Source organism: Simochromis diagramma, unplaced genomic scaffold, assembly GCF_900408965.1.
Source record: "Simochromis diagramma unplaced genomic scaffold, fSimDia1.1 OVJJ01000553.1, whole genome shotgun sequence".
NCBI classification, from domain to species: Eukaryota; Metazoa; Chordata; class Actinopteri; order Cichliformes; family Cichlidae; genus Simochromis; species Simochromis diagramma.
The window spans coordinates 3968969-4228769 of NW_024387095.1; the positions used below are offsets into that span (position 1 = coordinate 3968969).

Genomic DNA, 259801 nt, shown 5'->3' on the forward strand with positions numbered 1-259801 from the left:
CCTAGAACAATGCAACTGGCACTTAAAACCTTTTTCCCATCAGTACTTTCTCATTATGAAGACACATTAGTGTCTTGGTGATTCAAGTCTAAACAACATAATCCCATTAAGTAATTATTTTTTGATCACGCAAGCAGTGATTGACATGGATGCTTTAACACTGCATTGCACATGTGAAAAAAGGATCCAGAAGGCCAAATACACACACGCAAGCAGCAGATTGCTCGAGGCTGTGGGTCCGGTATCTGACAGGTTGTGGGAGGATCAAAGTTCAGATTTTGAATGCACTGTGAAGGGAAAGAACAGAAAGAATAGAGGGAGTCAGGGAAGAGTAGATAGAGAGACAAAGCATTGATAAAGCCTCATCAGGATTTATACTAGCAGGAAATGAGGAGGACTTACAGAACAGCGTGGGCGAGAATGCGACTGAGTTTAGCAGAGGAGAGGCGAGACAGATGAAAATAAGATATTGTAATAATAGAGGAGAGTTTGGACTATATTAACTCATACTGAGGTGGAAAACTGAGGTCCCCTACGCCCACCCTCCAACTACCCCCTTGCTCGCCTCCCTGTTCTTCATGGGAAGGAAAGCAGGATGTCTTTCATCCAGTTCAGCCAAAGGATCAAAGCCAAAAGGCTAGTCTGCTGAAACTGACCTCAATTTGCACTGCTGCACACTCCCCACTCTCCAACATACACAATCCTATAGCTCTCATTATATCCCCAACACCACCTCCCGCTGAACTACATACATGCTATTTCCCTTCCTGTATGCCACAGCACCTTATCCACTTAACACAGGAAATCTCTCAGTCCCTCCAATCCAATAATAGTACAATTTATAGCTGCCGCATTATCGCTACGAAATATTACCTCCAGTAGCTATTTATGCAGTCTTTTACCATATATAACCTGTTACAAACTCTGATTATCAGATACGTGCTGTGCTAACATATAACTTGCATCTGTGGTGGTTAAACAACCTGTTCACAATAGCGTTACCCTGCTGCAGACTTCAAAGCGCAGCCTGTGTTTAGCTTCCTCTGTGTCTTCTTTCTCACTGTTTTCACTACAAACAGCCACTCTACTTCAACTACACACACACACACACACACAATTTGTGTACAGATATGCATAGACTCTCAAATGTATACATTTATACAACCAAATAAGTCAGAAATCTTTTCCTGTTGCGGATTAAAATTAGGTAAAGTTTGAAGATTGAATCACATGTTAATTTATTCATTTATTTTACTGTTTTTTAAACGTTCTTTATTTTTTTCTTCAACTGTACATATGCATATTTATAAACTGTTCATCCTGAAAACAAAATGATGGCACTTGTTAACTTTATATCATTATACCTACCTGTGTTACCCATTTAATATATATTGACATTACATTGCATGCAACAAATCTCCCTGAATTATTATTTAATGTCGAGTGGACAGCAGTTGTTCTCATACAGCAGTTTAAGAACGACATTCCTACAGTAATGAGTGACTGTTTGAGACTTTGTTGACACTACATCAAAGGTGGCCCTTAGCTTTGTGTAACTATTCCACTGTTTAACTATATTTTCTTTTTACATCTGTTTTAAAGTTATTTTCATTTCATTGTGCCTGATTTATTATTATTTATCATTTCTTTTCCCATTTCTTTTTTTACCCTTTATTCTACCAACCTCTATCTCGAGAACAGACTTTATTTTTCCATCCAGTTGAAATCGCTTTTTGTTCCTTTAACTGAATTTTTGAAAGGAAAATACTGATGTTGTTATAGATTGCTGTATATTGAATACTATTAAAAATAGAATTAAACCGGTTATTTTGATATTAAAAATGGTCAATTTGTGAATTGTCAAATTTTGCTCCATAAATATTTCTTGATTTAAACAGATAGTTTTCAGATAGCTTTACTGAATCATTTGAATGAACAGCTTCTTACAGCTGTTTAACTTTTAACATCTGAAAGAGGTTCTTCATGAAACTAATATAATTGTGCTATATTATGGCTTAGGTACCAATAAAAACAGTTTCTATATATCATTGAATTCAGAAGGAATGTAGAACATAGAAAACATTTTTGCTATAATTTTATTTTAAATATTCAACGCTGCTGTTACTTAATGTTTTCATTTTGTTCACACCTAAATTTATTCTAACTGTATTCTAAGGCAGTATTGTTGCTTTATATGCTTATACAGACAGGCTGGTAACACTGCAGTCACTGTTCTTATACCTCACAACAAAGCTTTTCTCGCATTTGTCCACCTTCACTTCTTTCTGAACGAGCTCCCCAGTGATGAGGCCAAGTTCTGAAATGACATTCTTGGGCGCCCCCTACTGAGTTGCAGCTGCATTTTTTTTTCTGCATAAAATATATGAAACGCACAGATAGAGGAAAAATCTTGAGGTCACAATGAAGCAGCCCGCCAAGCCCTGGATGCTCACTGTCGTTGATTTAGCAGCGGAAATGAAGACATGTTATGAAATCATAGTCATGTGAGCCAACATGCTACACAATAAGTCCAGTTAATATTCACTGAGGCCAATGCAGTTCGTCCTCAGGGTGTTAAGACTTTACAGAAGGATCCATGGGATAGAAAGCCCATGTGTGGCATTAGGGGGCTCATTCAAGTTAAAACCCCCTCTTCCTTTCACACAGGGGAGCATAAGATTTAAGTTTATTCTCAGCGTTTTCTCCTGCGGTATTTTTAATCCACTATGCGTCCTTTAATTGCCTAATTTCTTTAATATCTTGAAGTAGGTCCCATACTGCTCCAAATACTCTCTGGAATTATTGACGTGCTCAGTTCTTTATGTTTTACAACATTTTTAAAAATCTTTCATGCTGTCAGTATTTCAAATTTGGGTCACTTATTAATTTACACTGGTTTGTACTAGAGGAAATACACTTGCAGGTCTCCTTTTTTCCCCAAAAAAGAAGGTTTAAAAATATCTAAAACGATACAGTAAAACACATGTTGATGCTTAAACTGAACAAGGTTGAGTGAGAATATTTAAGTCTTTAAAAAGAAATGCTTTGCAATAAGATATCATTTTACATTTGAATTAATAGCTACAATAAAACCCCGCCGAAGGATAAAAAAAATGGCAGCATTAAACTGTATAAATATTCAAATTAAAACATCTGACCTACAACAGCAGAAAGCAGAGCTTGAGCACATGACATCAGCCTGCTGAGTGTATGATTTTTTAGAATGTCCTCTTGATTGCAATTGGCATTGGCCCATCCTGCACACAAATAACCCCGAGCTGTAACCAAGTCCACCTGTTCGTAAACACAAACAGTTATGAACGCACTCCAGCCAGTCACATCTCATCAGAAACAGAACACACAGTGCAGCATGCATCGACGGCTTCAGCTTGCCCCCGTCGATGAAAGCTGTTTCCCCTCAGCGCTGTGATGCTCATACGAGGGGCCGGTGTACAACAGTTAAAAAAAAAAAAAAAAAAAAAAACCAACCAAAAGAGGTGGTATTACACAACAAACTATTTGTGAAGTAAATGTTTCTAGTTTGTTTTTACCATCCATGAGGATTTTTAATTTTATTCTTGTAGGCTCCCCCTAGTTCTAGAGCTGATCTGGGCTGTGCCCCCAGAGACACAGTAGCCTGTTGTCTGGCCTGGGGGGAAGGGGGGGTTGAAGGAGCGTTGTTATGAGAAGGCAAGGAACATGTTATGTTAACCTGGGTGGTAAAAGCCCAAGCATATTTGGGAAAATGCCCCTTTATACCTTCTCACACCCATCGTTTTCGGCCAAATTCCCCCGTAGTCTTTATGTCTTGGTTCCAAATTACTAAAACTAATACTCTCTGACTTTCCTCTTATGGTATTTAGCCATAGCTATCCTGCAATCATATTTAATTTGGTAGCTAATGACAAAATCATCAGAAATTTATTTCCAAAGAAACAATTGCCCTGCATGGATAGTGACAAGGTCTTGCTGAGGAAATGTACCCCAAGCCTATCAGTGAACGTTTCTGAACTCATCACAAATGTCTTTAATAACATAATAACATTCATAACATTAATAGGGCCAAAAGTAGAGTGCCCACTAGTGATGACCCGTTTAAGGTGATGGAACAGAAATCATTAGCTGTGCAGTCATTGACAGTGTTGAGCAGTGTGTCAGCACTCAGACTGAAAGGCTCTCTGTTCCCCTCAAATCTCATTTTTGTATTGTGTTCATCTGGATGCTTTTCCAAGCTAAGCCTGGCACAGGCCTGGATTTCCGGAGACCAAAATGTGAGCCCAGGGAACTGGACTCCTTCAGAAAAAGGGGGGGAGATAGAGCACCACTCAGAAGCCAAACAAACCCAGAAATCAGAGATTTATTTAAAATCCCCTGTCTTATATTAACAGCGGTGCTACAGGCTAGTGATTAGCCACACATGGGTCAGGGGTTCCAAAACCTCACTTAATTTCCTATGGAATACATATTTTGTGTTTATTTTGAGATCCATAATACGGGCACGGGTTGGACTCATATATGGTCATTAAAAACATATTATTGGTATTTAATGCTATGAAACAGACTAAAAAGTAGCTTTGGGACAGATAGAAGACTTTTTTGTTTGTTCAGTTGTTTTTTTTAGTAAGCAAATGGAATTGCATGTACTGTAGATACTATACCATAGTATAGTATCTACAGTATAGTAGCACAGGTTATTGTAATGTCAGCACCAAGCATATGATCTCTGCAGTAATCTTTGACATTGAGGGATTCACACTTGTTTGATGTCATACAGTTTAAATGCCCTGCGCAGGAAGGAAGTGCTCACCCACTGGCCGTCTGTTCCATCTTCAGGAGCTCTATGGGAGGGCGGGAGGATTTCAGTGCAATATTTACAGTGACCTTTTCCTCTCACTGGCCAGGGGCCCATGGGAAAAAACTGGAGAAGACAAACAATGAACAATAGGGTTCGGGGATGAGCAATGGTGCCAGCGCAGCATGTGCCATTGCGAGATGTAGATTACACAAGGTTAGGGGGTCAAAGCAAGGATGAGGGCACCAATCGTCTCCCTCAGGAGCACACCTGCTCAGAAAGCCTGCACTATTTAAAAACGCAACATGCAATCGCATGTTCCTCACTAAATAAATCATTTTGAATGGAGAGTATATTTCTTTGGCACTTTGGGATATAGATGAGAAGATCAATACGACTGATATATTCCCAGATGGGAAACAGCTAGTCTGACATCTGAGCCAGACTAGCTGTTTCCCCGCTCTTTCCAGTTGTTATGCTGGGCACACACCACCACATGCTGGCATGACCTTCATCTTTAACAGACAGACAGGACAGTGGTCTTCTCATTTTATCACTGAGAAGCAAAAGTTTATTCCCCAAGATTGTGAAATATTCCTTCAACTAAACATTTGGTGCAAAATTGTGAGTATATTAATATACATATTAATTAATATGTACAAATGCACAACATTTATATTACAAAACATATATAATATCTGTTCAATAACACAATAAAATATGTGATATATACTGCCACTTATTTCTGTATTCAGCGGGTGATATGTGTGATATACTGCCAATGTAGTCATTCATTGGCAAAGACTGTACCACTGAGACTGAGATCAAAATCTTCCACCATCATTGCTTTAAGTAGATGTTTATGTAGACAAACAGCCTCTGTGTTACATCAGCATCTGTGCAAACTCCCCAGTCACAGTTTGATCCCTCAATTATCAGATTAGTCAGTCTAATTGGACAATATGCTTTCCCTGGGGATTGGGCCTTGCCTTATCACAGAAATTCTTTCTGCCCTGCACAATTTGGTGAGATAAATGTAATGCCATCAGTGTTCTAGTGTGTGCCTGGGTGGTCTCTGTTGCATTTCTAATGATGCTGCGCCTTTCCCAGAACAAGTGGAAATACCTCAATGATGCACCGTGAAAAGAGAGATGAGGAAAGGAGCAAAGCTCCCAATGGGCTTCAAAATTCTCACACAATGGACAACCAACACTTCAGAAGAGCAGGCTGGTTGTATTGCTGCATGGAGACTTAGATCCACACTGGATACATGATTACATTAAAACCTTGGTCAGCAAAATTTTGTGTGTGTTTGTGTGTGTGTGTGTGTGTGTGTGTGTGTGTGTGTGTGTGTGTGTGTGTGTGTGTGTGTGTGTGTGTGTGTGCGCATGTAATATAACTGCCTTAAGTTTTCACAGGTAATTAGGATATCTGCTGAGAGACTAAAGTGGCTTCTATAAAGATTTTAATAAATCTGTATGATCACGCTGTTTTCTTACATTTATCCTTTATCGGTTCGTTTAGCGATTTTATTTATATAGTACATTTAATTACAACAGCAACGTTGACCAAAGTGCTGTACAGAAATTCAAAATAACTAGTACCAAAGAACTTTATTTATTTATTCATTTAATTTTAACATTTAAAAGGCCTGAAGTGTATAAAACAAAACATTAAACTTACTATGTTACAGAAGCTTGTTTGAAGTTATGGAGATCGCTGAGTTAAACACATTTATAGTCAAAAATATAAATGTGCATTTACAAAGTGATTCGTTTTATTTTGAAGGCTGCATGAAAAACGGAAGACCGGAAATAGTTAAATGATACAGGAAACACCGCAGAAGGCAAGCGACTGTAAGTTAAATATTTCCCTTTATATCTTCTACTTTTTCTACCCCAAATAGCTTGCTATAATTGCCATGTCCTTTTGAAATCTAAGCCCTTTTTATGGTCATGACGAACGAGAATGACAGCCTCTAACTCCAACATCATTCTAGCACAACAAATCCCGTTAATGGCAAACGCTAGCATAAGCTAACTGCAGCTGTCAAATTTCTCAGTAAAGCTTGTATTCTTTTCTGTAACAAAACGAAAGAGCTATTTAATTATTGCAGCAGTTGGCTTTAACGTGTCTGACGAAAAAAAAACTGGGAAATGGCTTATTTGTGTCATTCTGCAGTGTTAGCGACATCACGATTAGCTGTACCAAACTCCGTTAAAATTTCTGTCTTATTAAAGTAAATTTGGTTTTGCGTTGTGTATGTAGCGATACACGTAGTGATGAAACTTCTTACTAGTAATCATTGACTTCTGGTAAATTCGGGAAGGTGATACTACGTTAATAGCGATAAAAAAATCATCTTCTTGTCTTGCTTAGCTGTGACCCCTCCTTTGTTTTGTTTACTTTTCGATTAGTGCTGGATAACAGCTGGGTTGTTCATAAAGCAGATGTATTATTAAAACGAAAACCTATGTGATGTTGAAAGCACTAAATTGGCACTTCATTTACCAGATGCTGTAATCCACAGCGCTATATTCAACGGGTGCTATTCTCTGCAAATATAGAAATGCTTCATGAAGATTTCATTCAGAAACCTTCTTTCTTACGTCGACCCCACCTTGCAACTAATCGCTTGGGTTTTTGTTTTATAAATAAATACATAAAATCTGCAGTAGTGACTCATTGGCAGGTGGTATGATTACTCCTAATTGCCTTTGAAGTAGTAAGAAGTGATTGCTAGTGTGATAAAATTACACTTAAAAACACCTTAGTGGCACTTGGAGTACAAAAAAGAAAAAACGTGGAGAGTGAAAATAAGAAAAAAAGAAATAAAGTGATCACACTCAGTTACCTCATGTGACAGAGAAAGGCACTGACTGGAGAACAAACTGATAAGACTAAACATTGGTATATTTCAAATTAGGTAACTTGACTTGTTTTTGAGAATTAATTTGGTATGAGTGTTACGTTCTCTCAGAATGCTCATTCAGTTCATGTGAGAATCATATTCCCTCATTATCCCTGCATGAATGGCACACTTATCTTGGATGGTTATGAGGTATAATTACATGGTAATGTGGCGCATCAAAGATGATCACTTCTTGTGGTTGAAGCTACTGTTAGTTCTGATTTAGGTCAGTGCACCTGTGAGGCTTTTCTGTCTAGTTAATGATTATTTATTATTGATTTGTGTACTCATTACAGCTTTTATATTTGAGAGGGTGAATTTTTTGTTTGTTTCCTGAAATAGACCACAAACACACTAATTCTCGCTGAGTGGATTGTAAGATGAACTGATTTAAGTGGTTGTATTATGAAAGCACATCTTGAATTTCAACAGCTAAGCAATTGCAACAATTTGACCCTTAACAGGAAAACACATTTTTTACTACAAGGCTGTAGTGCTGAAAATTCTCAACACTCGGGTCTGAATCAGTGCAGGATGTAACTGACCTACGATATGTTTAGTGTTTATTCCTAATGCTGCTCGTCTGTCACACTTCAGTTTAGGGCTGGGCGATATGACCCAAAATTCATATCTCGATATTTTTTAGCTGGATGGCGATATAAGATATATATCTCGATATTTTTTTTTAAAGCCATAAAGTAAGAACAAAAAGAGAGTTCTTAGTCAAAGCTGTGTCCCAGATGTCACACAGGCACTTTTATTAACATACAGCATAGATGTGCATGAGAAAAACTACTCAAAAATAAATTATGAGTATTTATTAAATAATAATGCTCCATAAATAAACGAAAAATATGTTGTTGTTGTCCATAACAAAAAGCTCACAATTGTGCAGTCAAAATGTAAACTAAAAGACGCTGAGCATAGTAACATAGACAGATTTCACAGCTGCTCTGTTCCCAACTTCTACTGCGTGACTGACAGCCTGGAGTTTGAAATCCGCTTCAGGTGCCATTTATGGTCCTTATACAGGGAGTGCAGAATTATTAGGCAAGTTGTATTTTTGAGGAATAATTTTATTATTGAACAACAACCATGTTCTCAATGAACCCAAAAAACTCATTAATATCAAAGCTGAATGTTTTTGGAAGTAGTTTTTAGTTTGTTTTTAGTTTTAGCTATTTTAGGGGGATATCTGTGTGTGCAGGTGACTATTACTGTGCATAATTATTAGGCAACTTAACAAAAAACAAATATATACCCATTTCAATTATTTATTTTTACCAGTGAAACCAATATAACATCTCCACATTCACAAATATATATTTCTGACATTCAAAAACAAAACAAAAACAAATCAGCGACCAATATAGCCACCTTTCTTTGCAAGGACACTCAAAAGCCTGCCATCCATGGATTCTGTCAGTGTTTTGATCTGTTCACCATCAACATTGCGTGCAGCAGCAACCACAGCCTCCCAGACACTGTTCAGAGAGGTGTACTGTTTTCCCTCCTTGTAAATCTCACATTTGATGATGGACCACAGGTTCTCAATGGGGTTCAGATCAGGTGAACAAGGTGGCCATGTCATTAGTTTTTCTTCTTTCATACCCTTTCTTGCCAGCCATGCTGTGGAGTACTTGGACGCGTGTGATGGAGCATTGTCCTGCATGAAAATCATGTTTTTCTTGAAGGATGCAGACTTCTTCCTGTACCACTGCTTGAAGAAGGTGTCTTCCAGAAACTGGCAGTAGAACTGGGAGTTGAGCTTGACTCCATCCTCAACCCGAAAAGGCCCCACAAGCTCATCTTTGATGATACCAGCCCAAACCAGTACTCCACCTCCACCTTGCTGGCGTCTGAGTCGGACTGGAGCTCTCTGCCCTTTACCAATCCAGCCACGGGCCCATCCATCTGGCCCATCAAGACTCACTCTCATTCATCAGTCCATAAAACCTTAGAAAAACCAGTCTTGAGATATTTCTTGGCCCAGTCTTGACGTTTCAGCTTGTGTGTCTTGTTCAGTGGTGGTCGTCTTTCAGCCTTTCTTACCTTGGCCATGTCTCTGAGTATTGCACACCTTGTGCTTTTGGGCACTCCAGTGATGTTGCAGCTCTCAAATATGGCCAAACTGGTGGCAAGTGGCATCTTGGCAGCTGCACGCTTGCCTTTTCTCAGTTCATGGGCAGTTATTTTGCGCCTTGGTTTTTCCACACGCTTCTTGCGACCCTGTTGACTATTTTGAATGAAACGCTTGATTGTTCGATGATCACGCTTCAGAAGCTTTGCAATTTTGAGACTGCTGCATCCCTCTGCAAGATATCTCACTATTTTTGACTTTTCTGTGCCTGTCAAGTCCTTCTTTTGACCCATTTTGCCAAAGGAAAGGAAGTTGCCTAATAATCATGCACACCTGATATAGGGTGTTGATGTCATTAGACCACACCCCTTCTCATTACAGAGATGCACATCACCTAATATGCTTAATTGGTAGTAGGCTTTCGAGCCTATACAGCTTGGAGTAAGACAACATGCATGAAGAGGATGATGTGGACAAAATACTCATTTGCCTAATAATTCTGCACTCCCTGTACACACACAATACGGTAATATTACGTTGAAGCACAGTGCATATTACTACGCGAGGCTCCTCGGACAATCCATCAAGCGGTGCAGCTCCGTAGCTTACCAAAGTCGTACTAAAACATTTTTTTGACAGATTGATGAGCGCCGTGTTCCACATAAAATCGGTTCGCGGTCATCAAGCACAACCAGAATTCATACATTAGGCGCACTGTCAACTTTTGAGAAAATGAAAGGATTTTAGGCTGTGCAGCCCCTGTGGGCTGCATGGCGTTAGCGTGGTTAGCTCGTTAGCTCGTTAACACGTTGACGCCGTCCAGCCCCACGCACGGAGCGATGCGCAGTAACTCGTTAACGGAGATTTGCCATGTTCATATTGTCGCTGCCTGCAGGTGAAGCTATGGGGGAGGAGGGGGAGTTGTGTTCAGTGAAAGAGAGGCCAGGCGGAGTAATGTTGCGTAGAGACAAAAGTGGACGAAAGAGAGGCAAACTTGTGGCTCCACAACTAATTATAACGTATATATCGATATAAAGGATATGGTCACATCTTATATCTCGTATAAAAATATATCGATATTTTTAAAAAACTCGATATATCGCCCAGCCCTACTTCAGTTGCACTACAAAGTTACAAAGTGAAAAATCACATTGTTCAGAATCACTTTTGTCATTCGCCTCAAGAATCCTTAGCATAATGCTGCCTCAATGATGAGCATTGCTTCTTTTTGTTTTCTAAATATTCTAACCAGTCTGTGTTAGTCAAAGATCAAGAAAGTGCATTTCAACATTTCAAGCTGTGGCTGCACATACAATCACTCCTAGTATATGTAAACAGTGAAATACAACTTAATATACATAAAGACCTCCCAGGTATTATGTAAACGCTCATTAAGTTTAGTGTTTTCAGACAGAACACAGTTTAAGCCTCTGTAATCCTTTTTCTTGTGTGCTTTTTAATGTTGTTACACATAGTTTCTTTAAATAGCTCTACCCCAGGGAAGCAGTTCTTTACCATGTGTGTTAGTTTAACTGATTGATTGTATGACAGAGTGAATGAGAGCAATTTGATTGACAAGTCAACAGCAGACTGGTGCCGTGTCATAGAAATAAGATGTCGATCATTCGAGTTGAGGTCCACGGTAGCAATTGTACAGTTAGAGCCTACAGAGCTCTGTGTATCACTTCTCTTTCTTTAGTCCAGAGTCAGCATTGGTGACAGGGGAAGGTGGGGGGTGGCTACACTGATCCATTTCCTGTCCCCTCCTGGGGCTCTAATTGAAAAATTTGGGTGGCCCTGTTGTTTGTTTTGGTGGAATGTGGTGGGCTGCGTTTCTTCTTTTTTTTCTTTTTCTCTTTAGAATTTCCTGAGTGACGCTGCTCCGTAGACCTCGGGGTGAATCAAGTGATGGGGGCTGGGCTAGACTTTGTTTGTAGTGGCACTTTTTGCTTACCCCTTTTTGCTTTCTGCCCCACCTGGCATTACCCAGCCTACACACAGAGCTTGCTGGGCCACTGGTCTTCACTCTGGGGTTTCTGTGACCTTGTCAGATCTAGACAGGCGATGGGGCTGTGGCCCCGTGAAAACAAACATGACATAAGTTCTGTCAACTCTTTTTTTTTTTTTTTTTTTAAATAATTTTTTTTTACGTATTTTAATACAAAATGAATAGGTCAATGATTATTTGTTAGCTTGGTAATCAATTTTGTTGCCTGCAACTTTTTATTTGGACTTTAATATATATTAGCTCTATGCTGATTGTTTGAGATTTTAATTTATTTTAGACTGAAATGATATAAACTCTTCTTAAACATCATATGAGACTGCAACAGAGGTGAGTAACATTATTCTCTAGAAGGCAGATAAAATCCCAAAGGCTCTCTTATTGGAGAAGTGAACTGAAACCTGTTTACAGGTTACAATTGTATCATAAAAAAACCCAAACACTCAACAATGTATGAACATTTAAATGACCTAAAATCATGCCAGTTGTCTGACATGTACACCAACACAAATCACAGATGAAACGCTGGAATCACGTCATTCAGACTCGCTGCCGTCATTCACCTCAAGATTGCTTACTATATTGCTGCTTCGTTGATTTGTTTATTTTATGAGGTTTATTTTACCTTTTTTTTTTTTAAAACTAGTACCAGCAGTCACCAAGTGTAGTAAAAGTAAAGTAAAATAAATGTTAGCTGCCCTGTATAATTGGTCAGTTTGGGGGTTGTTTTGTTTGTTTGTTTTGTTTTTTGACAATACACTCCCCAGCTATTCTGACAAACAGGGTAAAACGTTTAATGTGAGTTATGATTTGGCGAAAAATATAACTTATTATTATTATTAGTAGTAGTAGTATTAGATTAGCTGCATGATTTTATAAAATGAAGTCTTCCGTCAGTATTCACAATATAATAGAGAAATATATATTAATTTAAACATGGATTATCATCACAACATCATTTGCCCTAAATTCAAATACAAGAATGATGACTCAAAAATAGGAAATTGGTTTTAAAGAGTAAATATTGCATTTTTGGGACAAAACATTAGACTTATTTTATTTATTACATTAAATGAAATGCTACTATTTTGGGGAAAAATACCCTAAATTGCACTCTTTGAAAATTGCTTAAGTGGATTTTGTTTTTAATCATGATTTGGCTTTGAAATCAAGTAATTGTTCAGCATTGTTCTGTGGTACTAAAATAAATATTTGGGTTGTTTATAAGACAAAATATAGGTTTAAAACTTGAGCATAGGGAAATAGTGATAGACGTATATCAATATTCATATGCTAGACCAGGGATGTCAAACATAAGACCTGGGGGGAAGAATCCGGCAAAGACTCCAGTCCCACCCGCTGGACGGCTTTGGGAAATATGATGGAGGGAGTAAATTTGTGGACTTTTAACTATATTTGTATAATTTTTACAGCTTTTCCTGCTGATAATGACTTCCCCACAGCCATTCATAGTACACCAAAGTAGTCAAAGTTCATGTTTTTCACTGTGTACAGAGATTTCAGTTTAAAAAGTATTCTTTATAAATACACTTTTACTGTAATTTTACACATTTTCATGTAGAAAAACTGAGGTGTGCTGTTGCAATTGCACTTCTCTATCTTATGTTAACCTATCTCAGGGATTAAATGTTCAGTTAGACATCTGTACACTGACAAAAAGGGTAGTTTCACTCATCTAGCCCATTTAAGATCAAAATGTGTGGGGCAGTCTGTTGTCCTCGAGGTAAAAATGAGTTTGACTGTATCCCTGTGCTAGACAGACCGAGTGTAAATTCAACACAATATTGGCAGCTTTGTGAAGCATTAGACATAGTAAATGACTTGATGCTGTAAACCTTAATAATTAATTACATGCCCACCAAAGTGTTTTAGTGTAAGCAGCGGTCTTTGTATAACTCCTGGTAGTATATGAGTGGATGTTTCTCACGCTGGTGATGTGTTGTTTTTAAATGTGAAAAAGCTGGGGCAGCAGTGTTATAACCTGGCTTATGAAGGTTCAAACTGCTCAGTTTCGCCTTGTCATTGGGCAGAGCCGCCTGTCTCCAGCCTGTTAATCCTCTGAAAACATTGTCTTGCATTTGCAGGCCTATACTTCATGTTTGTGTTTATTAGTACAGGATTTTTATATGGGAAATTGGGGACTCTGCTTCATTAGGCATAACTTAGTAAAGCACTTGAGACTGACAAACAAATAAACAGATAGCCCTAAAGATAACAGACCCTGTAGGCAGACATCATGATGCTTGGCCAGTGAACCAGAAGCACACATCTGATCATTTTCTCTCCTTCTCTGTCACGGAAAAGTCTCCGTAAGGGCTGAGACTGGCTGCTCACAGTAGAAGCGCTGACTCATTGTCAAAATGACTGGTCAGTAGTTCCAGCATTTGTTAGAATTTGGTCCCTTTCTGGCTTTGAGCTGCATGGCCATATCTACACCTTAGAGGTATGCAGTAGCCTGGGTGTGAGCAAACACCGAGGAGGTTTTTTTCAGACTCCACCCAGGCTGTGTGATCAGGCCAGTCATCTCAAGCTGGGTGATGTTTGGCCGGCTCTGTGCATTCAGGGGAGTGGGGGGGGGGATCTTTGATGGAATCTGGTGTTTGGGTTACGTTAGAGAGCACAGCGTGAAATGGTGAATGTGTGTCTGGAAGAGGTACCGAGCCACTAGAACAGCCTGTTAGATTTTCTAATGATTGGGGGGGGGGGGCTTTGAGTGTGATGAGCTGTCTAAATGGGTCCCTTTGTGCCCACTAAACCTATCACACTCTTCCTTTGACACACACATTCACACACCAATCACTGCCATATGTGGATCACCTTTAAATACTCAGTAGCTAATTATCTGCGGTATAAACGCTGTAGTCATGACATGTGTTCATATGCCTGGTCAGATACCATAGATGGTCACCCATGGTAGACATAACTGTTCTGCCATATATCAATAGCAGTTATGTCTAAAGCCTAAGATTTTGGGGGGGCATTTCCTGGAAGACTATTGGGAGTACATTGATTCCATTTTCACCAAAGACAAAAAAATTGGAGAGAAATGTTTGGGGTCTGATATGGAGCTAATGATTTAAATTAAAAACTCATCATATTCAGCTATTATTCGGTTTCCTTTATCTAGTGGTTGTATTTCAATTCATAATAATAAAATAAATAAAATGTCTGGGATGGACTGATATATCGGCCTCGTTTAGTGATATTGGCATATCTTCAAATAATTTTTTTGGGTACCGGCACCGGATATCCCCTCCAAATTATTTTTAATATCTATATTAGCCCAGAATTTTGCAGTCATTTGTAAAAATGTTCATACCTGTCATTCAGACGTGAATTAGATGGTTTTACATTCCTTTGTTTGTGTAAACCAGTACCACCAGTGTAAAATCCAAATATCACAGAAAAGCTACAAATCCTCACTTTTGAAGAGCTGGAATTAGCCAATGTCTGTTTTCTGTTTTATATTTGCCTTAAAACAACTTCCTGTTTTTTACCTGTATTGTTTATTTGTCTATATATATGTATATATATATATATGTATATATATATATATATATATGACAAATACACATCATTTACAGGCTAAGCTGATTTGTAGTTGGTCATTTTTTTTATGTTTTAATTGAACACAATAAAAACAGACAATGGAGCACAATGGAGCACAACAAAAAACTGAAGTACAGTGAAACTATGTCAGTTGAGAAATTCTTCTGTTTTTCGAGTCTGTCAGACTGATTCTTTACATTTTGAGCTCATTACAGCTACACATCAGTTCTAAGGTTCTAGTGACATCAGATGACGGTTTATGAATCCATTTTAATGGATTCTTTTTTTCCTAGTACCTTATTTGAAGTAACAGTAAAGTGTAGTCAACATGAGTTGGACTGTTTGTGCTTTTAACTGTAATTATGTTAAAACCAGAAACATTCTGCAACAATATTCTTTTATATAATTCTTTAACTGTTATACATTTGATCATAATATATAATAAACCCGATTTAATCCTGTTTGAAAAATACTGGAAATAGTAACATACTTGCTGGTAGCCTGTTGATTTAATGCATCAGATCAGAACGTGCACTCAATAAAAAATATCCACATCAAATGCTCAATTTATATGCAAGACATTCCATTGGGATTCTAAAATGTATATCTTTTCTGGGGGTTTTTGTTGTTGTTTTTTGTTGGATCAAAAAATGTTACAATGAAATGGTTTTATCTGACAAAACTATTTTAGAGATTTAATGGAAAGTCTTTCATTTGTGTCTGCATTTTCCAGCGCTGAGCCAAGGAAGGGTGGTCACTTGTTAGTGGTTCTGCAAAAAGATCCTAAACCTTGAAGTTCCACAGCTTCCATACAGATTAGAGCCAACCCTGCTGTTTGTTAGTGAGCCTCCAAGGAAAACAAACCTGCCTTTTAAGTACTAGAGAGAGAAGGGTTGGAGTTGGTGGTATTGAAGGCGGGGAGGAGGTCATGGTTGGAGGAGACTTGAGCAGGACGAAAGAGGCTAAATCTGTTAATGTATCATCATTGTTTGTTGGCCTCACTTGTTAGAATTAAGTGGGGTATCATCTTAAGGATCTTAATGCCCCCTAGAGGCTGATACCTCTGCAAGTCTTGCAGAAAATGTTGCCTGCCTCATAAGTTTCCAGTTGGAGATTAAGATTTTGTTTTTCTTTTCATGCTACTTTAAGGAAAATCCATTCACAGTGAAGCCTCTGCCCGTATGAAGTTATAGTTTCTATTACCTTGTTTGCAGTTTATTTGTAGTGGTGCATGACATGAGACTTGTGCAGAGGTCTCCGTAGTTTCTGTGTGACTCTGTGCATCGCATGTGTGTGCGTGCATGCTGCTGTTATAGAGAGGGGTCTGGGCAGTGTTCCCGTGTCCATGCACAGCCCCCAGAGTAAAGTAAACACAGCGGCTCTTTTCTCATCCAAGCCGTCAGCAGGCTCTCCCCAGGCCCGCGCCAGAGACCACACACCCAGACCACACACACACATGCACGCACACACACACACACACACACACACACACACACACACACACACACACACACACACACACACACGAGCTGCCTGGACCTCTTTGCAGATCCTTCCACACACTTGCATACGCAGAGACCACACAACACCAGCTCGGGCCCCTCGCACGCAACCTAGCTGAGCTGTCATTCTGCCCAGTGTGTGTGTGTGTGTGTGTGTGTGTGTGTGTGTGTGTGTGTGTGTGTGTGTGTGTGTGTGTGTGGGGCCAGGCTATCTGTGTGTTTGTGCACGTGTATTACCAAGATTAGTGGGGAAAGGATAGAAACACTCCTGAATGCAGAATTAGAATTATAAAAAATAAAGAGCTCTGTCCTCTGCACCCTTGCTGCTCCCACTCTAAACATGTGGGATTGATGATGGATATACCAAGCTCTTGTTTTAGACCTGTTAACCTCTTATCTTCTGCGTGTCACACCCATAGCCCCTCCATTTCCTCTGACAAGCACAGGGCAGCAGCAACAACATGAGGTAAATCCCGCTGGAGGTTTTATGTTAACTGTTCGATGTCAGGGTAATTGGGGACAGGGGCTGTAGTGTGTGTGTGTGTGTGTGTGTGTGTGTGTGTGTGTGTGTGTGTGTGTCTGTCTGTCTGTCTGTCTGTCTGTGTGTCTGTCAGTGGGGTGAGATGAGGTTGCTTTGTGCTCCTGTATTTTTGCTTTTTCATGAGCCATTTTTTAAATATAGTTTCCTTAAACCCTAGTGCTACATGTCCAATATTCAGCAACTGTTGAGTTGTGAAGTGCATGTGATTAGTTCTGCTTTGATGCGTCTCAACCGTAATTGCTGCTACAGAATATGTATAGACATTAATTTAGGTTAGTGATTATTATTATTATTATTATTATTATTATTATTATTACAGGAAGTTTCACAACTTTTTAATGCTACATGGGCATTTTCCTGAGTTGGCACAGAATATTTTGCTGTTCAATATAGGACTGTCACCATGTCAGATTTTTACTCTTAAGTTATTGTGTTTGAAAAAGTAAAAGTGCTTGGATGTTGCAAAACGGTCATTACTTTACTAAACCTCATCAATTATACATTTATTAACAATGTTTGATAATAATAAATAATATTAAGAATGTTATCATATGTGCATTACTGACACTGGCTATCATCAGTACACACATGAAGCACATGTTGAAAGAAAGGTTTATTTGCACTCACCATGTCAAATCAAAAGCTATTGTGAATGTAGATATAACTAATGATAATTGATAAATATGTCTTTAGTTGAATTAAATTCAACTAAATAAATAATAAAATTAAGTTAGTTGAATTTTATTATGTAATCTTTTAAAAGAAAGCAACTTGATTGGGTATCTTCAGCATACATATCAATAGCATATTATTATTATTTTAGGATGGTTTTAGATTTTCAGATTTGAATAAAGAAGTTTGCACACTTTAGATTTAGTTAACTAAATAATTTCGTGTAAAAGATAAAGAATTTTCTATTGTTATTCACCCCTCCAGTCATAACCATAAATAAATATCTAATCTTGTTCAATAAGATATTAATAATAATACCTAAAAAAAATAATAATAATTGTTTTCACAAAAAACTCAAAAGCACAGAATTATTGTGACATTAATAATGCTGTGAGTCAGACTGATCTATAACTGGTTATTGTGTCTCAACTATTTTGCATATTAATGAGAACTTTAAATACAAGTGAAAAAAAGTTTGTGAGAGTCTGTAACCTGTGCAAAAGCATACAAAAAGAACAGTTAAACAGTTAAATTAAGATAAGCGCAAGCTGCACCCATAAATGTAGTTTATGGTTCCTGATGTAGGGTTTCTGCCTTTTTTGGCCCCGTGCCAGGATTATGTGTGAATATTTATTCGTGTTTCTATTATTATTATTATTAAATTTAACTTATCTTATTATCTTGCTATTCTTGATAAACTGAGGTGAATAAAAAAAACAGCTTTAAAACTTTAAAGAAGTTAGAAATGGGATTTAAAAAACAGGCAGATGTTATTTTATGTAGGCTAACAGAATAAAGTAAATGCTGGAAGTGGGAAATCATCATCTTGTGTCTAACAACTAATAGTTAGCGTTATAGTCATAGATAGAGTTAAATTATTTGAGTGCAGTATTAAATCCTAGCGAATCCCAGCCCACTGCCTCTTGGTGTTTCAGGGCTAACAACTTTTCTGTTGGAAACCTTGTGTCATATGCGGAGCCTGCTGCAGGTGTTGAAAGTTTCACTTTTTTGTTGTAGTCTTTATAACAAGCGGAGTAACCAAATGTTGTGCTCTGTCGATTTTTATTTCCTTGACTTTAAGAGCCTCTGTTCATTCTTGGAAGTCTAACTTGTACACCTACAACTAATTATTGGCCATATAACTGTGCAAAGGGTTACCAGCATGAACACACTGAAGGTCCAGTCCGTGTGAACTCCTGAATTGTTTGTGGAGAACGTGTTTTGGCTGCTGAGCAAAAGGGCGGAAGCCTTTCTCAAGCTGTTTCAGAGAGTCTTGACTGGTCAGCCTTTTTGAGACCTGGCAGTAATTTATTAGCAAACATCTGTGCTGCTGAAATACATCCTTTCATATTTTTTTTCCTTCATTTGGAACCTTTCCTTGTCTTCCTTTACTCAGGCCCAACATGAACTGATTTGCATGGGTGCTCCTTCTTTGGTGCCATAATCTGTTCAGCATTGTGTGGGCTTATGTGGAATGATTGGGGAGGCCAGGTTTATTTATCCTGTTCTGTGAGGTTTACATTCTTCCTTTCCTCCCTGCTCTCTGTCTGCTCCTTCATTCTTGGCTAGCGTCTCTATTTTTCCTATTATCTGAGAGATAACTGCTGCAATGCATACATTGTTTGGAGAAGTTCAGGGTGGAAAATGAACCCTAGCTGCCAGCCAAAATGTTACTCATATTTTGCCAACTCTAGTCAGTACTAAATAACATAATATTGAGCTGCCTGGAAATTTAGTAAGAAATGTTTGGGGAATTTCAGAAAAAAAAAGCTTACATTTTTTGTTATTAGGATAATGTTTTTACATTCACTTGCTATGGTTCTATGTTGACATACAAAGATGTTTTTCTTCCCCTGATCTTCAGATTCATGCTGGGAATGCTTGTACACTGCAGTCGTTTGACAATACTTTGCCCAGTCGTGGGGCAGTAATTATTTAGTATTATAAATGGTAAATATTTTCAGTCAGTTTAAATCAATATGTTATGCTTTAAATATGTCAAAATGATAGCGGATTGCTTTTACTGTACATTACAAGCTGACAAGCTTTAAATGGTTTTTACGATGAATAAACAGTGGTTAAAAAAAACAGAAAGGTGTCAGACTAACAGTAGAAAATCAGGCAAAAAAAATCACATGTTTTTACTTTAACACTGTTTTCGTTTGAACTAATTAACTGATTGTCCAAACCTCTGTTTAATGTTCGGTCTGTAGGCTGCTTCATTGATTTTTACACAGATTGCTCTGTCAGTGTGCAGCGTTCCGTGTTACTGACCTCATTCTGTTGTGTATGCCTCGCTTTCTTTTGCCATGTTCAGGTGCTGATTGACCCAGATTACCTGTTCACCTCAGGTCACCATGTCTCGTGCCCGGCAGCCCCCGCTCGTCACGGGCATATCGCCCAAAGAAGGTGCAGCCTGGACCAAAGTCACGATCCGTGGAGAGAACCTGGGCACAGGCCCAGCCGACCTCATCGGTAATCCATTTTCTAACCACATAGCTAACCACACAGGCGGCCCTGTCTGTACTGTACTGTGTAACATAAATGTCTGTTACACAGTATTGATATTTTTATGGGGAGTGACATCCATATTTAACTTGGTCCTGTTTTGCATGTGAATTATCCATATTTCTTTTGTTTTTTTCCATACTCAAATGTGCACATGTGTATTTCTACAAATGAATATAATACAGAAATATACAGTTTATCAACATTTTTAGATCTGTACACAGAACTGTCTACACAAGATATCAACACATTAACTAATTAATTAACAGGAGTGAAAATAAAACTATAAATAATGAATGATGACTTATTTTCATATGTTTATTTACTATTTGTATAATTATGTGGTTCACTGAGAGAAAGTTGCTGGTTTGAATATTTTGTAATTGTCACTTGCATTTGCTTCTTTTATTTATGTAGCCTCAATCCCTATTTTTAAAGCAGCTGCTGTAGAGTTTGTTTTTCATTATTTATTATGTAAAACAGGAACTATACCTGTTTTTTTTCTGCTCTGGAATAAGAAATTCATGACCAGTTCACAACAGTTTCATAAGTTGAGCACAGAGGTGTTTAAACTTTACTCATTTAATCCCCAAATATGCAATCAATATTGTATCAAATGTTTAACACATGTGAGCAACACTCAACTGTTAATTTCTGACAAATATTGAAAGCATTGAAAAATATGGAAAAATAGAAGTCTTTCCAAAAGTAGACCAACACCGTTCATAAAGTCCTTAAAATATAATACCTACTTTCATTTTTGTTGCAGTTGTAATCACAGTTTCTTGTACTGTAAATTCTTTATACATTTAGAATGACCTTTACTTTTTTCACACAAACACACATATAGAAAATGCCCCATTAAAAAAGTCCAAATTCGCCAGATATACAGGTGGGCTACCACCATCTTGTTGTCATCACACTGATATCCTACTTCTGTGATTTTACTGGAGGTGAGGAAAAGAGGGGGCAGTCCAGAAGACTCACACACTTGGCAAGCCGTGAACTGGCCAGTGATAGAGGTCTATTTCTAACCATGAATGCCCCAGGGCCTGGAATTATACAATTAGATATGCACAAATGTGTGTGAGTGCTTATGTATTCAAACAAAGTGGCCAGTAGAGAACAGAGGCAGGAAATGGGGCTCTAATGGGCATATTATTCACGGTTTTATGGGCTATTTGTTGATCGGCTCTTGTGGGCTTTTGTAACGTTTGATTATACACACGTGAAGCTTTCTGAATCCCCTCAGCTGGAAATATCAAACTAATCCTTGTGTATTCCTTCTAGTGCCTAAATAGTATTAGTTAGGGGTTTTAAAAAAGGATGACAGATGCAGGGGCATAGTGCACATTGTGAAAGTAATGAGCCACTTAGCACTGAAGTGGCACTCATTAGCTTAAAGGAGCTGAGTGAGAGGAAGGAAGATCAAGGCCACCCACACCCATCGCAACCCCAACTTGAACTTTGACCCCGGGTGACTAAACTCGCTGATAGACGTCAGAGCTGCCTAAAGTGAGCTCCTCTTGTTTTAGATTGTGTGTCTGCGTGTGCTGCAGTTTGTTTGTTTGCACTGTCACTGCATGTCTGTATCTTTCACTCCTTCCACCTTTTCCCTCTCCCTTCCATCTCAGGCCTGTCCATCTGCGGTCACAACTGCCTGCTGACAGCCGAGTGGATGTCGGCCAGCAAAATAGTGTGCCGCGTGGGACCTGCCAAAGACGACAAGGGAGAGATCATCGTCACCACCAAGTCCGGAGGTCTCGGCACCTCTACGGTCTCCTTTAAACTAATAAGGCCAGAGAGGATTGGTAAGATTGAGATATCACCCTCATGGCATTTGTTATGTGCTAGCCTGGACAAAAGGAGCTGATGCAAGTTTAAACAAGGGCTACAGCTAATGATTATTTACATTAGTTTAGCATTAAATTCTCTTTATTCATTGTGTTTCTCTTCTTGTATATAAAATGTCATAAGATATTCAACATTTGGGTTATTTAGCCACAAATGGCACGCTAAAGCATTTGAGTAAAGCAAAAAACAACCTTAAATGGAGAAAAATGAGTGACCTGAGGGAGAGGACATTAAAAAATAGCCATAACTGAAAAAAACATAATAATAATTTTGACAAAACAATTAATGATTTTTAAGAAAAAGAATAGGACTAACTGGGCATGTGTGATTCTCTAAAGCCAGCCACACATCAGTGATGTTTTTTAGATGAACTCACATTGTTTATTTAACTTGAAACATTCTGACCAGAAACTGATGAAAAGGCACAGGCACGTGTGATTGGCTGAAGTCGACCACACATCAGCGATGTTGCTCAAATATGCAGACTGTGTTTATTCTTTTGGCTGTAAAGTTGGCATTAGCGTTTAACTAAGGCCGGCCATGTTCGTCAGTTTTTCATACCCCAAAAGAATGTATGTTTTCAACACATGCTTTGTGCCATGTATATGTTGCATGTTTTTAGTGAAGTTGCAAAGTTTTGAGTCACTATAAATTCCTTGACAAGAGCCTCCAAGTGTACTGTGTAATTAATTAGGTCAGGTACTGTATCTTCAGAGTACAGTGGTCAGAATTTGCACTAAATTTAAGTTAAAATAATTTACAACAGAAAAATAAATGCATATTTGTCGTGCATTTGCATGTTTGAGTCACTGTCTGTGTGTGTGTGTGTGAGTACATCTGTAGTGTGGAGGATATCTCGGTCACAGCGTCTCACCTGTCCTGTCCGCAGGTATCCTAGATCAGTCTGCAGTATGGGTGGATGAATTAACCTTCAGGACAGACCGCAACAAAGGAATCTCTCCGCTGTCACTGCGCCCCAGCAACCCCCTGGGCATCGACATAGACAAGTATGAACCAAGAGCGTACAAATACACACGCAGAAAAATGGCTCGGCACAATCCCACCGCCATAAACACAAGTGCTCCAGCCATTGAGTCATGGTTTACATCCCTAAACAGAAACAAACTCTCCCCATATGCCAGCGTTTGAAATATTATGCCAGCACAGCAATGGCTGAACAGCCTCTAACCGCTCACACAGGCAGTGGAAACACAATAATTGTGTATAAAGCAGACAGGATGACGATAAAGAGATAAAAGCTAAGGCAGCAAACCCACACATTTGTAGAGCGCCTGAGAGCAGCGAACATGCTGCTGCCTCCCACGTGCCAGGCAGGGAATACACAAGTTGTAATGTATAGTTTGTGTTGTCATGTTCTGGCATTTCTAGCTTAGTGTTTGTTTGGTTTAGGGGCCGGGGGCAAGTGACCGCTCATGGTCAGGAGCAAGACCCCCATAAACAGGCTGTAGCATTCACTTGGTCCTAGGGATGCATTAAGCAGGCACTATGTGAAGCATACAAGAGTCTCTTTGATTATAATATACAAACACGCTATCGCTATCTGTGTCCCAGCAGTTGCTCTTAATTTGTGACACAAAGGCACTCAGAAGGTAGAGATGTTTTTGTTCATCATAAAGCATCACCCTGTTGTCTGTCTGGTCTGTGTGTTTGTGTACATTTTTGTGTAGTGACGTCCCTGGAAGGTTACTCAGCTGGGCTGTTTGCACCAGCTGTTCATAACGTAATGCTTGGACTAGTTAAAACTTCCAAGTGTTTGAACAACTTCAGACAGATTGAGCATTAAATGGTTACACTCACTGAATATTAACTGTTTGTTATGTGTGCTGTATTTCCTACCAGGGGTACAATGCTTGGGTAATACCTGTTAATATCCAAGCTTATAAAAAGCTACCTGTGGAGCATTACAAAGACCAGTAAATTAGGGGTTCACCAGCTTTGTTGACTGAGCATCTTGTCAACATATTGTCAAATATAACATTTACTGTTGTCAGTGGTGATATTTCAAGGTTTACTAACAAAGTTGGCCCTAGCTAAATGTTCAAAGGCAACTTGATGAGGAGCTGAAAAACTGCTTGTTTAGTGTTTGCTTGCCACAAAAGATGGAGAAGTTACAAAGACAAAATAAAAGAAAATGGTGTCGGCATCTGCATGTGGTCAGATTCCTGCATACTTAAATATTAGCAGAAGTAAATTTTATCATTACAGGATGAGCACGGTTTATCACAAGTTGAAGCCAGAGCTGCTGCAATCCATGCTCCGAGTGGAATCAAGCGGGCTAGGAAGTAATTCAGTTTTATGTAGATGCCATGCCCGTTCACAGCAAAAGTCCTCTCTTTATGAGAGATAAAATTTCCCAAGCCATCATACAGGCCCCCAATGAGCAATGGATGGTGCGAAGGGAAAAACCCAGATTTACAGGAAGAAGGCTCCAGCTGAACTAATAAAAGAGGTGCATATAAGGACAGCAAACATGACAAAACATCAACTACAGCAGAGAATAGGAAAAAATTATAAGACATGCAAAAGAAGCATGTATATTAGATTTAAATAGGTGCATAATGATAGCAACACTGGAGTGTGTGTGTGTGTGTGTGTGTGTGTGTGTGTGTGTGTGTGTGTGTGTGTGTGTGTGTGTGTGTGTGCACGCACGCCTGCGTGCGAGTACGTCACGGAGTGTGTTCTTTTACATGGATTTTGTGTTTCTGTTACTTAAATGCTGCACTGTTTATGTGGGTTTTGTACATATGTGTGACTGCAGAGTGGGTGGTGGTGGTGCTGGTGGTGGGGAGGGGTTTAGTTTGTGTAGGCCACAGGTCATTAGTAAAGATCAAGCTTCCTTAATGAGTACTGGGTCCTCCAGGGGGAACCAGGCGTCACACACTGCACTTCCCACGCCAAGCTCTCCCAGCCACAGTACATCCCCGCCGGATACTGCCCCCTGCTGGAGGACTTGATCTCCCACACGTCACATTTAAAAATGACTTCAATTGTTTTACGAAAGTCTGCTCACACACAGTTTACTATAAAAACATTTATACGGGTAATTTCTTTATTTTAATTCCACCACAGTTTTTACTCTGTTCTTTTGTTTTATTTAACTGTCGAGTTTTATCTTCATCTTTTTTCTCTCGGTCTTCTTTCAGAGGCAAAATCTCACCTAAAGATTTGGAGCTGACATTTCCAGGAATGAGCGCAGACTTCACCAGTGAGAACTTCTCTGCGACCTGGTACCTCATAGAAAACCATGCAGGCTCCAGGTACACAAGCTCCTACTTTGTCACTCATGTTAAGCTACCATCTCTCATAACTAACAATAGGAAAGAGGAAAGGAAAATAGAAAAACAAGCAGTAAAATATCTCTACCTTTCACAGAGGTCCACCAAAAATTGAAGCTCATATTTTCTTTAACTCAGTTACTTCGACACAAGACAGGAGCTTACAGCGTAATACATAAGGTGCATCAGTAAAACTCACACTAATCCTGGTATAGGAGCAAACTCAAGGCTCGTATATCATTTTCAGCAACTGCTGCTGGTTTGTTGTGCCTCTTTGACTGAACTCTTCCAATATTACTCCTTGCCAATAGGTGTGATTAGTGCTGCTATGATCTTATGACTTTACTAACTACTGACTTGGATAAAATAATCAGAGGGCCACACATTACTAACACTAGTATGTTAACAGCTAATTTAAAATATGGTTGCAGGTTACAAGGAAAAATATAACATTCCAGTGTAACAATCTGATCATTATGAATGAATTGAGTTAAGTAGCAGTTCAGGCTGGATTTAGGTTGTCTGCAGGCTAGTCCCAGACGCCATCATGTTTGACAATTAGCTGAAACAATTCAAACATTCCTGTATAAATCAGTGCAGTAATAAATATCTGATAGTCAGATGATAATAATCATAATTTGTCACCATATAGTGCAATCTAAGGGATGGCAATGAATAAACTGAAAAATGTACACATGGGCTGAATCTGAAGTCATTCACTATTTACTATATAGTCAGTTTTGTTAAATAAGTTTAATGTACTGTTTATCACAAAATTGCATATCTGTCTTTTCTCTTACTGATCATAACCTGTTACGTTCTAATTGTGTGACAGTAACAACATAATTATTATAGAGAAAATTACCTAAGAAGATGCAAAAGTGGGGTGGGTTGTTTGTTTTTAATTTTACAGATGAGATCACCACAGAGTAATTTACATAAATAGGTAGTAGCCAGTAATAAATGATTTTGTTTTGTGCCATTGAAATTAGGTTATATTTTCTTCACTAAGTTTCTATATGTAGACAAGGCAGCCTGCTGACCCAAAAGGCTGTCAGGGCAGAGAAGAGGAGAGTTATTTTGGACTCTCCTGGCTTCCTCTCCCCCTGCTTAGCCTTCCAGTAACCCAGACCCCGGGATTCAGCATTAGCAGGGGCCTCTGTTTGGACCTCACTGGGTGACTGTTTCTTCCTGTGGAGGAAACCTCACCGAGGAGACTGACACACAGACACACGCACTCAAAGTGCCCCCAGATGTGTGTGTGTCTCTGCGCATACAGAAACACACGCACAAAGTTTCAAAAATATGACTGTATGTTTTGGGCTGTTGGTTGCACAAAACCTTCATGGTTTATGTCTTTATTTAAAAAAATGGAAAGTAATCATTAGTTGTAGCTTTGATATACTGACAGTGTCATTTTGTTGTTTTCACAGCTTCGATCAGTTGAAGATTGCAGCCAGTAATCTGAAGAAGCAGGCTACTAAGAAGAACGAGGGGAGTCTGGCCTATGTGAAAGGAGGCCTCAGTACATTCTTTGAGGCTCAGGACGCTCTGTCAGGTGAGGGAATTAACACATTTTTGTGTGCTGTGGAAGTGCCCCAAATGATGTCTGATTAATACACTACATTACAAATCATCACTCTTCACTCTCCTCTTAGAAAATGGCTCTTGATTTTTGGAAGAGTGTGTCTTTGGATTTTTTTCCCCCACATGCGGTTTAGCAGCAGTTGATTAAAGAGGCTCATTTGGATGCCGTGTGAAAGCCCTCTACTTGGCACTGAAGTTGCACTGGCCAACCACAACACAGTTAATTCACCTCCATCAAAATGAGATCAGCTCTCACCTGTCACACAGTCTCTCGCTTCACTCTGAAAAGTCGACGTAAACACACACACATGCACACACTCACTGACCTCTGCATGCAAAAAAGATTTCAAGGTAGCAGAGACCGACGGCTGTCGCTCTGCCAGGTACCTCAAATCGATTGTTCACTTCATCATTCATACTTTTGTCTGTTTACCCTTTGCTCCCGCCTTAGCTGCTCAGTTACTTCCCCTTACTATTTATATGTACACTTTTCTGCCTCCATCATTATTATTATTGCTTTCCGTATGTTTGTGCCGCGGTTGGAAGAGAGGCAATGTTTTCATTGTTAGCGGCTGAATCTAAATAAACGGAGCAGCCCAACACAATGCACGCCAGAGTATTAGGACTGATAGTGCCGATAACAGACCCAATATGACCAATGGCAACAATGCGCAGTCATTCTCACGTTCAGACTGAGCGTGCCTACTGTGTGCCCACTGCACCAATGGGAAATGTACAGTTTCCAGGGGTTGAAGGGAAGCAGTGCTCCATGGATGGACTCATGTGACCTGTGACTCACAAGCACATACTATTGTGATGCTTTCTGGCTTGTGTGAATTTTCTGAGATGGATATAAGGCAGCACCTACCAAAGACTTTGTGTCAACTGTATAGAAAATTAATTTGCGTGGAGCCAACAGAGAATTCAGGATGACTAAGTTCCCCTAAACATTCTTCAGATGTCTTAAATGGACCTTTAAAATCTTAAATGCTTGTAGTATAGTCACATTACCACATGAATTTCCAGCACACAATACCTTTCTAAAACAGAAATAGAAGAATCTCTTTATTGTCATTGTATGACATTACGGGTGGTGCTCCTGGGTGGTGCATCAAAACACATTTAGATTTCCCAGTAGGACTGTGTTGTTAAGCTCGTACTTCATAGGTTGACTAACTCTTTCTGGCTTTTTACAGAGTTAACAGTTGGCTGACAGGATATATTAGCCAATTAAATGATTGTAGCCAGAAAATTAACCCCCAAAATACTAAAATCCGTCATGATTTGGTTTAGTGGGTATCAATAGGCCTCTGAACTTGTTTGCCACCTGCTTGCTAATCTGTAGAAATGAGAAGCATCACTCTTAATGACAAATGTCTTGAGATTAACAGTTACTTTTGTTGGTTAAAGTTTTGAAATGCTGAGTAAAGAAATTGCTCTGTGTGCCAGCCAATGATATTTCTGTTCTTTGATATTTCTATGACTCCCCCAAAAATGTCACAAGTTCAATTTAAAAAGTGCTTTTAATAAGATTTAAATTTGACTTGGTGGTGACCTTTGGGCACCCCGGGGATTAGCACGGGGCTTTCTTGATCTCCAGAGAACTGAAGACGGCTCAATATTTCAGCTCACCCGACGGTACGCAACATGGCCAACCATTTCATTGCATGCAGACACACCAAGAAACTAATTGCTGAATGTAGTGGAGCATTTCTAAGCTAACAGAAGGTCACAGGTATTTCACTGCGGGAGTATGTCTGTGAATGTAGTGTATATAGTGTTACATAATCAGATGGCATGAAATTTGTCTTCAAATTACTACTAATGGTGTTTTTGATCTTCCTAATGTGTAAACTAGCAGTTTTTGGTTTTCGTCATATTAACTTTCTTCCAGTTGACAAAAGAACCTTTTTTTTTATTAAAGAAATTCAACGTCTGTGTAGATTTTTCAAGCTTTGCTTAGAGATATTTCTTTATGTTCAAGCTGTGTGACCACTGATTTTCAAAAGACATTTTTAGTGAACTAAGAACAGAAACTGTCTCATGTTTGAAGAGGAATTATGACTAAAAATTCATTTTTCAACTTCCTGAATCGTGTCTGCTCACTATGACTCATTGCAGGCCTGCAGCATCCTTTTTATGCCAAAATTTGGCTTTCAGTCATAAAAAATGAAGTGGAGGCCCAAAACGGATGGCTCAAGTGGAGCTATTTTGTACATTATGTATGGTCAGCCAAACCAACATACCAGCCAGCATGCTGCTTTTGAGCCTGCCAGCTATACTGCCAGACCTCGTTAACACAGCTGTCAGAGCAACTGTGAATCCTTTCTTTGTCTCTCTTCGATGTTTGGCAGCTCTCTGCAGTTCTGAATTGGTCCAAATGAACCTCATCTGAAAAGTGTCCATTAGAATTAGAAAAAAATTAACAGTGAATAGAAAAACTTAACAGGGCACTTATGTGTTCTCGTAGTTCAGAATGTGCTGCATTAGAAGTTGCTGAATGCTTCCAAGCCTCTTCGTCACCATTACAACATTCTCGTCTCCTCTCCTGTTTATTTTCAGTTCTGCTTGCATGTGAGATTTTTATTGATGACTTTAATAGGCGACGTCTGGAGCTTTTTTCTTCTTCTTCAATGTAAGTGTACTGCTGCCGACAAGGTGGAAACAACAGAAAGGAGCCAAATGTAGGAAAAGAAATGAGGCAGCTAGAAAATGTTTAGAACAAACAGCAGGATTCTGACTTGAACATCTGTGGACTTTCTGCCTCTCCCTCTCTTCTTCTTGTCCAAAATAATTGCCTCTTAATTGCTCTCCAGTACAGCTAAGCTTCTCCAGCACAAATGGCAAAATAAAATCTCATATCACCTTATCTAATTTAGACTTTGGCAAATCAAGAAACAAGGTTACCCAGCAGAAAACGAGCTGAGAAGAACATCTAAATAGTGGTGACAATAAGTGAAAGCTGAAAAGTAGTCCTGTTAGGTTGTTGAAAACAAAATGTTTCTTTAAACTTTACTTTGAATAAACGTCCTCCTTCACACCTCTGCAGACTAATCAGACAAGCAGCCGGTTCAACTCCAGAACCTTTTTGTTATGAAGCAGCTGTGCTGCACACTGCACCACCGTGCTGCACTAGCATATTGCAAGAGTGCATGTTCACTGCACAAAGGAGCTTAAAAAAAAAGCTCACCAACACATAACAAGACCGAGCGCCGAGAGAAATCTAATGTAAATAAAATGTATATAAATAGATTAAACATGTTTTTAATTTCCATTCGGTAATACTAATTTGTGAAGTCACAACCAAATAAAGTGTCAGTCAGACGCTGTTTAAAAAAACAGATTCATGTTTGCACTTTTGAAACAAAGGCCTTTGAACACCAGCCCTGGGTAGACGTAGGATTAGGTTAATAGGGTATCAGACACAAAGTCATGCTTAACTTTGTCAAGTGTGCTAGTTACCAAGTACAAAGGTAGAAATCTTACATTCTGTAAAGGGAAAATTTCAGTGCCTCTGAAAAAGGCTTTACCAGCTTCAAAGGTAAATATCTTCCTCACTTAATGAGGAATAAAGATTTTCTGTTTCTTGTCAGAGGGTCAGAAATGACCAGAAATTGCATGGATTCCTGTCACATAAGCTAACAGTCTAATTGCTTTTACTATACTTGGTGATCAAGCTTACTGCCAGATATACTCAGCCCTGCCAGTCCTGATGTTGGAGGCCACTTGAGTTGGAATGCTGCAAATGTACATTTTTAAGCAGCTCTAAACCCTTGTACATTTGTATGTTTCAAATTCCTTGACATGTATGAGCTCTGTTTTATAGTTAAGGTAGTGTTTTGTGTTGGTGTTATTTTTATGCTGCTGAAGAAACCCTGTTCACTTGTACATGTTTGTTTGTTTTTTGGGTTTTTTTTCTATACCACCAAATTTCTGTGGATTACAAAGTATTTTGTTTATGTTTAGAAAGGAATTGTTTAGCAGTTTTAAAAAAACAAACAACAAAAGTAACCCACTGCTTGTGAACCAGCACACACATGGATGGGGTTTGGCTGTAGTGAACATTTGGTCATGGAGCCTCGGTGACAAATGTGACCAAGCCATCAGCCAGACGCACACAGTCAGCCAGTTTGTCTGCGTCCCAGAAGCACGCAGACAAACTGGCTGATTGACTGACTGACAGTCCGTCAGGGACTGGGGTTGTTGCCACTAAAATGTTGAAATTTGTGGTTTTTCATTGTTGTGTGAAAAGGAAGTCTCCCATTGACGCAGGAAGCGGAATAGCTACCGTGTTCCAAAAATGCACGATTCCCAGGGCCTATTCCCCGAGTCCCCATCCCCTGCTGGAGTCAAAACATTGCCGACTTTAGAAACCAGGGACACTGTATTTTTATTCTTATTCTTTTTTTGCCTCGACGGTTCCAGGAAGTTAAGCAGGAGCTGCAGCTCTTCCTCAGGTCCTGGCTCGTGTGTTATCCGGACCCTGACCTAATGTTTAGGTTAGCTGTGACGTCATGAGATCTTCAGTGTGCGACACATGCAGAGGACACGCAAACTGGCAGTAGGGCAAGGAGGAGTGTGGAGACATGAAGCAGACCTTGAGTGTATGCATGTGTCTTCTTTTGTGTTTAGTCCTATTAATTCAGCCATCTCCTGTATACACTCCCACGTCTCTGAGCTTTTGACCAAACCGGCATCTGGCCTCATTTTCTGCTGCTCAAGAGCAAGAGGCCAGTGACGTCCATACTGATTAGGCAATGGCATGTTTGAACTGGGTGTTTTTAGGAATACCTCGGTCTCTGCCTTGAGGCTTCTGTCTGTCAGAACGGACCCATATATTTATTTTCAGAACGCTCCCCCTTCACTTTGCCTCCCGCTCCCTCTGCTGTCAAGCTCTGCTAACAGCCAGCATCAGAACAACAGAGGGAGGACAGAAATGAAGAGAAGGAAATGGAGAGGTGTACTGTCCTTTTTTGCCATCCGTTTCTATCTTGTCTTCATTCTTTAGGTGTCTGCTTGTCACATATTTGAGTTGCTTCACAAGTGCGTATTAGAAAGTCTTCTAAACCCTCTCCAACTCTCTTCTACTCTGTCAATAAACCCACACTGCAGCTCTCACCACCCAGCTGCCCACTTCTTTATTTATATACTGGGGTAGCCCCGCTGCCTTCTCTCCCTATTTTTTTTTTCTCCTTTTCTCCCCTCGTTCCTTTAAAAAAAAAAAAAAAAATTCCCTCTCCCGCGTAAAGCTCTTCTTGCTAAGTGATTGATACAAACCATCAGAGAGTTCCTGCTCCCCACCACGTTCCCAGTACAGTCATTTTTGGTATACAGACCTCAAGCTCTGCTCTTCCCAAAATTGGAAACATTTTAAGATTCACATTACCTCCAGGTCAAAGGGCTCCAAATGTCCCAAGACCACCACACTTTGTTGTTGATGGCTTTGGTTAGGTGAATTGATCCAATACAGTTGTTCGCTGGGACAAGGTCAGGTCCTTGTTGCGTGGGAACAACCATGGGGGTGTGTGGCTTCAGTAACAGCATCTGTGGGTGGAGAACCAAGGCAGTTATCTGCCATCTACCACGGGGGTAGGGCATGTTTATTTGTTTTACCTTTGGTTCCTGAAATTGAAAATGTTCCCGGGGATTGGTTACTCTGCAGCGTTGGGAACGTAAAACCAGTCTTACATTTCTCACCCCTCTATGCTTTAAGTTATGATTTTTAAATTTTGTGAAATAAGCTAATAGTGATTTATTTATTTATTGCAGCTATCCACCAGAAGCTGGAATCTGATGGCACAGAGAAAGTGGAGGGATCAATGACTCAGCGGCTAGAAAACATCCTCAACAGTAAGTGTTCAATCAGTGTGCAGACAAAAACTCCACAAGATGCTTTTTCAGGGGGTGTTTTAATTTAGAAATCTTAATAATACAATAAAAGTTCCAGAATTTGACAACATCTCAGTGACACGGGGCTTTGGTAATACTGCCCAGGAATAGCCTACATTAAAAAAGAGAATGAGTATGCGACGAGCCAGTGCAGTGCTGTAGATCACCCACCTTCAGCATCCAGGAGTTGTCGCAGACTCTGATGCACTGTGCCGTCAGACCAAACACGTCTACATTGTTTCACCGTTGCAGATTGTTCTGTTTTTAGCGTGCAGATCCTGCGTGTGCGTGCACGTGTGTCCGCCATTTCATGTCACACATGATAATGGGACTGCTCTAATGGAGGGTCAAGAAGCTGGTCTTTCCCCTTTTCTAGTATAAATAAACCTCGTAGCCGGACATAGCTTTCATCCCAGACTTGAGGGCCCATGGCCCAGTGGGTCCAGTCTATCGTTCACCCCCAAAAACCAAGAGATTCAAACTACCGTAGGCGCCAGTCAGACTATCACGAAATAGTCTTGTGAAATGTCACAGCTAAGATTGGTGAGGGAAAAATGTTAGATGTTCCCCTGTTTGGTCTCGTGCTGTTTTTCCTTCAGGGATTTTGTTTTGCGGGTGGAGTTTTGTTTTGATTAGAAGAACTCGAGTTTTTTTTCTATTTGACGGCACATCCAAGGCCACCCACGAAGTAAGTCAGCTGTGCAAAGGTCCCACCAAGCAGCCTGACTAAGAGATAGCCGTCACTTTCTCCTTAGCAGCTCAGTCTCTGCTCCTGCTCCTCTCTCTGTGTCAAATAACATCCAGAGCGGGAAGAAAACCAGAGACCAGCAATAAGAGGGAAATGTGGTATCAGCATTTATTTATATAGGATCCTAGTTTCTCATTTTCTCCAGCCTCCTTCACTCTCTCTCACTCTTTCTCACTTCGTCTTTCTTGTAGGAGCGAGCAATACTGCCGATACTCTCTTCCAGGAGGTCTTGGGCCGGAAAGACAAAGCTGACTCCACACGCAATGCACTCAACGTCCTGCAGCGTTTCAAGTTTCTCTTCAACCTGCCACTCAATATTGAACGGAATATTCAGAAGGTACTTAACCCTGTTTTCAGGTGTTAATGGGCACATTTTAACCTAAACCGCAATCATTTCCTAAACCAAGTACTCTTTAGTTCTTAAACCTAACTAGTGAGAGAAAGAAAAGGTAAAAAACCTGTGTGGACAATGTGAAACAGCAAAACAAGTGCAAAAAATACACAGCTCTAAACAGGACGTGAACCATCCTCTGGGTGATAACCCACCTTTACTCAGTTTGTCTGCCCTCAGCACCAACTTTTGTTTTTTGTTGAGTTATGGATTAGATGAACATCTGTTTTATATTGTGCACCTGAAAACTTTGGCCAATGTTTAGGACTGGTTATTTGTTATACCATTCATTTAATCCTGTTTCAGTTAATGTAGCTATCAAAACGTAACAGTCTTGTGACCTATTATTGTTTAGTTGGTGGAAAAATAAAAACTAATGCCCCCCATGAGATGCACTACCTCATTTCACTTCACTTAAGCTATTTCCTCAGATGCAGCCCTCATCGGCTGAGCTGGATGTGGAAACACAAGCACCTGACTTAATGTATGCCATAGCAACATCATCACCACAAACTCCTCTAAAACCCTACAGCGTAACCTAACGTGCACCTCTCTAGAAATGTAACTACACGTTGGGTCCAGGCAATGCACAGCTATTGGGATTAGCCTGTTCACCAACATCAATTCTTCCTGTGCATTTCCATCTGCATTTTTTTTTTCGTATATCAGTGAGAGAAGCACAATCACCATCTCAATTTAAAAAACTCAATATTAAAAAAATGTGGGGGCTAACAAATGTTAGCATATTCCTGGAGGGAGATTGCTGAAACTATCAGAATATATGTGAGGAAATGTACACAAGCACAGGCGTGAATGCTGCCAATGACACAGTGCACTCACATGGGTTACATCATAGGCACTATGAGGATTCGTCAGGCCGTAGTTGAATCATACATTAAATGATCTTAAAGCTGCCAGCTGTCAGCACATCTGGAGATAGAGAAGGTGAATATCAGGAGAAGTCGCAGGAAGCCAGTGGGCTGAAGATTTTTCTCTCTTAGCCTCTAATCAGGCAGTTCCTATTTCTAAAACAAACAGAGTACTTGGCACAGTGATGCAGTGGTTAGAATTGTCACCTCACAGCACTCACACTCTGTGGAGTTTCCATGTTCTTCCTGTGCCTGGATTTGGATTGGATTTGGTGTGGATGTGACAAGAATAAAGCAGGGAATAGCATAAAGTGCTGTAATAATGTGTGAGTAAATGCTGCTTGTAGAATAAAGAGCTTTGAATGATTAGTAAGAGTAGAAACGGTGCTTCATTTTCACTAGTAAGTGTGGGACTACAGCACACTGCGCCCTGCTGTTTTCTAAATGAAAGAAAGGACAGTTTGGGACATTGTCCTGGTTTGGTTCTCTCGAAAAGTTTGAGTTGAGTTGCTGTGGAAATGTCTGTAGTAGGCAGCACATAAGCATATAAATATGTAGAGCAAAACAATGGCTCTTCAACCGTTGAAGCCACATAATGGCACAAAGTACACAAATTTTTTCCTCTACTTCCTGATTTCCATTTTTTTGTATAAGCAAAGGTTTTAATTAAAGCAGTTTTGATCTTTACAAATGTTTATTATTATTATTATTATTATTATTATTATTATTATTATTATTATTATTATTATTGGGGTGTATAGGTGTCGGAATCTGATTTATAAACTCTCCACAGGCTTTAACACGCAGCTTAAATGATTGTCAACCAGAGGGTGGAGCTAGAGAGGCTTAAATTCAAAGTGTGTCTCATGATTGATGAGTTAAAAAAACTGTACATTATGAAATGAACTATTTTTTCTTTCCAGGGAGATTACGATGTTGTGATCAATGACTATGAGAAAGCAAAGTCTCTCTTTGGCAATACTGAGGTCCCTGTTTTCCAAAAAGGTAAACTGCTTTAACTTCAACAATTGCATGAAGATCATGGCTTTTTCTAAACTGATTGTTATGGTGATTACCAGTGTTTTGACTCTACTTTTCTGCAGTGTACGCTGAGGTTGAGACGAGGATTGGAGCTCTACGGAGTCTCTTGTTGGAGAAACTGCTGCAAACTCCGTCTACGCTTCACGACCAAAAAAGATACATCAGGTCTCTTTACAATTCTATGACCCTGTTCAAGTTTGGATATTTTTCTTTACACGTCTACTCTGTCAGCATCCAGCAGAAAGTCATGACAAGTCCCTCCACTCCCTTTGGTTTCTTTGATGTCTGCTTGTGTCATCGTTTACCAGAACTTCAACCTCCTCCCCCCACCCTCTTTCTTTTTTTTTCCCCTCTCACTTTCCTCAGTTCACCAGTCATATTTCTGTTGTCTGGCTCTCTTATTTCTGCTTCTATTTTTCTCTCCCCCTGTCTTTCTTTTCCTTCTTTTTTTCCACTTCATCCATCTGTCCATTCATACTTGTGGTCTCTGCCTATTTATTATTGTGAAGACCAACCTGTCAGGATCACAGAGACCAGCTCTCAACCACATGGCAAATGGCAACATCTTTCATCCTGGTACATTAGGCACAGCTCTGAACGCCCACTCAGCTCCTGTTTACTCTTCACGTGGATGGTGGAAGCTGTGTGTGTGTGTGTGTGTGTGTGTGTGTGTGTGAGTGTGTGCGCTTGTTTTGTTCTTGTTCCTCAAACTTTTGAAAGATACCCTGTAATGAGAAACAAATGAACGGCTGGTTTTTAGAGTGACAGCAGTGGGGGTCAGGCCACAGCTTTGGGGGTGAATCATCTGATGTCTTAACTTAAAAGAGCCTAGCTATTCAAAACCCCCCTTTGTTTTAATAGAGGATGATAAGAACACATGTTGGTGCTCGCAAGGTCAGTCTCTCAGAATAAAATTGTAGTCTTTTTGGGTTTTTTTTTTACATATATATATATATATCTATATATATATAGATATATATATATGCGCGCTTATGCTCATCTCATTTTCATTTCTGGACTCTGGACTGGACCAGAGTTGCTCTGCATGATTCAGAGTTCAAAATGTTCCTCAATTATCTTATACTGAGCCTTTGCCCAGCCTCTCAGTTCATCCTGTCTTTGAAACAAGCTTGTTTTTGCTTCTGATGCGGTGCCCCATGTCAAGAGAAGGTTTGTACATTAGGTGGGCGGGGCTTTGTGTTAACAGCCAGACCTCTACTCTTATTGATGTCATATAGAATCAAGAAATGAAGCATTTAGAGCAGAGGACTGAGCTTTCGTCTCTGAGGGATTACTGAGTGTCATTATCTTGACACTTGGACCGTGTTTAATATGAGCATCCACCATTCAGGAAAATCTAAATTGCATATCATAAAAAAATATTTTTTATAAATGTCATGATGGCGTCATTGTGAATTTTTTTTTTTATTCTGATAGTCGAGAAGTAAAAAACGGATAATGTGACAGTCATATCTTATGCTTAGTGCTTCAAACAGCGTTTCATTTAAATGCAACTTTCCCTTTCTTCCTGCTTGGTGAGGAGTTTGTGGTGGAATTTTTTTTTTTTTAAAGAATTGTGATTTGAATTAGCCGTCCTCTACGCTTTATGCAAAAAGACAAAGTGCAGTAAAACCTAATGGGGATTTTAGGCTGACATTAGTGGGCTGTCCTGCCCCGACTTCAGCCAGAGCTTTTATTGTTTTTGGCCACTCTTTATTGTCTGACCTTTGATTTGTCACCCATTTAAGTGTGGATTTTAATTTTGTTGATCTTTTTGTCCCATCTCATCTTCCATCTCCCTGTCCCACGCTTTCGTAGGTACCTGTCTGACCTACACGCTCCAGGAGATCCAGCATGGCAGTGCATCTACGCTCAGCACAAGTGGATCCTGCAGCTGATGCAGAACTGCAGAGATGAGTTCATCAGTGGCCAGAGAGGTGACTAAAAATGCACATTTGTCTGAGTTGATTCGTTTTGCACATGTAGTGAAAAGCCCCTATTTAGCATTTCCAATCAGGCAGCCGGTGGATGTTGTGAGCTGAGGGAAGAGAGCGGTGTCTCAGTCGTTCCAGAGCTCTGCCTACATTCCCTGCTCCTTCGCCGGCCTCCTTCACCCCAGCCTGTGCTGCTTGCTTGAGGCCTGTGTGTTTATTTTTTCATGAATGTATGAATAAGATGAAAGTGATGGAGCACTGGCTTTGGATTTAGGTTTCAGCGCTTGACATGTTACTGCACACACACAAACCCGCTTTCTCACTCACACACACAGCTTCACAGATGGATTGGAACAATTAACCCCAATTAAGCTGTTCCTCTGTTAAATCAGCCAGCAGAAAAATGTGGATCTGAAACCGTCCACTCAGGAAGACCAGTGATTCGCCAGCATGCGTGCACACTCACACTGAGGCACCCGCTCAAATCCATTGTGGGGTGGGTGGCTGCTTCACATAGCACAGCTGGAACATAAACATGTCTAATGCTAAAAGTAACAGTGGTTTCCGGGGCTCAGGCTTGATGGATCTGGGGATTGGTTCGTTCCCCACTTCTCCACATTTAAATTTCATCTTGATGATTATGTCAGGGATGGCCCCTTTTACTTCACACTTACATTCCACTGCAGAGCAACATGTGGTGGAGAGGGAGTCTGAAATCTCATCCAACCCAACTGTGCAGAAAATTTGCAAAAAAGAAAAAAGAGCACAGAAACACACATGCTGGCATGGACATGTATGTTAACTTATTGATAAAGTCCTCATACCTCAAAGCATCACATCAATTGTCAGTGTGTCAGTGTCAATTTTTAAAAACCAGGTTGTAAACAAGCTTCTTAGTGATGTTAGTGAAGTTGGGCCTTTTAATATTGAGGTCTGTAGGATGGCTTTCTTATTGAACCAGCCTCAAGTGGTGATTCCAGGAACTGCATTTTTGGAGCCGAACTTTGAGAGTGATGTCTGTTCTTGAGGTAACATCATTTAAGATACCCGTCTGCCTCTGAGAGGACAGTAGTTACAGTCAGCATGTGACCAAAATGACCTACATTTAACTGCGCAGTCTTCTCATAGATGTGCACAGTTCTGTTGAGAGTTGGTTGAGAGCCTCCTGCAAACCCAACTTTTTGTCCAACCTGCATTCTTTAAATCTGTTTTTACGTTGCCTAGAAAAGACTTGCATGTCTGCTTGTTCCTAGTCCACTGCAAATGGAATCAGTGAAATGACAGGCAGCACTTGTGTGCGATCAGTTAGGGTTTGTATTTTTTGGGGAACAGATTAATATTGAAGATTTTGAAATCCCACTGACACCCAGTGTAACAACCTTTGATAAGGTGGGGGTTTATTTGGTCACAGTATCACCTGCAATCCAGACTGTGGCTGCTGAATGCCTAACACCTTACAAGCCCGGGGATATATTGAGGCTTGGTTAGGGTGCCAGCAAAGCACACGGTCCAAACAAGTGGAAAGCCAAGAGCACCACTACTGTGAAAAAACACTCCGTTGTGTTTAAACAAATTACCCATGCTGTCATTCTTCTGGTGAGCACAGTGTTCACACAGACATGCTGAAAGGTACACGCAATCTTTCCTGTTTTTCTCCCTGCTCTTGTTCTTTGTTACAGCTGTCTCCTGTCTTCTCTGTTGTCACACAGCGCGCCTCTTCCCCTCACATACACCTCTGGCAGATATTCAGCATCTCTGGTCTTCTCTGCTCACTTCTGGCCCAAGTGTGAAACCCGTGCCTCCACCCAGGCAATGCTTCAGCAGCCATCATTATAAAAACCACATCCACTGCATTCCCCCAGCTTCACTCTTCCTCTCCTTCCTTCCCACCCTTACCCTTCCTTCTGTATAGGACCCCCCCCCCCCCTCAATGGTACCTCACAGCTACCCACTCTTCTGGTGGCCTCCTCTTCCCTTCATATAGATGCATTCACTAGCTTTTTTTATGCTATTGTCAGCATCACACATGGCAGAGATTATTCCGCTGTAAGCATCAGGCATATTTGCAGTAACTGGTGTCATTTTCTCTTTCAACTGTTGTTCCTAGTCAGGAATATAAGGCCAGAGGTCGTTCTGGTGTAGTCACGATTCCATTAATTACCCTATAAAATGCCTTAAATGTAAAATAAAACCATCCATCTTTGTTAGAAACAAAGGCCTGAAAGCTGAAGTTTTTTTGTGAGGGAGCATAGCAAGTTGCTTCCGTATGTCTAAACACTCCCATCGTGCCCCAGTGTTGCAATCTGACTCTGCCCGATCCAATTAGAAGCTGCAGTATTTTTATTTCTCGAGCGGCACTTCTTCTGCCAATGTCAACACAATTAACAGGAGTTTTTTTCCCTCTGGAAAAATAGGTTTTCAGTGAGTAGTTAGTGGGAATTCACTGTTCAGACACTCTGACGGTGTGTTTGGGATTTTATGCTGCAGAAATGCTGCTGTAAGAGCAATGCCGTGATAATACTGGTTAACGTCTGACAGGTGTTTGCGTGGTCGTATTGACTGATTGATTCATTAGGGAACATTTTTACTTGTATTCAGAAATTTTGTGATGTACATAAAGCCTGGAATTTCAAAACTTTAAGTCACAGATTATTAATAATAGTGATTTTATTGTAAGTCCCATCTTTACTTTTCCTGACAAGATGTCCTGTTGTCTGTGCGCACATAAAATCTGGGTGAAACACTGGGGCGTTTTTCAAGAGAAGTGTGGTGAAGCTTTTGTATTCTGTAGCGTGGGAATAAGGTTTGTGTCCTCTTAGACAGAAAGCAGGTATGTGTGCGTGTGGTCAAGGTCAGTGACCCCTCTGGAAGAGGAACCCATCCAGCCTGCAGAGAAGCCCCAGACACGATGAGGAAGTGTGTATAGATGACACACATTGTCTCAGTTTATTCAACACGCATACACAGAGGCTTCTATAGTTTCCCCCTGTAAATTTGAGCAAGAAGCAGTGCAGCAGCATAGTAAATCCTTTGAACGTACAGAGCAGCAAAACACATGCAGTCCTCAGAATGCAAGTGCTTGTCCATTCTGAGGATTTGGCGGCCACCTGGGTCAACAGCAGCTCTCATCCCTGTAAAAAGACAGGAAAACTTCAGAGAGACAGAGCCTGTATTGCACCATATGGTGTGTGTGTGTGTGTGCGTGTGTCTGTCTGTGTGTATTTGCGATATAAGAAAGCCTCGTCTGTTTACAGATAGTCTGACTCAAATGAGAATTTCCTTACATTTTCTGGCCTGGATGGGTGTGTTGTGTGCACAGCCACCTCAACCACAATTTTCTCCTCTGCTTGGGGATTTCTCAATTCTTGCTTACACACTACATTCAACATTGTGACTCACCAGTACGCTTTTCTGTGTATGTGAGTGTGTGTGAGAGACACATGTTTTGGAAATGTGGCTCATCAGTCTCCATTGATTTAGACAAACTGGTGTGGGCGTAGTGCAGCGTTGCACGAACCTGTCCTTAAAGTTTCATTTTCATTGTAGCAATTTTGATCTTCTTAGCACCGCAGTCTTTCACTTTCATTCCTTTTTGCCACCCCTTGTTCTGTTATCATTAAGTTATCTCACAGATTCAATTTGCTAACGTTGTCTCACATGCAGCGATAGGAGTGTGTGGTTGCAGAACTTTCTCATTCATTACCGCTGCATAGCTCCCTGTTGCCATCTAGAGGAGCTCTTAAGAATCAGATGTGACAGAGCACATTGTGGCCAGCGTAAACCCACTTCACCCCAGCACTCGCAAAGACCACTGCTCTGTTTCCCCACCGTGAAAACAAGGGGACATTCTCTCCGCTGAGATGGATCAGAACACAAATAAAGAAAGTAGGGAGGGATTGTTTGGTGTGAAAGCCCGTTAAGCTTATTGAGGAATGTGGAATTATGAAAATGTGATTATTTAATATGTGGAGTATGTGTTTCTTTTCCCTTCAAGCTCATTTCTCATCCCTCCCCACTTTCGTTATGTCTCTCAGTGGGTGCGGGAGCTCTGGACCCAGAGGGGGATACCCGTCCACCAGCCCTCGGAAGGCTCAGCCACACCGCGTCTCTGAAGAGAGGGGGCAGTCTCCGAACGCCACGATCCAGCAGTGAGTAGTGCAACACTTCACAGATTCGCCCACACACTGAGTTCTAAGGGGGGCTTCCCTGTCTGCGCTAAACTCTGTACACACGTACGTTTGTTTGTTTGTGTGTGTGTGTAACACTTTTGGTCGTGTACAGTGTTTAGGGGAATCTTGCATCACACTGTACGGTAAAGGCACAAATAAAAAAAACAAAGATCTTAAGCTTTATGTGCCAGGAATTAAACCATTCTGATATGTGAATATTTGAACTGCACAGTCATTATTGCCAATATCCTCTATCATGTCATCTGTGTGTCCTTTTTTTCTAGATTGGCACTTTGAGACCCCGCAGCAGGTGCAGTTTGTGGAGAAGCTTTCAGATGTTGTGATCGGTCAGCTGCCCAATTTCTGGAAGCTTTGGATCTCCTACGTTAATGGAAGTCTTTTTAGCGAGGTGAATACTCACCAAGTAGACAGAAATCCTGCATACAGCATGTTTTTATAGCAACAGTGGTCACTTTGCCACACAAGATAATCCAGAGATGAACGTGGCCCTGTGGAGCTGTAGCCCAAAAATGTAAATCTTTGGGTAAATATTTGTTTGTGGTCATTTCCATTATTTTTGTAAATATAGGGGTTCATGGCAGTGATTGTCATTTGGAGGGTCAAGATTAGAAGTCAGTCAGAATATCTCAAGTCAGAGGGGCAAGGCTGAGATGGTGGTAAAAAGCTTTGTGTAAATACTGGGAAAGTCACAGCACCACAAACCTCTCCATGGCGTGCTGCATTTTGATTTCACACATCACACAACCAGCTGCTTTATAATGCACAAATTATAATCTTCAAAAGTTTGGTTAAAGTGTAGTGAAAGCAAAAATAAAATTGTGTTTTTGTTGAAATTGTGTGGAAAGGAGTGCCATCAAGGGACCGTGTCCTGTCGAAAATCTTTAACCAGTAGATCGATACGCGTGCTAACACCACATTATGGACAACATCTGCAAAAGAATGAAAGGGACATTAGTTTTGTCACATAATCAATACAACAATTGAAATAAATGACAATAAAAACTGGTATAATAAATAAATTGCTATAAATTTAGCTCAATAGTTCAGCTTTGTTTCACTCATATTCATTGAGGATTATCTCATGAAATTCCTTTGGTGAGTTAGGTATTTAATTTGGGATTAAGAGAAGGGGAATGATTTTCCATGAGTCAACTCAGGTTAATGAGTTTCTACTGATAGGCCAAAACGAATGGTGTTCTTAGTAATACACAAATGTCTCCGTGAACAAGAATATTTCCCATGAAAACTTTAGGCTAGGCTAATAAAAGCTTTTTTTAGAAACTCAGTTTTTTCGAAATCCTCTGCAGGTTTACAGTCCATATCTGTGTTTTTCAGGGTTTCCATTTAAGAGAAATTATTTGATTATTCTCAAGAAAAGTTAAATGAATGTCATTTGCATTATCATAGTTTGCTCTAATGCAGGCACAGAAAGCAACATAAAATCTATTTTTCGTCAGTAATCTGGACTTCTCAGAGGTGACTAAGTATTTGTGTCTTCCCCTACAGACTGGAGAGAAATCTGGGCAAGTGGAAAAATCCAAGAAGAATGCCAGACAGAGACAGAATGACTTTAAAGTATGAGGATTTCTAACTCCAGTTTACTCTAATGTTAATTTGAGATAATGTTTTTTAAAGACACATTCTGCAGCACATACTGTATGTTGTCTGTTTTGTAGAAAATGATTGAAGAGCTGACCAGTCGGCTCGTGAAGCTCATTCGGGGTGCTCTCTTACCCGCCACCTTGCCGCAAGGGGAGCTGAGTCTTTATGGAGGCTGGGAGAGCAAGACAGAGTTGGCTGGATCATGGCTTACACAAATCATACACACTGTCAGGTCCTCACACTTTGGCTGTAATTAATTTGCTTACATGTTTGGTTAAATGGAGGCATTTGGGAACCGCATGCTTACCTTGCCTTTAATAACAGACCTCTGTTCTCTGGCGTTTCTCATCCAGGGGTTGTCATGAGGCTCTGTCTGCTATGGAGATCCCAAATGATTTGCTGCAGGTGATCCAGGATCTTCTGCTGGATTTGAGAGTTCACTGTCTCATGGTGACTCTGGTGCACACAACAGAAGGTGAGAGAGCTCTCAGTAATGGACAAAATATTTTCATCAAGGTCTTCATTTTAATTGACTCCAAGTTACCAAACAGTTTATTTTGTTTTCAATGTTCAGTGTGGCAGGATCATAAAAACTAAAAGCAGCTTTTGCTGTGTCAATGCAATCTTCATGTGACAGAGCCAATCATTGGACTGAGCCCATTATTGTCCTGAACACCCATCTAGTACATAAATAATGTACAATGGCTTCCTAATGAGAGCCTTCTCATCCAGTTATCCAAAATATCACATTTTTCAGGCAGCAAAAAACATCTAACAATTTCATATTATATGAAGTATTGAGAACTAAAATTAGCACCAGTAATAAACCTGGAGGTAGGTAGGTAAACGACATCCAGTTGCTTTAGATTACAGCCAGATAGATGCCTGTAAATCACTCTAGTCCTAGACTGAGAGGAAAACTGCTTCTTCTCTTTGCGGATCCTAGAGAAGCTAACATGCAAGAAAGTTAACATGCAAGAAACCAAGGTTTTGTCAAAGTTTAACAAGATCGGTATGATATTTGAGGCGAAGCTTGGCATCTGCTAGTGTGCTGATGTACAGTGAAACATGAAACACTCACTCTGGAGGGGCTCATAACATCCTTAAAATCTTTATTTCTAGTGTCTACATTTTACCTTGTTTTTCTGGGTTTTTAAAATAAAGATATGTATAGTATTTATTCATGTATGTATTTGTACCTAATTTATTATTGTACATTGAAAGGCTTTTAAATGTGTTGACCGAGTGTGTTAAGAAGACGTTTACTGGAAAGTATGCCTGCTTGTACCAGATACATGGGGCAAAATATGCCAGGCCCTGCTTACCCTTGCAAATAATGTATTTGTTGGTCTAAGCAAAACAGCATTGGGAATCTTTACCAGTAGAATAAAAAAAGTTGTCACCATAGACACGTTATTAATCTCCACATGAGAAATAAAAAGCTGTGTCATTCTGAAATCACACTTTGATTAGCATCCGTTACTTGTGTAATCCCCTGCTAGACAAGAATGCGAAAGGACATGAACTCAAAACCTGCAGAACACGACAGATTTTTATAAAACCATGTGAATTTGTATAATAAGCGCTTAGTGGTCAGTGTCCTCAAGTGTCACTTTTAGCTAATTCAACTTCCAGGTTAGTAATGGAGAAAGTGTTATGAGACTAAAACCAGACAGGCTGTGTTTCACTTGTGGTTAGGTATGGTCATTTTGAGAAGAGTGACTGTTTTTTTTTCTTAACTCCCCCCACTCACACGCACATTCTCACACACACAAACACACCACACGCACACACCAAATTGTGGTCTGGGAAGAAAGGGTTTGATTTTATATCATGCGGTTTTCCCTCAGAAACCTTTAAATCTGTTCATATTTCCATTACTTACGACCCCTTATGAAAGTCTCCACACTCCACATGTAAACGGCTCTGAGTTCAAAAAACTGTAGCACAGTTTCAAGTGATGGCCCTTTCGATTTGTGCTTTTTATACCCGTAGATGTCAACAGGCTTGCTGAAAAGGAAGACTGGTTGGTAGATAATGAGGGAATCACCAGCCTGGTAAGGATTGGTTAATTTATCAAGCAGCACTCTGTGTCTTCATAGAAATCACAGAAAGTTTAATATCTATGTATACTTTCTAGCTGGCAGCGATTCATTGCATTTGTTTAGTCCACTGAGTACTTGTGGGTCTGTTTTAACTAATCTGTGTTGAAGTGTGATGTTATCTAATGTAGCCCATGTTTGTAATCTCTGTTTTTAATGTTTTTGCAGCCTTCACGGTTTGAGCAGTGTATGGTCCAGATGCTGCAGTCACTCAAAGAGCCCCTGGAAATCAAACCCGGGGAAACAAATGTTCGTTCATACCCTGCAAACATCAGAGCTACAGAAGTTTTCACATGATAATCAATAGTCATGAGTTTCTTCATCCATTAAATGAACTTAAATAGCTGACACTGACACGTGACGATTACTTGTCATCTGTTAGACACAGGCTGTTATGGGGCTGGCATGCCTCCTTTCAATTGCAGTAATTGTCCCTCTGAATGAATGAATGGGAATCCTGCTGTTCCTGGCATTGTCACAAACTTTAGCATCGCTGAGGTGATGTTGAGTTCGATGGCAGAGCCCATGCAGTTATTTTCATTACAGAATCATGCCTGCTTTTACTGCAGCGCCACCTCTGAAACCAAAGTGCACGAGAGTCCAATACTGATTTTCAGACTTGCCCCTTGTACACAGAGATCGCTCTGTGTTTTTTGGTTTTTGTAAATGATAACACGCAGCGTAGATGATAAGATATTCAGTCTTCATAATTTTACAGTAACAAACACTATTCTGTAGTTGGAGTTGTTTTTGCAGATTGGTGAAACTTTGCCTCTCTAAGACATTTATTATTTTTACCAGCTAACCTAATTAGTTGCAAAATGTTCCTCCAGCTCCTTCTTTAAGTACCACTAACTTTTCAATTTTTTCGTTTCTCCATCCGAACTTTTTTGAGGCATGTTGCTGCCATTGCATTCAAACTAACTAATTGTTTTTCATAAAGTAGTAGAACGTCTCAGGTTAAACATCTGATATGTTTTTGCTGTCTTTTTGTGAAAAATGTAGATTTATGAGATTTGCAAGTCATTGCATTTATTTACATTTTACACAGCATCCAAACTTTTATAGAAGTGGGTTTGTATAAAAAAAGAAAATTAAAATTTTGGTGAATATAAATCAAGCTTAGCCACATGGTCTCTGTGACCAATGTTAAAAAATTATGCTGATATCATCTTTAGTCATGTTTTGAAAACAGCAGTCTTTGTTGCACAATGAGATGGGTTTAAAATTAAGATCCCTGTTGGAATTGTGAAGAAAAGGGATGTAAATAGATTGATGTAGAAAACAAAACAAAAAGAAAAAATTAAATAAAGAAGAAAATGTAGTTAGTTTGTTGTAGCAGAAGAACAAGTAGTGGAGGAATAACTGCTGTGCGTCCTGGCCTCGGTTCAGTGGGTGCTACATTCATCACTCTTCTTGTCCGGCCCTTGTGCATGTCGCGCAGTAAACTTATAGGAATGAAATTTCACTCTGTGGAGTTGCTTTATGTGATGATCTTTTATTTGAAGCCACGGTACTTCTGTTGCAAACAGAAATGATATCAAAACTTGGATGGTTTTAATTCAGCACTTCGCGAAGTAGTAAAGTATAAACCCTGCTGTTAACAGAAACTATGAAATAACTATCTAGGGTTCAACACAAAGAAATCCTTTATGAATTTTAGAATAAACAGCTTTAGTCACGTCAAGAAAGCATCGCTACCGTTACGTTCTTTTCCACAGGTGTTGCAGTTGGATCAGGTCCAGGACCAGGCTGCAGAGCTCAGTGTGAGGATCATGAAGGTAAGACGTGTACACTTATTTTCAAGAACATGCATAGGATTTCGTTATGAACAAAGACTGTTTGCATAGGATGGAAGTAGCCACCATGATGTCTACCACTGGTTTTGATTTCCACATTTTGAAGCCTCAGCCTTCATGTGTTTATGTTGTTTATCGAATACAGAAGTGGCCAAATCTGGATGAGAGTCGGGTGTAGTCAGCTACTCCTAGCAAGCATTGTTGGCAAATAAAGAGATACATATAATTAGTGCTAAATAAAAACAATAAAATTCTATAAATGAACTTACTAAAACTTACCTTTGATGATCTGTATCATAAGGCAGGTATATATTTTTAGACAATTCCTTTAAAATGCTTTAAAACGTAGCAACAGCAAAAACGCAACCATCTGGCAGCTACCAGTCACAGAAGGCTTCCTGGCAGCTCTCGCTTTGCGACTACCAGGAGCCTCCACCAAACGGTCAGGAAAGACATCATTTTCCTCTAGTAGTCAGAGGTTGCCAGGGGCGTTGCTAACCAGTCTCTGGGCCTGTTTGACTGAGGCCTACTGTACTTGGATTAGTTGAGGTGGGTCCTAGCAGGCAGCTGTAAGCTACACCTCACTGTCTTGGCTCTCCTGTCAGTCAAAGCAGCCACATCTCTAACTTTTGAACATTTAACACTTGAGCACTTCACATGAATAGAATATAAAAAATAAATCAGCTACTTGTTTAGAAGGAAGAGAATATCCTTTTAATGCTCTAAGTTGGGCATTTTAGCACAGGAGACTCAACTGGCCATTGAGGAACTGCAGTTCATTTTCTGTGTGGAGTTTGCATGTTCTTCCTGTGTCTGTGTGAGTTTTTCTTCAGGTGCCACAGATGGTCCAGAGATGTCCACTTAGTGGGGTTAGGTTAATTGGTGATTTTAATTTGCCCATAGGTGTGAACATGGTGTGCAAATGATTGTCTGTGTTAGCCCTGCGACAGATTGGTGACCTTTCCAGGGTCTATCCTGCCTCTTGCCCTGAGGCCCTGTGCACTGATCACCAAAGTCATATATAGACCTGAAAACCTCTGTGTTCTATATTTGTCTTACATCTGTTCAGTCATTGAGCAGCTGCTAAGATTTTATTTGGTCTTTTATTTACTGTGAGGTGAAGATAACCCTACATGTTGACATGCACACACTGTCCACTTTACTGTTTCAGTGTACCTTAGATCTAAGTCTGTACTAACCTGTTTTGATCACAGAGTAAGATATTAGTGATGCACCTAAAATTGTCTTTTCACATGTCTGATAAATGCGTCTCCATAGGTCTTTGTAAACAGTTTGGAGCAGCTGAGTACTAAGACAGATGGAGACATTAACACATCTCAGTAAGTATTTGGAGGATTTTTTTCTCATCTCTGTGGTTACTGTGCTTCACTTGGACAATATTTTAAAATCTCTCCCATGTGTACAGCAACATTTCAGTGGACCTGTCCTCTCCTGATCGGTTTACTGGCATTCAAGAGGGCTTTACTCCAACATCTGTAAGCACAGTGTTTTTCTTTATTACATTCTTTAAATCGTATGAGGTTTAAACACTCGAAAACGCACATGTGGCAACTGCCAGCGTCACACCAGAGCGTGGGCTCCCTCCTTTACACAACTAGACAAACATGTGTCACTCATTCGAACCACGAAATGTTATCAGTCTGTTTCCTGGTTGTGGACAAGAAGTAGAGACGTCCTTATTTCCTGTAACTTGTTTGAGATGTTAGCAAAGGGGGTTAAGCGCAGGGGAGGACGAAGAGGAGGAAGAAGGGCAGGGCGTAGAGTGCTTCTGGTAAGGGGAAATGGAGCAAGGTGCAGAAGGGGTTTCCCCAGCCTGAATATGCTGCCAGACTTGACTGAGAGCAGATGACCAGAGTTAAGACTAGTGTCAGTCATGATACAAATGGGTGTTTTTGTGAGTTGGCAATCTAGTAACCAGCACATGCAAACTTGGACAGTGCGTCACTGCTATTGACACAAAGACATCAGTTTACTTTAGGCCACTAAGCTTTTGGAGCATGGTTGGTTTGCTTAATTTTGGACTGCAAACTCCTGCCAGTGATGTTGTAGGCATCAGAATGTCATTCTGACAGTGTCTCTGTGCACACGTTTAATTTGCATGCTTTATTGTGTGTTTGTAAGGGTGAATATTAAAAGCATGGGCATTTTAACGAGTGAGAGCTTGTTAAAAGTAGTTTCAGGTTCCTACACTAAGGTAGATTTGTTTTGCAGTTAGGCCAGGCAACCATTCTACCAGACATCAAACACAGGCACTGGACAATATTCACAAAGACATTGTGAGAAAAAGAGCGCTCCAAGCTTCACTGAAACCACAACTTTAAACCAAGGACATATTTTGGAAAGCAAAGCACATTGTGGTTGTAAGAACCTCTCCAGAATTGTACGAGGATTAAAGGTTTGTCATAGGTTTCAGGTTAGGAAGTTTAACCACAGGCTCTACAGAGCTCAGCCTGAGCATCATGGTGGTATGAACGCCACATACACTGTGTATCTTTTGAACATAAATGATGTGGATTGCAGCTGTCATTGGTTAATGATGTCCCCTTGAGTCGGTTGTTGCTGGTTTAGCGTTTTAAACTTTATATCAGGAGAATGGAGTGAATGTCATGATGCTCAAATGCTAGTGTCCCAGCCTAAAGTGTACCCTGCTCACTGGTCCTTGAGCACACCATAATTTATAAAAATTAACGTCGTGTTGTATTCAGTAAGACTCGAAACTAGCAACTGAGACCCGAAACTCATCAGAAAGTGTTTGCTGAGGTCAAAGAGCGAGAAAGGTGAGGACTGTTTTCCAAGAGATGTCTATGCATTGGGGCTGCTTTTTGCAACTAGAGGAGTCGCCCTCTGCTGGCCAATAGAAACAGGCTTGAGGCACTTCTGCATACACTTTTACATCCAAACATCCAGAATCCAAATCCAGGTCTACAGTCTGTAAGTTGAACCTAAGCTGTGACAATGTTGTGTTGTGGCAGTCAAAGCATTCAAGTGTGTGTGTGTATGTCCGCGTGTGTATAGGAGCAGCGTCTACTGATCATCCTGAGTAACTGCCAGTACCTCGAGAGACACACATTCCTGAACCTGGCCCATCACTTTGAGAAACATAGCTTCACGGGGACAGAGAAGATCACACGGGTCAGTATCAACACTTCTAATCTGCAACTGTGCTTTGAAAAAAAGACTTCACACAAAGGAAGGAGTGCTCAGTGTTGTTGGCGAGAAATGCGTTGCGGTGTCATTAACAACAAAGCTGTCCCCTGGTCTCTTCTAAGCAGAGAGATGACTCTTCTTTAAAAGAAAAATACAACAGAAAAAATAAAGGTCGTGGTCTTGGAAGCTCAGTTCACTGTCACCCTAGTTTTTTTTTTTTTTTCTTTCACACGTACACACTCATCCAGCTGCACACAATGACTAATGACTGAATCACAAAGCAAAGAAGCATTCTGTTGGTTTTCCAGTAAAAACAGTTTACAGCCATTTTCTTTGAAATATCATTTTTAAACCGATTCTCATGTGTCATTTATATTTAGATACGTATGGGTGACAGTTTGTCTAGATTGTAATCTTCAAATGTTAAAATAGCTGCAAAAGCAAATCTGAAAAATAAGAATTCCCACACAACACATCTGCCACACAGCTGCCGCCTCATGCAATCATACTGTAAAGAGTTAGAAATGCAATAAACTCTCAATGAATTCATGTAAACTTGAGAAGTCACTGATATATGCACAATCTAAATTATTCATGCAGTTTATGAAGGATACAGGATTTCAACATGGACTGCAAAGTAAAATTACTCACAGCTTCCACACTCCATAATAAAGCCTTTAACGCCACAGCCTGCAGTTTAAAACAATAGGCATGGAAATCAGAAACGTCACTGTTATGTGTTGATGTAAAGGAGAATCATGCATCCTGTTACAGCAGGTTTTAAAGTGTTTCTTTTGTTGTGTGACTTTTTAATGTTTTCAAAAGTAAAGCCATGAGATAGGCAACATCACTGGCTATGGTAGTTAAATATTGATGAAGCTCTTGAGATGCTTTTACGTCGGTGTTCCTCACTGCTTCAATAAAACATATCCACCACAGAGACAGAGAAAACTTTGAGCAAAAGCCTTGTTGTATTTGTAACGAGTGAGCAACAACTCCAGTGAAGAGTAGCCACAATTCTGAGCACCTATGAGCAGTCTGGATCGGAGAAGGTGAGCATGAATCCTTGAGGAGTAGTTTCATCTTATTTCAGACTGGAAGTGTGGGTTTGTGAGATAAAATGCTATAAAGCACTGGTTATCTCTGTTTACGGGGAATTTTCTAATGCACATGTAACTTTAGGCGTCTGTATGCATTCAGACCACTGTTAAACTGATGCATACGGCTCACAAGACAACCTTGGCAAGATTGTCATCGTAACTTAAAGTAAAAGGCAACAGGAGACACTGACATCTTCACGTTATCAACGTTTTAGTGTTAATGTTAGAACCTGCTCACAGAGATGGAATCAGGTTTCTCTGCTCGCAGCTCTGAAGCTAAAATTACAGGCATGTCAATAAGCTAACACAGCAAAGATTCAGCTAATCTGTACAACTAAGATAAAAATGCTGCATTAAAATCCAAACAAGTAGTGCGTCATTGCAAAGAACGCTGAGTAAATAGTGTATTATAATATGGATCTCTTCTTATTGTGTTGTGCATGTCTAATGATGTGTGGATTGGGGATAGAGAATCTGTTACCTAGTATCTAATCATTGCAGTAACATCGTGTGTTCTTGACCTGCCAGGTAAGCGTGGACGCAGTACGGGGGCTGGACCGGAAACTCTTTGAAGCCTACATTGAGAGACGAGCTGATCCGATCGCAGGCTCCCTGGAGCCCGGCATCTACGCTGGCTATTTTGATTGGAGAGACTGCCAAACACCTACAGGTACCCAGTTACCCTGCGCTGATAAAACAGCAGGAAATCACCGTCAGCAACCACTAACTGACCCTGGTAGAATCATATTTAAGCCCCTAGCAGGGCTGTGGGATGACAGCTCAGAGTCTCTCGTGTCTAATCTTTGTAGCTGTGGTTCACATGTGTCATGTGTAAAGTACGGCTCTTTGATGACTTACTGTAAACACCACTAACATCATTTAATCAGTCTTCCCAAGGCGCTCATGGCCTTTGTGTCTAGCTGTAGGTGTGCAGCGATATGTGTGTACACTTGAGTTGTAGCTTGACTTTTTTCGCTCACGCAGTGCACCCCAAACCCAGGTGAAACTTGACTGTGAATGTGTGGTCTACCTTAGTACAGGATGTGAAGCAACATGTCAGACTGTGTGAGAGCTGCGCGAGTCGTCTCAGGTGGGCAGCAGTTCATAGCACGGCGCTTAATCTTGATGAAAAGTTGTGAGCGTTGATCTGGTTTGTCGCCTGTGAGTTTGTGTGTTTGGACTACATGTGAAAGAGGAACATTTTGGACAGAAAACCACAGTTCTAGGATATGATACTTTCACTTGGTGCATTTTTTTGTGTGGGATTCAAGTTTGTGTGTGGGGTGCTGCAAAGCATTAAGAATCCGGTTTCAGTACTTTCTTTCTGTTTTTGCCTTTGACTGTTTCACCGTCAACGTAATGTTATATTTTGAAGCTTCCACACAGCACACTAACTCATCTGCCCCTTATCCTCCTCACAGACGAGGGAAATTAAATAATGGAAAACGTTGCACTAGCACAGTGTTAGCTTGGCTAATAATGAATCCTGTTGGCACATTTCTATCAGAAATCCAGATGGACTGTTAATCAAACAGCCACTTGGCTCTGCTGTGGATGGGGCTGTGATCTTAGAGAAACATGGTTTTGCAGTCTTGTTGAGCTGCTACAGGTTCTGGTGAAAACGACTCTGCCCTGAATTTTCAAATAAAGAGAGAAAGATGAGTTTTCAATAGTCTGTTCTGCCAGAGATATAGTGTTAGAATTGCAGATGTTCATCTAAACATGGCCAGAGTTTCAAATAACAAGGTCAACAGTATGTACAAATGCTCAGGCTCACACTGCTGAACATGCTCTCTCACATTTTCTTATTTTTACTGTCGCTCTATATGATGTCAGTGAGAACAGATATCCCAAGCACACAGATGTGGCTGTGAAGCCCCACCCACCTGCTGGTTAAACCTTTTGTTTATGAGGGGCAACCAATCTGAAGGAAGCTGGCTTAAATTGAGGGGGAGAAAGCTAAAAGTGGGGTTAAACTGAGGAAACTGTGGCCAAGTATAAGATGTATAGTTAAGATAAAATATACATATAAGATATAAGAAGCTGTAAATAAACACAACAGATTCACTTTCCTTACATGGCTAATTGTTACATGTCTGATGTTTTGCTTTTTATCTGGATCTTTGTTTGTTCACTTTGTGCCTTCTTCTTTCACAGGTGTAAGGAACTACCTGAAGGAGGCTCTGGTTAATATTATTGCAGTTCATGCCGAGGTGCTTGAATGCCTTTAAAACTCATCACTCATTTGTCAGACACTGCTTCTACTAGGTGCTTTTGCCACCTCGTCCCCCATCATGACGTTTTTTTTCTTTCTTTCTGTGTCAGGTGTTCACAGTCTCGAAGGATCTGGTTCCTCGGGTTTTGTCTAGAATCGTTGAGTCCGTTGCGGATGAAATGTGCCGTCTTATGCAGTGTGTGTCCTCCTTCAGCAAAAACGGAGCCCTACAGGTAGGTACACACTCACACGCACATACCCGCAGTCGCAGAGCAGTTTCTCACTCATAGTAGGACCCTGACTCATAAGTCGACCACCGCACTTGGGGGGAATTACCTGTCATTTTTGATAAAGCCATATTTCAGTTCAAGGTACCATCTGGTGTCAGTTGATGATGATTACATGATTACATCTCCGTTGTTGCCCTTTTTCTGTAAACCCCCATACAGGCTCGACTTGAACTGTGTGCTCTGAGAGATGCTATAGCCACATACCTAAACGCCGACAGCAAGTAAGTGCGACAAATACAGATCCACACAGTGGCAGAGACAGGAAGTCCCACATATGTGCCCAGTGATTTATGGCTGTGGATGTCACGGACATAAATCTTAGCAGTCACACATCCCTCACTACAATCCCTATTTATGTTAGTTGGAGGGTTTTGGAAAGGAAGTGAAAGTAATCTGGTTCTGTTGTGTGCATGCACTGTGATGTGCGCCTCTGTGTGTGTGTTTGGGTGCGCGTGTATGTTCATGTATGGCAGGTTAGTGTGCCCGCATACACACACAGACCCATCTTGAACTGTGTTTTCTAGTTCTCTATCGTTAATAAATGGGTTCCTTTATGTGACATTTTTAACTAAGCTTCTCATTTTCAGCGCCAGCTTCAAACTGGCTTTGGAGTCTCTGCCTCAGTTACACAGCGGCGCCGATAAGAAGTGAGTCTGATTCCGGTATATGTTACTAATTGGAGGGACTGTGACCTTTTGGCGTTTCCTTTGTGTCTTTGAGATTAATCTTTAATTTTAATATTATCTGCAGGTTACTGGAAGAGCTGCTGAACAAGTTTAAGAGCAGCATGCAGCTCCAGCTCAACTGCTTCCAGGCCTCCTCTGTCCAGCCCATCAAGAGATAAATCTCATCCACTCCACCACCCAAAACAGGAGTCTGTGTCTTATCTATTAGCTAATGAACTTTGCCTGTATCTCTTCAGTTATCACTTTTGTTTACTCATCACTTTCAATTTCTGCTTTACTCGATTAAACACAAGTGTGTATTCATCTAATCTCGAAGACACTAAATGAGTTGATTTCATTGTTACTGTGCAGGACAGTCCCTGTTACGTTGGGTATGCTAATTATGTACGGCCACTCACGTACTGACAAGTAGTGAGTGAGTGGCTAATGTGCTTGTTTCTAGAAAGTTCAGGAACAGTCTGTCAGTGGGATGTGGAGCTGCAGACTCTGAATGAAATGTGTGTCAAAGTAACAAGATCTTTTTAAATGATGATGATGACAACAAGATGGTTTTCATGTACTGTGCCATCTGTATTGCTTAGTAAGTTAACTAAACATCAGCCTTCAGCTAGAGCTGCAAAATCTCAGTCTGTGAGCTACATGGAACTGGATCAGATCCTGATCCTGTCAGGATTTTTAGACATGGTTGATGGTTTGTTTTTTGAAAGCATTGTACAATGCTTTTCACGCAGCCTTATTGTCCCATCACATTTCATTGAAATCCAGCATGTTTGTCAGTAAGCTTCATCTGTGGAAACCACACTGATGTAACTGTGAGTCAGTTATATTGATGCTTTTCTTCTAATAAAACACCATCATTGGAATTTACCATCAACTCATTTTTTTTCTCACCTCATGAGACATTAATAAAAAAATGCTTCTTTAAGACTGCAGTAGATTCTTTTGTATTACCCTGCCAAAAACCCAGTAATACACGAATGCTTGATTTAACATGTGTTTTAAAGAGGGTGTACTAAACAGCTTTATTTAACTATGTATAAACACAGAACCTGCATGTGGCACCATATACATAGATTCGTACAAGCTAGTGAGATTCAGTGGGTTGTAGAACCACCTTGAGAAGCAAAAACTTGATATTTTCTGTGTAGCTTTATCAGTGTCTCATATCATTTTGGAGGAAATTTGCTGCACTCTTCTTCCTAACATTGCTTCAGTTCATTGATATCTGTTTACGCACAGCACTCTTAAGGTGAAAGCATTACAGTAAGGTTGAGGTCTGGACTTTTGTGTTTCATTGTAACACCATGATTCTTTCCTTTTTCAGTCATTTAGAATACTTTTTGTGCACAGAGTTCTTGGTTGACTCAGTTTCTGCAAGGTACCTGGGACCTGTGGCTGCAAAGTAAAACAAATCCAAATCAACACCCCTGCACCACTCGGATTTGACAGTTGGTATGAGGTGTTTGGTTTTCACTAAACATGGTGTTGTGCATTATGGCCCAACACCACCACTTTGGTCTCATCTGTCCAACATTTTTCCACAAGTCTTGATGCAATTTTGCAAACCTTTCTTCACAAGCACAAGAACCTCACGTTTAAGCCGTATATTCGGTTTTGTCATAAACGGCAACCAAATACTGTTGAGCTGCGTACACAGCGACTTAGGTCTGACACAACAGACAATCAGTTATCAAACATTTCTTTTGAATTGTCAGAATGATGTCACTCATTGTATAAAAGGAAACAACTTTAACAACTGGTGAAATACATGTCTATATACATGGTGCTTACCTTATGCAAGGGCTAAAATCATGAAATTCATGCAAAGTTTAAATGAAAATGTACAAGAGCTTTCATGTCTTTAATTCGTCTGACCAGACTGACCAGTTCCTTTTTTCAACAATGTCTTTATTAGTGTTTTAAGTAATGACAAAATGAGAACAGAAATGCAAGCTACACCTCTACAGATGCATGGACACTAGCAAGTGCGGCAAAAAAGGCTAAACTCACATGTAAATGTTCCTTTAAAAGGTGACCAAGCATGCAGACATGTTTTACAACTGACTTCATAAAAGCTGTTGTAAACTTTCTTTTTTTTTTCTTTCTAAAAATAGAATAGTCTAAGGAACATTATTCTTTCTTTATTTAATCTTTGTTCTGTGTTTGTAGGAGGTAAAGTAAAATACCCTTACTGGCCACTATATAATGTTTTAAGGTTTCTTAACCAATGCCATGCCTTGTCTGCCATATTGGATGTGATACAACTACTGGGTGCTAAGGATAAGTTTGTATTCCCCAACTGGTTTGCAGTGGTTCCTGAACGTTGCTGGGTGAAAGTGGTTGCAAAGAAGCTGCGCCACTAAAAAACCCCTAGCGTTTGCTATTGCTAGCAGATTGCCTGTAGTTGGTCTGCAAACATTTGCTAACTACTAGTTGAGTGGCAGTTTGCTTGCCTTCAAAGTTGTGCCCCAACACAATTAAAAAGGCACAGCTTTTATTTTGAAGGCAAACCGTCTCTATTTATCGTTTTTGTTGCACTTTTCACACTTTAACTACAGCTCAGAGAGCAGCTGGGCAGGGTTTGTCACAAGTCCATCATTTCCATTTAAAAGACAGCTGCAGCAATATGCTAGCAACTTAACGAATCACAAGGGGTCTTTTATGAACTGATTAGGAAATACCCATTTTCTTTTGCAACAGGTGGGTTGTTAGAGAAAACAAATGGGAGTTCGCAGACTGCCATCAATCTCTAGCAACTAACCAGTCAATGAATACTCTGCCTCACCACCCCAACTGGTTGTTGCCAAATGATCAAAGACCAGTCTCTAAGCGTTTGTGACTGGGACCTTATTAGTTTGACCCAACAGTGTCTCCGTGATTGTCCAAAAGTGGTCTGCAAGTTATCACATGGTTAGTTGTCAGACATCTGCAATATCTCCATATCTGCTGTGCAGGATTTTCCCACTCAAACATCTCTAGGGTTTAGAGGGAATGGTTAAAAAAGAGAAAATGTCAATGTCAGAGCTCATTACAACCAAGGAGTGAATGAAGAAGCACATCTCTGAATGCACAACACATTAAACCTTAAAGCAGATGGGCTACAGCAGTGAAGATAACTGAATGCCACACCTGTGGGCTAACAACAGGAAACTAAGGCTACAGTTTGCAGAAGTTTACCAAAATTAGATAACTGAAGATCAGAAAATCATCTCAATTACTTCTGCAACATTCACAGAATTTGTCCTATATAACATCAAACTTGGATCTACTCTATTTTGTATCAGCGGTTTCTTGGTGCACACTGAGCCCCTCAATACTACCTGAGCATTGCTTAAATGCTACAGTCTGCCTGAATGTTGCTGCTTAACATGTCCATGTCTTCTTCTAGCAAGATAACATGCAATGGCACAAAGCATTGAGGCAATTCTGAAGGCTACTGCAAAGTGTCTCTATAGACAGTTCTCTATTCAGAATAAACCTCTACTGAAGTTCTTCAAAGATAACATCAAGCGTTGGAAGGTGCAAAATCTTTCCACTTAATTGTAGGTCTGTGAGAATGAAGGGACTTAACCTTGATTTTAACCTCAAGAGTTCATGCAATATTTTTGTTAAAACCCCCTGAGTAAAAGCTGAAAGTTTGCACATTAATCACATCTTGGTTTTGTCATTTCGATCCACTGTGGTTGGGTATAGAAACAAAATTGTGACAACTATGCTTCTGTAAGACAAGTATTTCTGAATCAGTCGGTATTGATACTCTCAGCTACAATGTAAAACAACTAAAAGCACTGCAAGTGCACTGCAAGACTTGATTGCAAAAAGCAGCTTGCTGAGCAATTGTTGGCTTGGAGATGAGATTGTAAGGGTGTGACTGATATTTTTGGTCCAAACGTGATGTATGGTGACTGTTCGACTATAGTCGTTAAACTTATCTGCAGTCCAAATGTCACGCTCAGTAGTGGAAATTCTAACGAAGGCACACTTGCAGACAGTTGGTTTGTTTGCACCATGGCTCAGTAGCGGGTTTAGCTATTCATCTCTGGAGTTGCAGCTCACCAGTTCACTCATTCTGTCTGGCATGTCAGCATCTAGCTGTCAGGGAGGAGCATGAACACAGGGTGTATGCAGGGTGGGGACGGAGTGGGCCGTTACTCGGGGCAGCGAGCAGAAGACACAGATCCCAGAGGAAGAGAGCGACAACAGAAAGTGTGGTTCTGTGTGGGTGTAGGGACCTAAGCGAGCAGTTGTGGTAGGTCTAGTCGCCCGGGCAGACACGCCCACAGCTCACATGAGAAAGTTTGACGAGACACAAAGGGTTAACTGAGGACACTGTCGAGATCTGCTGTTGTGTTTTCTAGCAGGAGATGACCCATTAAATTTCAGCTTTTGAATGTACAAACCACACCTGTGCATTTCTGTCTACGTTCATCGACCTCAGACTTTTTCTCTGACTTGGTTTCCCATCTACAAGTAGGGGAAAGCCATAGAGAGCAGGCAAGAGTTGTTTTGATTCTCTGCGTTCTAAACTTAGCACTCTGCCTCCCACGGATTCATTCACAAAATAAGTTCAAAACCCCAAAGCCTTATCCGCTCTCCACCAGCTCTCTGTTTACAGTAACAGAGGTGAGAAAGGGGAGTTTTTTCTCTTTCTTTTTTATTTCTATTCACCAGTATTCTGTTCCATTCTGGAGACAATATGACAAGACCTGCTTTAAAAAACAACAAAAACATTTTTGATCTGCAGTTTTCTTTGCTGTGAGTGGGTAAATAAAAGGATGGAGAAATTTGACACATCACAGAAAAGTTGTCCCCTCGATTGTACCTGTTTTTAAGACAGATGTTTTACAGCTGAGCTCAAAAGAAGAAAACATTTTATAGAAGTGGCCAAGATTAGTAAGAAGCAGAAAAACACTGGAACAAGACTGGAAAAGCGTGGCATTTAGACATGTCCTACTTTTTGATTTGTTTTTGTTCCAGGTAATAAGATGCTGTAGCTATTGTGATTGACATCATAATGTTGGCCTATGTACTGTACATAATTTTATATATAATGTAATGTGATATTTTAGCCCCGCCACAAAACCTTTCACTGATTACAACCTCCATCGATTCTATGTTAGGATGGTGTGTAAAATGTGATGGGAACTTTAGCAGTCTGGACTGTTTTTGCAACAAATGCTGTGCAGAATACATGTAAGTTGTTGTATATATGGTCTTGCTGAAACAGAGATATGTTTGACAGCTAGAGTTTGGACAAAGTTGATCGTGCAACAGGACAATGATCTCAAGCGCACCAGTTAATCTACAACAGAATAGCTGCAAAAGAAAATCAAGGCGTCGCAATGGCTTAAAGGCCAGACCGCCACCTGACTGAAATGCTGTGACTGGACCTGTGCATAAACAAATGCCCGCAAATCCCGATGATGTGTAGTAAAGAAGAGTTTCACAAAATTCCTCCACAATGATTTGAAAGATAACCAACAGTGACTTTGCAATTAACTGATGCATCTTTTGCTGATACATTTTTAAAAAATATTGAAAGCAGTTAAAATTGCATCAATTAAACTGAACTATAATATCTTTGGATTTTAGGAGAGAAAAAAAGATGCAATCAAAAAGATTGAGTCCAAAGCCGTGTAATTACCCACCCTGCCCTTCCTGCTGAAAAGGCATTTGTTTTCAAAGTAAGCTTTCTGAGTTGTTTTTAACCTCAAACTGATGACATCTTCCTTTCTTCCTTGCTCTTCTTCAAAAATATTTTGTGGCAGTTACAGAAATGTTGTTGTTGTGGGGTTTTATGGTTGTTTTCCATGAAAGTGGAAACAGACTCTAATCTATGAGCAGAAACCAGGAAGGCTCTCTCGAGCGCTGCACGGAAAACCAACCTCTTCCTCTCTCTCCGCCCCTCTTGATGTCATCATATTGTTTGTGATAACCAAGTGTTTGATTAACCAGTCACATCCTGCATCTGAACCACATTTCCTGTTCAGACGCTCACGCGTAGTGCTGATGTTACCATAGAGCTCACACAGTTATGAAGAGATCTTGTCACTTGTTATGTTTTTAGTCATTTATTTATTTATTTTTGAAGGAAATGACACTTTAAAAAAAAACAACAACAAATGTTCACTTTAACCCTTTCTCAGATCTGCTATATAATAGTCACATTTAACATCACTATTTGATATAAAATTGAGTTTAAAAAGCTTATCTAAAATCAGCTCCCTGAGTTGCTCTCTCTCTCTCACACACACACACATACATAAACACAGCCAGGCACAAGACTCCATTCATAATTTACTAAATGATGGTGATAGTGTCTCCTAACAGAAATGTATTTACAAGGAAAAATGTTTTTAAAAATTAACTAAAAAATACAAAAGCTCTTTTGCTTCACTTTCTTGCAGACAGTCAAATGAAGAAGTATGATAACAGACAGTTGAATACAAAAACAACAACATCAAACTGGAGCCAGTAGCTCCTTAGCTAGCAGGGGCTAGCTATGGTTTTGGTTATTAGCTTATATTAGCTTATATTACCTTAGCACAAAGTCTGAAAATTCTTCCATAGTTTTGTCCAGATATAAAATTAGATTCTTGAGTTTAATTATTTGAAAATTATGGGCCAGATTTACTAAATGTGACAAAATAGCACATGTGCACAATCTCCAAATAGACACCTCATTGGTGTGGTTAGTTTTACAGGTGATTTACAATTGTTGTGCTCTTATCTGAACATGGGTGCAGTTTCTGCGCTAAATAACATGTTTACTGGTTTTCATTAGAAAGTAACAGAAGGTACATTTGGTAATTTTCAAACTGTTTCTCTTATTTTTTTTCCTAGTCTATAACTAAGCCAAGCTAGGCTAATCTTAGCTAACCAGCTACTAGTTGTTGCCTGGATTGGAGTGGTTTGTGAATGCTAGAGATCTAATATAACTATTGGCATAGAAAGTGATTAGGTTCATTTGCTAATTTTTTTTTAAGGCACAAAACTTTCACTCACAGTTTTCTATGATACAATCACCTCAGCTGTCAGTTTCATTTGCATAGTAAGCACATAGACAGTACAAAAATACGACCTCTGGGTCCGAAAAAATGAAGCTAATGCGCCAAGTACCTTAAACTTGCATTCTATCTGAAAGGTACCAGATGGCAATACTTGCGACTGCAAAAAGACTTCCTATTATATCAAAGTCTTTGGGAAAATTGCTCTCTGTCTTGACCTCTGGAAACACTTTCCTGATGTGTTTATGGTCCTAGTCACTTATTTTGGTTCACAATGAATAAAAAACATGACATTTTTTAGAAATCTTGATCACTAGGTTTAAAATGGTATGCTCATTGGCTAACAGCTTATAAGTGACAAGTCGTTAGCAAACCAAACTAGCGATAATGAAAATGTTCATCGCGAGGCTTCAAAATGGAACTTTAAAAACCGGTGGATGACATCTCAATCATCTTTAATACTTTAACACCTTCATTTTTAATACTGTCTACGAGTAAGCATCAAAATACTCATTATGCCCAAAAGAATACAAAAAGGGAAAAAATAACACTGCATTTTTGACTTAAGACACACACACACACACACACACACACACACACACAGATACAAAAACCATACAGGGCAGATGGTTGCTGACTTAATGTCCATCATTTTTTGTATACCACTGTCCACTTTGTCCACATCTCAGAGTTTTCTTGCCTGTCGTGTAAAATGTCATCGTGACATTTCCAACAGTCACTTAAACCCGCAAAGTTCACTCCTGCAGGCTGCTGCTGTGGTGATGTGTGATGGCCCTCTGGTAGTCCTCGGAGGCATTTATGTGCTCTGTGACTCCTGGATGCTCATAGCTGCGGTAGTAGTGGCTGCCCGGCTGCTGGGCATAGTACAGGAGCTGCCTGGTGAACAGAGGCTCTACCTGCAACACATGAGAGCCAAGGAGGTCAGCAAAATCCATTCAGCATAGCACTATTTATTTATTTATTTATTTTTACCAAAAAAAAAGTGAAAAAGTAGTTGGTATTTTTGCCAAACTCAATTAAAAAAAGAAAAAATTCAATACACCCTTTCATTTTTCATTTAGGGCAGGGGTGGGAAACTCCAGGCCTCAGGGGCCGGTGTTCTGCAGGTGTGATCCAACACAGCTGATATAAATGGCTCAATGGCCTCCTCAATATGTCTTGAAGGTCTCCAGAGGCCTGGTAATGAACCAATCATTTGATTCAGGTGTGTTGACCCAGGGTGATATCTAAAACCTGCAGGACACCAGCCCTTGAGGCCTAGAGTTGGACACCCCTGATTTAGGATGTTAGAGTTTGGGATATATTGAAGCCTTCTGTTGCAGTTCTGTGACACACTCCCAAGCTGTTTGGTTTTTGATAGTTTATTATTTATGGGCGTTGGACTGTTGACAGAGATCCAGGAAGGTTGATTCGCTATTTCAACTTTCCCAGCTTTGTTTTATGAAACCATTTTGAGAAGTCAAACTAGAGAAGGGCAAACCATTCCTAGTTTGGTTAAAGCTCAGCTACGTGGTTAGTTTGATTGAAAGTGTGTCAAAAATCTGTAGCTAAAAGGCACGAACCTTCACTTGGCTCATCCATTTTCAATTTATATAGAAATCTGAGTCTCAGGAGGGTGACAGTGGAACCAGGCTGGCCCTGAATCTCAGTGCGACTTATTTAGAAACCAAATTTTGTTATGAAACACTGTCAACGCTATGACTATGAACAAGGTCCTACAGACTTTCAAATCTTAGGTTTAAACTTTCAAATCCTATTTTTCACTTTTCAGCCCATACTTTAAAGTTTCAGCACTCTACTTTGAACCTTTCAAATCTTAGTTATGATTTTAAGAACACCAGTTCGAACTTATTGTCAGCTTCCCAGTAAATATTAGGCTTCACTGATCCTCATAAACAAAATGAGGAAAAAAATGAAAGATCTCTGGATCATAATCAGTGGTTAAACTCGGGGGCGGCAGTCACCTGCACAGTGAGGGTCCTTCTTTGTCTCTGTGGGTCCAGACACTCATCTCCGAAACACAGGAGGACCTGGAAGCGGGACGGCGGCCTTAGCCCGTAGCTCTGAATCTCTGCAAGTAGGCAAAAGGACAAAAATGCATCAGTAACAGCTCTGACACCTAAAACACATCAGAATTGATGATTTCAAGCGAATTTCACTTGAAGTGGTGTGACATTTAGAGTGATTCGAATGGAAAGTCCTGGTCACACCATGTATGCAAATACAATTAGCTGTCACAGCTGGAGCTGCTTAGCATGTGGGCGGGATGATGTGGCTGTGTAGATTTCATGTGAGTCTCGGCTTATCATAAAATACTTCTTTAAGAAATTATTCTTGGCTGGCACAGTATGTCATGAAGTGACTTCCAGAAAATCAGCTGAGTAATGAGTCTCAGTTTGTTCTACTGCTAATTACATTTAGTGGATTTAGTTTTGAGTTGAGGTGGATAGTTCTTGACTGAAATCCAAATTTTAGACCAGTTGGTGTTAGTCTTTCTATGTACAGCAAGGTGCCAGCTGGTATGAGTTCTTAAGTGAATCAATCAGATTAAAACATATCAACCAAGCTCTGTCCAGTACACCATGCTGATGATTAAGATACAGGTCAGGGACTTGGTGAATTAGGCATGGCACCATAGATAGGCCTTCATTTAAAAGAATAGTAACATACTAACCCAAAAAAGTGAGAACTTTTTAGTCTTTCGAGCACAAGTGATTGTTGATCAAAGATCCTGAGCTGATTTGAGTTTGTGTCCTCTCACCTGTGAGGTAGTCCTGCGTGTGGAGCAGTTTACAGGTGACGTCTCTCTCCAGCTTGTTGGGTTTGTCTCCGTACGGCGACGGGCCTCCCTGCCAGTACACCCTGCTCTGGCACAGCCTCCGGGCATAGAGCCCATCTGCTCGCATCCACAGCAACACTCCCCTCTCGAGGCTGGCTGGTGGACTCGGAGGACACTCGTCTGGCCTCCTCTGGGATGATAGGCTGTCAACAGGCAGGGGCACCAACTCATGACCTCCAGGCGTCAGGTAGTGCTTATCTGGGTTGCAAGGAGTGATATGGCAGCCATCCGGGCTGGAAGTGGTCACCTCTCTCACCAGAGAGTCCCGGAAATATACGGATACGTGCAGACGGAAGTCTAGAGGAGGACACAGGTAGAAGTTAGCTGAAATTTCTTTTTTTTTAAACTCTTTTATGGACTGTCTTTGTTTTATTTTTAAAAAATGAAGCACGTAAGGTTTTCAATGTTCACCACAGCCCAAAGTCACAGGGTGCTGCTGTATATTATTATTTCAGCGTTCTACATGCTGCTATGTCTTGTACTTCTATAGGAGCGTTTTGCTGAATCTGACAGCAATCTGCATTTTTTTTGGAAATGGTTTTCTGTGTATTGTTTATATGATCAAAATAAACACAAGCAAGAACGATTTGCATCAGGTGCAAAATTCCTTCACATGTCACTAAAACTAGACCAAAAAACGAAGCTAGTTTGAACACGCTCGGTCGTCAGCTTTGATTAAAGTTGCGTTCCTTTTTTTCCGGCCTCTAGGGGGCAGAGTAAATATTCAAAATTAGCCGCATGTCTATTGAATCAAGCTACCAGCTTTACCTAAAAATAAATACATTTTAGATTATAGCCACCTCATGAAATTCCACTGATAGCGGCTCTGTAGTTGCTAGATATTTAACTTTATTATTAAATTTGGTGCTGATTTTCTGTCTGCTGTTTGTTATGGGCAGTCAGAGTACAGTTAATAAAAATGGCAGCCTGCAGCATGATACAGATCCATACACTAAATGCAAGAACTGAAATTAAACTGCACTGAATAAAGCCAAGGAACAAAGTCTCAGGTGAAATTAGTAGTTTTCTGACTTCTGCACAGCATTACGCAGTTTCAACCTAATTGTACCTTTAAATCTAAAATCTGTGTCATACCCTGACATTTTCAGCTGTTTTGAGCTTATGTAAATATGCATTTGCTGCTTGTTCTATGTAGATGGATTTTTGCTTTTTTTTAAAAAATAGGACCTTAAGTTTAATTCTCAGCAGAGGATTCTGGTGAGAGTTCCTGATTTTATAGCGTGAGGGGGAAAAGTGAACTGAAAGTATTCGTGTACCTGAAAGTGCCTCTGCTGATCTGATGCTGGCGTCCAATGTGAAAGGCGAGGGCTGACTCTCAGCTGGACCGTATGAGTAAATTGAGGCTCTTAGCTGGTATCCTGCACACAGAACAAACTATGTAGGCAATGCTAAAACTGATAACAATGCTCTTATTTTGCACGCTAAATAATAAGCCGTGTACCATTTTCCATGGATGAGCCCTGCCACGGCAGGGTGCGGGGCGGACAGGGACACTGAGTGAAGGGCAGCTCGGGCAGAGAGGCCTGCTCCTGACAGTAATCTCTCCAGCCGCATTCTGGACTCGCCATGTACTGTGGCATCTATAGAGAGGAAAGCAGTTAGCTGAGTGCACATCTTTGATCATAAGATACCAACAAACAGTCTTTGCATGATGCTTTTGTAATACATTACTCTTTTAGTAGGCTTATAAGGACTTTTTTGCAACTTGTTTTATATGACCATTGCAGAATTCTTTCTTCATCCATAGATTTTTGCTTAAGCTAGTGGTAAAATCCCTGCACCATAAACTCTGATTTGTTTTTGCATGAAAAGATAACGCCAACTCGCTGACTCACAAAAATAACTTAAATCAACTTGAGAGGAGAAAGCTGATTTGTTCATTTTGAGTGTGTAGTACTTTAAAAGGATAGGTCACACAGATTAATCAGTGCAGAAAAATCAATTATGGTGAGTAACATCTGAAACTACACCATGTCCGAGAAACTGAGATCTAAGAAATGGGCATCACATTACTAAAGTACGGATTTAAATCTAAGCATCTGCAGCCTTTGTAGACGTGTTCCATACTTTATGAAAACAAATGTAAATTATTAAGTAAAGCAGAGCATAACTATACTCTTCATTACCCAGGCAGGAAGTACAGATAACTTTAAATAAACTAGGATAGATAAAGTTAAATGCAACAACATTTAATTTAGTAAATGAGAATTAGCATTTACAGTGTGGCAAAAACATATTTTGCCATAAATTGTGTGCTTTTTTTTAATCAGTTGCTGCCAAGAAATCTAAAAAGGACCCAAAAACTCCAGAGTTTCTATCAGCCCCTGAAGTCAGCACAAGTCATAGTTGGGGATGCACATCATTACCCTTCACTTGTGTTTGTAAGGTCATCCATGCATGCACAATATGACACTGTCTGTGTCTTCAACCTCCCTCATTCTCTGTCTTACTTTAGTCCCGCCCCACTTGTTTCTATGTGCAGGAAAATCACCTGAGTCGGCACAGAGGGGTAGGAGGGATGCATCTGAAAGCTCCCTGGGCTCAGAGGACTGTCCTCCTGTCTGGGTCCTGCATGCGGGAAAGAACATTTTTATTAGAAAAGCGCTCTAGAAAATGTCTGAACACATTTTCTGTCAGTACATTTAGAAAAGTCCACATCGATGCAAGTACTTCAGCATGACTTTAGCTGGTGCTTTGACAGTTTGAGGAGTCAGAGAATTTCCACTTTATGTCTGATACACAACTAATTATCAGATTGTGATCATCTAATAATAATAACTACAATAAAACACATCAGTAAAACCCTTTATCCAGTTTGGTTATTGCCGCTGTAGCCCAATCAGCTTTCAGTATTACTACCAGCTTAATTCATGCTGCAGTTAACTTTTTTCAACGCTTTGTTCGAAGGGGGACTGACTTTTCTTGGCGCCCTCGGGGATGATGCGGTAAACTTTGTAGGGGTCCGAGATGTCCAGCTGGCTCCTGTCCACCAGTTCCTCAAAGTCATTGCTCTTGTTGAGGGCGCAGCGCAGGCGTGTCTTCCATGTCGGCGGGTCGGGTTTGTCGATGCCCTCCCGAAACTTGCCTTTGAACAGCGCCCAGGCCTGCAGACAGGTCCGCGGGGAAATGTTTAGAATACCTCCCTCAAGTTTAGCGCGAGAGAATCACACAGCCTGGTCTCTCCTAACTGCGACTGCACGGCCTGTAGAAGAACATCCTCCCGGTGCTGATAACTAGTTACTAACTCTTCACCAATAATTATAAAATAAAACTTTCGTTTATTTTCGTTAAGTGGCTTCTTTGGAGCACACAGTCATTTTAAAGAAGTTGTTTTGCGTCGCTCTCCCAGTAATGTGTGACTTTTTTTACAGCATGGTTCAAATATTCTTATATGGAAATAATCGCATCCTAATGTATGGAGCGAATTTCATGAAAGACAGCAAAACCCTTTTTTATATAATGCATCAGAGAATATTCAAACGCTACTAAGACGCCTAATCGAGTTAGTTATTTTTACACACATTAAAAGGCTATAAGAGAGTTTAACAGCTCTAAAGTTTGTAATACTTTAACACATATTGCTGTTGTTTTATTCTGAAAGGCGCAGCTCGCTTGTGGCTGGCGGACCCCGGAGGATGCGGGTCTCTTACCTTAAAAAGCGCGGCATCCTCATCCCGGTTGTAGTCCTGTTTCCCGGCGTGTTTCCACGGTATCCTGAAGATGGTCTTCTCGTCGTTCTCCCAAACCAGACCGGGATATTTCCCGCAGTCCACCTGCTCGATGAGCCACTGGCGCAGCTTGCCGTTGCCGCTGCTCCCGGAGCCTCCGTAATCCACGTCGGGGTTCATCTCTGACCAAAAAGACGCACGGGACAACTCCACTGTCTGCTCCTGTAACGTAGTAATATCACACGCTCTCGTGTTTGTGTGTGTTTTGAAAGTAGGCTTGTGTAGGTTTAGTAAAGAATGATTAAGTTAAGTAAAACTACTAAAGGTTAACCCACTGCGCTCCCACGCAGACTAACTTCACTGTGCGTTTCGCAGGCTGATCGAAGCCGTCTTACCTGTGAAACTTGAAAGCCGTCGAGTTTTGATATCAGTCAGGGTCAGAAAGTCCTCATCATTCCGGCGGGCCCGCTTAAATCCACCCAGCCTATGGTGAGCAGAGGGAGGGCGGAGCCGGGATGCTGAGGAGGGTGCACCTGCTGCTTCTGCTAGGCCCGCCTGCTTCCCTCCTGCGAAGCTTATCAGCGCGCACACAGCGGCCGATCTACAGTAATACACTGGGGAAACCCTGCCGGCGTCAACCCGAAGTGTCACACACCCGCACACGTGGAAAATGATAGGATGGAGACGAAAACAATTCTTTGAAATTATAAAGCTTTACGAAAAGTACTCTAGAGTGGTCCAGAGGTAGAATCGACGCAGAAAAACATCGGCAGCAGTTTTCCCACTGGAAGATTATTCAGAACAGCTGACATAACGCCTCAGACAGGAACACAATACCACATAAGATTATCATTTGCCGTGTCAGAGCTTTAGGAGGCCTGTTAGGAGAATTCGACAGATGATCAATTCTGTAAAAGCAATGCGGTCCAGGAGTCCGAGAAAACATGGTTTTGAAAAGTTCCCACTCATTTCCCCTCAGTATGATTTTCAGAGTGAGTCTGGCTCCTGTGGCAGTTTTGCAGTGCTGCAATAAATATCCATCACTGCTTTCATTACTTAAGTGAAGGCAGTGATGTGAGTATAAGACAGATCTAAAAGTGTGTTAGTTACAAACTAACAACTTTCCCCCCTTATTTGCTTTCAGTTTTTCTGGGATAAGTACAAATACTGATGTGTTGCGTAACCTACAACTGTTTAAGGTACTCAGTTTGTATTTTATATGAAATATGAGAGAGAAAAGTGCCTAGAGAGTCATTAGTCATTATGCAGCAGACTGGTTCCTGTCAGTCTTATGCTGTCAGCATTGAATACACAAACTGTGACATTCTGGGCTGATAACCTGTAGTTATCCTTAAAATTTGTGGATATTTTTAACTTTTTATATGTTTTTTTTAATTATTCTTATGAACATATTAAATATTTATGAATAGATTTTATTTTTGTATGTTTTGAACATTTAACTCTTGGGACATGTATGTGATGGAACAGATAAATGTCAGCCTCTGATAATGGCCGTTAACCAGGATACCGATATCAGTCTGATACCTGTACACGCCTATTATTAATATATGAATTTACCATCAGTACTGATGCATGAAGCGACATTATAATGTACATTGTAGAGCTTAAGCTCATCTCAGATCGATGTCTTTAATGCTCTCCTACTCTTAATCTCTCTCTCTAATTCAGAAAAGTAAGTACAATTTTGTTCTAATGTCGTGAAGTAGAAATATAAAACTTTGAAAGTAGAATTATGAAGTGATATTAGATTGGTACAAGTACTTATTTGAAGCTTTACCTACTTATCAGCACGAGAACTGAAAGGAACTCATTATGCAAATGCTTCCCATCAGCGTTATACCATAGTTGATCCTAATCTGTAACCAGTTGCCAGGTTACAGAAATCAGTCAAGTGTTTTTTTTCTCTGTAGTGTTCATCTTTAAAATGACAACTGTGTGAAAAATGCACATGTGGATGTATGATGCACTTCATCACACGTAATCTCAGTGCTGCTCTACATTTCACATATGGCACTTTTAAACCAACAATATTCAGCCGACAGCTGTAGCTGAACAACTTCTCATGTTGAGATTTTAAATAATTCAAAAATGAGCATATAAAAGTGACCATGCACTGTTATATGTTAAGCCACTTGGGGAGGATTCACGAACACGTTCTAGCTCGTGGACCCCCACTAAAAGCTCTGGGCCCCTTGGTTATTGTAGTTCTGAGTTCCTCTGAGGAGTGGTTTCCACTTTTCAGCTGGTGTCATTTAAATAACTGAAAGAGGCCTGAAGAGGTAGAATTGTGCAATATTTTAAAGGGCAAAGACCCGTGACGCAGAATTTTCTCACCACCAGTTATCTGGTGACCTTTGAGCTGACTGCTACAATGTAGACCACTATATGAAGAAGTCAAAACTAATTCAATTACTGTGGGGTCATAATAATGTCAGAATTTCATCGTCAGCAGAGATACTGTTCTCCACAATATGTGCGATAAACTTCTACTTAAGTCATTTATGACCTTTACCTGGATCTGAATACTGCTTTTATCCAGAAACCAGGTCAAAGATGGATTTTAGTCCCTCGTTTTGTTTCGAAAAGGCTTGAAATAACTAAAAAAAAGAAGATTAATACATTCCTTTGTTGCATTATTACAATCTAAATATTTTCACTTGATGAGTTAAATGTCATCTCAATGCATGCATAATTAAACAAAATACGAAATGCAAACTAACATGAAAACGTTAACATAAAAACTCTACATATATAACTGCATTTCCACAGACTGTGCACATATTAAACTGCACAAATAACATCAAATGAAAAGTTTACATTTAGGAAGAACAGCACAATAGTTAAAAACAGCACATCTGATTTTTTTCTTTTTTACTGTAAAATATAAAATAAAGCGTTCTTTAGCTCTCACACGGTCTCAGAAAGTAATAGTCATTTTTCAAGTACAAGACACAGCATAACATAACTGATGGGGGACGGCGGGGTGGGGGGGGTGTACAGGAGGAGTATGTGTTCACACTGTGGACTGTATGTACATATATTTCCTTGGTGTCATGCTTGACTGCCCTTGCATGTTGTTTTGACAGTTAGAGGCAAGGACATGACATGACGAAGGGAACTGAAGACGGTGACATAAAATCCCCCCGTCACATGTCTGCTTAGCCACTCCACGCACACGAGACTGAACTTATCATCCTGACACTGAACTTTTTATGAGACAGGTGTTCCTGACGCAGTGCGAGGTCGGGGGCAAAATGATTTTAAAATGTGCACCCGGTCTCTGTGGGATTAAAGGGCCAATCAGAGGCCCGCTGTCCTCTGCTTCTTAAGTTCAGGTGAGAAATGACTGAAGATCCACAAATGAGTTTCTTTATTTGCTGCTCGTGGCCAGCGCAGGAGTGATGCTGGTTGTTATGGCATCGCTGGTGCTGGATTTCCGGTTTAAAAGGGCCTTGATCTCCTCATCATCACTGAACGTGCTCTTCCCGTACAGCTCCTTCCACCAAGCTCGATACTGCGGGGAGCAGAGTCAAAGACAATGTCTCTGTTTAAGACAGGCACTGGACACGTTTTACATCGGACAGTCACTTAAAACAACACCTCACTGCTGTATAAAATCAGCTTACAGGCTGCTGATTGCCTTACACGCATCACTGCACAGCTTACAGATGAAACGCTGCGTTATGTTATAAATTTGGATTCAAGAGTACATGCCTGCATGAATGAAGCCAAAAGTAATAAAAATCCACAGACATTAAATACAAACAATATTTCTAATTAAAAATGCAATAATTATAATCATAAAAAATAAATCATGACTCATCCTTTTCTGTTATTTGTGTAATATATGATATTGTATGTACTTTTGTACACCTGCATTAGTGAACTGTTGAAGTATCAGGTTAATTACTATTATTATTCATGACTAATGCACTGTTTTGTATATATTTTATATATAATATATTTTAATCATTTGAGGGAACTCATCATAGAGGCGGAGCATCTTCAGTTGTGTTTGTAATAGCAGCACTATTCATTCCTAAGTATTCATTACCACCGTTGCCTTTTATTGTTTTTTTGTGTGTGTGATGTGATTGAAGTGCAGACTTTATTTAAGGCTTTTACATTAACTGTTTATGAATTACAAAGCATTTTATACCCAGTCCTCCCTTTTTTCAGAGACTCAAATATAATTTGACACTAATATAATTTAAAGTATAAGGATTTTTTTTTAAATACCTTTATGAAAAGCCTGTGCAGCTCATGTCTGCCTGAAGTGTAGAGCACACGGATATGACATCTCCCTGGAGATGCTCTGTTAGGTCTCTACTGCCACACCTTCTGCTGCTGGTTATTTGTAGGTCTTTGCCTTCAGTTTTGTATTTAATAACTGAAAAGCGTGCTCGTTACCCATTTGCACTGTGAAGTGAACTCTATCAACAGTCACATCGATATTAACCACCGTTTAAACTGGCAGCCATATGTGATGTGGTATGTTCTGGATCATGAACTGTTCTTTTTCTTCTCCTGGTTTCATCTCTCCAAAGAATTTTTGTCTATGGCTGGGCAAGTTTTTCAGATGTCTAATCTGTTCTTATTGTTCTTGAGTGTAACAAGTGGTTTGAGCAGATTGTTCATTTGGAAGCTCTTAAAGACCTCACATCCACTGAAATCTGCTGCTTTGCTAATTGTCCAATTACTTTTGAGTCTCTGAAAATGTGTGATGAGTACAAAAATAACAATAGTTTTCAAAGAATTTGTTTTAATCACCCTGAATCAGAGCTGAAAGTGTCCACTGTTTATGTTTAAATACAACTTCATGTACGGCACATTTTAGTGCTATTTGAGGTACTTCACAAAAAAAATTAAAAGACTTTAAAGTGAAACGAGCAACACAACTGCACCAAAATGCAGTGCAGTTTACGGAATGCATGCTAATTTGATTTAGGCTGCTGTGAAACTTAACTCATTCACTGCCAGCCATTTTCAAATCAGGTAACTCCCCACTGCCATTGACGTCTATAGACGTCAATGGCAGTGAATGAGTTAACTGAAAAAGGTGAAGCATAACCAAAAACAGAGCTGAGGTATCAGTCGTAGTAGTAGCAGGGCCCAGTCCCACTGACAAGTTTATGAGAGCTTTTCGGCAGACGTTCTGTGCCCTTTATGCACACTTTCAATAAGTCTGCATTTTTGCTGACTTTGCCCACAGCTCATAGCATCTTGACTTAACAGGGTTACTGAAAAAAGCAGAAAACAAGCATGTGATGAGCAGCCTCCTAAATGTTCAAAAATGCTACATTTATTACACACCTGATTTAGACTTTTTTTTTAAAGACTGCTCACAGTGCACATACAGCAGGGGAAGTAATTATTTGACACATATTTCACTCAGTGATGTGTAAATCAATTTCTACCTTTTTTTTAAAAATGTGTTGATGTTCTGTCTCGGTCCAAAAATTAGAGACTGTTCGTTTCTTTGTAAGCGAATAAACTAAACCAGCAGGGGATCAGTTATTTCATTGTTTCCCCCACTGTAAGCTGGAGTTTTAGGCACATGTGGCCTGGATCCTTGTCAAGCTGAAGAAGTTTAGATTGAGCACTTTTAAAACTTATCCGAACACATCTGACATCCTTATGCACAGATATCATTTTATAATACAGTTCTGCAGCTGTTCTATATTTGTTTTTGGACTGAATACTACAACTGCTCCTTTTCCAATAACTGTCCATGTGGGAAATGCTTTTGGGCCCATGTCATGTGACATGAAGGTCATTCCATGCAGGACAGCAGCAGAGTAATCATCCAGCAGCTGAATAGGATGAGTAGTCTTCAAACAGCGGCATGCACTGCTCTCGTCACAAAACGGCGCCAGCGCTAACAAGAAGAGAGGGTTAAATGGTCCAAGTGGGAGCATAAGGAAAAGTACATGTGAAGCATCTGTTTCTCAGATATGTACTTCTCACACAGGTCCTCATTTAGGAACTTTACTAACACCCATATAAACCAGACTGGGTTGGCTTTTGAAGGGAGTAGTTCACACTGTTGTATGAAAACGTCAGGTTTTTGTTTTGTTTAGTTTTTTTGCAATTTCTCTTGTCATAGCCTCCAGCTTTTAGACAAAGAATGCTTTGATGAGCGGTATATTGAGACCAGGCTGTACCTGAACTCACAAATTAAACCCACACACTCATCTGTCCAAATGTATTGCATCTTTTAATCCACATAACCGTTTTCAGCTGTCCCAACATAACTGATTTTTTTTAAATGAATAATCAAAAGTGAAATTAATTATGATGACTCACTTCTGTTAGTTCTGTGTTTTCAAACTCCTCCAGCTGCCGCAGGAAGCCCAGGTTGGGCCCCGCACACGGCCTGACTGACCGAACTGCTGCCAGGGACTCTACCCATCCGTGACCCGTCACCGTCATGATGTAGGCCACCACCAGAGTCACGCTGCGGGACACTCCTGCCATGCTGAGAACACAGGCCTTCACAGCTCAGAGCAAGATAATCACCTCATATTCAGATTCTCTACTTTAGTGTACAAAGAAGTGAAACCCCTTCTGTCCCAAAGCTGTGGTTAAATGCCTGATTTTGCATGTTTGATATGAGAAAAGATGAAAGGTAATGAAATGTGCAATGAAAGCTTTAACCAAAATTTTTGGCAGACAGCTTCTTTTTGGTGCTAGTGATGTGGTTGAAAATGAGAACGGGGTCGATAAAATATGAGGACCTCCGGTCTGCGATCAAACCCGGAGCAAATTCTCATGATTATGAATAAAAATCTTTTAGATCTTAATGTTGAAACTTTTACAACATCTCTATGTCAAAATACGTAATATAGTCTACCATATATCGTAACTGAATGTTTTTTTTAATATAACCAAGTATCATTTCAGATGACATGTAAAACAGGACTGAGGCGTTCCACTCACCAGTGGACGAGGCAGCCTTCTCCTTTCAGTCGGGATTCATGGATGAACATGATGCTGTCTCTGAAGTACTGAATCCTGGTGAAATGAATCACATTCACAAGATATACAACATAGTGAGGATCATGCCTTCCAACCTTAAAACTGGATTATTATTATTTACCATAGCTGTACAATTTAGTTTGTAGTCAGTAAAGAGATCATGTGTTTAATTATTTAAACCAACCTTTTTAAAAAAGGATACATTTGGATAAATTTTCTATTTTGCAAGCTGTAATTCATTTCTTTTATTTATAGAAATGGGGCAAAGAGCTCATACACATATGCAGGTTTTATATATATTCAACATTTATTCAAGTACTCACAGGTTTTGCTTGGAATGGTCAGCTGCGGATATACAAAGGTATGTGATGCCCTGTGGGAGAGGGAGCAGCTTCATTAAAGAAGTGAATACTTTAGTGGCAAAAGTTAACATGATAGGAAAAGGCGAGTGCTCAACTATTGAGCAGGGGTCATTTGTTTGAAAACTGGAACTAAACTCACTTCTTGTTTCTCACTTCCTATGGGACAGCCCCTGAAACCTTGCCCCTCTGGCCCTGCCCATGTGGTAGGTCACGACATAACGATGTTTGCTTGTGTTTGTCTCTGTGCTTGTGTGTGTGTGTGTGTGTGCTGTGTTGTGCACCTGGCAGCTGATGGTACATGCAGTGGACAGAAACCACCTCGTCCTGGTATGACTGCACCACTGCAAAAACCCCTGAGCCCTCTGGGACAGACCGAGTCCTGGAAGTGCTCCAGACAGGTGAGATTGCACGCACAGAGCCCCGACAAATGCAGACACATTTATAAATACCAATGAAAGTGCCCATATTAAAGACATGCCTAAGGTTCATGAAGGCTAAATTATTATTTCTGATAGAGAGAGTCAGATTATGCAAACGGTTACCGAGAAGTCCTCATATCTTCACACTATCACTCTTATAGCTCATCATGGCCTTGACTCAGTGGTACTGTTTGTAAAATCATGACTACACTCTAAGTCAAAATATATGAAAATTGTGGATAAATGCAGACATTTATTTACTTTACTTGCAAAAGGAATATTTGGGGCTTGGAATTAGTTGCAAAAGATGACCTTTTATTTTGCAGTATGATAATTAGGTTCATATACAGTAAATGGCACATTTAGAGACTTGGCCAGATGTAAATGCGCAGACCACATCATCGTTGCAAATTCTACCTTCCTCTCTCAGGAACCATCACGCTGTCTTCCAAGAAATCAATCAGTCCGCGGTTTGACTGTTAGGTATGCAAATAACCCATCCCATCTGGCCACTTGGTCTAAAACAGACCTGAGTCATCATTTTTGCCTCAAAACTCAAAAAGTTGCATCACACATGATTTTGTATGTTTTAAAAAAGCAACTGAATAACTGTCATCGCAGTTCAGAATGAGTCCGTAGGGCCAGACTTCACTTCAGGCCCAAAACCTTGTAAAAGTTTTGGTGGTTGACCAGTTTGAGTAGTGATACTGTAATACAAGTTGCTGTTTCTCTTCACTGTTCAATGAAACATGCTAACATGGATGGAGAAAGTGTAGAGAAATCGCTGAGCGCTTTTCATGTTCGCTTTCAACAAGAAAAGATGAAAGTTGTGAAAGCGGACACTGAAGATGGCAAGCGGATTCAAGATTTTCAAGAGACGAGTCCCAGTACGAAGCCGACGGGAGGACGTAATGTATTTAATGGGCTCAGATGAGATCAGGAGACTTAAAGTCAAATCATTCAATCTGTAAATAATTACAGGCTTGTACACATCAAAAGTGTGCATCATTTCATAAACTCTGACTCAAGGTATTGTGTATTTACAGAAAGATACCTCAGAAAAACCTCAAAATCAAACTATTTGTTCAGTAAAACTTACATCTTCACACATATTTTATGCTTCAATCTATCAGCTCCTCACATTCACTAACACACACACAAACACACACAAAAACACCTTTCCTGCTGTTTCATACACAAATTGCCACATCTAAATGCAGCACTGAAAAGCCAGAAACTTTTTTTTGCAAAGTTCCACTTTCAAGACTTTCTGGACCTCAAGCTGCTGAGCTAAAAGCATCTCGTGTGAACAATACTGTGCAACATCCACTAACCTAGGCTTGCATCTGCCTCACAGCTGCATCAACTGAAAACAGCATTCAGATTTTCATATATATACTAGAATCCCACACAATATCGAGGACCCACAGTCAATTAGAAAATTGCTTCTCTGGTGAGAACTGGTGAATTCCAGGTCTTATGACTGAATTTAAAAAAAGAAGAAAGAAGACACATGTGACTTTCACACTAATTGAAGTGGTCTCTTTCAATAGCCTTTGATAAAGATCTGATGTTGATAATGAATGATCTGATGATCATTCAGCCTTTAAAAACACAAGGTGACCTCAGAAGATTAGAAATGGAACGATTTATTGCTATTAACTGTGTCTGTATGCAGTGTATCATTTCAAAGCATTTATTTAAAACTTGTCCTCTCTTTTCATAAACTTGTTAAGGTAATAACTATATTTGAAGCAGCTCTGTAAACATATTAAGGTGGGAAAGAGGCTCTGGGCTGACAACAATATCTCACAGTTTCAGAATGAGTATTAATCAGCAGGGGGACACAGCAACCACAGTCGTGCTCGGAGGAGCTTATGTACTTTATGGTTGGGTTAATGTTGAGGTCAGGGGGTCGTGCAATCTGATGCAAGACATTAAAAAAGGCCTCACCTCCAGAACGGGCGCAGCTGTATCATGGATGGACAGGATGTGGGTGATGTTGTGCTGAGCCAGCAGCTCCCCGTCTCGAGCATCTGTGGAACGCAAAGAAAATCGAGAAATACACGATACACCCTGCATCCAATCACCAATCACACCGTGTGAGCTCCAAACTAAATAAAGCATCTTCTGCCCAACAACAACCCCCCTCCTGAAGTGACTTCCAAGCAAATGTGGCCTTAAGATTTCAAAGTTTTGCTCTGGTTTTGAACTGAAAGAAAAACCGGAAAACCAGTGTTTCTAAAACAGTCCAACAGCTTGGCCCAAAAGCAAGAAACAGTAATTGTTCTAATCAAATTTTGTTCTTTGAAAGGAAGCCAAATGTTTTCTACCTTGGACAGATGTGCCTTGAGCATTTTTTCTCATATGCTTTGCAAGTTTGCAGGATGCTGATTGGGGCCACCTATACAAGAGCAAGATGAGTTTGCACTGAAACCTCCTTAAAGCTAAATTCATTCAGCAATTAAATGTTTTGTCATTGGAACTCTTATTAACTGTAGGACACAACCAACCAATTGCATCATACAGTAAGAAAACAGTGTGAGTGGCATCAGTGCACAGAACACTTGCAGAGGAAATACAACCCTAAATCACTGGATGACCGCAGCTTCAATGTTATGCAACAAGTGCTGCAGTGTGTCATGAGATAAATAGTTTAGTTGAGTGTCAGGTGCTGATATAACAGTGAAGTGACAAGAGATGATTTTTCGCTTAGGGCTTAGAGGTTCAGTACCACTCAAGGTTTCTAGGTGCTGGCCTAAAACCTGCCTCCTCCCATTCAAATCCGTCAGCTTCCTTCATGAAAGATTACGTTTTTCTTTTTTTCCCCCATTGTTAAATATTAGTTCTCAAGGAGAGAAATGTTTCCAAATCTCTTCTGATTTCTAAAGTGCTAAATTTAAGTGTTGTCATCATGGCTACCTTTATTTCTTTTATAAAGTCAGGTTGTTATAAATTCAGAGATCAAGCCTTTAGTAGTGTTGATGCTGATGAGACTGGGACTAAAGATGTGGGATTAAGCAAAAACATAGAAGATGTGATGAACATTGAAGAAACTAACAGCTTAGTTTAGCAGACTAGCGAAGCTAAGCAGAGTACAGACTAGCTCCGAATAGTAAGAGTAGAACAGCAGTAACGCCTGTAAATATCCAAAAGTGGCATTGATGGAACTTTCGCAGCCAAAAGCTCCAGCTCGCTTTATATGTGCTAAGTCATGTAGATGAATGAAGATCAAAGGCCTGCTTAAGATTAAAAAGGTGTCACATTTCCTATTTGACAGCAATTCCTTGAATATACTTTATTTCTAAAAAAGAGCTGTCTGCATTTTAAGACGTTTCCTGTGTAGTCATGATTCTTAATGTGTGCAAAGATTAAAAAAAGCAGCCCAACAATTGCATTTGGTGCTTTATGGAAACGTGTGGAATGTAGTTCACACCAAGGGACACCCCCGCGCCATGGGGCATCCCCTCCCACACCACCGCTCAAATATTCACATCAGCGCTCAAAGTAATGTTTCCCCCAGCTGCTGGCAGATTTATACCTACTCAGAGGGTAAAAAACACACTTTTTTTTTGTTAAAATGCAATATTTCAATAGCTCAGCTTTACACTGTGACCTCTCGACTCTATAGAAACTGAGCTCAGTGTAGCATCTCACCACATGCCCCTCCGTATGAGGAACTGAAACAAACTACTACTACATTATCCGGAAAATAAATCAATTTTTTTACACACATGACAAAAGGCACCGCAGCCTACCTTTGATATTTCCAAGATAAAGATCAGGCAGGACCTAAAAACAGTTCAAAATTGTGTAAAATGGAAAATGCAGAAGTTAAAGAAAAAACAAGATCTTGGGGTTGTTGTTTTTTTCTTTTTTAGAAAAATATCATGGCAGGCTCTGAAGGTTTGATTTCCTAGATATCGTTGTTGATACTGTACCTTGTTTATTCCGTTACCCATCTCCGCCAAAGGTGTGTAGATAAGCACACTGAATTTAAGAGGAATTTGAAGTCATAACTGGAAAGTGATTCCTTTAGGGAGACGCTTAAAGCAGCAACTTAACCGTCTCTAGTCACTAACTGCTACTCGGTTCAAAGGAACCCTGACAACTTTTTAGTTTAACTCAAACTGTCATGAAGACCTCAGCTCGTCCGTCTCCCAGAGTGCCACTTCATTGAGAGCACGTTTTCCTCAGAATGTGACCTTAGCACATGTTTATATTTAGACCAGGCGTTGGTCATGGGACCATGGATAGGCACATAGCAACCAGACAAAGACGGTTGAAGGCCAGAACAGATCCGATGGCCCAGCTATCACTATCTGCTGAGCTGTCAGCACCCTGCTAGGAACACCTTTGAATGAAGCTCAAAATCAATTATCTGTGTGTTCCTGCTGTAAATGAGAAGGCAGCTGTCTTAAAACCAAGATTGCAATCAGGATTCTTTCTCTGTGTTTATCCATTCAGAACAAATTCAGTCTCTATTTCTACTAATATCTGTGACAACCTCAAGCCAGTGTTACACGTTTGTGCCCAAGAGTTGCAAACCAGTGTGGCAAAAAAAATCCCCACAATTTTCTGTTTCCTAAAAACAAGTCGTACTTTTCAAATACCCGTTCTAATATTTTCTAATAACAAAGTAGTGCTTTTAAACCTAATTTCGTCTTCGATTTCAGAATTCCCCCATTTATGTCTAATTTTGTGCTTCTCAGTGGACATCCTCTTAATTCTAACTCGCTCTGTTCATTTCCAGTAAATCTGGCTACATCTTCAGTGCATCGCTCTGAGCCGATCGAGGTATTTTTAGCCCGGCTTTGTCTTGTGTTCCTCTGTGTGGTTCAGTGTGTGTGTGTGTGTGTGCGTGCGTGCGTGTGTGTGTGTGTGTGTGTGTGTGGCACAGAGACAGGCAGGGGAGAGTGGAGGCGTTTACAAAAATCTGCCTGCTGCCTGCCTCAGAGAACTAGGTGGAACAGCTCATCGGCACCGAAAACCATTGATAAACAAAACAGCTCACACATTAGAAACCATGATGATACATTAAAAATACACCTTGATCAGAGCTGAGAGAGTGCGCGTCTGTGTGTGTGTGGGTGGAGGGGGTGGGAGATTGGGTTTCACAATAAAACTGTCTTTTTAACAAGAAGAAGAGGAGTCTTTCGGGTTTGAGGAAGGTTTGCACATCAAGCCATCACTTTATCGAAAGCCGTTTTTGGGCTCCAACTTAATACTTACTTTTTAAATTTACTTAATTATTAGTTTGCTTATTAAATTGCCTCTTAATAGTGAGGAAACACGTTGTTGTGTGTGAAACAGTCTAAAACCTCAAACTATCTCATTTATGGCGAAATAACTGAGAAAATCATCACATTTGAGAACCCGAAACCACAAGACCTTTGTGTCTTTAGCCACAGGTCTTTGTAGCCACATGCAAGCCTGTCTCTCTGTGGTTGGCTGTGTTGTTGTGCTGGCACACCACTTCAGTTTAATATTGCAACAATTATTCCACGGGTTTCTCTAAAATCCTATACAGACGTGTACAATCACCAGAGGTTGAAACCTACTCATTTTGGTGAATTTGGGACTTGTCCTCTACAGCTACCATGAAGTTTATGGTAGTGGAAATATCTGAGAAATCACAAAATATTCAGCGTCTCTTAAGGATGAATTCCAATAACTTTGGTGCAAAGTTTTCCTCTCCAGGGGGTCAAAGATGTTGCTTCATTCATTCAAGCCAACATCAGATAAGGGGTCTCGTACACGTATTCATATTTCCCTGTCAGTCCATCCCCTGACTTTACCTTGAGGTTGACATTTGACAGATATCTGATTACACACCCATGAAATTGCGTGAAATACTCAAGCTCGCTCAAGGATTAATGTAGGCCTTTCGTTACATAAACAACAGTAGAAAGATGGCAGGAAATGAGGGGGGAGAGAGCAAGAAGGAAATTGATATGCAACAAAGCTTCCCGTGAAAGGAGTGGTTTCAAAGGGCTGTAACATTTCAGATGTCTCACAGGGATTAACCATTCTGAGGTCTTACTGATCCAACACACAGTAAGTTCTGTAATCAAGTAAAAGAGGTTTTTTTGTCATATCACATATAAAATCTGGAATATTTCCATATGTAGTGTAATGTTGATGCTTTATGGTAATTTTTAAGTGTGTCACCTTCCTCAAATAAAGTCCATTAAAAGGCAAAGGATGAAAAAGGAAAGAACGCTTCCTATAAAACAGAAAAGGAAAACCCTATATGAATTCTGAGAGTATATTTTGTCGGGCTTAAAGGGGGGAGTCTTTTTAAAGAAAAGCCTCTTGAAATCTATAAGTGCTTATGAAGACAAACTGTACAAAATAGTGCTGAAACCTTTGGAGCCTTTTAGGGACTGAAGTTAGACATCTGTATCTGTCCACTGTGATTCTTCTGGTATCAAAAATGTCTATGATTATGCTATAACTCATAATTCCCACTCATTTTTTTTAATATCATAGGGGTGTTTACGCAGTAGTCCAGAAGGAATTGGGCCCAAAGAAGCTCAAACCCAAAAATGTCAATGTGGTGGAGTAAACATTTTTCTTCTGGAAATTTAAATTCAGCATGTTTCAGGCGTTGAGACAATATTTGATACAGTTCCATTTTTTATAGGTTTCAGTTGTAGGAAAACACCCTTCTGTAAGTTTTAGGACTATTACAGCACTATAGGGCACTTTACAGCATCCACCATCTTGATTGGATTGTAGCAGCAGCTTCAAATCACCTCACACAGCTGCTTCTAATACACATGTGGAGGTTTCTGTTGTGGTTCGGCTACGTTTTTAAACTGTTATCATCAGAGGAGTTCTTTCTCGTTGTAAAACCTTAACCAATCAGCATGTATATACAACACAATACCAGCATTTTACGGACAAAACTGACTTCAGAAGTCAGATAAACCAGAAACAAGTGTTTTATTTCCATTCTCTTCCGCTTATCGATTCAGGGTCGCGAGGAGGGCTGGAGCCTATACCAGCTAGGACAAGAGGCAGGGTACACCCAAGACAGGCCACATAGGGCCAGTTTATACAACTGATCAATTCTGTATTTTTGAGAACCAAAAACAGATTATAGCCACACACCTCTATTTGCGTCTTTGTATTTAAGAATATCTCACGAGTACCCCCTGCTGCAACCCGGTTTAACTGCAGCTAATTGCTGTACATTGGCATTAACAGGATGTGGAAAAGCTCTTGTAGACATGTTGAGTTTCTTGGTTGTAGAAGCAGTCAAATGAACACTGCAGAAAGACATCGTTCAGTTAACCTGCACCATGAGCGGGACTAACGACAATATCGAGCGGATCTAAGCCAAAGTCCCTGACATCTCCTTTGGGTGGAGCGTCATAGTTTCTCTTTTCTGCGCTTCTTGTTCATGTCTTTTCTTTTCTTTACAATTTGCAAAGCTTCAATCCTGACATTGAATTGAAAACATGTGAGACACTCAGTCACACACTTGGTCTTCATGGGACAATAACCCAGACATCTTGGAAACATTCACTTAATGACCTCCTTTTCATGAACGAGTATATCTCAGAATATAAACCATAGTTTGTATTTACTTCACTCCACTCGTTAGCTCTAAAAAAAAAAAAAAAAAAAGCAGATTCCAGATCTGAAAAGTAAAGCCAATGTATTCCGCATTCTTTATAATGGCCAGCAGGGGGCAACTCCTCTGGTTTCAAAGAGAAGTCTGGATAAAAACAGCTCTGGGCTCTCATGCATATGTCCTCAGTTCACAGTCACATAAATCTCTTGTTTGTCACGTCCATTCTCAAAACAACAAAGTGGTGATGACTAAAGTGATCGGCTTGAAATTTCACAATAAAGCGTCACCAAACAACTGGAGGAGTCCATCTTTTATATACAGTGTATGGCTTCACCCCACTTCTAAACACACAGCAAAGCCAGTATCAAAGCAGACATGCTCAGCTGATTTCTATTCAGATTAATAACATGCTGATCCATGAGAGGTCATGTTAACAGAAGCCTGTTAAAAATCTGCTCTGCCATTATTTAAGACCTGCAGCCTGCGCTCGGACTGGTGGGTCACCTACTTCACTCCAGTGAGCCTGACATGTCAGCGTGACGACGGAAAAGTACAGTTTTCAGATCAGCTTGTGATTTTGGATTCGCCTTCGTACTTTCGCCTGAAAATATTTCACTGGATAAACGGCGACGTTGAAAGTGCCACACTGATCCCAGCACTTCCTTTAAAAACAAACACGCAGGGCTGGAACGTGTGAACTTTGGTCCACTTCGGAGAGAGACTGTACAATTTTTAACCAGCCAAATCAAACCTGGGGACTGACTGAGGACGTGCTGAGTGTGCGCACCGATCATACATGGCGCTGTTTTTACTCGGGAGACGTGGCTTTCAGAGAGTCATGACAGCGATCCGGCCGTACTGGTAACAGTTCTTACTGTCTTCATACTGTGTGCACTGTGAAATGACACGCACGACTCTTCAAAGACAAACTGCACAGAGCTGCAGAGACCACGCAGGAAATGCGTTGGGTTTCCTTGCAGTCGTAGTTTTTGCCTCGAGGTTTGTTTGATTTCAGTCCACTAGATGGTGTAGTATGCCCACTCACTACAACATAGTGTTTATGAACCAACTGTGATATTACGACAGTATCGATTATATATACCTATAAAAACTGATGTAACAGCCATTTACATTTAATGCGAGTTTAATGTCTGTATTCGTCTTCATCATGGCCACACTGTGTCCTTTATCTGTCACAAATATTACATAAATATAATATTCTAACACGTTTTAATGTCGTAAATTATACTTTGCAAATATTTTAAATGCAGAAAAGGGGGTTAAATTATTATATTATATTATATTATATTGTCGATCTGGTGAATAACTGTTAGGGATGTTTTTGTTAAATAGCAAATAATAACAATAATGTCCTTTTTCATCCTTTATCCTTCCGTGACTGTCTTTCAAATTAAAGCTAAACACCTTGCTTGTAGACGGATAATATTTAGAATAATCTCATCGTCATTTAATGCATAAAGTGTTTGCCTCGAGGCTTTTGCAGGAGTAAATCTTGATATTATAGATGTGTTAGACTGCAAAACATTACCTTTAAAAAGATTACTGCGGGTTTTTTTTGTTTGTTTTTGTTTTGTTTTGTTTTAAAGGATGGAGAAATATCACAGTCGCGCATATAAATATATGACTGCCATCACGTGATGGTAAATAACCACCAGCAACTATGAGCTCTTGCAAACACTGTTATCTCTGAACATGTAATTTGCCAGTAGGTTAGTTTTATTCAGTAAATGAATAATTGCTGCTTCTGAACTGCTTATAATCAAAACTCATATGAGTTCATGTACACCTTTTGTTTTATTCAAGTACCGTTGTTGGCGCACTTTACTCAGAGCCTTTGATTTTCACAGCTTTGAAATGTGTTCTGCAGTAATGTAGGTAGAACCTTTACATTTCATCCCAGCAAAATAGCTTTAATAGTAACAGAGACCAAGAATAAGAGCGTGCCATACATCAGCATTCTAAATCTACAGGAACAGATGCTGTCAACGAGGGTTAAGCTGAACAATGGTTCCACTTTCAAACCTGCCCACAAAACCCAAGATTCTTCTATTCCCATAAAAGGTGGACAATGTGATTGCTGTAATTGTCCTAACAAAGGACGACTTTATCTGTGGTTGTAACATTCAAAGTAACTATCCCACCTTATTCTGCTATCCATGGCTCATTTTGACTACCACAGTGTGTTTCCCTGCAGCTCTTCAGTGGCCTCAGGCAAGAAGCCTGTTAATGGAGTGGATCTGTACTACGAGCAGACAGGCAGAGGAAAACATGCTGTGCTGTTGCTTCCTGGCGCTCTGGGTAAGTACAAGCACACGCCTCCTTTTAATGTAGAAAAGAAGTTTGGCTATATGGGAAGACATCAAAATCTTTATACTCAAAATATCTCTGTTGTAAGAATAGCATATCGTTCAGTACAGTTTGATTGAGTCCTTTAAGCATCTAAAAGAAAAACTGCTATATTTTCTACCACAGGAAGCACAAAGACAGATTTTGGTCCTCAGCTTAAGTCTCTGGCCAAAGAACGCTTCACTGTAGTTGGCTGGGATCCCCGCGGGTATGGACAATCCCGTCCCCCAGACAGAGACTTCCCCCCTGACTTTTTTGAGAGGGATGCGAAGGATGCAGTTGATCTTATGAAGGTTTGCTGATAAACTCAGGGTGAAAATGATTACCAATCTGACCTTTACAGGTTACAGAGAAGCCCCTTCTCTGGGGGGCATGTGAAAGAAAGGAACATATGGGGACTGATAAACTTCATGCTCAGTTCAGCGTGTCGTAAAATGATAAAGGTCTAGAATTCATTCAAAATGGAAAATAAGTTAAATTCTGCAATCCAAAACCTGCTAGATTTTACTACAGTCTAATATCTGGATAAATATTAGAAAGCAATACTAATCCTAATTTTTTTTTTTTTTTTTTTTTTTTTTTTTTTTTTAGCCACATATCGAGTTTTACCATTTATGGAAACTCCCATAACAAAACAGATAATGTATTGGCAGGAAATTACCTTAAAAAAATTACCTGGACCTTTTCTTTTTGGTCTTTCTTTTCTTTTCTTTTTTGCGCAGTTTAGAGAAAGTGTTTAAAGCACAATTAATAAATTATTATATACAGTTAGTGTATATGCCTCCTCTATTCTCTGCTTTGTGTTCTGATCAAAATTTAGGCAACCCTGACTTAAATGATGTCTAATCCACAGTCCGATTCTAATACTAAGACATGTTATTTTCGTACACCAATATTAAAATTCCTGGTTTACGAAGCTATATCCTTCTTTTACCCTTCAGTAATGAACATGACAAAAAGCCCCTGTCTGGGGTTTTAGTTTCCGGTATGAGGCTACAAACAAACCCCCTCCTTTCAGTACTTATTTACTGCAATATTTTGTATGCCAATCAAATTGCTTTTTGACCATCATCATAACTCTTATGCAAATATACATTTTGAAATCACTGGCAACCAATGAGCTACACGTACAGTTTTGTGAAATTAGAAGGCTGCAGAATCCAACACAGCTGTTGTATGTTGGTAAGCTTTAATAATATTTTAATATTCTTTTTGATTTTTCTCTTTGATCTTGTTATTGTATACTATATGTTCCAATAGTGGATACTCATGTTACACACAGCCAAAGTTGCAAAAAGATTGTAAATACTAGATGCATACAAGTAATCTTCACAGGCACATTATTCTGGCCCCGCCCACCTGTTATTCAAATTTGAGTGATGATTCAAAACAGAAAATTTAAAGGCCACCCCCACCCCCCACCACCAACCATTTGCATGCTTCACTGTTCAAAATGTCGTAGAACTGTGAATCACGCAGGAAGGATTCTGTCAAATAGGTTTCTCACAATATCTGTACATTCAGAAGCATGAAGACTAATTGTCTTCTGCATTATTTACTGCATTTCATGATTTATATATCACAATTCATACACAGATAAATGTACAACTGTCTGGTCTTGCAGTTAAAGAAAGTTTTTGCATTTTTTACAACAGCAAGTTGTGTTACTGCTTTGACACAACCTACTTTTTTTTTTAAATCATTTCTTTGGCAGACACTGGGATTCGGCAAGTTCTCCCTGCTTGGGTGGAGTGACGGGGGAATCACGGCTCTGGTTGCAGCCGCAAGGAACCCCGATCTGATCAACAAGATGGTCGTGTGGGGAGCCAATGCTTTTGTTTCCCAGCAGGACCTCAAGCTTTACAATGGTGTGTCACGTTTTATTGCCTTGGACAAGTGGCAAGTTATTCGAGCTACAAATTGGCTTTCACTTGAATATGTGCGCGTTGTGTGTTTGTGTGTGAACGGTTATGTTGTGGGAACACTCAGAGGTGCGTGATGTCTCCAAATGGAGTGCGAGGATGAGGCAACCCATGGAGGAGGTGTATGGGGTGCAAGTCTTTGCTAAACTGTGGGAGGCCTGGGTGGATGGAATCGCACAGTTTGTCCACAGACCAGAAGGTGATGGCTCTGTGCTGTTGCAGGCACACTAGACAATCTGAAAAGACACTTGTTAATTTTGTCTCTTACTAATGCATAACAGCAGATAATCTGAATGTTTCCTTTTTGCTCTCTGGTTAGGAAGCATCTGCATGGAACTTCTGCCCCTGATCAGCTGTCCAACCCTCATCATCCATGGAGAGAAAGACCCCATGGTGCCAATTCTCCACCCTGAGTACCTCCTCAAACACATCAAAGGTTCACGGTGAGAACGCACAATAATATTACCACAAATTGATGAATTTCACTTTTAGGTACAAACTAAATCAAGATTTTCATCCCCAAATCTAGATTGCATTTAATGCCAGAGGGGAAACACAACCTCCACCTGAGGCATGCTGATGAATTCAACACACTGGTGGAAGACTTCCTAGAAGAGTGAAACCACGGCTTCATTATTCGACTGTGGAGAAAAAGAGTTGGTGTTACTTACTTTAAAAATAAAATGTAGAATGTGAATTGTAATGTTATTTTGATTACTTTTTATGATGCAATCTTCATTTGGAATGTTAGATTTAATAAAAAAAAAAAATAGAAATATGCGAAACAGCTTTTTACACTAATTAAAGTTACAATTTAATGTAAATAAATTCCATTTGTAACAAAATCTGGGTTCCATCCAGCTACAGACCTGTGACAACTGTCTTTAACAGGATGCTCTGAAGCAAAGTTTACTAAAAATGTGTCAAGGGCTCAGCAGGTCAAAGGCTTTATTTGAAGAGGAGAAACATTACTACCATCTTTAAATATTGTACATTTATTTGACAAGGAAAGCTCAAAGCGTCACCTTCAAGGGCTGAAGCAAAACTTCAGTGGTAAAATCCCAGAGGCCCCAGTGTTAAAATGCTTATAAGCTCACAGCAAAATAAAGATTTTTACAGTCCGGTACAAGAAAACGTTTTGGCCACAAGAATAAAATATTTACCAATAAAACTCTTATAAAGTCTCTGCTATTTCATAGAGGGTGCCACTGTAAGAAAGTGTCATTAAAAGCTAATATATGTGTCTTAATTCACACTGAATGTGTAATAGGGATCTAGTGCGGCACCAAGATCGGTTGTGCTGGATTCTCACTCTAGAGCATCGATGATCGATTGCTTTGGCCTGCCTTTTTTGCTAAACCAGGAAGTATTCCATGCTGTTTATAGTTAAGCTAACGCGGCCTTTAGATGTTCATCCAATAAAGAGTGAAACAAAATTGGCAAAATGCAGAACGGTACGGAATTTGAGGGAATTTCCGTTCACAATTTCTCTGAAAAGATTCTGGAGCAGGTGGTACACTTTCACGTCATGAAGCTCAGCGGCGGGTTTTTCCTTTGGGTCGGTTCGGCTCCGGTTCTGTCCAACTTAGCAGTGTCTATGAGCAGCAAATATGTAAGTACCGCACAGCACACCTTCATTCACCAAGTACTGGTTAGCTGTTTTCCAGAAATAAAGAATATTGGGTATATTCGTCGGGTGAAGAATAAGAAACTTGGAATTTAAAAGCGCAGGTCTTCAGTTTTTTTAGGAAGATTTTCAAAGTTTTTCATAAAGAATATAAACGTTAAAAATTAATAAAATATGAATATTGTAAAACAGCATAATTAAAAAAAAATCTTATTTTGCTGGGCTTTTTCCTAAATGTATGTATAAAAAAAAATTAATATTTTTCTTAAATTAATTTTGCGGTGTTTGTATACATACGTACGTGCGCACACACACACACACACACACATATATATATATATATATATATATATATATATATATATATATATATATATATACACACATACATATACATACATATATATATATATATATATATTAGTTGTGTGTGTGTGTGTGTGTCTGAGTGAGAAAGCGAGTCTTCTGAAGATTAGAAGTGTTTCTCTATTTCCCTGAGTTGTAAAAAAAATTGCCTAGGCCTATAAACAGGTATTAAGTCACTTACATGTTGATTTGGAAAGGGAAGCTAACAGCTTATATGCTTTTGTCTGCAGGATTCAATGCCGTTATCTACATTAGTTATGGGGGACCCATCCAACACAGCACCAAATTCTTTGGCACAAAGATTAGGTAATGTTTAACACTAGTTTGCAATATGTGTTGTATGTAGGAGATAGCTACAGCAAAGTCTTAAAATGCTCATTTAAGTTGCATGTGGTTCTTAATTGTGGATTTCTATTATATTTAGAATTGTACCATTGATGTAATTTTGAACCCAGAGTCAATGGCACGCCTTTTTCTTGCATGTGTTTTTGGTGTCTACTTGACCTTCCTTCCTGAGGGTCAACAGGGAGAATTGAAACTTGAGTAGAGTGATGCTTCAAAGTAGCGTATCTGTGTATGGAGTATTCAGAGTGTGTGTTAGTACAATAACTAGTGTAACCGTGAAACGATAGGTTTGAAATCAAAAGTGATATTGCATTTAGTTACAGAAGCAAGGCAAGTCTCAAATATCCACAAATTCTATCGTCAAACTTAATTACAGCTGGCTTGGAGAAGTGTTTCACACCTCTGATATGCTGCGGAGTGTTAAATAAAACACTACATTTAACTTGGTTCAAAACACAGCAGCAAAGAATAGCCATTTATCTTTGTTTTGTGAAAACACTTAGCTAATCTCAGTGTCCACTGTAAAATGACGTCCACACTGGAAGACGCTACGTAATATCACTGGAACTCAGCAGCTTGCAACAGGTGAAACATTGACAATGTGACGTGAGTAGGAGGCAACTAACCTATTTCAGTTTTGAGGTGACTGGTAACTACCAGTGTGAACAAAGGACTGCTGGTTGACTGTTGACTCAGTGTCAACTGAGTGTTGACTCATTAGCAGTGTACCTACACAACGAGAACCTGGTATGCTAACTAATGTTGTAGTATCTATTCCTGGAAATGTGCAGGGTGATGCAGAGGGCAATTGTGAGGCTGAACGTGGACGTCTTTTTACCTGCCAGCTCATGACTGGGTAGATTTGTCTGTGGAGACTCTATTATACAATACAACAACTTTGTTTGTACACATGCCTAATGCAAAGTCTACAGAGATGACTACTCATCTATGGTGTCTTTACCACATAATGTTGCCTTGACAACTAAACAGGAAACATGGGATGTTTTTTTTCCTCACCCACAGCCAATGAAATTAGGGAATTGACTGGCTGAGGCATGCTTGTAAAGTCTGCAGGAATGCAGAACTATAAAATATGTGCATAAAGAGCTCAAATTGTCTGCCAGGGAGTCCTTGTGACAGTGGGACAGTCCTTATAGGCGTGTTATAGTTTCATATCTAACTGACCAGAAGTCGGGATTCCCGAAAACAATTTTGTGACTATTCAGACTCAGTACACACGTTGTTCAGGCAAACTGTAACCAGACCTCAGAGAACAATAACAGGATTGTCTGCAACTGATGATAAAGTCCTCGTGGTCTTTGCAGCTATGTGCTAAGTTTATAAGTCTCTATAGACATTAGAGTTGGGCCACTGCTGACCTTAATGTATTTTTACCATTTCATGTTTTGTGTGAACACAAAGTTAACTAATCTTGTGTCTCTCCATATTTCAGCAAAGAAGACCAAAAAACAAGTATTTGTCAGTTACAGTCTTCCAATGACAGATTCCAACCTCAGTCTCTTGGTGGAGAACAGGATCAAAAAGGAGCTGGAGCTGCACCCTGAGCATTTTTGAGCACATGTGACCCTTTGTAGGAGGAGGGCAGCAGTGTAGTACTGGAGTCATACTCAAATGCAATAATCAGGACAAACGGTCACATCAAGTGTTTTTTTTATTGACAATAAATTAAGTAGTTTATTATCAAAACATGTACTATAGGCCTGTGGCTTTGTCTGTTTGTTTTTTTTTTTTTACAAATCCATATTAAAAAAATAACACTTAGAAAACAGCATTAGTGGTTGAGTTTTTTTTCCTTCAGTTTTCTTAGAGTATTTTTTTTTTACTGTTGAAAACATACAAACTACCAAACCATACTGAATGTCTAAAATATGTGCTGTGTACTAAATATGACTATAAAAATGGAGGATTCTCGGGTTCTGGTGTATCTGCACAAAAATGCTTGATGGGATGGTTTGTCTATTCAATGTGCTTCACAGTCTATAAAAGTAAGGTTATGTTCCATATTTTATAAATGAATGGCACATGTATACATACCTTAGATTTTTATGCAGTCCTAAGGGATACCTATATAATAAAGTGTATAATGTACACCAATCACAACTAAACCAGGTCTATGCAGACTATGCTGCTCTATTCTAATCTTCACACATGTCAAAAAACTGTAAAATATTGTGCTTTCTGTCTAAAGTTACACACTCTAGGAACAGGATTACAGTATTAGCACAGTACAGAGAACGAGGAGTGAGTTTGGAAATGTTTGCTAATTAAGGAGGTATTTCAAGCAACAAAACTTTCCCTTGGCAGCATGACAAAAAATAAATACAGTTTTTTTTTCTTTCATTACATCGTATCTTCTCTGTTTTGTTAACAGAACAGAGCGATAAAGCCATTTAAATTGCTGAGGTGCATCATAAGACATACAGTAGTGCACTAGCAGGTCACGCTCATGTCCGTTCAGCTCTCAGATTTGTTTAACATTATGCACAAAGTCTCTGTAGGCTACACATATGGTCTGCGAGAAAGGTCTCCGGCTGTTCGTCTTCCAACAACCATCATACGCCAGCATCAGCAGTAGTAACGCTTCTTTAAAAATCAGTGTCCACACTGACCTCTCAGCTGAGGATAAAGTGCCACATTGGACTTCATATAAAGAGACCACAAATGAGGAAGTACTTGTAGCAGTTCACAATACAGCCCGCAACTTATTGTCCGGTTTCCCAACATTTACCATGTATTATTTAGTGAATTCAAAGTGGATTTTTTGTGTGTTTGTGTGTAAGTCCTTGGAACTGGTTCGGGAATGGGCATCATTAAAGGAGGGGTCAATATGAGTTCTCTTTCTTTTATAGGTGCAGTTCCTGGCACCTTGGTAGTCTCTTGCAAACCGGGCAATAGCTCCAATGTTGCCTACAAATACTTGCTGGTTCTGTAAAATGTTGTTACAGTAGATTAAGGGAGTTTAAAGGAAATGAGAAACAAATTGTACGTTGAGCATTTTAATCTTTGAGTACCTTTCAAGTGTTTTAGCAGTAAGGTCGAAATTTTGTCTTTATGAAATGACAATTGGGTTTAGACTAAAGGCCAAGCATGTAATACCTAGTATTACACTGGGTATGAGGTATATTAAAGAGTAGCCTAACATCCACTTATTTTTTGATAATGTAGTATTATTGTGGGTATAGGCTATGAGATACAGTATGCTGGCCTCCACTTCTGACACAACAAATACCTAAAAATAACTACAGTGTAATTCATCCGTCTTTGTATCCACTTACAGAGTGGATACAAAGAGGTTACAGAGGGGGCTGTCCCAGCTGTCATAGGGCAAGATGCAGGGCACACCCTTGACAGGTCACCAGTTTATCACAGGACTAACACAAAGAGTAAATGGTAAATAGACTGGTTCTAAAATAGGGCTTCCCTACTTGAGAACATCACTCTTTCATATTCACACAGGGACTTTTTCTCTAGATCTAAGTGCTTTCTATCAAACATTTTTCCATGTTAGGAGCAACTTGGGCTTCAGTATCTTACCCAAGGATACTTCGACATGCAGACTGAAGCAGCCAACTACCAACCTTCTCTACAGCCACCAGACAACCATTCACACCTAGAGCCGATTTAAATTCAGTGATTAACCTAACCCTATGTGTGTATGTCTTTAGGTTGTGGGAAGAGTTCCCAAAGAGAGCATGCAAATTCCAGTCAGAAAGGTCCCAGACTGGATTTGAGCCTAGATACTTCTTGCTGTGAGGCAACAGTGCTAACCACCCCACAGCCTGTTCAGTTTTTTCCTTTAAAACTGCTAACTGTTGCCCCATAGTTTTACTGTACCTGTTGGTAAGTATTGTAAGGTACTGAAAATTACACTGTCAATTGAGAATTACTTGATAAATGCTGGGGAATTGCACAGTGAGTCACAGGTTGTATTAACCAATGCTACAGAACAAAACAAAAAACATTTGTGCCCTTTTCATGCAAAAAGTTAGTGGCTTTAGCCAATCCCTGGATCTCCAATGTGTTGGCTGCAAATCACAAACACTTGATTGTGTCTCTGACATTTAGTGCAAAATAACCTACCTACAAAGAGATCTAAGATGTAGTGAAATCCAGTTTCAACGAGTCAAAACTACAGACAGTAAACTCAGAGCACACGTTATTGAAAGTTATTCTGCTGTACTTTGTCTCTCCACTTGTGTCTGCTTGTACCCTCGAGCAGAAGGTGGCTCAAGAAAATCACCAACACCACTGAAGACGCTCATATTATCTGACATACACTGACTTCAATACAATATATTTTTGGCAACTCCTGAAGGAATCATAGTCACTACAAATGACACAAATTTACTATCATCATCATCTGAATCCTCAACATAAAAAGAGTTCATATGAACAATTAGTTTCCCTTAAAGTACAGGAAGTTCAGTCATCGCTTGCTCAGGTTAGTGCTTGGAGCAGTTATTAGCACAGAAGACAACTTGCAAAGCTGCTCACACTCCATTGGCTATGGCATGATTCCCGATCACCTCCCCACCAGTTGCAAGGGCGTATGAGGCAGGTACCGCTGCCAGAGCGGTGGCTGCTGCCACTGTAGCGCCCCCAGTGGCTGAGAGATGTAATGGTGTGTCGTGAACACGGGAGTAGTCCCTATCACTCTTGGCGAGAAGGAGGTGCTGCTCTCCCGGATGGAGCAGGGTCTGACGGGTAAAGGTCTCTCCATCAGCCAGGCTCTCCGGCAGTGGCTGTCCCCGTGGCTCAGGCAGCAGCAGGAGGCAGATGATGCACAGCAGGGTGCAGCAGGCAAAGATCACATGATGCAGGAAGTAGCCCTTCTGGTTGTGGAGCTCCATGATGGGTGCAGTGAGCATGCCAAAGCCAGCGCTAGCCAGGACCAAGCCCAGTCCTCCACCCCTGCAGAAAGAAAGGTCAGAGCTGATTTATTTCCAAGGTGTTCTGACGCACCTTAAACTAAAAACAGCAGCATTCTAGAAGCATTCTTCATACAACAGGATTGGGACATCATTAAAAGTTGACTTCTTATTTTTTGAGATATAAACATGGTCAAATAACTTTAAATGGACTGCTTCTTATAAAGTAGCTTTCTACTACAGGCCTCACTTAGCTTGTCTCATGCAGCACTTTTTTAACTATGCCTAAAGGCTTTCTGAATTACCTAAATTACTTCCTTAACCTGTCTTGAAGGTCTCCAAAGGCCTGGTAATGAACTAATCATTTGAGTCAAGTGTGCTGACCCAGTGTGATATCTAAAACCTGCATGACGCCAGCCCTTCAGGCCTGGAGTTCCCCAACCCTGATGTAAGGAGTCACAGATTGATCCACGACTTTCTAATTGGTAGATGACCCAGTCTACTACTCGAGCCACAGTCACCACAATGCAAATAATGCCTACATACAGCCTACATACATACCCCTTTTTTTCCTATTTTTGTCTCTGTATTATATTTGCAAAAGTAGAACACATCACCTATTCATGTCATAAAAACAGCTCTAGTTGTGAGCATAGAAGCCCCACCCACCTGCTGTTTGGACCTTCTGTTTGTAAGGGAAAGCCAATCAGAACAATTGGAGGCTGGAGTGAAAGGGAAATGAGCTCAAATGGCTTTTTTTTTTCAGATGAAGAGGTTGCACCAAAGCCTAATGTAGGATATTTGTGGATTTTCTGACAGGTGAATCATACGGTGCTAATGTATTAGGAGTACAGAGCTGAAAGTGGGCAGGATACATCCCACTTAAGAGTATTAAAATGGCAGGCTTTATTCAGCCACTTTTATCACTTTCTTAAGCTGACAACGGTCTTCACTCAGCATCTGGTCAGATCTGTTGCTCTGAACCTCCTTCATAACCTCTTACAGCCCTTTTCCCATAAAGCCACGTTTTCACCAGTTTTCTGTGGAGCCATTGTAATCAATAATGTGGCACACATTTTTCTTTCCAAACACGTGTCAGTCATAAACACACCACAAGAGGGAGCAAATATGCAATCTGAGAACAAAAGCTGTGTGCAGACACTGTCATAATAGACAATATATTTTTTAAAGTAATAAGACTGTTTGCTTTCATAAGATGTGTGTTGTGTTTATGACTATGCAGGCTCACCTGATGACAGTAGGAGTGATTTCAGCACAAAAGAAAATGCTGAGTGTGCTGACAGCATGAGAAGAGAACATCCCAATTATGGAGAAGGCCACAGAGAATTTCCTGTTAAGAGTGTCTCGCAAAACTGTTCAAAAGAGAGGAAACAAGCAATAAAAATCAGCAACAACAAATGTAACATGATTCCAGGGACATAAATGACATTGTTTACTGTGTATCACTAAGTTATCCTCAAACCAGTGGAAAGGTTTATCATTTTAATTGTTTTAGATGATAAATCTCGTAACTGCAAATGTACCTGTGTCATGGCGAAGGCTGTACTTCCCAATCACTGGATTCCATTAGTGAGCATTGGAGAAAAGAGAGATGTCATTAGTAAGCACGAAGAGCAGCACAGCACTGACTCAAAACAAGCAGAATAAAAGCCTTCAGGAGAACAGTTTACCACTGAAGCCTGAAATAATGACTACATGCTGCAGATGTAGGTCAAAGCGGAAGAATGAGGGGAAGCTCCTATTAGAATCAAGGTTGAGCTGCAGTTGGTACTGTTTTAATGACTAAGGGAAGGACGCCGAAGTGTTTGAGAATTTCAGTAAAAGTCTGGCTAGCATGGCTAAACCTTTTCAGTTACAGTTCTCAAGCTAACTGCATGCACAGCATGTCTGACAAGCTTCAAAGTCGTCAAACTGTCAAATAAACAACAGGAGGAGGGCACAACTAATTTCAGGATTAAAGCCGATCCAAAGAGGCCATCCAAAGAGTTTCAAGGATATATTCATGGTATTTTCACCAGTAAAAACAAGAGGTGAAAAGTGTAAAGACTGGATTAACAATGTTTCTATTAGTTTTGAGAAGAGAGGCTAAAGTTAGCATGCCTAGCTAATAGCTTGCTACTTATTTGAAATATAGTTTTACTTTGAAGGCAACAGGATAGTATAACATTACAGTCATGGTGTCTGTACAAAGTTAGTTGTATTTTAGACCTTCACACCAAAGTTTTGTTTGAGTCAAACTTTACAGTAACTTTAGTAGCTATAAAAAAATTCTAAGTAATCACTTTTATCCTGTGATAAAACCCTTCTGTCATGATGGTAGTGGTCTCCCCCCAAAAAACATGGCCGTAGATGCATTACACTGCATCTATGTAACAAAATGTGATTGTGTAACAAAGGTGATTGTGGTTTGGAGCTATATAAATAAAGTTGATTTGAATGGTCTACTTGTGCATTTTTTTATTACTTACAGTTAAGCAAACCCAGCTGCAGCAGTGATGCCAGGGCTGTTATAATCATGAATGTGAGCAGCCCTCCACGCCGACCCATCAGCCCGACCGCAGGGCATAGTGCTAGACAGGTTGCCACGGCGATGCCCGCCATGGTGTAATAGTCAGCATGGCACAAAGCCGTGGGCTGAGCCTCGGGGTCCATCATACTGCGAGCGAAGCAGTGGTGAATTCCATAACCTGTCAGGCTGTACATCAAGACAAAACCACAGAATAAGAGAGTGGCCAATGAGGTGCCACCTAAAACATGCGTCCGCCACAGGGCACGTGAGGTTTGAGTATGTCTTCATTCTCTGGAGACCAGCTCATGTGTAATTCATGCTCTCAACACAACGGATGTTGGCTGTTATTAGCAAAGGAACTGTACAAGCCGGGACCACAAACGCAACACACTTACGAGTTGACACACAGCACCACAATGTTTTTCCACAGGTTCCTGGTGCTCATCATCTTGACAATGCAGCTCCTCTGGGGTTTCTTGTGCAGCTCCTGCTCCAGCTCTGGTAGGAAACATGAAACGCACACCTTGAGACCTTTCCTTTTCAGGTGGTAATGAGCACCCGGCCATAAGGGATCTCTAGCACGGAGAAGCTAAAGAGCTTTGGGGGGGCTTTAGATAGATGTAGGACATCACTGTGCCCACTCTCATCATCCCTCTGACTGCTTGGCTACTGGGAGAAGCAGCGACAATGAATCAAACACCATCTCGGGGGAACAAGAAGTGTCGTGGCAGAGAAAGGTGAGACATGTTAAATTTGTCGCAAGACAATTAATAGCCAGGGATCTCATTTATAAACATGGCGCACGCCGAAAATGAAGTCTGAAAAAGGCCTGTGCAACTTCCCACGCACAAGTTGGGAGTTTTCAAAGGCAATCTTGACGTGCACACTGGTACAGAGAGTCCGACCCACGCTTATGAACATTTTGGAGACAGACAGAAATTAGCAATGCACATTGTGAGGTGCTAAATTAAAGGCATGATGTAAAAACCAATACATAATACTTCACCTCATACGTTAAGTATGATTTCCTATAATGTAGTACTTATGGATCTACTTTATCATAAATATTGAAATGCCAGTAAGCCACGGCAGCACTGAGATGAGCAGAATCAAATATTTCTCCAACTCAACATCATATTTTTCATCATACATCCATTACACTAAATATCATCACAAGTTATTATAAAGTGGGCCAAGTTCCCCACAGCAAAACAGCTTTTTGAGGGAAGGGTAGAAGACTGATTGAAGTGCACACATTTCTATACTGACCGTGATTTATAAAGGGAAGCTTCTGAGCTGGTGAGCATAGGCATGCTCTATAATTATTATTGCTATTTTTTGTCCACACCATCTCAGCTTCTCTGCTCAGGTATAGTATGGATCCTACACATTCTTTTTAAATGAGACCCCAGGTGCTTCGTACTCAACTGAGATTTACAGGATAACAATGTTGTTGTTAACTGACAGTGCACATGCTCTCAGCACTATTTGGAAGTCAGACTTTGTGTATATTATAATAAAAAACCATTAACAACTTAAAGGACTATGGATCTTTACCTTATTGCGTTTGCATTTCATCATATCAATGGTCTGAGCAGTTTTATATGCATGTCAGTGTCTTTGCTTGCTCATTTCATCACACCGAGCAGCAGCTGTAATGTAACATACTGCAGACAATTTAAATATATTGCAAAGTGAAGAGAATTGAAGGAAACCAACAGAAAGAATAGAATTCGTGGCCCAGTGATCTTTCATCTTCTCGCTCCCTCTTGAATTCATCCTCACCTGTAAGAACTCCGCTTGGCTCAGTTGTCATGTCAACTTGGTTCTTCCTGGCGATCCGCAGCATCATGGCTTTGGACCGCCGGTAATGCTGGGTGGCCAGCAACCAGCGCAGGGATTCGGGAAAAATCCTGTAGAGGGAGTGAAAGAGGGGGATGGCGAGGAGAAGCAGACAAAGGATGAGCAGAAGATTTGTAAACGCAAGAAAGAAACAAGTGAGGGCAGAAGAAAACAAGAGGAGAAAGAGACTATTGTTTGTAAAATCAGAGCGAGCTTGTGTGGTGCCGTGTGTACTGTACAAGCCATCGCCTGGCTCAGAGCTGGGGATTTTCTTCAGAGGGCGGGACTCACCAGACGTACGGCAGCATCAGAACGAAAGGACTGATTATGACGATCTGCAGGACCTGCCAGTCATCCCGGTTTGGCCAATGGCGACACAGAGCGGCCACCCCTGGCATCAATAGCTGCCCGCCCACCATAAGAAAACTGGCCACCATAGTCATGGAGAAACGCCAACCTGGCAAACACAGCTCGATCCCTAAAATAAAAAGACAAGCACGAGAACAAAAAGACTTCATTTTACAGAAAACATGGCTTCCTTTGGTGTCAGTGCGCCACGAGAGGCGAGTAAATTATGTATGCGCTCTGTGTGTTTGGATGTGATTACCATTATAAACTTGCAGCTGTCTTAATGGCCTGAAAGAGCATGTGTTTGTTTAATGGTGAGGTAGGCGCTGAATTTCCTGTCATGAATTATTGAACACTTATTGCTGATCCTTCCCCTGAGAGCGCACTAGTTTAACACCAGGCCTCTTCATTAAGTTAGGATGGACTGCATGTGGAAGCGTGTGAGTGAGTTCAGCTGCTCGGTGAGCTTTTCGCTGGAACCGTCCTTTAAGTCCTTCCCACGTGACTGGGCTCCTATCCTTTCCCTTACTGCCTGTAACATGGCACAGTCCAGATGGCCTGGCCCATATGGCAAGGGCCTTTTGAAGGTGACCATTGTTGGTGGATGAGAAGGGAGGAAGGGGGGCATACTCACTATACTCACTAACCTGTACTGTCACTTGTTATTGTGAGGCAGAGAGAGAAAGCTGGGCTGGGGGGTTGACAGAGTAAAGAAAGTAGAGTAGGGACTGAATACAAATTACCTAACCCTCCAAAAGTCCCTCCATTCATCAGTGGAATCACCAGAGGAATGATAATAAAGACTGGTGTGTGAGAGTGAGAGAGAGAGAGTGCAAGAGAGAGAGAGAGAGAGAGAGAGAGAGAGAGAGAGGAGGAAATACAGAGAAAAACACAATGAGGAAGAAGGAGGCGGGATGGAAAGATGACTAAGATTTTCAGATAAAAGAATGAAAGGAAAATGATTCAGCTAGAGGTTAAAGGTATTACTGAAATTCCCTTGAACTGTTTTTCTTCCTTAGACCTGAGTCAAAAATCTTCCCACACAAGGATCAAAACAGATGAAGGAAACTGCACTGACCCATAATCCTTAACCTGGCTGTCTGCTTCTACTTTTTCTAGCCAAAAAGACAGAGTGAGTCTGTCTCTGGCTCAGTGATGGGAGCAGTATACAGCTTTTCACTATTTTTTAACGTAGCGGTCTAAAAAATATAGCATTAAATGTAAATTATCAAATCCAAATGTTTCCAATGTAAAAAAAATAAATAAATAATAACTTTATCTCAAATCACAAAGAGAAACTGAGAAGTCAGACCACGAGCCAGAGTTGACCCAGGATGTGAATGTGATGGATGCTTAGTTACACTTCTGCTGATCGGCTTTATTTTCATATCGGTTTCTTGTCCTGTGTGTTTAGTAACCACACGCTGTTCCCAGATCTCGGTCAGTCTGTACAATTAAAACTGCACAAATCAATAATTTACTCAACAGCAGATCGAACGACTGAGTCTAATGTGAAAGAGGTCGCTAATGGTGACAAACAGACTGAGAAAATCACCCAACTCTGCTTTTTATATCCACCCTGCTGAGCAATTTAGCATTGTTTATCCCAGAAAACTCAACCCTGTATAAGGCAGCAACAGGTGGCCATTATTAAGCTTCAGTTAAGCTCTGTGCACTCCATAGGAAACAAGACCAAATGACAAGGATGATGCAGCTAAAAATACAAGTCGCTGACTTTAAATAAACAAGCTTTGTTTCAGCAGGATATGTATACTGTACGATAACTCATTACCCAAAACAACAGTGAATGCAACTTCAGCTTTAAGCATTTGCCTTAACCCATGTCAGAATCAGAATCAGAATCAGAATCAGAAAGGGTTTTATTGCCAAATGTTGAGCAGGTTTACAACATTAGGAAATTGCTGCGGTGCTTCAGTGCAAACATGCTGTCATAAATTGCGCTTAAATAGACATGAAAAAATAAAAGTAAGAATAAGAATTAAAAGTGCTACGTAGAAAGATATATGCATGAGATATACATGAGATATATACATGAGAATAAGAATTAAAAGTGCTACGTAGAAAGATATATACATGAGTGCAGGTGGTGATCAGTGCCAAAACATGGAATCATGCAGTGAACACAGCATAGGGTCATGAGCTAGTGGTGGGAACAGTCATACGATTATTGTTCATGTGTCCAACAGCAGAGGGGAAGAAACTGTTCTTATGGCGAGAGGTTCTGGTGCGAATGGACCGGAGCCTCCTGCCTGAGGGGAGCAGGTCAAACAGACTGTGTCCAGGGTGAGAAGGGTCAGCTGTGATCCGAGCTGCACGCCGCAATGTCCTGGAGGTGTACAGGTCCTGCAGAGATGGGAGTCTATAGCCAATCACCTTCTCAGCAGAGCGCACAACACGCTGCAGTCTCTGTTTGTCCCTGATAGTGGCTCCAGCGTACCACACGGTGATGGAGGAGGTGAGGATGGACTCGATGATTGCGGTGTAGAATTGCATCATCGTCCGTGTTGGCAGGTTGAATTTCTTCAGCTGCCTCAGGAAGTACATCCTCTGCTGGGCTTTCTTAATGACGGAGGTGATGGTGGGCTCCCATTTCAGGTCCTGGGTGATGGTGGTACCCAGGAAGCGGAATGAGTCCACAGAGGTGATGGGGGTGTCAGTCAGGATGATGGGGGGGAGTGGGGCTGTGTGCTTCCTGAAGTCCACAATAATCTCCACTGTCTTCTGGGCATTCAGCACCAGGTTGTTGTGGCTGCACCAAGACACCAGACGTTCAACCTCCCTCCTGTAGGCAGACTCATCCCCGTCTGAGATGAGCCCAATAACGGTGGTGTCATCTGCAAACTTGATTAGCTTGACAGACTGGTGGGTGGAGGTGCAGCAGTTGGTGTACAGGGAGAAGAGCAGAGGAGAAAGAACACAGCCCTGAGGGGAGCCGGTGCTGATGGTCCGAGAGTCAGAGACATTCTTTCCCAGCCTCACATGCTGCTTCCTGTCCGTCAGGAAGTCAGTGATCCACCGGCAGATGGGATCAGGCACATTCATCTGGGAAAGCTTGCCTCGGAGATGGTCTGGAAGGATGGTGTTGAAGGCAGAGCTGAAGTCCACAAACAGGATCCTGGCGTAGGTTCCTGGGGAGTCCAGATGCTGCAGGATGAAGTGTAGGGCCATGTTGATGGCGTCATCTACAGACCTGTTGGCTCTGTATGCAAACTGCAGGGGGTCCAGGAGGGGGGCCGTGAGGGTCTTGAGATAGGAGAGAACTAGGCGCTCAAATGACTTCATGACCACAGATGTCAGAGCCACGGGTCTGTAGTCATTTAGTCCAGTGATCCTAGGTTTCTTGGGGACAGGGATTATGGTAGAGGACTTGAAGCAGGCAGGCACATGACATGCCTGCAGTGAGGAGTTGAAAATGCCAGAAAACACTGGGGCCAGCTCGTTTGCACAGTGTCTGAGGGTGGCAGGAGACACACCGTCTGGGCCGGGAGCTTTTCGAGCATTCAGACTCTTGAACTGCTTCCTCACATCTGCTTCATGAATATGAAGAGTTGTGGTGGGAGGAGGTGGTGTGAAATCCTCTTTTGTGTGGGGTGAGGAGGGGGGTGTTGTAGGTGAACAGTTTGAAGGTGGTGATGGCTCTATGGAGGGGGGAGAGGTGGGGGAATTAGTGTCTAAAGTGCCTCTATTGTTGGGGCCGTTGGAGGTGTGAAGGCTGCCTGATGGCTCGTCAAAACGGCAGTAAAAGTCGTCAAGGGTGTTGGCCAAGAGCAAGTCATCAGTGGAGTGGGGGGTTTTAGGCTTGTAGTTTGTGATATTCCTAAAACCTTTCTACACAGAGGCCGAATCATTCTCTGAGATCTGCTGCTGCATCTTCTCAGAGTGCTGATGTTTAGCAATGTCCACTTCTTTAGTGAACCTGTACTTGGCCTCTCTGTAGCAGTCCCTGTCTCCGCTTCTGAACGCCTTTCTCTTTTCCAGCCACAGCTTTTTGAGTTTAGGAGTAAACCAGGGTTTGTCATTGTTATATATGTCAAGCCATCAGTGCTAAATGTGTCTAATATGTATTAAGATAAGATAAGATAAGATAAGATAAGATAAGATTTTATTGATCCCACAGCGGGGAAATTTTTGCGTCACCTCAGCTCAGGTACAGATATATGAAGGAAATACAAAAATACAATTAAGTACAATCAATGAAAAAAAGTAAGATAATACACTATATACAATGGTAGCATACACAGTATGTGATTATGGATATAGTTGGAAATATGGAAGACATAAACTATACAGCTTGGAAGGTCATGGAAGGTCCATTATGCATGAAGTTGTGACCGTGGATGTTCACAGTGTCCAGTGACTTATGACATCGTGATTGAGGAGTTATAGAGTCTAACTGCTGTTGGGATGAATGATCTGCGAAAGCGCTCCTTCCTGCAGCAAGGGTGTTTCAGTCTCTGACTAAAGGAGCTGCTCAGCCCACTCACATACTCATGCAGTGGGTGATGTGGGTTGTTCATGATGGATGTCAGCTTTACTAACATCCTCCCCTCACCAACCACCTCCACAGACTCCAGGGGACATCCCAGCACGGAGCTAGACCGCCGCACCAGTTTGTCAATCCTGCTCCTGTCCCTGTCCGTGCATCCACTCCCCCAGCAGGCCACTGCATAGAAAAGGGCAGATGCTACCACAGTGTCATAGAATGTCCTTAACAGAGTCCTGCAGACTCCGAAGGACCTCAGTCTCCTCAGCAGGTGGAGTCGACTCTGGCCCTTCTTATACAGGACGTCTGTATTTGTAGTCCAGTCCAGTTTATTGTTGAGGTGAACACCCAGGTACTTATAAGAGTCCACTATCTCAATGTCTTTCCCTTGGATGTTCACCGGTGTTGTAGGGGGTGACTTCCTCCTGAAGTCTATGATCATCTCCTTTGTCTTGCCGGCGTTGATTTGGAGTACGTTGGTCTCACACCAGCCAACAAAGTCACTGATGACCCCCCTGTATTCCTGATCATTCCCGTCTGATACGCATCCAATGATGGCTGTATCATCTGAGAACTTCTGTATATGGCAATCGTCCGAATTATAACAGAAGTCTGAAGTGTAAAGGCTGAACAGGAAAGGTGAGAGAACCGTGCCCTGTGGTGCCCCCGTGCTGCAGATTACCACCTCGGACACACAGTCATGGAGCCTCACATACTGTGGTCTGTTGGTAAGGTAGTCGATGGTCCATGCAGTCAGCTGTTTGCCTACTCCGGCTCCCTCCAGCTTCCCTCTCAGTAGTGCGCGTTGGATGGTGTTGAAAGCACTGGAGAAGTCAAAAAACATGATCCTCACAGTGCTCCCCGCCTGCTCTAAGTGAGAGAGGGATCGGTGTACCAGGTAGATGACAGCGTCATCCACCCCAATTCCAGAACAGTAGGCGAACTGCAGGGGGTCCATCTCTGAGCCCACCAGTGGCTGAAGGTGGTGCATGATGAGCCTTTCCATGGTCTTCATCAGATGAGAAGTCAAGGCAACAGGCCTGAAGTGGTTGGGCTCCCTGGGGTGTGCGATTTTTGGCACCGGAACCACACAGGAAGTCTTCCACAGTTCAGGAACCCTCTCCAGGCTCAGGCTCAGGTTGAAGATGTACAGGGCCACCTGACAGAGCTGGTCTGCACAGTCCCTGAGCAGTCTGGAGCAGATTCCATCCGGACCTGCTGCCTTCCTTGCCTTCGTCCTCTTGAGCTGATTTCTCACCTGATCAGCTGTGAAGTAGATGTGAGGCTGGGCTGGAGTGGGGGGTGGGGCTCGCTTTGTTGTGGTGTTGTGGATAGATGTGTGGATAGGGGTGAAGCAGGGTTGTGGCATTGCACCCGGGGGGGGGCAAATGGAACCTGGGGGATGGGAGAGGTGATAAGTGGGTCATTGTCAAATCTGTTAAAAAGCAGATCCAAGTCGTTAGCCCACCCCCGGCCAGCAGACACTGTGGCTCCTCCATTGTCCTGGAAATGTCCAGAGATTTGTTTCATGTTCCTCCAGACTTCTCTGACGTTTTTCTGTTGGAGTTGGTTTTCCATCTTCCTCCTGAAGCACTCCTTGCCTTCTCGGATCTTGTATTTAAGATCCTTTTGGACTTTCTTAAGTTCCTCCTTGTCTCCCGACCAGAAAGCACTCTTCTTCTTGTTCAGCAGGGCCTTCAGTTCTGGGGTGACCCACGGTTTATTGTTTGAGAAACACTGTATCTTCTTGGTAGGCACAGTGTTCTCAACACAGAAATTAATGTAGTCCGTGATGCAGTGAGTGAGGGCGTCGATGTCCTCACCGTGAGGCTTGCAGAGTTCCTGCCAGTCTGTGCATTCAAAACAGTCTCTTAAGGCCTCAGTGCATTCCTCAGACCACACCCTTATCACCTTCTTCGTGGGGGGTGGGGGGGGGGGGGGTGGAGAAGGACCAGGTTGTGGTCTGAGTGGCCACGCGGGGGGAGGGGTGATGCACTGTAAGCCTGCTTTGTGTTGGCAAACAATAGATCCAGGGTTTTGCTGTCCCTTGTATGGCAGTCAACGTACTGGGAGAAGTTTGGGAGAGTGACAGATAGTGAGGCATGATTGAAGTCCCCAGAAATAATAATGAGGGACTGCGGATGTGCCATCTGTAGCTGAGAGACAGTGGAGTGAATGTAATCACAGGCTGCTGTAGCGTCGGCCGAGGGTGGGATGTAAACAGTTAGCACAATAACGTGTGAAAATTCCCTGGCCAGGTGGTATGGCCGGACGCTAACTGCCAACAGTTCAATGTCTTTGGTACAGCTCTGTTCCTTCACAGTGATGTGCCCCGGGTTACACCATCTCTCATTGACATACATTGCTAGTCCCCCACCTCTCCTCTTACCACTCTCCTTTGCATTCCGGTCCGCTCTAACCAGTTGAAAGCCATCCAGAGTTATGACAGAGGGCCGGTGTGTGGTCCCTGAGCCATGTCTCAGTGAACAGGAGGAGGCTGCTCTGCTTGCACTCCCACTGCAGTCTGGTTAGCGCAATTAGCTCTTCCATCTTGTTGGGTAAAGATCTTACATTACCCATGAGAATGGATGGAATGCTTGGTTTGTACCGTCTCCTTCTTTCCTGGTACTTCACTCCAGCCCTGCGTCCCCTCCTCCAACTTCGTAATTCCTTTGGAATCTTGGGTCGCTCCTCCGGGAGTACTTTCCTGTTGCCCAGTGCTAGCAGCTGCTCCCTACAGTAAACAATGGCTTGGCTTACAGATTCTCCAGAAGTGGTGGTAAAAAGTCCCAAAAAGAGTAGAAGACATACTACTACTCTCACGAAAATTTGTGGGTCCAAATTTTAGCTTCTTCTTCTCCTTGACTGTTTCTTAATATCCAAGTATGCAAGTTTTTACTTGTTTACATGCTAGTTTGTACCTGGAAAGTTCATTCGGGAGTCCAGACTTCCCGAGGACGTGAGACGCAGTGCGATCATTCACAATTGGAACGGCAGTGATGGTATTACAGTTCAGGTCCAGTGTGTTTTTACCACATTTTCACTTTAATTTCATTGTGATTTTTATTTACAATATACATTTTCCATGATACACCTAATTACTAGATTTCTTTTTAAAAACTCATGTTTAAAAAACTGGCTTTAAGCAATCATGCAAAATGCTTGGCTATAAAAGGACCATCCATGTGAAATTATTTGGCAAGATTGCAGTAAAAACTGGACTGATTCCTTCATTAATTTACATTGGAGTGATCTGAGAACATGGTAGAGTTGTTACATGCCGAAGTACGTTGCTCTGTTTTTCTGTTGCTCCTGTCTTTCAGGTGTCAAGCCTCCACCTATTGGCCAATTCAAAGATAATTGGCACACGTCTATTGGCTGACCTGGGCACAGTAGGTCAATAGCTTGCCAGGGATCATTAGAAAAGAGCAGCTCCCTGGACAGCTGGGCAGCTTCTGACTCTTGTGGAACTGTTGTTTGTAGGCTTCTGTGTACGTAAAACAGAGTGTGTTGGTGGGAGGCTGGACAAGTAAGCTTGGGGTACCCTATACACTGGCAGCAGAGGTTTGACTGTTACAGACACTAGGTTATGCGGCTGATGCCACTTTTGTATGTTTTTACTGGACTTTTTTGTCGAGCAGCTAGACGGGCCTTTTGTTTTGCATATTGCTTTATTTAGACCCAGGGAAGCTGTTGACCTCTTTTTGTTTTGTTAATTTATTTGATTTGGCTCAACTGATTGGTCCTCCTTCCCCACTTTTTTTTTTTGTCAAGTTCATTGTTGTCAAGGCATGATATATGATAAATAAATCCTGCCTGACTATTAACCTAGCTGTTGTCTGTCTTCGTTAATTTTGGTGGTCTTGTGTTAATGTCTCCTCCCTGCCTTAGCCCCCACCATGGTCAGGGGGGATGCAACACAAATGGAGGCTCGTCCAGGATTCGAACCCAGAACCTCTTGCACCTGAAGCGAGAAGCATACCCCTAGAGTCTAGGGGTATGCCAGTGTTCTAGACATGCTACCTACTATAATATTAATTTTGTCTTTAGCTAAGCACAAACAAACAGATCATCTGACTCCATCTTATCTTATTCTTTGCATCTTCTCCTGTCAAATCAAACCCTTTGCATTTTGTATTCTACGGGTGTGTCGAAATACAAAGATTCGCTATTGTAAGGTTAAAAAGTTTTATTTGTTAAACCTTAATTTGCTTTACTTACAGACAACACTAAACACCAAACTTTATCATCTGGAAATATAAAATTATTATTGCACTTTTACTCAGCTAGTATGCACATGTAGTCAGTTTGAGCTGCAGTCACTCAATATTACCTTTGTTCACAGTCAATAAGACTGAATCACAATCGAAAAGAGAAAATCAACTGTACTTTGGCAAAGGCAATGTATCCCTAAAGTAACCTCACAAAAAAAAAAAAAAATGCTACCCAACTCTCTGGGGAGGAGCCTGATCCTGCTGACTCTACTGGGATATCAATACGCACACACAAACAGGCATGCTGGCAAGGACCTTTTGTTCCAGCTGAGTGGGAGAATGGCTCTCCTTGTGCTGATTATCTCACTGCCCACTGCCACCCTCCCTCCTGTGTGCAAACCCCCCCCCCCCCCCCCATTCCCTCTAGCTCATCAGTGTGGTTGAAGTAGCTCTCACACCCTCCATAAAAGCACCTCCACCCCCAGCACCACCACAGTTTTTTTTAATCCCCCCACAGCTTCTCATACTTTGCATCTGAAAGTGAACAGTCATACAGAAAGAAAAAGGGTCTGAATAAAAAGAAGCTGATAGAATGGTCAAACTAATTTTCAATGATGAATGGTTGATAGTACTACCACACACACACATACACACACTTTTATGTTGTCTGCTGCTCCCTGGCTAACCTTGCCTCCGGCATGAGAACAGCATGGAGAGACAATTAGCTTCCTAACAGCATGAGCTCAGAGTGAGAACCACAGTCTGTGTTTGCGATTATGACGAAGATTTATAGCTCAGCTGGTGATGGGAAAAGATATTGTTGAAATTTTGGAAAAAGGGAGTGTCGTGTTCCTGAAACAAAAAGCTATACTGGAGCCAAAAAACAAACAAACACCCAAAACTATTATAACAAGCTTTCATTAACTGTTCTTAATTGTTTAACTTACAGAGTTGCTATAAGTTAAATGCCACTGTTAGTATGCTAGCTCGCTCACAATACTGCAAGCTAAGATGCTAATTAGTGCTAAGCATGAAATAGAACCAAGAGAGATGGGATTTGTTAGGTTGTAATTGAACACTAAGAATCGCAACAAACATGACAAATTGACATGAGACGACCATGCAGTGAAAATGTATGCTATGCCTTCTGATGATACTGCCTAAGGGAAGCATATATAATGTAAACAGAATTGGTCCTAGCACTGAACCCTGTGGAACACCATAATTAACCTTGGTGTGTGAAGAGGACCCTCAGTTTACATTAACAAATTGGAGTCTATTAGATAAGATATGATTTAACCCACTGTGATGCAGTACCTTTAATGTCTACAGCATGCTCTAATCACTCTAATAGAATATTATGATCAACAGTATCGAACGCTGCACTGAGGTCTAGCAGAACAACCACAGAGATGAGTCCACTGTCAGAGGCCATAAGGAGATCATTTGTAACTTTCACTAAAGCTGTTTCTGTGCTGTGATGAGCTCTGAAACCTGACTGAAACTCTTCAAATAGTCTATTCCTCTGCAGATGATTAATTAGCTGTTTTAGAACTACTTCAAGAATTTGTTAGATAAAAAGAAGGTTGGACACCCCCCCAACCTGCTCGGCCTGTTGATTAATTTAAACTAACATAATCATCCTGTTGCAACCAGGTTTCTAACAGGCAGAGTAAATTGACTTGTTTATCAATTATTAATTCACACTTAGTTTTTAGTTTATTTTTTGTCTGTTTGGGAGCTGACACAGTGGGGACTCTGTGGGGATGGGGTTTTGGGGGGGGGGGGGGGGGTAACAGGAGGCGAGAAGCAAGAGGAAAGGCGTGTAAGACTGCAATTCTGCTTCCTCGTGCCAACTCTGGATAGTCACGTTTTGGGTGTTTTAATAAATTTGGCCAAATTTCTAGAAATGAGAACTGCTCCATCCAAAGTGGGATGGATGCCGTCTCTCCTAAACTGACCAGGTTTCCTCCAGAAAGCATCCCAATTATTTATAAAGCCCACATCATTTTTTGGACACCACTCAGACAGCCAGCAATTAAAGGAGAACATACAGCTAAACATGTCACTGCTGTCCAATTGGGGAGGGGACCGACTACAGTAAACTACAGAGTCCAACATTGTTTTGGCAAAGTAACGCACAATTCAATATTGGTTTTAGTGACCTCCAACTGACGTAACCCGGTGTCATTACTACCGATGTGAAATATAATGTTATAATTTATTGAATTTATGTTTACCCTTAGCCAGCAGTCTTAAATTTCCCTTAACATCGCCTGCTCTGGCCCCTACAAGACAACTGACTATGGTTGCTGGTGTCTCTATCGTCACGAGCCCTAGTTCGATCCTGGGAGGAAGCACAAATCCCTTTGGGTTGCGTCAGGAAGGACATCTGCAGTAAGGAATTTGCCGAGTCAAACATGCCGAGCTACCCACTGTTTTAACCCTTTGTGAATAGAAGCAGCTGAAAGTAGCTTTTACTCTCCAGTGTGAAGATTTGTGACTTTTATAACACTGTTCACCTATTCACACACACATTCATTCAGCACTTTCTATTTCTTTTTAACTAATACATACAGTCTCTCTCACAATAATGAATGTTTTGGGGGAAATGTAGGGTTCAGTATCTTGTGCAAGGACACTTCAACACGAGACTGGTGGAGCTGAGGCTCATACCATCAATCTTCCACCTGAATTTCAATTCAGTTTTGTTTATATGGCACCAAATCATAGCAGTTGCCTCAAGGCCTTTTATACTGTAAGGTAAAGACCCTACAACAATAAAAAGAAAACAGAAAACAGTCATGATGTTAGCATGTGAGGATTTAACTTAAAATAAAATACCAATTGGAATTTGGACAGACCAAACAAGCACTATGTAGACACCATATGGGGCTCCTGAAACCCCGCTAGGCATTTTTGTGGCATTTTATAGACTAAACAATATTAATCAGTCATGACACAAATCTGTTTCAGCCTAAGGGGGTGACTTCATAGACAGCTTGACAAGGGCACAGCATCTGAGTCAGCAGAAGTCCTCACCATGAGCTCAAAACTGCACACACCTGCATACACCGTATAGTACTTGTCTTTGTCATTTCCTACAAGGAAATCAAGGGGCAGAGACAGAAAGGAAAAGGCAAAGGCATTAACCTTGTTCCACTACTCTAACGCAACTGCAGCCTAATTCTTCTGGGCCCATGCAAATTACATTCACTGAAAATCTTTTGAGAAGCGAATACCAATCCCCCTCTAGGATTCAGTAATGGTACTAAAAATTCTGCAGCTTTCTACAGTTGCTCCAGCGAATCTGCTGGGATTCATATGTTTGATTCACATGTTGACCCAGTTTATGGAGAAAAAGAAACTTACCAAATGTGTCTGTATAAACTTTTCAAATGACTCCTGCAGCATAAAATCCACTTTTCTGCCGCAGTATGCTGCAAACCAGAACATTCAAGTCAAGTCGGAGGTTCGTCAGTACAAGAGAAACTCTTTCGTGTCGAGTCTGAATCAAGTCAAGTCTGGAGTCCTTATGTTTACTTGAATGTGCCATAGACATTTGGACACTTTGGGGAGGGTAAACAAGTTATAAATAGAGCTGACTATCAGTCATCATTGGTACTACTGAACAAAAATGTATTTCTCCAAGCTTAATTGCAATGCAGGAAGGAACAGTATGCGAAACAAGATATACAACGGCTGTTTAATCAGAACTTACATCTATTAAAGGTGAAATGGAGTCATCGGGCAAACTTAATCAGGAAATAAAGCAGGTGTTAAAAGGAAGAACACGAAGAGCGAATCAATGATGAGAAATAAAACTAAACTAAATAAAACTCTCGTAAGCTTGTTAGCGAACATTTGCTTATTTACACATCCAGTAGATACATTTTAAAACTGTGTCTGTGTCCAAAGAGTCCTTGGGGAACTACGTGGCTCTTTAGCTGTTAAATGGTGCAGTGTGTTCACACAGAGTGTGCCAAGCTTTTGTTGAAAAAAACCTGCCAGCTGTGGCTAAAATTTGCACTTTGATACTGAGCTAAAACCCACACAAGGAAATGTAGTCTGAAAACAAGGTGAAAATACTTTTTTCAGTACTGTACTGAAGTACCATTGGGCTATACGAGATATCAAAAAAGTACATGTAAGTACAACACACCATGACGCACCGTGCGTTTTGTATTTGACAAAAATATAAAATCAACGTGCACTAAAGGTGCTCTATATTTGGATATATTCAGGGCTATATGAGAACTATAAACTACATGGCATGTTCACATATGGTCTATGAACCAGTGAATTTTGTCAATAATTACTGCTGTAAAAAAGCATATTTTTGTACACTTTTTCAAGAAGACTATGTCTCCAGGATTGTTTTCAGTGTTTGAGCAAAAAGAAAATAATGCCTGAATTGTAAGTCCAAAATTTAACATCTGTGGATGTTGGATGCTTGGTGGGTTAACCTGCTAACCAGAAAATCCAAATTTCAAATGGAAATACATCATGATGTTACGCAAAACTGGAGGAAGGATCCCACTCCCACCACAGACTTATTGTATGTAAGCATAAGTTGGAACCAAGTCCACTAGGTTTTGGATTCAAACACACAGTTTCTCAGTTTTGGGTGGCTTACAAATCAGTAACTGCATAACTGCAGTAACTGCATAACTGCAGGCTCTTATTCCCAGCAGGTCAGTTAATGCCAGGGTGTTGGTGTGGCTCGTTACACAAAAGCGGACACATCAAGTTATGGCGTCAGTGTTGTTCTCAGCATGTAAACCTAAGCAGCAAGTGAAAAAAGTCGTAAGAAAAAAGGAAAAGCAAAGTGCAAAACGCAAAGGTAACAAAGTGCCTGGCGTCTGACTGAATGCCTCTCTGGCAGTGAGTTGACATGCTTCATTAGATTTTGTTGTTTTTAAAAAGACTGTTTCTCATTGGAAGTATAGCAGCTAATGTAAATATAACCATCTCCTGAATAAAATCCATGGCCCACAACTCAAAAGTTAAAAAAAATGTGGAACAGAGGTCTATTTTAAATACTTTGTCCAAAGCGTGCATAATTGTCAGCCATGTTTTCATGACGAGGCTCAGCGTTCTCTTCTGAAACAGACAGAATAAGAAGGAAAAAAGCACGAGGAAAAGGAAACGCTATCCCCTGCAGTTCCCAGAGGACAACTCAGAGGAAGGTGCCATATTACAAACTAATAAGCCCGTACAGAAATTGTGAAACAACCAAAAACGCACTACAACACACTACAACACACTACAACGTGCACGTGAACACATTTATATTAGGCAAGCTTCACAGCAGCTCAGTGGATTTTATTATGTGCTGTGTGCTACAGAGAGATAACTAAAAGATGAGAGATTTTAAATGAGCCTCCAGAAAATGAGCGCGCGATTGTGTGAGCGCTGGTAGTAATAAGGATGATGGGGTGAAAGGGTGAGGGAGAGAGGGAGGAGGAAGAGGATGGTGTGAATGGGGAAGTTGAGGTAAGCAAAGAGGGGGGAAATGGAAAGGGCTGGAGAGCTGCTGGATTTAGAAACTGGAAGTCAGCGCTGCATTCACAGCAGCAAAGGGTGAAAGGAGGTGGAGGATGAGGCAGGCAGAGAAGAGTGTTTTTAGACGCGATAATGCAGACAGAGCAGTGCATCCACAGCATGGACAAAATCATCTATAATACAGAGCACGCGTGCTACATGCTTATTTTTGCATTTCTTCTTCCTGCTGCATGCTATTTCCAACTCAGCAGTCCAACAGACACTGCAATTATGTGCCTCTGTTGTTCTTCAGCATCTGTTTTTAACAGCACGTTCAGAACACTGGGACACTCTCTATTATTTTGCTTCCCTACTACAGCTCATTGGGTTTGAAATGTAACATGACTTTGGGATTAAAATATTGCCTCTGAGCTTTAATTTGAGAATGTTTACATCAATGATGGCTGTAAACATCTGGCCCCTTTATGCACACAGTTCCCCTGTTATGGCGCAGTGCAGCTGGATAATAATACTGAACATTACAGAGTACCCAGCCATAGGGGGGTTGTGATCAAAAAGGAGCGTTCTTGACTGGTTAGTTCAATCACATGACCTTCATTTAGTTTCACCTGCCCCCAGCCTATCAGTGAGCAGTGAACATAGACACAATTACTCACACTCACATTCACAGCTAAGGGCAGTGTAGAATCACCAGTTAGAATAACATGCATATCTTTGGACTGTGGGAGTATCAGGGTACTCCACAGAAATTGCTGTTATAGTTTCCGTCTGCAGCCATAACTGATGACTGTTTAAGTGAGCGAGTTAAAACTAGGCTTTTGAAAAGTTCAAACGAAACGAAACGAAATGATTTGTAAACTTGGAAAATGGACGTGTTTATTGAGCCTCTAATTGTCAGCAGTTGACTGAGAGTAAACCATTTTCTAAAGCATCCTACGCAATAAAAGTTGTTAAAAAAAGCAGGAGCTCAGCCTGAAAGCTGTGTGGAGACAGTTTGCATAATCAGTTTGCTTTGACTGCTTTCCACATAAGATAAGATGCAAACTTAGAAAGATTCCCAGCTTGTCCGATCGCCTGGCTTGCTGTGTTTCTCTTGCCCTGCAGGACGTCTTTCCTAGATCTCAGAGAAGATAGCACAGTCACGGCATCATTAAGCTGCCTGGGGAATACCAGGTGCTTCGAAGATGAAACAAAAGGAAACGACCACTTTAAATTAAATCCAAGGTAGCGATTACAGGCAAACGAACAAAACAATATGTCGCTGACTGACTTCACTATTTCTGTCCTACTCTACCTCTCTTGGCAAACAACAGAAGGTGATACCAGTAGAGTATGAAGAAATTTTCTATTAACAGTTCCACCTGCATGTGTGTGTTTTTAGCTTGCAATGAAAACAACTGCAAACTGTCTTCCACTGTTCTGTTGTCAGGTGTAAGTACAGTATGTAGTCTTTACTGTTAATGGGATGCCAGCATCTATTTTCACTGTCATAGTCTGAGTTCACTTCAAAGAGCACCAATCTGTGGCGGGGAGCCGAATGTTCCTCCTACTGCATGCATCCACACCTCACACAAACACCTCTTTTGTTGCACTTCAAAGTGCATACAGACAATCTGTTGTCTCACACACACACACAAAAATAATCCCACACACAAACAGTTACTTATCCCATCATTGTTAGCTTGGAATGCACAAACAAGTGAAACACAGAAAAACTGCCCCACGCTACAGACATTTTTCTTTAGTAAGCAGACTGTGAAAACAGCAGCGAAAGGGGTGAAGCAATTCATTAGCCAAGTATAGAAACAGAGGATCAAATGTATGCTGTGTGACATTCAAGTATGTGAGAAAAAAGTGCAATAATGATAATGAAACAAAAACAGGCTTCTGACTTTTTAGGAACAAGGTGGGAAACAACGTCTTTTGTTTAAATGACATTTTTAAAAATTTGACAGCCCACGAACATGACGCCCCGAGAAAAAGCTAAGCACATCCTTACTGCTTCCATAGGAAATACAAGTATTAAAGCGGGGATCATACTTTCCACGGCTGCGAGTCCACTAGGGTCTGCTTGGGTCCCAGTGACGTACATTTAGTCATCAGACTGTTAGTGCAAGGGTTCGTGTTAAGGTCTGTACACCTGCCTATTTTCTGCGACCACACAGATGTTTTCTCTTCTCTGGAACAAGAACTTAGCAGCATAGCTTAGGTTTGTAAAGCTGCAGATGAACAAACCACAAAACTTGGGAAACAACGTCCTTTGGACAAACCAGACCACATTGGAGATTTGGCCACAGTGCACAGCACATCACCACAAACACCTCATACTAACAGTCGAGTACAGTACTGAAGGAGTGAGGAGATCATATTCTGTGGCCTTTCGTACATTTTCTATTATATCATATTCTTTGTAACGACCCAAACTCCAAGTGGTTATCAGTAATATCAAAGCGAAACCTATTATGTTCATTTCCATTTACACATTTTTATTCTTGGACTTGTTGATTCACTCATGATTCATAGTTCAAAACAACCCTAATGCATCTTATACTGGGCCTTCATGCAGCCACACAGTTCATCTTTTAGCTCCCTTCCCCTCCCTTTAACACTTTGTTTCCTGATCGTGAGGGGCTTCTGTGCTCACAGCAGAGCCAAGAGTACAAAAAACTACCTGAAAACAGCATTTTAGAGCAGCCTGAAGCCCGAGCTGTTGTTTTACAGGGATTAATAGCATAGGGACTGATCTCGCTATTTAAAACTTTGGTCATGTTTACAATATGATCATCCCCCATTGGAACAGTATATTCGTGCAAATAAGAAGAAGCACAATAGGGAATCCCAATGAGTGCAGTTTTCCCATTTCCATGTCTCCCTCACGACTCCCAGTGTCTTGGATTTAAAAGCCATAAAAACAAATATTCTCATATCCATCACAGATTAAATCTGATTCCTCACAAGGCTCTTGGCAGACAGCTCAGGGGAATCTATTTTGCTTGTTTGTTTTCAAAAGCAGTTCAGATGAGATTTATCCAGGACCCCTGCAGAGAGGGACAAAACCCACCCCAAAGCCTTATCTTCATAACGTATGACTAATCTCACTGTGGCCTGAGAAACAGGGGGCCAACAGAGCAATGAGAAAGAGTGAGTGAAGCGGTGAAGAATGCAAAGGGGTCAAATTGAAAGTATCTGGTGTCGGTTTTAAAAACCTCTGACTCTTCTGCAGAACGTGACACAAGGAGAATATGTTTGGAGTGAAAAAACAACCTTACTGTAAAACATATTCCACTTTAACATTGAGCAACAGAGTATCATGGTGTTCTGCAGCAGCTAACTTTAACAATAAAAGCATATCATACTTCGGATTCAGCCACCAGATCCACTAATGGAAGCTCCTAATAGAGATTCAGGGCCAGGGTTAGTGTTACTACCTATGATGACTTACACCTCAGAGAGCTAAGTAGCCGAGTTTAAGTGCAGTTAGTTTTTCTAAGCATCAAAGTTGAGTTATATGATTCCCTTGACTGTGTGATGTTTTCCAAAGAGGTCAAGGTGGAGTGTTTAGAAATGATCAGTTATGCTGGAGTATTTAAACTTCCACCCAAGATATCAGTCGATACATTTAACTGTTGCTGAGTTATGATCAAATTCATTTCGGCTTTAGCAGATTATTCTAGGCTTTCATAATAGCATTACTGCCATTGCCAAACACAGCAAAGGATACACCTGGAAAGAGAACAGAACAGAAAAAGGAGAGAAGAAAAAGACCAAGCAAACAGGCATGAGAAGGTGAAGGCTTGTACTTACTGAGCACGTAGAGGGAGAGAGCAAGGCCCGCCAAGCAGAAACCCTCAAAGAAGCGCAAGGTGCTGAACATGGTGACATTTACAGAGAAGGCAACACTCAGACCAAACACCAGCATGAAAAGCACCGAAAGGATCAACACTGGGTGTCGACCAAACCTTAGAAACAAGAGAGAAAGACAGGGAGATAAAGACGTAGCAAAGAGCTTAAAAACCCAGTTAAACTGAGAAAGAAACTTTTCATGTAAAGTCCGGAGAAAGAGAACATTGCATTCATCGTTTCATTTAGACTCTAAGCACGTCCTGGTCTGGAGGGGCGGGGGAGGGTTAGGAGGTCACTGGGTCAGGTCCCAACTGAGGCCTCATGGCCCCTGTTGCTTCTTTACATTGTTTTCTTTACATTGTTGTGCATAGTTGCTGATCCCTAACACAATGCAGGTGCTTATTTTCCCACGATGCCACTCGGGCGGCTTGCAGACGGCAAAAGTGACCATAATTAACTTGATGACAGTGGCATTTTGCTCAGTTACAAAAGATATTGTATCATTTAGCTTTGCAGATAGTTCGATATTTAACCATTAAGGCTCTGCGATACTCTTCTTTAAGCTTCCCACCACTCCTAGAGAAGCTGTCAGACATTTATTTTTTCTTATTCTCGATAACTCTGGATAAACCACTTTTATAATCTGGTTAATGCCAATTCCACTGTTTGTCTTTTTAGTTTGATTTTGTTGTTATTGATTTTTGAATGGCTTTAAAATCCTCCTCACACAATTTTAGACATCTGCTGCTGATCTTCACCCAATCAACTGGTCCGTCCTTCGATAATACATTCACTGGCCTTTTTTTTGTCACCTCGCTAGTACCAGGTTGGACCCTTACACCACCACCAACCTGAGCCATTACATGCAGGATGTATTTTTGCTTTCATGTTGCTTATGGGAAATTCTGACAAGATTTGAATGTAGCAGCAGAAACAGAGGCTCATGTTTCCATGTTCTATTGTTTAATTTTGGGAAATCCATGCAAACTGTAGCCTCATTTTCCTGTCATTTGCTGACAGCAGCAGTATTCAGCGTGGTCTTCTGCCCGTACAGTCCATCTGCCTCGAGGTTCAACGTGTTGTTCAGAGATGCTCCTCTGCATGCCTTGGTTGGAACGAGTGGTGATTTGAGTTACAGTTGCCTAATAATTAGCTCTAAGCACTCTGGGCATTCACCTCTGACCTCTGACATTAGGAAGATATTTGCACCCAGGTAACTGACCATTTTCTTTAAACTCTACAAGCTGTGTGGGAAAAGCCCAGCAGATGAGCAGTTCTGACAAGATAAACCCATCTGCTACCAATAGCCAATATTCAAACTTACTTAAATCACCTTTCTTTCTCAATTTCAACTTCAGCAGGTCATCTAGTCCATGTCTAAATGCACTGAGTTCCTGCCATGTGATTGGTTGATTAGATATTTAGGCTAACAGTTAAAGAGTGGTGCCTAATGAGTGACCGATGAGTCTATATTCTTTGAGTTTATTGAAACAATAATGCAGCACAAAGACATACTGCAGTGTGTTAAAGGGAAAGAAACAAGGTTTTAAAAGAATGGGTAAGTTTGGTTAATTGTTGCTTACACTTTTTTTTCCTTCTTCTAGATATGTTTGGCTTTTCTTTGGGAATTTTTTTTCAGCCTGCCTGACCATGTTTTTCTGATTCCAAGCAGTGCTGAGGACACTGTTACCATACTGTTACCACCAAATGCAGATCTTAGTTGTGACACCTGGAATTATCCTTACAGTCTAACAAAACAGACAAAGAAGGAGGCAGCGTACCAGTCAGCCATGACACCCATCACTAGGTATCCAAATATGGAGCCCACAAGCAAAGAGAACTTGGCAATGTGAACCTTCCAGGCCGAGTCACACACTAGGTTCCACTGGAACAGAAACAAAAAGAATGAGAGAAACATAAGTCAGATATTGTTTTCAGAGTAAGGCACTCCCAACATGTTAAAAGGGAATAAGACATCAGGAGGAGCTGAGACACTTATAATATGAACGCTGCACAGAAGCCAAAAAAGAAACGTGGGCTCTCTCATCAGAATCCTGTCAAACTCTTCTCACTCTCTGACTCACTGTGTTGATAATTCATGAAGTCGGACGCATCTGCAAACATGCTACGAACACTTCTGAAATATTCAAGCGTTCATCCCACATCTATATTTATGTGTGTTTCTGAGAGACAGAGAGAGAGCAGACACAGTGCATGTGGGAAAGCAGCTGTATGTCTGTTATAACAACAATCAATAGTTTCCCACTCTTTCCTCTAAGCCAGTGGGTCAGTGCACACACCACTGCAGCACTCAGCATCTGAAGTTTAGCCAAGGACACATGCAGAAGCACTACGTGTGCACCATACTTGTGCATAGCCTTGACAGCATCTGCAAGAGAGCCCAGTGGAGTGACTGAGCTGTGTGTGAATCCAGTGTTGGTGTTTAACAAAAAATTTACACATCTCCCTGCTGAGCATCCAACTGCACCACGAAGAGTGAGTAGAGAGAGACAGTTAGAGGTTATGCTCTATGATGGCTGGACAACACAGCCACTGTGAGTTTATTAAGTCTGGGCTTTTAGCACCGCTTTTATCTGAGAAAGCAGGTGTCATTAATGCACAAATGCAGAAGCAACGATCAGCATTGTTGCTTATTAACGTTCAGCCTCTTCTTGTCACAAGGATTCAGTTTGGTGGGGGTGTTTTTCTGAATTCTGTCTCTGTAATTGGATTCCAAGAAAAAATAAATAAACTAAGGTTTGAACATAAGCACATGTCAGAATTATCCTGCTTGAGGACCCCGGGGCAAATATGTCAAACAGAGTTTCATTATGCTTCTGTGTTTATTGTGCTTGAATACTGCCTCCTCCCACTACCTGTAGAATAGTATGCTAATGTGATCATTAATGTATTATCTGTGCGCTGTGCGATATAAATGAGTCAACCAAAGTTTTCAGCTATTGTGACACAAGATATGGCTTCAGTATTAGTTTATTGCCATAAACCAGTTGACACTAGCACCAGCAGAGCTCTGGGTAGGAATACTAGTCTTAATGTATGTGCGAAAACCTCCCATGATGCACTGAGCGCTTCTCCTTCATTGGCCTCTTTTGACTCGCCATCTGTTTATACACAACTTCATGTCATTAACTCTTTTTCGGCTCTGTCCTGTAGTTTGTGTATGTGTTAGGCTCTCCCGGCTCCTATTTTCTCTCTTCTCTTTCTCTCTCTGCACACTCCACTCATACACTCTGGAATTCAGGCGCTTAAGTGTAAGATGTAAAAAGAGTCTCATTATTCTCTTTGAACTGATGTATCAGGCAGCACCAGCTCACTCCAAAGCACAATAAATAAATAAATAAATAAACAGTACGCGGGTCAGTGGGTACCGTGTCAATCAACTGTCTGAGGCTGGCAGTAGTGATGATGACGGCAATCCCCCCCCACCTACCCACCCCTGAATAACACTATGGGTCTATGGCGCTCACTCGTTACCTTGGTAACCACATTCTGACTAAGTCCAGTCTGCAGCTCCAGCCTCCACTCCTTACAAGCGCACAGCATTCCGACGCCGTCGCCGTATCCGTGCCCGGTGCCGTTGCCTGTGGGCTTCAACGAGGGCGCGATGCTGGTGACGGTGACCGGTGGGGTCGCCGCGGTCCAGTCGCTTTCGTTTGCCAGTGGCTGCACGCAAGTGCCATTGGGCTGCGCCAGGAGGAAGTAATCCGAAAACTGGCTAAAGCCGATGAACAACGCCGGTATCCAGGTCAGGACCACGAGCTGCTTCTGGTGTTTCCCGAAGCCCCCGAGAGACGGCAGAACGGAGCCGTCGATGTGCGGCAGCAGCCGGGGCGCCGGGCGCTCCACCGGGGTGAAGCCGTTCTCAGGCGTGTGGTCCTGCGCCTCCGGCCGTCCCGCTGCCATTACGACCCGGCACAAAGAGAGCAGCTGTGCGCAACAGCAGGCGAAGCGAAGCCCCCGCTCTGTCGCCCTCCGCGCACTCTGCGTTAAGCCCTTTGACACAAAGGAAGCTCGCCGCACAGATAAATCCGGTGTACGGCCAACAAAAGCACAAACCCCAAAACACACAGACAGAGAAAGAGAGAGAGAGAGAGGGGGGAGGGAGGTCTCCGGTCCGTGCGGGCGCGCAGATGCACCGAATCACCGAGCAGTCGTCCTCATGGCGACGGGACTTGAAGTGACCGGTGGGTGTCCGAGTGGAGCGGTTGTGTCAGGAGGAGGATGACGCTGTGGAGAGGCTCCCGGAGAGCGGTGGGCTCGGACGGGCATGCTCACGGGCTTTGTATTCCATGAGTGCAGCCGGATCCATCCATGCGCCAGGCCCGGTGGTTGAATGGAAGTGTGATACTGAGCTGCATTCAGATCTTCGCAAGATCTGCCGGTTCCTCATCCGCGAGTGCCACAGGTCTCATACCTGTCCAAAACGCGACCCTCTGCAGGTGCGCGTCATTTATCTCCTCGAGCCCAGAATGCGCGTCCTCGCAGACATCACGAGTCCACTTTTGAGAGCGCGGAGTTCAGAGACGCAGTGAAGCACGCTGCTCGGTTTGTCACAGTCTAGTCAATGGGACGCTGTGCCAGAGAGGGGCTTGGAGCAGTAATGGGGGACGGAAGACAAACCCCGCCCTCCTTCGTCGCGCTATGCGCTGCGATTGGAGAGCCTTCAAAGAGCGACTGCACCACTGACGGGCATCTGCAGGCAACAATGATCCCCTTTGTGTAGCCTGTGCCCTCTGCACTGAGCAGAAAGCGTGTCAGGATTACGCACTCATCATGTTTTCCGCTGATTCCACTTGATTCACGGTGAAGGGATCAAGTAGAGGGCTCAAGTTTGTGTCTTGTGTTTTTTTTAGTCGATTTGTGCCGAAGTGTCCGCCGAACAGCCCACTCAGGCAGTTTTGCGTCATACAATCTTTTTCATAACCGTCATATAAATAGGCAACGTTACTTACTGGTTTGGGGAGACAATAGAAGAAGATGGCAGGGGATTGGAGGAGTGATGTGCTGCACCTCAGACGCGAGGGGGCGTTAGACGATCGCAGGTCGGTTATATCAGCTCTAGATCAGACAATCGGCAAAAATCCAAGAAAGGGAAATAAAAAAAAATAGCCCGTATTTCTTAAGAATGGTGCACGTTGGGACATAAATGAGGGCCAAGGCTCTTTGGTCTTCAGATGTGGCTGCTGATATGGTGATGTGCCAGCGTCTGTCGCACATGTTGTGAGTGACCTTGAGATTCCAGCAAGTGACAGATTTTGTCTCAGGACTGGGAAAAAAGTGTAATGTGTGAAAACTAGTGTGACTTGCGTGAAGCTGTGAGCAGTGTACTCCTGAATGATTTTGAGTGACATGAAGCTGGTGTTCAGGCTGCGGCTCACTGAGGTGACAAAGAGGTGACAACTTGTGCTCAGCCCCAACTCATTTCTCACCTCCTTCTTTATCCCCAGAGCACTTTGTTACGGCTCGACGCTGAGGAGAAGGAAGAGGCTTAAAAAGAACCCAGGAGGCTGTTTTGTCGTGTGTGTGTGTGTGTGTGTTCCAACCACACCCATGTTGTAGCACATACCAGAGCTGACTTGTGCTCTGCCCTTATTAGAGTGCAACCCCATCAGTACATCCAAAAACAACAACAACAATAATTATTGAGTTTGATTTTGCAAAACTACACGGTGTGGCTTAGTGAGTTGAACTTATGGTCATTTCATTTAAAGTAATGCAGAACCCCATCTATAGAGGATAACCTTTGTTATTTTGTCACAGCTACAGCTGGCAGATGTGCGGTGCATAGGGAATTGCCAGGTTTCTGTGATAGACTCGCTGGTATGTAACTGTGCCTGTGTAAAACGTGCGGCTTGCAGTTTTCTCAAGGAGTGCTGATCCAAACCACCCGAGTGAGTGACTGAAGTCACATTGTGACACATTTGTTACATTAAAGAAGAGAATAAAGAAAAAAGAGATTTTTTAAAAAGTCAGTAAAAACTAAAGGAGTCTGCATGTTCTCCTCATATCTGTGTGGGTTCTCTCCAGGTACTCCAGCTTTACTCAAAGGTGTAAATGTGAGTGTAAATGGTTGTCTGCCCAGGATGTATGCCGCCTCTCGCCCTGTGGCAGCTGAGATAGGCTCCATCAACCCTGCAGCCCTGAACTGGATAAGCAGAAGAAAATCAATGGATAGACGGTGCTTTATTGAGACATTTAAACTTAGAGTAAGTCATGAGAACATAACTGTTAGAGAGTGTTCTCATGAACAGAGAGAAAGTTTGTCTGTATCCCTCTCGCCAAATACACACAGAGTGGCGCAGGCAGCAGTCACTTCACTCCATTAAATGAGACCCGCTCATCGAGATGGTCCCCAGCAAAACACTCTCCAACTCTGAAGTGGTGCAGACAAAAAACTGTTGAGACAGCGAGATGAAAATAGAGAGATTTTACACATTATTATTAATATATCCAAAATAAGCATTTAATGATTTCCTATTGTTCAGCCTGTGGGCACATCTACTCCATAGGAATCATTCACCATAAACAATTTCAGAGTTAAATGATAAGAGATATTGGTCTAACAGAGGCGTAGGAATGATACAAGTGCAGTAAATCTGGTGATTTTTAAAGTAATTCTTAAATTTATCAAGTATCAAAACAGTCTCAGCAGTCGGGTGATTAAGCAGACTGTAACCAAGATCATTTTGGTATTTTTAGCAGCTGATAAAGCACAATGTGGTGGGATTACCAGCTTTTAGTTCTAGGACCACAGACTTCTTCAAATCTAATCTTCATTTTATGTTAATAGCAGGCTTGCACAGTTTTATTACATGGAACTTGGATTGTTGTAAAATCTCTCCACTACAGACAGACACACCTGCCAAAGCAGTCAGAGTCACCTTTGTGATTGTTCCTGCTGCAGTGGTTTTCATTCTCCAGCACCACGTTTTGCCATAATGAAACGGACACGTGGACAGACACAACCACAGAGTGAAAACATTTCTAGCTACACTGTGTTAGGTAAATATTACATCTTCTCACCCTAGATGACAATACTTCCAATGAAAAGCTACAAATCCATTAATAAATGTAAAACTGTGAGATCTAAGCCAATGTCATGATGACCCTGACCCTAAGTTCATGGTAGTCAGTCATCGTTTTAAGTGACAGACATCAAGTAAAGTCAGGGTTAGGGTCACTAATGATGATTTAGATTCGAAAAGGTTAAAAGGATGTGGCACTGGTGTGCCCTCTTCTTCAGGTGCCAACCCGGGGATTGGACCACACCTGCACATTTTCATAACAATCCAAGGTTACATTTAAATGCCTGTCAAAGTGCTCAAAACTCCCTCTGTTGTAATCCTGCCAAAGGACATTTCCCAAACACAGGGAGAGATGCAGAAAGACTCACAAGGCGAAAACAATACCAGCAACACTTTCATAGCTAGTTAACAGAAAACCTGTTTGTGATTTTCCCATCAAAACCAGCATTAACAGACAGTTAGTCATAATCTGTCAGTCATCTCATTAGGCTGACTCTTTACACAGGTAAGAAAGATGCAATCAGCACAATCGTGATCACTTAAAGTAAAACACAGGGAAACACTAATGGCCCACTGACTCCAGCAAAACTGTAGGTTGCCTCAAAATAGAAATGTAAAAAGATGTAAAACTGATTGTGAATCAACCACAGCTTGCTTTGTGAGGCTTCCCACCTAACATCAGCTTGCTGAGGTGGGAGAAAAGGTTAACTGTTTGGATTTTGCGGAGGAGCTGAATCGGAGCATATTTGAGCTGGCGGTTCTCACACATTGACCGTGAGACTCGGGAAACTTCAGAGAGTACTTTTCATGCTCCCTCACATCACACATGAATGCAGGCTGTTCAGTAGGTCATATGTTATGTAATTGCTGAGTTGTGTGATGCTTAGTGCCACCTAGAGGTAATTTTAATAGACCAAGTTGCAGAAAAATACTTTAAATTAAGGCTAATTGGTCATTTTAAAATAAGCGTGGCTGCAGTGTCTCATCCCTTTCTGCTTGTGAGAGAAGTGAAGAAAGCAAAATGATGTTTACACTGATGTTTAAGTATTTCTTGAACCCATTCTTCATTAATTAATGAAGGTTGGCAACTGGCGTGACTGCTTATGTTTGTTGTTACAGTCTATCACAGCTGCATGTTTATGAGGTAAAGTCTGGAGCCAATGACTCAACTCACAAGTTCCAGTCAGGTCTGTGCTGCCTTTCATAAGTCCCTAGAAACCAGTGACCCAGACTGGCTCAGGTGTCAGGTGGCATTCATCACCGGCTCCTCCCTCTCATTCATCTCTCCCTTCCCCAGCCCTGTCTCCATGCACCCCCCCCAGGAGGCATATCCATGTCAGCCTGCTGCACAGGTACACCACTGTCACAGGATGACTGAGCTGCAGCAGACTGCTCTCCTGCTCTGTCCTTCCTTAAGGTAGACAGCAAGCTACACCATGTACTACATAATATCATTCAAACCTGCAGGTTTATACCAGCTTAGATTTGACTGTTTATGTGCAATCTGAATGTTTATACATCAGCCGGCAACCTTGCATCAACCTGAACAACAGGTTGATACAAACTGCCCCAGGCAGTCAGTTGTGTCTTTATCTTTTCCTTCCTTATATATTCTCCATTTTATACACACACATCTGCAGAGGTGCAAACAGAAGAACATGAGAGCTTTCTTTCACCTCCTTGCTTCCAAGTCTCTTTTTAACATCGATTCAATGCCCTTCATTAAAAATTTATGGCTGCCAAAGCCTTAAGAATAAAACCTAATTCTTCTCTTTGAGTGTCAGTTTGTGTGTGTATGTAGTGTGTGTGCACGCCCATGTGTGTGTGTGTGTGTGGTTGCCACATATCCAGCTCCACCCATAACTCTGCACCAGCACTGGTATCAGGAAATTCAAAGTGTGTGCAAACAGAGTCTGCACACAAAGCGAATCCAAACGAGCAAAAACACATAAATGAGCCATGCACTAAAGACATTTCAATTCAGCTGCTCACTAATGTCTCTCTATTGTATGTGTTTGTTGCTGTGAGGCTTGCGTGGCTCTTCTTTTGGCTTTACTTGGCATGAACTAGACTAGGCATTTAGGATTTTTACAGCCTGGGTGTGAAAATGTTCTCAAAATGAAGTGAGTTTCTGAGAGCTGCAAAAACAAGTCTGCTTAGGTCTCAAACCCATCTGTCACTACTTTCCTATTACAAAAGCAGATTTTCACTTTTGGACTTGGTTCCAGCAAAACTATTTTTAGAAGTATTTTTGCAGAAAGCTTCGGTAAGAACAAGGTGACCTGACATGCAACAAAGTTTCCCAGCAAGTATCAAACAGTGTGTTTGAAACATGTGATTTGGCATATAGATTCCATTTGTAGTCACCTCTATAATGATTTGTACTTGTTTTGCAGGCACAGGACCTGGGTACCTTGCAGTCACTGAGTTGACCATGAACTCTTCTGTATACCAAAGTACTCTAAAGATAAATGTGAGACAGCTAAAGCTTTGCCAAAAGGTCGGTGACGGGACAATGATCCCAAGCACATCAACAAATCTTCAACAGAATGGCTGAAATAGAAAAGAATAAAGGTGGCACATTGATCCAGGCACATTCCAGACCTCAGCCTAATTGTTGCTGTGGCAAGACTTTAAGAGAGTTGTGCACAAACGAATGCCAAACTTAAATGAACTGTAGCAACAGAAAAAAGAGCAGGAAAATATCATCCACAGTGAAATGAGAGACAGGAACCACTTATTTCAAGTTGTTTCAAGTTATTGTTGAGAAAAAGCGGTTCTACAAGCTACTCCGTCATAGCATGCACTTACCGTCTCACATGAATGCATAGAATCCTAAGAAAACTTTCTTTCTCATGGGAGAGTTTATTCAAAATGCCAAACCATTACTTCCATTTTCAGCTCATTTAGTTGAACTTAGTTTCTCCTCACAGCACGTTTGACCACACAAATACTGACTTATTCATTAGGATGATTTTTTTTAGGGGGGGTCAACATTTGTTAGTTTCTTTTCTCATTTTTTAAATGTATTTTTTTATTTATGGAAATTATTGCTTTCACTTTTGTATAAGTCCACTTTGCACCAACTTGCACAAGTGCAGGCTTTAACATGTCACATGACATGCCTCTAGCCTGCAGGGTGCAAAGCAGAGGGGGTGTTGCAGGGCCACGCCCGTGCTTGAGTCCATGATCTGCACTTTGGTCTTTGTTTATTCTGTGAAGTCTTATATCGACAGCGCAGCTTGTCACATACTTGACATCAAGCGTGTGAACTGCAACAACATTTGGTGTCAGTTAATTTAAACGTAATCAAACTTCATACGTCTTACTTTTAATCTGCACTTTAACTTACCATGGAAAGCACTGATTTATGAAATGCAGATCAAACGAAATTCAGATCAGATTAAATTACACTGATTTCCTAATTGCATATCCTAATCATTGCTCCAAACATTGTACTTGTGTACTTTTATAACACTATTTCAGTGTGATGCAGGTTCTAACTAGAAAATGAAATCTAGTCACAAAGACAGTTTTCTTCATGTTCATCATTTCTAGTAATAACTCGGAGAGCTGAGAACAATAGTCAGCCAGCAGACACACCCTGAACTCTGACAATTATCAACATTGCTCATCGCCACTTTTAATCCTTTATCGTGTTGACTGAAAACTTTCCCTTGGCACACACAGGGATGCACACTCACTCACATACACAGATGAGGACATGGAACACTGAAGATGGGACAAGATGAGACAGCCCCTCAGACAGTAAAAAAAAAAAAGCAAAACAAAAACAATTAACATTCTCCTGTTAGAGGGAGTCAGTCAGAAGGTATGAGCTGTTTGTACATGCTGTGTTGGCACGCCAAGCAGAGATGGTTGTGTCTGTAAAACCCTTGAAACCAACCATACATGGGTGTGGTCCTGGGTGTGGAGTATGTCCTCCACTGGGTGCTTCCCAGAGCTTGCCCGAAGGTGTTACAGGGCGTTGAATATATTAATATTAATCTGAAAAGTTGCAACGGCTCAAGGATGAGTCAAGCTTTACTCAGTTAATTTTTGTTACTTGAAATACCCTCTTCTTTTGAGTTATGTAAAAAAAAAAAAATAGCAATCACAGATCTGATAAAGCCAGTTTATATAAGCTCTGCACTGCATTTAACACCAAGTAGTTGCATTTGAAATAATGCATTAAGTGTAAAGCTAAAATCGTCACCTTCTCTTGGCTGCTGTCCTTACGGGTTGGCTCACTGGACCATCTCCCTCCATTTCACCCTACCCCTAGCATCCTCTTCTTTCACACCAACCCTCTGCATGTCCTCCTTCAGTGCATGAATCGTCTCTGTGGTCTTCTCTGTACAAGTCCAAACCATTGAGCTCAGCCTCCTGTCTTTTTGTCAGTAGAGACCACCACAGCAGGTCTCACTAACACCTTGTAAACCTTCCCTTTCACTCTAGCTGTTATCCTTCTGGCACCAATCAAGTGTAAACTAAACAGATATACAGACTGCATATAAAAATGGATGTAGCTTTACGATTGTTATGTCCTGATGATCACTGGAAATAAAGTCAATTAAAACAGTGTCCTCAGAATAAATGCTCACATATGTGTCTGGAGGCATTTTAAAGAGGTCTGTTGACTTCCAGAAAGACTTTCGTGTGTAGAATACATTTTTTCAAGCATAAAAGTTGACATTTTGGGTTTTGCTTGGTTATTTTTTTGGAAATGCCCTGCTGTTATCAGCCAATACTATCAGACTTGGTTAGCATAAACTGAACAGGTGTAGCATTCATAACTGCCACCTAGTACTAAGTAAGAAGACAGGTAAAAATACTACAGGATATAATTTGTGGACAGGCTGTACCTCACAGATCACAGTGTCAACTAAACTGAGTTGGTGAGCCAGCAGCACAGTGGCAATACAAGCTCTGGAGATTTGGTCTCAGGACTTGTCAGAATTTCTTTTAACTGATTGTTACTAAAAGCGGATAAACTCTGTTAGTTAATTCACTCAAGATGCAGAAAGTATTTATGTATTAGAATCATCAACACTGGTAGACGACCTGCTTCCAAAAGAAAACAAGTTTGCTGTTGGTGCACTGCAAATGCATATTTAATAGCTCAGCATGCACACACAAAATGTGAGGCTTTACCTGTCTTCCACAAACAAATCTACCATTTTCCACTGAAATTAAATTCTATAAAATTATATTTAAAAAATAATAAGGGTTGGGCTGCCCAGCCCTTATTTTATTTGATAATTTTATGCAATAGGCAGCTGCTTTGAGTTTAAGGGTTGGGCACACGTGTGCCCAACCCTTAAACTCAAAGCAGACACATCACTTACATAAGGATGAATGGAAACATAGAAGAGCATCTGTCTCCTTTCCTGTTAGATGGCCCCCCTTACTCACTTTCAAATTTCTAACTTTGGCATTTGTGGCCCTTGATGTTTACCAGAGATTGTTTTCTGTAAAATTAACCATGCCGTAAATATCTCAAATATTTCAATGTTTAAATAATGGAATTCAGCAGCAAAATACAGCTGATGTTTAGGCTCATCATACTGTGGAAAATACATGTTGCATTGCCCCAGGACCTAAAGGTGAATGTTGGGTTGTGGAGAGGTTAAAAGAGCAGCAATGCAGGGAAGGAGCAGCACTGACAGTGAAAGGGACAGATAGGAAACTCTGAGAAATTGGAAGGTTGAAATATGAAGTTTATGAAGTGAGAGTCGGGATTCTTTTCAGCTTGAATGTTCTGAACTAGATGAGGTCCCACCAGGAGAATAAAGATCAGTGGAGTTGTTATGGTTTTAAAAATGACAACATGAATAAGTTTCTCAGGTCAGACTAATTACTCTTTGAACTTATTCAGATCTAAGCATCTTTATTCTTTTTTTAATGTTTGAGCTGTACTGACTCATTTTCTAGGATTACACCTTTTTTAACATGCTTCTACATATTTTGGCTACCGTAGAAACTTTATATGCAAGCCTTGTCCTGTCTCCAGAAATATGGAATGAAAGGAGATAGGAGAGGGTGGAAATTCTCACCACGCCTCAGAAACATGCCCTAAAATGATTTCACTGATTCACCCAGAGGACAAAAAAGGATCAAACGCTCACACAAAACAAATGTGGAGAATTTAGTGGCTGACTTACAGAATCTTACATGCCTTTCTTTTTTAAGAAAATTACCATGGTCACGCACACCTGGGGTTCTATGATTTATCATTATCAGTCAGGACTTCTTTTCTCTCTTTTCCTTTATCCTCAACCACAGAGGTGAGGCTGATGACAGTGTTTCCTGAGCCTGGTTCTGTAGATGGTGTTCTTTTTTTTAATATTGTCACTATTGTTGGGCGACTGTGGCTCAGGGGGTTGGGAAGCGTATCTGTAACCGGAAGGTCGCTGGTTTGATCCCCGGGCTCTCTGCCCTGGTCGTTGTGTCCTTGGGCAAGACACTTTACCCTGCCGCCTACTGGTGTGGGCCAGAGGGGCTGATGGCACGATATGGCAGCCTCGCTTCTGTCAGTCTGCCCCAGGGCAGCTGTGGCTACAACCGTAGCTTACCTCCACCAGTGTGTGAATGTGAGAGTGAATGAATAGTGGCATTGTAAAGCACTTTGGGTGCCTTGAAAAGCGCTATATAAATCCAATCCATTATTAAAGAAAATCTAGTTTTAGATTATATTATTGATAGATTACTGTTCTTGTGAATTAGACCTGCACAAATAAAGTTAATTCACACTAGATAAGTGACAAATGAGCTTTCAGGGCTGAAAAGGGTTAGCTTTAAAGATAGGGGAAGGGTAGTGCAGGAATGTCGTTTTGGCAAATCTGTGTTTATGTGCAGGCAAAGGCGTGCTCTTGAATGTCATTCGCCAAAGGGAATAACATGAAGTTAAGGTGGGACTTCTTTCTTTTTTTTTTCCAGAGAAAATGTTAGACCAGTTTATTACCTTTGAGTTACTCACAGAAAGGCAAGCACACATAAGCCCTGGGAGTTGTAAGACCATCCTGGTGTGTCATTGGTTCCCAAAAATTCTTTTCCACTCTATCATCAGCACCAAGTCTGCAATTAGACTTGAGCTAATGGAAAACAAGTCTTTGTAATAAATCATACCAGCAAACAAACACTACTGTTCGCAATCGCTTGCACTTTCCCTCCTGTTTGCTCGTACATAACTCACAATCCCACTCATTTCCAAACACATACATGCTACATTCCGCAAAGGTTGCTGAGTTTATAAGTTAGTGTAGGCAGACTCTCCTCAGGCTGTAGGGTGCCGGTCCATATCACCAGTATTTATGCTTGCAGACAGCCTTAGGTGAAAGTCATTAGGATGTTCTTTCCTATGAGTGAGCTCCTTATGCACAAAGACATATTTCTGAAACATGATTGTTGTGGCTCAAAAACTGCAAACCCACTAAGTGGCTCTCTCTTCATTGTTGGTATTTCTGGTTTGGAAGAGAGTTTTTTGGTCATCATTTCTTTCTCATACTAAATTTTCCTTAATGCATAAGATTTGTGCTGCTGGCTAGGCCTCCCTTTAAACGACTGTGATCTGGACAACCTTAATTTAATCAGGGGAAACTGAATCTGAGGAAAGAGCACTTTTATTTTAGTGTCATGTGACTAGATTACAGAAACACACACATATATATGAAGTCTATAAAGTGACACTGTGTCGTTACATTAGCACAAAAGCAATGCAAAGGCATTAAGAAAAATAAGAGCATTCAGTATGTAAAACATCTTTAAACAGAAATTTTAAATGTTTCAAGGTAACACAAAACCTGTGGTGACCCAGGACAGTTGTTAAGCCTGCTTCATGTGTCAGGTACAAAATTATTAAATACAATTTCCAAAATAATGAATTTAAAGTAAAGCAGTTTAGCCAGATGAATAGACAAAAGAATAGAAAGCCTTTGCTGCTATTAGATTACACAGAAAACAATTAAATCAGGCGTGCTACACTTGATTGCATTAAAACACACATTAACTTTACACAAATTCTATGTAAAAAATTAGATAAGTATATAAACTAAGAAATATATGCAAAAAGTCTCAAAAAACAAAATAGGCATCTGCAGAGCTACAAAAACATATTATAGTGTTTATTCTATAAAAATAAAAAGGGAGAGGAATGCTTTAACACTCTTGATTAGTTTATAACTTAAAGTCTATGATTTAAGAAATTTCTTTGCAGTTATTCACAATTTTCCACTTTGCTAACACATTTAAAGCCAAGGCAGGTCACACCGCCTACTTTTGAACAAAGACTGTACATTAGTAAAGAAAAAAAACGTGAGCAATGAGAGCAATTTGTATCTCTGCTGAAACTCCACAGCAAAGAGTTCAAAAGGCTTTAAGCTGAGCTGGTGAGTCATTTTGAAAGAAAAGAAACTTACAAAACCAAAGTAAGCAGCTTTGTGGAGCACTGGCGATTGTGCAGATAGACTGGGACTCAAAGTGACCCGTAATTCACTGTGAATGCATCTTTAAAATGGGGAAATGTGGGTATCGCTTGAAAAAAAAAATTAGTATATTACCAATAACAGCAAATAAGTGACTTGTTGGGAAAAGAAGTACATTAATTGGAAGGTGGCCCGACTGTGATTATGGACATCCCAAACACTGATAATAAAATTTAGCGTTACTGTCGTTACTGAGTGGCTGCTAAACCTGTTTTTCCAGTGAGTCCCACCCATTGCCTGCAGGCAGTTGTGTGAGCAATGTTAAAGTGTGTGTGAGAAAGAGAGAGTTTCTTCTCAGTTGAGCAGACTGAAAGCAGATGGGAGGGGCATGGAAAGACTTAAAGACACCTGTGGAGAAGAGGAGTGAGCGATACCTCGGCAGCTGTTTTAATTTAAATTTCAAAAGATGCATCACCTGGCGTACTGGATGTATTATCTGTACTTTAAGCAGTTTGCCTTTAAGGCCTTTGATTATTACAGCCATTACTTTACTAGTTTCTGCTTAATACTACAGATGTTGTTAAACGAGGAATGTAACTAAAAGCAGTTGTTTTTATATCCTAGGCACATCTGTCAAGGGAAAACCATACTTAAAAAAATAAAAATCTAAGCACTGATCGCATTAGTATATAATCTAGTCCTTTTACTGAATCATGTATGTTGAGCATATTGTATATACAATACTTTTTTTTTTCAAATAATCAGTGTGTACATTTGAGCTATCCTGGCAAATACAAGCATTTCCTTCTTCTGCTTTATAATTGTGAGGATGCAATCGACTTCATTCCTTAACTAGAACTGCCACCATGAGTAATCCATCAACTTGACACTAACTAACAAGTTGTAAGTTTCAAGCTTCCAATTTGGGATGATCTCTAACTCGCTCTCATAATCAGTCACTTTAAAAATAACCCCACTTTACTAAAGCACACACATAACCTGACTTTTCAGAAACATTGTTATTTTAAAAAAGAAAGAACTGCATCACTTTCCAAATGCTGATCGCCTTCTGTTCAAATGCTATCTTCTGATCCGCTTTCTCAAACTGTGCTTTTAAAACTGTCTCTGTTTGCCAAATGCTCCTCTCAGACTCTGATTTCCATAACATACCCATGCTTTCCAAAAACGAGCTGTCTTTATTGAAGCCTCCTCATCATGTAAAAATGTCATAATGTTTCAAAACGTCCTGCATTTGCGAGGTGTTCAAACCTGTGGACCTTAGGGTCACACACACACACACACACACACACACACACACACACACACACACACACACACACACACACACACACACACTGTCTCCAGCTGAGTAGACAGGGGAGTGGCAGAGAGAGAGATAGAGAAAGAAAAAAGTTTTTGGCTGACAGACAGAGAGGTGTGGTCACAAGGCTCCAAAAACGGTCCCGTCCTGCTCTCGGTTTGCAGTCTGCACCGGAGGGACCAGGGCGGACAGAGTGGAGAGAAAGAGAGAGGGCGGCAACCTGTCAGGTTGTTTCTGTCCACTTAGTTTCGTCCAGTAACTTCTGTGGAGCCGCCGAGGCTGCAGTTCTCTGGTCACCATGTCAGCGTACGGGTCTCAGCAGGCCCTGAACATGCTCCGCAGGGCCAACTCCAGGGGAGAGTTGACTGGAGAATCCACCTACCAGTACGCACGGAGCGACGGCTTCCACGGAGGGGGTAACGGATACGACCAGTACGGACACGACGGACACAAAACCTTCACCTATTCAAAGTCCGTGAAGGGAGGTGGGATGGCGAGCGGAATGGCGAGCAGCATGAAAGCCGGAACCACGAGAGGAATGACGTGGCGTAGGGCCAGCATGGGAGGGGGGGCGATCAGCGGAATGGGGTATGAATTTAAACTTTATCTTCCACAAGTTTTGCGTTTCTTTTTGCACCTGTGGCCAATGTGTGAACTGCAGCGCACGATAGATTATTAAATATTAACCGTGACAGCCTGTGTTGTTTTTTTGGGCCCTGCAAACACTAAAAACACCCGATACTCACTGGGCTTTAAAAAAGTGAACAAAGCAATTCAATGCACATCAGCCCGCAAGAGTATAATTACAGGGAAATGTTCTTGTTCTGCAAAGTAACAGCATTTCCACTTGTTTTGTAACACTGAAGCAAAGCTGGTGGTAATTGTGTATAAAACAAAATAAAGTGATGTTTAATTCAGATTGGTTTGCAGAGTCACGTCAGTGACATAACTGATCATACGCACTGATAATGCGCAGTGATACACGTCGTGATGCTGACATACAGCTGTTGTCTTTGGCACATCTTTTCAATTGTTCCTCAGCTTCTGCTCTGCACAGGAGCAAACCTCCCCGGGGAGAAACGAGATTTACAGTCCGCGTTAAATTGCCGCCTCCCTCTGCTGATTCACAGGCCCACGGACACGCGTGTCGCTTTAACACATGCAACTCTATCAGCAGCGCAAGGATTGTGTTTCTGACCCTGCACTTTGAGGAACGTGCAGATTTATTTAATTCGCAAACATAAATTGTGAGTCAGAGCAACATCGTTTATGGCTTTGATAGTTTTATATCAGGGAGTGATGTTTGGGATAAGGTACTCATGTAAGCCCTGTGATTAAGGGAAAAGTGCCTGGGGCAGCTTATGGCAAATATAAGTACATTTATTACATTGTTTATTATAGCTGGTAGCAGTTTTTTCTGGATGGTAAGTAAAACAAGAAATACAAGTGTAGAGATGACAGAGATATTACAGGTGTTATTTGGAAACAGTGCCCTCATTCATAGCTAGTTAAATAAGCCAATGTCAGCTTAGATTTTTAGGGCAATAGTTATGATATATGTGATAACACAAGTATATCAAAACTGGTCAATAAAATTGATAATAGAGATACATAGAGTGGGTCTTTATGCATATTTTAGAATGAGGTCAACATTTTAGTTTGTATGTGTGTTTGTGAAAATCAGAGCAGGTTTCAGGAAAAGTGTATTTTGTAGAAATTTGGATGCTTATCTGAGTTTCAGCTCAGACTGTACAAAACATTTTGCTCATATACAGCCAGCATAAATAGTTTAGTACCTCAGAATTGAAAACACGTACTATAAGCAGCAGTGATAGCTGGTTATCTGGGGTGATAGCTTTTTTCTGTCTCTATATCTCCTTGTTCCAGCTCTTGTTTCTAGGAAACAGAGAGATCTCTATCATAACAACACTTATTTTTCTAAATTTTTAGATTTGTGGCTGCTGCCACAGCTCGTGTGTTTGAGCCCATATACCAAAGGCCCCACTAAAGATCTGTGTTCAAGTCTGCTCCAGACTTTTCCCCTCACCTTCCTGCGTGCCTGCAGTGCTTTCCTATCAAATTAAGCCTAAAACAATATTAAAAGAAAATTGTAATGTTTATAATAGCAGTGAAAAGAGTTCCTTTGGCACATTGTGTATGAATGTTGACTATACATACCAGCTGTTGAGCCCGTACTGATGTAATCCGTTGCAGTGTATTTTTTTTAGCTAATGTATTTGAAAAATCTAGCCATAACCATGACCATATCTTTTCAGTTTGTGGATTATGATGATATACATATACAAGGTTCCACACCTGCATGATGATACAATCAAAATTCCCAGATTGCTTGTAAATGAAATGCATGTCTGCAAACTTGCAACAGAAATGAAGTTAAAGGTTAACAGAATTCCTCGTCTTGTCTTTTTTTTCAGTTTTCTAAATTAAAACAGGTGGAAAGAGAGGCGGGAGTCTTTGCCCCAACTTAGACTGGGGTTAGGACTTATCCATGAAAAACTTTAACATTTATTTAAATAACTAATGTACAGTTTTATTTTTTCCTAAAAACAGCTACATTCAAATGAAACAATCTGAGAAGGGAAATTCACTCTTTGATGATATTTTGACAAAAAGGGCAAAAGGAGACACTGCTTTGTTTTAGGGGAACACACGGTGAAAAAAACTGGGAACCGCTGCGGTAACTGGGAATATTTTGGTAATAGTTAAAGCTGAAGATCTTAATGTTAATGAGTTTACTTCGCTGCCCTCCACAGTGGCTCTACACTTACTTCTGTCAACCAGAAGGCCGCTATCCTGCAGAGCCAGTGCAACGAGTACCTGCAGAAAGCCGAGTACTGCATTCAAGCTGTGAGTTGTGTTTTCTTTTCTTATTTGTGTTACTTATTGCGCTTTTACTGCTAGAAGTGCAGATAAAAGTCAGTTAGCCCAGTCAGGAGGGTTTTTATTTCACATGAAAAGTGTAGTGTTGTAGCCTGTCCTCTGAGGCAAAAAGAAACAGAAAGAATGACAGAAATGTTGTGCGGCTGTAATTGGAGTAGCTGGATGTGTAGGCTTTTGGTGTACGGTCAGAATCTGTGAGACACACCAGATAGATAATGTTTAATTTTTGTTTAACTCCCTGTTGGATGTGATTTTTAGAACTGGCCCCTTGAGCAGTATTGCAACTGTCAGTCCACTTTAAATTTAGTTTAGCTGTTAAGCAACCTATCATGAATTATTTATGTTACTGTGAAGTTCATCGCAAGTGCAAAACTCAGCTTAAAATTTGTGGGCGTGTGATTTATTGTCTTGTTGACTACTTATATCGGCAGACTATCACAACCGCTTTGTCCTTGTCATAAATCATCTTCTTCCGTGGGTTGTAAAAGTTGTTTTTCTGAAGTTTTGACATTTTTTGGCACTTCTAAATGGAAATAATTCAATCTAAAGCACAACAAGGACAAAAGACATCTATACTCCAAATGTGCCCATTCAGTTTTCTGGATTTGTACACCTCCTTGTGTCTGTGTATTGTAGGGTGGAAACCCGAGTGAGGCCGAGTACTTCATGGGGATGGCCAAAGAGGCCATTCAAAATCTGAAGAGCTGCGGGGCCGACCTGAGGCAGATGGGACAGCCTAATGAGAACGTAATGAGAAGGTAAGGAAGGCCAGATTTCTCTCTCTGTCTTAATCATCTGAGTTTTCTTTTACTAGAACAGTGCCCATCCGAGGTCAGTGTTACCCATGATTTTGACGCTGAAATGTAACTGTCTCTTAAATGCGTCACATGCAGGTAATTAAGTAATTCAGTTGCTGTTCAAAAGGATAGTGAATGTATCTCAAGCTTTAAACTTAGTCCAAATTTCCTCAGGCAGTCAGTAATTAATCTCCCATTTTTAAAGCAGATGGGATGAATGTTTGTTGACCGGACAGATGGATGGACAAACAGAGATTTCATGAATTTTTATAAAAATATATTCTTTGTATAGCATATGCTGTTCATTCCAAGTCTCATCTTTTTCTGTTTTCTAATCCATAGTGTGGAGATGTACAATAGCCAGCTGAAGGGGGTCCACATGGCCATCTCAGGCACCATGCAGAGAAGGAAGAGCACCAAGGGGGGCTCCGTTGGCTGGGAGGAACCTGGAAGGAGCTATCATGATGCTGTGGGCTGGATTGCACAGCAAAAGGCGTGTATAGACACACCCAACTTAATACCTAACGTGCACCTGCAGCTGCTTTTGAAGATCAGTCTTCTGACATTCATGAGCCCTTTAAGGAATCCTGTGTTAAGGTGTCTTGGTAAAGCTTGAGGGGCATTACTACAGTGTGCATTAAACTGTGCGTTACCTGCAGTAGATGGTGGTCAAGCACCCGAACTTGGGGGGGTCGAGAAGAATATACTTAAAAGCTAAGAAATCTACTAAAAATCAATATTCGGTGAAATTTAGGCAACATTTACATTTTAAAAGATTTGTTGGAGGCTTGTTTTTTTTCTCTTTTTTTCTTTTACATTTTTTACAGGTTTTTTGCGGATTTATTTCAGTCTTAAATACCCTAAAATTGTTGCATTTTGATCACCTGATTTCGGTTAACACCAGCCTTCATTTTTTTCAGATTAAGAGAAGTTGATGTAATTTGTCACATTAGTAAGTCAGAGACGTTTGTTACACACAACAGATAATCAGCTCATTTCATATCATAGCACATTTAAACACAACAGAAGTTAAAATGCTCCACAGTATATTTAATATATTATAGTTCTTTAAACACACTAAAAATGTGAACAACTACATTAAAATAATTAAAATTGTTAAACAGTTCAAGAAAAAGTATTTTTTATGTTTAACTGGAGAAACAGACACTTTACACAAAAGAAATCTTTGTGAAATAAACCTAAAGTGAAAGACAGACCTACTTCTTCAACAACAAAAGTGACATTAATACCCACTAACTAGATGGTTAAGTGCCGTGTCACTTTATGACAGTGTAATAAAAGGTGTCGGTAAACCAAATGACAGATCTCGCTGAACCATGATCGCTATGATAACACAACATTCACAGCATTTAACACAGAGCATAGAGAAGAATGCTCTGCTATGTTGGTGTAGACACAGTATTAAGGGATCATGTGGTCATTGTGGTTAAGTACAAGTAGAAGCTAAAAGGAGCTATTGTTTTGCACTCAGTGCTAAATCATTTCTTTCTGAGTGGATTGCTGATCTTTGACCCCAAGTGGTGCATGAATTTACCAGCAAATTGCTGGTTTAACTTGTATCTCTGCCGCCACCTGCTGGTGACATGAAGTGCCTGTGTCTGAAGTCTTCTCTAAAACTCGATCTACTCCGTGCAGCGTCTGATTGAAACAGCTTCATGGGGAGATGATTCTGCAGCCATCGAGCAGCAGCTCATGAGCCACCAGAGGTTTCACAGCTCCATCCAGAGGAGCGTCGAGTTCGATCGAGCCAGAGATGACCTGGTGGGTTCAGTCAGCAGGTTCGGTATCAATGCTGTGATGATGAGACGATGCTGAGATTCACTGTTGCTTCAAACAGAAGCTCCGCTGATCTATTGTTTGGGATATTTAAAGTCACAAAACTAAACCAGTGTTAAAGAAGATCACAGGGTAAAGAGATAAATAACCTAAACAAATAAAAATGATCCACTATTGGTCAAATAGCGATTTGTTATTATTAGTATCTGTTTTAATTATTAGCATTTGCAAATATTGACACATCACTTTATTTTGAAACACATAATTTGACTCATTCTCTTCCCCCAGATGAAGACAGGAGACAAAGCCAATCTTAAGGCTCTGGATCAGGAATGGGACAATCTCCAGGTGAAGAAACGAAATATTATCTCTGTGTAGTGTATTTCCCTGTTAATCGCTAGAGATTTGTATCAAATTGATTCACTTTAACCCTGTTTAACCCTGCTAGAAAAAGTCCCGTGATCGGACCCAGCAGCTGCGAGAGCTCCAGCAGATCATTCAGGAAATATCCAAAGAGATCATGTGGGTGAATGAGAAGGAGGAAGAGGAACTGATGTTTGACTGGGGAGACAAGAACATCGACCAGTATATCCCCAGAAAGCAGGAGAGCTACTCGGTTAGTCAAACATCAGATCACAAGGGAACAAATATAGAGCTGGATTCAGTAGATGCTGCAAAAAATCCACTTTTTAATTTCCAATTTTACGAGCTTCATTTTAGGCAATAAACATTCTTGGCAATTCCTTGAGCCTAAATGGCGCTGATGTCTTTTATGTAGTAATCTGCATCTCATAAGGGAGCAATCATCTGTGGTAGATTGGATTTTGGCAGCTGCGATTAGTCATCCACTTACAGCGAAGCCACAGAACTTCCCTCTTGCTGCATCCTGATGTTTTTCCTGTGTCCCTGTGATTATCCACCTCTTCTTATATAACAGAAACTGATGAGTGCCCTGGAAGTAAAAGAAAAGGATCTGAATAGGCTGAAGGCCAAAGTGGACAACCTCCTGAAGAATGACCACCCTGCATCGGACAAGATCGAGGTCTGGAGCGATCAGAAGTAGAAATCTCAGTCCAAAAACAACTAGTTATAAACCTGCAAGTAAAAGCTTGGCTTTTTTTCCAGTGTTTGTGTGCTTGTGCATTCTCTTCAGGCTTATAGTGACACCCTGCAGACTCAGTGGAGCTGGCTCCTTCAAATAACAAAATGCATCGACACTCACCTGAAGGAGAATTTAGCGTACAGCCAGGTAACTTAAAGCTACTCTAATAAACATGAACCTGCAGGAGTCAGTCACACTGACGGACACTGTGAATAAGAGTGCATGTAAAAGATGCACCATGACACCTCTGATTTCTTGTTGCTACATTAGCATTTTGATTCGCTTTCAGCTTTTCAGTTGTTATGTACACATAAAAATTGCTTGTTTACTTATCATAATGAGACTGGGAAACTACAATTAACTTCATGCTAGATTTCACTCAGTATTTCACAAATTGTGCGTGTTTTCTCCTGAAACTCATATCACATATGCTTACACACGTGTGCATTTAGTTTTTCAAGGAGGCCAACGAGACGTACAGTGCTCTGCAGAAGGAACACGAGACGGTTCGTAAGAATTTCATCTGCGACAAGAACACTTCTCTGGAGACCCTGCAGGAGCTCCTCAGAAACCTGGAGGTACGACAGCGTCATTACAGCAGTAACTCATCAGCTGGGCATCAGGAGCTTGATCGCGTGTGTTTAGACGTTTAGCATAGCGAGATAAAACTGATTAGACTGAACATACGATAGATCTTTGATGTAGGATGAGCTTTTGAAAATTTCATGTCTCAGGCACTACAGTAAACAACAACACAAATCCTGAAATATATAAAGTCAGTGGATTATTTAGCCAGATAATTCAGTTCAGTTCATTTTTATTTCAAACATTCACAATCATTACAAAATATCATTCCATTATTTGTTTGAAAAGGAGTAGGCTGAAGTATTTACTTATTTGTCCCTACCCCCTCAAGTTTTACCTCTCATTCATTTAATTTTTTTTTTGTCTTAAATTAAACAAACAACATATGAAACATATGAAGTAAAGCAAAACAAAACAAAACATACATAAATCAAAAACAAGAAATTAGCAAGCCCCACCACAGTATAGTTTCTTTCATATGAAAAATACAGAATGTGTATATTTGCAGATACACGAGTTATGGAAAAACAAACAAACCAAAACAAAAAACCCAAAAAAGAACCACAACACCATTACCAGCATCTCCATAATTCATCAGGAGAGGTTGCTCGGAATAAACTGAATGTAAAAAAAGTTTTCTTTGAATTTAACGTTTTACTTATTGTACTTATGTTATAAAATCACATAGAACATTTACACGTAATTTAAAAATGGGCAGGATTTTGGACAAATTAGTTTTGAGTGTACCACCTAATAGTGAAGCAACTCCAATACCATTGGATAATACCTTCGAATGACCAAATGTTTCTTTTACTCATTCTGGACCAGACCTCCAGTTTTTACAGTCCAGAAGAAACACGCATCTTAGCCCTCAAACTTTTGCCAAACAATAGAAAGTACTATTTTGGTTGTTGGCATCTTGTTACAGACATGCTCAAATTCAGCCCATTCTTTTAAAAGAAACATTATCTGTACTGTAAAGGCAGACTGCATGCCTAGTAGTTATGGCATTAGTTACAAAAATGGAAACAGAACTCTCAAAAAAAACCAAACCAGTTCTGGATTGCAGGTCATATGTTTCATACAGGACAGGCCATTCTGTGCGACTTCATTATTTACAGAGAGACACAAATGTTGGCAAATTAGAAAAGTAAAGCAGTTGTTAATGGCTAAACAGTGGCAGGTTGACTGAAACCTTTTTTGTCTTCAGAGGGAAAAGGAGAAGATTGTGGAAAATAGGAGGCAGGTTAAACACCTGGTCAGCAAGTCCAAGGAGATCGTGAGACTGAAACCCAGAAACCCTGAAGAGAAGAACACCAGCGGCATCATTGTCAAGGCTCTGTGCGACTTCAAGCAGGACCAGGTCAGTTTTCAGATGTCAAAGTTAAACACATATTGGTATTTTTATTTTTTACTTTACGTTGCACCGACATTCTCTCTTTCTTTTATTCTAACTTGTGTTTCATGTGTTTTATGTGTTTTATGTGACCTTTGGGCTCACAGAAGGTGATCCTTAAGGGCAATGAGGCTATCCTAAAGGACAACAACCAGCGCAGTAAGTGGCTGGTGACTGGCCCGGGGGGTCTGGATATGTTGGTGCCCTCTGTGTGCCTGATTGTACCGCCACCTAATCCAATCAGCATCAGTCTCGCCAACAAGTAAGAAACAAAAAATGCTTTGATTTGGACATTTACTGTTAAAGGTGATTGTATAACTCTTGCTCTGGCTGGAAAGATAATCCTGAAACCTTTAAATTTCACCTCTGTGTCGTGCAAAGAAACGAGCAGTACTACGAAGCAATCCTGTCAATCTGGAGCCAGCTTTATATCAACGTCAAGAGTCTCATCTCCTGGCAGTACTGCATCATGGATATCCACCGCATCAACTCCCTCACCATCTCCATGGTAAGGACCGACGAGGTCTTGGAAGTTGGCCTCTGCTGTCTGTAAAAAAATATTTAGTCATACGTCAAAGTCAAACTTTTGCTCTCTTGCAAGGTATCAAAGGAGAAAACAAATGGTCATAATAAAAGTTGTGACATGGTGTTAATTAACGTTTAATTATTTGGTTTTAAAGGTGGGTTTTTGCTTTTACAGTTTGTTCTAAGCCAACAGCTGTAGTCTTCCATTTAATATGGGCTTAAAAAGTGTGTAAACGTCTCTCATTCTGAGCCACCTCCAGATGCTGGGAAACAGCTCCCATAATTGCACACTTTGGAGTGCTGCATAACTCTGTGGCATTCAAACAGACATTTAAGCATCTCTCGAAACCCGCTGCTCCAAACCAAAGTTCCTTTTGCAACTTTTCACTGCTCCAGTTTGTACTTTGTGTTAAAAAAACACACACAATCATTTTACTGCACTGTTATTCTTATAACACTTGATGATTTATTGGTGGAAAATTAATTTATAAACATAGCCTTAGAACTTAGAAACTATGTTTCTTACAAGTGTGGTGAGTATCGTCAACATAAAGAAAGGTTCCAAAGATTTAAAATAGCATGTCACATTTGACCTCTGACCTCTCCTTCTCGGTGAAAAGATCTGTTTGGGTCCAAATTAAACTTAATGTTTCTGTGTCTGTTCAGTTGGCCAAGATGCGCCCAGAGGAGTACCGGAAAATGATCAAGAGCATGGAGACTCACTATGATGAGTTTATAGTGAACAGTGTAAATTCCCAGATGTTTGCTGATGAGGACAAGAGGAGCATAGAGAACCAGGTCAATGATGCCCAGACCCACTATGAACAGCTAGTGGTGCAGATACCTACTTACAGTAAGTGTTTGTAGTAATGATCACCTCGCAAGTACACGTTCTGTTTATTCTGTACATTTCTATTCAGTCTCATATATGAGATGGACCTCTTGCGCTCATTTTCAGCTCCATATGTTTATTCTTGCACTTCTTGGCTTTTGTTTTTTTAGCCAGATGTCTCTTAGACTTGTATATAAACATTGCTCAAATTCAATATTTTTAGTACGTATTTCAGTATATTACAGTAAAGTACAGTATACAGTATGCATTTGAGTCTGTGTGCTTGATAATGGAATAATTGAATTGAATAAGTGAATCTAGTGAACTTTTGAAAAGACTTTTATCTATTTTTTAAAAATCGTTTTGTCCACAGTTGTCCAGCAGGAACAATTACAGCAAACATCTGGGCAACAACACCAGCTGATTATATTACAGCAGCAGCAAGTACAAGCTGCTGCTGCAGAAGACGCAAGGAGGCTTGAAGAAGAGGCCAGGATGCGCCAAGAAGAGGCCTGGAGGCTTGAAGAAGAGGCCAGGATGCGCCAAGAGGAGGCCAGGAGGCTTGAAGAAGAAAGACGGAGAGCAGAGCTCAGAAGACAGGCAGAGAAGAAAGCGGAGGCAAAGAAAGAGGTGGTGAAGAAGGAAGTGATAAAAGTGACCAAGACGGACGCAGGAAAGAGGAAGGTATCCACATCATCATCATCTCACAGCTTATTAGAGCTGCACTCGCTCAGATTGAGGCTGGAGGCCGCTGAAGACATGCTGACTCAGCATATCCATGTCTGCTTCGGAGACAACGGCGTGCAGGACTGTAGCCTCAAGATCTCTCAGTTAGAGGTGAAAGCATAAAATATAAGAATAACAGAAATGCATGTAGAATGAAAACAAAAACGACCCTGTATTTATCATGACACATATATGTGCATCTTTCAGACTGTGCAGCGTGATGTGGACTCGATGCGTGCTGAGTACTTACTTTTGAAGGAGCGCATTCTAAACGAGCTGGAAAGCGTGAATGATTCAGACAAAGCTCAGTTCCTCCGCAGCGAGATTGGAGTGATTAACCAAAGACTGGGCAGCCTGGAGAGCAGCTCATCAGCTTATGTTCAGCGGTACGTAACACAAGGCAAAACCACAAAACGATGGCGTAAAGCTTAGTGTATTCTTCTGATTAATTTAAAAGCACAGTTAATAACTGTGCACTGTAAGATCAATTATTATCTGCAAAAAAAGATACTTTTACATACAGATAATCTACATTATGACAAACACACGTATGCCTTGCATATTTGATTATTCCATATGCTTGTTTTAGGCTACGAGCTCTAAGGGACATGCTGGAGAGTGTGGCACGAGCCGAGGACATTGTGAAAGTTTATGAAGCAAGAATGACAGAAAAGGAGACCACTTCTCTGTCTCCTGAGGAAGTGGAGGAATATATGTCGACTCTGAAGGTATTTTTGCAAGATAATGGTGTTTTCCTAGTCTTTGATAATAGCAGACAAATCATTTGTGAATACTGCCCTATTTTTCTTATATCCTTTGTGCTGTGACATATGCTTTAATTCCACTTATCAGGCTGATTTTTATTATACGGTGGATGCAGTCGTATGATTGATGTTGTGTCGTGTGTCGATGTGCAGAACATCAAAGCAGAGCTGGATCAGAAGAAAGGTATTCTAAATGCTATGGAGGCAGAGTTGTCCAAGGCGAGCCACTGGAACGGCCAGGTGGGCGGATCCTCCCACAGGTGTGACCTGATGCTAACAAAATACACAGAAGATGTGAACATGCTGTCAGACCGCTGGAGACGAATCCAATTACAGCTCGATACGAGGTATGCTGCTCTGTCAGTTTTTAATAATAACTGGCTGTTAATGTCAAATTGAAGACTTTACAGTCATGCAGTAAATAACTCATTCCATATTCAACCATATGTATATGAGGCTGCTTGTACACATGTGAATCTATTTTTAAAACATCTTATTCACATACACATATGTCAATTTGTGATTGGCAGAAAATGATTGAGCAAAGCACAAAACATTTGTTGCTTCAGTATTTTAAATGTTATAATAAATAATATAATAAAAAAACAATATTAATCTGTAAACTTGGGCATGAGAGCGTTTGAGTAAAAGTGACATAACTCACTTATGCTGGTGGTCTCTTCCACTTGCTCAGAATGCAGGACCTTCGATCATATCTGCCTCAGCTGCAACACTACAAGCAAACCAGCACTTCCATTCTTGAATGGATTGAAGCCACTCGGAGAAAACAGGTGGCTCTACAGGCCACCAAAATAGAAAATGTTCAAGCACTGGAAGACCTCATTAACAACCAGAAGGTAATATGCTGAACTTTTGCTATTATTAGAGCTACTTCCAATAATTTTCTGTGAAGGCATCAGATACCTGACATCTGTACTTTGTGGGTTTCTCTAGGCTCTGAATGCAGAAATCAAGGTGAGGAGGGAGACAGTAGATAGTGTGCTGAAGGACAATGAAGCCTGTGTGAACGCTATCAAGGTAAGTAGGTCAATAATCGAGTGCATTTGGCCTCAGATTCATTAAAAGATCAACTTCCTCTATTTATTTATTCATTTTTATTTTTAACAGGACTATGAAACAGACCTCGCAGCTTACACCTCTGGTTTAGAAACTTTGCTCAACATCCCAGTGAAGAGGACAATGCTGAAGTCGCCGTCAGTGGATCTCAATCATGAAGTAATGCAACTGTAGTAAAAACATTAGACATGTAGTAAACCATTAGTACATGACATGTTTTTTCTTGTAGGTTAGAGTTGATTTTTCTGATGTTTTTTTAAAATTAAATTTAAATTTGTCTCTGTTCCAGGCTACCCAACTGCAGACTCGATATATGGAGTTGCTTACCCTTTCTGACGACTACTACAGATTCCTAGGAGATTTGCTCAGAAACATGGAGGAGCTCAAGGTACGGATCTCCAATGCTGAACATCCAAAAATATCTTGTTGGATGTAATCATGGTTTTCTTTCTTTTTTCTTCTTCCTTTTCTTTCTTTCTGTTTATGACATCTTGTCATCAAACTGCCCAGGGATTATGAATGAGAATTTGGGGTAAATCTGTCACCTAATCTTTGATATAACGTTAAAGTTAAAGGAACTCCTTTATACCTTCCAGCAAACCATCGTTGTTAATAACATCACCTGCAGTCAGCATTGTGTTGCTCCCATTTACATGCGTCTTTTGCTCATGAACTCGGTGTATTAATATCCATCAGCTAACAGAGTATTAAGACACGCATTACATGCAATGCAATGTTACTGACTGTCCAAGAACTGACAGACTACAGATGCTATATACATGAGTTTCAGTATAAAGAGAGTAAAGTTCACTTAGATATGACCAATGCCAAGGACATATGTTGTGACTAAGTTGCAGCTAGTCATAATAAGCAACCTACTATCCACTATGTTGGATATTAGTATCCTATGGAAAGCAAATTTTTTTCTCACATAGGACTATAGACTCGTAGCCTACTCCCAGGCAGACCACTTGGTAAGGAAAAATGTGTATTCCCATTCAAGTACTAACCAGGCACAATGCTGCTTAGCTTCTGAGATCAGATGGTATCAAGCTAGAGAAAAATATATCTTTCACAGCTGGACATTGTGCTAAAGGTGCAGTTTAGTGTTAGTAAGTTATGGTTGCAAACTAAGATAATAACAGTGTAGCTATGGATGACTGTAGTAATCTGTTAGTGAACAAAGCAATTACAGGGAGGTTTTGTTGAGCTAAACCACATACCTCATTTGTGACTAATTTCACTTTGTAAGTACAAGCAACCTCCATGGACAGATTATTAGTTATTTAAGAACCGTTTTGTAGTCTCAAGATGAGTCTTTTCATTGTCACTAACTCACAACCACACGTCTTATGATTGATAACCTGTTAGCCAAGTGTGTGGTTTCATATGGATAACCTTCTATAGTATGATCAAGATTTTTAAAAAAGCAGTTTTTTGTTCAATAAGACCTAAAAGACAGAAAAGTTGGTGGAAAACGCAAGAGACATGAGATAACTATAGTTTTTTTAAATTCAATTAATTATAATGGCAAATGAAACTCTACAATAACACAGAAAAACCCAACGATCCGATGAGATGACAACATCTCGCCCCTTCCCCCACTCCCCATAAACAAGCATTTGGTGACAGTGGGAAGGAAAAACTCCCTTTTAACAGGAAGGCATAGGTATCTGTCAGAACTGGTTGGGGGTTTTGGATTTGCCTCAAACTGAATGGAATGTTTCTTCATGGCAATGCGATATGAATGTGGTGTTAATAGGGTTGTGCTAAGCAAATGTTATGCTGGATACTTGTTAACCACAACACAAGTGGGTAAAAAATAATAATGAAAGTTTAATTTATCATTTTTAAAAACACATTTGTATTCATCTTTTCTTTGTCTTTCCTCCAGATTCGTAACACAAGGATTGACCTGTTAGAAGAAGAACTTCGCCTTCTGAGAGACGATATGAGAGACCGCAACGCCAAGAACAAATCACTGGAAGATGCTCTTGCTCAGTACCAACGGGAGCTGAACCAGTCAAAAGAACAGTTGCTGTCAATGGAGGAGGTGAAACAAACTGCATCGTTGCAGTGCAGTGCCACCAAGGAGAACCTAGATAACACACAGAGCCAGCTGGCAGGCCTCAGAGATCAGGTGGAACGTCTCAACTACTTGCTGGATGAAGAAAAGAGGAAGCGGAAGCTAGCAGAAGAGCGCTACACTCAGCAGCAAGAAGAGTATGAAGCAGTGCTGAGAAAGAGGCAGAACGAGCTGGAGACAGTCAGTTGGTCCAAGGTGGAGGTGGAGAAGACTTTGTCAAATAAAGAGCTTGAGATTGAACAGCTCCGGCGACAGCTTGCTGACGAGACAGCAAGGTTCATGGAGCTGCAGAAGGAGATATCAAAGGTAAGGAGCCAATACAATACGGAGATCAATAACTTAAAGCTCAGCTACGAATCTCAGATCCACGTCAGCCATGCAGACATGCAAAGGCTGGCAGCTGAGAGGGACGAGGATACAGTGGAGCTCCAGCTGCAGTATGACAGGATGGAGGCAGAGAGGAGGAATCTCGAGGAGGAGCTACGGAGACTCCGAATATCTATCAGCCAGGTTGAGGAACAAAGGAAGGCAGCAGATGAGGAAGCTCACACTCAGCGGGCTGTAATCATCGAGGAAGGCCGCAAGAGAAGAGAATTGGAAAGTCAGGTGGAACTGTTGATGAGGCAGAGAGACGAGCAAAGTAGCCAGTATAGAGCAGAGCTGGCTGAGGTTAGGAAGGACCTGCAGGAGACGAGTGACCGACTGGCTTATGTCACACACAGTCTAGAGGAGGAGACCCGCAGAAGACAAACTGCAGAAGAAGGTCAGGGTGTGCTTGAACAGACTCTGTCCCAGCTGCAAGTGAAGCTAACTAATTCATCAGTGGCTGTAACCCAGGGGCGGGAGTACAAGGAGGAGCTTCAGAAACTGCGATTGGAGCTGGAGAGAGAAAGCAGGGAGCGAAGCAGAGTTGAGCAAAATATGAAAAGCTTACAGGGACGCATCAAGGACCTCCAAGCTGTAAGAGATGGACTTGAGAGCCAGGTGGAGAATTTGCGGCAAGCTAACCAAGAAGAAGTAGCCAGAAGAAGGCAGATCGAGTCAGAGCTAGAGAAGACCAATATGACCCTGGCAGAACACAGCAGCACTATCGTTGCACTACGCCAAAGCCAAGAACAAGCCAGCAATTCCGAAAAGAGAGGTGAAGAAGAGCGTCTTCAGTTGCAGGAGGAGCTAGAGAAAAGCTTGAGACAGAACAAGACCTCTGCAGAGCACATCACACAGCTGAGCTCTGACCTGAAAGCCCTTCAGAAGCAGCTGCTTGAGGAGCAGCTCAAAGTCAAAGAGGCAAACCTCAGGAATGAAGGTCTTTATAAATCTATAGAGGAGAAAAGCAAGATACTGAATGCGAACTCAGTTGAGCTTCAAAGGCTGAAGGAGTTGACAGAAGCTCAGACCAAAGAGAGGCTGAGCCTGGATGAGGAGCTAAGGACAACACGACATGAGAAAGATGAACTCTTGAGGGCCAAACAGGGAAGTGATGATGAGCTCTCCTCGCAGATTACTGCGCTGGAGCTGCAGCTACAGGCCAGTGAGCGTAGTAATTTAGACTACCGCAACCTGGTCTCCGAGCTCTCCTCTGAGAGGGAGAAACTCAAAGTGGAGACTGAGAAAATACAAACGCAGGCCACCGAGGTACATGGAAGTTTGGTGCTTAGTCCTGGACTGTTCTCGTCTTTCCAAATCAGATTCTTCACCACTTGAAGCATTCAAGTAGCAACTGTAGCTCTAGCTAGTCTGAAGCAAACCCTTTCCTTGCATGCTGGAGTGCCTCTTGTAGATGCAACTCTGATTTGAACACATACTGTCTGTATGTGTTTGAATAAACTTGCATGTGTATAAACTCGCATGCAAACATAATCTGCGCCTCTCTACCTGACAGCCTTCCTATTCCACTGTCTCCCTGTACACACTGTGGAAAGATGGGGAGTTAAGGGTTAGAGTTAGTGCAGTTCGCTTGCTTTTTTGGGGTCACTTTATTTGCCCAGAATGATCAGCACCATCACTGCCGCTGGTTTCCTGGTCTACTAGATTCTGATCATTGTTTCTTATATTTTTAGTACATCTTAATGGGCTTAAAGACACCTTTTGCAATCTTGTAAAACAGCACTGGCATGACTTCAGAAATTTACAGTTTCCAAAAATGCTTATGACAACTCCTCTTGCAAACTAAAATCAGGTGATCACGATTGGCCCACATCTATTGGTTTTATGTATCTGTGCTGTTTTGCAAATCAGTCTTGCTTTCTGGTTGTTAAATAGAATTAGCCATTTTTTGTTATATCACTAGTATAGCAAACCAAATGACAATTTGGCAGAACAGGCACAGACTTGCTTTTTATATTTCAACTTTTAACACTATTGCCAGCTGTTTTTCTTTTACAAAAATGTAAAAAGACTTGAGTTGTAACGACAACAAAAAACTTTTTTGAGAAAATGCTTTTATTGTTTCTAAATAAGCTGTGCACCCAAATATTCTTTCCGCAGAAAGAATTCTTGCACTGTGAAAGATTGAAAAGAGCAAGAATGTGCACTGTCCTCAATAACCACTGGTTGTATACAAAAAATGAAAAAGAAATAAATGAGGTTCCTCATCTATACTGTTAATATATGAGTATTTTTGAGTTGAGTAACTTCTCGTCTCTTTTCTCTCTCTTTATTTCCTGCAGATAAGAGCCACCATGCAATCCCTTCAGTCCCAGTATAATGAAATTGTAACCGAGAGAGACACTCTGTTGCTGAAATTGCAGTTGTCAGAAAAGGACAAAGACCACATCTTAAGACTAGAGGAGGAACTCAGCCGCATTAAACTGTCCTTAGAATCTGAGTATCGCAATAAGCAGCGTCTACAGGAGGAGAACGAAAGAGTGAAGAGGGATTTAAGTCACTGGAAGGACCAGTGTGATAGCAAACATGGCCTGATTAGGCAGTATGAGACAGACAAGGATATTTCGGAGAGGGAAAAGAAATCTTTGAAAAGTGAGATAGAAAGGCTGATGAGAGAGTTACGTGAGCTTGAAGAGTCATATAAAATTAAACTGTCAGCCACCCAGAAAGAATTACATGAGGTCACCATTGTCAGAAAGAACATAGAAACTGAACTGAAGACTGCCAGAGAACCCCCAACCTTGGATCCTTCCACTCTGATTTTTGATGGAGTCCGTAAGACAGTGACAGCAGACCAGTTGCTCAATTGTGGTGTTTTGGATAAACAAACATGTAACCAGCTGGTGAATGGACATAGGACTGTCCCTGAAGTGTCTGTTGACAAAAAAGTCAATTTAAAAGGTACAGGCCCAATAGCCGGGGTGGTAGTTGAAGGTCTAAAAGGTCCAGGCTCCATTTCTGGACCTCAGTTTGCAAAACTGACTTTCACTGAAGCCAAGAATGAAAATCTCCTCCCAGCAGATGCCATCAATTTGCTTCTGGATGCTCAAGCCGCTACAGGACACATAATTGACCCCAGAACTAATCAAAAGTTGACAGTTGAAGAAGCATGTAATCATGGTGTGATTGATGATAAGGACAGAGAGAGGTTGCTAGCAGCAGAAGCTGCAGCTGTAGGATATAATGGACCTGGGACAAATAAACCTCTTTCAGTATTTCAGGCCATGAAGATGGGACTAATTGACAGAAACACAACACTGCGTCTTTTACAAGCTCAGGAGTCTGTGGGGGGCATTCTAGATCCAGTACTCAGTGTGTTCCTTCCCAAAGACACAGCCATTGAGCGTGGCCTAATTGATGACAACTTATGCCGTGCTTTGAGTCAAAGACCTGAGCTCTACCTGGACCCAGAAAACGAGGACGGTGTAACTTATATGTCAATGAAGAGAAGATGTAAGGTAGAACCACACACGGGCCTTCTTCTTCTTCCTGTCACTGAGAAGATAGATCCCTCCAAACTTATTTTTGATGGTGTTCGAAAACCTGTCACAGCCAAGCAGCTGCTGGATTGCAGTGTCCTGGACAAGCCAACATTTAAAGATCTAGAAAAGGGGAAGAAAACCATCCCAGAAGTGTCTGTTGATAAAAATGTCAATCTGAAGGGGACTGGGCCAATTGCTGGGGTGGTAGCTGGGAAGCAAGGCAAAATGTCCTTGTCAGAAGCCAAGAGACAAATGTTGCTACCTGAGGATACTGCAGATTTGCTACTGGAAGCGCAGGCTGCAACTGGTCATATAATTGACCCTCAAACAAATCAGAAGTTGACTGTAGAAGAGGCATGCACCAGAGGAGTAGTGGATATAAGAGATAGAGACAAATTATTGGCAGCTGAGGCTGCTGCTGTTGGCTACAAGGATCCTAAAGTTGCCAAGCCTCTCTCAGTGTTTGAGGCCATGAAGAAAGGATTGATTGACAATAAGACTGCACTGCGTCTACTGCAGGCCCAAGAATCAGTGGGAGGAATTCTAGATCCCAATCTCAGTGTATTCCTGCCTAAAGACACAGCTATTAAGCGCAACCTTTTAGATGAAAACCTTCGCCATGCTCTGAAACAAGATCCTGAATGTTACATTGACCCGGAAACTGAGCATGATGCCAGCTATGAGACTTTGAAAAAAAGATGCAAGATAGAGCCTCATACTGGTCTGCTACTTTTGCCAGTCTCAGAGAAACTAGATCCTACTAAACTGGTCTTTGATGGTGTACGTAAACCAGTAACAGCAAAGGACTTGCTTGATTGTGGGGTGCTGGACAAACCAACATTTAACCAACTACTGAAGGGGGAGAAGACTGTCCCAGAGGTGTCTGCAGACAAGAAGATCTCTCTAAAGGGGACAGGAGTGATTGCTGGTGTGGTGGCTGGACCTTTAGGGAAACTGTCTTTATCAGAGGCCAAGAAACAGATGCTCATGCCCTTAGACAGTGTAGATTTACTACTGGAGGCCCAGGCAGCGACAGGTCACATCATTGATCCCATATCCAATCAGAAGCTGACAGTAGAAGAGGCATGTGCAAGAGGAGTGGTGGACAGTAGTGATCGAGACAAACTCTTGGCAGCAGAGGCTGCTGCTGTTGGCTACAGAGACCCTTACACAACCAAGCCTCTTTCAGTGTTTGAGGCGATGAAGAAGGGAATAATTGACAAAAAAACAGGACTACGTCTGCTGCAGGCCCAGGAATCTGCAGGTGGGATTCTAGATCCAAACCTTAGCGTGTTCCTTCCGAGAGACACAGCTATAAAGCGTAACCTTGTGGATCAGGAACTCTGTCGTGCATTAAATCAGAACCCCGATTGTTACCTTGATCCAGAAACAGAACGTGATGCCAGCTATGGGGCTTTAAAGAGAAGATGCAAATCAGAGCCTCACACAGGCCTGATACTTTTACCAGTCACTGAGAGGAAGGACCCTTCCAAACTCATGTTTGATGGTGTCCGCAAACCAGTCTCAGCACAGCAGTTGCTTGATTGTGGGGTTCTTGACAGGGAAACATTTAACCAGTTAGTAAAAGGGCAGAAGACTGTCCCTGAGGTCTCCGTGGATAAAAAGATCTTTCTAGAAGGGACTGGTTCAATTGCTGGTGTAATAGCTGGGCCTTCAGGGAAGATTTCTTTAGCAGAAGCCAAGAAACAGATGATCATGCCCCCAGATAGTGCAGATTTACTTCTGGAAGCCCAGGCTGCTACAGGTTACATTATTGAGCCTACATCAAATCAGAAGTTGACAGTAGAGGAGGCATGTGCAAGGGGAGTAGTGGACAGTAAAGATCGAGAGAAACTCTTGGCAGCAGAGGCTGCTGCTGTTGGCTACACAGACCCTTACACAACCAAGCCTCTTTCAGTGTTTGAGGCGATGAAGAAGGGAATAATTGACAAAAAAACAGGACTACGTCTGCTGCAGGCCCAGGAATCTGCAGGTGGGATTCTAGATCCAAACCTTAGCGTGTTCCTTCCGAGAGACACAGCTATAAAGCGTAACCTTGTGGATCAGGAACTCTGTCGTGCATTAAATCAGAACCCCGATTGTTACCTTGATCCAGACACAGAACGTGATGTCAGCTATGGGGCTTTAAAGAGAAGATGCAAATCAGAGCCTCACACAGGCCTGATACTTTTACCAGTCACCGAGAGGAAGGACCCTTCCAAACTAATGTTTGATGGTGTTCGCAAACCAGTCTCAGCACAGCAGTTGCTTGATTGTGGGGTCCTGGACAAATCAACGTTTGACCAACTACTGAAGGGAAAGAAAACAGTCCCAGAAGTCTCTGTGGATAAGAAAGTCTTTCTAAAAGGGACTGGATCCATTGCTGGTGTGGCAGTTGGGCCTTCAAGGAAAATGTCCTTTACAGAGGCAAAGAAAATGAAAATTCTGTCATCTGATAGTGCTGACATGCTACTGGAAGCTCAGGCTGCCACAGGTCACATCATTGACCCCAGAACTAACCAGAAGCTAACAGTGAAAGAAGCATGTGCCAGAGGAGTAGTGGATAAAGAGGATGAATCAAAATTGTTTGCAGCGGAAGCTGCTGCTATAGGCTACAAAGACCTTACTACTGGCAAACTTCTGTCAGCTGGCCAGGCCATGAAGAAGGGATTAATTGACAAGGACACAGCTCTGCGTGTGCTTCAAGCTCAAGAGTCTGTAGGGGGTATATTGGACCCTGACCTCAGTATATTCCTACCCAAAAACATTGCACTAAATAGGAATCTCATAGATCAGGATCTATACCATGCCTTGAGTCAGGGTCCTGACTGTTATCTGGACCCAGACACCAAGCAAGGAACTCCTTATGTATCCCTGAAGAAAAAATGTAAAGCTGATCCAAGCACAGGTCTTTTGCTTCTCCCTGAACCTAAAAAGCCAGCAACTGTCCAGGGGCTTAGGGGCCAGGTGTCTGTTGTGGATCTAGTGGATGCAAACTTGCTGCAGCGGTCTGATATTGACAAGTTGAATCAAGGTAGATTGACTAGCCAAGAGGTTGAAGAGCGTCTACGCTCCTATCTGAGAGGTTCCACCTGCATAGCAGGAGTTTATGATCAGGCCAGTGATAAAGTACTGACAATTTATCAGGCAATGAAAGATGGACTGTTGAAATCTGGGACCACTCTTGAACTGCTTGAAGCTCAGGCTGCCTCAGGTTTTATAGTTGATCCTGTGAACAATCTCTATCTAACTGTTAGTGAAGCCTACAATAGAAGACTGTTTGGGCCAGAGTTTAAAGATAACCTGCTAGCGGCAGAAAGGGCTGTGACTGGTTACAGACTGCCTGGTACAGACAAGACTATCTCTCTCTTTCAGGCCATTGAGAAAGGTCTAGTGGAGAAAGGCCATGGCATTCGTCTACTAGAGGCCCAAATTGCCAGTGGTGGTATCATTGATCCGGAACACAGTCATCGTATTGATGTGAATGTAGCCTACAAAAGAGGCTACCTGGATGACGGAATGATTAAGATCCTCTCTGATCAGAATGCTGATACTAAAGGTTTCTTTGACCCTAACACGGAAGAAAACCTAACCTACACGGAGCTTAAGAACCGCTGTATCCCAGATAAGAAGACCGGCCTCATGCTTTTGCCTATAATCGACAAGAAAAGTCAAGAGTCAACACAGAAGAACACTCTGAGGAAGAGGAGAGTATTGATCGTGGACCCAGACACCAATAAAGAGATGACAGTCCGAGAAGCATATGACAAAGGGCTTATTGACTACGAGACCTTCCTGGAGCTGTCCGACCAAGAGTGTGAATGGGAAGAGGTCACTATTACTGCTCCAGATGGTTCTGTAAAGTTTCTTATTAATGACAAGAAAACTGGAAGACAGTATGACATTACAGAACTGCTTGAAAAGCGATTAATTGATGAATCAGTTGTAGCTCAGTATCGTGCACGAGCCATCACCATTAATGAATTCGCTGATATCATCACCAGAAAGACCAAACATAGCTCATCGTTTGGACAACCAGCTGCCTTGGGCACATCTTCAGTGAAATCATCATCATCATCAACAACTTCAAGAACACCTTTGGGAATATCTTCAGTAACATCATCATCAACAACTACAAAAACATCTTCATCATCAAATTTAAGAACATCAGAAGGCTCAGTTCCCTCTTTGTCGACATCATCCTCACGATCATCCTCACTGGTGTCAAGACCCTTATCTCCCACTCTCGCTAAAATGACCACAACAAAGACGACCACTGTCACAGAGCGAAGCGCCAGCAGTGTTTCGCAAGATTCACCTGATTTCCATAAACATATGTCCAGTGTATCTTTCACTCTGTCCTCTCCTGTTGAAATAGTGGGTGAACAAGAACCTATTGGTGCCATTTTTGACACAGACAACGTAGAGAAGATATCTGTCACAGAGGCGTTAAATCGTGATCTAGTGGATTCCATCACTACCCAGAGACTGCTTGAGGCCCAGGCGTGCACTGGAGGAATTGTTGATCCTGCAAGTGGCAGAAGGGTCAGCATCCAAGAGGCATGTCGTATGGGCATAATAACTGAAGACATGGCCACTAAACTTAAGCCTGCTCAAAAAGCCTATATTGGCTTTGAAGATGTAAAAATGAAGAGAAAAATGTCAGTTCCTGAGGCAGTTAAGGAGATGTGGCTGCCATATGAAGCAGGACAGAGATTCATGGAGTTCCAAGTTGTAACAGGAGGTCTGTATGACCCAGAAATGGGTGGTAGAAGAACCATAGAAGATGCCTTGAAAATGGGTTGGCTGGATGGGAGAGCAGGCCAGAAGCTCCAAGATACGAAATGCCACACAAAGAACCTAACATGCCCCAAAAGTAAACTTAAGATCTCTTACAAAGAGGCTCTGGATAACTGCCTGACAGAGGAAAGCACTGGCGTTAAAATGCTCCAGGCGTCATCTGTATCTTCGAGAGGCATCAGTAGTCCATACAATGTTGCCTCTGCCCCAGGATCCACCACAGGCTCCCGGAGTGGCTCACGACGAAGCTCCCGCAGGAACAGTTTAGACTTAGGCTCTCCCATATCCTCATCAGTCAGTCGCTACAGTATTTCCAGCTTCAACTCCTTCCAAACCAAAAGCTAAATTGATAAAAGAAAAGCAGAGTTTGTGCTTTTCTTGCACACAAATCAGAATTTGTCAAAACTATTTTCAGTGTTTTGGAAAAAAGTTGTGGAAAAAATGAGTGTTCTGTGTGAGGAGAAAATTTATATTTAGAAGTCTGAATTGTTAAATGTTCGCATATTTTTAGAGTAAGCTTTGGTGTTGATGTGCTTAAAAATCTATAGTTCAAATTATACAGAAAAACTGCAAGATGTTTGTTTGTTTGTTTGTTTGTTTGTTTTTTAATGGACAAAAGTATTAATGGTTTCTAAAATAAGGTGTGTGGATTAAAAATATAGTTCATGTCATTTAATTTGTTTTTCAAAAATTAATGAAAATATCACTTTGTATGCTTTGCATTTGAAAAATGATAGAATAGTGTTTACAGTTATTTGACATGTTGTGTGTTTGGTTTACAGGGAGGGATTTATAGTTGGGTTGCATTGGCTTAACTGCTGTTTTTCATCATTTTCATAAAGTCATCATTTATTCATTCATTGGTTTCTTGCCCAGTAGTGCTTCCACTTTTGTAACGTTTTTTTTTTTCCAGTATCTTAAAATAAAAACTTGAGTTTTTGCTCATTCCTGACTGTTCTTATTTGTGTTCATCTAAAATACCCTTTGTTGCTACCATGTAAGATATGTTTGTTCATTTTATTTGGTTATTTGGTTTTTGTTTGATTTTCAATTTGCAGCACAATACATTTGTGCTGTGGTAATTTCATCTATATAAAATGCTAAATGAAAGATTAAAAATTATAGATATTTGTATTTTATTGCTTCAGCCTTGGCATTATCACAAGTAATCAAATGCATTTTTCAGATTAAGGTTTGATTTGAAAGAAATAAAACTGAGCAACTGGTGTTAGGGCACCCAAAACAGTTAACACAGGCAATAACATGGTAGATGCATAAAGTAGAATAGTATGATAGAATCTGACAAAACAAAATAGCTCGAAAAGGCAAAAATGTCTCAGAAAAGTTCAATAAAATAAAATGAATATAGGAAGTCTAAAAAGTAGCAATCTAAATCTAAATAGTATTCTAAGTGGGTTATGAAAGCTGTGACACACCTTTCCCTTAAAGAAAGAAGCTTGTTGATTTTTCTTTATTAGTTATTTGTTTATAAATAATGTAGTATAAATAACCTGCAAGATAAAGATCAAGAAATGCAAGGCAAGCAGAGTTGAAAGTGCAATCGTATATGAGGCGTAGCGTGGTAATCTATATTTTCAAAATAAAAATATTTTTCATATTTGGAACGTTGCTACGGATTTTATTTTGACAGTATCACCCGGAAGGGTTTTCATAACAACATTGTATGGCATCCGGAGGAGGTTAATTTATCTGTAGATTTTTTATCTGTTTAAATTGTTCTTATCACTGGTTGTGATGGCCACTTTAATACTATTTAGTAGTCTCTCAGAGAATTTTTACTTTAGAGTAGTTATGCTTTTAGCTGGTTATCTGTTCCTAAGCTAACACTAGCTTGTTTGCTGACGTTATGTAGCAAATAGCTGTGGGGCAGCTGTCTGAGGGTCGCGGGAGCCCGAAACGCTTTGAAACGTCAAGGCAGGAGTCTTTGTGTTCACTGTGTTTGTGTTCCAGCAAACTGCAGGGCGTCGTAATTAACTTTTTTAGTCAGCCAAATTAAAAACATTTTTCTGTTTTCCCCCAAGCTGCACGTCTGGACGAGAAACTTTGTCTTATGTCCATGTAGGCTAAAACAGGCTAATACTTAAAGTTTGCTTTTCTTTAGTTTGAAATGCACATGTTTAACTGTCCAGGCGGCACCATGGCTGACGACCCACAGAGAAATTTTCGCTCTGCATACTACGAGAAAGTGGGTTTCAGAGGAGTGGAGGAGAAGAAGTCCCTGGAGATACTACTCAAAGACAATCCTCTGGGTGGGTAACGGAAAATTATCGCTCGTGCTAGCATAGGTAGCATAAGTGTAAAGTCTCTTGCTAGCTAAGCGTCCGCACTACCATGACAATAACAATATACCTGTAAGCCAATGCTATGCTATAATATAATCTTACGAACACTTTATTAAAGACACCTGTTCAGCTACTCATTACCGCAAATATCTCATCAGCCAATCACGTGATAGCAACTGAATGCATTTAGGCATGTAAACATAATCAAGATTACCTGCCGAAGTTCAAACTGAGTCTTGCAAAATGAAGAAAGGTGGTTTAAGTGATTTTTGAATGCGGCATGGTTGTTTGCATCATCTGATTTGTCATCATCGGAGTGGCACAGGCCACTCAGGGGTTTGCAGAGAAAATATGCACTGTGCAGCAGTTCTCTTGGTGAAAATGCCTTGTTGATGGCAGAAGTCAGAGGAGGATTGCCAGGCTGCTTGAGCTGATAGGGAGGCAACAGTAGCTTAAAGAACCACCCATTGGAACTAGTTATGCAGAAGTGCCAATATGAATGCACGGCATGTAAAACTTAGGAGCAGATTGGCTTCAGCAGCAGGAGGTGCCATTCCTGTCAATTGATAACAGAAAACGGAGACTCTAATCGTCATGGGCTGATTGGAATTGAACAGTAGAAAACATTGTCTGATCTGATAAGTCTTGATTTCTGCTGCAGCATTCAAATGGTAGACGGATGAATGGTTAAAATATGGTACACATAACATGAAAGCATGCATCTTGCCATGTGTCAGTGGCTCAGGCTGGTGGTTGGTTGTTGATGGTGGTTGATGGTGTGTAATGGCTTGAGATATATGTTCTTCGCACACTTTGGGTCCCTTACTAACAACTGAGGAACGTTTAAATGAAGGGCACCTTCTTGGTCATGTTGCAGGTTTCCAAGGAGGAAAAACATTCCAGTGTTAACATTTTCCTCTTTTACTGCCACAGATCTCAAACTTGAATGAATAACTGAGCAGGATTGTTTTCCTGAGTCATACACTGTAAAATGGAGTACATCTTTCTCCTTCTCCCTCTCCCTTATCTTTCCAGCTTGGCTTCTCGTGTCTTTTGTATAGTCTCGCTTATTCTCTAACCCTAAGAGAGTCTCCCAGACTTGTTCTCTAAAAACCTAAAGAAAAATTATGGATTTGGTCCCTTAACGAAACTGACAACTCCTGGGCCTGGGAGAGCCCAATTGTCCTGTGGAGACGTTTGCTGCCGGGTACTCGATGGTTGGTTGCATCATGTGTCTGACGACACTCTCGATGGAGGACATTGAACGACATCTACCAATTTGGAACCACAATAGCAGAGTTCTGGCTGATTGGAGCTGGCTCGGGCCTGGCTTATTGAAGAACAAGAAGCGGCTACAGCTGTTCAAAATCCCACAAGGCTGGTTGTAAAATTGGAAGCTGTTTGTTCCGCTAACCAAAACAACTACCATCTTTATCTCATGCGGCCCCCCCTGGCGCCAGCTGGATGCTCAAGGCAAAAGCTGATGGAAATAAAAAAATTCTCCCTTAGATAACAAGACTGTGTTGTGACTGCCTCCCCCCTCATTCAAGACCACCTGTGTCGACCTAAGATTGCTGACTTTTGCCTAACTGACTGAAGGGACACTTTCTCTTGGCTGAACACGGAACACACACACACATGCGCACACATGCATGTACAATGACACATTTTTCATGTTTTTGTTTTTTTTTTGGTCTGGAAAAAGCCAGACCAAAAAAATAAATAAATGTATTTTTATATATATTTTTTTTCAATTTCCCTTTTTTTAAACTTCATACCTGAAGAGTTTTGCTCTCTTACAGATTTAGAAAAGCTAAGCACCTTCAGTCAGAGGTTCCCCCTTCCTTCCATGTACAGGATTCATGTGTGGAAGGTACTGCTGGGTAAGAATCACATGCGATCAGGTGTTCACCCTGTCACCCTCTTCAGTTGTGCAGATTTGACTAGATGGGTAGAAACAAAAAATACGGGAGAGAATCACTTAGCTATTGTACTGCACTAGTCTTTAAAGATTTTTTTTAAAAACTATATTTAAAATATTCATTTTCAGTAATTGTGATTTGCAGTATAGACATATGCAGCCATATGCAAGGCTAAGAGCTGCATGTAAACACGTTTCGTTTACTTCGATTTCTCTTGTTTGGAACTTATTTATGCTAAATAGGTTAATCTGTCCAACACAACTGAACACTGCACTCCTTTTTTAAAATTAACTCAGTTTTGTTAAATGTGTATGTATACATTTCTTAACTAGAAGTCATCTGTGCCTGCAGGCATCCTACCTCCACACAGTGACTCTCATGCTCTGGTTGGGGGCTACAGGAAGGAGCAGTATCAGGATATCCTGGAAGCTCTGGAAGTGATGAGATACATCAACTCCTCCACACCCTCCACCCATGTTTACTTGCGGATGTTCCAACTGGAGAGCCAGACCCTCCCGCGATGCTCTGAGACTTCACCCCCGGTAAAAAATAAAGTATATCAGTCCATAATAAGCGAAAAGGATGTAAATTTGTGTTTTGTCACATATTTCTTTCTTGTAACAGTGAAGAAATAATTCTCACACTGTTCGAAAGCCTGTTTGTTTCCCCTTAAATGGTGCCACATTTGTAAAGAAAATGCATTTGTGGGTTGAGCAGCAGAGTTCAAGATCAAACAAAAGATCATAGCAACAAAAAGTACATCAAGCAAGAATTCACAAGACAAAATAAGCAATTGAAATTATAATGTCATGCTTATAACATCTAAAAATTGGAAAATAAAAAAATGTGATGATATCAAACTACAGAAACAAAAGTCTGGATAGTGACTAAAACAACTGCCCAAGAACAGTCACAGGTATCACAGATGGTTTATTTAACTGTTTTTTTTTTTTTTTTTTTGGGTGTGTGGGGAGATGTTAACACGCGGCGTCTTGGTTTTGCAGTGAACAGGGCCAATCTACAGGGGTGGCATGGTGTGGTATGTGCCACCCTAAAATAATCTTTTGCCACCCTAGTTTTGCTTATGACAATGCTGTTGATTAAAATAAGCTAGCATTAACAATTTGAACTTGGCTACAGTTAACATTGAATCTAAATTCTAAAACTGAATTTATCCCCTCTGGTAACTTTTTCCTACTAGGTTTTTATGGGGAGTTTTTTGTGTGTGATTTTTAGATCAGTTGTGTTAATACAGTATGTCAATGAAAAAATAGCTGCAAATTCAGACATGTGAGATTGAAAATAATGATACTAACCAAGGCATTGTCAATAGTATTACACACATTGTGTGTCACACACATTCCCTGAGTAGATACCCCTAAAACCTATGCCTATTTTTATCTTCTTCTCCTGTCCTTAAACAAACTGAATGTAAATCTACATGCTGCCAACGGAGAGATGCCAAACTGTGTTTCATTGTTCTTGTAACAGTGACAATAAAGATTCTGTTCTATTCAATGAAAGTGTTGTTGTATAGCTGTTTGATCGTTAAGAAACAATGACCACATAAAAAGTACAGATTTTATTTTAAGTGTTTTTCTCTGGGTCTGTATTGTTGATATGTTTTCTTTTGTTTTTTTTTTTCTTCTTCACCAGGATGAAGAGAATGAAGACTTCCTCTCCATCAGCCGAGCCATGGAAGAGATTGTAGATGATCCTGTTGACTGCTACTGGCTCGTCAAGTGTTTTGTCAATCAGTACCATACAAAGTTTGGAGACTCAGTACCTCACCTCGTAAGTGTTTAATGTTTAGTTTTCATCATTTCACACACTGTACACCATCCCGAGATGTGCCAAGGTTCCAGCTACTAGCTCTTTGTGAAGCACCTTTTTGGTGCAAAAATACTATAAGCCTGTCAAACTGTTTGACATTGTTAATAGATTAACTAAAAGAACGGGAATAAATTGGCGTTAGTGCAGCTTTTTTAGATACGTTTTGTGATAAAGGTACATATGCAGACACTGCGTCACTCACAGACACACCACAAGAAGATTGTTGAAAAACGACAAAGCAAAAACTATAACAACATAAGCCTCATTAAATGGTTACATTAAGGTGTTCAGTAGTCAAATGAAGTAACCCAGGCTTTAGCTATCTAAGTGAGCCCATTCAAAGTAAAGGGACAGTCTTGGTAACATATGGCCAGGTGTGCTGTCAGCACAGCAGCATATTTTACAAAACATAGTTTAAATTGGAAAAATATGAAGAGCTTTAATGCACAATGCAGGTGATACGATAAATCTAAATCCCTAATCCTGCTTCATAATACAGGCCTCAGATGTTGACCAGAAAAAAGACAATGGTTAGAAAACATTCTTCAGTTAAACTAAATCATTTTCTGGATAGTTTTGGTCACAGAAAGGATAAATTGCAGTAAGAATTGAGGACAAATGATGAGAACTAGGTGATGAAAGTGTGTTTATGTAATTTCTTTTCCTGTACGTCAGTTTTTAATGAGCAGTGTGAATAAAAGACTGCTCATCTTTGTGAAGTTTAATAATGTTGGAGATAATGCTGCACTGATAATGTTGTTATAAATAACCCTCACAGCTGTGTGCATACAGACAGCTGTTCTGCTGAGTCTAATGAGTTTTTTAAAGGCTGCTTACTTTCTATTTAAGGCGAACTGTCAAAGTAGAGCTGAGGCCCATGCACGTGTGCTCCGTTTCACACAGTTGAGGATTTTAAAACAGTGACAGCTGTACTTACATGCAGTGTTGGGGAGTAACAGAATACATGTAACGCCTTTACGTATTTAAAATACAAAATATGAGTAACTGTATTCCGTTACAGTTACCGTTTAAAAAGGTGGTATTCAGAATACAGTTGAAATAAAGGGATTACACGGCGGTCTTTTCCTGTTTCATATGTTAGGCTATATCCTCTCTATTTTTGGTAATTCCACGCTGGTGGAAACTCAAACAAAACACCCATTAAGAGGCTCTAATGCCTGTGTCTCAATCTCGCGGCTCACGTCATCTCTACTTGCAGCCCACATAATGACGTGATGAAATATTGTTAAAAATTATTGTTCAAAAAATTATTCAATATGAAGGCAATAGACAGAGTGTTACAGGCATAGGCCTAAAGAATGTAGCCTCATGGGCAGTGTAGCCCAGTTGTAAGTAAGCTATTAAGAGTCGACTGTAGACTCGCCTCTCTCTGTCTCTCAATAGCAAAGTTGACCTAGACAACAAAGTAAAGCTAGTTTTCGGCTACGAGCCCGACACGAACCCGACGTATTAGCCAGAGGTTCCTTTACTACGGTTCGGAGCTGTGGACCTGTTTTATATCCGCGCGATTAGTTTTCTATACGAGATCGCTGCAAAAAGTGCAGCCTTACCTAATGTCCACCTACTGTTACTCATTTATATTAAGATTTAAACATCTAGTTGCTATTGGTATGGCGAGTAACCTTCAGTAATACTAATAAATCACACAGCAATAGTACATTCATGTAGTTGTAAAAAGCATGATAATATATTAAGTAATCCAAAGTATTCAGAATATATTACTCTCATTGAGTAACGTAATGGAATACGTTACAAAATACATTTTGGGGCATGTATTCTGTAATCATGTAATCTGTAGTAGAATACATACACCTTCCCAACACTGCTTATATGTTTATAAATTTGTGAATCTACATATTTTGATGTATTTTTGACAGAACGCTGAGACACTGAGTGAGAGTGTATCTTGGTGTAACTTCAATTTGTACAATCTGTATAATGCATAATGGTAAAGTTCTCATGATCCAACAATCTGGATCACAAAGATCTTAAAATAAAGACTTTGTTATTTTCCTCCTGGGGTAGCCAAAGAGCCTGGAGCATTATCTGAGTCAGGAGGAACCTCGACTGCTAAACCATCTGAAGAACAGCGGAGCCCTGCATCAGCTACCCTACAACCTCTGGTTCAGATGCTGCTTTGCTGGCTGCTTGCCTGAATCCAGTCTGCAAAGGTCAGTTAACTGTTCACTCCAGAAGCTGCTCATTTCACCATCTTTGGATTGAGCCAACAAAACGAGGATAGCTGCATTCTCATAAGCTAAAGGGCATTCTTGCATTTCTTTAGCATGAAGTTATGGCAGTATGGCAGAAAACCTTTATATAGGGTTCCACATTGTGTCTTACTCAGAAGGCTGCCGGCCATCTTTTCTTCATCAACCAAAGTCACAATTTACAAAGAATGGCATGGCTCAACAAGCCGTGTAGCAACAGCTGACTCTACCCAAATGTCCATCTACAGGAACTGTTGAGTTTGTCGATTTCAGTGTTAATGAATAAGCAAACATTGTCAGCATAAAGGTGCATGAAAGCTGCACTTTGTCCGGATTGTCTTAACTGTTTGTCAAAGCGCTCTGTTACTGTGTCATAGAGGTCACCTGAAGGCCAATTCATGGTTTCCACATTCTCAAGGGTTTGTGGAGTGTAGCCCAAAATTTACTTCCAGCATAAAATGGATTTTTGTGTTGAGGACAGATTACACAGATTTTGGAGGTACTTTCTTATTTATATACAATTTATTTACAGACCCAGAGAATAATGAAACACATCGAACAAATTCCATAGCTCTTGGCTCACCTTGGGAATAATCTCCACTATCCTACAGCCTTAATTAGTAAATGTGAAGTGACAGCCGGTCTTTTTAAAGCATGTGAAGTATTAAAAAAAATTCTAGTAATTGTATTAAATTTATATGTTTATCAAACTTTAACTTTAAGTGTGCTCTAGGACGTGCTGGGTACTATGTTGTTAGATAATTGGGAATTTGGGGGGAAACCAATGTAAATTCAAATTCAGGCTCTTTTATTGGTCTGATTGTGGTCTTCCCTTGTCTTTAGGGTGTGGGACAAGGTGATCAGTGGCTCGTGTAAGATCCTGGTATTTGTGGCCCTGGAGATCCTGCTCAGCTACAAAATTATTTTGATGGGCATCAACCGGCCAGAGGGCATGGTCAAATTCTTGTGCAATGTAAGTATAAGAGACAACTGTGTCTCACAGTATGGGTCCAACAATACCTGGATGCTGATAAACAATAAACACTCCAGCCTTGGTTTTTGAGTTAGTACAGTAAATCAGATGCAGATACAGCAGTTACAGTTGGCAGGATTTGTAGGCTTTTTTTCTGATGATATAATTTTGGATGAAATAACATTAAGATAAAAAGAATGTACAGGCGATTAGTTGTTCCTAGTTAATATTGTGCTAGCCTAATTTGGCCTCAATTAACATGCCCAAAATCTGCAAATTCATTTTTGGATAATTAACCAACATGTTTTAAATACACAAGTGAGTTTGATTGATGTGCACTAATACAATTTAGTTTTTTTTTTTTAATATCTTACTTTATAAAAATGCAGTTCTGCATGTGTGTGTTGCTAACTTCCAGCTCTGTGATCCATTATTTCTGTAAAACAAAACAAACAAACAAACAAGCAAACTGTCCACTGGAGTCAATGGAGATGATCGGACTCTTAGGCAAGGCAAGGCAAATTTATTTGTATAGCACAATTCAACAACAAGGTGATTCAAAGTGCTTTACAGAGACATTAGAAACAAAAACAAATAAAAAGTATGATTTAAAATTGATTAAAACTCTTACCAATCGGGTGCTCTGATTCGACCCATTCAAGCAGACGTTGCAGGTTCTGGTTGTGACTGAATGACACTTAGAATGTATAGAATGAGTGAACACATTTTTTTTAATAAATCTGTTTCCTTGTGCTGTAGTTCAGATAGGTGAGAGACATCAACTGGTGCACTGCCAAAACACCTGCTGCAGTGTCAGAATGTAGATGTAAGACTAAACTGATAGCACTTGTTTGGGTCACTGGGTGTATTCAACTGAACGAGTCTCATGGTGAACTGGACGTCCTTGACCTAACAGGACAGATAGATGTACAGTTGGACCCCTACGTTGTAGCTTTTCAAATCCAGACACATATTCTCTCCTAGCATGTGCTTTGTATGATATTTCCCTTCAATCTCTCTTCCAGATACCGCAGGAGAACACAGATGCCATTGTCACTAAAGCCATTGATTTGTGGCATAAGTACTCCGGCACCCTGATCCATGCTATATAGCAACACGGAGCCAGACAAGGAAAATATCTGGAACCAGAAGTAATCTTCTTTCCTGAAATCCACCTGGACTCGCAATGCTTCACTAAGACACTGCGGCACTCGCCGTCCACGGGGCTTTGTCTCTGCGTAACTGAACTGAAAACTCATCATGGCTGCTTTTGATAAACCATGGGGACCCTTTTCATACTGTTGATTTTCCAGGTTTCCCCTGCGACTCTGGCAAACCATTCTGGCGAAAGAGACTTGAGTTGGTGGTGGGTTGGGGGGAAAAAAACAGACGAGGCTGTAACTTATTATTTTTTTAATAAGTTTCTTTCTTTAAGAAACTGCATACATCATAGAAGACTCACAATAAATTAATACCCACATGCAGGTCTTTCTGCTTTACAAAAGAACATTTGAAAATCCTTTTAATTTATGTACATCCTCTTAGAATTCTGAGAAGAGTTTTCTCAAAACATTTTTTTAAACACGTACAAGTGACAGTAATATTACTGACTCTTGCATACGCACACACTCAGATACACAATCATAACCCACGCAGCTCGTTCTCACCAATAACATGGTAAAAACCTCCAATTCATGGACCCAATCTTAAGTGTAAACCATTAAAAAGGGAGAGAAAAAAAGGCAAATCGTAAGGTGGCAGGATTGACACGTTCGTACCAAAAAGGCTCATGTCTGACAATAAAAGGTGAAATGCAAACACAGTCCTTCTTGTAATTCAGCAGAGAGCTCAGTAACATTTTACTGTGTCTACAGATAATATTCTGTATCAAATAAACAAGGTTATTTGGCAACTTTGAAATCCCTGTAAACACGCCTGTAGGCACAGTGACACAGTGGGTTACTGAACTCTTGATACTCGTCACTCCAGAATTCTCCATTCAAGGTGACGGCTTTCACAACAGGTCAAGTTGCTTTGGTTTAAAATGGGAATCTGAAGTTTGAAAAGTGTTTGAACACTCGAACGCAGCCCACAACTAGATTGATGCAAAAGAGAGAATCTGACATTATTGCTCAGTGGATTGATGTGAAAGTGTTTGGAGACAGGAATTTCCTTTTGTTGTAGAGAGCACTCTTGGACTTTGATTAGAATTTTAGGGCAATTTGGCTTAAGCTTCAGCTGCCTGCAATAGTACACACTTGTGGAATGTTTTCATGCCTCTGGCAAAGAGAAATGATTACTGAGATGTCATACGTGGAGTAAAATCAAGCTAACACAAGCATACTCAAAGGAAAAATTCTGCCCGATGAGAATATGGTACAGGCATGAAAACAGTGAGAGTGAAATAAAGACCCTGTGTTTCATCTTTTACTGTCCCCATCCTGTAAAATTGGCACAGATTCTGTGTTGGACCTCCAGGAGCCTTGTTTAAAAAAAAAAAAAAAAAAGAAGTGCTGCAAAGTAAAGATATCACCACCTCTTCATCATAAAAAAAATACAATTAAAAGCTTTTGAATATCAAGAAGTCACCAAAATCTCCACAGAGGGGAGACAGTCATTGATCCGTCCATCTCAGTGTTTTTCTCCCGTTTCCTGTAATGGCTCAAACTTGTGTGATGAAGCCAGTTCGAAGTTGATGTTGGAAATCTGTAGCAGTCTGAACACTTGAGACTTCTAAGGGATTTTAAAAACATGGCTGAGGTCTCCGAGCCGACTTACGGCCTGTGAAACCTGTAGGAAGAAACCAGGAAGAGAAAATGAGCATGTTTGAAGAAATGTTCTTTATTCTGACACAATGAAATTATCTAAAAGGAGACAAAGCAGTCAGGACATCCTCATCTGACCTCCAGCATCAACGAGGCCTTTTCTTCCAGAGCACTGCTGCTCACTGGATATTTTTGCTTTCTCAGACCATTTTGCGTAAACTACAGAGATGATTGTGCAGGAAAATCCCTGAAAATCTGAACTACTCATAGCAGCCTGTCTGGCACCAACCATTTAAAGTTACTTAAACTACTTCATTCATGAGCCTGGAAGTTCAATCTTCAACGTCCTTTGTCCAACGTATCCACTATCCCTCCTATAAAGATGTCAAAACCATCTCTGCTGCAGAGTAATTTGTCGATATCCTGCTAGGTAGACTAAAATTCAAAGCTAGGTTCTACCCCTAGGTGCAGATAACTAGAAAAGCATTTATATAAAGGGCCGAAGGAAGACTCAAGGGATTTGGCTGATCGTACCCCGGGTTCAGATCGTAAGCGACGAGACTCATTCGGGATGTTTGATGGCTATGACAGCTGCAGCGAGGAGTCCACCAGCAGCGCTGGGTCAGATGACAGTGAAGATGAGGTGGCACCCTCCATCCCTGCCAGTCCGCCCATCAAGAACGTTGGACAAGTCTACACCTACCCTGATGGAAAGGCTGGAATGGCTTTTTACTCCAAAACCAAGAGTTTGTACAGTGTCCCCTGTTCTAGGGAGTTATTCTTCAAATTTGTAAGAAGCTAGCATCTTGGCAAGACTCCAGGCCAAACCAGCAACAAAAAAGGCCAACATGGTGAAGGCCCCTGTCAACTTTTTCAAGCATGGCCCCATGGGAAGCCTTGCCTCCAATTTTGTCTCCAAGAAACTCAGCTTGAGCTTTCCCTCTGATATGCTCGCTTCTAATCCTGTCCAGTCTGGCCACTCCCAAAGAAAACCTCAACATATTTAACTCTGACACCTCCAACTCAGCCTCCTGTCTTTTTGTCAGCGCCACAAACCACACATCATAGCAGATCTCACAGTGTGTAAGAGCACAGCTTCCCCTCTTTTCTGCCATTGCTCTCGAAAACTGAGAGTAGGGGAGACAAAAGAAGAAGCCAAAAAACCCAAATGACGAATTAGAATTTTTCACTGAGCAAATATTTGACAGGATACCCTGAAAGGAAAACCTTCACTTCCAGTCAGCCTATATTTTTAATGGCAACACCAGATTTTAGCACCTGTGACTTCAGCATGATTCTACCAGTATGTTAACACCTCTGCTGGTTTACTTGCAAAGTAGGAGATATTGCATTTGCGTCAAAAAAAACCCAAAAACAACAACAACTAGGAAAGTAATTTGAAGATTTCACACTTGGCTGCTCATAATTATGGGCTTAACAATCTGGAGGCAGCACAGCATGGTACAGCAACAGCTGACAACGTGAGGCTTTAGCTGATAAAGGCTGAGGCAGCTATAAAAGTGTAATCACACTTCTTAAAACTACTGCTGTCCATATAGCAGAACTCCACCATGACCTTTACTTTGGCACCTTCCCCAACACACCTCATTTAACAAAAAAGCAAAACAAAGAGTGCTTTGCAGTTTCGTAAGGCAGCTCATTAGCTGTTCTGTGCAACTTTTCCATACCTGGTCAAATGACGGCTCGACTCATGCACCTCCATCTCTGTGCTTTTAAACTCATTTAGTTCCTTTCTAATGGCAGCCTGAACAAAGAAACACACACTTAGATAAAGCACACTAGTACAGATTACTTGAATCCAGTCTTTGTGAGAAATGAACCTTATCTGTAGCTGTTAGCCGAGTCCACGGCTTGTCTGCTCTCCTGTCGTAGTCCTGAGCCTCGGCGACCTCCACGTAGTCACTGAAGCGGATGAGGATCTTCGCCTCTCTCAGCTCCTCGACTGTGGGTCTCTGGCTGAGCTGAAAGGTGGATGAACAGATGGGTGCTGTCCAATCAGCATTAAGTAACTTGTGCTCCTCAGTACAGTTAACTTTGTCTTTTGTACAGTTTTGTACAATTTTATAAAAAACTTCCCCTTTTTTTAATACCAGACCTTACATCCTTACATTCTTACGAACCAGGAGGGTAAGTGGCAGCCAGGTGCTGCTAATCAGGTGCACCCGATTAATTAATTATCAGTAAGTGTAAGGATGTCTACAAACGCAGAAGTTTTTGTAGTTTGCTGGTCTGGACTTTCAGGTGTGTACAGACAAGGACAAAATGATTAGCCCCAACTTACAGATTTCAATTTTTTGATGTGCTTTAACTTTATAATTCTTAAAACACATAAAATCATTAAAACTGCGGGTTGCTGTCCAATTTACACACAGTATAAAAACTTCAGCCAGAGTTTGAGCTGTAACTTGGGAAAGCATCATGCATCAAACGAAATCAGTTTACATGAGAAAAAAATGTCTATGCTTACTAAGGAGCAGATAGACATACAATGTTATCACAGTGTCAAGAACTGGAGTGAGAAATTTACTGAAATTCAAAGCCACAGAGCACATAGCAAGCCTGGCAGAGGTAGGAAGTGAACGACTTTAAAGACTCTGGAAAGAAAACTAGTGAGAGATCTGCCTGATCCTCAGAACAACTACCAACAAGTGACCAACTTGGCCAAGTGAGGAACTGTTGATACTTCAGTGCGTCTGGAACTGGGAGTCTAGTCAAGGAATCATGAGGAAAGAAGGATATATGAAGATTTTCATAGAAAACCTCAAACAGCAGCAAAACTGGATCTGCACCAGTGCTTTGTTTTCCAACACAACAACCCAAAATACATGTCACTCCTGTGAAGATCTACCTCCAGAAGACTGAAATGAAAATTACTGACTGGCCTGCACAACTCCTGTGAAGATCTACCTCCAGAAGACTGAAATGAAAATTACTGACTGGCCTGCACAAAGCCCTGACTTGAATCTCATTGAAAATCTGTGTGGTGAACTGAAGACCAACAAATCTTGAGAGCTTGAGAGATTCACCAAAGAAGAATGACCTGGGATTGCTCAGAAGATGTGTGAGACTTGTTGAAAACTACAACTCAGTTCAATTTTATTTATATTCACCAAATCACAACAAATGTTGCCTCAAGGTGCTTTACATTGTCGAGGAAAGACCCTACAATAATACAAAGAAAACAGAAAACCTCAACAATCATGCAGCCCCCTTGTAAGCAAGTGCCTTGGCTACAGTGGGAAGGAAAAACTCCCTTTTAAGAGGAAGAAATCTCCAGCAGAAACAGGCTAAGGGAGGGAGTGGCCATCTGCCACAGCAGGTTGTGGTCAGGAGAGGAAGACATGACAAAGATGATTAAATGATTAAACACAGAGTGGTGTATAACCACGTAGTGACTGAATGACTGTAGGCTGTTTTTAAAAGGATACACAGCTGATTGTTAGCATCAGCTAATAACTTTCAAATCCAAATTCACCCCCAGCTCAGACAGTGAAATACTTAGATACATTGTAAAAAACCCAGGAGCTACATCTCAGACTCTACAGGCCTCAATTAGCATGATAATGCTAAAATGTATGTCAGAAGAAAAAGCCTGAACAAGTATGGCTTGTTTGGAAGGGTTGCTGGGAGAAAACCTCTCCTCTCTTTAAAAGAACTTGTGGAACAATGTAAGTAGAGATGTTTGGAGAAAAGCAAACACATCATATCAGCACACACCAACAGACCAGAACTTCAGTCCATGGCGGTCACACTAAAACAAACACACAGATTTATGTGCTCGATAATCAGAATGACTGTTGCTGTATGGTGGATCATCAGATATACTCTAATTTGACGTTTACTGTGTCAGGTGTTCTTTATTATTCAGTAACAGAGTTGTGAGATGTGACTGCGATGGAGACGATCTAAGACACACACAAAAACTACTTCTCAAAGGGGTGCAGTCTGAAGAGCGGTAGGTTAGTCTCCAAGGCAACCATGTTCATATTTCTAGTTGGGGTTATGAACCATCTCAGCACTGATTGATCAAAGACACGCTGTCCACATCTTCTTTGCCTTTACCTTTCTCGACAGATGCCTCTTGATCTCCCTCTTCTCCTCCTGCTCCTCCAGATCATTTCGAGCTGCAGGAAACCGCACAGAAAGCACACACACTCACACACAAATCATTTTTATCTGTAGTTTTTTTTTCTCTTTTTCCTTCATGTTATGCAAAGTGACTTACGTTTCAGAATGTTCCTCTGTTCTAGCTCCTCTGCTGTCGGCCTTTGACTCAACCGTCTGAATAAAGGGAAGGAAAGCATCTATTTTAGGAAAGCTATTTTTATATGATTTTAATGTTTATTCGTGCAAGCTTTCAGATCATGCTTATTGCTCTCGACATATGCAAAAAGAGATTTTACTCTTGTGGACAGAAGAGTTGGCTGTGCACGGGAAGTCTTTTTTTTCTTATGAAGCAGTATTTTGTGAATTTATTGAGTAGGTACTGACTCAGAGGCACTGGAATAGCAGGATGACAGATAGTGACTGAGAACAGGAGGATAAGAAGCAGAAAAGTTGCCAAAAACCCTCCAAAACAACAAACAAAAAAAAAAAAAAAAAAAAAAAAAAAAAAAGAAGAGGTGGACAGTGCAGAGAGGCTCAAAACATCAGCCAGAGGAAGATAAAGATAAAGATGATTCCTCCAGAGCCGGCTAACAAAACAATACCAACTAATGTTAAGATGTGGAGTTCATTAAGTAATACAAGCAGTTGCACACTACAAGTTGTCCTAATATTATAAAAACCTATTAAGTGGGACCAAAGAGCACAATGAATATGTAGGGTAATGCCCCCGGCCATATGTTACAGCGAGTGGTTATATAAGATGGATATTTACTGCAGTAATGATGTAGCTAAGTACTGTGTGTGTGCTTTAGATTTTAGATAAATTTTAGTACATTTCATACATTTCTGTATATAAAATGTGGACTTGCCACTATGATATCAAACAATATTAGAGTAGAATTTTGCAACAGCATGGATTGCGATAGAAATATAACCAAGATTAACTTTTTTTTGCGACTGAAATTAGCTACATGGGCTGTAAACATGGTTAGTTTTGCTAGCGAGGCAACCTCTGGTCGTGAAGGAAAAATGCTTGTTCCCAACTGGTTGGTGGAGGTTGATGTCAGTCACTGAGAAAATTACTTCTAACACAGACATACAGACCAATCAGTGAGCCCCTGGCCACCACCTGTCGTTAGAGGAAAATGTGTAGTCCCCAGCCGGCTGGCAAAAGCCTCTTTATGATTACTTTGGTCACCAGCATATTGCTGCAGTCATAGTTTGAATGGAAGTGACGGACTTGTCTATAAAGACTGACAAGCTGCTCTTTGAGCCGCAGTGGAGCTGAGAAAACACACACTGGAAATGAAAACTGGTAAAATAGGATTGTTTTCAGCGACAAGCTAAAGCGTTCTAAAAAATTTACAGGGCTCCTCTTGGCAAAGCAAAGTGTTTGGCACAACCTGATTCTGCTAGCTAAAGCTGTTGTACAGGACAGGGTAAAAAACAAGAAGAACTACAGGCAACCCTGGATATTTCCTAGCTACCAAAGTAATCACTCAGTTTTCTCACAGGTTTTTGCAACCGGAAGAAACAGGAAGCACTACTAACGACTCAGGGAATACTCACATTTCCCAAAAAACGGTGGTTGTGTCACGTGTGATGTGATATGGTGGACAACTCTTGAGCAGTGGGCATTTTTATTAGAAACCTCATTAAAAGTTTGGCACTTTAAAATAGGACTGTATGTGACCTCAAGTGGCCATTCATGGAACTGTAGCCTTTAGCATTTCTGCACTGGCTTAAGTTGCCACTTGGCACAGTAAGAATGATTCAAATGTTGTGTGATGATTTTGACAACATTTTGTGTCTGTGCACATCTAATGTAGCCTGCACTCACCTTTACAGTCACGACACTATTCTCTTTTTTCCGTTTTATTTCGTTTTACACCCCCTGCTCTTCACCTTTAATCTTTCCATCTCTGCTTTGCGTCATCCCTTCTTCTATCATCTGCTCCTTGCAGCAGCCAGGTCGCCTCTATCACAGCTCGCATGGGTTGAAACACTTTGCAGGTGACTCGATGTGCATGTGATGAGCGATGTGGGCGTGTGTACCGCTCCTCCGAGTGGCTCGGTGCCACATCAGCATGTGTGCTCTTAAGTCGGAAGCTCACCTCGTCAGTTTGGTGGCCGTCTGTTGCCGGGATTCGAGCCGCTCCTGGTCCGAATGCAGTGGCAGGATGTTCTTCTCCTCCAGCTCTCTTTTGGATGGACGGTTGCTCAGCTTGATGGCCAGAGAGTCTTTTCGTAAGACCTTCATGGCCAGTGTGCCTTTATTGAACATATTGGCAGAGGAAATCGTATCAAAGTTAAGCAGATTGAGGCTGTCGCAGCCTCCCAGTAAGAGGCACACAGTATAGATCTTCTTCTGCAGTAAATATTTTTGTAATTCTCATTAATGTACACGTCTCTGTCCTCTTTATTGTTTTTCAGGGTTTCAATGTGACCTTGAAGACCATGGTGGGTGTAAGCCAAATTTTAATAAAGACAAAAAGATGCTTACTTGTAAACAGTGTATCATCCTCATCCTCTTCTTCGTCTTCCTCTTCCTCCTCCTCCTCATCTTCCTCCTCGTCTTCCTCTTCCTCCTCTTCCTCATCCTTGTACATGCCCGGCAGGTCCTCGTAGTCTGCCTCGTTAGGGAGGTTCTCTTTGTCATCGTCGCACTCGATCATCACCGTGGGAACGGCGTGCATCATGGAGCTGCAGTTTCAGAATGAAATGGTAAACGTGTCACACAAACATATTCACACATACACGTTCACTGCTCTGTGAAGTGAGGGTTATGGTTATGTCTGAAGGCCTCCACCATTATGGCATAGACAGCCTCAATGACTACAGACCTGTAGCCCTCTGTAGTCCTGAAGTACTTAGAGCAGATAGTGTCTCAGCACATCAGAGACTGCTACCCCCTGCTTTGACCCCCACCAGTTTGCTTACAGAGCAAATCCACATAGGATGTCATCACCATCACCCTTCACAGAGCGCTGAGCCATCTGGAGAACAGGAAGAGCTACGCAAAGATGCACTACAGCTCAGCATTCAACACCATAATGACAGACATCTTCATCCCCAAACTGGACCACCTTCAGATCCCCTATTGGAACCTGCTTGATGGTTGGGCTCATCTCTGATATAGATGAGACAGCGTACAGGGTGGAGGTAGAAAACCTGTCCACTGGTGCTCAGAAAAGAACCTGAAGCTGAACATCCTTAAAACAAAAGAACTCCTAATGGGCTTCAGGAAGCACAGACCGGTCCACTCCCCTCTTATTATAAAAGGAGAATGGGTGGAATCTGAGAAAGAATAACCTGAGGCTGATGCTGGTCTTCCTCCACTCCTGAGTGGAGGGCGCGCTCTGGATTTTTGGAACGCAGGAGCCACTACTGAGAACAGAAAGGCTGCGCAGAGGTTAATTAACACTGCCCAAAAAAATTATCCTATCCGATCCTTCCCTCCTGCCCCTGGAAGATCGGGTGATGGTCTCTTGGGATGGGATCACCGGGGCCATCACAGGTGACCCCGTGGACCCTGCTCACCACCTGTTTGACCAGTTGCCCTCTGGTCAGTGCCTCAGGTCAATCAGGTCACACACCTGTTTGACCTGAGGCACCTGTTAAAAAACATTCTCCCCCGACACCCCACCCCTGCCCACCCACCTCACCGATCTGAGCCATGGTCTGAGTAACCCTCATCACTCAGTCCACTCACACACCGACTCTAATTCAGACTGTGAATAGACAGACTAAATGGTGATACTTAAACAGACAGTGCAAAGGCAAGTCTTTTCTTTGCACTACCTCCAAGCACTTTGCTCTCCAATGTGTGCCTCTCTATTGTTTTGTATGTATTCCTCTAGACCAGGGGTAGGCAACCTTTTTGATGACGAGTGCCATCTAAAGTTTCCTCAGAAGTCAATGTGCCATATAATTGCATTAGCAATAAATTTAATAACGATCTATATTAACAGTTGCTGCGCTGAGCGGAGAGCTCAAATTTCAACATCGCTTGAAAAAACTGACAGCTAGCAACGTCCTTCTCACCAGTAGGCTAAGTGATTTTTAGCCAATTACAAGTTGAATCTGGTAGTCGGGGTTGTTAGCTAAGATGCCGTCATTAAGAAGCGGTACAACTAATGTGTCTATGCGAGCTAATTTGCGATGTGCACTGCTGGCCCGGCCATTTATTTTTTAATGCACCCTCTCAGATTAATTCACGGCGTGTCGTGCCCAGGGCTGGACTGGGACAAAAAGAATCGGCCCGGGCATTTTGACTACAGACCGGCCCACCAGGTATTCTAGGAAAAACCATAAAGCCTTTGAATGAAAACAAACGCTGTTGTGACAGTGATGTACACTGTCTTGTTGGTATGTGTATGATTTCTATACGTTGTACATCAGATAAAAACTTTGGTTGTAAGATTCAGATAATTATTTAATAACAGCCAGACATTTTAAATGAGAATAAGAAAGAAAAGTATTTCTTTGTGCCCCCCTTTCCCTGTTAATGCCCTACCTGGCCCCCTGGCAAAACTTTGCTAGACCCGCTCCTGCACAGTTACCAGCTGTCAGCTACATAGAAAAGGATCCTGGTGTTATTTGTCTCTCAGAAACAGTTCATAACTTCCCTTCAACTCATTCATGTCACCTAAAAGGTAAACCTGTTTCTCCATCACAGCTCTGATGATTCATCTTCATGTTTCCCTCTCACCACATATCCAAACCGACATCATGACCAGCAGCTTTTACAGCTGTGGCTCCAGCAAACATCAACTGATACTAGAAATTAATATTAAATAAATTCTAACAACAGCTGATCAAGCTTAAACGCGCTGCTATTGTTTAGCGCGACATCCGCTGGTTTCCTCTTTCTGGCGCAAAGTGGGCGATAAACAAAGGAGAGACGGGACTTGCGTCAGCTGATCATTGATCAGTTTCATGATTGAATGAGAGAAGAAGAGTCAGCTGATAGCGTAAAGGCGCAGGATAACTCCAGCTTTGTGTCTTTTTTCATCCTAGCTGAAGTACGGGACAAACTGTGTTCCTTTTCAGCTCAATACGAATCGCGTGATATTTTCTCTGAATACGGGACGATTCCGTTTTTTACAGGATGGTTGGAAACTCTACTAACTAACCTTATGAATAAAATAAAGTTCACTATCAGTAAAATCATAGCACTGACCCAGCTGTATAGAAACTCCAGTCATGTAAAGAGCTACACCTACTTTGAAGAAAAACAACTTTTCACTGTGGACTACAGGCCACATGGGTGACAACTATGGAAAGACCAGAACTCAATCTAATGTTTTCTGAATGTGAATCCTTAAAATGCCCATTCAGGTGGGAGCAGATCATACACACTATTCTGGAGTCAGACACTCCATCCAAATCCAGAAAGACCTTTGAAAGCCAAACAGATGTTTCAATTTGTTTTTGTAAAAGGGATAGCTCTGCCTTACTAAAAAAACAAATAAAAAAAACAAAACAAAACACAGCTCCTATGGTTGTGTATGTGCTGCGCAGCCATATTCTTCCTAGACAACTGTCAAAAAAAATAGGAATATTTCCCTATAAATTACACATTTGTGAATCTTAAAATGGCGTTGTGCTTTCCGTGGATGACTTTTGTGAGTTGGTGTGAAGGATTCCAACTCAGATCGTGATTCTATAGCAAAAGATCATCATAGTCACTGTATGAGCTCTTAAAACATTCACCTTACACGCCTCAGAGCATCACAACCTAGCCTGGATAAATGGGAGGTCATCTGGCTTCTGGGTCAGTTGGATCTGCTTGGATCCCTGTGATGTAAATTTCTTCATCAGACAGTGAGTGAGGGTCCGTGTGGACATCAGCTTGCCTGTCTGTTTTTACATTACAACACACTACCTGTGTGCCCGGGAAGCGGACTTTAAAGAAGTATATAAGGAATGACAGCTGTCCATGTTCAGAACAGAGTAGCATCCGAGCTTTCAACTTGGTGCCAAGTCAACATACAGAGCCATCTGCTTTGGGAATAAGGGGGCCGACACTCTTCCCTACTTTTTGTGGCACGGGGGTTGGTGCTTAGCAAAGTTGCCCAGGGCTGGATTTAGTACAGAGGGGACTGGTTGATTAATCAATTGGTCTTTCTCAGTTTTGTAAAACTACTATATAATCAAACAGTGTTTTTTTTAATCATTTTTGTAATATTTTGTTTAGTCAAAAATATGATTGTCCCAGCTTCTCTATGTTACAGGCTCGTTCTAAACGATCAATTTAAGGAGCCTTTTGACTTTTCTCTGATATTTTCTTGACTTTCTGGCCTCTGTGGTGTGATCCTCACCTCTCAAACCTCTGCATGGTGAGGGCCAGGGTTTTGTTCAGCTCCTCTATGATTCGGCTGGGCGGGTGGAGAGGAACAGGCAGGGTCCCGTACTGCAGTGAGTGTGCACCCATTGGAGCATGGCTGGGAGGGGCGGGGCACTTCTGGAAGGCGATAGAAGAGGGCTCCATGCTCCCTGCAGGTACGGAGATCATGAGCTTCTTCGGAGGTAGAGGAGGAGACAACTTAGCCGACATGCATGGCAACTTCACGGGGGCGCCGTCTGCACGAGGAGGTGGACGTGGGAGGATTAGGCACACGCGCACTAATGCGGTTGTGAGCACGCATGGAGACACACTCACCTGTAATGTGATTGGGTAGCCTGTTGAAAGGCTTGGGTGGCAGAGCGGGAGGTTGTTTGTGTAGCGTTGGAGGTCTGCAGAGGGTTGATTCAGCACCATCAGCCTGATATACGATAGACTTCTTTGTGGGCGGAGCCTGACTGGATTTCTGGGTGTGGTCCTGTTGAGCATCACTAGGCATTTGAAACTCCAGGGAGCCTGGGGGAAACAACAAAGGAGTCAGAGACCACTGTGAATCAAATACCTAAAGAGGTTTCAGTGGTTCTGAGGCTGTGCTGCCTACCTACAGCTGCTCCTGCTGCTCCCTCCATCAGCTCACTACCTTCAGACTCCGACAGGCTGGAGCCAAGCACCGAGGAACGACCATTCTCTATCTTCACCTCCTCCCGGATGGTCAGAGATGCACCATCTGCACAGAAAGATGCACATTGGTGTTCAAAAGTAGGTAAAAAATGAAAAAACAGAGCAAAGGATCTCCTTATGTAGCATTTTTTTAAATTTTGCTTAGAGAAAATATGAATCACGTAACAGTGTAGTTTTCAAAGATAGATAGGGAGAAACACCCAGGTAGAGCAGCTGGATGTGAGGGAATGGTGGTAAGGATCAGACAGGCACACATATTCATAAGCTCAGTCTTGTCATGATAAAGCTGACTTGTGTGCTGTAAGTAAACTTGTCACTGGATTTACTGACACTTAAAAAATGAGTTACAACTGTGCACAAGCTTGCGTGAGTCTTTGGTGCGCTGCAGCACTTAAACAGCACCACCCCACTGATGACAGAACAATGTGAGAGACTCAAACCAATCAAAGTGCAAGAGAAAAGGCATGAATCACAACTGAGAAGCTGCAACCGGAAAAATCGTACTTTACATTTGAATTTGAATCTAAAATCAAAATCAGGCCGCAAACAAAGAGAACAACTAATACTACAACACTGGCCACTTTCTTTCTCACCTTCGCTGTGTGGAGCCTCACCTTTCTCATAGACCTCCTTTAGGAGTCCCTTCTTGATGAGCTCCTCTCTGCTCTGGCGAGTGGACATCTTCCTCTCCAACACTGAGGGAGCACAGAGGAGGAGACGTCAGAAACGACTAGAACAGGAAGAAAGCTGCTGCGCTGGATGCTAACAGAGTTATCAGGATCGAGGAACGAGTCAGCTGCAGCAGCTGTTTCTTTGGACTTGCTGCTGCTTCCAGCACTGCTGCTGTATGCCAAGGAAATATCATGTGACTGACCCTCTGAGCTGTGCGCACAAACACAACACTACCAGTTCACTGATCCTCTGACAGAGATGCCTACTCGCCTCCTCACTCCTAAACATTTCCCGTAAATAACACTTTTTCATTTTCTAGCATATCCAGCATGAGCTGTGAAAACGTATCTTTTCCAATGCCATTTTGATTGGTAGGGTTTGAGACAATATCAGTAAAGTGTTAGGGTGAGGGAGTTAATAAAAGCAATATTACAATACTACAAGTCTTTTTTTTTTTTTAAAACCCTGACATACAGTATATCTAATGAAGTCATTTAATGGCGTTTGTAATGCGTTTTTCTGTGTTGCTTTCTAACAGCTCAGTTTGGTAAACTGATATCTACACATCACCCACACACATAGTAATGCAGGATTATTGTCTAACTGATGCATTTTGTCTTATATAGCCTTTATGGAGCTAAAGTCTTGAACCACCCCGTGGAAAAGAGAAGCAACAATTTATTAAAACGTGCACAAACACTCATGAAAATACAGAGTTTGTAAAATTGTAACGACCTTGAATGTCAGTATTTGGTAAAACCACCTTTATTCTTCAACAAAAGCTGAACTCTCTTAGGGCAGCTTTCTAGTGACTTCTCTTCTAGGAGTAACTCTTGAAGCTCTTTTCTGAGTGGTTTCTGTCATCACAAAATCACTGGGTTTTCATTAGAAGTTAGCGAGCGTGGTCTCTGCCTATTCAGCTACCCATGAAAACACCCCCAAAACAATTCTAATGGTCGTCAAACCACATCTTTATTTATGTATACACTGAGGTGTCAACACTCATTGTTAAGGGTACAGAGGCGCTGGTCTAATGTTGTCTTTATGGGAAAAAGCCTCGAGTAGTCTTCAAGAATAGTTCTTCAGGCTTTTTAAAGGACATTCAAAGCTCTTCTTTGGATGTTGCCCCCCCTTCTGTTCCGTTTCTGTTCCCACGTTGTTTGAGTCCAGGCTGTGGGGAGGCCAATCCATGACTGACAGTTCCATACAGGTATGCTTTTACTGGATTGGCAGTGTGTTTGGGATCGCTGTCATGCTGAAAATGAAGCAAAACAAATGCTCTCCATTCCAACGTTTCTTTGAGGATCACCTTGTTGATGCAATAATACTATTTTATGTCTGTCAAACGTTGTGTGATCTTTGATATGTTTCATAGATTCAGCTAAAGAAAGTGGAGAAAAAGTGCCCAGAGATACAATGTAAAACTGGTTCCGTATATGTTGCCCCAGTGTCAATGTATTGTAGTCATAACTGTCTGCGTTTCCTACAGTAAACCCTATTCAACCCCACAGCTATATTTTTACTTGAAGCACGAAAATCTGGATAATCCAATGCACCTTGACTGCATGACAGCAGGGTGCAGCAAAAGCACACGGTACACGCAACGTGTAGCACCTGTGCGCACGTACACATGCTATAAAACGTATACTGTTCATTATCTGGGTGCAGAGAAGGGAGGAAGGTTTTCAGCAGGGTAAAAAAAAATGTGTAACTGCTGTGACAGCTGGGGGAACAGCTTGGCTGCAGGAAGCCTCTCTTCACCCCTCTGCTGCGTGTTTGCGTCGCTCAGTGAGAACAGGATGTAAAATGATTCAGCCAGCTGAGAAACAACAACAACAGCGGCTATTTCGGCATCCAAATCCAACACTTTCCTTCGCTTCACAGCTTAGTACTCGCTGAATATTGTAGCCCTGAGCCAGACATATGAAACTACTTTCAAATTTGCTCACTGCTTTGAATGAAGTGTTAATTCACTGTTAAAGAGACAACACGTCGGCTGGCAAACTCCATTTGAAGCTCACTTGTTGCTACGGCCAACATTAATGATCAATTCTTCCACAGCTGCTGTGTTGGCATCTCTGAACAGCAGTGGAATTAACAGCTTTCAGCAACAGCATTTAAAAAAAGTCAAGTATAAGTTCATTGTGTAAGAACACGAATACACTGATGTCTGGAATAGCAGTTTGGCTGATCCCAATGTTTATTGCATTTATGCATTTCATCACACCACCTGAGAAAAAGCACAAATTCAGTCATTCTGATTTATGAGGCTGGATCCCAAATATACAAGGGCACCAAAACTGAAAGAATACAAATCAGTTACTATGTTTCCGCTGTGCTGACTATTCTTTATCTGTAGAAAAGTCTTTATGATGAAGACGGAGCCTGTAACAGCTCACGAATTTGACTAAACAAGTGGGAGGTGACGTTTACCTTCTTGCTTCCAGCTGTTAGCAGAAGTCTTTCTTCTGAGTTTATTACATACCTGCAGAATCAGAAAGCAGCAGGATCCTCTATTGAGTGGATACACATGTGAGAGAGCAGCCTCATTAATGACTGACAGAGATGGCACTAATGAGGATCTAACAGCAAATGGAGTTTTGCACTTTTCTTGACATGGATGGGCTGTCACACAGGTCAGCCCATCCACGTCACAGGTAGTCACAGGTCCAGTGAGCTCCATCACAGCTGTGAGGATGTTTAATTTTCAAGAACTCTTTTCTAAGGTCTACTAAAAAATGTATCGATAAAAACATGTATAATGTGGTCAGAGATGCACTGACCAAGCTGAAATATATGGCAAGTATCACAAAGGTCTGGCAGCAATCAGGACTGGGGATGAAATTAAATTCACCTTTAACTGTAGTTAATTACAGTTAATTCATGAGAATAATTAATTCATAGGGCCAGGTAGGTTTGGATAACCTTTTCTCCCTTTATAAATGAAATCATCATCATGACTTAAAAATACTGGAGGCCATCAGTGCTGCCCCTCAGCTTCCCAGTAGAAGGACCTAAGCTATAAGTTTGAACATCCTAGGTGACTTCCTTCGTGAGTTATCACATTCACAAGATTTTCAATAAACTTGACCTCTGACTTGAGGTCAAGGTCACTGAACTTCAAACTCCAGAGTTTTAGTGGATGCACCTATGGTATCAATTTGAAAATTAATTATTCTTCACTTGGATTTTAGAGCTAAATAAAGATGCTGCATTCATGGTCTAATGGAAATGTCCAGGATTCCAATCCAGCTACAAACCTTTGCATTCACATTATGTATACTTCCAAAATTGAATTCAGTGGACAAATGAAGGTTGATATTACTTGTTCCTGCTTAATATCTACATACAGCCATTCTTTGCTTATATGACGTATCAGACTATAATGACTGGACTCATGAAATCTCCCTGTGCATAGCCAGACACAACCATGCACAGTAGACTTTTGATGCTGACATTTTAAAGGACAGCGTCTCTCAAGGCTGTTGCTAGGTGTGAGAGATGGGAGTGAGGCAGAGAGGACAGAAAGGCGCAGAGCTGGCTGCCGACCTGCAGATGTGCTGTTTACAGAGTTTTGGTTCTCACCTGCAGACGTCTGCTTAAACTTCTCACTCTTCTTCTTCCTCCACTTCCAGGGTTTGAACAGACGACCCAGGGTGGCGAATTTGCTCCGCCGCCGGATGGGGGGCGTGTGCGTACCCGGTACCAGCGAATCAGAGCGCATCGCTGCCAACCTCTCCACTTCCTCAGCTGAAAAGACAACATTAACAAGCAGATAAACAAAATGCATAAAAACATTGTTTTTGTGGTTTTGACTCACTTAATTATGCGCTTTTTATTCCAACGCTTAGCACAACAACGTATTTGTTCGGATATTTGGCGTTATGACGACTGACAGTTGGCATCTGGGTGACTGATATAGTCTGAGTTCTTTTTTAGGAAGAGTGTAGCACAAATTTGAAAACCTGATGCCTTTTCTCAGATAAACATCGCCATAAAAGGAAGACCTTCGGGTAATGACCCAAAAATTGTTTTTTCAAGAAATCATTCTGGATAATGATCTGATTAATGACCATTTTATTAAAGCCTCAGCCAGGTGGGCACAAAGTAAATGAGCTATTATTCTATAGCTTATTAACTGATAATGGGCCCCTTTTAACCCACAGTTAAGTAGAACAGATGATCGCTGCTCTCTGCTTCAAATGTCAGAGGACATTTTCTGCCAGGGGGGTTTTGCATAATCAAGTCAGGTAAAGCTTATTTGGATCGCTTTCAATCACAGCTAATGTGTCAGGTGGCCACAGCAGCAGAAACCTTATGTAACAAGGAGGAGAGAAAAACTTGGACAGAGAGGAGTTAGCCAGCTACAACACAGACCAAAAGGGGGGGTTCAGTGGTGAAAATCTGATAGAATTATAACCTCTTCAACTGTGAGCCTTCCCTTTCCCATGTTTTCCATTAACCCTCTTCCTCTGAGCTACAATTCCCCCCACCCCACAGGGACTTTCCTCAAAGTAATCATGCTGGAGGCCACTCCATACAGCATGCTCCGATTTTCCATTTGAAATTACACCTTTCCCATTACACACACACACACACACACACACACACACACACACACCCTCTACAAAACAAGGGCAGAGCCAGCAGCAATAGAGGGGGGGAAGGAAGGCAACATTTCAGCAGGCAGAAGAGGATGTAAACCTGCACACAAACACTGGCCGACAGAAGCATGCAGTGCAAACAGATACTTGTCAGACAGATGAATGGAAAGATGGAAATGAATCCAAACACATGGAATTCTTCGAATTTGGGTGAAGTAAACTTAATCCAACTGGGAATGTTGTACAAGTAATTGAGGAATGACAGGGAAAATCTGGCAGTAAAACATAGGAATGTTTTGCAAAATCATGTAAATATTTCATATCCAGATCGCGAAGAAGAAATCCAAGTGCGGCTCAGAGTCAAAGATGCTTGTTTTCCACATCAAAAGCAGACAGATGTGGAGGTTCTGGACGCCTCCTAGGTGAGGTGTTTCAGGCATGGCCAAATGGAGGCAGACTGAGGAGAGATTACATCTGTCAGCTGGCCTGGGAAAGCCTGACTGCTCCCCAGAATGAGGTGGCTAAGGAGAGAGATGTTTGGACATGTGTGTTTAGATTGCTGTCCCTGTGATGTGGACCCCGATAAGCAGGAGACAATGGATGATGGATGGATAAAAGACTTGTATATTATCACTGCCTTCAGCTCTGTTACAAAAATACAGTACGACTTGACCATCAGTCTACCTTTAAGTCAAAATCTTTGAAGCTGTGTTTTTGCCAGTGATTTCTCCTCTATTTGAAACATTATCAGCAGTTGATGGACAAACCAGTCATGTGTAAACTGGTAGGCAGCTGCAGACGGGAGGCGATGACATCCTTCAGGAGGCCTTGTTGGAAGAGAGATGTCAGTTCAAATCTGCACCAACACTGTACCTGCCATTGAGAGTTCCTTCAACAACATCCAGTCAGCCCCCCCTCATCCTCCCCTCCCTAACCCCTCAGTAGACACTGAGTCTGTGTAGCATCCCTGTGTGAACGTCAGAGCTCACGGAAACCTCCCTTGCACAAAGGCTCTCTCAATGAAGCGTCTCCAGCACCTAAAGCAGTAAAATTAGTGTTTCCAGGACAACAGTGACATCATTCGACTGCAAAAAACCCCAAAACTATGCAGATTTTGAGGTGATGACATACTGTGTTTGTCTCATCTTTTGTCTCCTTACACAAAAGGTGTCTTCTCCCTCCTGGTGTAGTCCAACCCCCCCTCGCCACAAGCAGTGGAGCGAGAGCAGCAGTGAGTCAGAGGGCTCAGACTCACACTGCAGGGAGACATTCTTTCAGTCTGACCTGGGGTCTGTTATCTCACTGATGCCTCAAAACACTGACTCACTGAACAACAAGCTCGAAAACAACTCTGTTCAGCCAAAACAACGATGCTGGAAGGCCTGTGTTACGACTGAATTTCTTAGCTGATTCATAGTTTTAGTTTTTGTTTCTCTCTCTCTCTCTTTTTAAATGGCCTTGTTACTGGGCATCAAGCAAAATAAGACTCGCCCCCCAAACTGCAGTTCCTCTGATGGCCACTTGAGGCTGTCTCCAAAAAAGTGTCAGTCCCACAGACCATATAAAAGATGTGAGTAGCTGTTGTGATGCCATCCACTGGTTTCTTGACAGTGGATGGCATTAACATTTTCACCATCACTAACTTAGCCAATGAGCAAATGTTTTTGAAACTAACGGCTTGTTAATCACAAGGCATGAAATTCACTGACCAGCAGTAGCCACTGTCATCTTTTTATACAGTCTATGCTGGCACCAGCTGTTGCATCAATTGACTTGACTTGTGTTGATTTGTGGGGGAAAAACAAGAACGCCAACAGTCTGAAACATCTTCAAGTAAACAATAAATGAAAAGGAAATGTTACTGTCACTGCAAACCAGTTTCTTCATTACTGAGTTTACTGAAAAATAAAGTTTTTGATCATCTGTTGAAGATCCTCTGTCAAGAAAACTCCAAACGAGTTCTGGTTATCTCTTCTCAAACAAATCGTGCCAGTAAAACCAGGTTTTGAAAGGGCTGCTCACTAAATCCCCGGTGGCTGATTAAGCAATTTAAATCAAGTGGCTGAGTTTTATTAAAAAACAAAGCCTCCACTGATCCACACGCTAAGGTTTTCAAATAAAACCACAAGCTGATTAAATGAACAGATTCTATGATTAGCTATTGATCTCTGTTATTTAAGCCAGAGCAACTATTGACGTTGTGTGTGTTTGAGATGAACTGCTGCAGTGATGGCTCCATAAATTGATTTCTGTATTGACAGAAAATTCATCAGCATCAGTGCAGATAATAATCCACCGGCAGTCTGAACTTGAAGTGATAGTTATAGCAGTTAATAAGGGAAAAGACTAAACCATACGATGATGTTTGGTTTGTGGAATCCAGTAAGACAAAACCAGAAAATTTCCCAGCTCTCTATATTAACTGAAACTATAGCGATCCGTGCGTGGAATGCCCTGAACTTCTGCTTTCACGATGCAAACAGGGAAGCAAAACAAAAACTGGACTTGAAATCATGCGCTTACAGTGAAGATCCAGCCACACCACAGCCCCGTGACAGCGAAGAAGACTCAGCAGAGGCTTTCAAACAGCATCAGCTATTGTTAACCTCACTGTAAAGTAAAACAGATTCAATACAGGGATCTGATCTGAGCGCTGACCCCGACCCCCACAGGGGCAGGGAGCGATGAGCACAATCATTTAAAAAGCAGGAGTACTCCCCCTCCTGCTCTCAAAGCAACCTGAAGCGTCTCACCGTCCAGCGGCTCGGCTCCTCGGCAGTTGCTGCAGATGTGTTTGATCTCCTTGCAGTGGATCATGAACGGCGTGTTGTTGTTGTTGTTCGCGGCGGGCTCATGATGATGCTGATGCTTCTCGGAGCTGTTACGGGACTTCATCCTGGTCAGGCAGAAGGCTCTCCTTCTCTTCCTCAGCTCCCCCTCTTCGGACGCCGGGGTTGAGGATGTGCCGTGGGTCTTAGGTCCGGACCACGAGCACATCACGTCTCCTCCACAGCCCGCCATGTTTGAGCTGGACTGCAGAAATAGACCCTCTCGCCCTCTGCTCCGCTAGAGGGGATTTCAAACGGTTTGCTGCTCTGTCCACCCCCCGCAAGTCAACCAACATACGACGCTGTTTCCCCTCAGTTCCTACAAAATAAAAGCCCACCAGCTGTGCTCTTCGTTTTCAGATCTGCAACCAAGCTGGTACCTTCACAAGGCATGAAGCCACTCCCATGTCACCAAGTTACACGTCCCCGGCCATAAATCTTTCGGTGAACCCCAGCCAGCTAGTTTCTACGATCCCCCCCCTCTCTCTATTCAGACACACAAAGGAATGTGTACACAGGATGAAGAGTACTGACTGTATCCTACAGAAAAAAGTAACCCTCACAACACACCTTCACTCGCTTCTTCTGCTGGGAGCTGCAGCAGGTCATCCTCTAGGGAGGGCAGCTTTTGGCACCTTCAAAGTCTTGTGATATAAATCCACTGTGATAGTGAGCTGCTGCTACTATGTTTTACCTCCCACTTAGCTCGAACATCTGAACGTCTCAAAAACTAACTGCAGTGTTTTCATCCTAAATTTGTTGAATAAAAAAAATGCCAATTTTCTGGCAAAGTACTGGAAGTACTCAGCCCACACTAGCCTCAGCAGTGTAGGTGAGAAAGAGGCAGGAAAAATGAATGACTCCTGGATGAACCAACTGCGCATGGGCCCCTGGACATGCCTACTGGATATTCTGGCCCAGGCCACTTCTTACACTTTATTTAAACAGCTGTAGCATCTAAACTTGTACTTGTTTTTGCCACAAGTTTGGGTCTTGTGGAATCTTATATTAGTCCATGTTTTATCCTTTGAATTGCCTCTTGCATTTGCCATTAAATTGGGAAGGGAGACACAACAGTGTCAGAATGAGGCTCTCTGTGTTGTTGTACTTGTTTTTGCCACAAGTTTGGGTCTTGTCTATTGTCAGGCTAACAGAGAAAAAAACAACTCCATTATGCCCTGACCATGCACCCCACCTGTATCATTTCCTACTCTTCCTAGGATAATCTCTCTCTAATCTTAACCAAACTGGAGCTTTCATGCAAAATATTACAGAAATCCCTGTTTACAACACGTACACTACAAAAAGCAATAAATCACTGAATGCAATTCATGGTCTCTGCAGAAAAATTGAATAGTGACATCAAATAGGCGTTACTGTAAGTTGTCATCTTTATGTGGAATATGTATTTGGTGACAACAAAAATGTTGCTCCACTTCAACCTAGAAAGACCAAGAAAAATAATCAGCCACATCGCCCCCTTTAGCTATTAACTAAAAAAACAAACAAGCAAACAAAAAAGAGTGTTAAGTAGAAGGTGAGGTGGAGGTGAGCTGCAAAGGAGCTCGCAAGTTAAAGCTGGTTAAATAGCACTCCCTATATGGTATTTGTCAAATGGACGAGTAGAAGATTTGGAAGAGGAAAAGACGCATATCTACAGGCTGAAATGTTTGTGGCTCCACTGACTGATACTCAGTGTTCCATTTACTGTACCCACCAATGAACCATTATATGAAAATTCAAAATACAAGATGATTGTTAAAGCACATGATTAGCTTGTGGACAAAAAAAGAAACAGCATTGACAGCATGCTTGCAAATGTCCATTGCTGGCTTACATAGCGTAATATGTATTAGTTTACTGCGGATAAAAGAAGCCAGACTTTTAGCAAATAGGATTAAAGATCCAGGTAAAAATGGCTTACTACATTCTGAGAAACCTAATGCAAAATACATCTAAAGCTGCTTTTTTTGTTGCAGCTAATGAATTTCAAACAAAACTGATTGGTGGCGGAAAAATGACAAGGTACTCTGCATTAAAAAAAAAAACCCACAATGTAGGCTTAGATGTGCTTTATTAACAAGAAAGCCTATAATCCTCTAGGCATCGTTAGTCTGGATATCATTCGGTTTTCATTATTTTATTTTGAAGGTCCACTTCCTTTCTGGGTTCCACCTATTTTTCCAGCCTTAGCTTTAACTAGCTCCAGCCCCCATCTCCGCAGCCAATCACAGTCTGCACGCGGATCAATGACGCGCATTCGAGTCGCCGCTTTAGCCAATGAGGTTGAAGCACGGACATTAACGATGTAGTATTTTAAACAGAAGAAGGAAAACCTGGAAAACCAAGGGAATGACTTTTTACATTCAGAAGCAAAGCCACGTAGTCTGCCTGAGTGTGACACGAACAGCTGCCCCTTTTATGTGTTTGAATATACGCTTACTGGCCACTTTATTAGACACACTTTGCCAGGACCGCGTTTGACCTCCTTTTCCATTCAGAACGGCCTCTGAGACAAAGACTTAAAGTGCTGGAAACATTCATCTGAGATTTCTGTTCATGTTGACATGACAGCATCACACAGTTGCTGCAGATTTGTCAGCTGTTATCAATCTTTATTGATTTAAACCAGTTTGAAATGATCTGAGCTTTGTCACATGGCATGTTATCCTGCTGGAAGGAGCCATTAGAAGATCAGTGAGCTGTGGTCATAAAGTGATGGAGATGGTTACTCAGGTCTGAATATTGCAACAGAAATCAAAACTCATCAGACCAGGCAACATTTTTCCAACCTGCTACATTCAAATTTTGGTGAACAAGTGCAAACTGTAGCCTCAAAATCGAATATATAGATATAATATAGTGCTATATTATCCCAATAGATCATTTCACCATACCAGTGCAGGGTACACTTAAAATGGAGTTCTGCGTTCCCACCATCACCTGATTATTGCATGTCTGATCATTGGGGTTCCCTCTCTAATGTTGTAAGGTTGTTACTTTACAATATAACGGTCCTTTAGTCAGTGTTAATTTGTAAATAATACTGAATTTGAAGTGGTATGGAACAAAAATAAATCAAGTTTTACTGGAAGCGACTAACCCTTCCAGGTTGCAGATTGAAATCTTGAAATGTTCTTGAGGTTCACAGCTGCATAGCTGTGTGTGAGTGTGTGTGTGGGTGGGTGGCTGATCAGTAAAAACAACAAGAAAAAATGACACACATAACAGATCCAAGATTTAAAAGATGAAAACAAAAGCTAAATTTAGAAAGCCTTTTAAAAATAAGCATGAAGAGAGAAATTTGCATATTCTCTGTGGAGGCCAAGCAAGGGTCACAGCCTGTATCTGCGACTCTCTGCCAGCAGGTGGCGCTCATTTACAACAAATAGGTAAAATACATTAATCCATCTTTCTGAAACAGTGACAGACTGAGCTGCAGGGTGCTGGCTGGTTAGGAGGAGTCACTGTCTAATCATCTGCTATCAACCTCATATTGCAACAGTCATCTGTGATGCACAGGAATACACTAGTAGGCCTTGGATGTGCGTTTGTGTTTGACTGACTAGACCTGTATTTATACAGTCAATCATTTCAGGCTATTTATTGTGTGAATTGTGTGCGGATGCTTACGTATTTATGTAACACTAAGATTAACAAAGCATATGCTCCATTTTCCTTGCTGCAAACGATGAGTCATGGAGGATTTCAAAATCAAAGTACAAGGCTGTGTATTACAAGATGAAAGGCACTCTGTTAATTGAACAAGCCTTGCATCTGGAGTGATCCCGCCTCCTTCAGTATCAGACCTACAGCTCTCACACTTAGCTGAGAGTAAAAACAAGGGCGTAAAATAAAAGAAATGTCCTTTAAGAAGACTTAGAGCAATGAAGTGGTCGGATGAAGTGGATGAGGCTCAATTTAGCAGGGATACAAGTGAGGACCACCATGACTCCTTAAGTGTCACACAGGTGTCTCCACAAGCTTATTCTGATGACTTGCCTGATTTAATACCTCTCTTCGGGTGCTGCTGCTTCCTCCAGTGAGGAGGAGATGGGATATAAGAGCAGCGGTGGGTGAGGACGATCAATAAATCTATGCCCCCAACTCACTTACACATACGCTAAGACTAAATATGGCTGGAAGGCGAGGTGGGTTCACTGTGCACAGGCAGAGCTCAGACTGTAGGTATGATTCACATTACTGGTTTATACTTGCACATTTAATGTATTCAGATATAATGTATCAGCAGTGGGACTACTCATTATGCATTGAGTCATATTATCATTTATAGTGCCCTCAAAAAGAAAATAAAAAAGATAAAAAGTGTTGCTCTATGCAGTAGTCTAAGCAGCAACATTAGTTTCCCTTATAAATGACATGCTTTTGGTAGAGTGTGTCATCTCTACAAACCATTTATTGTCACATTTGCAGATGTTGTAGTAGTGGTTCTATTATGCTTGTATTTATTTTCTTTTTTACTGTCATGTATACACTCTACAACAAACTCCAGATTGATAAACTGCTATACGAGTCCAAGCATACAATACATGGAGCTTAAACTTAGCTTAGCAGTTCCACTTTGAAGGTCTACTTGTTGGCAGGAGACGAATGATTAAGTGCATAGATTAAAAACCAAAATGTGGGACTTCTTTTCTGAAACGTTTCCACTGTAAACAACAACATGAAGGCGAGTTACTGTGGAACAACACTCTTGTGGAGCACTTTAACCTGTACATAACTTTCTATTTTAATCACCAGGCCTGTGGTGCTTTTTCACATTCTTCATTCCGTATTTAGTGGTGATTCGGACACAGTTCTCCTGCAGATACAAATTTTGGTTATGTATGGGTGACACATGTTGAATGCGAATTGCGAATTGAGAATGTAACACGATGAAATGACCCCAATCTATATGAAAAAATACAGATGTTAATGATCACTGTAAAGTTTGTTTGAGATTGTCCTGTCCGCTAAAGAGGAGATAGGGTACATACAGACACATAAATACATACTCTACGATCATTACTGTATGATGTTAAGGCTAGTTATGCACTACTATGAAGTTGCAGGCCTTAAAATAGACACATTTGTAAAAAAATAATTTAATAAAAAAATAACTGTCACAGCAAAGCAACAGAAACTTAATGTGTTTTATCTTCTAAGTTTCACGATCGAAGTTTTTAAAATTGGGACGCTTCCAAAACTCACACTTGTGATATTTACGAGCACTCAAGTGCCTAGAAATGTCATCTAGTCCCATTGAATACAACAGTAATGTTAGTGTGGACATTTATCACACACACACACACACACACACACACACACACACACACACACACACACACACACACACACACACACACACACACACACACACACACACACACACACACACACAGGAGCTAAAAGGAAGAACACAACAAGAAGGAGGAAGAATCTCCAAAAAGTTGATTCTGTTCATCTGGACGTAGCGTTTTTTGGGAGAAACATTTCGTCACTCATCCAAGTGACTTCTTCAGTCTCAGCTGACTGCAGGTTTCCCCAATCTTATAAACAGTACATTTGCATAATGACTGAAACTAGCCCACTGAAGGAACAACGGGCTGGGAGGTCAGTTGCTTCATCATTAATTATGCAAATTCTCATGACCATTGATCAACAACCACTGACCAAAACCCACTGATCAAAGACCACTGATCAATGGCCATGAGTACCATTCACAGAGAGTTGGGGAATGGCTGCAATCACAGCATTGTAAGATGGCAAAAGATGTACCCTTAGGCCCCCTCCTCGATTCAGAGATGGTCTTTCCCTTTTCACATGAATGGCCTCCTTGACTCCATGCTCAAACCAGCGTTCCTCCCTGTCCAGGATGTGTAAATCCTCATCCTTGAAAGAGTGTCCACTGGCCTGTAGGTGTAAATAGACTGCAGAGTCCTGGCCTGACGAGGTAGCTCTTCTGTGTTGTGCCATCCGCTTCGCCAGAGGTTGTTTGGTTTCCCCGATGTATAAATCCTGGCAGTCCTCCTGGCACTTAACAGCGTACGCTATGTTACTCTGTTTGTGTCGGGGGACCCGATGCTTGGGGTGGACCAGTTTTTGGCGCAGTGTGTTTTGGGGTTTAAAAGCCACATGTACTGGGAAACCTGCAGTCAGCTCAGACTGAAGAAGTCACTTAGATGAGTGACGAAACGTTTTTCCCACAAAATGCTACATCCAGATGAACAGAATCAACTTTTTGGAGATTTACTTCCCTGGATGATTGAGAATGCATCAAGAAGGAGCAAGAATCTTTAATAAAGCCATTACATAGGATAGAAGGTAAAAAAAAAAACCCCATAAGATCCCTATCTTAGAAAATCTGTAAAAATAGATATTTGTTAAAATGTTTGATAAAAACATGATTTATAATATTGACAATACCACTGTAATCCCTGGGTGTCTATGAATTTTATTTTAATTTTTTACTTTACCTACAATACCATTAGATATCAGAAATGTATATCAGTGATTAACAGTTGTAAATGATGAACGTGTAGGTGTAGAGAGCCCCACTTTGAGTCATTATCAGCCCAGTATTCCAATAGCACATTTAGCTAGAAGCTTATTGATCAGTAGAGGAAAAAGAAATTCCATTTATGGTAGCACAGCTAAAACTGTTGCTCATTGACAAAGTGATGAATTTGGCTAGTTGATTGATAAAATGTCAGCCTTTGTGAGTTTGACTACAATCTTGACATGTCCTGCCCTAAACATCAGTATCAATGTCAACAGCGAAGAGGTGACTACATAATGTTGGTGTTCTAGGCAGACTTGCAAAGACCAATCAGTGTCTGTGGACAAAAGAGCACAGACACAGAACAGAGGAAGAAGTCTGAGGCATCTAAGTCAGAACCAAATGTTGATAAAGTTTGTTAAAATGTTTAAAATTTTTATTCCTCCTATTTTTTGGCCTTTTTCTGGCTTTATTTGATAGGGACAGGAAAGGGGCGAGAGCAGGGAAGACAGGCAGCAAAGGGCTGCAGGTTGCCTGCTCATCCCAGAGAGCTAAACCAACACCTTTGTACTCCTCCTTACAGAGTTCAGTTTAATCTTAAGGTGTACAGCACTGGTCTGAGACCTCTGCAACTCCTATATTGCATTCTTTTATTCTATCCCTTTTCTCCTTCTGGGTAAAAAAAAACAAAAAAGTCAATTTGAGAGAAAACTGAATGAGTTACCAAATAGTGGCTATAGTCTCTCTGCAGAGGGTGTAGATCACTCCACACATAAAAAAAAAAAACCCATTTCCTTCCATGTATTTTTGAAGAGTTTAGTCATAGATCTCTTATGCTTTTTATGACGAGTCGTATCTAAATTGTAGTCTATTATTATATTACAATCTCTTCCACATATAATATTCCTTGCTATGGTTTCAATACATTTTCATCAGTTCTACCCTCTTTATCTTTGATTTCTTTTAACAGTTCAAAATTCTCTGCACTGGCTATTAATATTGCCACTCCTCATTTCCTCCTCATGTGAGCTATTAAAAGTGTTTCTTGTGTTTGTGTTTCTCCAAATTTCTTAAGCTTCTTGTGTTCCACATGTCCGGTGTGCGCGTTGAATCTGGAGATCTGAATCGATTGAAATTTCCTCTTTGAGTCATTTATCCACAAACACTGTGACCAAGTCACTCTTTGATTCGGTTTCCTCTTGGATTCAGTAAATCTGTAGGTTGCTCTGCCTAGATTTCAACTCCAATCATCTAGTTTGTCCAGTATTGATTCCTGATCCTTTATTAATTCTTGCAATTCAAAACTCCATGACTCTTTTTCCTTGGTGCGTGTCAGGGCAGTTCAGGCAGGCTGTCGCTTATTTGGGTGGTTTGGCCATCTTTGAATGTTTTTAAGACTGTTTTCATCTCCTGTCAATGTTAGCCATGTTAGCTTCTAGCATTGGTCTGCTCTGTTCCTTTGTGTTATCTGTTACTTTACTTTGTGAGTTTGAGGTTCTTTTCTTTTTCTTCATTGCGTCTCCTCCAGATTTCACAATTTTGAGTAATTTTATAATCAGTTCTCGAGTTTCACTAGAATTTCTTGTTGGTGTATAGGAGATCGTACATGGTCCCTTGCTGTCCCACCAGAAAAAAAATCCAGTATTCTGTTTTAAACAGGATGGGCACTATGGTCTGTGGATACAAAGGAAATGCCACTAAAAACAATGCAACATTTGGGAAGCACTTCAGAAAGCATTGGGTGAAATGACAGCTAGAATGCCAAAGGTTTCTAAGACTGTGGCCATCCACAAATGGCCTGCTCTTTGACAAAAAACTGACATTTTTCAAATGATTTCTATCCTTGTCTTCACTATATTTTGATTTTTTGATCTATAGAAGACATACAGTTTCTTAAAAAATGTGACATTTTTTTATGGTAAGCACAAATTTCTGAGCATATGGCAGCATCTCAAGTCTAAGTTTATCAGTGACAAACAACTATTATATCAGCCATTTATGGAGCTTCTACCATAATACAGGGACATGAATAGTGATATTAATACTGAATTCATCATCAAAAATTTCAGCATCTTTATGTATGCTGATGGGTGGGCAGCAAAGAAAGAATTTCATTGCACAAAGAAATGCCTTTTCTGTTGTGACACATGGCAATAAACACTTTGAATCTTGAATCTAGATGCACACCTGCCAACAGCCTGACTGCTGTGGCTCTTGCTGAAGTGTGAGTAAGGACTGATTGTCTCTGTGTCCAAAGTTAACAGCCTATATTGCTACCAATTCAATTTCAACCATATTAGATGATTATGCGCTCCACAAATTATATCTAGCCCTAACATTCAGTGCCAGTATATGAAGTAGTGTTCGTTTTATGTAGTGCTCAATCCGCTGTTCAATCCACTCCAGAAAGGCTGGGACCTTTCTGCGCGGAGTTTGCATGTTCTTGTTGTGTCTCTGGCTTTCTCCTGCAGTCCAGAGATGTAGATTAGGTTAATCTGTGATTCTGATTCACTGCATATGTGAATGTTGCCTGTCTCTTCATGTTAGCCCTGCAGAATATGGCTAGCTGGCTGATGGATGGATGGAGAGAAGATATTTTTCCCTAATCTTAAGCATACTAGAGTTGCAATGCAAAACTATTAAAGAATAGTTATTTTGTGATTGGAGGGTTAAAAAAAGTTTGGAGTAAGTTCATCAGAACTATTTATATGAAACTACAACTATCATTCTCATCTGTACTGATTTTATATTTTCATGGGATGATGGTGCCATCATCCCATGAAAATTTATTTAAAACCAGAGGTGGGGAGAGAAGCAGTAAGACCCCGGCACCCCAAAGAGCGCATATTATTGACAACAGGCACGACAGTGATTAAGTCAGTAACAGGATTAAAAAATGGGGAGCTGGGAGGGAAGTGGGTTGCAAAGCAGCCTGCAGGGTGCAGCAACCATTTTAAACAGTACACGTTATTTTAGCAAGCCAATTGGATTCACAGACAAATATCAACCGAATCATTAACTGATATAGGCTGGAACTAAGATCAGCTGATTTCATGTGATTGCAGTGTGATGCTACATGATTATTGAGAAGGCAAAAATAAAATACAAGATCTGCTTAGAACAGAATGATGTCCAGTCTGAATGCTGCATTTAGTTGCTGCTAAAGCCTCAGTAACATTTGAATAAGAATAGCCTCTTTGAACTAAGAACATGTGTTTTCTGGGTGATTGCACTGAATGTGTTTACTGTTGGTGACCGATTAGATGGCCTGTCATACAGCAACCATAGCTTCTGAGCGACACTTTAAGTCTCAAGGCGATTGCTCAGGTCTCCTAGTAGGAGGCAAATATATCTCCCAACAATTTTTCTCCAGTTGGTTTAGAAATAATTTTATTTTTTCCTCCTAGTGTTATTGGTGTCAATGTTGAAGCTACAGCAGTAAACACATATAGCCTAGTAGCCGTTTCTATGAGTGCCATAGATCCATCACCCATCCACTGATCCATCCATTTTCATAGTTTTCATCGGTTAGTAACTAATCATTGGAACAGCCTGGTTGACCAGAAAATGAAAACATACACCTTTTGGAAATAACTTTTTTTCTTTCACCAAAGAAAATTGACTTAAAGACACATGAGACATGTCCTTATTTATCTCATAACATAGTCTGTTATAAAATGGCTATTAGAATTATTAATCTCTCCAAATGAGGTGGAATTACGCTCCCTGCAGTGTGGGGTAACTTTGTTTATCTGCATCCTGAAAAATGGAAAAACATGCACATTAGTACTTTAATCATCCAGCTTATCCCCAAATAAAAATGCTTACAGAGCCATCTAATTCGATACAATATTTTTTATTATTATTATTATGCCTGCAATGTCTTTTCCCTCCACAACCCTACCCCTTTATCTCATTTCATTCCATACTCTGCCTTGTTTGTCAGAATGTAAATTCCCTGAACCGCATAAAAAAGAAACACAAGTAACAGAACTGCAGCAGGGATTAAGGGGTGGGTGGACAGTAATTTAGTTTGAGGTCTCAGAAAGGGGCTCGCGGAGGGCACGGGGGTTTATCAGGTTACAGCTTACTGCGCTGTAGACAGCAACAGACTTCATGTCTCAATGTCTCTGACGAGTCACAAGAATCAAGAGTGTTTTCAGTTATAGGAAACGCTCACAAACATACCACCACACCCTGTACGTGTTTGTGTGAATTCACACACATGCTGTACATGAGAGGTGGTACAAGCAGCACATACTTTGACCACAGGTGTCACATCACAGGAGGCAGCCTGTGGCCTTCACAGCTGTCACATCATTAGCCATCAGTGAGGCGCTGAGCTCTTTACATCTGTCTTACTGTAAATCAGCATGCCCAACAGCATCTATTTTATGATGGTATCAGTCTAAGCATTATTACTCATGAGCTGCCAGAATCCCCACTCTTCAGCTCAGTATAAAGCCATCAGTCAGGACTACAGGAGCACAAAACAGACCATATCCAGGATAGAAGCTTCCTCATCTCTGTGCCTTTGTGCTGTGATGGAGATCCACATGTGCATTTATTGAATCAGTCTCACCTTGACCTGCCTGAGCTGTGATTCACATCTCCTTGGTGCTGAGTTTGCCTGACAACTCTAATGAGATTCCAGCACACTCAGACTCTGAAGCTTGGTAACTAGCTTGTCAAACACTAGAAGGGTGTAAAAATAAATCAAAGAATTACCGAGCTTCACTATTGGTGCTGCTGTGGCTCTGGATTTTTCCATGCGCAAGTCATACTTTTGACTATGGTTTGTTTCTACCTTTGTGTTTATCTTTAGATCCAACATTGGTTGTTCAAAGCCTCAGAGATGCGAAATCCATTAAAATATTCATGAAAACCATTTGTTTAAGTGTCCTTGCCTGTTCATTTTTTTTTTTGCTAAATAGAAAGATCATCCACTGGAAAAAAAAGATTATTGATCAGATGTCCAGAGGTCATGTGTCTGGGTCTCTGTACTAACTGCCAAACAGCAATGCAAAGATCAATAGCAGCACTTTTGCTGCTGGCCTGCTGCTCATGGGTCACACTTTTAAACTACTGCTGTTAACTAACAAGTCAAGTATTCAGAGTTCACTTCACCAAAATTCTACAAAACATATCTTTTATATCGTATAGCTTTTATACTTATGACACTAAGCATGCCTAATTTCAGTGTTCATGAGTTTGAACCTTGCCAAGCCTTTTCGGTTTGGAGCTTTGTCTCTGTGTATCTGCTCAGGTGTCCTCCCACATCAAAAGCCTTGCATATTGGGTTAATTATCAGGTTATTACGTTTATTAAAATGATCAGTTTATAAAGTCTTAAGCTGTCTGGAGAACTGCCTAAAGCTCATTACAACAAAGTATGCGGAAGAGCACCTCTGAATACACAGTACATCAAACCTTGTAACAGATGGTCTACAGCGGCAGAAGACCACGTCTTCCCTTGTCAGCTAAGAAGTGGACTCTGAGGCTACACACCAAAAGGCTCTGTACAACATAAGATTGTTGCCTGATCTGATGAGTCTGATGTTGTAAGCAAAGAATTGCTTACAACAATTCTTTCACGCAAAGAGTTGAGTGAAAACAACATGAAAGAATGGATCAATCCTGTTCAATCAACGGGTCAGGACTAAATACACACACCTTTGACAGCAACCGCAAGGCATGGACAGGACAATAATGAGAGAGGAAAAAAAGTAAAAAGGGCGAAAAAGCTCACATTAAAAAGAAAGTAGGAAGTAAACTCATAGAAAGCACACGAAAAAGGAAAATACTCAAAATGCTACTAAAAACCAGGGTTACAACAGTATAGATCATAGGTGTCAAACTCTGGCCCGCGGGCCAAATTTGGCCCGCAGCCTAATTACATTTGGCTCGTGAAGCCATACCAAATGACTATTAGAGCTGGCCTACTGGTATTATACAGCTAACATATATATAGTTTAGTATTAAGCTTTGCTTGTTTCATATTCAGTTTTTCAGCAAAACGTGTTTGAGTCCATAAGAAAAAAATCATTCTTATATCTGGAGCAATAAATATATTTCAATAAAGATTAATGTTAGCCCGCGACTTTGTTCCAGATTTGAATTTTGGCCCACTGTGTATTTGAGTTTGACACCCCTGGTATAGATGATGACATGTGGGATGTTTCGGTGTCTTCAGGTATTCCCAGACTCATTGGGACGGCAATGACATTTATTGCAGGATCTCTTGCTCTTCAGGTCACTGAAAACAGTTCTTTATCTCGTCTTTACTGGCTCAGTATTTGGGCCCATTCCCAAGATACACTGTGAATTTAGGATGATTAGATGCCTCCCTGATGCTACCGCTTAAGAACCGAAACATCTCAAGCACTTTTAGTACTAGGAGAACCAACCCCGAATGAGTCAGTTGTGCTCTATACAGCCTTTATGATTTATGACATACTGGAAAACTAATAACCTTCCCTTCTCTCTACTGACCTCACTGTCTAGTCCTGATGAGCCAAGATATCACCTTCTTATCCCATCTGGGCTTCTTGTCTCTATCAGGCAAAAAAGTATTTATCATCCTCTGGCCTTCCATGGTGCTTCTGCTGCTAATTTGGGCCTCGAACTGAGGCTATTTGATCCTGACAGAAATTTAGTATGCAAAATTCATGTGCTGTTCTGCCACGGAAACAGTAAGGTGGAGACCTCCATTTCATAGTCAAAAATAGACTTTCTTTGTCATTTAGTCTCCATCTCTCTCCATCTATTCACATCCACTTTCCAGGTAGTTCATCTGTCCACCCACTCTGATTAAGACGTCTGCTGGATGCGGCGCAGCAGAGGTATCGCCTTGTCAAGTGTGAGGGTGACAGACAAAAAACTCTGGTTATTTGTGGGTGACAGAACTTTTTTATAAGCGTTCCAAGCTGAGGGGATGGGGAGGCTTAATGCATAGTGCTTTGTAGATAATTAGGTGCGCAGCAGGAACACTGGTCAGGTCACTGCTTTCCACAGGTTCACAACGCCGCTCCTCAGGTGAGTCAGGTGGAGCAAAGATAGTTTACAGAGGGTAAACCATACAACATTGACAAAATTATTAGCAAGCACTCAACAGAACAAAACACTGTGATACGACATTTGGCCAGGCAATGTTAAACAAAATGTTAATACAATGCAATTTAATGCATTTTTTATGGGTAAATGAATGGAAGAATGATAGAAAGCTATTAGGGACATAATGGCTTCCAGTGACCCAGATAAGTGGCAGAAAATGTATGGATGGATGGTTTAACCAATAAAAATAATATTCAGTGTATTTTAATTAACTTGTGTTTTTTGCTGAATTTGACACTTTGCCCTTATGAGATAAAATGCTTTTAAGCTAAAGTGACTGCAGCCACAGATGTTTTTGCGGTGTGTCAATAAATATGAAATTGAGATGAGTCAGTGAATAAATGATAAACAGTTCAGTGTTTCTACAAATTTCTAGGTTCTGCAGATACCCTAATCAGCTTCAATACAAAAAAAAAACTCCAATTGAATGATCTGAGATTTAGATTTGACACTGTCAAGTTCATATTCAGGTTGATTATAAGGTATATATTGCCCAAAATTATGAAAATCAAGTGGTATCTAATGCTGTCTGTCTGTAAAGGTTCTCAGTCATCCAGGTCATCGTAGTCTATGGAGCTTGGAAAGAAAAGCAAAGTCCAGACGCTTTTCTTTCCAAGCTCCTTAGACTATCTAATGCTGTCTGTCACACTGGGGAAAACAGTGGTTAGAGATGTCAATGTGACCAGTCACAGCCGGCTGCCATCTTCAAAGTGACTTTTGTGCAACAATTGTCATATTGTCATAAAACAGCAATAAGATGAAGTCAGTCTGCTATTGGGTTGCTATCAGTCTGTGATCAATAGATCCAGTCCATGTACAGACACAGAAATGAAGATAGTTTCAGAAACTTCTTCTGAAATAGTGAGTAGTTGCTGCTAAATGACAACTTAACTGCTAAATGACAGCTTGGCAATCTTTTATAAATGAATGTAACCAGTTGTCAGTCAGATGAGTCGAGTCCCTGATTGCAAAGAGACACATCCCACAAGAGCAAGGATAGAACTTGAAGAGTATTCGTGATTCTGATTCCATTATCACTTATCAGGTTGATTCATTATTGATTTTCTTATCAATTGTCATTGGGTTCTCATTGGCTCTGCTTTGAGAGTCACCACCATCACTGAGCAGCATATCAAAGACATTACATTCATGGAAATGAAGTGCATGCTGTGTGGTCAAATGTTTGTGCATGTTGGAGGTATTCCCCGTGTTTGTTGTGATCAGTTTTGGGGTCCTTGCTCAAAAAAAGTAATGCATTACACTTTACTTGCTACTCTTCTTTAAAATAATGCAGTGCCTTCCTTGTTCACTCGCTTAGATGAAGCAGAAGTAATTTGTCACACAGCTGATTATGTTACTGTCTTGTTTCTCTGTAAAATGACCTGAAACACATTGTCTCATAATTATCAGTTAACAATATAAACATGAGGCCACAGCCCCACACACCAACACAAATTCTGTTGTTATGATGACGAGGACACACACATATACACAAAGCAAAAATGAAAACCAGCCCACGGAGACTCTAAAGTGATCGCCACAGTGATTCTACTTTAGAAACACGAATACATATAAACAGAGGCTGCAGCCTGAATGCTTTTCAGTAGGTTTGTTACCTATTGAAGTTCAGGGTCTGGCTGCTGGGCCGGGGTCAGCATGCACTCTGTTCTAACATTACTGTGGGTCCTTGGCTAGCTTTACGTTAGCATGCTCTTTGTGCTTATGCTTGCAAAGAGCCAATGTACTCTTAGCAGCACATTGCAGTTGTTTCTGTTCGGGATGCAGTACACACTTCACCACAGTGCTTTTGTCCTTTTGTGTAATAGAAATAAAAGTAATATCCATATCCACACTGTAGACTGCGCCACTATTTTCCTCTTCCGGCACACAAACTAAAATCAGCAGATTGTGGTGCAAGTGCAAAGGGAACTGATAAGCGGAATGGATAAGCAGTCAGACTAACAATTCCAAGGAATTGAACTACTGGGAACCGGTTCTGGTAGACAACCAGTTCCCTACAGATGAGTTGTTCTCATCATTGCAGATCAGATGATTGCGACATGTTAGCAATCTGGCTGCATTTATAAATGAGACGACAATTATTTGCAAACCTTTACCAATCTGTCTGAAAGTAACTCTAAGTGTGAGTTAGAGGCAGGTTGTCTCCCCGCCAGGTGACCTGTGCAAACACCTTGCAATCTGAATTCATCCAGGTGGTCACTGCGATTGCTTGCAAATAGCTGCAGAATTTGAAAAGATTCACTGCTACGAATGGGCAACTGCCAGATTGTCATAAATGCAAGGAGGCTGCTGGTCATTTTTTACTCTAGTGTGACTGAGGAGTAATTACAGGGAACACCTTTCTTTCTTTCTTTTTTTAAATAACTTGATTCGATTGATATTTTTTGTTGTATTTGTACATTATTTTTGTGTTATTTTATTACTTCTGCTTTGGTCTATAGAACTGATTTTCACTTCATAGCACTAAATAAGTAGTTCAGTTTGCCAAGGCTTCAAGTTAGGAGTGAAAATCTTTAAAGTTCAACAAAGGGAACTATATTTAGCTGTCATCACCTGCACTAATTCAGTTCTCTGAACTGGACCACTCAACCTTGTTGGTATCGTTTGAGCCATTTGAAGCATTTAAACTAATTTAAATGATAACTAATATTATGGCTTGCTTTGTGATACAGGCTGCCCCTTCTTCTATCTATCATCTGTCACTTAGCACTAATTAATATTTATGTGTGCCTGTGTGATATCATTTACCAAGTTTTCTAACATTAACTGATAACTTAGCACTGCTCCCAAATATGGAAACTTCTGGCTCTAAAGACCTGGCAGTGATCTAAAACCAACATCAATGCAATCGAAGAGAAAAACACACACCGTCACAAACACAAACTGGCTACAACCATCCTTTATATACAGTCTACAGTTTAAAACATTTTTTCCAGGCTGCAGGAAACTGCCACATGTAACCATCGGACTCAGCCTTCTAAAAGCTAAGAGATTTTTTGCTTGCACCCCTTTTTATGTATATCAGTGTAAAAACACTTGGTTAATAGATGGAATATACATGTAAAGAAACTGCAAACAACCTTTCATATAACGTTGATGAAGGCAAGAGAATGGGGTAGAATGGAGAAGATGTGTGACTTTGTTAATTTTAATTAGTTCGGTTTTTTTTTTTTAACAAAGAAAAATTTGTCATTTTGGCTCACAAGGTAGAATCTGATCTCTTATAACCTTGTCCCTTCACTCAAGGTTTAAATTTGGAAACTCCAAAAGTTAAAGGCTTTCTTGTGACAACACAAGCTACTGATTTGGTCTCTGCTGGTTTTTCTTTCTCCATCTGTCTAGAAATGTGCTGGCATTAGCACAGCACCAAACGATGGGAACGGTGCTAAATAACATGCGATATGATGAGGAAGGACAAAGGAAGTCTGCCTGTACAAAGGCAACACAAAGTTCAATGGATTTTCCATCTTCTTACACTTTTTTTTTAATCATTTTCTTTCTCGATGCCATTGACTGTTCAAAAGCCTCCACACACACCCCTTCTCTTCCTCTTCCCTTTGACTGGACTCACTGTGTGTATTAATACAAAGTGACAGAACAGCAGAGCCCAAAGAGGAGTGTGTGTGCTGTTGTTTGTGTGTGTGTGTGTGTGTGTGTGTGTGTACATCACTGTAAATGTGTAAATGTGTGGCTTGGCATATCACAGGGATATGAGTCACCCCTCTCTCTTCCTGTATGCTGCTCATCTGTTTTAATAGGTGGCCTTCACCCATACAGACAACATACTTGCAGGGGGAAAAAAAACACCTACTTGAGGCTCTGGTTTCCTTTTGCGATTTGGTTGTGTATTTTCCTTAAAGTGCCCAGGGATGAACCACAAAGAGCCGCACTTAAAACTACCACGGGGGGGCAAAAATATCAAAGAGAAAGCCACAGGCAGTCTGTACAACAAGGCGGGGTAGACAACCACTGAGGCATTACTGAATTCACAGTAATGAATTCACAACATGTCACAGTCATTTACAAGAAATGGAAGAGGATATTACAAAATTTAAGTAAAGAAAGTAAATGCACTGTGATGCACTGTTTGCTTTCTGTCAGAACCATTACGTTGGGTTGTTTTTTTTTTTTTTTTTTTTTTTAAACTGAGCTACAGCAGCTCGACTGTTGAATCAGACCACACAGGCCAGCCTTCACTCCCCGCCTGCATCAGTAAGCCTCGGTTGCCCATCACCCTGTTGCTGGTTCATCACTGTTGCTTCCTTGGACCACTTTTGAAGACAACATGTTAACTTATTCCCGAAAATGACATTTTGATATAACTACCGGCTCATCGATCACACAGCGAGACAGACTTTTTTTTTCCTCTAATGGGAAGCAAAATTTACAAAATTAACATCATGTTGTATTCAGTAAGACGTAAAACTAATATCTGAGACCATAAAATCATCATGAAAGTGTTTTCTGATGTCACAGACAAGGAAGATGAAGGACTGTTTTCCACAGACTTCTTAACAATCCTGTGTATTCTTCAACCCCCTCTTTGGCTGCTGGGAAGAATGTAGGTTTAAGGCAGTTTATTCCAACGAAACACACAAACTACCAGTCATTTTGTTGTTTAAAATCCTGTAAAATGACGCTGCTTCAAGGGTTTATCCCTATGACTCAATTTCCAAACAATATCTTCATAATGAAAATAAAATAAAGCCTGAAAATGCTGCACTGATTTCTGTCTCAGGCTAAAGGCACTCGGCTATAATTAAAGCCACATCCACCACATTATAATCTGCAGGCCACACTTAATGTCACTGGTTGCAGTAACCCACAAACTGTCGTGATCCGTGGTTCATCTGCAGAATATAAACAGTGTGAGAAACATTTTTGTACACGCTTTACTTTATAAGCTCACAACGCAGCCACATTACACGATATTTTGAGCTACTTCTGCTTCATGTCAGCTCCTCTTTTGGTACAATGCAACGGGTATCACTGGCACCGTCACTGACACGTGGGTGATGAATGAAACAAGTTCAGACAAGGCATGTATGGGTTGTCAGAAAGCATCGTCCACAACAACAATCATCAAAAAGTAAGCTACATCTGGAATTCATACTATAAACTAAAGCTGGGCAGAAAGGAAGCTTTTTTTAAACTAAAAAAAATTCGTGACAATCTAAACTGCTATTGGAATTTTTTTTATTTTTTTTGTACTATACTTTTTTATGAAACACAGCGAGTTGCACCAGAGATACAACTCTGTGAATGCTTTTTACCCATTTAAATTTTTTTTCCTTGCTGTTTTCAATTAAGTAAAACAAAAAAACATTGCCTCCTCCCAGAAAATTAAAAAAGAAAGATACATTTACCTATAAATATTCTCCAATGCCAACTAATATGCCAGGCCAATAAACAGGAGAGACACACACACACACACACACACACAAATCCAACATGGCAAAATGAGAACACACTCAGGGTCAACATCGAGCTCAGTCTGATGTGTGCAGTGGTACTTCTGGCTTCATGACTTTCACCTCTGCCAGGCGTCAGCCAATGAAATCACATTACAGAAATTACCTGATTAGGGTGGTGGCTACTTGTCCAGCAGAGCTGTGCAATACCGTAAATATTTGGCATGATCCAATACTAAGTAAATACAGGGCCAGTATTGCTAGTAGCAATATTGATGCTGATACGTTCAACTTATAAAGGCAGCTTAGGTAGGGGCGAACAGTGTGTCATGACTTATGAGATGAATCATCATCAATTTGCAAATTCATTTTAATGATCACCAAAACACTGTTTTTTTACTTTCCACAATAATTAGTTGACACAACAAAACACCTTTTCATGTATTTTGAAACTGGGTTTTTTTTGGAAGATTGTGCAATCTAAATGTGCCTGTCTCTAAAGACTCTGGGTCATCTTCTGTTGTTTAAATGTGCTATAGGCTATAAATAAAATAGACCCGACAGTCAACCCAACAAGGTTCAAACATTTTCATAGTGCATGTTAGGACATTTTTTTTAATTTTCAAAAAAACGAATTAATTTAACACAATTCAGTGGGCTACATACTGAACTGAATCAAAGCATTGATCCAATCATGCTAGTGTCTAGTATACAATACCAATATCAGCACTGGTATCAAAACTGTTGATAGTTGGATCGATCGAGCTATCTCTACTTTCCAGTCTGGCAATGAAATGAAGGGCAAGTGGAGCACTGAGGCTAGTTATCACTCTTTTGTACATTAATGAGGTTAATAAAAGGCAGCTAGCTTGGTTCATGCTAACTGCTAACTAAAGCCCTGTTAGCTTGCCCTGGGAATGTTGTTTATATGATGATTATGCTAGCATAAGATACCCTCCAAACTGCAGGCATAACCATCTTCACTGAAGCAACATATGTGAGTCCTGCCTAAAAATTCAACTATTTTTATGAGCGTGCTATGAGTGCCGTCAGCAATAAGACTGCTATAATTTGTATAAGAAACAACTTTCAGAGTGTAAAAAACACTGTCTGTAGCCACAGATGCTAATGGGCAAGATTAAGCTTTGAATGCACAACTCTTGCATGTGTGTTAAATGTCTCAGTGACACAGGCCCAGAAACCAGCTGGTGTACAGACAGTGTTTTTTTACACTCTGAAAGTTGTTTCTTATACAAACTGGATCAATTTGAAATTTGAAATCAATCACACTTGCTTGTGATTGCTTTGGTCACTAGCAGATTGTTGTGGTTGCATGTAATTATAATGGAAAACACCTTGCCTCAGCACTGCAACCAACACGTTTCAAATGAAAGAGTTTTTACCTTAAAGACAAATGGTCTCTATTTCTTGTTTGAGTCACACTTTTCACAGTTTCCCTACCACTGAGAGAATAGTTAGTGTTTGCAGTCAAGTCAGTGCCTTCCGTGGTGCGGAAAACTGTGACAATCTAATAATCACAAGACACTTTTTGGTGCAAAACCATATACCGCTTTGCAGCTAATTTCACCTAGTGACAGCAAGCAACCTCCTTCAACAACTTGCCAACTGCGTTTTTTTTTTTTCCCCTCACATGATTAGTGGTTGCCAGATGGTTGCTGACTGGTCTCTAGGCCTTTGTGAATGGGGCCTAAAGATACATTTAAAGCTTTTTATGCCAAACTTCCATTATCAAATCATACATTTGCTGAAAGGTTGTTGATGAAATGTATAGGTATTTGCACTGTGCAAAACAAGTGTAGCTAATGCTATCAATGCTAGCACCAGCAACCTTTCCTTTTATTTTGCCTTTATGCATCGCTCAGGTGAAGTGTTTATATGCCAGTGTACTCCACAATCAATCATTAACTTTCTTTCTATAGTCCTGTAAGCTGCTGGATCCCAAGCTACAGCTGCATTTTTAATCAAATAACTACACATATAAATGTGAGGGAAATCTGTTTGTTTTGTGTGTCTGAAAGAAAAAAAAAAAATTGGCTCATGTACTGGACTTTTTTAAATCACCAAATACAGATATGAGTATCAATTTCGAAATAAAAAGTTCTATATGTTGGGCTCGAATCATGAGTAACAACTTAGATCTGTGTCCGTCGCCTTCTTTGGCTCAAGATTTCGCTCCCGGCACAATAACCAGCTTGTCTGAGGTGAATGGACCGAACCACGTGCCGGCAGAGGAAGAGTGAAAGGTTTTGTGCACTGGGTGGAAGGCAGCAAGGCGGTGGAAGCACTCCTCTGCATTTAAAGCTCTTCCACTTCCTCCCTGTGCTTTTGTATTCTACCCAGGTAGGTTCAGCAGTCTGCTTCTCAAGGCCTCTTTAATGTATGCAGATAGCAGCGTTTATGTATGTGTGTGAGACAGAAGCAGAGAGAATAAGAGCAACAAAAGGGTATTACTCAGATAGAGGGGAGGTGGTTTATTTGTGCACTGTTCTTACTATATTCAATGGACAACAGCCAACTCTGGTTCTTTCTCACCGTGCCAGTCTTTATGGTGCCATAATAGAAAGGCTTCATCCTCCTAGCCTGTCCTCTTGTCAGATCCTTCCTGCTCCTGCACCCCCTCGCATTTAAGCCCTCTCTGTCTCAGCCGTTCATTCGGATCTGTATTAGAACTCCATCCCTCTGCTTGAAAGACAGTATGGTAATGCTCTGGTCTTGGTCTTTGTGAGAAATACTAAGCTCTCACTGAGTTGACCTGGATTTCAATTGCTGAAGAAAGGTGATGCTGAACAGAATCTCGACTGGCCCGAGGCAACGGAAACCACAAGAAAAACTAAAATTTGAAATTGATCAGATCAGTCCATGGTTACCTCATTTATTACGAATGACTAGTATTACGACTTTAAAGCTGGTAAAGACATTGAAACAATTAGCGGTTTAAGATGTGTAAGAAGAAGAAAGGAGAATATTTGATTGAAATTCATCAGGCAGACACAAACACAGCTCCATTCGGTGCTTAGGTTGCTAGTGTAAGAAGACAAATGTTTGCCAACACATTAGCCATTACAACATCCAAAGGCGATAATTCATCACAGCTGTTTGCCTGCCAAATTGGTTTGGAGTTCCATGATTTCTTATGTCCACAAAGATTGATACAGCTTTCGTTACCCTACCCGAGAAAGCAACTAAACAGATGATTTGTCACTACCTCCAAGTGTTTTCCAGTCTAGCACAGCTTCAGTATTTGCAGAATCACACCGTTTGTCATTAGATTGTAAAAATGCTTTTCAAGCACCTGCGTCAGAAAATTCATATTCATATGAATGTGTTATGACCTGCTGTGGTGAAGTTTGATTAGGCTTGGGCACAAATAATATGATCAGGGTTAGGAAGCACCGAAACAAAACACAGCTTAGTTTGAGCAGAAAAATGGTATAAAGGTTTGGAACAACAGCTGTGAAGATTATAACTCGTGAGCCCTTAAAGTGATACATCAGTGCAATGAAATTATCACATATGAACCAAAATGGAATGCATATATTCTAAGAAAATATGCACAGAATAAGGGAAGATAATGCTTTCTCTAAATGTATAAAACAGAGGTAACTGAGTAATCAGATTACTCACAACAAGTCACTATAAATGCCATCAACCTGCATGTATGAATAGATGCAAGAAACAGTGGAAACCAATAATCACTGTTTTCTGAAAGCTTCTTTGCAATGCCCCTTGAACCCAGCTTCTCCATTTTGTGCTATTCATAGCATACCTAACTTACTCTCATAATGTATTGTCCTCTGTTCTGTAAAGATAAAGGGCATCTCTTTTCCCATAGACATGGGTGCTGATGCCGAGCCACTTCTGTCTTGGTGTCTTTTGAGAACCAGCCTATTTAAGCAGCTTCACGCAGTAAAAGGTCAGGCAGTTTTTGTGGTGCAAAAGAAAAACTAAACACACCGTGTCAGTGGAAAATGCCACTCATATGACATATAACTGTTTGTTTCTAACTTTAAAGCTACTGATGTAGAAAGTTCAGGAAGACTTCAGAATACATGTTTTGTGGTTTAAAGTGGTCAAAATACTCTCCCAAAACCGCCTTTGATTCAAACAAAACCATATCAACAATGCCCTTAGGTACTACAAGGGACAGGACCTCATTAATGGTTTTTGCAGTGATGAGCATCTCAACCTGGATGTTTAATGGATGTGGCTGAAGAGGGTCAGGCTACAGAGAACAACAGCAAGCTGTCTGGCAGCAGCCACTGTGATAACCTCTTGTTTACTAATCCCGGTACTCACATAGCACAGCCTCCCACACATGCATGTGGACCAGACAGGCATGCACGTGAAAGCAAACATACACACACACACACACACACACACACACACACACACACACACACACACACACACACACACACACACACACACACACACACAGACGTGTGTGTGTACTCTGAAGTTGGCTTGAATATTTGTCACACGTGCATGGTGGCACACATCAAAGAAAATGAGTGGGTTAGATTTATGCAAAACACACAGCAGCCTAAACACAAAAACATGAAGTAAAATTGGGGGGAATCAAATGAGTAAGTGGGCAGATGGTTTCAGTGGTGACAGGAAAAGAAAATGAGATTAAACCAAAGTAATGGGGAAGAGACAATGAAAAGGGGGAAGAGCATATGGAATTTTCCAGCAGAACGGGTGAAGAAAAATTGTGCTCTCCCGACATAGCTGGCAGTGCCCGCTGGATTCTTGATGATGCCACGCCAGTCTCATGCAGCTGCAGCCTGCCCAACTCTGTTTTCAGCTAACAGCCAGGAGCAGCACTGTTAGCAAGACATGGCAGCCCCCCTCCTCCTTCACATTCAAGCCATGGCCCAATAGAAGGCTCCAGGATATATTTAAAACAGAAAAATAGTGTTATTTATAAAGTTGGAGAGTCAGTTAATCTGGCTCAGAGGAGGTGCTGCTTTTAATAGGAAACAAAATGGAGAGGAAGATGGTTGAGGGCAGAGAGAGGGCAGCTGTGAGAGATTATGAGTAGGTGGGTCTGAACAGCATGAGTCATAAAGGTCTAAGCAGGCTAAAAGGGGGCACATTACAGGGCGAGTTTTTGAGTAATTCCTGATCTCATTAAGATTTATTATGTAAGTCTGGCTTCTTCGCATACATTTCTCACATGTGCTGCAGGCAAAAACCAGATGTTACTGTACACCTTTGGATGAAAGCTGTGCTTCCTACTAAGAGCTCCATGTTTGATAAGATCATTCAGGCAAAGCAGAACAACAACTGGGCAGGAGGGTAATTTTCCACAGTTCTTTCCTCCAAAATGGAAAATATAGGGTTGAATCTAGAGCCTAGTCTACCAGGCTATACCAGGCACACCATGTGACTGGGATTTGTCACATCGGCAAATTCTGGGGGAGGGTCGACCACAGGCAATCCGCATGCAATATCCCATTGTATGTATATAGAGAGAGATACTTAAAAAAAACGACCGATTATAAATGTTATGTGGGTTAACATCAGTGGAGACCTGCACATTCCTTGCATTTGGCATTGGTGGCATTTCAGCACCGAGGGGCAGTGGACAGCTCCGCACTGATGTGTCATTAAAGCAGCCTCTCTCATGGGGGAGCACAAGGCAGAAAGTGTCGAGAGAAGGAGCGCATATCTGCCCGTATACTCGCATCGACATGCTGCTAATCAAGCTTTCGTTGCGGCGTTATCATCGTGACCATGGCAACAAGGGAAACAACTTATCTCGCCCGTTTTCTCTCCAGACAAACTGAGCTTGAGCATCCGCGCTTAGCACAGCACGGCGGACTATCCATTCCTTCACCCTTCACCAGAAGCGTGAACAACAATAGCATTTTAAGCGAGCAGCCCAAGTTCGCACAGCAGCTCACCGCAGCGGACAATCGAGGCGGAGTCCGGCAGGAGAGGCGGCGATCAATCCTTCTACAGGGCTAATTGTTATCTCCTGCTATACAGTACATCGCCCATGCTTAGGTGGGGAATTCTCCCCATTTCCCGGTGCATGAGTCACAGTGTGGTTACCGGCCACCCAGTGTGAAAGCCGAGCACTGTGGGTGCCGCGAAGGCTGCACAATGAAAGCCCAAAGTCATGCTGCTGCAGCGTGGGAACTGTCACTGGGCGATGAAGCAGTTTCTCTCACAGTGAGAACAGATTCACTACACTACACTATCCCTCCCCCGTGGGAGCAGCTAATACACCCGGACACGAAGCGTAGAGGATCTGCGGCTCTGGCGAGCAGCCCTACCTGTCTCCAGGTGCAGAGAGATCCTCGCCTCGTTGATGTAAGGCGTGTCGCTCTTGGAGCGGACCCTCCGGATCGGTCTGCGGTCTACCTCCTCTTCCGGGGCCGCCGCCATGTTCCGCCAGCCGGGCAGCGTCCACTGGCGACCGGCGCGACTGCGAGAGATTCGGCGCCGCAGCAGCCACTCGTGCACCCGCGCGGGCAGGCGGTGTAGGAGGGGGGGCTATTGTAACGGTGCTGGAGGGGAGGAGGGGGAGAGACAGAGGGAGAGAAAGATTGGATCCTTGATGAGCTACTGTTCCAGTAAGTGAGCGCCACCTGCTCAAGTTCCGACTCCACCTTGGCCAATGAAAAGCAATAGACTGCACTGTCCTCAAACACATAATTTTAACGGTCACATGTTGTCTGGAGTTATCGACCCTTACAATAAAAGACGAGAAATTCAACAACAAAAACGTTGGTCACAGATTGCAAATGACATTCCCATAATAGAAAAATCCATTGTTACGATCCTCGTGTGTGTCTCATTGATGTGTCATCAATTATAAAGTGCTGAGAAATGTTTGGATACTGCTATGACCAGTTATGGAACCACTCTTTATGGTAGAGCCTTATTACAAGGCAGTGCTGGCCCAGTAATATAATATGAAAATGGCCTTCCTGAATTACTTTTATATTGGCCAGTATGGTCATTCTAAATGGCAGTAGATGTGAATGTGAGCATGAGTACTATCTATCTTCACGTGTTGGACCTACGAGAGACTGGTGACTTGTCCAAGGTGTACCCTGGGCAGGTGGATGGAAAGAAGCATACAGCAGACCTTATGCACGTTTGACAAGTTGAACAGGCTGCTGTCATGCTGACGAAGCCAGGCTTTTTCGAATGACCAATTTTAATAGAAAAATAATTGTCAATGATGTAGAAAAACAAAACCACCTGGTTTCAGTTTTTCAAATAGAATTTGCAATACATGTACATATACCCCATTTTTAATAAAATACAGAAATTGAAAATAATAAATAATTATAAATAAATACATAAAGAATAATTCAACATAATTGATCTAAATTTTAAAAAGGATATTAATAAGGCACTTTAATTAAAAAAAAATGCTGTTTGTATATTTTTTTGCTTTTTGTAAACTGTAAATGAATCAAGTTTGGGCAAAACAAGACATTTGAAGATGCTAATATATAGTTTGGGAACCAGATTTAACTACACTTGATAAATTCTTGATTCATAGATCAGTTGCCCTGGTAAATAAATGCTACCCAATTGATAAATAAAAGAAATATATTTTTGCAGTTCTAAATAATGAAATATTAAATAATGGCTGCTATGTTTTATAGGCTAAAGCAGTCAAATTTCAAATAGATCATTACGTAAAGAAAATGACTTACAGAGCTGGCTTTTTTAAACATATGAACACGTTTGTTAAAAAAAAAAGTAAATGTGCTGCATTTGCATTAAAAGCAAAAACAAAATAAATAAAATCTTTACATCAGCTTGGATTATGGGATGCATGGACTGTATATGACAAATATATCATTATCCAATAAACCGGTCTTTTAACTCTACAAAATACAGTAGTAGTACAATGGAGAGAGACTTCAGCAGAAGGGATTTAACTGATCTGCTTTGCCTCTTTTTATTTGTGTTATGAATGATATTAATTGACTGCTATAACACTGCAGTTCCATCCATCCATCCATCCATAATCACACAGGATTCATAATGTTAACTATTATTGTATATCACTGCTTTGGTATTCTGCTTAATATTCTTATAATTCTACTAATTCATTGGTGACCTCTAGTGGAGATGACTGTAAACAGATTCACTGAGTTCACAATCACTATACCAACAATAAGGTGTTTAAATGTAGTTCTTTTAAAGCACAAACTGAGTGCAACTTAGTCCACTCTTTTTTAGGGCCATACTGATGTGTGGATAACAGTTGACAGGGCCTACAGTATGTGGTACTTATACATGCTACACAGTTTTTGAGGGACACACTCACCAGCCACTTTGTTAGATTCACCTGTTCAGTTGCTTGTTAATGCAAATATCTCTTTAGCCAATCACATGGCACTAACTAAATGCATTTAGACATATAGACAGGGTCAAGATGACTTGTTACAGTTCAGAATAGGGAAGAAATGTGATTGAATTGACTTTGAACACAGCATGATTGTTGGCACCAGGCAGGTCTGTTCGTTTCAAAAACTGCAGGTCTGCTGGGATTTTCCTGCATAAACATCTCTAGTGTTTACACAAAACAGTTTAAAAAAGAAAAAACATCCAGAGAGCATCAGTTCTCTAGGTTCAAATTCCTTCTTGATGCCAGAGGTCTGAACAGAATCAAATGTTTGATCATGTGGAGATTATAAACTGAAGTACAGCACCAGAGGTTACATTTTCTACCCACAGTAAAACATCTCTTGAAGCTAAATACAAACAAACAAACAAAAATATTTGTTCAAATTGGTACACATTACACTTTTGTGTTTAGATTTCATCACATCTCATTGTAAGTGCATGAATGCATTAATATGGAGTTAGCCAGTAACATGTATAACAGTTTTCCCTTTTCTTGGAAGGCTTTCTACAGGATTTTGGAATGTGTCTGTGGGAATTTTTGCCCATTTATCCAGAAAAACATTTGTGAGATGAAACTCTGAGGCTGGCTCCCAGGGGCCGTTCCAGGTCATCCCAAAGGTGTTTGATGGTGTTGAAGCTGAGATTCTGTGCGGGCCAGTCAACTTCCACCACATTAAACCCATCCTTTATGCACCTTGCTTTGTGCACTGGGGCACAGTCAGCTTTATCCCTGCAAAATAGGAAGCATGGAATTATACAAAATGTCTTGGTTAGACAAGAGATTTCCCTCACTGCAAATAAGGGGCCGGAGACTACTCTAGAAATAATCATATAACTTTATTAAATGATTAGGCAGTGTAGCTGAATACCTTTGTCCAGTGTGTGAACACTCATTCAGTGCAAAAAACAAGTGTAGTACAAATGCTCCCTCTGCTGGACAAGTGGATTAAATGGGTTGCTGTTAACCTCGCTGAGTTCCCTGACAGGTTCATGTCCTCACAGCGAAGCCAATCCAGTGCAGTTGCTGAGCCGAAGTAGAGGAAAAGACGCCTTCCCACTTCCTTAAAGCCCCAGCTAATTGTCCAAGCTCCGGTCTGCCAGGTAGTTAGTGTTGCGAAACCGTGTGTCTGACAGACAAACCCAGTTCATCGATGAACACAGACAAAGACATGCTATGCTGGCCTCACAAGCTAATGTTATGCTAGCTGTTGTTTCCTTGGTTACCAGCGCTAGCTTCTATGTCGTTAGCTTAGCCACCTAGCATACATGGTCAGCTATCAGTCTGTGCTCGAGTACACACCTTGATCGGTTAGTTAGGATAAACAATACCGTATCATTTGTTTCGCAACCTAAGTAAGTAGTATTGTGAATAATGAGCAGTGTTAAGGAAGCAGGAGGTGCATGTTTGTGTTGTGATAAATATGACCTTTGACTTAAGCAAAGCTACAATGACCTTTCAGCTAACAAAAGTGACAGCAGTGAAAAATGGTTCAGATACAACTAATGCTCAACCAATAAAAACGAGACAGTATAACACCACAGACGACAAACTTTTTAGTTTGCATGGGCAGTATAAACATATTCATAATGCATGTGTATTTTATACAGTTTCCAGTGACTAAAAACAAGTAAATTTCTTAGTTTATTATTATAGGTAAAATAACATTAAATACATGGTTTCTTCTAAATATGTGGATTTTCGGATATCATTTCTTAGCGCTCATATCCTATGTCAATGTCACACTTTTTTTTAGTAGCACAGATAATTCTACCTTAAAATGCAGTGATAGTGTCCATAAAGGAAAATGTTCCTGTTAACGTAACATCATTTATATTTGGCCATAATTACTTCCATGGTAACAGCACGTCTGCACCAAAAATACTGCGCATGTTTCTTGAAGTGACATCACTAAGAGTAAATAGTGTGGTATGAGGAAAAAGTACACAGATGGTGGTGAGTTTACACTTTGCCTTACAGCATTTTTCTTTTTTGCTAAATATTCCTTCTGTAATCTACTCTGTTTAGTGTGATGGTCAAATAACACAGGGAAAATGTTTTTTAATTATACGGTTACTGTGGTTGTGTGGTAGATCGAGTGATTACAGTGAACAGAACAAATGTGTTGATAGCTAAGAGTATGGGTATGAGCTTTGTAAGACTTGACACATGTATGCTATGAAATACAAATTTCTGTGTTTGTCTTTGATGATAAATAGTACAATTTTAATCAAGACAGTCAATAGTTTCTATGGACTGACCCAGATAAAGCGTCACTTTAACAGTACCTTTGTTTCAAAGGCATTTCAGGATTGATCAATAAATCCATTAGACTGGAGCACAAAATAGCGTCTGCTGCGCGAGACAAAACTTTCATATGTTTGTTTTAACAAACTCAATTTGTTAAACTTTGGCTTGCTAGTTGAAGGAGTATCAGATATAAAGCCATAGAGTCAGCTATAAATAGTGACAGGGTCTTGTCTTTCTTCCCCAGTTGCAATAACCTGATGATTGTGCGCCAGTTTACCTGCAGAGCTGTTTTATTTGCCCACTTGAGAAAACCTGGGGGCAGACAAGCCATGGCTAGACCAAGCTCAGGTAAAATTGATTATTTACAGTCTCTGCCACAAATCTGTTAGCAACAACTGTCGTAGCATTTCACGGCCTCGCTGTGTTTATGTGCAGATCTGGCAGCATTCAGGGAGATTTTCTCCAAAGCCAAGAATATTGCAATCATCACTGGAGCAGGGGTGAGTGCGGAGAGCGGAGTTCCTACTTTCAGAGGAGCGGGAGGCTACTGGAGAAAATGGGAAGCACAGGTATGCACCTACAGCTGTTGGTCCAGTACAACCAGCTCTCGTGCTTTGTTTTGAGTTTTTAAAAATATTTCAGAGAGAATCATAGGTCATGATAAAAATCTAATTGCACAATTCAAAACTGTTAGGAACTGGCCTCGCCTGAGGCCTTTGCCAGAAATCCCTCACGTGTTTGGGAGTTCTACCACTACCGGCGTGAGGTCATGCTCACAAAAGATCCCAATCCCGCTCACCTGGCTATCGCTGAGTGTGAGGAGCGTCTGAGCAAACAAGGGCGCAAGGTCACCGTCATCACGCAGAACATCGACGAGCTCCACCACCGAGCTGGATCCAAAAACATCCTGGAGATCCACGGTGAGCAAAGATGTCTGATGCGGGCAAACAAACTTTTCTGTATGATAATTGTTGGTTCATTTTTTTTTTTTTTTTTGTGGAAATACAGGAAGTCTTTTTAAAACACGTTGCATGACCTGTGGCCATGAAGCAGCCAACTACAAGAGCCCTATTTGCGCTGCCCTCGAGGGCAAAGGGTAAGAGCGTCATCCGGTGCGGTTTGGTATATTGGACTGTGTTTTCCCAACAGTGTGAAAATGTGTTATAAGAGATATCGATCGCAGTCATTTGCGCCCCAAATGCCAGAGAAAGCGGGCTGTTTCAGTCAGTCAAATGTCAGTGAGCTAAATAACGCCTGATGACACGGTGAAAAAGGAAAATATGTGACACAAACCAAATGTCACTTTAGAAGCCGCCGTGCCACTTACCTGACATTTAAAATGGACGATGTTGATAGCTGACAAATATTCCTGTGGTGAATTCAGTCTCAGCTGCAGAGTGGATGAAGTCACGCGCTGAAATTCAGAATGAATAGCAGAACCGATCATGTCATGTTGAAACGTATCTGTACTGACTGTGCTGTTAGCGATTCAGATTAATTTAATTTTCTTTCCTATTGCTACTGCTCAAGGTGTGGAGACATACTGGTGTGCTTTATTACAGCACTGCGAATGGTCAATGAAAAAAAACAACAACTAAAGAACTGAAAATATCATTTTGAGTTTAGATGTTTTTCTAGTCAAAAGTATGAAAATTGTTTTAAAAAATATTGTCAGAAATTCTTGAGCCATCCTTATTTCTTCACATTTTGTTTCCAAGGAGCCAGACTTTCTTGTAACTTTATAAACTGCTCTTGAGAAATACTTCTCTGGGCTTTCTGGAGGTCTTTCTGTCATTGTCAGTCCAGTTCATGTACTTGACCAATTTCAGAGGAATGTTTTGTTTGTTCAGCCACTTAACACTGACCCTTTAATCATTCGAGCATAAAAAAATGGCTAACTCAAGGGATGAACCTGTGTTGTGTCTACACATAAACAAGTTTAATTTGTATCTTTGGGCAATTTGTTGCTAGCAGCCTGCTGCAAAAACACATAATTTGTCCACTTTTCCGTAGTCGATTCTAAAGGAAATGCGAGCACAGTTTGACAAGGATAAAAGTTGTATTTTTACAGCAAAAAAATAAAAATCCCAAAAAGCTAATATCTGAAAACTTGAATCTAAATCAAATAAACAACAAATCCCACTAAGATTAAGAGGCTGTGGAATGCTTTCATGCTCACAGAAACGCTCATAACAAGCAACCAGCTTTAAGCCAACATATTAGAACCACTCATCCAACGACATCAACGACACAGCCCTGCAATCACTTGGGTCACATGCATCCTAAAAAATAGACAAAGAATGGTCAAACAGATTCACATGGAAGAAGGCACAAGTGTATGAGGTTGGTGAGTTTTACCAGGATTTCAATTACATATCAGTAAAAGCGTACTTTATGGTCCTGCGATTGTCTGTCTCTCTGCTTATACGTTTCTATTCGGACAAGGGGGAAGAGCAGTTTATGCTCGCCTCAGAAAGGTTCGCATGCAGCTCTCCAAGATCCTGATTCTTAGTCGTTGTAAGCAGCCAACTCAGAGGCAACTCCTCCAGAAAGGAAAAGTGACCTGTTCCATGATTAAAATCAATGATCTGATTAGAAGCAGGGGTGTAACAGATCACAGAACTCCTGCTTCTAATCAGATCATTGATTTTAATCATGGAGCAGGTCACTTTTTCTTATCATCAAAATGTAACTTTGCTTTTGATTAAAAAAAAAAAAAGAATTTAAGATAAGATAACTCTTTATCACCATTGCACAGTCATACCTTGTACAATAGTACAACGAAATTGGAAACTGTCCCACGTTGGCACTGGGCACAACTAAACACAACACCAAACAAATTTAAAGTGGATTTTACACTTCCATGGCCACAGTCTCAGTGGTGCAATCACTGTAGGTCTTTGAGTCTTTAATGCAGTACATCTGTGAGGGCAGTGCTATACCTGAAAGTCAGTGTACCTGAGGCTCAGGTTCAGTTCAGTTTTATTTATATAATGCCAAATGGGGGTGTGGCTGTAGCTCAGGAGGTAGAGTAGACCATCTACTGATTGAAAGGTTGGTCGTTCAATGATGTCAAATATCCTTGGGCAAGATACTAACCCCAAATTGCTCTCCGATGCATCCATCAGAGTGTGAATGTGTGTGAACGTTATCTAGTAAGCGCTAAAAGCACAGGAGAAAGTGCTTATGTGAATGGGTGTAAATGGATAATTGTGGGATGTCTAGAAGAGTAGAATCGGTATATAAGAATCAGTCCATTTACCATTTAAATAACAACAACAGTCACCAAACGTACAATAACCGTTGTCTCACTTGGCAACAGTGGGAAGGAAATAACTCCCTTTTAACTGGAAGAAACTTCTGGCAGAACCAGACTCAGTGAGGAGCAGGAATCTGCCCTGACTAGTTGGGGTGATGGGAGGAAGACAGGATAAAGACAGGTCGCCAAAGACAAATTATGAGTCACACAAAGCTACTTTAGCAATATTCAGTAAGAATATGAAGTGAAAACTGAGCATAGACTCTTCATTTCTTTATCTGTGCCTAAAAAAATTATTTCTTTGAAATAAAGGTTATAGCCCCAATTTTCCAATTTTCTCCAAAGTCTGTTGAGAGTTTTGTTTTTTTAACTTGCTGGAATTAGTTTTTTCAAGTGAATGGGTAACAGTTACACCTGTAGCCCTGTGTCTGACCATGTCTGAGAAATATTAGGTACATTTAGAAGTGGTTCACTTGGTAGTGGCAACTAACATCTCAAAGGCAACCTAACTGTCTCCTCAGAGCTCCGGACCCAGACACACGAGATGCCGAGATCCCAGTCCAGAATTTGCCCAGGTAAAACACACTCTCTCTTTTAACACACAATTCTTTTCAAATGAATTTATTTGTTTTGACAAAGTGTGTGTGTGTGTCTGTGTGTGGGTGTGTATTTCAGGTGTGAGCAGACAGGCTGTCACGGTCTCCTTAGACCAGCTGTGGTTTGGTTTGGAGAGACTCTGGATGCTGACATCCTCACCCGTGCAGAGAAAGTGTTGGACAGCTGTGACCTCTGCCTCGTGGTACGTGTGTTTGTTTGTGTGTGTGTGTGTGTGTGTGTGTGTGTTTGGGGGGGGGGTCACAGGACAGGTAGAGAATTTATAGAGGTGCTATAGGACCAGAGATTTCACACTGCATCTTTCCAGGTACAGCAGAGCTTCACAACCTACCTCAGCAACACAAAAAGCTGCTTTGTTTTTGGCGATGTTGGCAGGATATTCAAATTTTAAAAGTTACATTTATTACAGCATGTAATTGCAGCCTGCTTAATTGACAGCACTCCAGTTTGTAGTAATCAGCAGAACCTTTCTCTCTGTTTCCTGGGTATCTCGCTTTGCAGGTCGGTACTTCATCCGTCGTGTATCCTGCAGCCATGTTTGCTCCTCAGGTGGCAGTCAGAGGCGTCCCAGTGGCCGAGTTCAACATGGAAAACACTCCCGCCACCATGCGCTTCAAGCACGTGTCATTTACTTTTGCACAATGACACACTGTTTAATTTCATTGCACTCTGTAGATAATTCTTTTTTTCTCACCAGGTTCCACTTCCACGGCCCCTGTGGGACCACCTTACCCCCCGCACTGGCACGCCATGAGACTGAACAAGAATGAAAAAAACACGACTCCTGGAATGTTGGCTTCACAGAGACCGGGTTGTCTTAAACCAGAAAGGTTTACTGGTAGTGCCAAGAAAATTGGTTTCTGTGTGACGAGCAACAGGCGTGAAGGATGTGAAGACGAGGCCAACAAATTATCTGTCACACAGATAACACGTTTAAGAATTTGACTATATTATCAATATGTCCACACAGCTGTAAGAGTTTGCTGATTGAGTGGCTTCTGGTTTCTAATCATTAGGCTGTGATGAGAGTAACTGATTTAATTGTCATCAGGTTGCAGCAGATATTGCAGTAATGCCAAATCACCCCTATTTGATGTCAGCAATGATTTGTGAGTTTGTTTGTTGTTGGGGTTTTTTTGGGTAAAAATGAGTTGCTGAAAAAGAAAATGAAGACAGTGGAAAGCAATGATAAATGATTAAATACCATAACCAACGTCATCACTCATTGGGCAACGAAAGGCTTTTGATTGCCTGACAATAGGGGGCAGTGTTTAGCTACCTCAGCTAAAGCCTGGTGGTTGGTCTCCAACGTGGAAAAAAAACGACTCCTAAAGGATTTTTGAGCTTTGCCTGGGATATGTGGGGCTTGCGTATGTTGATGCTGTGTGAATTTAGAGACTGTGAGGAATGGTGTGCATAATACCTTCCAGCGGCTACGAGTGTGCTCCTGTTAAAGCCGGGACAACGGGGACTGTGTGTTACCTCAAGCAGTCGTACGGACACACAATGCACATGCGAGTGCTCACGAATGATTTGTCGCATGTATGTTAATATTTTCACACTATCAGAACAGCTTGTGGAAATTTGAATGATTCAAATATTGAAGTGTCTCACCAAAGCTTCCTGTGTGGATCTAACATACTGCACGAGTTTCAAGTAATGCAGCAGTGTGAGTCGGGAAAGATCAGAGAGTTTATACCACCGCAGTGTAATGGGTGATGTTCTGCTTTCTGAAAACATCTCAAAGATGAGATTGTGCCTGACACTTGGCTGCTTGGCCACAGCTAGCACAACCTCTCTCCATTATCATCACTGAAGCATAAATACACAGTGTACACTAGTGGAGTCCAGTTTGAATTTCTGTGTATTATTACTGTGTCACACCTGATCTTTGCAAGATCTGAATATCATCAGCAAGCATTTGAAAGAAGTGAAATTATAAACATCAAGAAATTATTGATGTACATATTTATGTTCTATTATCAAAAATATCAACAAAAATAATATAATATGTACTCATTACAGCGATTTGGGATATATATATATATATATATATATATATATATATATATATATATATATTAGGGGTGCAACGATACACAAAATTCACGGTTCGGTTCGGTTCGATACTTTGGTGTCACGGTTCGATATTTTTTCGATACAAAAAAATGTTCATGCCTTTTTAATTTGTCATTTATTAAAATTATAAATATATATTTTAACTCAAAAGTACAGTTTTTAAATTTAACCCTAACCCTTGTGCGTGTTTTTTATTTTGACAGCGAATGCGCACCACTTATGTGCAGCCCTGGTTATTTAGCTCGTCATATTGCAGCCACAGAAATTATTTTGTCCATGAAACCATAAAGCTGCACTTTCTTTTTGCCTTATAGTCTGATTTGTCATAACTTCTCCGTTTTGTGGTAAGCTTTTCTTTGGCTGTCACTTCTTCACCCTGACCTGTCTTATTTGGCTCAGCAGAACTAAAATATATATCTGTCTGTGAAGGTTCTCAGTCATCCAGGTCATCGTAGTCAAATATATATCCTGCTGCTTTTACACACGCACTCACATAAGCTCAGCGATTCTCTGCGTGATCAACCTCTCACATGTTTAAGCTTGCTGCGGGAGATTTCACTTGTCATGTTTGCATAGTAAGCTAACGATTAATAAGACTATGTCAGAGGAATTGGTGCGCAAATTATCATCACTCACAGATCAGTGCTGTCGCTCTCTATACACAGTTCACACGATTGCAAAGGGAAAGCAAAAAAACAAGCGCAATATGTCACATATTGACAGTGGCTCACCGATGCCAATGACATAATTACCCAGCTACATTTCTGAAAGAATGCAAAAGCATTGACATATATTTTTCCTTCCTACAATAGCCCGACGGGCAGGGAAGAGATAGATTTTGGTAAACCGACTGAAAAAAATCGCTAGCCCCAGGACGTCGGGCTAGCGATATTGCGAGCCCTGTATCTTATTGAGGAATCACTCATCTTTGGAAAAGAGTTTATTACAGAGAAATGTCTCTTTCCAAAATAAAAGCTATACTATCCGCTTCTTCTGGGCTATATTCTCAGCAGCATATTAAACATATAAGGAGAGTCATGTGCTAACAGCTGTCTAAATGACTCGGCTAAAGTTAGTAGCATGCTTGTTGTTTTTGTCTTTGCACTAGGATGATGTCGGCGTAAATGTGCAGTCATATTCGTTGTGTTCCCACTAGTGCTTTCAGGTTAATCTCGTTGAAATGACCTTAACACCACAACACGGCAAATCTCCGTTAACGAGCTACCGCCGATCGCCCCGTGCATGGGGCTAGACGGCCAACACGTTAACGAGCTAACTGCGCTAACACACTAGTTCCCACCCATGTAATTGAGCATTGCATGGCACATCCAACATACAGTTTTACTTTAGTCCATGACTCGCTTACCTTCAGGGTCATACGTCACATGAAAACCAAAATAATTCCAAACGCCAGATCCGAATGAGGGTGGGGGAGGTGCCCTGCGCTCTTCCTTCTGACGATGCTGTCTGTGTTGAGCGCTCAGTGGATCTGCGCTCGACAGTGCAGCCTAGGCGGAGTAGTCGAACGCAGATTCACTGAGCGCTCAACACAGACAGCATCGTCAGAAGGAAAGTTGATAAAATAAATTACAAATGTTGTATTGTTCGATACATATGCGTACCGAACCGAAAGCACTGTATCGAACGGTTCAATATCGATACGAATATCGTTGCACCCCTAATATATATATATATATGTTACAGGCAAAATAAGTCAAAAATAACAGCAGCAATAACTGAATTATAAATTTGTCACAAGTTCCCAAAAATGCTACACTGACTCCATAGAATGCGCCCCACTCTAATGTGGATCATGAAAAATGTAGACCACACACACACAAACAGTCAAACTGGAAATGAACATCAACATGCAGTTTGTATGAAAATGTACAGTTCTGTGTAAAAGTCCTGCGCTATCTGCCATGTCTTTATATTTTGCTAGGAAAATGAAAAATGGGTGCAGCAAATTATTGAAATGTGCACAAAAATAAAGTGTATACGCTTGTTCATTTTTAACAACCTTTGAAGGTTAAACACAGTGTGAGCTCTCTTAGACAAGGTAATGATAAATGGAACTATATGGTGCTTTTCTACTCTGGTTGAGCAGAATAGAAAAGCCTTCTTCACACAAGCATTTGTTTCTCGTGTAAATAAAATGCGAAAATGTGGAGGGAAGGGACAGTGTGATTGACATGTGGATAAAATGTCTTTCTCCTCACCTCAAGCCTCATCTCCTGAACTGAAGTCAAAGCTTTCACACAAAAATGTGCATAAACAAGATGATTTATTGCTGATGTTTTTGCAGGTACTTACCGTCATTATATTAGACATGCGACCATACCATCTCTCTCTGACAATGAGCCAGATAAACAACAACTGGTTATAAGCTAAGCTAAGCTCCGGCTTATGTGTCTTAAAAATCCCACTTTCTCTCTGATAAACGGTTTAGTTTCTTTGTCACACCGTATGAGATTTTATTCACTAAATGCGTGACTCCAACAATGTTAGATCCCATTCAAAGAACGTTTCCCTAATGCCCGCTAACAGTAGCAAAAGCAGCAGTGCTTATCAACAGTAAAGCTCAGCATATTCTCAACAACAACATTCTCAGAAATCCTGGAGTACTATTGGTCAAGATACTTATACTGTTATAGTACCATAAGTGCTTCCATGCAGTGAACGCCTCAGGAGTAGAAATTATAACAAAAAAGCATTTTGCAGAGGTGGGACCAAGTCATTGTTTTGCAAGTCTCAAGTAAGTCTCAAGTCTTTATCCTCAAGTCTCAAGTCAAGTCTCAAGTAATGTCAGGCAAGTCAGAGTCGAGTCTCAAGTCACTGGTGTAAAAGTCCGAGTCAAGTCACAAGTCTGAAACTTTGAATTTCAAGTCCTTTCGAGTCTTTAAAAAAAAAAAACGAAAAAATAATGTTGCAGTTATATGCTAAATGTAAATATTAGACCATGTAATTTTAAAATCTGTGTTTTTCTCAACACATGACAAAATAGTGAACTTAGAAAATATACACAAATTGTGAAATTGCACCTCTTTAAAATGCAGCTCAATTAAACCTAGCTCCAAGAATAATTTTCACCGACAGTTCTGAGATAAGCTGCATGTTATTCTTGGATGCGCTTGTAGGACCGGCTTTAAAATCGCATGACAAAAATATCATACACATTAAAAAAAACTGTATCACCAACGTAGCCTGGAAAATATTTGCTAGTTAGATGAAGTCAGCTATCTCATCTTAGCATATTTATATGCATATTTATAATCATACGGTTCTTGGAGTGAGTGCATACACTCGTGAAGTTTAGTAACTTCAGGTCACTGCAACAAGCCCAGGTACAGTTTACCGACGGATGGGTACAGGACCTTGAAATGCACCGTGTAGAACGAAAGACCATCGTACGTATCATAAGTTTACCAGTCTCACAAATCGTCGTCATAAATACACATTCCTTAACCGTTTATTAATAGGACCTTTGAGCTCAACGGTAATTAATTAGTAGTGGAAATAATTTCTGGTACCCATCACAGAAATGTAGCAGTGACAATAATATTGTATGCTGTAATCGTACTGGACAATTAGTTATACAAAACAACTGTTTTATCCTGTGAATAAAAGTATATGTTTTTGTCAATGTACCATAATAACAGAAGCGAAACGCAATATTGTGTCAGGACAATTCACTATTTATGCACAATAAATAAAGGAGCATAGCGCGACAATTTCTGTTCAGCGCCAGACTTGCTTGTAACCTATATCACTAATTATGTTAAGAAAATTACGTATTAACTACTAAAAAACTCTGACCTTCGTGTAAATGCTTGGAGCAGACTAACCTGTGAGCTGGAGTGTTCTGGGATGTTATATTTGATCTTTGAATGGCTGCAATCCAGGCCATCCGTCGCGTCTTTGTTACTTCGGAAACATGGCTGAACAATTTCTCTTCAACGACGTAATCCGATAACAACCGATCTCTTTACCCGTCGGCTTCCCGTGGCTGTCATGCGACCGGCTATTGCAGTTAATAATACAACGGCTTCTTGACATTTTTGTGTTTCTTTTTATCGCTGTATAACTGATTTTAATTGAAAGCCTGCGTGCGCTAGTACCGCTTGCCACGAGTTCCCAGAATCCTTTGCGGTTCTACCCGTGAATGACGTCACATTTTCAATCTCTATATAATATGCATGTTAAATTTTATATTTGGGGTAAAATATCAAGTCTTTTCAAGTAAACCGGTTCAAGTCCAATTCAAGTCCCAAGTCATTGGTGTAAAAGTCCAAGTCAAGTCACAAGTCTTAGAACATTTTTTCAAGTCAAGTCTAAAGTCATAAAATTAATGACTCGAGTCTGACTCGAGTCCAAGTCATGTGACTCGAGTCCACACCTCTGGCATTTTGCACTAAATACACTGGTCTCTCACTAGTTTTTTTCTAACTCAGACTCCTGAAGCTTCAAGTTAGTTTCTCACGTTTTCACGTCTCCTGTTACTAACTTACTAACTAAAATGCAAGCGTGTCTTTTCAGATTTCAGAGGTAGCTTTTGTGCAATCGACACATAACCAGTAATAACCAGAGATTATCAGTTGTGGTTCTTAATTACCATTACAATGGTGGATTTTGACAATAAATTCATGAGCATCTGCATGAGCAACCATATACAATATCCGGCCATACTTGTTTTCCCTGTTGTAAGTTGAACATGCACAGAATTTTAAAATCCTCGAGTGTCTTGATGGAAGAGTATGCAAAACCAGTTTCAGAATTCAGATTGGCACCTACAATTTGCTGCTAAAACTGCTAATGAATTAAACACCACCATAATCTTCTGCCACTTCAAGACTGACCAGGTATGTACAACAAATAATGTTACAAAATTCCCCAAAAATCAAAGTTCCCATACTTGGAACATGGTGCCAGTGAAATAATTTCATACAGCTATTTCAATGTCCAAGTTCAGTTCTTGAAAATATGACAGTTAGCGATCTAAGTACTTAAATTTGATTTGATATCTTGCAACACCATCATATGCTATTAATAAACATTGCATGGGTAATTTGCATTCTGTGAAGGCCCCCTTAATACTGAACACTGTATGCAGCCTTTTCAGGGAAGTGTTGCGTAAGACAGTGCACATCCACATTCTACAACTGCACAAGTTTGTAGTAAGAGTTTGGGTGCTAAACTAGTCTCCTTGCAAACAAGTCATTGCTGTCAGTGAAAACATTTCCTGCATAGTGAAATATAAAATAAAATAAAAGAATTGCAAAGCTTTTGAACAACTAAAGTGTGATCAAGCAAGCATGGAGCAAATTTTGCTTCCAAAAGTATAGCAGTTGTTTTTATTTTCACTTTCAGAGCTATGAAAAGAAGAGGCGACATTGCATTCGTGATATCTGGTTTCAAGAGCCAAAATTACAGACGCTTGAAAACAGTGCAAAACAAATGGATAACTTGATGGTGGCTTCATCAAACGTTAACTACAGTCTATATATTTTACACATCTGACAATTCTTTGGAATTGGGTTATAGTCAGTACACTCATTTCTATGCTACTCCCATTTAATTTAATTGGCACATAATCTGTGCAAACAAATAAAAAATCTGCAAAAGGCCATAGAACTGAACTGAACTCGTGACAGTTCTAGATGTTGAGAATAGAAATGTGGTTTATACCAAGATTACAGAGCATGTCTGTTGTTCACAATCTGATAGAAGCAGAATAAGAGTACAGAAAGACAAAATATAAAATAAGGACTATCAACATAGAATATGGAACTTTTTCAAGCAAGCACTGAGGACTCAAAATCACAGTATTAAAAATGACAATTCAAAAATTACTTTAACTCAGGGGGAATCATGGCTAGACAATGAGCCTGGACTCATAGTGTAGGTAAACAGGAGACCTTTCATGTGCTATAAATTAAAAGTCACTTATCCCACGTGGTGATATCAACCTTTAAAGTTTTTACAAAAAGCATGTTTTCAGGTTTTCTCCAGTGAGTTTTTTGGAAAGTAGATAAAATCTAATGTACTAATGCTTTTTATGTGTTCATATTTTAGACAACAAATGCATGGATTTTGCTATTAAAACCTAAATGTCTAAGAAATTTTGATTTTGGCTTTAGACTGTGACACCTGGCGTAGGTGTAAAACTGTTTTGGTCGCAGTTTTTCTTTCTTTTTTTCTTTTTTTCTTTTTTTTTTTTACAGAACTCAAATGTGTTTTTCAGCCCTGAAAATTTTCTGTGACTGTCTCGCTTGAAAATTTAGTTAATTCAAAATTGCTGGATAAAGTAAGGCAGTTTGAAAAAGTGCCAAATATCAACTCACCCCATATATTAGAAGAACTGTAACTCAGACAGTTCATAGTAGGGAGGTAAAAATTTACATGGCTTAATTATGAATATTAAAGTTATTTTTCCCAAACCCAGGTGATTCTGGGAGCATCAAGTGGAAATTTCTCTCAGATTTGACTGGTTTTGCTAGCTATCATTTACATTGGATTCCTATTAGGAAGAGTAGTCAAGGCTGTATTAACATGAGTATGAAGTCCTATAAACAGTAACACTTCCGAAACTGAACAATCTGTATTGGCACTACTGTTATTATTTTAGGACAGGCTATAAAAATATAAACCTTTTCTCGTTCAACAATCTCAGGATTTCAGGTGCCAGAAAAGTCTGGAACCTCCTGCTGTTTATGTGCCTGACATTTCCCTTTCCTGCCCACAAAGAATCCAACATCCTAGACTGCTATTATCTCAGCATAAACACAAACTGTGCATGATCCAATCCCTGCTCTGTCAGCAGGCGTTATTAATATTTGGCTAATCTGATTTTCATATTAGCTCCAAGAAATCTCATCTCACCAATTCATTCCATCTCCCTCTGCTTTTACTCGGGTACCTTTCGCGGTGATGTTTTCTCTCTCCCCTCTCATTGTACATCTGCCATGTGTGTGGTGTTTGAGACGCCATGCCTCCCTCCCTCCCTCTACAGCTACGCCTCCATCACCTGCTCATTAGAGAGAGGATGATGGTCCGACGGTCCCCCATGACTCTGCTCCAAAAATAACAGAGCCAATTTCCCGGCTGTTAGGCGGCGATTTCACACCAATCTCAGTTGTACTGCCCAGCGAGGCCTGTCAAGGAGAAAGAGAGGCAATGAAAGCTGACGAAAAAAGGTGGAATAGAAGAGGATGGGAAAAAATATAGGTCAGACCTACAGTATCTGAAAATACAAGCTCTATATCGTATAAACATACTGCCCTCATCAGTCAAAAGATGTTTTCACAAACTTAGATACATTTTTTGGAACAAAATGTAGTTTTTATACATTTTGTACAATATGTGTTCATTTTATTTTTCACTTTTGACTGAGCCGAGCGAACAGCTCTCTCCTTCCTCCAGTCCCTGTGTCACAATTGAAGTCCTTCAGTATTAATTTAGCACAGTTTACAGTGTCATCGTGGTTGTAATTCTAATATACATCGCTAAAAAAAACATCAAAGGAACACTTTTTAATCAGAGTACAGCATTCATATTGATCTGGTCAGTTAAGTAGCACAGGGGTTGCTTTGATGTTAATGGAATGAACAACAGGTGCACTAGAGGTACAATAGTGATCAGTCGCCAAGGAGTGATGTTATAGGTGGAGGCTGCTGACATTTAACCCCCCCAACCTTTTCTGATTAGATTTTCACTGGTTTTGCATTTGGCTGGGGTCAGTGTCACTGTTGGTAGCGCAAAGTGATACCTATAGAATCGCAAGTAGTCCAACTCCTCCAGGATGGCACATCAATATGTGCCATTCAGTCTGGAGAAGCCGTGGACGACATCATTCAGCATGTCCGGTCAGTGGTGGGTCAGTGATGGTGGAGGAATATCCGTGGACGGATGCACAGATGTCTACAGGCTTGGCGTCAGCATCCTGACTTTCATTGGGTATTGGGATGAAGCACGTTGTCAGACACCACGCTGCTGCAGTGGATCCTGGGTTCTTCTCGGGTGACAATACTTGGCCTCGTGTGGTAATGTGCAGGTATTTCCTGAAGGATGAAGGAACTGATACCATTAACTGGCTCACACACTTGCCTGACATAAATCCAATAGAACACCTCTGGGACATTATTTTTTGGTCCATCCAATGCTCCTCAAACTGTCCAGGAGCTCAGTGATGCCCTGGTTTAAATCTGGGAGAAGATCCTCAAGGACACCATCTGTCATCTCATTTGGAGACATTATGAGACATTCCTCCTGATCTGATGTGTTTTCAAAGTGCTGCTTTAAATTTTTTGATCAGTGTATTAAGTAGATTAATATTTTCCTTCCTTTCCTTTTTATCAAATATCATTTAGTTCAATGGATTCCCAGAGTCGAATGAATAATTACGAATGAGCTCCTGCTTGACAGAGTACCATGAAAAGCATGACTACCTTTATATACTGTACAAGCTTCATTGAGCCCCTGAAAACTTCAAAATCCCACTCAGAATTTTTCAAACTCACACATATAAAATTTCAAGCCCTCAGAGAAACTTACAGAATTCTACTCTAATTGTCCTAATTACTTATTATGTCCATCTGTACTGTGAAGTTCCTTCATTTTCCAACTTTACACTTCTATAAAAAACAGCTCTAGAGTTACTTTGCCCCCATGAAACAGCAATTACAATAATAGTTGTGTATGACAATGTGCATTTCCTCTTGAAGCGAGATTGGATTTATATTTTGTTGCTGCTCAGTGTGGAGATCTCTACGGTACACTTCAACACAAACAACTCTGAATGTTATTTTTCAGTATCAAAGACACAGAAAGCAGCATATGTACTGAGCAGGTTTGTTAAAAAACATAACTATTAAAAGTAACCATCGGATTAGACACTTATTTTCAGAAGTACTCACAGTGCTGTCTTTACCTCTTCTAGCTTACACACAACTTCATACTACAGTGCTGCATACAGGCAAGCACAAAACCCCTCCCCTTTACTAGTTCCACAACAGTAAATTTAAACAGTAGCAGAGCAAAGCTGGTGAAATATCTGAAAGACTGACGCCCTGCTTCCAGGACAGAAAAAACTGCATTATAGAGCTAACACAACTTTGGCGGATAGACCGTACAGTAACACGAAGCCCCCATGGTATCAAAAATGCTATAAGTATTACGAAATTCTAGTATTGTGACAGCCCTAGCCTCTACTGCTGTTTTACAGCTTCCTTTGCGCTCAGTTTCAAGATTGTATATAGATGAATAGAAAAGCACCATTACATCATACACTGGTTTCCTGAGATCAAAAAGCTTCAGATCTGACAAGTTTCATGTCTACATCTGCAACTTCACCCTCAAACTTGTAATCCAGGAGCTCAGCGATGGCGATGAAAAACAGCTGTTCTCACTGGAAGTGTTTATCAGCTGATGAGCGTAACTGGGATTATTTTGAGGTATTTATTTTTGACATTGTGCAACTTGAATTTGTCCTACAGGACCAGACTGTCTGGAGACTGTGCTGAATAAAACAAAGTTGTTGGTTTTTTTTAAACTCAAGTGCTTTGTCTAACATTTATACATGTTATACTTGCAGACTGCAGTAGCTGGGGAATCAATCCACCAACCTCTTGACTGGGAAACAACCCACCCTAGCTCCAGAATCACAGCCATCCCAAGCAGGCCTTCAGCCCCTGAAAGAGAAAACTTAAAATCCTACTCAGACCTTTTTAAAATTACCATGTATTTTAAATCACATTGAAATGTTCAATAATTTTCCAACTTTACACTTTTATATAAAAAACAAAAAACAAAAAACCCCAAATCGTCTCCCGTAGTTGCATTTAAGAGGAAAAGACCCCTTTTGTACCATTTGATACACATGATCCTTTCTGCTACAAAGTTGGGCAACATGAGAGTGCATGAGAAGAGGCTCGCGTTGGAGCCAACTTGGAGTAGCCACTGGCAGTTTTTGACTCTTTTGGCTTCTTTTCAGCTTCAATGGTTCACTGCTTGCATGTGTGTGTCTTCTCAAAAGCAGAGCGCAGAGCAGCACACCAAAGCAGCAATCTCATCATGATGGGTTTGGCTCGGCATCAGCTGGCTTTGCATAGAATATCTCAGCCATTCGTTTTCATTTAGTGTTTGTGACCTGACTTTTCTTTCTTGTGTACACATTTCTGATTGTAACTGGAACCAAGGTGAAGCTGCTGGTGCAACATCCAGTTTAAGTTCCAAAACTTTTCATCTGTTTTGTATCTTCTTTGCTTTTCTCCATGTTATAAACCTTTGCCCTGCGAAGGGTTACAGCACCTTCTGGGAGATGTCAGCAGGGCACTCTGGGACGTGGCTGCAGTTCTGAGGGTCGATTAATAAGAAAGCATCTGCGTGAATGTGCCACAGGTGTGGTCTTTTCAGCAGAAACCAGTGGAAGGATATCAGGTAGGCAGAAGAAAATAGAGTGTTAAAAATGTATGATAGTGTTTATTGGTCGGACATTGATCTCAATCACCAAGAGTACTACAAGCAAAATCTAAATTCTGTGATGTTTGCTGTTTCTGTTGTTGTTCTAACACCACGGTGTGCGTGCTAATCTCAAAACCCTTATCTGTAGGAAAATGGACTGAGCTTATTGACTCTCAGATATAACAAGTAAACACAGGATTCCTACCACAGTGCTAGAGCTCCTAGCTCCTGAGATGGAAGAGTTGAAATAAAAACACAGATTGCACTAGGATTATCTCTTTTTTCCACAAACAAAGACTTATACCCCTGGAATAATTTGAAAGATGCTATAATCCTATAAAAAGACTAGAGTTATGGACTTTAAACCCTCTGAACACTTCCCCCTACACACACACACACACACACACACACACCAGAGCGACTTCCTTCAACAAATAACACAGGTTGCTCAACTAGAGCGAGCGTTACAACAAAGACATGAATTACACTGTCCTCTCCTCTTGAGCCAAAGTCAGAGCGAGGTTACGGTAAATATCCGTCAATGTCAGCGTGTCGCCAGCAACCACGTCAGTATGGTTTCGTTCCTTCCCGCTGCAGCCCCTCTCGACACAGGTTTTATGAGCTATGTGCCCACATGTGACCTCTAATCACAGGGGCTTGTGTTAGTCTGTGTGGCTGAAGGATGGAAACAGTGCAGCAACTCAACTTTATTTTGTCCAAACATTTGAAAATATTTAACGATTATTTGTTCAGAATTATCGCCTCCAGCCGTATGTTTGCCTTTCTGTATTTCTGTAGCCGCTAGGGTCATTAAAAGTAGAGAACAGTAGATGCCAAGTAACAGTGGAGCACGGATTAGGCTGTGGAAATCTGTATATATAAAATAATATTTAAAAAGCAAATGATTGCACAAGGCAATTTTGTCCTGTTTTGATTGATGGAGATGTTCATATTCCCACATCCCCAAGGATGTAGCTTAATGCCAGCCCCTTGGCTTACCTAATAGACTAACTTGATTAAATGTACAGTGTGTGTGTGTGTGTTTGAATAATTTGTCTCCCCACAACTTCTCTTTCAGCGGACAGAAATTCCAATTAGAGAATCTTTCCTCTTTTCCCCCCTTCTTCGCAAACTGGAGCATCATATTTTATTCATTGGTTTGGCAAACTGTGAAAGTGAATTAACTTTGAGCCACGATTCCGCAGATGCCCAGCCCTCTATCCACTGACATACCTGCAAACTCTCTGAGCCATCGATTTTTAATTCACACTCAGGAAAACTTATACTTTATTCATTCTGAGGAAAAAAAAACAGCCAGAGGATCTGCAGTAGGATATATACAGAGTGTGTATGGAACATGGATTTATTCTTAGAGTTTTCTCCTCATGAAGACCTCAGGTGGATGTGCACAGAAAGGAAGGAACGTGTGAGAGATATGTGGTTGTTTAACATTTTAAAAAACTTTAGAGCTGCAGTGTTATGCAAGATGCATCCTCAAAGCTAAAAATGAGTGCGTCGGCTTGCGTATCGCTGCATTGATATGTTGATAGGCAAACATGTCTGTACATGTAATCGAAATCAGGTCTTTGCGCGCGGAAAACACTCTTTGTATATAAAACTATGCTCATTCTTAAAAAAATGGCTTTTCATTACAAAAAGTGCAGATGTCGAGGGAGTTTTTAAAAGTTCATCCACAGATTGAATGCCTCAAAGAAACACACACATCCATTTTACCCTATTGATTTGTGTCCAGTTACAAACCCATTTGTAAAATGTTCCAACTGGAGGAGCATTTTTCAGATTAATGTTCCTCAATGTAAGATTGTGAAAACTTTGAGCATTTCCTCATCAACAGAACATAACACCAACAAATTCAGAGAATCTGAGGAAAAATCTGTGTGTACAAGCGACAAGGCTAAGAATCAATATTAGATGTCTTTTCGGGCTCTCGGGCAGCCCTGCATTAAAACAGACCAGATTCTGTCATGGAAACTGCATGGGCTCAGGAAGACTTCCCGAAATAATTTTTTGCTGTTTAATCCACAAATACAGGTCAAAGTTCTGTCATGCATTGAAGAAGCCATATGTGAGTATTCTCCAGAAACTCTGCCATCTTCTCTGGGCCAAAGTGCATTTAAAATGGACTGAGCCAAAGTGAAAAACTTCTCTGTGATCAGTTGGATTGATATTCGAAATTCTTTTTGGAAAACATGGAAACTGTGTTCTCTGGACTTGGGAGGAGAAGTACCATATTAGTATGCAGTTCAAAAGCATACATTTCTGATGGTATGGGGGTGCATTAGCGCCTCTTTAGGTTCTTTAGCAGTTTGCACATTTGAGAAGGCACCATCAGTGCTGAAAGGTATTCACAGGTTTTAAAGCATGAAGTTTTATATATTCTATTGTGACGGAAAAATTTGCACGTCATTGCATCTCCTTTTTATTTACATCCCAACATTGTTAGAACTGGGTTTGAACATCAATGTTTTTCAAGCTTTGAAGAATTTAAAAACTGAACATTTTGAGACCAGAGGAGTGGAGCCAAGACCAAGTTTAAGAATTTAGAGATTTCTTTCATATTAATTTTCCCCTCCAAAACCCACCACCAACTGCCAACCACCTTTTGTTGTGATCTGCAGCATGCATGGACGCACACACAACACCCCTGATTAGAACTTTTCTCCACAGCCCACATGATCTCGTCCCTTTTAAAAGCAGCTAACATCCTATATTGCTATTAAAAAGAAGCTCTCACATTCAGTAATGTAAGCCAATGTTACCAGTCCTTAGGGAAAAAAGGTTTATCAACTAAACTCTACTAGGGCACTGTTAACTGGCTGAACAGGTTAACCTTATGATCTGTTATCATTATATGAATAAAGGGTAAAAGCCAAAAATAACTACTAGTTTTAAAGAAGCAACAATAAAACAGCTCAGACTATTATATTTTTAGCCTACTGCAGCACAGATGATGTATCGCTTTGAGCCAAATATCTTTCATACTGCTGTTCATCCTACATCTAAAGACATAAATATTGCCATATTAATGCCATGTAATTGAGAATTTCTTCTTAACCTAAAACCACTTTGTAAATGATATTTTTCATGCACAAGTGAGTTAATGATCTTTGTCACAAGTTGCTGTAAAAATATCAGTGCTATGTTTCCTACAGCCTACAAGGCTTCTATTTCAGGAACTTCTATTCAACTGTATCACAGTAAAGAAACACAGTACAGCCAGTGTAGTCATTCAAGATGGAATCAAGTTAAAGCTGTAACTTTACAAACACACCCTTGCTTCCCAACAATGTCTTCACTTTACAAACATGTCTATTGTTCAGCTAAAATGTCACCCTTTTCACTTTTTAGTGTTGATATTTCCAGATATTTACTCACTCCAACCACATTCCCGACAGTTTCCGATTCACATGACTAAAATGGTCCCTTTTAGAGATAGAAATAAAAAAACACATGCACACAGATATTTTGTTTACTATTTGGACCGTGGTAGAGTTGCTGCTAGTGTGTTGCTGTGAGAACTATATGAGCTATATGTGGAGTACCTTAGCAGCTAAGGTACTCCACATATAGCTCATATTGTCTGCTAAGGCTTAGCAGAAGGAAGCCTGAAGCAATGTTGAGCAGCAAAGTACTAACATTAACTGCTTTCAAGGTTTTGGGCATGATTCAGAAATATTTCTGGAGGGTTTTACCCTTTTAATGTCTGAGCTGTTTTGGATTTACAGGACATTGACTACATGGTTTAGTCTCCAGTTCTCCATCGTCTGTTTTCAACAAACAAGCCGTTGTAAACCCACCCACACTACCTGGTCAGCACTTAATCAATGCAGTGTATGTACGTGTTATGCTTGCTTTCATCTGTTTGAAACCTGAACCCAGACAGAAGCTGAATTTACCCATCGGAGCTACACTACTGTGATGCAGTTTTTAGATTTTAGTCATGATCACTTAAAGCCACACCCTGTACTGGTTTCACCTATGTTAAAAAAGAAAAAAAAGAAAGAAAAGAAAATCATCACAAAAGAAAACAGGAGCGTTTTTGAGGAGACACTAACAGCAAGAACCATCTGACAGTTCCTCACTGTCAGATGGTTCAACCATAAAGTAATGCTTCAGTCTTAAATATGATCCTCCTATTTCTGTAAATTGGCCATGTACCACAGGCCTTCAAACTGGCAGTAGTTAAACCATTACTTTGAAAACCAGCTGTCTTTGCTAATAATAGGCCAAACTCCAACCTTCCATTTATCTCAAAAATTCTTAAAAGAGTAGTTATAAAACAGCTAAGTGATTGGCTGCAGAGGAACGGTTTATCTGAAGAATTTTAGTCAGGTTTCAGAACTCATCACAGTTTAACAACAGTAACACTGTAAGTGAAGGTTACAAATGATCTTCTTGTGGTGGCCTCTGACAGTGGAATCATCTCTGTGATTGTTCTCCTAGATGCTTCCCTTGGGCAGCATCATTAGAAGGCATACATTTTCACTACTATGCAGACGATACCCAACTTTATCTATCCTTGAAGCCAGATAACACACAATAATTCAGGAGACAGATACAGTCTCTGCTTTCTGGATGAGGCTTCAATTGTTCCTTTTTGATGAAACTTAGAGGTGGTACAGTGGCCTTGAATCCTACCTTAGTTATGGTGCAAGAGGCCTAGACTGCTGCGGGGCTGCCCATGATGCATTGACTCACCTTTGTTCACCCACTATGTGTTTATACACCACTGTGCATTTAATCATTAGTTATTATTAATTTCGTCCTCTCTTACACACCATGTCTTTGTCTTGTCTTCCTTTACTCAACCCCCAACCAGTCGCAGCAGATGGCTGCCCCTCCCTGAGCCTGGTTATGCCGGAGGTTTATTCCTGTTAAAAGGAAGTTTTCCCCACCTATTGTCACCAAAGAGCTTGCTAATAGTGGGTCATCTGATTGTTGGGGTTTTCTCTGTATTATTGTAGGGTCTTTACCTTACAATATAAAGTACCTCGAGGCAAATTTGTTACAATATAAATAAAATTTAGCTGAACTGAACTAAACTAAACGGAAAAGCTGCAGGTGACAAGCTAACAGTAAATGGTTTGGTTAATAGCAAACATGTAGCTATAGTACTATACCAATCATCCTTAGCATTATTTGGTTTGTGTCATTTCCACTACTGGTGTATCATGTTATTGTGTCCCCAGAAACACTTGTGTTGTGTTTTGTGAGGTTGATCTTGACCTCTTAAGATCACCATACAGTACATTTCATGTATTTCAATGAGATCAGGTTGAATCTGGGAGGTTTTTCAAGCTACCGTGACCTGTATTTACTTATAAAATCCTTCAGCACATCTATCCATGGAGACATTTAAAACATTATTTGCTTGGGGTTAGTATTACCAGGGGACTTTATGTAATTTAAAAATGCACCTCTTTCATCTGTGTTTGATGTTTGCACAGAATGAACAAAGTCCGTTTTACATGGATTTACTGATATTATCTCCAGATACAATGACAAATAATGACTGGAATGTGTCTGGCTGCTGGACACTATTAATGTGCTATTAATATTGAGCCTGTTGAAAGACACCAAACTGTTCCTTAAATGCTGCCAATTATGTCATCCAACTTATCATCCTCTCTTGGTGAATTTGAGCTTGCTGTGAATATAAATGGGTGTCCATGCTATGTAACAAAAGGAGCCTTATAATTTCCCTATACCAGGCTACTTTGTTGCTGTGAAATTTGTTGCTGTGAAAAGAAGAGGCGACAACTGGCAAAGCAGATATCGCTACACTATGGAGTCACTCTAATAGGCTTGTTTTGGTGTTTCAGCCTAAGGAGGGCATTCTTAACTTTCATCCAGAACTCTCTGAATCTCATACTGAGAGTTCTAGAAAAAGGTTACCAAATACATGTTCAACATGGATATTTGTCTCCTTAATATGTCATGGAGTAATAGAGGACTAGTTGACGTAACTGAGGTCTGAAAATGGGAACTATTTATAAAAATGGCTGTAATGCCTAAGCTACTAATTTTTCTTAAATCCCTTGAGTTAAAACTCGAAATTGGTGCTCAAATCACATCTTGATTGGGGTTTGTGGTTTACCGAGTTACAATTCCAAAAACAGTGTAGTTCTACTAAGGTATATGTTAACAACTTGCACATATAAAACATATTCCCACAGGAGAGAATCTATTGGTAGCTGCTTCAGTTGCTCCTCACTTCCCATCACCAGTGGTTATTTTTCCTGTTGTAGCTTGAAGTTGCCACAGTGTCAGGCACAGTCTATCTGGTCTGCGCATCTGTCATGGTACCTGGGCCTGTGACCCAGTGTTTTGAGTCAGTAGATGTCCTAGTTTTGTTTATTATGAATTCTGCGGTTGGTTAATGTTTATATAGTTTGATTCATTCCTTTGGTAGATTTAGTCTTGTTGTTATTCCTTGTATTGAATAATTCCTCCCTCAGTGTTCCCCATACTCTTGTGTATAGTTTCCTGTGTTAATTCAATTCAATTCAATTCAATTTTATTTATATAGCGCCAAATCACAACAAAAGTCGCCTCAAGGCGCTTCATGTTAGTTATTGGTGTGTCTTTGTGAAGTCAGTTTCACCCTCTCTCTCTCCGTCCCTCGCTCTAGCTTGATGTCTCTGTCCTTGAGCTCTGCCTGTCTGTCTGCCCAGTGGTCTGTCTGTCTGGTTTCTCTCGCCCTCTCTGTCCCTCGCTTTTGCGTCTTCCTAGTCTTGTCTCTGTCTCTTCTCTCTGTACCCTGTATTTAGTCAGTCTATATCTCAGTGTGTGTTTCTCATGTTTCCTGTTTTATTCTGACAATCTCTTGCCCTGTGTGCATCATGTTCAGCTTTGCTTTCCCTGTCTTGTCAGTTAGATTATGTACAGCTGTGTTTCCTGGGTGTTTCCTCTCTGCTCTGATTCCATATTGTTTGTGTCTCCCTCCGCCCAGTGTCGCGAGCTCTGTCTTGTGTCCTGTTTGTTCAAAGCCTTCAGTGTTTGAATACATGTGTTCTTGGCAGTTTCTTCAGTAATAAAGCTATTGTTAAATTCAGTCCAGCCTGAGTCCTTCATTTGGGCCCAGTCTGCCTGCTCCACACAGCATCATATCATGACAGAAGATTGTGACATCGTGAAAGGAAAGAGGAAAAAAACCCCTCTAGATCCAGACATGTCAACAAAGGTGAAGTGTCTGAAGATACTGATGCACAGGACATGTGAGACCTCACTCTGCTTCAGTCCTTCGCCCTGTTCATTGGGTTTCCATGTACAGTTACACAAGCTCTCCACCTCTGTGGTGAGTAATCCCGTAACTTTTCCTAGACTCTTCCCTCCATCTGAACAATTTGATATCAAGCCTGAGTGCTCCGTTTCCAAAGACATTATTTCTAGTGACTCTTCTGTTATAGTGTCTGCCAGTGTTTATGAAAGGTGTTTAACGACCCATCGTCATTCCAAATGAATCTTTAGTTTCAATGTTAGTAAATCTTTTGTTTCTGAGCTGTTTGATTAATCATCTTCAATTTCTGTTCCTGAAATATGCAATATTGCTGAACGGCCTAATAATGTTTTTTGGTGCCGACTTGTTCTAAAACCATAACCTACTCTCAGGTGGCCTCTTTAAAGACTCCACTCACAAGTCTGCTTGTTTCTGAAATCTGTAAATCTGCAAATTCTGGTAATGATTTGGACATTTCTGTTCCCTAGAGGAGGGGTCCAAGTTTTCTATTCTGCTGTCAAGTTAACTAGCAACGAGTTAAAGTCCTCTGTTTCCAAACATGATTATTGTAAGCCTGTCCATTTTTCTCCAAGAGAGTAAGTGCTGTGATTTGTTTCTGAGCCAGACAGTTTTAAGTGTATGTTTACTTTTGATCAACCGCATCAAGGAATTTAGGGAATTTCAACCAGGTAACACTGTGACTGCTTATCACAAACCTCATTCTGATTGTGTTTTTCAGTCAGCTCGGTCAGTTTCAAACAATAAACTAGCCCCCTCAGAGATTGTTTATTGTACTGCTGTGAAAGTCGTTCCAAAGACACCTTACTTTGCACTGCCTTCACCCACTGGAACTGTTTTTAGTACTTCTAAGCAAAGACTTCCGAAACTGCTTTTGCACCACATTCTGTCCTCTCCAAGACTGTCCACTTATCACCACCTGCTCCACTTAAGTTCATTCTCAAGTTACCCCTGAGCCTTCTCCTATGCCTGTTCCTGCTTCCAGGGTGGCTAGGGGTCAGCCCATCCCTGTCCCTGTTGCCAGGGCAGCTAAAGCTCCGTTGGTTCCTGCACACGTACCTGTTCCAACCGTGACCCAGCCAACTTCTGCACCTGTACCTATTCCTCGGGTAGGAGTGACTGGAATGGGTACCGGTCTGCTCCAGTACCCATTCCAGTTCCCAGGGTGAGGCCAGCGAAGACACAGTCAACCGCCGCACTCGTACCAGTTCCTTGGGTGAGGTCTCCGTGCCTTAAACAACAAAACAAAACAAAAAACCCCAAAACACTTGTAGGGTGTTGTTTATTGACCAAGTCTCAGAACATGGTTGTGGTCTGACCTGATGGTGTTTGAAAAGATCCACAGTCAGATGTCAGAGGCTAGACTCAATAAATCAGACTATCACATAAATAAAGTAAATACCACAGGTAGTCAGGAATTTTAACATAGACTAAGTTTACAAATGTCGGAACTATTTTCTTCTTCTCTAATTTTTATCTCCCAAAATGCTGTTTTCGAGTGTTCTTTTGCAGAAATTCGACTCTTGGTGTACTAAAGACCCTAATTTCTCTCGAGTGCATTTGGTGTACTGTATAACATTTAAGACTTTACAAACATTCCAGGCATCTTTTGAAATACACTGCTCTCCAAGCATGTCAGCGGTTGATTACAGGGTCGGGTGCTGAGTAATCTTCTCTCACTGTACTGGTTGAACCTTTTCTGCCTTTTACATATAATATATACATTGTCCTTTTTAAAAACAAAAAACAAAACAACACTCCCTTTCTTTGCTGTTTTGCTACAGTGTGTGTATTCGTATTTACAATAAGTCTTCATGAATGCATTTGCGTACAAACATAGATAGATCTATGTTTCTATCTGTGTTGGGTAGGGTTTAACTGAATTAAGATGACTGAGGCTGGTGCTCTTCCCAATCGCCCCAGATTGGGCTTTCGGAGTCAAAATCCTCCAGGGAAGCACTAATCCCTGACTGTCGGGAGCAATTTTTATTCCGTAAGCAAAGCTTTCTCGCTCTGTCTCACTCTTGCTTGCTCTCTCTCTTGCTTCATTGCTCTATTTATAGCCCTCCTAAGCTGCTCTGTGTTGTACTGTTTACATTTAGAGCCCCCACTCTTTAGATTTAGAGCACCCCCGCCTCCTTTTGCTTGCGGTCTTCCCTTGGTTCTTCAGCTGAAGAAATAAAAGCAAGAAAATCTCTACTGACTAGCATTCTCCCAAAAAAGTAGGGGATGAGATGGACAGAGAGATTATGAGAAAGCGTGCTAGACAGATAGAAGTTGAGAGAGGAGAAGGAAAGACAAAGACGAGGAAGATGTGAAGTGACAAGCAGATCTGAATGTGTATTCAAGGCGGTTAGGCAAGCTGTCTGTGTTTGAGTAGACGGATTGTTATAGAAAGGAGGAAGAGGCTATGTTTTGAAGGAGAAGGGAGGCAGAGATTGTTTATGTGTTTATGGAGCGACAGGATATATAAAAAAATGACGACAAGTGATTGCATCTTTTATGTTTTCCAGCAATTGGAGAGTTTTATAGGAATAGTTTCAACAATTTTTAAAATGCTCATTTGCTTTTGGACTAACACAGATTGATATCAAACACTGATTACATTTGCAGGATCTGTCATGGAGTACATTAATATAGCTATTAATATAGCTATAAGGACTTGGGAAAGATCTAGAACACACTGGAGAGATTAGCTTTCTCAGCTGACTTGGAAACACCTTGGTGTCTCCCCAGATGAGCTGGAGGATTTGGCTGAGAGAGGGAGGCCTTGGTTTCTGTGGGTGTTGATGGATGCACGGATGGAAAGAATTATTGTAAACATGCATCTTTTGTTATTTTAAAAAACAAGATTAGGCAAACCTGTTTGAATTTAGGGCGTGGTGATTAGCACTGTGCCTCACAGCACAGTGGTCCTGACCTTGATTTCACCACCTGGCCGGGCCTCTCTGTGTGGAGTTTGTATGTTCTCCCCATGTTTGGATGGGTTCTCTCCAGGTAATCTGGCTTCCTCCCACAGTCTAAAGACATGCAATTAATGGGGTTAGGTTAATTGGTAATTCTAAATAACCCATATGTGTGAGTGGCCCATGGTTGTCTGTCTATATGTGTCCAGGGTGTACCCTACCTCTTGCCCTATGGTAGTTGGGATAGGCTCCAGATGTTTGAATTTTTATTTAGATTTTTCTCTAATACACACGGGATCAAAAGCATATATACAGGAGCATGCTGATGGCTACTGAAAGTGTCTGGCTGAGGTGCAACTTCATAATGATATGAATGATGATTAGACATGTGATGTTTAAATCGGACTTAGCACTACTCCTGCACAAGATAATGTCCACACAGTAATACCAAAAGATACATGTGATGGAAACAAGGAAATCAATGACGATGATGATGATGATGCAGTATAAATAAAATTGAATTGAACTGAATTGAAATTAACTGAATTAAATGTCTGTTCCTGATATTTGCCTGTACACAGATGCTGAACAAAGAATGAACTTTAATGGTCCATCTATCATAGGATTTATTTATTTTTTCTGTTAAACAAATATCTGTACTTTTTAATCTTACATTTTCAAAACAGGCTTGTTACTTTTGGTTTAAGGCATTTAATGGGAACCATTATGTCACGTCACTGTGGGCCTTCAAACATCAAGCCGTTTTGAGCCCAAAGAGTAACACATTAAAGACCGTCCTGTTTGAATATTAATCATCAGCAGATGTCGCATAAATAGAGTGCCGAAGTCAGGGGTTGCGGATGTGATACTTTAGCATCTAGCTAGCCCTACAGAAGATGAGCAGGCATAGATGGAGTAATATTTTAATAGAATTAAAGTTGCCGGTAATTTTCTGACCACCTGTTTGAGCACTAAGGATTTAGTCAGTGGCCTTTAAACCTCACCCACACACCAGTTAGCGACTGGTTGACAAAACCTCAAAACAATAGGTTCACCTACTGGTCTTTTAAGGACTTTCAAGCACATTGAATGATAATTCTGAAGATTAACTCTAGATATATCAATTTGAGTTAATCTCAAATTTTTGATAATTCTTGTCATTGGAGGCCTTCAAATAATACTTTTCCCCCCGTTTTAGCAATTTTACTGTTACCTTGTGAAAAAAATGTGTGTATTAAAAAAACAAATATAAAGTCATGACATATATTTGACATATGTTTAGTCTAGGTAGGCATTTAACCACCAGACATTTTAGATAAAACTTATATACATTTCTCATTGAAATTTGGGTTATTCTAAAAAAAAAAAGACCCTAAACATGTATTTTGCACTGTTGCACAAGAAACACTTCCTTTATCGGTTGTGATCTACTGGATGAGAGTGGCTATGTTCAATATTTTTTGTTGTTGTCAAATGTCAAAATGACAAATGTGTGCACTGACCTCCCAAATCTGTCTATATGGCTCTGAGCTGATAGCTTTAGTTCTTTATAAAGCTCTACTCAGACAGTCAAACACCAATTTGTGGAATATGAGCAGAGTAATCAACATTCATACTCTATTAAAGTATCTGGGGCAACAAGATTGTACATGTGAGACTAACTTAAATACGTTTCAGTGTGTGGTCACTGAAATAAAGGGAACCAGTGCAATAAGTAGCGCTTTAATGTATTTTTTATATTTTATATTCCCCTGTGACACAAAGCACTGAGATCATCAGGCTTTAGTTGTTGTTAGAATTTCTTTGATGGTCTTGGTCTCTCCCTGAAATTTGCTAACAATAAAATAAACATAGTATATATTTAGATACATTACTGTCAAAAAATACTTCCCTAAGGACATCCAGATTGAATGCAAAGGCTTCTGGAGCCTTTGCATTCAATCTTGTGGAGGTCAGCTTGCCCCCCACAGCTAAGAAGTAGCAGTTTAAGGCAGCAGCTAACATTTAGCTCATTATGTAAATGCTAATCATCAGTTGTAGCACCGACCCCGGGGCTTTAGAGATGCTCAGACACAAATAAGGCTGGCAAACAACATGCTGCATTAACAATTCTCGTGCACAAACAAACTGATTTATGGATTGCAAGGATTCGCTGTGCTAATCTGTCAGTTTTGTTCCCCGCACACAGAAAAGCAGCGGTGATGTAAACCAGTTATGTCATTTAATATGATGGAGCAGCCTCGTCCTCTGTGTATTTTACACTCAGCTGAGGCACGCTTCCACTTGTGTTTCTTGCCCAGTGTCAATAACGTAATCAGATGTGGTGCTCGCAGCTGCTCTACCTGTGAGGTTGTAAGTGTGTGTGTGTCTGTTCAGAGAACAGGCAAAAGGACATGATGCAGTATTTGGGCATGGAAATGGCTCTGTTAGCTCCAGTGCGATAGACTTGAGTGAAGCTGCTTTTCTGTGAAGACGTTGTGCTCACATTAGCTAAACTGTTTGAGAACTGCAGAGCTGATACGTTTTGAATATGTAGTCATAAAACCTTCATAAGAAAGGTCATTAGAGGTGAGGACATAATTTTGTCTTTGCAAGAGGTTTTAAATTAAATATTTTTATGTAGCGTTTTGTAAAACAGAGCGAGAAAACATAAATACAGCCAGCATGAAAAGCTAAAATAGATCTGCAGTTCCTTTAGTAGCCACTTTAGTCGACACCGGCTGCAAAAGTGAGTGAGTCCTTGCAGACTCACATATTAAAATGAAGTGGAAAGTCGTTTCAGTTACACGTGAAAATTTGTTTGTTGCTTGACCTAAACTGGTTCTCATGAGCATGTTTGTTTTGCTGGAATGTTTTTAATGTGATTGTCTGAAGAACAATATCAGAATAAGAATCATCTTTATTTGGCCAAGTTTCTGTAAACAAACAAGGATTTTCACCTTGTGCATGGAAAAAAAAAAACCAATACAAAAAAAATATAGAAATAAAAGTAAGAAAAAACAAGTTACAGAAAGTCTTAAGATACTATTCAAACTTTAAGTGCAAAACTGAGTAGTCAATGTACATATGGGCATTTGACCTGAATGATAACAGTGGGTTGTTTTCATTTTGGTAGATGTGTGTGTCTGTGTGTTGCACCATTATGAACAAGCTTGCTAGTCTTAGCTGGTGTCCCCACATTCTTGTCCATATATGGTCACGTCTGACTCTAAAAACCAACACAGCGCCAACCAAAATGCAAACATTAAGGCTCAAAATTGAGTTCCAGAAGCAGTGCATGACATCATGAGGTCCATGTCCATCTTTTAAATACAGTCTTTGTAGAAAAACAGATTTTAAATAAGTCATGGACTGGCTGACTTCTAAGCTAACTCTTGTGGTCTGATGACCACAAATGCACTAATACATTGTACATAAATTAAATCTGGTGGTTGCAAGCCTAAAATGTTTCAGCACAGGTTAAATGTATTAAAGGTTAAATGTCTCAGCACCTCTGTACAGCAGCAGTGTATCCGAGGCTCCACAGTTCTACTCAGCTGCCTGTGTAGCACGCACTCATTAGTTCCTCCTCTGCCAGCTGAGAGCTCTGATCTGCAATCATTGATTGGAATCAATAATTCACACCGCCGCTTTAATATTTGATGTATGGAGCTATAATCTGCTGGGGATAAGTGTCAGCGTTAAGTGTGAAACACATAGCTCCTGGTGATAATGAGTATTTGTGATTATGTCCCTCGCTCTCTCTCCTCCAGTGCGAGTGGTTTCAGAGTGGCACCGAGGCGCTGCTGAATATTTGATGTGTCAGGCTGATTGTGAAGTTGACCCCAGATCACGGTCAACGCGAGTTTCTTCAGCTCCTGCATTGATCCGACTGTCCACCCGCCACTCCCTCAACCAAAAAAACAATTAAACTGTTGAACTGCACTCTCTGAACAGTAACAGCAAAAAATACTTTCAACTCGTGTAAAGATCAGGACTGTAAAATTTGAACTACTATTGCAGTCATTACAGCTTTATTAATTCTGAGCAGTTTTGGGGGAGAACTTTTCCACGTGCACCTCTGGATGTCAGGGTTCCTGGGTCATTGACCCAGTGTTTTCAGTTTTGTCATGTTCGGTTTATTTCCCACATTCATGTTTCTCACTTCCTGTTTTCTGTGCGAGCCTATCGCCTGTGTATTGTGTTCCAGTTATTTCCATGTATCATTAGTCAGACTAAGTTCAGCGTGATCTGTGTGTGAATGGGTGGATGACTGGATATGTAAAGCGCTTTGGGGTCCTTAGGGACTAGTAAAGCGCTATATAAATACAGGCCATTTACCATTTAGCTGTGTACTCATCGGTTTCTAATCACTCATCATCCAGCGTGTATTTAAGTCCTCAGTTTCCATCAGTTCATTGTCGTGTCATTGATGTTGATGTTGATGTCGTCTTTTTCGCATGTGCGTTCAGTCATCCAGTCAGTCGTTTCAGTTCATGTTCAGTTCATCCAGCCTACAATAAAACACCATTATCCTGCACCGTGAGTCCAGCGTTTGGGTCATCTCTTCCTCGCCCGCACACAACAACCTGACACTGGACAGCTTCCAGAACTGGTGGAAGATCAGTTTAGACCACCACTGGACTTCACCCTGGATATCAAACTTTTTCTGGGAGAAAACATCAACTTTGATGCCAAACTGACCACAGCTTCATGTTGGACATCTTCACTGCTGATGAGAGCTGGGTTTGAACATAACACATAACAGTTTGGGTCATTTAGGAAATAACCTCAACTGAGATGTGTGATGTTGTACGCTAAAAGTACGCTGAAAATATGTTTTGTTTTGTTTCGTTTTGTGGTTTGTAGTTATAGAAATAAATAGAATATTTGCTTTAGCTCTGTATGACTTTGTGTTCTTCTCTAAAATTAAATTCAAATCAAATTTCATAGGGTGGCCCTGAGATCCCCTTCAAGACCTTAAAGGTCATGACATGGTAAATGGACTGGTTCTTATATAGCGCTTTTCTACTCAAGCACTTTATACAACATGCTTTATACTCACCCAAGCACTTCTTTCTCTATCTAAGTGTTTTCTATCTAACATTCACATTCCAATGAATTCATTTTGAGGAACTTGGGGTTCAGCATTTGCCAAAGTTACTTTGACAGCTGGGGATCAAACCACCAACCTTGTTCTTAGTAGATGACCTGCTCTACCTGAGCCAAAGACACTGCATCTTGCCTTTTATTCCTTTTTAAGTATTAAATAAACCCCAGCTGACTAAAATTTTGGATATAAGGACATAATATTTTCTGTTATTTCTACATGTTAAGATTTCCACAAATTAATTTTAAAACCAGAGGCGACCACACTTGTGAACTTGTAGCTCCTAAATGTTGGAACAGCCTTCCACAGCCAGTCAGGCTGACTGAGCTTGTGATTTATTTTGAACGACTGCTGAAAAAACATTTCTATTGGAGGTTGGTTTCTATAATATTTCTTGCATAGTTTTTGTCTGCATGCTAGAACATGTATACTTACCTTCAGTGTGTAGTTTTTATTCAAACTGTGAAGCACTTTGTAACTGTGTATTGTAAGTGGTACTATACAAATAAAGCATTAGTTTAGTTTATATTAACATCCTTAAAGTTCTCCTTACACTGCAACAAAAGTAGTTGCTTAGGTTTCTGTTGTAAATCTGCAAATATTAAGTCATAAGAGCCACTGGGACAAAGAGGATAATAATCTGAACGGCTGAAATCAGATTCCAGAAACATACTTCACCTTCCTCCGAGCGGTCTCTGTTTGTTGTTCTGTCTGTATACATGAGATTCTGACCCATACAGCTCCAGTAGTTCACAGAAAATGACAATTAACTTGTCTGATGTCTTACTGATGCCACCATGGGTAAATTTGTGTCAGTTTGCCTCTTCGCATAGATTTTGTAGTAATGCTGCATGAAAACTTTGCTTTGTATTTGGTGCGAACACACTGTACAGTAATACAGCATGATTTATTAATCTGCTTCTTCTTTATGCTTCTGTTTTTGTTTGTATTAGGAGGAAGAAATCATTACTTGGTAACAGGTTAAACACTCAACAAGTCAACGTGTTTGAAAGGAGAGAACCTACAGCGAGCTCTTGGTGACATGCCTGTGTCAACTGTTGTTTCTGTTCGTATTTTCCCAGGTCTCCTCTCTGGGATTCATCCTAAGCATTCAGCTCTGATACAGTGGGCTTCTGCATTAACAAACAGCAGAAAATGCCCTCATACATGGCGAGTATTGGGGATTTTATGCAGATTTTGGAATGCAGATACTGTGTTAAAAGTCTGGATAGTCAAATAGAACAGGATGTCTTTCCTGCTAAGGGAGAGGGGGAGCCACATGAAGTGAGTATGCATCCTGCTGTGCTCTGTGTGATTGAGACAATTGTGCTGTTTCACAAGCTTCACTGAAAATAGGAGTGTGAGCAAAATCCATTTACCTTCTACTTGAGAGAAATCCTGCAGCGTATTCCACCAGGATGACCTTAATCCTACTTTGGAGTCCGCTGCGGTTTCACATGCACCTAAAAGCAATAGCATGGAAGAAAGTCATTAGGCCGCTGACGGCTGCTCCACAGGGAATTATTATTGCCATCATCTGCCATATGGTGAAGCATTATTTAGTCACCGGGCCTCGGAGGTGTCAGGACAACTGAAAACCTTACTTGTCTTTCTAAACAGCAGTTGTTGATTTCTTTTTATGGGTGGCGAGGAACAGTTAGTCCGTTTAATCTTTTAACACCTTCAGTATCAGATTGAAGTGGGTTTGTGTATGTGTGTGTGTGTGTAGCTTGACAGGGAGATTTTAGCATTCACTTGGATTCACGAGGAGATGTATCCATCCGAGATCACATTCATGTTTTAATCTTGTTCATGTAAAAATTCCCTCACAAGCACTTGGAGGGGAAATTCAGAAAAAACCCCACTGACACTCTGGCAGGCTTTTTTTTTTTAACTTTCAAAAACACAACTGGTGCCATATGAAAGACTTCTGAAACTGTATGTGTTTGCACTAGTGTGAGTGTGTGTGTGTGTGTGTGTGTGTGCATGCGTGTGCAGGAGTGTGTGTATTTAAATGATAGTTGCATTGGAAATGTTTTTCTGCTTCCCTCCGACGTCTCTTGCTGAGGGAGATGAGAGGAGCTGACACACAGAATTAAAAATATCTCTCAATAACACTCCCACACACACACTGTAGCCCAAGAGACCACACACGCACACACACACACACACACACACACACACACTTTTACAATCGTACACACACACACACACACTCTCTAACACACAGCCTACTGCTGAAGACTCTTTTTTGTGTCTCTCTCATCTATTTCATTTCCTCTCTTGTGCATATGGATGCATACGTACAATCTGCTGGCTTGAAAAAGACATTAAAGCAACAAGATTGAAGTGTCAATGAGATCTTTAGATGCTTTTTTATTACAATTTAAGTAGGTTCCTATTATGTAAAGATGGAAGAATAAAATCACTTAGGATTGCAGGGAGATTATGCGGATGATGGTGCTCACAAGGTCCTTCATTGGTTGTATAAATGCCAGCATTTATGTATGAGAGCAGGCTTCTGTGTTCGTCTATTTCTGTCTAGCACATGAGAAGCACGGAGTTAATTGTATTTGTATGAATGGCAGCTAGCAGGTTTTTATTCATGAATGCAAACAACGCTGAAGCAGCAGCAGCACCCACCTCAGCCCTGGTGAAGAGCTCCTATTCATGAATTTACTTAAGAGACGCTTTATCTGTCCCTGTGTCTCCCTGCCAACTGGCTCCAATCGCACACACACAGACAGACATCGGGGCCCCACGACCAGGAAATCACCTGGCTGTGATTACCAGAGCAGCAGGCAGCAATCTCTGCCTCACCTGGTTTGAGGCGACGCTGGGTTTGCTCTGACATTTTCAAAGTTAATGTCAAATTTATGGATTTACCTTTAGAAGCATAGCTTCCCCTGCATGCCTACATCTTCCAACGCCACCTGTGTGCTTTTGTTTCCTTTTTCTTTTTTTTTGCGGTGGTCGGCCTCAAGTTTTGAGTAGTTCGGTCACTACCGAAGCTTCCTTCTCACCGCACGTACTTCATGTCACATCCTCAATTTCGAGAAATGTCAACAAGCACAATGAGCCAGCAGGGCAGGGCACTGTGGCACCCCTGTGCAGATGGATACGGACACAAACACATCGGCTGCACTCATCAGCTCAAACTACCTGAAAGAACATCAGACAGGAAAAGAGAGGGGGGGGGAGAGGGAGACAGCAACACACAGGAGGCAAAAGGATTGGGAGAGGGAGCCAGGGTGTCAGATTGGGAAACACCTCAGCAGCATATCAGTCACAACTGCTAGCCTCACTGCCTCTGTTGCCATGACAACAGAGGACTGTCAGGCATCCTGGAGGGAGGGATGGTCCAAAAAATCTGCAGCTGTCACTTACTTCAGGAGAGAGGAGAAATGGAGCCAGTGTATGTGCTGCCTGACTGCGGTATCACTTCATTTCAACGGAGGAGATGCTAAACAGGAAAGATGAGACACTTTCAATGAGCCAGTTGAGATGTGACGATAGAAAATAATTCTGCATTTTCTGCTCCAAAACAACTTAAAACAGATCCAAAGCTTGGACTAGTTAAATAATATAACACAACATAGAAAGGGGGTGTATCTCAGAGTGTTTTATTGCAGAGTAGGCTACATAAAGAATGAATGTGGCCACATTGGCATCACTTATTGCTTTTAGGGTCTGTCTTTAGAAGCGTTGGCTTTAGCATTGTAGTCGCTGCTATGTTGATTTCTTGAAGACAGAAATCACCATAATGGCAGATGGTGGAGTGCTAAGCTAACAGCCAATGCTACCAAGCTTGGTTAGCTAGCTACAACCGCAGGATGTACCAGCAAAATGAACAGATATCTGGTAATTATTGCTAAGGGGGGGGGATCCCTTTTTGCACTTATCTGGAGTCATGTTGAACATTTTAACATGAGCGTCTATAGGGACTGACTTACTTTTTGTTCTGCTTCTGTTTCTGTTCTGCATAGGCCTGAACCCCCTCAGCCAAACCATTAACAACACTGTCTATGATAACCAACTACAGAATGTAGCAAACATCAGAACTAAGGCTGGTAGGAGAGCCGCAACCACCAAATAGCTGCAGAGTGACAGGAATGTCCTGAGGAGTCAGCAGAACAAGATCCGGGCATGGCAGGGTCATCAGATACCCTGCTGGGATAATCAGTTGTCCAAAGGAGGAGACAGAAGCCACTGACATCAAGACAAGAGAAACAGGAAAGCTCCCGATAAACGGTTTCACCTCAAGTCCAAAACCCTGAGAACAGAAGGAAGGAGGCAAAAGAGTAGAGGGCTATGGCCATCGGGACTATGGCAGAGCCATTGCAGGGGGGGCGCGGTATGAAAAGAAAAAAAAAGAACGCTTGGACACTGATAGCATAGTGCACAAGTTTTTGTCGGGGCACCCACACAAACGCAAAGCAGGAGATGAAGCATTGCCAAATATGTTTCCAAACCAACTTCCTTCCAAGCCAAAGACTAGAAAATTTGGTGACGCATATCTTCCCTTTGGCTTCACCTGCACAAATGCCAAGGTAGGTCTCCCCTGCAGAATTGGTTTTCCCTGCGTCGGGAGTACGTGCTGGGCTCTCCAAATCACAGGGAACATTTTTCTTGTAAAACAAAGGGGGGGCCTAGCAAAAAAAAAGTTTGGGAACCACTGGTATACAGGAACATCTTTGCCAAGTATGGAAGCCCCACGGGGTCGTTAAGAATGAGCAAGCTAAGATCCTGTGGGATTTCCAGATAAACGCAGACAAAATGGTGATGCTTAATCAACCTGACATAGTAGTGGTGAACAAGCAGAGGAAGATAGCTGTAGTGATAGACGTAGCTATACCCAGTGATAGCAAAATCAGGAAAAGGGAACATGATAAACTAGAGAATCACCAAGGGCTTAGAGAAGAGCTATAGAAGATATGGATTGAGAAGGCAATAAGAAGGTAGATGGGGCACTTAGGGTAGTGACAGAACCCAGGAATGACATCCGAGATCTCTGTCCAGAAGAGTGCAGTCCTGGGAACAGCAAAGCTCTCAGGTCTCTGACAGAGGACTTGAGCTTGAAAGATAAAGACTGCCAGCAGGACACGTTGGGAATTCTATTTTATGCAATGATGGCATAGGGAGGACAACATTGTTTTTTTATCAATAAATGGGAACTGTTTGCCCACCCCCAGTGATTTTCCCTTAGTTTTTATGATTAGGAATTCTGACTCTTACTGTCAATCACTTTGTGAATAAATAAACATGAATAAATAAACAAACAATACACTCAATAGAAAAGAATAAAGTGGGTTTCAGACACTTGAGCTGTGAGTAAAATAGCTTCACTATCTGTAGGTTATCTGCAATATTTAGTGTCCCTGGTCAAGATTCACCTTTATACTGTTTTTCTAAAAGCACCTGTGATGACTGATTTCCCATATGTTGCAACTCATTCCCTCATCCTGAGGCTGTTGAGAGCAAAAAAGGAAGTCAGCTATATTGCATCCTAGCAGGGACTGAAGAATCAAGAGCAGTGTGTTTTCACTCTGTTGGCTGGCCCACTAGACATAATCTTCCTATTCTCGCCTTAGAATACAGTCAGATTGTCACTATTGATCTCAACACCGCAGTCTATTGATTACAGGCGTGCTGGACGATAGTGGATATTGACCATGTAGTAATTGACTGTGCGCATGTAGAGACTTTTTGTTAAGTGAGCCCAAAGTGCTTCACATTGACTTCTTCATTGATGAGCCAGTTGGCTGACTTCTCCAGAGATCTTAGCAATCTAAAGCACACGTTCAACAGCAAACAAGGTCATCAGTGAGGGCACCAAAACACCTGCATTTGTCCTCTGAAGATATGTATGTGCACTCAGCAGCAGCTTTTTTTTAGATTTTAAAAGCTTGTTATTTTTGGCTTTGTCTGATCTCACAGTTGCTGAGAAGATGCTTCACACTGCTGAGGAGAGTTTATGTATTATTCCAGGGCAGCCACATACAGAGTTATGTTTCTTTTGCTTAGGCTATTTCTGAAGGACGAATGTAACCCTGATATGATATAGCCTCTAGCCCAGCTTTTACCAGTGTTTCATTTGGAAATGTATGCACATAAGATTAGTTAGAAGATTGTATGATAACAGCCTCAAGGCCTGATTCACTACTATACTAAAAGGAAGGTGCGAACCGAGAAAAAATTAAATGTGAGAATTGAAACTGTGCACAGTAAAAAAAATAAAATTATATATGTATATATATATAATTTTATTATATATATATATATATATATATATATTTAAATATATATATATAATTTTATTTTTTTTACTTTATATATTTTGGGGTTTTTTTTTTTTTTTTTTTTTTTCATTCTTGCATGTGGTAGACCCCCATCTTTACTCACAATCGTAACATTAAAAGAAGGAATGGCATGGAATGACATCACTGGTGCTGTCTTGTGGTGTCTGGCACTGGAACTTTGGTGGTGGATCATTTAGATCCTGTGGATTGTCAGGTGGAACCTTTATTGATCAAGCTTGTTCTGGCACATACATGAATGCTCAGTGGGAACGTGCTCCAAAAGGAATCAATAACTTTAACATTCTTTTGAAGATCAGGTCAGTGTCTCAAATTAGTGGATATGCAGCCTAGCAGAAACAAGCCACATGTCAGTCAACAAGGTCATGAACCTATTCCGTCTTAACAGGATCCAGATGGCTCACCTGTTGTTTAAAGTAAAAAATGTTTATGAGGGTCACTGCTCTTTCCAGACTTTCACATTGTCTCTGTTGTGCATGTGTATTAACGTGATACATATAATATACACATCACTAACACGCGCGCACATGTTTATGTTTCATAGCAAACCTTCGCCAAAGACTCCTGCTGAGCCATCTGCATATTTCACACCAAATTCAAATATTTCTCCCCTTTGATATGTAATTTCCAGCCCCTGCATGGCTTCATTTTTCCTGCTGTTAATCTTTGAGTTTTATATATTTACATATTCTTTTTTAGCTGTATTACTTTCACTAATTCAGGCCATTATTTTTTTCAAAATGGATCTGACAGCATGGAAACTAACAACAAGAACAGCTCAAAGCATATAAAATCTTTATATTTGATCTCTGTTTGGATATATGGACATTTTTAGGTGTCATAGAGATCTGGGTTCTTATATTTTTATACATTTACATGTATTTTTTATATTTTTAAGCAAAATATGTCCTGTCAGAGTGTTTCCGATTCAGCAGATGCTGCCACTTTTCAGGCCTTTTAGCCTTTTACTCCATTCTATCATAAATTAATACACAGCTATTCCACAGTAAATGGCGTTTTACTTCAGAGCTGTGCCTTCTGACTTGGAGGGAAAGCCCCCTTACAAGCTGTCCTGTCTGTACAAGTCTTGAAAAAAACATTTACTTAAGCACTAATTACACATTCCACCCCATTACAACTTGGCAGGATACTTTATGACATAGTCCACCGCCTATTAGTGTGTAATGACAACGTAAGAGGTAGCGATTTTGATACTCTATAATACAGCCCACATTCTTATTAGTAATGTACAATTATATTGTCAGAAGAAGAGGTCAGGGAACTTTAAGAATACTGCGTAATTACATAGTAATTATACACGAAAGCCATCATTGCTTAACAAAATACTTACACTATGGCCTGTGTTTCTTTTCTTTTCAAATCCACGCTACTTCTTACTTCAAACAAACAAACAAACAAACAAACAAAACATAAAATACAGACGTTAGAATTTGTTTTTCCTTTCCTTTAAAACTGCCCATTACTCTCCTAGTTCTACTTTAACTGCATTCTAAGCATTAACATGAACCAGAAAGGTACATTTAGAATAATTCCGCGTTAAATGTTGGCGAGCTGTACAATAACTGTATTGAGTGATGAGTGTTATGAAGCGCTACCTGTTGTTTTTGCATTGTGTTTGTTTAGCGATAATGATACGCTTGTTGTACCATGATCCCACCTATTAATGTGGACAAGAGCTTCGAAACTTGAAGTGCAAACTCAGACTCAAATTAAATTACCTACAGCGCAATGCACTAAGATGCGAATAAATATTTACGCTTCTGCAAAAATGCGCCACATTTTGATTTTAATTCGGGCTATTTTATCACTCTGCGGAATTACCACCTTGTCTGCCTAAGCATCATTTTCTGTTAATTATCTGTGTAAAACTGGCGCTTGACTGCAATAAAACACACGAGGTGTGGAGCTGCGGGAAAGACCAAATTGTTGCTATATTGGAACATCCACGGGTGCAGCTGATCTATTTATAGCTGGGAACTACATCAGCTATGACTGCAGACACTGCGAGGGGAAATCACCAGCGCTGTTTCTGTCGCTGTCTTCTCACCCAGCCGCTGACATTTCACCGAAGTGAATGAAAAGCAGGAGAGGATCGCGGTGTAGAATGTAATGTTTTCTCCGTGTCCCACAGGGGAAAGTGCACGCGGGGGAAACGGATGATTAAATTGTTTTGTTTTGTTTTGTTTTTTGCGTGTGTGCGTGCGTGTGTT

At 40.9% G+C, this 259801-nt stretch overlaps 10 protein-coding genes across 22 annotated transcripts; 6 read left to right on the forward strand and 4 right to left on the reverse strand.

Moving 5' to 3' along the window:
* Positions 1-6558: 6558 nt before the first annotated feature.
* Positions 6559-56267, forward strand: exoc2 (exocyst complex component 2). Its single transcript, XM_040046288.1, has 28 exons — positions 6559-6648; positions 20391-20548; positions 22216-22392; positions 23325-23442; positions 25600-25713; positions 27165-27289; positions 33088-33168; positions 34147-34292; positions 36139-36220; positions 36319-36421; positions 38075-38193; positions 42225-42338; positions 42644-42768; positions 43887-43955; positions 44057-44214; positions 44336-44457; positions 45978-46039; positions 46253-46333; positions 47806-47865; positions 49162-49223; positions 49310-49379; positions 50920-51036; positions 52680-52821; positions 54309-54364; positions 54477-54599; positions 54816-54877; positions 55244-55303; positions 55407-56267. The coding sequence occupies exons 2-28, from the start codon at positions 20431-20433 to the stop codon at positions 55498-55500; spliced, it is 2760 nt and encodes a 919-aa protein (XP_039902222.1). The 5' UTR covers positions 6559-6648; positions 20391-20430; the 3' UTR covers positions 55501-56267.
* Positions 56268-62181: 5914 nt separating this feature from the next.
* LOC120742844 (interferon regulatory factor 4-like) lies at positions 62182-69430 on the reverse strand. Its single transcript, XM_040046289.1, has 9 exons — positions 69294-69430; positions 68881-69120; positions 68148-68334; positions 67722-67798; positions 66672-66810; positions 66487-66588; positions 65132-65506; positions 64335-64441; positions 62182-63266 (listed from the first exon to the last, which is right to left on the reverse strand). Exons 2-9 carry the CDS (start codon positions 69076-69078, stop codon positions 63105-63107), a joined length of 1347 nt encoding a protein of 448 aa, XP_039902223.1. The 5' UTR covers positions 69079-69120; positions 69294-69430; the 3' UTR covers positions 62182-63104.
* Positions 69431-71527: 2097 nt separating this feature from the next.
* On the reverse strand, positions 71528-84874 carry LOC120742875 (dual specificity protein phosphatase 22-B-like). 2 transcript variants are annotated; one of them, XM_040046356.1, is made up of 7 exons: positions 80620-84327; positions 80437-80470; positions 78632-78714; positions 76221-76270; positions 75859-75933; positions 75226-75397; positions 71528-72433 (listed from the first exon to the last, which is right to left on the reverse strand). In XM_040046356.1, exons 1-7 carry the CDS (start codon positions 80638-80640, stop codon positions 72290-72292), a joined length of 579 nt encoding a protein of 192 aa, XP_039902290.1. In that variant the 5' UTR covers positions 80641-84327; the 3' UTR covers positions 71528-72289. The 2 variants fall into 2 exon arrangements, with proteins under 2 accessions (XP_039902290.1, XP_039902289.1); XM_040046355.1 differs by lacking the exons at positions 80437-80470; positions 80620-84327 and adding an exon at positions 84769-84874 and having other exon boundaries at positions 76541-78714.
* Positions 84875-85006: 132 nt separating this feature from the next.
* On the forward strand, positions 85007-89246 carry bphl (biphenyl hydrolase like). Of its 2 annotated transcripts, XM_040046353.1 has the most exons (7): positions 85007-85121; positions 86476-86579; positions 86754-86920; positions 88342-88495; positions 88617-88748; positions 88869-88992; positions 89079-89246. In XM_040046353.1, the coding sequence occupies exons 1-7, from the start codon at positions 85057-85059 to the stop codon at positions 89167-89169; spliced, it is 837 nt and encodes a 278-aa protein (XP_039902287.1). In that variant the 5' UTR covers positions 85007-85056; the 3' UTR covers positions 89170-89246. The 2 variants fall into 2 exon arrangements, with proteins under 2 accessions (XP_039902287.1, XP_039902288.1); XM_040046354.1 differs by lacking the exon at positions 88617-88748.
* A 570-nt stretch (positions 89247-89816) lies between these two features.
* psmg4 (proteasome (prosome, macropain) assembly chaperone 4) lies at positions 89817-92676 on the forward strand. Its single transcript, XM_040046357.1, has 3 exons — positions 89817-90161; positions 90773-90848; positions 92341-92676. The coding sequence occupies exons 1-3, from the start codon at positions 89994-89996 to the stop codon at positions 92460-92462; spliced, it is 366 nt and encodes a 121-aa protein (XP_039902291.1). The 5' UTR covers positions 89817-89993; the 3' UTR covers positions 92463-92676.
* Positions 92677-93672: 996 nt separating this feature from the next.
* On the reverse strand, positions 93673-124975 carry LOC120742869 (solute carrier family 22 member 23). The gene is made up of 10 exons (XM_040046342.1): positions 122058-124975; positions 120344-120447; positions 118524-118678; positions 100440-100626; positions 100092-100219; positions 98702-98804; positions 98266-98492; positions 97321-97353; positions 97026-97149; positions 93673-95819 (listed from the first exon to the last, which is right to left on the reverse strand). Exons 1-10 carry the CDS (start codon positions 122484-122486, stop codon positions 95399-95401), a joined length of 1911 nt encoding a protein of 636 aa, XP_039902276.1. The 5' UTR covers positions 122487-124975; the 3' UTR covers positions 93673-95398.
* LOC120742868 (desmoplakin-like) lies at positions 122452-159554 on the forward strand. Of its 4 annotated transcripts, XM_040046339.1 has the most exons (25): positions 122452-122456; positions 137240-137244; positions 138201-138220; positions 138890-139011; positions 139393-139543; positions 140707-140832; positions 141136-141195; positions 141296-141463; positions 141785-141889; positions 142001-142096; positions 142402-142527; positions 143745-143897; positions 144038-144192; positions 144312-144438; positions 145122-145308; positions 145661-146124; positions 146221-146399; positions 146603-146741; positions 146931-147124; positions 147472-147634; positions 147732-147815; positions 147906-148013; positions 148144-148242; positions 149749-151575; positions 152610-159554. In XM_040046339.1, exons 4-25 carry the CDS (start codon positions 138920-138922, stop codon positions 158952-158954), a joined length of 11148 nt encoding a protein of 3715 aa, XP_039902273.1. In that variant the 5' UTR covers positions 122452-122456; positions 137240-137244; positions 138201-138220; positions 138890-138919; the 3' UTR covers positions 158955-159554. The 4 variants fall into 4 exon arrangements, with proteins under 4 accessions (XP_039902273.1, XP_039902272.1, XP_039902275.1 ...); XM_040046338.1 differs by lacking the exons at positions 122452-122456; positions 137240-137244 and adding an exon at positions 135507-135940 and having other exon boundaries at positions 138127-138220; XM_040046341.1 differs by lacking the exons at positions 122452-122456; positions 137240-137244 and adding an exon at positions 135507-135940 and having other exon boundaries at positions 138127-138220; positions 149749-150246.
* Positions 159555-160184: 630 nt separating this feature from the next.
* tbc1d7 (TBC1 domain family, member 7) lies at positions 160185-169689 on the forward strand. 2 transcript variants are annotated; one of them, XM_040046349.1, is made up of 8 exons: positions 160185-160309; positions 160760-160879; positions 162715-162795; positions 163186-163376; positions 164491-164628; positions 166714-166859; positions 167742-167871; positions 168897-169689. In XM_040046349.1, the coding sequence occupies exons 1-8, from the start codon at positions 160294-160296 to the stop codon at positions 168981-168983; spliced, it is 909 nt and encodes a 302-aa protein (XP_039902283.1). In that variant the 5' UTR covers positions 160185-160293; the 3' UTR covers positions 168984-169689. The 2 variants fall into 2 exon arrangements, with proteins under 2 accessions (XP_039902283.1, XP_039902281.1); XM_040046347.1 differs by lacking the exon at positions 160185-160309 and having other exon boundaries at positions 160316-160879.
* On the reverse strand, positions 169270-215407 carry phactr1 (phosphatase and actin regulator 1). Of its 5 annotated transcripts, XM_040046344.1 has the most exons (13): positions 189821-190229; positions 186049-186213; positions 182406-182486; positions 181712-181837; positions 181429-181626; positions 181088-181349; positions 177268-177467; positions 176879-177035; positions 174883-174938; positions 174720-174781; positions 172478-172618; positions 172325-172401; positions 169270-170661 (listed from the first exon to the last, which is right to left on the reverse strand). In XM_040046344.1, the coding sequence occupies exons 1-13, from the start codon at positions 190086-190088 to the stop codon at positions 170646-170648; spliced, it is 1809 nt and encodes a 602-aa protein (XP_039902278.1). In that variant the 5' UTR covers positions 190089-190229; the 3' UTR covers positions 169270-170645. The 5 variants fall into 5 exon arrangements, 4 of the variants coding, with proteins under 4 accessions (XP_039902278.1, XP_039902280.1, XP_039902279.1 ...); XM_040046346.1 differs by lacking the exon at positions 189821-190229 and adding an exon at positions 215244-215407 and having other exon boundaries at positions 169270-172401; XM_040046345.1 differs by having other exon boundaries at positions 169270-172401; positions 181088-181262; positions 189821-190234.
* A 2920-nt stretch (positions 215408-218327) lies between these two features.
* sirt5 (sirtuin 5) lies at positions 218328-225380 on the forward strand. 3 transcript variants are annotated; one of them, XM_040046350.1, is made up of 9 exons: positions 218328-218442; positions 219834-219937; positions 220025-220158; positions 220284-220509; positions 220598-220685; positions 223370-223423; positions 223524-223647; positions 223965-224080; positions 224161-225308. In XM_040046350.1, the coding sequence occupies exons 2-9, from the start codon at positions 219847-219849 to the stop codon at positions 224231-224233; spliced, it is 906 nt and encodes a 301-aa protein (XP_039902284.1). In that variant the 5' UTR covers positions 218328-218442; positions 219834-219846; the 3' UTR covers positions 224234-225308. The 3 variants fall into 3 exon arrangements, with proteins under 3 accessions (XP_039902284.1, XP_039902285.1, XP_039902286.1); XM_040046351.1 differs by lacking the exon at positions 218328-218442 and adding an exon at positions 218580-218694; XM_040046352.1 differs by lacking the exon at positions 218328-218442 and adding an exon at positions 218719-219295 and having other exon boundaries at positions 224161-225380.
* The last annotated feature ends 34421 nt before the right edge of the window (positions 225381-259801 follow it).

Bases quoted from the DNA above. Each gene is read 5' to 3' on its own strand.
- LOC120742844 (XM_040046289.1), bottom strand. From the start codon at position 69,078: ATGAACCCCGACGTGGATTACGGAGGCTCCGGGAGCAGCGGCAACGGC. The intron at 67,799-68,147 runs GTCAGTCCCCCT...TCCCGCATGCAG, and splicing joins CCCCGAGGGCGCCAAGAAAA to GACCCAGACAGGAGGACAGT. The intron at 66,589-66,671 runs GTACACGGCTTA...TTCTGTGTGCAG, and splicing joins GGGCTCATCCATGGAAAATG to GATACCAGCTAAGAGCCTCA.
- tbc1d7 (XM_040046347.1), top strand. From the start codon at position 160,738: ATGCACATGTTTAACTGTCCAGGCGGCACCATGGCTGACGACCCACAG. The intron at 164,629-166,713 runs GTAAGTGTTTAA...CTCCTGGGGTAG, and splicing joins GAGACTCAGTACCTCACCTC to CCAAAGAGCCTGGAGCATTA. The intron at 166,860-167,741 runs GTCAGTTAACTG...CCTTGTCTTTAG, and splicing joins CCTGAATCCAGTCTGCAAAG to GGTGTGGGACAAGGTGATCA.
- sirt5 (XM_040046350.1), top strand. From the start codon at position 219,847: ATGATTGTGCGCCAGTTTACCTGCAGAGCTGTTTTATTTGCCCACTTG. The intron at 220,159-220,283 runs GTATGCACCTAC...CAAAACTGTTAG, and splicing joins GGAGAAAATGGGAAGCACAG to GAACTGGCCTCGCCTGAGGC. The intron at 223,648-223,964 runs GTACGTGTGTTT...CTCGCTTTGCAG, and splicing joins GCTGTGACCTCTGCCTCGTG to GTCGGTACTTCATCCGTCGT.
- LOC120742868 (XM_040046338.1), top strand. From the start codon at position 135,651: ATGTCAGCGTACGGGTCTCAGCAGGCCCTGAACATGCTCCGCAGGGCC. The intron at 146,400-146,602 runs GTACGTAACACA...TGCTTGTTTTAG, and splicing joins TCATCAGCTTATGTTCAGCG to GCTACGAGCTCTAAGGGACA. The intron at 148,014-148,143 runs GTAATGCAACTG...TCTCTGTTCCAG, and splicing joins CAGTGGATCTCAATCATGAA to GCTACCCAACTGCAGACTCG.
- exoc2 (XM_040046288.1), top strand. From the start codon at position 20,431: ATGTCTCGTGCCCGGCAGCCCCCGCTCGTCACGGGCATATCGCCCAAA. The intron at 44,215-44,335 runs GTCCTCACACTT...TTTCTCATCCAG, and splicing joins CAAATCATACACACTGTCAG to GGGTTGTCATGAGGCTCTGT. The intron at 55,304-55,406 runs GTGAGTCTGATT...TATTATCTGCAG, and splicing joins CACAGCGGCGCCGATAAGAA to GTTACTGGAAGAGCTGCTGA.
- LOC120742869 (XM_040046342.1), bottom strand. From the start codon at position 122,486: ATGGCAGCGGGACGGCCGGAGGCGCAGGACCACACGCCTGAGAACGGC. The intron at 100,220-100,439 runs GTGAGTCCCGCC...CTCCCTCTACAG, and splicing joins CTGATGCTGCCGTACGTCTG to GATTTTTCCCGAATCCCTGC. The intron at 98,493-98,701 runs GTAAGTGTGTTG...CTTGATGTACAG, and splicing joins GTGGTGCTGTGTGTCAACTC to CCTGACAGGTTATGGAATTC.
- psmg4 (XM_040046357.1), top strand. From the start codon at position 89,994: ATGCAGAACGGTACGGAATTTGAGGGAATTTCCGTTCACAATTTCTCT. The intron at 90,162-90,772 runs GTAAGTACCGCA...TTTTGTCTGCAG, and splicing joins TGTCTATGAGCAGCAAATAT to GATTCAATGCCGTTATCTAC. The intron at 90,849-92,340 runs GTAATGTTTAAC...TCCATATTTCAG, and splicing joins TTCTTTGGCACAAAGATTAG to CAAAGAAGACCAAAAAACAA.
- bphl (XM_040046353.1), top strand. From the start codon at position 85,057: ATGGCGCTGTTTTTACTCGGGAGACGTGGCTTTCAGAGAGTCATGACA. The intron at 86,921-88,341 runs GTTTGCTGATAA...TTTCTTTGGCAG, and splicing joins ATGCAGTTGATCTTATGAAG to ACACTGGGATTCGGCAAGTT. The intron at 88,993-89,078 runs GTGAGAACGCAC...CCCCAAATCTAG, and splicing joins AAACACATCAAAGGTTCACG to ATTGCATTTAATGCCAGAGG.
- LOC120742875 (XM_040046355.1), bottom strand. From the start codon at position 76,735: ATGTCTTTAATATGGGCACTTTCATTGGTATTTATAAATGTGTCTGCA. The intron at 76,271-76,540 runs GTGCACAACACA...CCTCTCCCACAG, and splicing joins CATGTACCATCAGCTGCCAG to GGCATCACATACCTTTGTAT. The intron at 75,398-75,858 runs GTGAGTGGAACG...CTGTGTTCTCAG, and splicing joins GAAGGCTGCCTCGTCCACTG to CATGGCAGGAGTGTCCCGCA.
- phactr1 (XM_040046343.1), bottom strand. From the start codon at position 190,088: ATGGCGGGCTGTGGAGGAGACGTGATGTGCTCGTGGTCCGGACCTAAG. The intron at 181,838-182,405 runs GTGAGGCTCCAC...CTTTCTGTGCAG, and splicing joins AAAGGAGGTCTATGAGAAAG to ATGGTGCATCTCTGACCATC. The intron at 181,627-181,711 runs GTAGGCAGCACA...TGTTTCCCCCAG, and splicing joins AGCAGCAGGAGCAGCTGTAG to GCTCCCTGGAGTTTCAAATG.